Raw genomic sequence first — 208,358 nt, 5'->3', positions numbered from 1 at the left:
ATATATTTATTAATAAACGGTTTTATAATAAAAAATTTCGATATAATAAATTTTTATATTAATTATATATAATAATAAAATAACGTTTATTTTTTTATTTAATTTAAAGTAAATATATAATAAAATTTAAAAATATATAAATTATACTAAATTTATATATAAAATACGCAATTTAAATAATATTTAAAAAATTCTTTAACGTAAACGTTTATTTATACCGGGTATATAATCGTTAAAAATTTGGTTTTAATATCGTTAAAATTGGTAAAAATATAAACCCATTTCCATTGCAAAATTTATTAAAAATATTTAATATTTAACCTATTCGAATATTTAATACCTTATATTACGTAATATACTAATTAAAATTTATATATATAATATATACGTATATATTATTTTCCACGTGAGATTCTTTTTAAATTATATATTAAAATAAAAATATAATTAAAAAAAATCGAAAAATTCCAATATTTATTAAAAAACCAACCTCCATTTAAAAATTAAGGGCACCCATATCCCAATTCGACCAATATAACCATTAAAAATATAAAATAAATCGTGGTTAATTATTTCGTAAATTCCTATATCCAACGTACAAACCGTTTATTTTTGCGATTTTTATTTAATTAATTATAACGGAATATCGGTCGCCGAATTGGCGAAATTACTTCCACTTAAACCCAAAATAAACAAATTGTCCTCAGATTTAAACCAAAGTGATTTTTGGTTGGACTTACAGGTATAAACAAAGCCACGATTAAGCCACGTTTAATTGTGGAACTCGCGTTCAGGGATAAGCCCTGAAACTAGTCCCTTGCTAATTTCTTTCGCAAGCCATACCCCATTAAGTTTGCGTTCCAAATGTCCGGTAGCTCCATATTCCTAAATGGTAAAGGTTTTCCTTTTGTAACGACGGTACGTATAATATTACGATAAAATCGTTTTTAATTTGCGTTAATTTTAAAAAACTTTTCCGGTAATTTGAACGTAATTAATAAAAATTGTATTATATTAAGTGGTATTTTTATTGGTTTATTATTTGCCGGAAATATTTATCAAATATTAAATCCGGAATTAAAATTAAATAACGTAAAATATAAATAATATTAATTTTTATTTGTAAATGCGTATTTTATACGGCGGCCTTTGGTAAATAATATTTATCGGTTATTTATTATATCCAAATTCGTAATAAATAAGGGAATATTTATATTAATTTCGTTAATTAAATTATAAATTTGTTAAAATTAAAAAAATACGCCAAAATATCGGCCGACCGGATCTTATTATTTTCGCCGCGTAAATAATATAAAAACCCTTAATTGAAAATGGGGTTAAAAATATTAATTCCGTTAATTATTTTTTGTAATTAAAATTAAATAGTTTTAAAAATTTTATTTTCAACGAATCCGACGTTTTTTTTAATTTCGACCCGGTTTATAATCCGTTTTTATAACGTATTTTATAAAACGGTTCGGAAATTACCATTTAAAATTACGTTAATAAAAACTTTTATATTATTTTCGGAATATTATTAATACGGTATAAATTCCGGTATAATATCGCCCAATTCGTCGTTTAAAACACTTTTACTTTCGAAATTATTTATTTTTTCGATAATAAATAAAATATTCGGTATTATTAAACAATTAATAAATATTATACCCTTTTTAACGTTATAAATTTTATTAATAAAAAATATAATATTTTTATTTTTAACGGTAATTTAAATAAACGTTTTTAAAAACGTTTCGGTTATTTTTAAAAAAACCAATTTATTTTGGCCAAAAATTTGCGGATTTTACGTTAAATTAAAACGAATATTAATATAATTATAAATAAACCGGTATATCGGGCGATTTTAACCAATTCGAAATTTAAAATATTGGTAAAATTTGTAAATAAATACGCCGTATTTTGGATTATTTCGAATTTTAACGGCGGTTTAATTTTCCGAATAAATAATTATTAAAATAAAGCCGTTAAAATTAATATTTTATAATTTTTCAAATATATTATAATAATAATTATTAAATCAACCGGATAAAAAATTATTAAAAATTTCGTCGTTAGGAAAATTAAATAATAATATTTATTTATCGGGAGTTTATATAAAGGCGTTATATTATTATAAACCTTCCAAATAATAATTATCGAAATTAACGATAACGTGGATATTTTTATCGTAAAATCTTTTTAAAACGTTATTTAATTTCTAACCGCGGATCGCCCGTTTTCCGGAATAATAATTTATCGGAAAAAAAAATATCGTATTCGCGTCCGTCGGAAAATAAATTTCTAATTTTTAAAAAAAACGTTTTATAACCAAAAAAATAAAAATAAAAAATTCTCTTTTTTTAATAATTTTAAATAAACGATCGAAATAATTTCGGATATTAGTAAAAATAGGTAAAATATTTATTTTTTATAAAACGGAAAGATTATTTACCGAAAATAAAAATATAGAAAATATAAAAATAATTAAATTATGGAACCTAAAACCGGAAAAAAATTTTATTATAATTATTATATTATTAATTTTTATTAGTAAATTATTACCGCGTAATTTACCGCCGGTAGTATAATAATTAATTTTAATAAAAAAAAAAAATTATTTTTCCATATTAAATAAAATGGTATAAATAATAGTAAAATAAAATTTATAAAATAAAAATATAAAACGGGATTTTTTAGAAAATAAGGATATTAATAAAAATAATAAAAAGTTTATTTTAATTTTATAAATAAATAAAACCGTAAAATAGAAATTAATCCAAAATATATTATTAAAAAAGCCGAATATTTTTTATACGGCGTATTCGGGCCAATTATAATTTTAGTTTATCGATCCTTATTTTTTTTCCAATTTATTTTTAAAAAAACTTATATTTTAAATATAAAAATTAACGGTTTATAAAATCTTTTTGGGAAAATTATAAACAGGTATATTATTATATAACGGTTAAATTTTAATTTGCCAATTATATATTACCATATTTTCCATTTACGAAATTTATTAAATAACCCGTTAATTTCCTATTATCGAATAAAAGTTATATTTTATTTGGTATATCCGGCCATTTAAATATGGCTGCAAATTTGCGAAAACGTTTTATTTATTTTTATTATATATTAACGGAATAATACCAAAATAATATAAACAATTACGGTATTATAATTTTATTTATTTCAATTTTATTAGCCATTTTACGTACAAATACGCGTATTAACGTAAATTTTTAATTTGCCTATACGGTTATTATTATTTCCATACGATTAATTTTCGCGTAACCAATTCGACCAATATATTAAAAAAATAATTATTAAATCCCTAATTAATATAGCTTTTTTTAAAAAATATAACCATTAATATAATTGGGGTTTAATATTTGGTATTTATTAAATAAAAACCGGTAAAAAAATACGTTATATTCGGTATAATATTAAAAAAAGGGATTCGGTTTTATTTTTTCCGCGTTTAATTATTATAACCCATTTTTATTATTTTACGAACCAATTTACAATTTACCGAAAATATTTTATTTATTTTTATAATATATTGTTAACAGGAGCCGATTTTATAAGGCTACCCTATACCCAAAATAAATAAATAAACAAAATAAATAAATAAAACGCATATACGCACAAAACTTTAAATATTACGTCTTTTTTACAATAAAGCAAATAAGACAAATAAATAATATAGTTTAATGGTATAATTCATATAATAAATATAACAATAATATAAAGTGCATAAGTTCGATTCCCAATATTATCGCATTTTCTTATAAGTGTAATAAATGCAATAAATAATCCAAGTAAACGGTTCCAGCCAGCCCTGCGTGGCCAGAACCGGTCACGTGGTTCTACCCCGCACTTCCGGCAATCCGGATCGAAAAGATCATGCTATGGAATCGGTACACGTATCCAATTTCAATACTTTACATAATAACGAACATAACAACGATTTTACAATTAATTATATAATTAACTATATAAATAATACAAATTTTTATTATCCGCTAATAAACGGTTATCTGCCATTTTACGGTTTAATTATCCCTACAAATAATTTCCAACCTTAAAACTTTAAAACTATTTCGTAACCTTTTTTAAAGGTTATAAGCCCGGAATAGCTTATTCGATCCAATAACGAAAAACGATTTTATCCATCGATTATACCACGAATTTATCTCCGATCGATCCGATCGATAAACCTATTAATAGCCCTATTCGAAATTTATACAACGGTGTAATTATTTATACGATACCATTTCGACGCACTTGTTAAAAGCCATTTTTAGTTTTTACCACCTATATTACCTTATTTTTAACCATCGATTTTACCCCTAATTATAACGATACCAATATAAATTTTATATTATTCGATAATTCTTTTTACGATTTATTTAACGATATTATCCATTCGATCCTAAATTTAACCGTTACCGAAATATCCGAAAAGAAAATATAAAATGGCCGCCTTCGATAATCTTCCTATAATTTAGCTTACCGGTACCGAAAATTACCCTATTTGGGCTATTCGTACCAAAGCCGCTTTGGAATATAAAGGCTTTAAAGGTATAATTGGAAATAATACCGATATTAATAACGGTATTCATTTAAATAATAATACCGACGAAAATATTAATACCCGTTTCCAACCGACGGATATAAAAAATATACAAGCTTTAGCCGCTATAAAAATATTATGTAAAAATAGGCCCTTTTTACATATTAAAAATTGCGTTACGGTATACGAAACCTGGAATAAATTAAAAAAATTATATAATCCAAAAAGTTTTACTTTGGATTACTTTTTATTAAAGGAATTTTTTACGGCTACGCCTAACGTTTTTAATAATATCGAAGGGTATTTAAATAAAATAAAAAAATTATATACTAATTTAAAATTTAAAAGTTTAATAACCCAAAATAAGGTTATAATAGCCTGGGTATTAAATAACCTGGATAAAAATTGGAATTCTTTTGCCCAAAGTATAATCCAAACCCTACGTAATAATCCAAACAAATATACAATAGATAATCTATTCGCTAATATTTTGGATAAATACCGGGGGCAGGAAAATAAAACAGCGTTGGTTATACGTAATTAAAAAAAACAAAATAAATATAATAATAAACCTAATAACGATAAAAATAGGGTTAATAAAAAATCCAGTTGGAAAAATAAAAACGAGCCAAAACGGTATAAACAATGTAAATTAAACGGCCATATTATATCCAATTGTGCAGTTTTATACCCTGAAAAAGTTCCCAAAAGCTGGAAATTTATCGATAATGGAAAGGGAAATAAAAATAAAAAAAAATAAAAATAAAAACGAATTTATTAATATAGTTAAATCTCCAAATTGGAGAAAAGGCCATAACAAAGAACCGACTATAACGTTGGACGACTTTATAACCTTTAAAAACGAAAACCAGAATAACGTAAATTATATACCCAATGATAATAATAATAATAATAATAATAATAATATTATTATAAATAATAATTATAACGAATTAAATATTAACGATAAATTAATAAATTTAGGCCGGAAACGTCGAAATGGGCTTATTATAAATGCCTGTTATACGACAATTTTTATACCTAGTATAATTTATCAGAATTTTAATTTGAATGTTAAAAACGTTTTAATTGCAAATAAAAAATCCTCCACTTTTATACTCGATAATGCAACCACTATCCATATATATTGCAATTTAAATTATTTAACAAATATAAAGGCCGTTAATACAACGGTTAAATGGGGTAATAATTCACAATTAATAATAAATAAAATGGGCACTATAAAAATAATATATACCGATACGGGTATAATCGAATATATAAATAACGTATATTATATACCAAATTTTGGAATAAATATATTATCCGTTGCACAATTGTATAAATATATTATAACCTTTATAAATAATAAAATAAAAATAAAAAATAAAAAAAATAAAATAATAACGGAAGGTATTAAAATAAACGGATTATATAACCTTCCAATCCAAATTTTGGATAATAATTCGAATATAATTTTATATACGGAAAAAAATATAACCTCTAATATAATATATAAAATGCACGTTAAATACGGGTATATTGGTTTAAAGCCAATTTTACAATTAATAAAAATAAATAATATAAAAATAACCAAAAACGATATACAAAAATATAATAAATATATATGCGAAATTTGTTTAAAAACAAAAGTAAACCGGAATATAAATAAAATATTTACCAATATTACAAATTATAATATATTGGACAAAATATATTCCAATTTAGGGGGACCAATAAAACCACCTATATATAATAATTATAAATATTATATAACGTTTTTAGATAAAAAATCGCGTTTTTTACGCGTTATATTATTAAAAACAAAAGCAAATATATTAACTGCTTTTAATATATATAAAAAAAAATGGATAATAATACCGTTAATAAAAATCATAAAAGAAATATAAAAGAATTTTTTACCGATAACGGAAACGAATATATAAATAACGATTTTAATAAAACGTTATAAAATAACGGTATTATACACCATTTTACACCGGCTTATATAAAAGAACCCAATGGGTTAATAGAACGTATAAACCTAACCCTATTTAATAAAGTACGAGCAATGTTATATAATAGCAAAGTTCCGAATTATTTATGGGGTGAAGCGTTATTATTAGCCGTATATTTATACAATAATACACCGTATACGGCCTTAAATATAAAAACGCCGTTCGATATATTTAATAATATAAATAACGATAATAATAACGATAAAAATATTAATAAAAATAACGATAAAAATATCGATAAAAATAACGATAAAAATAATAATAATAATTTTAATAATACAAATAATATAAATAATTATATAAAGACCTGGGGATGTATTATTTATTATAATAATAACCAATATAAAGAAAAATTAGAACCTCGCAATAAAATAGGTATTTTAGTGGGTTTTACACCCAATACTAAAATATATAAAATATGGGACCCAAATACAAAGAAATGTCTCTTGGCCAGAGATATTACCTTTATAATAGATAAATTTTACTCGTATATAAACGAGATAAATAAAAATAATAATAATATAAATAACGAGGTTAAATTTTCTTTCCCAGAAATAAATAGCGATAATAATAATATTTTCGACGATAATAATAATAATAATAATAATAATAATAATAATAATAATAATAATAATAATAATAATAATAATAATAATAATAATAATAATAAAAATAACGTCGAAAATAATAATTCGTCTTTGGAGATAAAATTAAATAATACCCCTCCAAATAATACAGCTAATTATAAAATATTTAACGATATATTATATACGATAAAAGATATAAATAAATCGTTAAAATATGATTTTAACGAAAATAATTTTATATTAATAACAAATTCGTTAAAAGAACCAAATACGTTTAAACAGGCCATAGAAAGCCCTGAACGAAATAATTGGTTACAAGTTTGCAAAAACGAAAATAATAGTTTAATCGAATCTAACACTTTTAAAATTGTGGATTTACCGTTAAATAAAATGGCTATAAACGGGCGTTGGGTATTTAAAATAAAACCCTTAAATAATATAAATAATAACCGCTTTATTACGGATAAAAATAATTTATATCGTTATAAAGCCAGATGGGTAATACAGGGATTTAACCAAATAATGGGTGTAGATTACCTGGAAACCTTTTTTACTACATGTAAAACGGAAATCTGGTATATATTAATAATGCTAACATTATATAAAAGGTGGTACGTTATATAATATAACGTTAAAAACGCGTTTTTACACGCGAATATTAATATAAAAATATATATAAAATTACCTATAGGGTTATATAACGATAATATAAATAAAGTGGGTAAATTAAATAAAACCCTGTACGGATTAAAATAAGCGCCAAGATCATAGTATATTCTTTTTACAAAAACCCTTATAAAATTGGGATTTATAGTTTTTCCTTACGACGAAGGCGTATATATAAACCAAAATCCAAAAAATAAATTTTTTAATATAATTTTAATTTGCCACGTCGACAATATTTTAGCTTTTAACGCTAATTTAACGTTATTGGATGATTTATATAACGAATTGTCCAAATATATAAAAATCGAAAAATTAAATCCTATATCCAATTTTTTAAGTAATAAAATAAATATAAATAAGAAAAATAAAACGGCTTTAATTAACCAAAAAAATTATACCGATAAAATATTAAATAAATTTATTATTATAAATAACGAAAAACCTATATCTATTCCGGGGGTACCAGGTTTAAAATTCGATATAAATAAAAATAAAGCTATAAAAAAGAAAATAAAAAATTTCCAACAAAAAGTAGGCTCGCTACTATATTTAGCAATAAAAACCCGCCCAAATATAACATATTATACGTGCCTAACCGCCAGGTTTATGGCTAATCCTGGGGCTAAACATTTTAAAATATTAGAAAATATTTTTAAATATTTGCTAAAAAATCCCATATATGGCTTATAATATAAAGCTATAAATAATATATCCCAAAATAACGTTAATAATAATAATGGATCCAATATTAATAATAATATTAATAATAATAATATTAACGATAAAAATAATATTGAAAATATAAATAATATAAATAAAAACCTCGAGGATAAAAGCCAAGATAAACCAATATTATTTATAAAGGGATATACAGACGCAGATTGGGCTAATGATCTGTATAAAAGACGTTCCACTACTGGATATATATTTAGTTTATCCAATAATAATAATATAAATAATAATAATATTATAAGTTGGGCTTCGCAGCTACAAAAAATAGTGGCGTTATCGTTAACTGAAGCTGAATATATGGCTTTACGGGACGCCGTTAAAAAAGCTATTTATTTAAATAATATGCTCACTTATATTAATAATAATATAAAATTAGGGTTTAATATAAAAACACCTGTAATTTTAGTGGATAATACGTCGATTATAAAATTAGCCGAAAATCCGGAATTTTATAAAAGGTCCAAACATATCGATATTATATACCACTTTAACCGCGAAGCGGTAAATAATAAACAAATGGAAGTAAAATATATACCAACAAAATTAAATATAGCTGATTATTTAATAAAATTAGTACCTGGACCTTTATATAAAAAATTTATAAAGCATGCAAATATAAATAATGGTAAAAACCCATAAATAAATAATATATATAATATAATTATATATATAAATAAATAAAATAAACAAATAAATAAATAACTTATCCACGAGCTAATTTATTTTAATAAATATAAAAAACAAATTACGGGGGTATGTTAACAGAAGCCGATTTTATAAAGCTACCCTATACCCAAAATAAATAAATAAATAAAACGCATATACGCACAAAACTTTAAGTATTACGTCTTTTTTATAATAAAGCAAATAAAACAAATAAGTAATATAGCTTAATGGTATAATTTATATAATAAATATAACAATAATATAAAGTGTATAAGTTCGATTCCCAATATTATCGTATTTGTTTATAAGTGCAATAAGTGCAATAAGTAATCCAGGTAAACGGTTCCAGCCAGCCCTGCGTAGCCAAAACCGGTCACGTGGTTTTACCCCGCATTTCCGGTAATCCGGATCGAAAAGATTATATTATGGAATCGGTATACGTATCCAATTTCAATACTCTACATAATAACGAATATAATAACGATCTTACAATTAATTGTACAATCAATTATACAAACAATACAAATTTCTATTATCCGTTAACAGACGGTTATTTGCCATTTTACGGCTTAATTATCCCTACAAGTAATTTCCAACCTTAAAACCTTAAAGCTATCTTGTAACCTCCTTCAAATATATTACGGAAATACGGTTAAAATATTTTAAAAAGTAAAATTTCGTAAAAAATTTTTTGGTAGCCAATTGGATTTTTTTTCCTATTAACGTTTATATATTAAATTTAAATTTGCTTTTACGGCTAATAATCCGATTAATAAAAAAATATTAGTTAAATAGTTTTTTTATAAAATCAAATTTTTGGAACAATATTATATAATTGGTTTAATTTATAATATTGGATTATATAAAAGTTATAATTAGGTAAAAAACGAGGTATTAACTTTATAATCCGTACAATTATCGTTATAAAAAAGGTTAAAATATATAAATAATTTATTTTTATTTATTTAAATAACCTATTTTTTATTTCCATATTTCTTTTAATTATTATTGCGGATATTATAATTATTATTATACCCCAAATTATTTACGCGATATTAAATTAAAGTGAAACTTTTACGTATTTAACCGTTTTATTATTTTATAATTTTTTTCAATTTATTAAAATTATTATTTAATTAAACGTATTATAAATATTTATTAAAATATACCGGGAAAATTTCCATTAATAAATATTAAAACGTCCTTATATTATATTTAGGCTAAATTTTAGAAAATTTTAAAAATTAATTATAAAGGTTTGGTTAAATAACCAAAATAAATTAATTTTAATTTTTAATTAATTGGTTATTAATATATTATTTTTTTTTAAAATGGTACGATAACCATTTGAAAATAAAAAATCTATACGTTAATTCGTAAATTTAATTTTCGTTCGGTTTAATAAAAAAATTAATACTAATATAAAAAATTATTAGCGAATTATATACGTTTTAACGAAATATACGTATATTAAATATAATACGATATTATACCTACGAATGGAATTTTGGTATATTAATAAATAATAATTATAACGGCGATAATATTTATATATAGGTCCAATTATTATTAAAAGCCGAAAATACGGTTATCGGCGTTTTCCTTTTTATTATATATTTAAAATAAATATATATAATATAAAAAATAAAAATAATAATAAATAATAAAAACGAAGGCCCCCCGTTTAAAAATACCATTTTTCGGAATAATTTAAACCGCCCTTTTTTTTTACCATTTTCGATATAAATTCGGGTAATAAATATTTATAAAATTAATAAACGGTAAATTTTAACGAAATTATTAATATTAACCGACAAATTATCGAGGCTATTCCGCCAAATTATTTAAATTTTATTACGTTATTAAATAACCTCGGATTTTATTTAGGTAATAGGTTTTTAAAAACGGGAATAATAACCGACTTCGAAAAAGCTATTAAAATTAACCAATAAATTATCGAAACCATTCCGCCAAATTATCCAAAGTTTATTGGATAATTAAATAATTTCGGGAAATTTTTAAATAATAAATTTTGAAAAATTAAAACAATAATTAATTTCGAAAAGATTATTAAAATTAGCCGATAAATTATTAAAACCATTCCGTTAAATTATTTAAATTTTATAAAATAGTTAAATAATTTTGGAAATTATTTGGGTAAAAATTTTTTAAAAATCGGAATAATAACTAATTTTAAAAAAATTATTAAAATTAACCGATAAACTATCGAAATTATTCCGCCAAATTACTTAAACCTTATTAAACGGTTAAATAATTTCGGAAATCGTTTGGGTAATAAATTTTTAAAAATTAAAACGATAACCGATTTCGAAAATACTATTAAAATTAACCGATAAATTATCGAAATTATTCCGCCAAATTATCCAGATTTTATTAAATAATTAAATAATTTCGGAAATTATTTGGGTAAAAGATTTTTTAAAACCGGAGCAATGGCTAATTTCGAGAAAATTATTAAAATTAATTAATAAATTATTAAGGCCATTTTACCAAATTATCCAAATTTTATTATATAATTAAATAACCTTGGAAATTATTTGGGTAATAAATATTCGAAAACCGGAATAATGGTTAATTTCGAAAAGATTATTAAAATTAACCGATAAATTATTAAAACTATTTCGCCAAATTATTTAAACTTTATTAAACGGTTAAATAATTTTAAAATTTATTTGGATAATAAATATTCGAAAACCGGAACGATAATCGATTTTAAAAGAGTTATTAAGGTTAGCCGATAAATTATCAAGGTTGTTCCGCCAAATTATCCAAATTTTGCTGCGTTATTAAATAATTTCGGGGATTATTTGGGTAATAGATTTTCGAAAACCGGAGCGATGGCCGACTTTAAAAAAGCGAAAAACATTTTTATTTCTTTTTTCCAATATCCTAATTTTAATATTATATTATATATTACCGCTAAACGTTATTTTTTATTAATTCCAGGTATTTTTAGCGGTTAGGAAATATACGCCGTTACGAAAAAAACTACCGCGCTAATCCCGTTTTTATCCGTTCGGTCCTTATAAAATTTTAATAAACGTTACCTTTTTTTTTAAATTACAAAAATAATTTCCGACGTTATAACCATTATTTTTATTCCAATAAAAACCCAATTACCGCTATTAAATTATTTAAAACCGGCCGCGTTATTATTACCGGATTTCTATTTTAATAATCCGATTTTACCGCGTTAAAACGTAAATATCTAAATTTGGTCCAATTTTTCGTCGATTTACAAAATTTATTGGACGTATTAATACCGAATTATTTTTCGGATATTATTTAATAATAAATTATAATTATTAATACGGAAATTAATCGACGCCACAACGTTTAATTATAATTTTCCAAATTTTTCGACGAAATCCGTTCCAATTTTAATTTTAACCGGTTTTTTTTAGCCGCGTTAAAAACTAATATAATGGAAATTATTCGATATAAACCAATCGTCGTTTTAAACGTAAATTCGCACCGTTGCGACATTTTGGTTATTTAATATTCGAATACGGGGTTTAACGTATCCGGAATTAAATTGTTAAAACTACCCCATTTTTCCCATAATAATTTGGACGAATATACCAAAAATTTTGGAATTTTAAATACGTTTAAATGGCTATAGGATTTTATCGTCCATCCCGTTTTTAATTTTTTAGAATTTAGCGAATTCTTACCGATTAATTAATGGCCGTATATATAATAAATTTTTATTGGATTATTATTTTATTTTCCATTTTATATAGCGGGTTATTATCGGAAACGTTCCGGCGAAACGGTATTCGATAGGGTCGTATCGTCGTATATATCGTTTATAAAAGGTATTATACTAATCTCAGGGCTTATCCCTAAACGGCGCGATCCCAATTAAACTATAGCTTAATTGGTGGTTTTGCTTTATACCTGTGGGTCCAAATACAAAAATTACAGCGGTTTAGGTTTAAGGACAATTTATTTATTTTCGTCGCAAGTGGAGGTAATTTCGGCAATTCGGCGACCAACATTCCGTTATAATTAATTAAATAAAAATCGTAAAAATATACGGTTTATACGTTGAATATAACAATTAATAAAATAATTAATAACGATTTAATTTATATTTTTAATCGTTATATTGGTCGAATTGGGATATGGGTGGCTTTAATTCGCAAATAAAGGTTAGGTTTTTTAAAAAAGTTGAAACTTTTTAATTTTTTTTAATTATATTTTTATTTTTAAATATAATTTAAAATTTTTTGTACGTGGAGGATAATATATACGTATATATTATATATATAAATTTTTATTAATATATTACGTAATATAAGGTGTTAAATACTCGAATAGGTAAAATATTAAATATTTTTAATAAATTTTGCAATTAAAACGGGTTTATATTTTTACCAATTTTAACGATTATATAACCGGTAAAAACAAATGTCCACGTAAATTCTATTTTTTAATATTATTAAAATTGCGTATTTTATATATAAATTTAATAAAATTTGCATATTTTTAAATTTTATTTTATATTTATTTTAAATTAAATTAAAAAATAAACGTCATTTTATTATTATATATAATTAATAATAAGGCTTATTATATCGAAATTTTCAATTATAAAACCTTTTATTAATAAATATATTAATTATTAAATATTTATATAAAATATTAAATTTAACGTATATTCATATAAATAAAGAATTAACGAATGATTATTTCGATAAAAAATTTACACCTGGGTGCTAATATAATTATATTTACTGTTATTTTAAAATTAAAAACTTATATATATTATTATTTATATATAAATTTTTAAATAGGGCGTTAAAAATATTAATATTATTATTTATTTGTATTTTAATTTGTATGTAAAATTTATAAATATAAGGTTTTTACCATTAAAAAGCCCTAATGTCAAATATTATAACGATATTTTTACCATATTGTTACCATTTTTATTTAATTAAATATTTATAAATAAAAAATACACAGTTAAAAAACTGTATCGCCGTTACGTATATAATGCACGTACAGTATATACACAGTGCGTACACTGTGCGATAACCTCCATTTGCGGCGATAATCGACAATATATCCTTAAACTAATTTTAGGGCTTATCCCTAAACGCGAGTTTTATAATTAAACGTGGCTTAATCGTAGTTTTGTTTATACCTGTAAGTCCAACCAAAAATTACTTTGGTTTAAATTTAAAAATAATTTATTTATTTTCGTCGCAAGTGGAGGTAATTTCGGCAATTCGGCGACCGATATTCCGTTATAATTAATTAAATAAAAATTGCAAAAATATACGGTTTGTACGTTAAATATAGCAATTAGTAAAATAATTAATAACGATTTAATTTATATTTTTAATCGTTATATTGGTCGAATTGGGATATGGGTGGCCTTAATTTGCAAATGGAGGTTGGGTTTTTAAAAAAAATTGGAATTTCTTAATTTTTTTTAATTATATTTTTATTTTTAAATATAATTTAAAAAATTTTATATATAGGGGGTGGTATATATTTATATATTATATATATAAATCTTTATTATTATGTTACGTAATATAAGGTGTTAAATATTCGAATAGGTAAAATATTAAATATTTTTAATAAATTTTATAATTAAAACGGGTTTATATTATTACCAATTTTAATGGTATTAAAACCAGAATTTTAACGATTATATAACCGGTAAAAACAAGCGTCGACGTAGATTTTTTTTCAAATATTATTAAAATTGCGTATTTTATATATAAATTTAATAAATTTTATATATTTTTAAATTTTATTTTATATTTATTTTAAATTAAATAAAAAAAATAAACGTTGTTTTATTATTATATTTAACTAATATAAAGGCTTATTATATCGAAATCTTTTATTATAAAGCCGTTTATTAATAAATATATTAATTATTAAATATTTATATAAAGTATTAAATTTAACGTATATTTATATAAATAAAAAAATAACGAACGATAATTTGGAAAAAAGAACTATATATGGGGGTTAATATAATTATATTAGCTATTATATTAAAATAAAAACATTATATATACTATTATTTATATGTAAATTTTTAAATAGGACGTTAAAAATAATAATATTATTATTTATTTTTATTTTTATTTACTTATAATAATTACAAGTATAATATTACGATTAGGGTATCGGGGTAACCTGTTCTTATAGTAAAATATAATGGGTTAAAGCAATCAAACGTCTTGGCTAATAACTGGGTAATTGGGTATTTTTAATAACTGGGGTAAAATTATAATCGGTCTTAAATAAATATTAAAATTCACTAAAATTTAATTACTATTAAACAATCCTAAAATCAAATTTATTTACATGGTAATAAACGTATTTTATATAAATTATATTCCAAATATAATTATTTATATATAAATAATTATAATTATTTTAAAATAATTACCGCTGGTCGATTACCTTTTTAATAATAATCGTAATTATTCCTATTTTGGTAATCGGGTTAAAATTTCTTATTTTATTATTACGTAATTTTCGCGTTTTTTTTTCCTTATTTTCGGTCCGTTCTTTTTAGCAATTCCAATTTAAATTTCCAATACCTCCTCCGTTTTTACCCAATTATATCGGTTCTAACCTTGGTCGTAATATTAAATATTTTTTTCCAAAACCAAATTTTATAACCGTATAAATAGGTCGTTTTCCTATAATTTCCTTTTAAAGTTTTTTTCGCTTTTTTTTATTAACCGTAATATCGTTTCGAATTAAAAAACGGTCGTAATTTATTCGCCTAATTTTCGCGTCTTTCGTCCGTTACGAACGTTTGGTTAAAACCATTATTTTCGAAGGTTTCGAAATTATGCCGTATTTTTTTTATAAAACCCGTAATTATTAGTATCGTATAATTTTATTAAATTTTCGATATAATAAATATATCCGTCGTAATCAGAAATATAACGTTATTTTCGTTTTTATTATTAATTATAAATGGTTTTCTTTATCGTATATAAAATTTTAATTTAATTTATTTTCCCAATAAATCGATTAAATTAAAAAAAAAAAATTGGAATTATAAAAATTTAAAATTAAAAACGATATTTTCCGTATATAATAAAAAATTGCGCGTTTATAGCAAAAATTGTCCGAAAAATTTAATTGGTTATTACATTTACGCAAATAAAAACGTTTCCTTTAATTTCGTAACGAGGTTAAAATAATTTGTTTAAATGTTAAATTATCGGTAAAAAATACCGCGGAAAAGGATCGTTTAAAGGTCGACAAATTGTTTTTTAATAATTTTTTTAAATTTGGTTTTATTCCGGAATTACGTTTTTTAAATTATATTAATATTATTAATTGGTTTTCGGTATTGGATATTAATCCGCAAAATTAGATATTTGCAAATTTAATCCCTAAAAATGGTAAATGGTATTTTTTTAGTCGTCCTTTTTTTTTGGTTAATTTGTTCGTAATTCCAATTTTCGGTAATATTAACGGAATAATTCCTAATAATTTTAGAAATGGTTAAAAAATTCCCAAATATTTTTTTCGTATTTATAATTTTTCCATTTAACAAAATATTTTATTTTACCGCGGTTACGCCTATGGTCGAATATTTGTTTTATTTCGTAAATTTTTTATACGTCGATTTTGATTATTTTTTATATATTAATACCGTATAATATTAATTCCAATAATAATATATAAAATATTGGGTAAATTTTTATAATATTTAATAATAATAATCGGTAATTGGTATTGTTAATTTTTTTATTAATTTTAAAAAATCCAAATTTTTTAAAATTTAATTTATTATTTGGTCGTTATATTTTAATATTACGTCGAATAAAGTAAACGTTATTTCCCTCCTTAAAAAATAATCCCTTTATCCGATATTAATTGGCGTATTTTATTATTTTTTTTCGTACGAATTTTAATTTTTGCTAAAATTCTTTATATAATTATTGTAGTTCGTTTATTCGTTTATTGGCCCGTAATACCGTAATAATTATTTTGGGTTTTCCGTATATTATAGGGTTAAATCCGTAATTGGCGTAAAACGGGGTTATTTTAATATTTTCGTTTTTCAAGTTATTATAGGCGAATTATATTATAAATAATAATTGTACCCAATTATTTTATTTATAGTTTACGTAGTATTTTAACTATTATTCGAATATTTAATTAATTCGTTTTATTTATCCGTTTATTTGGGGGTAAAATATTATTAATAATTCCCAAAATTTTAATATAAAAAGTTTATTTTTATCGGTAATAATATTTTCTAGTAATCCGTAATTGTTAATAATTATTCGTAAAAATATATAGGCGATTTTTTCGGTATTATTATTTTTTTTATATAGTAAAAATAGGCATATTTGGTAAATTTATTTATTATAACTAATATATTATCGTATTTAATTCGTATAAATAGTTTTTTTAAAAATAGTAATTTAACGATAAAATCCATTATTATAATTTACCAAACTATGTTAAAAACTGGTAAAAATTATAATAACCTATAAGGCTTATATTTTACGGATTTGTTTTTAACGCAAAATTCGCAATTCTTGATAATTTTTCGTACTTTTTATCGTATTTTTTTAAAATTATAATGTTATTTTAACCGTTTTTATATTTTAAAAATTCCTTAATATCCGTAAATTTTATTTTCGTAAATTTTCCGTATTTTTTCTGGTATAATTATTATATTTATTATTATAAAATTTCGGTATATTGGTAAAAGGTTTCCGTTTTCGTTTATTATAAAAATAACGCGGGTTTTTTTTAATATTATATTTTCGTAATTTAATTTTCGGTTAAAAACGTCGGCCCTGCTATTCTTTATTTTTTTCCGGTAAATAATCCTAAAATAAAATTTTAATAGGAATTTTAACCATTTAATTTATCGTTTATTTAATATTTTATTAATAGTAAAATAGGTTAGATTTTTATAATCCGTATAAATTAACATTGTGTATTTAATTCCGGATAATTGGGGTTTCCATTTTTCGAATATTCGAATAATAGCCATTAATTTTTTATCGTATATTTAATAATTAAATTTTGGTTTATATAACTTTTGTAAGAAAAAGGTACAAAAATATAATTTTTTTTTTTCGTTTCGTTGGTTAAATTATTTTTCGATTACGTAATCGGATACGTCGGTTTCGATTTTGAAAAATTTCGTTAAATTTAATATTTTAAAAATCGGTTTTTAAATTATTATATTTCGTAGCTATTTAAAAGCCTATTACATTTATTCCGTCCATTGGAATTTTAAATCCTTTTTAATTATATTGGTTAATAGGGTGGCGATCGCGCCGTATTTTTTAGTAAATTTTCTGTAAAAATTTACAAATTCGAAAAAAGTTCGAACGTCTTTTACGTTTTATAATTAAAATTATTTTTTTATTATTTGGATTTTTAATTTTTCCATCCTAATTTTTCCAAAAACGATAATATATTTTAAAAAATTGATTTATTTATTATAAAAAATTTTTTTTTTAATTTAATTACAAATTTAATATTTTGTAATTTTTATAAAACCGTATAAACGTATTTTTTATATTTTTCCAACGTTTTGGAAAAAATAAAAATATTATCCAGGTAAATAACGACGAAAATATTTAAATATTTTTTAAAAACGTGGTTAATTATAATTTGGAAAATTATTAAAACGTTAATAAAACCGAAAAATATTATTAAATATTCGTAATATTTTCGTTTGGTACGAAACGCGGTTTTCCATTTTTCGCTTTTTTTTATACGGATTAAATTATATATTTTTTTAAAATTTAATATCGTAAATTATTATATTTAATAAAATATATTTCGGAATTTTCCTATTAGTGGGAATGGATAATAATTTTTAATGGTAATATCGTTTAATTATTCGTAATTTACGTATAATCGTAATTTTCCGTTTTTTTTTAATACGAAAAAAATTGGGTATTTTATTTATAATATTAATGGTTTAATATAACCTTTTTTAAAGTTTTTTGCGAAATATTTGTTTAATATTTTTATTTATATTGGATTTAAACCGTATATTTTATGGAATTTTGGTTAGGTTTTTTTTTTAAATGGTATTTTGTAATCAAATGGATTATATTCGGGTAATCCGGTTTCGAATTTTTCGTTAAATAATCGTATATAAATCTGGTATTTTTTTGGAATTTTGCCGTTTTTGGTTTATTTATTTATATTTAATATTATAGGATTAAATCGGTTTTAATTTATAAATAATCGTTTTTTTTTCCAATATTAATTCCGGGTTTGGTTATTTTTTCGTAAATACGCTATTTATTTTATTTGGTTCGTTTATACCTTATATTTTCTATATAAACTTTTATATATTGTAAATTGTTTAATAATTAGGTATTCTTTCCATTAAATTTGGCCGATTATCCAATTTATTCTAAAATTGTTTTTCCTAAACTAAAAAATTTCTAAAATTATATTTTTATCCTTTATTTCCGTAATATCCAAAATAATTTATTCCTTTCGTCCGTAATTTTCCATTTAAAAATATACGGTTTTTATTTCGATAATATCGTTCCCGTATAAAATTAATTTTTTTTTTATAATTTATAATTGGTATAATTCTTTTTTTATTACCAAAATATTCGTCGTTCCGTTACAACTTTTGGTAATATATAATTATTTTATATTTTATTATTAAAAAATATTCGTATAAATTTTCCATCGAATTGTATATTAAAAAATATATATTCGTATTTTATTACCGTATTTTACGTAACGTTTAAGGTTTGTTATTCCGTTTTTATCGTCGCCGTTCGGTACCCTATACCGTTTGGTTATTTTAATTTTTTAATTTATTGAATTCGCGTTTTAAATCCTTATTTTTTTTATTTCGGGGTACGAAATTGCTTTTCGTTTTAATTTCGTCGAATAAATATTTAATTGGTACAGGTATTTTACGCGCGTTTATAAACGTTTATTTATTTTTTATTTTCGGGTCTTATATAATTTTAATTATGGGTACAAATATTTAATATCGTTATTTTCGTACGTATTAATTTTATATTTTGGCTAATATATAAATTTTATATATATTACGGGTATATTCGTATTATAAAAGATTTGGTTAATTGTAATATATTATAAGGTATTCGTCGTATAGCGTAAAAATAATTATTAATTCGTTCCGTAATTTAATTTTAATTTCCCAATTGGGTAATTTTTTAATTATATAAATTTCGCTAATTTTTATAATTAATCGTCGTCGAAAAAAAAAATGACGGTAGATTTTTTTATTTAAATAAATTCCGCAATTATTTCGGAAATATTCGGCCCAAAAAATACGTAAATATTCCGGGTATTTAATATTTAATATTGGGTAATTTCCAAGCGTAAAATCCGGATTTTTTAAAAAAATTTATTTTTATTATACCGGATTATATCCTGGAAATTGGATTAATTGGTCGTTTCGGTATAAATTAATTTATTTTTTAACGTATTTGTAAAAATCGTTAATTTTTTCCGCGTTATAACGGTTTAAAACTAACTTTTTTCGTCGTTTAAACCTTTTTTTAAAACGTTATTAAAAAAGTTTTCCGTTACGGGTTAATTAATTATTTTAATACGGTGGGTTTATCCCAATAATTCCGTATCGGATTTTTTTAAAACGTTCGAATTTATAAATTCGGGTAATATGGCGTTTTATCGGTATAAATTGGTTGGTGGCTTTATTTTTGTAAATATTTGGTTTTTTATTACTAATATTCGGGTATTTTTCGGTTTTTGGGGGTATTATTTTACATCCATTTTAAAATTATTATAAATTATATAATTATTATCGTAATAAATAATTTAACTTATTAGATTATATTAATTAGGTTATATTTATTAATAATTTATAACGTTAAATCTTCGTATTTTTTCGAATTTGCCCCTAAAATTAAAAACGAAACCGGGAATATTATTTTAACTTTTAGGGCAATTTTTAACGATATATCCTATTTTATTACATTTAAAATATTTACCATTTTTGGAATTTTTGCGAAATTTTTTATATTATATCGCGTTAAGGTTTATAAATCCGTTATACGTCCCATATAAAATATTATATTAACGAAACGATTTGGAATATTGGTATTTGCGTCCGGTATTAGTTTATCGTAAGGTTAATCCTTACGTATTACGTCCTTCGCGTCGTTCCAATTTTTTTTCGTATTATCGGTTATTAATTTTAATTGTTAATTTTACGTATTTAATTAAGATATCGGGTCGTTTTTTTTTACTAAATTCGTTTTTAATTTTTTTTTAAATCCCGTATAAAAACGTATTATTAGGGCTTCGGGGCCCCATAATAATTTAACGGTAATTTATCGGAATTTATTGGTATATTTAAATGCCAATTTAATTTGGGTAAAACGTATTAATTTACGTTTAATTGTACGTTTTTCGTTTAAATTACCGAATATTTTTTTAAAATATTTTTCGAAATTATCGTAATTGTCGAAAATACGGTTAATTTTAATTTTACGGTTTTTTTCCTTTTTATAGTCCAAATAATTTCGTAACGTAAATTCGAACCAAATAAATACGTCGTTTTTTAAAAACGAAATTGCGTAAACAATTTTATTTATATTATGATCGAAATTATCCTCGTTAAAATATAAATAGGCCCAAATTTCCGTAAAAAATCCTTATAAAATACCGGTAATATCGTTAAAAAACGTAAATAAAAAATATTTAATATTATTTTTATTAAATCGGTTAATTTATTCGGTTATTCGTTCCTAAAATTATCGATTTTCGGTTTAAAATATCGCGACCATTTAACGCAAAACGTTAACGTTGGCCGGAACGTTAATAATAAAAAGGGTTTAAAAAGTGGTTTTATTAAAAAATATTATTTCGGTAATATTATTCGGTATATTTTAAAGTAAAATATTAAATAGGAATAATTAAAATATTATAATTAAAATATCGGGATAACCTATTTTTATAATAAAATATAATGGATTAAAATAATTAAACGTTTTGGCTAATAATTGGGTAATTGGATATTTTTAATAATTGGGGTAAAATTATAATCGGTTTTAAATAAATATTAAAATTAATTAAAATTTAATTATTATTAAATAATCCTAAAATCGAATTTATTTATATAATAATAAACGTATTTTATATAAATTATATTCCAAATATAATTATTTTTATATAAATAATTATAATTATTCCAGGGTAATTACCGCTGGTCGATTGCCTTTTTGGCAATAATTGTAATTATTCCTATTTTAATAATCGGGTTAAAATTCCTTATTTTATCGTTACGTAACCCTCGCGTTTTTCCTTCCTTATTTTCGGTCCGTTTTTCCTGGCAATTCCAACCTGGGTTTCCGACACCTCCTCCGTTCTTGCCCAATCGTATCGGTTCCAACCCTGGTCGTAACATATAAGGTTTTAACCGTTAAAAAACCTTAATTTATAGCTTTATACCGATATTTTAACTAATCTTAATGTTTAAATTAGACCCCCCTGCGTTGTAGGGTGGACCGGACGCTCTATGTACCTTTTAGCCATACGGCTTTTCGACCAATTAAATTGGCCGAAAAAATCGCGCCCGTTCTAATCTAAGGATATATTGTCGATTATCGCCGCAAATGGAGGTTATCGCATAGTATACGCACTGTGCACGCACTGTATGCGCATTAGCGATACAATTAAAACACTATATATTTATTTTTTAATAAATATTTAATTAAATACAAATGGTAAAAATATAATAAAAATATCGTTATAAAGTTTGGAATTAAGGCTTTTTAATGGTTAAAACCTTATATTTATATACGTTATATAAAAATTAAAATAGAATTAAATAATAATATTATTATTTATAACGCCCTATTTAAAAATTTATATATAAATAATAATATATATAAACTTTTTATTTTAATATAATAACTAATATAATTATATTAACCCCCACGTATAGTTTTTTTTTCCAAATTATCGTTCGTTATTCTTTTATTTATATAAATATACGTTAAATTTAATATTTTATATAAATATTTAATAATTAATATATTTATTAATAAAACGTTTTATAAAATAAAAATTTAATATAATAAATTTTCGTATTAATTATATATAATAATAATATAACGTTTATTTTTTTATTTAAATTAAAATAAATATAAAATAAAATTTAAAAATATGTAAATTTTATTAAATTTATATATAAAATACGCAATTTTAATAATATTTAAAAACTTTTTTCACGTGGACGTTTGTTTATACCGGCTATATAATCGTTAAAATTTTGGTTTTAATATCGTTAAAATTGGTAAAAATATAAACCCGTTTCGATTGCAAAATTTATTAAAAATATTAAATATTTTACCTATTCGAATATTTAATACCTTGTATTACGTAATATATTAACCAAAATTTATATATATAGTATATTTGTATATATTACCCCCCACGTGTAAAAATATCAAAATTTTATTAAAAAATAAAAATATAATTAAAAAAAATTAAAAAAATCAAAAATTCCAACCTCCATTTGAGAATTAAGGGCACCCATATCCCAATTCGACCAATATAACAATTAAAAATAAAAAATAAATCGTTGTTAATTATCTCGTTAATTCCTATATCCAACGTACAAACCGTTTATTTTTACGATTTTAATTTAATTAATTATAACGGAGTGTCGGTCGCCGAATTGGCGAAATTACCTCCACTTAAGCCCAAAATGAACAAGTTGTCCTCAGACCTGAACCAAAGTAATCTTTGGTTGGACCCACAGGTATAAGCAAAGCCACGAATTGAGCCACGGCCACGCGGCTCAATTGGTGGAGCTCCGATTCAGGGATGAGCCCTGAGACTATGAACAACGCCTGAACAGCCTGAACAGCGACTAAGCAACGACTGAACACACTGAACAACGCCTGAGCAGCAACTGAACACACTGAACAACGCCTGAGCAGCCTGAACAGCGACTGAGCAGCCTGAACAGCGACTGAGCAGCGACTGAACACACTGAAAAACGCCTAAGCAGCCTGAACAGCGACTGAGCAGCGACTGACCAGCCCCTGAACAAGGTGAGCCACAACTGAGTGAGGATGAACATAGCCTGAGCGCGGGTGAATTTTGCCTGAACAGCCTGAACAAAAGCGGGGCGAATCACGTGGTAGATGTCAGGGATGCAATGGTCCAGATTCGGCGCAGATAACAATTATTATGGATAGAATCGTTTTTCAACATATCGCAACAGCTCGCCGCGCTTATTTGATGGCTTTGCACAATACTCAAGTCAAACGTCTTGAAGCAGAGTAGGACAGAGGACACGCGGGGAAGCTGCGAGGTTATACCCATGATATAATTGCACCCATTACACTCCTACCGCTTGGCTTCCTTCAATTCTACCCAGAGATCGGGCTTCATCCAGGTCTGATACGTATCCATGTCAGTCTCATCCCAGCGCCGCATGCACTCGCGGCCGGCGGCGCTGTCGGTGGGCTCGAGATCAAAGTGCCAGAGCAGGTGGGCCAGCACGAGGCGCAGCTCAAAGTAGGCCAGGTTCTTGCCCATGCAGCCACGCGGCCCCGTGCTGAAGGGCTGCGAAGCGGCATGGCGATCGCCGGCGTACCGAGGGTCGGCGCCTTCCTCGAGCCAGCGCTCAGGCGCAAACTTCTCCGGGTCGGCAAAGTTGATGGGCGAAAAGACGGCCGCCCACGGAGCCACCGATACGGTCGTGCCGGCCGGCAGCGCACACCCGGCAACCACGGCGCCGCATAACGGCACCACCCGCGGCTGGTTCGATGGCGCCGGCGAGAAGAGTCGGAGGGCCTCCTCGAGCGTCGCGTTGAGATACGGAAGAGCCCGCACAGTCTCCCACTTGATGTCACGCGGCGATGCAAAGGCGGCGCGCACCTCTGCGGTGGCGCGAGCCCGGGCAGCCGGGTGCCGCAGCATAAAGTAGGTCCAGCCCGTCATGGTGTTGGCGGTGGTTTCACTGCCGGCGCTGATGAAGAGCACCATGTTCAGGATGATCTCGGTCGGGCTCAGGGCGGCGCGAGAGTCCTCGCTGTCGAGGATGTGCTTGATGAGGTCTGGATGCTGGCGGTCTGGGTCTGCGAGCCGCGCTAGCGTCTTGGCCTTTGAGTTGGAGAAGTGGATGGTGCGCCACTGTGCCGCCTCGGCTGGTATGATTATCTTGACCAGGGCCTTGTGTAGTAGGGTGCCTGTCCCGGCAACCCTTCTGATTGCTTGGTCCCAAGTAGCCGCCTTGAAGATGTTGATGATGGCCCGAGCCCAGTCGTTGGACTCTCCGCCGTCCAAACATCCAAATGGCTCTGCAAAACAAATATCACCAATGATGTCGAAAGTTGTGTATGTATCTGAATGTGCATGTCAGTGTCATGTTGTCTGTCATGATGGTTTTACTGAAGGTACCTACACCACTCGCCAAGATTGACTGATTCCTTGTTCCGCGCCTTGGTGCGCAGTGCCGTCATAAGCTTGTCGACGTGGACTTGAAGGATATCCTGCTGCTGTAGCAAAGCACGGTTGGTGAAGGGAGCCGCTAGTGCACGTCGCTGTCTCGTATGCTCTTCATTGTTGGCCAGGCTGATACCAGTTTGTCCGTTCAGTGGTGAAACGGCCCCTATAAAGACTGGACTCTTTTCAAAGTTGGGTGTCGATTTCTGGTTCTTATCAGCATTTATGACGCTTGCTCAAAAGATTCTGATTCTGGTGGGAACCTTACATGGAATCCGTAAATATCATCCCAAGCCTCTACATTGATAAAACTGAGTTCGTTGGGCGCAACTCGGACAATAGGGCCTGAAGGAGCCCAAATGACCATTTAGTCAGTATCCTTTTTTTTGGCGAGGCCCTTTCACAATGAATTCATGAACAAACCATATTTTTCGTGCAGTTCCCGGTAGGCCTTGGGCTGTCGAGCTTTAAGAAGTGCCCACGCGGCAGGAACTTGAGTGATGCTGTTGAGCCAGGGCCCAGGGTACCGCCGGAGGGGATGAAAAACTCTCATACGGAGTATATGAATTATTAAACCGAGAATAATCTGGTTATGGGCAATTACTCCGTACCAATGTTAGAGAGTTTCAATATACAAACCTTTTGTTGTTTCAATTGACAATTGAATGTTACTCACCGTGAAGGCTACAGCCATGCCTAGTTGGCCGGCTATGGGCTTGCCCATCATTCCTAGAAAGTTCGGGGTAAACATTTTGAAAGCTAAACAAAGCTCAGTTTGAGAATTGATTTGCTGAGAGCTGTGGGAGAACTACTGTCTGGCAGGAATGAAAAATTAGCAAAAGTTCAACGCGATGATATGATGCTATGCTGATGGAGGAAGGGTTTCTCAAAAACGCCGGCCAATATCCCCCTAGAGAACAAGAATACCCCGCAGAGCCCTCGAGACGTGGTGGTTTTGGTTTTCCTTGGCGCTGCTCTTTCACAGGTTCACTGGCTCGAAGGGGGGCAACTCGGAGACAAGTATGCCCCGTATTTTTAAGTTTGACATCACATATACTGGTTGTCTTATCGGGAATATTATGCATCATGCGCCTTGTCTGGTATCGTAACATTGCATTAGCTGAGATGTATTGTCCCAGTTTGATTGAAACAATATTACCTATAAAACCACACCCCGGTGTCTGTTTGCCAGAACAACCAAATATCCGAGTTTCCTAGTCATTAATAGTCAAGTATTTATGTATTATGAGCGTATTAACATGCACAAAGCTCAATACTGATATACCAATCAGATAGGCGGTGTTCAAATTGTCAACAGCTAGATGGCTTGACGAGTCAGGGCATGCATCGTGGAACCAAGAGTAGAGGATAACAGGGCCGATATCGAAGAACAGACTGATGAGCATTCATCTCTGATCTTACGGGGAGTTTGAAGTTCCCAATCTCGGACGTGCTTGAAGTTTCGCTTTTTATCTCTTCCATCATGTCTCCGTCTGTCCCTTTCGAGACCATCCAAAATTTGCACGATTATAAGTTACTTCACAGAGTCTACGCCCAAGAAGCCCTTCATCAGCTGAACCTGTTCATGGACGCTGTGGTGATCACGTGCCACAACAATAGAGTATTAACACCAGAAGTCTATTTGTACTTCAATTAATGCTACGCAGATAATAAGCCTAATTATTCATCCACTCAGGGGCTTTCGTTTGCAGGCAGCACGTAAATTAAGACGATGGAAAACACATCACCTTGATATCTAGCTAGACCATCTACCAATGTTAGCTACCATAATGGTGATGTACCTAATTTTTGTAGCGCAATCCAACCGAATTACAATCAAACCGAGTCACAATCTTTCCGAGAACTCTGCCATATAATCTAAAGGCCCCATGGATGCTCCTACCTATTTCCGATCAGCAAGGTCGTGGCGCATCGTGATCCTCACTTTAAGCGGCGTTTTCTCCCAAACCTGAAAGACTTTCTGTTCCTTGATCCAGCGGCTCGATTCTGGGGCAAGGGCGAGGTCAAAATTCCAGAGCAGACGCCCAAGGATCAGGCGCATCTCGATCCAAGCGAGGCTAAAGAAGTTTCGTGACCCGTCAACTTTGATTCCAAAAATACATGGGGCGCCTTTGACGTTTTTGAAAGACGTCAACTCAAGATTGCTTGTACACACCTCTGACCAATGCAGGACCGTGGACCCAGACCAAACGGCATGGAAGCATCGAGATTGTCGTCATTGTACGGGAACGGAGGATCCTTGAGCCAGCGCTCAGGGACAAACTGCTCCGGGTTTGTAAAGTTGAAAGGTGCCATGCTTGACCCCATGGGATGCGAAAAGACAAGAGTTCCTGGAGGCACCATCTCCCCGGAAATGAATGCCCCTGTCTCAGTGACGAGTCTTGGCTGGCCTGAGGTGCACAAAAGGCAACTGGGTCAGCAGATCTGTTCGTGCAAGTATATCTTGTAGAACGGAGCTATATGTAGAGAAGGTTGTAGTGGAAAAGGGAAATGGTTGAGCCGATGAATCCTGAAATGTCAAGCTTACCGGAAGGCAAGGCGGGGTATGTACGTCCGGCTTCCTTGAGGACCGCTGTTAGGTACTCCAGCTGAGCAAGCGAGGAAGATGTAATCTCGGCCTCGGTGGCGAAACTCGACCGGATTAGGGTTGTCAATTTCTTCATGACTTCCGGGTGCATGCAAAGGTGATAGGTTGCACCAGAGAGATATGACGCGCCTAACATTGGATTTCAGTCATGCTGTCGTCAGAGAAATAGGCAAATTGAGGACCAAGTTTTGGTGGCTTACTAGTTTCACTGCCGGCAATGATAAGAAGGGCTGAGTTGCTGATGATTTCGCCCTCAGACATACTAAAAAGATGATATTGGTTATTAGCTGTCAAGGCACAGGCGCTGGAGAGGCCTCGTCGGAGCATGACTTACCCGTTTTCGTTATTCTTCAACATATAGCTCATGAAGTCGTGTTTGCCCTCATCGACACCCCGGGCCATCCTCCGCTTGGCGCTAGCCACCGCAAACCCAAACTCTTCCTTCCGGGCTTGCGTAAGTGTGGCATTGCTGTAGTAGTTAAAGGCCAACTTGTTGAACGGGTATGGAAAGCGGTTCAGCATCCTCTGCAGATAGCCATTCTTGAGCGACCTGAAGACATTAACCACCCATGGCTGAAATCAAAACAGAGTTAGCGCAAAGCTCTCCGACTAAAGTGAATATAATGGCCGACTGCTTTGTCACATACGTGAAGCTCGCTGCTTTCAAGACAGCCAAAATCCTGATCAAACGCCAATGCACCCAGTAGATCAAAGGTAGTATAGCTTTGGATTAAGTCAGAATTATCAGCAAGACCATAGCAGTTTTGAGGATATGGCAACGACATACTTGTACCACATGACCATGTCAACTTCCTTTCCATAGATTGCCTTATCTCTAAGACGGTCGACCATCTTGTCCACATATCGCTGGACTAGTGGTTCTTCCTTTGCCAAAGCCCCCTGGGCAAACATGTGGTTCATGACCCTGCGCATGCGCTTGTGGTCTTGCTCATTGGCGTTGATCTATTAGGGAATCTTGTTGTGAGAATTTTTTTAAAGTTCTTCAGTCAAGATATCACGGGGGACATTGTCATAGCTTACTATGTCTGAAACGCCGTTCAGATTCTTGCGGATGCCGAATGACGGCTTGGGCAGATTACCACGCGGCTTCGTCTGGGCCTCGGGTCCCGTCTTGCGATGGCCGTAGATGTCTTGCCATGCCTGGCTGTCGGCAAAGCTCAGCAGGTTAGGTTCGACTCGGACGACTGGCCCATATCGCTTGTGCAGATTCTGAATGTACCGAGTCGAGTCGCCATGGCAGTGCTTGAGCATCAGCGGAAGGAAGCTCGCTCGATACAGCAACGGTCCCGGATACCGGTGAAGTGGATGCAAAAAGACGTTATAGAAGCCGCGTGCACAAATCAGCAGCACGGCGATTCCGACAAAATACAGCAGGAAATTGAGCATGGCTAATGGTTTCTGCCGCCTGAGCAAGCAACGAGGAAATGACCTTTGAGGGTATGAGAGGTGGTGTAAAGGGATTCAGCGATGGAGTTCTCGGATGGACAAAAACAATGGGATGTCATTTGCATCCAAAAGATAATGACTGGTTGGAAACTGTATTGAAAGAGTGCACACTGCTGATTGCTCCCCTTGAGAGAAAGAGGTCCTATTTTTTCCCCACAAAGCGGAGCAAACAGAAGGGTATCCGTAGTAGTCTGTGGCTGCGGGTGATCGACATGGGCGACAAAATTACCATAAAGAGTAGGTCTTGGTAGAACTGGAGGCCTAGTGGCGGCAAGGCCCGAGTCAGCACTCGATGCGAGCGGGGAGAGAAGGTTACAGAAGACCAGCAGAGGGGACTTTGAACCTACGAAAGAAATGGTACGGCTGTGCAGACCCATGCAATTCTCTGGCCTCCCAATTATATGTAGTTTATCTCTGGTCTGCAGTTGGTATATTGCTGAAAATTTATTATTTATAAGCCGTAGAGGACCAATAACAGTGAAAATAATCAGTAAAGGTTGAAATAGAGTTTGATGACGCACATTGATGCTGGACACACGCTGGTCAAGATCAAGATTTTTTTGGCCAAGCCGCCAAGAGCGGAGAAAACAAAGAATACTGCATACCGCTAACAATATCCAAAGGACTATGGGTGTGAGTGTAACTTCTGAGCTGCAGCAGTTGCCCAGACTCGAGACGACCCTGAAAGTGGAACTGGAAAGAAAGCACGCAGTTAGTTACGTTACACCCAACAGCGGCGGAAGCGGGCCGTCCCACCGGTCGGTGCGTTTAATATCTAGGAAGCAAGCCATTATCCAAAATGGTCAAGTGTAGCCGGGGCCATCTTGAAGACTATCCATACTACACAATTTACAAAAGACGGGGAATTAAATATAGAGAGGGTGACCAGGCGCCAATGTAAATAAGCAAGTTCCGGTTTTCTGGTTGCATGAGAGCTCCTGCATACCATGACTACGTGGCAAGGTCCTTTGATGTGTGAAACCGAGTTAAATGATTGGTATCTGCCGGTACTACGTAGCATGCATATCCAACAAATCCTGGCACAAAAACAGGGTATTTCTAAAGCAAGAGCATGATGCCAGAAATTCGATCTCCCGACTGCACGATCATTTCTCCGTGTATTATTAGTTAACGCCCTGTGGCTCTTGTGGAGGGATTATGGCCCCACTGCCCCCGGAGTTGTTTTATGTCGGTAGAAGGGCTGGAGGCTTCAGTCTTTTTCGTGAAATACACGATTGGATGTGGGCACGAATGGATCAAAATCTGGGTTAATATGCAAAGCAAAAGGGTCTTGGCGCCTGATGGAGCGGTCCAGCTTTGAAATCGGGCATCATTGCGGTGTCAACGTCTAAAGCTGCGCTTTATTGGCTCTGGATGTCTCATGACTCGCCTTGGGAGTAGGCAGGCGGGTCTTGAAGGGGATTTTGAATGCAAGTCAGATAGCCACTAATGCTTGTTTTCAACCCATCCAGGTTCAAGGACTGCCAACTCTGGGTCGTGAATATGCACCTAATCAGATCGAGCAAGGAAATTTGGAAAAGAATGCAGGGCGGATTGGCAAATGGGGTGGTGACAATGACAGCACGAACATGAGGAACAACATGACGTGCCAAGCACTCTATTGAATCACATAATAGGAGAATACTGGGTCAGAGAGTAATCAATGTGATGGTGAACTAGCAAAGCGTCTGTGTGAAGAACAAAAAAGTTGACAAACAAAACAAGCGGAACAAAAGAGGGAAATTATTCCAGTTCTGATGCGAAACCAGGAGGCTGTCCATGATATTCCACCGCACCGTCTTAATCTAAGCCGCCTCAGTCACCCTGACCATCATGTTCGATTCAACAAAAACCGCATAGCTAAGGACATCGCAGGGCTTCAGAGGGCTGACTAGGTGCATATCAAAGCGGCGGAAAAGCTTGGCTTGGTTAGTCTACGGTACTGATAGAGATGAACAGCAAGATGGGCGGGATCTTGAGTTGACGAAGCTGACGAATAATGGAAAAGGGGGGGGGGGGGGGGGGGCTTTTTTCTTTTACCTCAAACACGACCTTGTGAAGCTCCATAAAGGCAATGGTCTTGCCGACGCACTGCCACTGGCCGGTCCCAAAAGCGAGCTCCACGTTGCGCTGCATAGCGGCGCGCGCCTCGGGCTCCAGGTCTAAAAACCGACCAGGGCGGAAAACATCGGTATCAGGACCAAAAAGGGCTTCAGATCGTAGCAGCGACGAAGTGTTGACGCAGACGGCGGTCCCGGCGGGCACATGGTGGCCGGCCAACGTATCGCCCCCCGCGGGAACCACTTTTGGTAGCAGTCCCAGCAGCGGGGTTCGCATACGCAAACCCTCGTAGATAACGGCCTGCAGTACAGGTAGACGCACCGCCTCCTCATTTTTAATAATGGGGGAGGAGGCTGCTCCAGAGCTTACAGCAGTGGCGATTTCGGCCTTGAGCTGAGCATATACGGCTGGCGTCGACATGGTGTGCACCAGCACGGACCTGATGGCCGAGGCGGTGCTTTCAATACCCGCAACGATCATGAAAAGACCCTCAACCTCGCATTCTGTCTGGTTGAGACCGTGGTGGATAAAAGAGCTCTGCAATACACGTCAGCCTGCAATGGAGCGGAACCAGAGAAATGGGGTGGAGAACGGAGGCATATGTGTAATGGGCACGGGAAACAGGGCGGTAGAGTGAAAAGCAATATTGCTCATCTGGGCCACTTACAAGCATATCCTTCTTCGAGTCAGGACCTTCCTGGAAGCGCCTGCCGACGTGTTGTTCAGCCACCCTGCGAAATTCCTGGGTGTCAGTTACACACATACGCAGGGGCAAGAAACAAAACAGTGTGGGTGGGGAGAATATGCCAAGATTGCCACTTACGCCATCAACGCGCCAAAGCCCTCCTTATCTTTGGGCCCGGGGCCAACAAGCTTCAAAAAGAACTTGGAAAACAAGATATTGCGGATCCAGGGGACGTCGGCAGACGTGGACATACGGGGCCACAAATCCCGTACACTCCCCAAAAAGTTGTACAAGTCCGTTTCGGATTGCAGATAGCCAAATTCCTGGCCAAAGCCCAGGCGGGTGATAACGTCCATGGTGAAATAGCACGAAATTGGCCCTAAATCGACCAAAGCACCCTGCGGTCGCTTGCCCGAGGCGTTTCCTTTTGCAGGGGCAGCGTATTTGCGCCGCAACGTGTTGACGAGGGTTTGTACCTGTTCGTCGATACCGGCCTCAAAGTCGGGCAGCTCGCGGCCGCTGTAGGCGTGCATGGTACGCGATTTAAATCGCTGGTGCGCTTTTTCTTCCAGCACCGTAAACATATTATCATGGTAGGGGTTAAAGCGGCCCGTGATGTACCAAGTGTCGCGCATGTAACCGCTCCGGGCCGCGCTGATGCGACGTATAATGTCCGGGTCGTCGGTCATGAGCTCGTTGGGCCCGATACGTACGAGCGGGCTCTTGTGCTTGCGGTTCAGTTCACGGTGCACCCAGTACTGCTTGCCGCTGTAGGTCGTTTTGGCCAGCCAAAGGTATGAGAAGTTTGCCAGCCAAGAGGCAGCGGGGAACTGGCGTAGTCGAAACCACGCAGCTAGGCTGGTTCCGATGTACCAGACCATGAGGGAAACCCCCAGCAGAGTGGCGTAACGGCCCAGCAGGGGAGACAGCTTGTAGGAAGTCTTCAGCTGCAACGAAGACAGGTAGAGACCCTTCTGATGCCAATCGACGTCGCAGGCATCCTGGATCATGGGGAAGACGTTGCCCATGATTATGGTAGAGAAATAGTGCAAACTATCGTTCAGCGACTCCATGGCTAGCTCAATAACAGCAGGTGAAATGGCTTGAACTGAAACGACGGTAGCAATAAGATAAAGGTAGGCAAGTCTCAGAACGGTTGAAATTTCTTCAAAAGTAGAGTGGATGTCTTTGTGTGTGACAAACATCAGAAGTGTATGTATTTGTGTGGGAAAGAAGCGTCATGAAATACGATCTTGTGTTTTACAAAACACCAGATATAGTTCCTGATTTTAACTTTATGGCGTAAGCGGAGGCGTATGGAGATAAATAACAGTCACTGGGCGCTCTATTTGGGGCGAGTAAGTACTTGGAAAGACGGGGGACTTGGTAGCCTTCGCCGTGCATCGACGCATATGCATCCCTGATTAATCCCACCTTCGCACATCCTCCACATGAAGCAACTCTCGCGTTATCATGTGAGCAAAGCCGGAGCCCTTGTTTGTTAGAATTCCCTCAGGTTGGAGGGCAGTCCCCTCTATAGGCTGCATGTTTCTTACTAGTCTAAACCTTAGTCTTGACTTGACGCAATTATTATAAAACGGTAGAGGAGTATATTAAGCAACAAAAAACACTTGGCTTCATTCTCCGGGCTGAAGTAAATGACTCGTCCGATGCAGAATCTGGCAGCTAACCTGCCAAGTCGCTGCAGAACCTCAAGTTTGGTTGTGGAGTATGCGTTTTGCGGACTCGATGCTCCTGCAATACAAGATTTCTTGAATTCCGGCTGTCACCCGGATAGTTTGGTTGGTGAATGTTGAAACCCCCGCAGGAAGATAATGCATCAAGGCTACCTGCTCCTCTTTTCTGTTCCCCATACTGACGCATGCATGCATGTCTTCAATGTGCTTGCGAATCCGCGGGTCAAGTTAGTAAACCAGATCTTTCCTAAAGCGGTAAATATTATTCCTGAGTCATGAAAGTAATAGAATGTTTAGGTATATGTATTGTTTAGGGATGATTAATCAACGACTCCTTTTGTAACTTCCCACTTCTCGGATTTCTTTGCAGTGAGGCCGTCTTTGCATCGCCACCATCCCTTCGCCCAGGGGATATTTGGTCCCAAAAGTGGAGCTTCAGGCATTAGTTGAGAGTGGGAGGTAAAAAAGATTGGATATATCGAGGGGTCAGAATGGAGTGGTGATCCAGTGACAAGTATGCAGCCGTGTGCATCGACGTGCAGCGAGCCGAGAGAATAGCGTCACGAAGAGCTAGCAGGACGCCTGTGCACGGGTGCCCAAATTACATGATTTCGCTTGTAAGCGGAGGCAATATCCCACAAGGAAACTTGTAACGGTTGATGTAGGGCGGACGGTGACAGTTGCGTCTCCGTACTGTTTCTCATGTAGGATCAGTTTCTATAACTTCTCCGTGTATATAAACCGGCACAAACCCTCAGGCGTTGTTCAAGACACCCATCAAAAAGACAGAACTTTTTCTCTAGGCTCCCGCTTGTTCTTTTGCAGTTGACTCTTCCAAACAAACTGTTCACGTCTTCTTCCTGAATCCTGGATCTCAGGGCTGTGTTAAACGTCGATACCTATCATCAAGTTAGAAGACCTATTTGCCCCTCCTTAAAACCATTTTGTTGTTGTTCCCTCTACAGAAACGAAGAGAACTTGCTTCATATTTCTTATCAAAACACTCTTTTTCATCACATATCCCAAGACAGTCTATTTGCAATATGCCTCCCAGGTTCAACGACTCGTGGTACTACCCTGACGACATTGCCCACGACCTTGATGGAGTCGAAGGCTTGTCAGAAGCTCTGAAACAAGAGGCCTACGCCTGCGCGTGGGAGTACACACGATGTGTCATCCCGCAGTACACCAACTGGGATCGATACGTCGCTTTTATGCGCACTATCATCATCGGCATTATCGCAGAATTCCGCGGCGAACTCGTCGATGTGGCAGCCAGCGACTCCATTATGGGCTGCTATTCGCTGACCGCGGTGCTGGACGCCCTGTTCGAGGGCACGCCGGGTCACCAGCTCATGGTGCGCGAATACAAGACGTTTTTGCTCGTTACTTCGGAGAAAACGAGCAACCGTCGCGACAGCGAATTGTTCCGTCGCTACGTTAACGGGCTGGCGACTTCCCCTCGCCACTGGTTCCGCATGCGCGATTGCGACGCCCTCGCGCGTTTTTCGCTGGCGGCCGCCCTGGCTTGCAACGATATAGACAACGTTTTCCCGACAGACGAGCAGTTTGAACTGTTGACCGAGATTGGCGACACGCTTTACGATGCCGTGGCCTTTTACAAGCACCGCAGCGAGGGCGAAACCAATAATACCTTTGCCTACGTGCCCGCCGATATACGGATCCAGGCTTTTCGCGTGGCCCGTGAAATGCTTTGGGCCCTGGACGTCGCTTACGCCCACAAGCCCGAAGGAGCTATCCTTATAAATTTTATCCGCTTTTTCGGCGGCCCTATCCACATGATGATGCGTCGGTACCGTTTCGTCGAAGAGGATATGACTATTGGCAAGCCCGAGACGGCCGCCGTTGTTGCGCAGACGCGCCGCAATTTCAAGCTGTGGAACCGCGTGGATGCACAGGTCCCACAGGATAGCGCAGCCAGTCAGACCAGCAGTGGCAGCAATAGCACCAGCAGCAGCAGCAGCAGCAGCAGCGGCGGCGGCGGGGATGGTGATGCTAGCTCAATCCATAGTAGCGGCATTAGCAGCAACGCCACCAGCATCGAAGCCGAGAAAGAAGATCAAAGCAGCGATTCCATCGAGGCTCCCGGGGCCGAGAGGTTTAGAAACCTGCTGGCGCGGAGCAAGGATCTCATGTTCCCAGAGCTGCCTGCGTACCTATCTCGGGCCGGCGAGCCGCACTGCAACCGATGCCTCTACCGATCTTCTTATGGCGCGCAGCAGCTGCATCGCTTCGGCGGCGTCGAGCTCTGCCGCGGGTGCCGAGCCATGTGGCGTGGCTACGTCGAGTCCCTGCCCGAGCGCGTCCAGGAGGGTTTCCCCGAAGTTGTGCTCAAGGCTCCACCGCCGCCCTCTTCTCACCTTGCCATTCCCACCAATGGCGAGGCGGACCCGGCTTCCATCCCAAGGAACAAGCGGCTGCGCGAGGATTTTACCGCTGGGGGTGAGTACTCCGCCGTCGTGGGGACGGTGCCGGCCGAATGCGTGCCCCGCTCCGCTCAGGATATTATGGAGGATGTGCTGCAGGCTGAGGGGGCTATCGACGATATGAGGTCGGCTGTGGCGGTGTTTTGACTACTTGAATGTTTCGAGCTTTTGCTTTGTCACGTACATCGTCTTTTTCATGTTTTGTCGTAGCGGCCAGCACTCAAACGTTTTTGTATTGGCTACATTAAGATATTCCACTGTCACTACAGGATTAGTCACTTTTGTATCAATGCAATCATCAACTTGTCCGGTGTTGTCAAAACTTTTATCCTGCAAGCATGGATCCGTCGCACTCAGCACCTAGCTTTGTAATTTTCCGTGTAGTTAGTTATATTGGGCCAGCGCCAGGGTGAGCAAAGCGGCGATTTCCGAGCCTCTTATCGGTCTAGGCGCCAAATTCACATGGCTTCCTAGTATTTACTTTGTCTAGTCTTTGGGTCGGTGCTTTATTTGACAAAGCGCATTTTCAATTTCTTTATTTGCTTTTTACTCGACGTGAGTAATGTTCTCAGAACTTAAAAATAGTAACAAAAACACACAGTCACTCCAATGCATTCGTTCTATTAATATCATCTTGCAATCTTCTCGTGTACCGGAAAAGTATTGTACCTTCTTTTACGATAGTTAAAAATAATCATTTAGTGCATTCTTTACATACATATACAACTGAACAAGCTTATATCCTGCAGCTCATCTCGCTATAACTAAATCCCTTCTTTGCTCTTTTGAAATTTTTATAATCTTAGCAGTTGGCTTCTTTATTACTTGAAAGTTGTTACTTTACACCTTCCCCTTCTCTCAGTCTTAATTTCAATTGGAAAAACTAAGCCAACTATTATCAAGTCAATAGCCATGCAGCTTTCAGCATTGTTTCTCCCTACAATGCTGGCAATCCAGGCCAGCGCTCGTGAGGTTCAACTTTGCAAAGTGCAACTTTGGAAAAAGGATTCAACCGAAGCCAGCGACGCCGTGTGGGTTAGTCCGGGCAATTTGGCCAGACTCAGACTCATGTTTGGCAATCATAATTTTTACCTTTACGCCAAAACTTCGGGCGAATGTCAGACTTCTCCCGTTTCAGATGGCCCATCGAGATGGGGCGAGAATAAAATCACGGGTACTCTCCATTGGGTGACTGAAGGAACTGTTAAAGTTCAAACAGTTTCTATGGAAGAAGTAAAAAAAGGTTACCCTTTGGATCAACATTGATTTCTCTCCTTTGGGTGGGGTCATCATTCGCATTTTATAATTTATTGAGATCAGGGGTTTTACTTGTGGTATGATTTTGAAGGATAGCACTGGTGGCGTGGCCTAGACGCACGGTACGGTCTGTGTCGGACATTCCAGCTGTATATACGCTGGAAAGGCTAGTAAGCAAGAGCGGGGAATAGGGAATAGATAGAGACATGGCGACGGAAGGAGAAATGGAGTCGAGAGGGGTAATCGTCTGAAATAAGCTTCATTGCACGCGTTCTGATTTCTTCTTCATTTTCGAGAAGCAGCGGGCAGAAAACTTGTCGACAAAAAACCAGATCACCCGCTGAAAACAATTCGGCACTTGTGTCTCGCGCAGGCATACAATCGATACATCGATGGAAATGAGTTTGCATCAGATTAGGAGTGCAGAGGAAGGATGGGCAAAGTGACACTTCCCAGCCAAACTCATATCTCTAGTTCATATCAAAGATACCGAGGTTTTCCCATTCCATGTTATCAAGCCTTGATTTGAGCCAAGCCTTGGCTTGAGCCCGAAAGTCGCAGACTGTTGACAACAATCGCTCCGTAAACTTTTGCATTTGATAAAGTTTGTGAGGGTCCCTGAAAATTGATTGTATTCTGCGCGATTTTGCTTCTTCCATGTTGTTCTCTTCTTTTTGTTTTGGGCCGATATATTGGCTAATCTGTTTCTTGACCTTCCATGTGTCGAACATCTGAATTATCAAACTGGGCTCTATCAAAGTATCATAAGATCAGATCTCGGACGTTTTACAAGTCCACCAAAGGTTAAACTCTCACTACGGTTTAAGTCCGCGGGTGTACCCACTCTTGTTTATGACGTATATTCGACTAAGCATTACTATAGCACCTGTGCAAAAATATTGCAACCCGACAGGGTCAACCCCCCACCTTGGTGGTTGCAATAAAATTGCACACCTATTCACCTACTGTAACTCTTGAAATTTAATTAAGGATTAGAAACCCGAAACTTGGTCATTTTGGTGATATACCCAAGCGAGGAGAAAGTAGGAATCGATTCTCAGCCAACAGAGGCGACATGGACTTGCACAACAGAGAAATCCATCTTGTGACCGGTGGCAACGGCTACATTGGTATACAAGTGGTCGCCACACTCTTAAACAAAGGCTTCATCGTGCACACAACGGTGCGCAACTTAAACTTTCAAAAGACCGCAGCTCTTCATGCTCTGCTGGAAAAGCATCCGGCCGGACAATTGAAGATTTTCGAAGCAGATCTGCTCACGTCCGGCAGCTTTGCAAAGGCCATGAAGGGTTGCTCTGTCGTGCACCATATTGCCTGCCCGTTTGTACTTCCCCAGAAGGTCAAGGATGGCGAAAGGCAATGCATCAAGCCGGCACTCGAAGGGACCCGCAACGTCCTGGCCACCGTAAATGAGACTCACTCTGTTAGACGTGTAGTCCTCGCGTCTTCGCGTAAGAGACCTTCAATTTTTGATATCTGGTTTCTCACGTTTTCCTTTGGTGTCTTGCTAACTTTCCAAATGCCTGTCATCACCAGTCGGCGCGATCTACGGGGATATGAGAGATGTTACCGACTACATGGACGGCACGCTCACTGAGCACTATTGGAACGAAACCAGTACCAGCTTCCATTACCCTTACCATTACTCCAAAGTCCTGGCCGAAAAGGAAGCCTGGAATATCGCCAAAGAGCAGAGTCGTTGGGACATGGTGGTGATCTGTCCCGGTCTGGTGTTGGGCCCGTCGCTATCACAAGACGGCTCCAGTTCGGGCAGCCTGGTTATGATGAATCAGATCCTCAGCGGCCAGCTCTTTTTTGGTGTACCCAACCTCAACTTTCCTACCGTGGACGTGCGCGAGGTGGCAACTGCTCACGTCCAAGCCGCCGAGCTCGCTTGGGCGTCAGGGCGCTACGTCGTCGCCGCAGCCGAGACTTGCCCCTTGGTCGATATTGCCAGAATTTACCGCAGCCAAGATGGAGCTTCAAAGTTGATCCCGAAGCACAAGGTCCCAGATTTGCTGTTTCGCCTTTGCGCTCCCTTGTATGGGCTGTCGCAATATTGGCTGAGCAGGAATTTGAGCGTTTGCTTTTCCCTAGATAACAGCAGAAGCGTGAAGGATTTGGGTGTACGATATCGACCGCTGGAGGAAACGCTTGCCGATGACTTTAGGGTGTGGAAGGAGGCGAAAAAGACGAGGAGAAAGACGAGGAAATGATATCGATCCTTCCGAGAAGATGTTTTTCCTTCATCTTCATTGTGTCTCATATCGGAGGTAAAAACTGTGATATCGATCACACAGTTCGCACTGTTTTGATATTTCATGGGCTTTTTATGTTCTGCATATTTGTCTTGCTTGAGGAGGGCGGTTGTGGAGTTCTTGATGGGACACTGTGCAAACAGAGGCCCTTTAGAGCAATAAAGGTCAACAGCAATGATGTGGGTTGATCGGCTAGAGAGCCAAGGATTTGGAGTGGAGTAGGTATTGGTGCGGGGTCAAGTTCCCGTTGCAACATGCATATTTCTGATGCTGCCAGGCATTGGATACAAGCAAGACAAGATGTTTACTACTGTATTCAGGGGTGCGGGGTTGGACACTGCAGCTGGCATTACGGCGAGCAATCCATCCTACCTCGTCGGTCGTCCTGCATTGAACCTTAACGCCGAACTAAATGGGCAGATGCTTGCCGTTGATACATCAATGGTTTGGTCCGAAGCCCAATAAAACAGAAAGAAAAAAAAAAAAAGAAAAAAGGAAGAAAAAAAAACCATCGCGTTTGGCGATTATTCAACGATGGACCCGCAAGAGGTTGCGCGACTGGCCAAGAAGGTCTGGGGTGAGTAACCATGGCACTCTCCTCAAACCCGACATCCTTACCTGCCAAAGGCTTTCAAAATCTGACAAATTTACCTCCAGCCAGATACAAACTGGCCGAGCCGACCAAGCGAATCCTCATCGGCATCGCAGGCATTCCCGGTGCCGGCAAGACAACCTTGGCACGTCGCGTGACCGACGAGCTGAAGGCAATCCAGCTCGCCGAGGATGAGACGGCGAATGGTGCCTTTGTAACAGACATCCCCATGGACGGTTACCATTTGACGCGCGCGCAGCTGGCCGCGATGCAGGACCCTCAGACGGCTATCCACCGGCGAGGTGCCGCGTTCACCTTTGACGGGGAGGGCTTCCTTGCGCTAGTACAGAAGTTATCTCTCCCGGTTGATGAGGAATCCGGAGAGCGGGGCGCGGCCGCGATCTATGCGCCCAGCTTTGATCACGCTGTCAAGGATCCTGTAGCGGACAGCATTCCCATCTCGCCCCAGACGCGCATCGTCATCATTGAGGGTAACTATCTCGCCCTTGATAGGGAGCCCTGGAAGTCGGCTGCCGCGCTGCTGGATGAGATATGGTTTGCCAGCGTCGACCGGGAGGTTGCGAGGGAGAGGTTGGCCAAGAGGCACGTCGAGGCTGGTATTGTACCTGACGAACAGGCCGCCAGGGAGAGGATCAGGACTACTGACTTCCTCAACGCGGATGACATTGAACAGAATTTGCTGCCGGTGAGCGAAAGGGTCAAGTGCGGCTGATAAACGTTGTATCTGTTTGCCGGTCTAAATGTATCTGCATGATCCTACGAGACATTATTTTTACACGGTGTATTACGAATCTAAACATATACCTGGAAACAAATTCCCAAAAAGTCTTACTCAACTCTCTTCCTCCTCCTCTACCTTTGCAAGCTTCTCTTCGCCGTCATCATCATCTCCCTTCAGGCCATCTCCGTCCTCATTCTTCAATGCCTTTCTTAACTCGCACCTCCCTGCACTCTTTCCTCCAGCCTTACACTCCGCACACCTCTTCCCATGTGTGATCAGCAAGACATGCAGCCCGTACTTGTCCTCGTCTGGAATCCTAGCATCCAGATGCAAATGCGCCTCCTCCCGACTCGTCCCCGCCGGTCTCCAGCCCAGCATACCGGTCAGGCGATGAACATGCGTGTCCACAGCAAAGCTCTCCCTGCCAAGACAAAAGAGCAGCACGCAGCTGGCCGTCTTGGGCCCGACACCTTTAAACGCCAGCATCTCCCGCATGGCATCCTCGTCACTCGCCTCCCGCAGGTGGTCGAGCGAGTAGACGCCGTACCGCTCCACGCAAGTCTCGAGGATCGACATGATGACGCGGCTCTTGACGACACTGAGCCCACCGCACCGGATCGCCTCCTCGAGCTTCCCGACCCCGCCCGCCACCACCTCCGGCCAGTTGTCGTGCCGGCCACCGTACGCCCGGTCCATGGACCGCTTCGCCCGCGCCGAGTTGGAGTCGGACGTGTTCTGGCTCAGAATCGTACGCACCAGCGCGTCGAGCACCGAGGGCGCGTCGCCGCACCCCGCCCGCCCCGCCGGGCCTGCGGTCAGGGGCACGGTGGGCCGCTTGCGTGCGCCATGCAGCTTGGCGAGGATGCGGTGCACGCGCTTGCATTCGGCCGGGGTGGGGTGGGGGAAGTTGGGGAACGGGCCGAGCTTGCTGGCGTCGCCGCCGTAGTACTGCTTTAGCTTGCGCGACGCCAGGGCGGAGCTCGTGCTGGGTGAGGTTGAAGCCGGAGGAGGGATTGGGGCTGTTGGGATTTTGGAAAGCACGTCGTGGTCATCGTCGAGGTGCTCTAGTTTGGCTGCGGCAGACTCTGTCTTCACGGCTTCGGACTTGACTCTTTTTCGACTGGCGGGCGATTGGTCTGTAGATTTATTTTCGGCAGCTCGCTTCCTTCCTGTCGGTCGTACTGCCGGTTGCTCGGTCTTGATGGGAGTGTCAAAGCCGGTTTTTGCCTTGGCGGCGGTCGATCTGGTGACTCGAGCCATGAGAATTCGCCCGTGTATCATGCCACAATCTTGTCCGTGGATTTTTTCCTTGTTCAAGTGAGTACAAGCAGTTCTTAATTTCTTTGATGGCAGACTTCAATCTTCGCACGACATCACGTTGCGCTCGGAGGTAGGAGTGCGCTGTGTAAAATTTGTGACTGCGTTCAATGACGTCAAGAATTGCTTCACGACGCTACCCTTTTTTTTTTTCTTTGCTGCAGGGCTGATCTACAGTAGGTGTGCAAAAATATTGCAACCCAAACCCACAAAACGCGACACCGCGTTTAAAATCGCGTAAACCTTCCCCAGCCTCCTTTTTTTCAATCTTTTATTCCTCAACAACAACATGTCACCAGAACGTGATTTTGGTAAATTATTAACCGGAAACCGCCAAAAATATTGCAATTTTAATCCTTTGGCGCGCGCCGTTATAATACAGGCGAAAAAATTGGGCCAAAATCTAACGGAGGTTACGGAAGTTTTCGGTATTACAAAATTAACTATTTTCCGCACCGAAAAAAAAATGAAATAAAGATCGTTTGTTTAAAAATAAGCCCGACCAAAATAAAAAAAAATTATTTACAAATAAAAACCTACGCGTATTCGTTCGTTCGATACGTAAATTACCTTAAATTAACTAAAATTCGTTCCAAACCGAAATAAAAGGCCGTAATAACCGTTGGATTTATAATAAACGTTTAAAAAAGTTGGGAATATTCCGTTGGAAAACCAAATAACGTATTTTATTATCCCTTAAATCTGTTAAATTCCGCTTTTATTTTATAGGTAAATAGGAGGGTAAAAAAAATAAATTAACCGAAATAAATAGGTTTATAATAGGGGTATTTAATATGGCTAATAACGTAATATATATAGGTTATTTACAATAATAAATGCTTAATACAAAATTTACGTTTAGGAGGATTTATATAGATTTTTAGCTATCCAAACGAACGTTATAAGCTAGCCAATATTTATTATAAAGATTACGGCTACCCAACGATTACAATTATATTTTGGGCTATTATATGGAAGGGGGGTAGGATTAAATTAATCGCCATATAACGAGACAAATCCTTACGTAAACGAAGCGGTTATACGTTTTGGAATTATACCGAGGCGTTAAAAAAAGGCTTTTTTCCATTATATAACGGAATAAGGCGTTTTTAACAAAATAACGCCAAAATACACGTATTTAGGAAATTTATAGACTTTATTTTTGAAAACGCTATCGAATTTATAAATTGGCCGGTTTATAGCCCAAATTTAAACTTTATAAAATACGTTTGGAAAATATTAAAGGAAATATTATATAGGGAATACTTTTATTTATAAAATTTGGGTAAAAATACGGCTAATATCGAGAAATTTACCGTTGCAGCCCAAATTGTATGGGATGGGTTAAATTAGGCTAAAATCGACCACCTTATCAATTTAATGCCGCGTAGGGTTTAGGCTGTACGTAATACCGAAAGTTGGTATACCAAATATTAAAATGTATGTAAATAGCTTTATTTTCATGTATTTACTTTTTCTGTAGCCCTCGAATTGAGCTGGTGGACTTACACCAAAGATTGGTGGTCGAAGCCAAGGTGGGGGCGAGATCCGTTGGGTTGCAATATTTTTGCACAGGTGCTGTACTTGCCCCGCCACTATCGATCTAGCGTCTCGTTTCCACCCTCAGCCCCTGATCGGTTCGCCCCGATCGATTCGATCTCTCAGCCTGTGGAGCCTTCAGGCCAGTGACAAATGCCATCGGTAGGAATATTTGACAAAGCTCAAATCAATGATAAAAAAAATAACAAATAAAAAGGTTGTAAAAATATTTTCGCATTGTTCATCAAACAGTTTTTCCCTTCTTCTTTCACCCACCCAGAAGAACTAACTTCTACACTGGTTACCAACTGGATGTATCGGATGACGGATTTGTGCCTGATGGAAAGTTTCTCCGTAGGGAAATTACTGCACTAAGATTAAACCACTCCGTCGTTCTTGTTCTGTCGGTTTCCGCCCACCCATGTTCACGCGTATGGACGGGCGCCTCCTCTCGCGGCTAGCTCGTGCATGACCTTCTAATAATTGATAACGCTGTTTAGCTGTCAACTGTATCAACCGCGGGGTTTCATCCGCTGGGCATCTTTCCAGCTAAGATTTTTCGCCCTAGTCAAACTGCTGGTCCCTCATAACACGTGGCCCCGTGAAGTTTGAACAATCTCAAAAGATCGTCTTAATTGTCGCATCTCGTAACATGGTCACGCGAGCTGTGGACATGATCCTTCAAAAGTACCAGCTTCGAAAGGAACCCCCTTAATTTTCTGGCACAACTTTACCGCAGCGGCGTTGGGAGTCCAGTACTTTATAGTCCCTCTTGATGCAATAACTGCACCTCTGGTCGGGCGCAAGGGTGCCGGGTGAAGTTCGGATTGCCGCTTGGTGTCGCAAAGTCAAGACCTTGCCCCTCGAGCTAGGGTCATGATTTTCACAAGCCCTAGAAGGGCAGCTTAGCGGGCTTTGATTGTGCACTTTGTTTTTGGACTGTGTTGAGGTGTTGTGCTCTCTCGCTCGACGTCGACTTGAGCAAGTTCTCGTCGATGTGCCCTGGCTCATCGGCGGAGCTGGGAAATCAAGGCGGATTAGGTCCATGATGGGCGTTCAAACCCTCATACTGGATGCTGACTGTCGAACATATCCTTTGGTTTTGGTCGGCAGCTCGCCAGAGCGACAGCCTGCTGTGGAAGCCGAGTAGCTAACAAACAGGCTCAACTGGGGCATGGCAGGCGAAGATGGTGGTCCCAGTCACCCAAGAGCAGCCGTTCCACTCCTGGATGATCAAAACTGACAGTAGCGCTGCCAGCGTGAGCTCGGGCTGAATCTCAGTATATCCGGGTTCTTGATCTGCATCCCCGCCTTGTCGGTACTCCTCTTGTTCCCGTGTACGCATTCATCCTTTTCCAAGCCCACCTGATTGCAACAATGTCGGATGGGTCAATTTCGTCGTTCCACTTGAGGCTGCCGAGATCCTTTGGTCTTTTGCTAGTAGGTGAAAAGCTTAGTTCCAGATACCGATAGTCCAAGTCTTGGCTTGGTGAGTCGGACGGAATCTGGATGCCGAGATCCAGTGGGAATATAATCTCAAAGTTGTAATTTGACAACGTATCGAGCCCTTGTTGTCCGTCTTGGTAGCCGGCGCTGCCGACCTAGGCTGTTGTGTTCTGGTACTAGATGGGATGAGATAGTTGCCCAAGTCAAAAAGCAAGCCCAAAATAGCAAATGTGGGGTAGAATACGATATTCTCGGTGTCAACCGGCAAGTAAATGGGTCATCGCAGCCACAGCTGCCGGGGACAAGCGGAGATCGTCCGGGGTGACGGCAGGAGTTGTACGGTGGGCAAGTCGTTGTTGGGGTCGGTCTTCGGAAACAATTAGTGCCGTAACTGACAAAGTATGATACAAAGAGTTCAGGCCGGCCATGTACGGTATAGCGGGTGGGCTAAGGTGTGCAGGCCAATTGTATACGACGTGCGGATATATCTCCTTGCAGATCAAAAATGGCACCGATCTCATCTCGTGAACCTAGTGCGAAACAGTGAAACAAGGACCGTTCAGGCGAATATTGGTAGTAACCAGTATACCGGATCTTTTGACCAACTATGATAATAGGCTGCCTCTGGATACATCATTCATATTCTACCCAGCAAGAACAGTTCATGAAAGGTAAGGGATGCAGAGGTGGTAGAATAAGCCGGCTTGGTTTGGGTTATTAAGTTCCACGGTCCACAATGTAAGTTTTCTTTCAGCAAGATCGTCAGTCGAAAATACCCATATGGTCGTGTGGAATTATTTCTCAAATTGTATCATCTATTCCAGCACAGACAAGGTCTCGATTCCCGAAGAGACATCTACCGAAGCTAAAATCGGCATCTCCCATCTTCTTGTTCGTGTCTTCAATTTGACTTCGATAGTTCCCGAGTTGCTATCTTAGTGCCCGTAGACGTCGATATTTTGTCATGTTCTTCACGGTAAAGCATGACGTCTGACTGCGTATCCTTGTTCATGGAATATTCCTGAGGAAAGTCTAATCTCACAAGTTCCTTGTGTTTCCCACAACATCGGATGGTGGAGCACATGCTTGGTCGCCCTACCGCTGCCAAGACGACCGACATCGGGAATTTACAAAGTACGGTCGGTCTTCAACCATTCTGCATTTGCAAAGCATAAACCCCGACTTTCATCCAGATATTTGATCTGACATATCAGGAAAAGAATATCTCCGTGAACGAGTTTTTTGACCTTGGCAAGCTATGCAGTAGGTATCACATAGAGGTGTCTAACTGTGTATAGAAACAAAGAATAAAAATTAGATCAACAGCTGGCGGGCCCAAGGTTTTGATCCCTCATGGACCAGGCTGCATGCGAGCCTCCAATGACGCTCGTTAGCGTAGAGTTGACACAAACATGGTAGCGGCACATCTACCGAGGCCACCATTTCAGGTAAACATGTCGGCTCCGGGGCTGCTGAAATCTGCCACAAACTTCTTGTATACCTCAAATCCAGGGAAGCTCCAGGAAGAAGAGCTTGTCATGCTACGACGTGGAACGGTGTGAAATAATTGTTTTGCGCCATAGTAATTTAGAGAGACTAGACCGTTTTTGGCTTTTTTCTCGCTCCCATTTAAAGCTTGGTTTTGAAACCCAGACGAAGTTCGGGCAGAGATTCCACGGGGAAGGAGAGAAGGATGAACCCGGAGAAGTACACCGGCTCCATATGCATTCCCCAGAGTATTCTTTATCGTATACCAGCTGATTATTTTGCGCGTGCGCACCTTGACTTTACCGTAATTCGATATTGTTTAGCTCTTCTTTTTCTTTCTGCATTGGGGAGGTTTAGTTGCTTTTTTTAATTAAGCTTCATGTCATCATCATGCCAATTTCAGGTCAGCTACACCGAGTAATGCCGAGAAAGACTTTCCGAAGCAGCAACCCCCGCTAGAACGTACCTGAATATGGATTAGCTAAAAACTGAACTTGGGCAGGGTATTCCCAACCCAAGGGCCCAACCATCTGATAAACCGGCACAATGGCGTGTATCAGTCCCAACCTGCCCAACTTGGTTTGGTTCACGAGAGAGATACGACCCACTGCTCTGAAGCTGTATTCAGCTGCTGCTAGAAGTAAAGTACGATGGCCATATAAGGCATGCATACCTGAACCCAAAAGCCACCGGAGAGATGCATGAACGATATAGTCTAGTAATACGCCTAATAATACCCTTTTACTGCACATCTTCTCAACATTAATTAATTATATTTCCCAGAAGTCAGCTCCAGGGGAGCCAACTCAAACAAATATGCACCAACCAATCAACCTGTTTGTCGCAGCTGGTCTGCTTATATCCCTCGCCACTGCTCTACCTGCCTCATCCATCGATAGAGTGGAGGCCATTCTCGAAACTAGGCAAAATCGCAACAGACAGGTGCGGGAATACCCTAGAAGAGTCCCACACCAGCGTTACTTAGCGGGGAGCATCCCTAGTTGACTCTGACATTTTGACTAACGACAAAGCCAAATGACAACTAGAGTGCTGCTGGTCCCTGCGCCGACATGACTATCGTCTTCGCCCGCGGAACCACGGAGAGGGGCAACGTCGGGACCATCGTTGGCCCTCCCTTCCTTGAGGCCGTCCGCCAGGCGTCCAATGGTATGAATGTCAACATGCAGGGAGTGGAGTATCCTGCCGACATTCGGGGATTTATGAGAGGCGGTGACGCGGGGGGTAGTTCAAGGATGTACGTCCATTTCCAAGCTACCTTGCCCAAAATAAGAACATTGCCCACTGACAGTTAACCAAACGCAAAATATAGGGCAGGCATCATAAAAGCCCTGGCAGAAGACTGCCCTAACACGGGCATCATCATCTCTGGCTATTCCCAGGGCGCGCAGCTGATGCACAACGCGGCGGACCAGCTCGACGCCAACACATCGTCGCGCATCACGGCGGCCGTTGCGTTCGGCGACCCGCTAAAAGGGCAACCAGTGACCGGAGTAGACTCTTCCCGGGTTATTGTCATATGCCATGACGGTGATAATATTTGCGAAGGTGGCAGCCAGATCCGCCAGGCACACCTCACTTATGGACAGGATGTGGGGAAGGCGGCTAACTTCATCATGAAAGCGGCCGCCGCTGGCCGGAGTGCCAATGCGAACTAAAGTCTAAAGACATGCCGTGGTGAAAATCGCATCAGTGCATGGTGTACTGGGTGAGGTTCTGGTTTTTTAGGTACGATATGAGATTGTCAACAACAAGGATATAGCGGGCCAGATATGTATTATAGGTTTGCGCACTCCTAAAATTCCAATCACCTGCCGCGGCCATGTTGAGATTATTTTTGTTCCACAGAAATTTGTGTTGATTGCCGCTTCGAGGATTACAAGGTAAGAAAGTAAGCGACCAATGACCACTTAGTACGGCGTAATCCTTATGACCGCGATTGACATGATCTCAACATCATGATACAATTTAAGCAACACTCATTGTGTCCGTCAACTACCCCTAGCACCCGTGAATATCTCTTCGTCGAAGTATTGGAAGATATCATTTGTACTTCGTTAATCCGTAAAGCTTTGACAAACTGTCATACAAATTTAAAACCTTATCTCTTTTTGCCAGTTAAGCGGTCAGGATAAATGTGACGTTCTTTCCGAACACCTTTGAAAAAAACCCATCGACTTGAGTCACTTGACTGATATTGCGGGTTGCATTCTTTATCAAAATGAACATTGATCTTCTTGATTTCTGCATCCCAGCCTGTATATGAGTGGTCAACCCCCTCGCGGACCAGAACCTTTTCCCCATTGATGCTTTCAACTCGATAAATAGTGTAGAAACATTTTTGAGACTCGGAGGGTGGTGAGAAATAAGGATCGCTTGCGGCGTAAATGGTCGGGAAAAGGGCCGCAGAGGCGGCGATAATTGCGAATAAGCCTTGGATTTGCATCTCGTTTTTCGCCTGTTGCTTTCTTTTATTATCAGCCAAGTTTACCGATCAGAGACCTGGCTTAAGCGTCGGCCAGTAAAAAAGGCACTAGAGGAAATCATACAACAGTGTGCTGAGTAAACGTGGATAAAGAGAATTTTTTCAAGTGCTAATTAAAAGATTGGCACCAGAGTTATATACAGTGCTCGATAGCCTGTAGTACTAGCTGAATACATATTTATATATCAAATGCTTGGAGCTGCTAATAGCAAGCATTGTTCGACATCCTATTTTTATCGTCCGGCCTTGCCCGATAAACAATCATTACTATAAGTCAGTTAAATATGGACAGCCTTTGCTATATTTGTTATTGATTGTCATAGTATGCTTTTACATTAGTCAGTAACTGACGCATACATTTTAATATCATTTATGGTTCAGTATTGAAATCTTTGCATTGTCCAGTTGCAAGTGTTTAACGTCTTAAACAAAGCTGATAGTCTCTCCAATATACTTACAGCCAGAACAGGCCATAAACAAAAGTTTTTGCAGATGGGCTCGTTCCGCCTGGCTTTTTTTTTGTTCACAAGCTTTGCAAAAAGAGATTAGCATTGACGCCAGAAAGAAAGGCAAGCTAGGGCCAACCTTTATGAGTCGGGAAATGTCAAAAAAAAAAAAAAAAAAAAAAAAAAAAAAAAAAAAAAAAAAAAAAAAAAAAAAAGAACCTTGCCAGTGATACATTTATCCCAGGAAAATGGCTGGACGTGGAACAATTGTTGCGGACAGCGACTTTAACTTACAGATTAAGCCAGCCTTGGGCAGCTGGGAATTTCCTTGTCTCCTGGAGATTGCCTTTGAAAGCCTGCTAGTCACATAAAATAATAAACAACGTTCCAACTTCAAGGGTGAAGTGCCTACTACGTACCGACTCAGGGAATTCCGAAGTTAGTATTAATGTAACACGCCATGTCAACAAACCGTGGTGTAAATAATAGAGTCGTGACTACAATTAATCGATAACTCGAGTGCAGCAAGTTATGGGCCCTTACAGCGAGATGGGCATGGAAAGAAATGCTGAAAACAAACACAAAGAATGATGACTTGGCAGGCACAAAATAATAACGGCCAAGGATGCAACCAATTGTTCTTTCTTTTGTTTCAGTTAAAGTCCCTGCAGCCCGGAGTTGTGGATACGTCTGACAATATACTGAGCCAGAAAATGTTGCAATGAAGCTGGTGCAATGTGTAGATTGAGTTAAGCGGGAGGGGGAAGGAGACCATACACTCTGAGATGACACGGCCCAATGCAAGTATTAATTGAAAAAGGTACATGGGCTTCTTCAAAATCACGCTCAAAGACGTAGAAGTGGCAGCTGTTGTAAATTTCTGGGCTTCAGCGTCGTTTGAACTCGCAGCTCTCAGGCCTTCGGTTGGTGAGTAAGGTCACGTGATGAGTACAGTTGTATTTATCGGAATGATCCGTTATCAGTCCTTATTCCAAGTAGTTTATCACCAAGTTTGAAGAAAATAGAGAAATTGTAAATTTATTTTCCAGCAAGGTTGGAGGGTGACGGTTACTTGTGCAAAGGTTAGTTAGGTAGGCAACCACGCAGATGACGCGACAAAGAGTGAATTCATCGAATGGATTTTGCTTCAAACAACCTAACACTACAGTGATTTTCGTCACGTGTAATAGTGGGACTGCCGCTCGTGCTTCGAATTCTCCGACGCGTCATTGGTTGCAACGCTCTGATGATGACAGGTGGAAGGTGGACCAACTAACTGCCCGCATCATTGCTTTCCTTACCTTACGTTGAGCTGTACCTCCGTCCCATTCCAATCCAACCGAAATCTGACCAGGATCTGAGTTCAATCGACTTTTTGGAACACCACCAGAGATATCTCCAGCTGTTGGAGACTGGAGTAAACATACAATCCCATTCCCCTTCTCCCCGAAGGCGCATGTGAGTGCCGAACACTACAAGCCGGCACAATGCGCGGCCTCAAGTACCTGCTGCTGGCCAGCGGTGGTGTAGGCCTCTGCGCCGCCCGCCATGCTTTCAGCATCCATGAAGACATGCTTTCGCATCCACAGGTAGGCCATACACTACCATTTACAGTATATTGTACCATTCCATACTGACTTTCCATCTATTACCTCAGTTCGAGATTGTCTTCTCCGAAACCTTCATCCGGGAATCCGATGCCCTCGCCTTGATAGAAAGCGCGGGGAAAAGCTCACAGGCAGCTCACGCGACAACACAATCCTCGTCCTCCGCCTCTACAGACACGTCGGAAACCACCACACCACCGGCCAACCAATACGATGACGATGACGACCAGCCCGTTCTCTCGGAAGCGTACGAGGTCATCAATGTCCCGCCCACCCGGTACTTCTGCGCCATACCCGTTCTCGCCCCCCTGCCCGCCCTCAACCAGACGGCTATCGATCTTGCCAAAGCTGAGGAGCTCCGCGAGATGACGGACGCCACTTCCCACGGCTGGGAGCTGCTAAACAACCTCAACGGCCAATGCCTGTACTATACCGCCGGGTACTGGAGCTACAGCTTTTGCTACAACCGTAACGTCGTCCAATACCATGCCCTTCCGCCCGGAACCAGGAGTGGCCCTCCCGTCCGTGACGGGCGCGAACCGGAGTATGTCCTCGGACGAGCCCTCCCACAGACTCCACATGGTCAGCAAGCCGGCAAGAGCCTTGGCGAGAGGGACCACGGCAAGGAGCAGGCCGTGCTGAAACAGGACGACAAAGGAATGTCCAACAATGCCGCGCAGCCAAACTCGGAGCTGGTCATTAAAGGCGACCAGCGCTACCTGGTGCAGCGGCTCGACAGCGGCACGGTCTGCGACCTGACGGGCCGTCCGCGCACCATTGAGATTCAATATCACTGCGCCCTGGGGACCACGGTCGACCGTATCGGCTGGATTAAGGAGGTGACGACGTGCTCGTACCTGATGATGGTGCAGACGCCACGCCTGTGCGAGGACGTCGCTTTCCTTCCGCCCAAGCCAACCCGCGCCCACCCGATCAGCTGCCGGCAGATTGTCTCTTCAGAGGAGGAGGTCAAGAGCTGGCAGAGCCAGAAGACGCTCGACGCCAGGCTCCGCCTCACCGGGGCAGAATCGCAGTGGCAGCTCGGCGGTCAGCAGCAACAACAGCAGGAGCAGGACGCCGACGGGCAACATAAGAAGCACCAAAAGCAACAACAGCGTTCTTTCACGGGCGTCAACATTGGCGGCGTCGTCATCGGCAGCCGTAACGTGCTCGGCCGCCTCGAGGATGGCCAGCCGGTGCCTAACCTGACGCCGCCGCGTAAGGACGCGTCAATGTTTCAGAGCGGCGCCCGGGCGGGGGCGGCGCCTCCCATCGTCGAGCTCCTGGCGCTTGCTAAGTCCAAGGCCGAGGGCGGTCAGATCGAGGTCGTGTCCGACGAGGACCTACTGCAGCTTGAGCTGGACCCGGCTCAGGTGGAGGAGCTGCGTGAGGCCTTGATTAAGCTGGCAGGCGACAGAGGGTGGAAGCTCGAGATATTAGAGCACCTCGACGACGTGGCCGAGTTCCGGGGCGTGGTCCAGGATCCGCACAACCCGGACAACGACGTGTACTACCACGGCGGGGAGGCCAATGCGCCGCCCATCGCGGACGGGATGGGCAGGAAAGCGTACGGCAACACGGCTGAGGATGACAGGCGCGCGGTGGGGAACAGGGACAAGGAAAAGGGTGGCAAGGCCGTCGGGCCTGGAAGGAAGGCACAGAAGAAAGAGGATGACAAGGAAGATGGTCGGGATACGACTGATGCGGGAAGTGAGGAAAGGTTCTTCAAGGATGAGCTGTGATCTTGTACCAATGGTGCATCCTGCTTTTGGAATACGAATATGATGATTTTACTGATGCGGTTCACTCACTTTGATATTGCTGTCTTGGCCAAGTCATCTACATTCTGTTATCTTGGAAACGGCTGTTCACTCTCTTCGGATTTGAAGCCGTGGCGTTTGCGAATGCAAGAAGCAGCGACGAGGAGCCCTTGAGTAAATAGGCACCTCTTGTCTTGTCCAGGTGCAAAATTTTGAGAGGGTCACTTTAGTAACAATTATCCGGGATGATGGATTCGAAGTGCTGGATGTGGTGAGGCTCGTCTCCGTTGATTCGGTTGCACTGACAACAGGGAGAAAGCTAGCTCTGTGTTGGGCGCTAGAAGCAGCACTCGCCTAGCCAAAGCCCCGTCTAGCGCCAGTCATCTCCAAGTGGGGGGCGTCATCTCCAAGTGGGGGGCATCATCACTTGCGGTGGCTGAGAAGTTGAGGTGTTCCGATCTTTAGTGGCCATCCTGACAGGGACAAGCGTCCGCCCGGGAATCATGAGAAAAGGCTTGGCCGCGCGTTGAGGCTTTTTGGCATGGGTTGAGTGTCGGGCTGTTTCGAAAGGATCGCCCCCCTAATCACGAAAAAGTGCTCCGAGACATCTCTGAGGATTGGAGCTCCTACGGGGTATTCCTCTCTTTACTGGCGTTGCCCAAAGCGTGAAATTACTTGGTCATGCGCCCACCTTCGTGGTGTCGAAAGTTTTGCTTTTTCTGCGTGTCATGAACTATTTATTGTTCAATGCGTTCTGTATGATGAAATCCTAGGGATATTTCTTGTCTGGGTGCAGCTGGCGGAAAAAGAATGAGAGACCGCATATACGAACGAGGCTGGAGATGTATGCTTTGTCCTTGCGACTTGCATCACGGCTTACAACATGCTAGTCCAAATTTTGACAATGGAAGCCTTGGCTCAATTGCTTCGAAGTCAAATGTTTGATATTCCACTCATTTCAAAGGTCTTTATCGATACGATGACCATGAAATTGGTCCAATAAGCACACCAGCACCTCGATTCCATCCTTAATATGTGAATTGCGTGGTTGCCTCTTGACCGGTAAACGGCGCATAGCCAACACCGATCGGCGCTTAGAAGCTGACAAAGAAAATGGAGAGCGGTTATATCCAGCCACACCCTCAAAGATCAACAACAAAGAGGCAAGACTAGCGCGGTCACTAGGGCGTTGGAGGAACACATGGGAATTTCCGTCTAATGAAGAACATAGCGGGTAAGGGGAGCAACCGGAAAACCGGATCTCAACGGACAAGCTAATGCAGGCACTATGATAAAAATAAGCGTCTTATCACCAAATGTCTAGACAATGTACCTCGTCCGAAGGCTCAAGAGCTGCGTCTATGCGTCGCCAAGCGATCATCTAGTGGTTGCAAGCTAAAATGTTGCCTAGCCTCATGTACGAGGTTGTATGTAGAAGACAACAAACTCAGTATATCCAAAGCTGTATTTATAGAGAAGGGCAAGCCTCCAAACTCAGCACATTTCTGTTTTCCTCCTCATCGCAACAGTCTTCAGCACATTCGATCAGCTTCTTTTCGCTCTTCTTTACATTTGTTCCTTTCTTCTGCTACCAGATAGCATTCTTTATTTTCTACCTTATAACTTAAGTTTCCTCAACTTCTACCACCAACAACCCCCTCAACCCCAGCCAAAATGCGCTTCGAGACCCTCGCCATCTTCACCTTCGCCAGCTTGGCCGTTGCCAACAAGCCCAACCCCTGGGACCCTCTTGACGTCCGTCCCCTCAAGCGGTGCCAGGCTGACTGCGTCAAGAGCACCCTCCCCAAGCTCGGCGAGGGCAAGTTTGTCATTCTCCAGACCCCCAACGAGTACTTTTGCGCCTCGCCGGACCTGAAGACGTGGCTGCGCGACGACCTCTTCCCCTGTGGTGCCATCTCTTGCGGTCGCAAGACTGAGCTCTATGCTAAGCGTAAGTCCTTTTTAATTTTCTCAAACCTAACAACAGCGATCCTTGCAGGGCTTGCAGGCGATACTGACACTGCTCTTTTTCACACAGGTGGCATGACGTGGCTGCGCAACACCTGCCCCACAATCACCTTCACTGAGTCCGAGTTCGCCTCGCCGTCCGGCCAGCCTGCTGGCGAGGCTCCTACTGGCTCTTCTGGCGCAGAGCCCAGTTCAGAGCCTTCCGGATCCCCTGAAGCCACCCCTACTGGTTCCGAGGGCTCGGAGCCCACCGAGGGAGCCGAGACCGGGTCTGACGGCTCGGAGTAAAGCGTCAAATAGGCGTCAACGCATGCAGATGGCCACCTTTCAACTGGCCGCAACGGTGTCTGGCTGCTTCTTAGCGCCAGGGTAATAGTGGTAGATGATGGATTCTTTTCTCAGTGGCAAGCTTGCTGCCAGACTTGTTAATATTCTTTTCTTCTTTTTTTTACCTTTAGACTAGACACTTATTACCTCACTTAAACAATAATTTGATATTATTACTAAGCCCAATCCTTCCAGATACCCTTCCTCCTTTTTGCCTTTTGAAACCCAACATTAAGAAGCGAGCGTTGGTCTTGTATCAACTCAACGTTGGATTTTGCCTTGAACTTCCCGGTGGCCGAGCACCCTTTCTAATGTTATTTTTCACATCCCGAGTCCAAGTCCAGTTAAAGACTCTCCTGATGACCTGAGAGGCTTTGATTTCATATTTGGTAGCACTGGTGGCTTGAAGCACACAACGCGCAAAGTAATCGGAATGCCGCCTCCTCAGTAGCTTTTCAACCTTTGTGGTGCGAGAATGCTCTCACCCAATGGATAATCCAACAGACCCAGGAAGAGTGCAATGACTCCCACCGGCACCCCAGTCTGTCAACCCCAGAGAGCCGGGACTTTGGGATTAGAGAATGGAGAGATGTCCCATAAGATATAGCAGACGCTGGACTGACTTATCTCTCGATTGTACACGGACCTAGCTTGCATGCCTCCGGGGTGTTCATATATACTAAGCCTGGCTCTTGATTGTGATATGGAATGCAATTCCAGCACCGACTATCGCGTTCCTTGCCGTCGCTTCAAAGACAGCGGATCAACCACAGACATACTGCCGCAATCCAGATTCAAACAACGTCCAATGCAGATTTTCACTGGCTGCAAGGCTGTCATGAGATAAAAAGAAATCCAGTATCAAGAGTTCCTAATGCCTCTGCGACATGGAAACTCGTGACTGTCATCATCTCGCAGATTTGGAACTACAGGATGGTGAGTCTCCCGGCCGGTCGTATTTGATGGAAATGCTCTCTATGCCTTGGGAATTCAGCGGCTCCGCCTGGAATTGGTATTCCCTGAACAACTGAATGGCGGACCTGCATGCCAGTGGGTCATCAGTACTGCACGGCGCTGTGGCGTTTTGAGTCCAAAATGGTTTATCCTGGCGAGCCGTTCCCCTGGAAAAAGTCCACTGAAGCTGGCTTCTACATTGGCCATACCTCGTTGCCATCCGCCAAGCTCCCATGCCGATGCTGGTGATGATATTGGGGGCTATGATGGTGCTCCTGCTACTGTTTATGACTATTTGTGATACTGGATTTCATTACCTACTGTCGTAGCATCAGGATAGAAAACCAAATAATAAAAGCAAGCATGACGAAGCAAACTAGACAAGGCTCCCAGTCTCTTGGCTCCCTCTTTCATACCGCGGCAATCGCTGGATAACATAGTATGTAGTGCGCACCACCTTAATTTGCATTATACCAGAAACAAAAGCCATATACAGCTCGGTGTGCCTGACAGCGGTGTGCGACATGCGGCGGCACTGCTGCAATTCGGCGACATCATAAACTAGGTCATGTGCTGCCCCAAGGAATTTTCAAGATCAGATACGAGTTTTGAGGGCCATTGATCACGCCAGTGTTAACAGTTGCAAGTCTGGTCGTGCAGGCAAGTCGAGGCTTTTTCTGGGCTTAGTGGAAAGCTTAAAATCTGTCAAATGCTGACGAAAATATCATTGTATTTATCAAAGTCCAAGTCAACCTTCAAACCCAACCCATGCCCTGCTTACAATCAGTCTTTTCTGCGCTGGCCGTCGCCCTCTTTGGCAGGTGGTCGTTTTACGCAGCATAGAGGCACTCTGGATCACTCACCACAGCTCGGCCATATGTGAACAGCAGGGGCAAGGAAAGTAGAATACACAACTACCTCTGATTGAATGCAGCGGCGAGTCTTGGTCTTATTTATTTGAACCGATTGAAAGTCCGCGAGCCTGGGATAAACATAAGCAAAATACCTAATAAGGTGGTATCACTGGGGACATAGGGAGGTACGCAATGGGTTTAACAATGTACGTGTAGGTGCAGGGTAAATTCGGGTGCCTTGCCCACTGGTACATGCACTTAGGGGTAGGTTTGTATTTTCTCCTGTGGCCTTATTTCTTGTCATACACTCACAGAGACACGGCATGGTCTTTGGAATATGGGCCCTTGGCTAGGTGAAAAACCTTGTGTCTCGCTGGATACTTGAAGAAATAAATTGCAAGCTGCCTGTCGTGGTATGCGCAAGAATGTCTCAACCCTCACTCCCAAATTGACTCAGGACCCACGTCGAGTTCTAAGCCTTGGGATCGCCTATTACGGAAGCGCCAATGGAATCAGGAATAAGTAGCCCGGACTCCCTTGCTTCCATCAATCACCGGAGCTATTGTGGTAGGGGTAAAATATATCCGCCGATACAGTCATCCAGTGGTATAGGCCTTATGGGCGTTGCTGACTTTTTTGTAATAGATTTGAAAAGAAAAAGAAATTCAGGTATTCACTGCTTGCCGCGAACAGTCGAGTTGATGAAGGGCCACACCGCCATATATGTTAACAGGGGACACGGGGTTTTCTTTTTCCTGGTCCGGTAGTATTTTGTCCCGAAATATTGTAATTGTTTATGTATCCATTAAAAACATTACACCACGGGCCTTGTCATTAGTCGCGGCCTTACTAGGATAGTCAGCATGAGTACAATGCTAACAATAGCTGCATGGTTTTTATAATTAACTACTACTCGAGTAATGACTTAGATGCCGCAGCTCACTGTTTTATATTCTGTTGTTTCCTCCTCTTTACAGCGCCCTAAATCTGACGCTCCTTGCTTACGCAGCCATTTTTGCTTATCAACAGACACTCGCGTCTGGTCCTTGTTACGTTTGTAACAAATTTCATTACACTCTTTAACCCAATCAACTCACAGCAAAATGCATTATATCTTTCCTCTTTCTCTAATTCTTCTTATCTCGGGCAGTACCGCCACTGACTTTAAGCGCCGACTGGACCCCGAACCCCGTAGTAGATTTGAGAATTTGGCCCGCAAGAAGAAGAGTGCACCATACCATGAAAACCCCAATTTTGTTTATGTATTTGATTATCGTTCCCCCCAAATTATCCAAGAGTGCAACGGGTTTCTATGCACAGGCGCTAGGGGTCAAGATCCGGCTTACAAATACAACGAAAAGTTTTTAAAACTGTGGGGAGACTTTGACAAGGCATACGACAATACTGAGGTATATTGGTGCAAAAGGCCAGGGTATATTTACAAGGTTAACCGCCGTGGTCTCTTGGGAGACAACGAGCGCGATTCTATTCTTTCTGTCGGCTGGCAGGATATCAAATCCTTTACGCCGGTTGCAGACTCTGGACAATATGAGTATCGGCCGACTGAGATGAATGAAGCATATCAATCCAGCCCATCTTCCCAACCTTAATACTTGGGACCATTACCACGGTCGAGAATTGGGGGGGGNGGGGGGGGGGGGGGGGGGGGGGGGGGTGCAGATAGGTCCAGTATCAAGAAGACGTTTGACTAAATTCTGCTTCCGGTGAGCCTAAACAAAGGTGGCTTATCTAAGGAATAGAAAACTCTTTATTCTAATAAACTTGGTATACAAATTAAGGAATGACTTTTTTTAACGGCCTTGAGTGGCAAATTTTCTACACGCCCGTTTTACAAAGCTATTGGTTGCAGAGACAGAACTCAGTCACAAGCTCGAACAATTGATGTAATGAATGAGATCTAAGATATTCAGCTTAGGTGTGTCGAATGAGCCGCGAGAGAGAGTTCGGATGTTCCTACAAGCTGAAGCGTGAGTTCAAGGGATACTATTCACGACTGCGTTGCCAAGAAACATCGCTAGAGCAGACGTAGGCTATAACGTGATATTATTGTCAGGTAAGATAAACTGTTTCTAAACTTAATAGGTTCATAAAGTGGACTAAAGGAAAGTGTGAAACATGTTTCCCAAACAGTGAAAGGACGACCAAAAAGAATTTTTTTTGATGGACTAACTTGCTTCATTGCTCTTGAACGAGTTACCAACAAATATCACGGCGCGGCTCATTCAAATATTTGCTTGTTCACCTCCAACCAATCCCTCAAAGTGGTAGGCGGTCGCCCAGAAAATTTCTGAACGTTCTCGGCGCCAGTTCTGAGCCCCTCCTCAGTGTACACATCCTGCGGTGTGAGCAACGACAGCGCAATCGGCGCGGGTAAGTGATAGGTTTCCACCAAATACTTCAATGCCTCCTGGTCGTTCTCGAATCCTTCCACCGCCAACTCGGGCAGACCCGCCGTTTGTGCGGCCAGCTGGGTAGCTTCCCGCAGCGAAATGAACTGCGCACCCAGCAGCACGATGTGGCTTCTGCCCTCGTCGACCTCGCTCTTGATTGCCGCGGGGCCCTTTGCACCCAGGTTGCCGGCGACGGCGCCAATGTCGTCGGGCACGATGTAGTCCCACTTCCACTCCGGGTTGTCGAGCGTCGCCTTGCCCGACTTGATGAGCGCGGCGTAGCGTTCCAGGTTGCTGGCAAAGTAGCCTGGACGGAGGGCGATGTAGTTACGGGGTCCAAAGACCTCGTGCAGCGACACCTCGACCATGCCGTGGTACTTGGTGATGGCGTCGTCGGACTCGGCCGCGGCGTGTGGGTCGTCGCCGAAGGTGTAGAAGCTGCTGATGAAGACGACAAACTCGACGCCGCCGGCCTTGAGAGCCTCGACAGTGGAGCGCATCCCGGGCTCGCCGCCGTGTGCCAGGTAGATGAAGGCGTGCTTGGCGCCCGTCTTCTCGACTGCACCGCGGACCGATGCCGGATCGGTCAGATCGGCCTGGACGCGCTCAAGATTGCCGGCGGCGTCCAGGCCAGGGATGGGCTTTGTGGTGTCACGCATAGCCAAGAAAACCTCGGCGCCGAGTTTGTGGGCCGTTTGGGCGGCGGCGCTGCCGATCTTGCCGGTTGGGCCAAAGACGATGAACTTTGTCGCCATCTTGTCCTTACTTGGCTGATATGTGTTGTTTTGTAGAGTGGATTGGCGCACCTCTGTGGGTAAAATGCGGATAGAGCTAGGGTGTAAGTGCTGAGCTCTTGTAAATCAAGTTACTATTGTGTCGATATAGACACTGGCATGATGTGTTCCAACGGCGGCGTGCATCCCGGGTTTATATGTTATTTTTTTTGCCAGGCAACTACTGCCGACAAGAACCATCTTGTGCCCTAAGGAAAGCGGTTGTCTCACGGCGCTATGACGGCACAAAGAAGAATCCGCGATTATTCGCACTTCCACATCTTGTGTCACCGGCATCATTAGCTCTTCGGGCCTTCGGCATAACCTGGCTCGGAATTTAGGGGGTCTGCAGTAGGTCACAGTGGCTGAAAAACTAAGTCAGCAACAATCACGAATACAATCAATCATCTAGTCGCGTCTCGCTATTTTCTTTTTTCCCCCGATTAACTCCGTCCCATGTTGCACGACAGTAACCCCACATCTCAGACCAGTATATACCTATGGATACCTGCCTTAAAAAGGTTGCGTTTCTTGCCGGTCGACATGCTAGGGTGGACGGACCATACTACGCTTGCTACTAAGTCCGGCTGCAAACTCCGTCTACCCCAGGTCAGCCTATGTTACAAATGTTGGACCCGAATTCAATCTCTCCGTCGCTTAACAAATGACAAATCATAGTTTGAATAATTGTGCTGACAAACATGGGGAGCTCCAACTTGGTCGCGAAATCACGACTAACTTTTGTTTACCTTCTACAGACATGATGACATTTGTATGCAGTACACAACTTGCCCGCATTCCAAACATCCAAAATCGATTGTATCGAGATGAAACAAAAATACTAATGCGGTGGTTATAGCTATCAATCTATGCACTCTTTGAAACCGGCCATCTGTTCCTCATGGCCAAACTCGTCTCGACCAATTCTTTGTACCTGTTTTTCCACGCTGCACCCAGAGTTTGAATCGGCTCACCACCTGCCGCTTCCACCTGCGTGTTCACCCACGCTACCAGCTCGTCTGTGTACGCATCCTCTCGGCCATACAAACTATGAAACGTCTTGCCCAGCGAGACAGGGTCGACCTCTTTCTCACCATCGTCGGCAACCCAACGCTTCGCGAATTCTGCTGCCATCTCTGCCCTTGGAGGTAGCTGCGCATCCCCTGAGAAGACTCGTGATATGACTTGTGCCTGTATGTCGAAGAATGAAAACGTCGAGATGTGGTAGGGAACACCAACGAATGCCAAGGTCGGATCGGGGATGTAGAATATGTCCTTGTGCAGGTTGTGGGTGATGAGCCCGTCTGCCGTGACAATCACTTCCTGATCATTGGTCTTGCGCGCATCTTCCAGGTTAAGCCATGGTCTCTGCATGCGTGGCCCGAGGTAGGGGTACGAGGTTATGTAGCCGGTGGCCATCACGACGTGGTCTATATCTCTGATAATTGTGCCATCTGACAGATGCACAGCGCCAGGCAGGTGCCTGTGTGGGTCTGCTGGCTGTGCTGCTGAGCTTTGGTCTGGGATTTCAAACTTTACAACCCCTGCGACACGTTCAACGTTGCTGCTGTCGGGAAACATGGTCGTCGGCAGGTCAAACACGCCCCCTCGCGAGGACTGGTAAACCTTGTTCGCAACTGAAGCCGTCTCCTTGAGGATATCCAGCGAGGAGACACCAGCACCAACAATGAGTACATTCTTGCCCGCGAACCCAGATGTCTCCGGTCCGCGGTACTGTTTCGAGTGCGTGATGCTTTGTGGGAACCGTTCCTTCCACGCAGTCAACCCGGGAATGTCAGGAACACGAGGCACGTGGTAGTGGCCCGAAGCAACAACCACGGCGTCAAAAGTCCACACGTTCTCGGGGAAGCCGTCGCGATCGTTCATCCCCTTGGTCCGAACTTGCCATTTCCCACCAGGCGTCTTGCAGACATGCAGCACCGCCGTGTTGAACTCGATCAGGGGCTCGATCCCGGCCTCGTCGACTATCGAGCCGATGTAAGCCTCCACCTCGCGGTGTGTGACGAACTCGGGCGTGCCGGCGGGCCAGTCCACGATGGTGCTCCGCATGAGCGTCGTCGGGACGTTATTCTTGAGTCCGGCGTAGCACGGGCCCGGCGGGGCGTGACTGACGTCCTGCAGCGGCGTCTCGGGCCTGTCGCTGGGAAAAGCCGGGTCTTGGGGCACGCGGCTGTCGAACAGCCAGTTGCCGCCGACGTTGGACCCCCGCTCAAAGACGCGGACGTTGAAGCCGTAGCGGGAGAGGTGGGCTGCTGCCACGACGCCGCTGTATCCGGCTCCTACGACGGCTACATCCTGGATGCGTCGACGAGTCTGGGCCTTTTCCTTTTCTCCTCTGTGGGTGCTGCGGTGGTGAAAATCACTACCAGCGATGGGTGGTTGGAAATGACCATGAGCTATGGTGCGGCTGGGTGTTTCTGCCAAGTTTGTCAAGACCTCCATTGCGGCAGATGCGAGTTTTTTTTGGGATGTTTATAGTTAAAATGTATATGCATAAAAACACACCTTTGAAACGCAGGTGGTCTTGATTCACATGTAGCGAAAACACTAGTTCTATACTACAAGGGAGATCCCCTGAAACCGGATCAACCGGTTGTCCCACAACCGAACAGTCGAATGATGCAGCCTATCGTGCCAGTCTAGGCCTTGTGGGCTTCTTCCAGGGATATTGGGTGGGGGATAAGAGAAAAACATGAGTTGTTATTTGGTGACGCCGGGTCCTGGGGTGGAATTTGGTGCTGCAACTGGGCGGTGGCGTCATCGCAAGTTGGATGGTGTGACAGCACCAACTTCGGACCATGACGGATTGAGGAATGGTTTTGATTTATGGGAACTTCCATTTTTGGAATGATATTGGGACGAAGGGGGCCGGCGGAGAGATAAAAGACTGCTGGGTCTAGTTCACTTGTGGACAATTTGCAAACGCTTATCTGGAGGTTCATTTACAGGGACTATGCGAATGTACGGCACAATGGTTTGTAGCAGCTACAATGGATTAACGATTTATTTCATCGGGGCCAGATTTGACACCCTGAAATGGTCACCACCTATTTTGACCATCTTCTACTTTTCCCATCATCTACACTTTTTGAGTATCACAGTGCTTGGCAACTATCCAGTATCCACTGGGCATGGGCATTCCGTCAACATCAACTACTGCCTTGCTCTGCCTCCTTCGCCTTTCGTGCCCTCTCACGATGATGCAACAGCCGGATCGTAAAAGAAGTAGCAATCATAGCCGCCGCGATGAAAACCATGGTAATGAATCCCTTCTGATACCGCGGCGAGTCTACCTGCTGCCAGATGATGAGCGGCAGCCAGGCCTGCACCACATACGCCATCTGATTCATGGTTGCCACGACCAACGCCCTCTCCTCGTTGTCGTCGCTGCAGATCTCGTGGGCCCACGCAAAGGTCAGGCCCGAGATGCCGCCCGACACGTTGCCAAAGATGAAGCAGAACCACTTCCACCCGACGGGTATGTTCCAAACCGCCAGGCTCGTCTCGGTGACGATCTTGAAGCAGCCGGCAAAGACGATTGGTGGCCATCGCGCCCCGCGAAAGATGGTGTCGGACGTCCAGGCGTACACGAGCGTCATGATGACGGCGATGGCGGACGCGATGGTCGGGTACGAGTTGATGGCCACGACTCCGTAACCTTCCGACTTTAGCCAGAGAGAAAACACGGGCTGCTGGCCGTAGCCGGTGCCGTTGTTGAAGAGGATGTAGAGGAGCGGGAGCAGGTAGATGTGCCAGGAGGAAAATATCTTTTTGAACTTTTCCTTGGTGTAAGGTGCGCGGTTCGCCCGTCCCTCCAGCGCCATTCTCTTCCTGGCGATGTCGATCTCGGCCTCGGTCAGCCACCACGCCTTGGTGATCTCGGGCACGTCGGGGAAGAAGAAGTAGCCGGCTATGGCGATGGGGAGCGACACCACCGTGTTGATGATGAAGAGCCACTGCCACCCGCGGAACCCGCTCGTCTCGTTGAGTGTATAAGCGGCCGACATCAGATATCCTGAGAACATCGCGCCGATGTTTCCGCTGGCGTGGAAGATGCAGCTGCGCTTCGCTAGCTCGTCCTTGCGGTACCATGATCCGATCACGTATTGCATGCCAGGGTAGAAGGCCGACTCGGCCAGGCCAATGAAGAAGCGGAGGACGTAGATTTGCGTTGCTGAGGTGCACTTCGCGAGAAGGATGGTCAGGACGGACCAGATGACCTCGCAGGTCGGGATCCAGATGGAGGGCTTGATGCGGGTGAGGAGCATGTTGCTGTGTTTTGTTTGTACGCATCAGCGCTGCGACCTTTTTGGCGGAATACGAAAGTTTACTTATGACACTTACCTCGGAATCTCTCCAATGACATAGCCGACAGTCCAACAAGTGACCATGTAGTTGAGCTCATTGCCATGCAGTCCCAGATCCTCCTTCATGCCCGAGACAAAGGCGCTTGAAATGTTGATCTGATCCAGGTTCTTGATAAAGTAGCCCAAGGAAGCCATGGTCAGAATAACGGCATCAAGCTTAAATAGAAAGCGGCGTTCGTCCTTGGGCTTGTCGAGAGTGTCCCATATGTTTGAACGCCATGATTTCTTTGGCTGACCCTCAACAGCAGCCGATACCGATGGAGGGCTGGAGCTGGAGTGCTCCGAGATTGGCCCCTTGCTGTCAAACGCCCCATCAGAGGTATCATTTGGGGAGGAAACTGATTGCTTAGGATCGATGGTGGCCATGATGACGGCTGGCTTGCGGCTGGGCAGCGAAGCACTCAATGAAGGCTCTGAGAGGAGGAAAAGAGCAGATCCCAAGGATGCGTGAGGAAGCTGTCACTACCTACTTAAGATAAGCCTACAAAAGCGGTGCAAAAAATGTATCCGCCCATAATACCCTGTCTTTCCAGAGCTATCATGAACAACAAGCTGGAGCATGGATCATTGCGATAAAGCCGTAGCGAGATTCGCGGCCTCACCAAAAGCCCACCACTTTGCTCAGGGTCTCTCTTGGCGTAACGCTTGCGCAATCTTGTCTTTGTAGGATTCTATATCTATTTGTGCGGAGACGTTGGGAACTGTGAGTCTAGAATGTCTTCCCCATACCCAATAAATAGCCTTGAAAATGGCGTGCCGGGCCCGGCCACTTTTTCTTATCAATAGTAGGCATCGCAACCCCCTTAAAAAAAGAAAGAAAAAATGCCGAATAACTACCGAAGCTGGAATACTGGTTTGTTTGGGTTGCTTTTTGATAACCGCCTTGGTGGTCTGTTTAGGAATGGCAAGCGGGGAATCCCGTTTTGATTTCAGCTGGTTTTTGTCATTTCTATTGCCTGCATTTTTCTACCCCCACCACGTGTTCCACGCGTTCGTTCGGGAAATATCGAGATGCTGCAGTGTGTGGTTGCAAGGAAGGACATCGCGAAATACGTGTGGGGAAAATCGCGATATTCATCCAGTCAGGGGTCCCAGGTCCAACGCGGGGATTGACACTGACGTGATCAATGAGAAGATAGGGTCCAAGGCGTCATCCACGACCATCCTGTCATGATCTGCAAATGGCTGTCAAACCCCCTCTCTCCATCATCAGACCATTATTTTTGGATGGTTTGTAGATCGCTTCTCAGTTGAATGCATTTCTAAGCAATCGGCATGTGGAAGTTGGGTTTCCTGGCAAAAATGCTTAGTATAAAACTTGGTAAGTGAACAAGGACGGGCAAAACGAAGCTTGTCAGAGTAAAAAAAAAGAAAAGCAATTAAATCAAAGGCCAAAGCAAGCTTACTTACCCACAAACCCCTGCCTAGATTGCTTGTCAAGCCACGTCGAAAAAAATGGCCCCTGCTCCAATTGATCCCATCATCCCCATCGCCAACACCAAGGCGCCACCAAAACCCAAACAAGACCTTGACATCCCCACACCGGCGCGCCAAAGGCTAGAAAAAGCGGGCATCGACCTGTCTCAAGGCTACCCCTACTGGCCGGCGACACCCATATATTTGCAAGATGTATACAAGATCCGCAACAAGGAGCGTGAGCACGTGGAGCCTGCCCTGCGCGCCGACAAGTCCAAGAAGGCCCTGCTGGGCGCAGCCACAAAGGTCACGGACTTGACGACGTACATCGGCACCGAGATCGAGGGCCTGCAGCTCAAGGACCTGACAGACCAGCAGAGGGATGAGCTGGCGCTGCTGGTCGCGGAGCGTAGCGTCGTCTTCTTCCGTGATCAAGACCTGAGCCCGCAGCAACAGCTCGACCTGGGAAAGCACTTTGGAGAGATTGAGGTCCATCCTCAGGTTCCATACGTGCCGGGCCTGCCCGGAGTGTCCATCATCTGGCCAGACCTCCAGGCCACGCAGAACCCGGCGTCGTTCCGTAAGCCCGGTGGTGCATCGAGGTGGCATTCTGATCTCGTGCACGAGAAGAACCCGGCTGGGCTCACCCACCTCCACAACGACACCGTCCCGTCCGTCGGTGGCGACACCCTCTGGGCGAGTGGGTATGCAGCTTACGAGAAGCTGTCACCGGCGTTCCGCAAGATCATTGATGGGTTGGAGGCCGTCTACCACTCGGCGCACCAATACCTGGACCAGGAAAACCCGACCGCCGGGCCCAAGTACATTGAGCGAGTGCATCCACTTGTTAGGGTCCATCCTGCGACAGGATGGAAGGCTCTATGGGTAAACAGAGCGATGACGGACCGGATCGTAGGCCTGGATAGAGAAGAGAGTGACACGATCCTCAACTACCTTTACCATGTGTACGAGAGCAACGTTGATATCCAGGTTCGGTTCAAGTGGACACCCAGGACGAGCGCCATCTGGGATAATAGGTAAGCTTCCTCCTTGAGCTTTTGTTTGGTGTCCATGCTCATCTGAGGTACTCTGACCAACATTCTGACCAATTCTGTGATTTCTCGCTTGTAGAATCACTATTCACAATGCTAGCTGGGACTACGCTGGCAAGGAGCCACGCCACGGGACCAGAGTTACAACCCTGGCTGAGAAGCCATTCTTTGATCCTGCTGCGCCTACTCGACGTCAAGCCTTGGGTTTGCTGTCTGACGATGAATTAGATGGTCCTACAGAGACCCGAGCATAAGTCGGACACTTGTACAGTTCAACCGAGGCTCTCGACTCAGTTGAGGCGACCGTTTAGTTGCACTCGCCCAGAAGTGAGCGAGGGATAATGTGATCAGTACGTGGAAGGGGTTATTCAGCGGGCTGAAGACATCGGAAACATAATAAATCCACGCCAACATGGCACAAGAGATTGGTTAGCGGGATAAGTACAACATTCTTTGGGGTGGGCGGCACCAGTTGACGCCTGAACAAACGTGTACCTTCGCGACGAGAAGTCGCGTGGGGCATGGATGATTGTAGCACTATTCAAGTGAAAGGATCGCACATTTATAGGGGTATAAGGTGACTATTGTACCCTCTCTTGAATTTTTCCCCTTCCTTTTGTAATACAATAGTAATAACAGCCCGATGACCTCTGAGTTTTTTTAACTTTTATCCCACTAACGTCTCCCTGCATCTGTCGGGCACGTATCTAAAAAAGAACATGATTTTGTAATGTTGAACCCACTTCGAAATCTTCACAGGCACAACCTGGCAGTGTTAGCGGTCAAACGTCTGCATGGAGTGATATCTTTCTTTTCCGCTAGAGTAGTTTCCGGCAGAACATGCCTTCCACTTTTGTTTAGAGATGTACTGATAACTCTGTAACTCCGTTTTACGTCTCCCGTTGACAGCTGTTGTCTGAAATCCAACATCTCATCAATAATTATGGCCTTACTGGCCGGACTAGGACATTTCCTTTTTTGTTTTTGGAGTAACTCTACACCACATCTGAGATTCTTCCTTGGACAACGGGCGGGAGACATTCCGCCCGCCATCAGGCCCCTTGCTTCTGCATTGTCTCGCCTCAGACACTGCCTTATTCAGTCCAAGGGTGGGGCTGCTCGCGACCATGGGGCTTGCCAATTTGGCCACGACTGCCGCCAGTCTCCGTGAGCCGCTTGTTGGAAGCAATGGGGATCGGTCGTGCAGTCTTTCCAGTCTTGCCAGATGCAGCGGTTGGAGCCGGTTTGGCGAGAGCCCTGTTCTTTTAAGCACCGGAATGGGCTTCGCCAGCATGCCCTGGGCATCTGCGCATAGTTCCGGCTCTCGTCAACATGTACGAATCCCCGTTCACGGCCGGGTTAGCCCGCAAGGCGGGGAACTCGTGGCCCGTCCAGACGTTTACCCCAAGGGTCTTCTGGGGAGCTGCTGCATACCGATATCGGGCGGGGCGCCGTTACCGTTGTGACTGAGAGGAACTATGCGCAGCAGGTCGTGAGGCATGCCGTGGTAGTGGAGGTAGCCATGACAAGGCCGTCTGCCTTGCCCCGAAGCTGAAATCAGGACGGCGTTTCTGCAAGGTCTGCGTAGTATTTGGGGATAATAGCCATCGTCAAAAAGCAACGCTTCCGATCTGGTGGTGGAATTTTTTGGTCTGCCGTTGTTCGGCACCACATGAGTAGAAAACGGTTTGGCCAGTAATGACGCCGCCGCAAGTCATCAGGTCCGCAATGATGCATTCAGGAGTCGGGAAGGCAATTGAAAGGGCGCCAATGCCATGCAGGACTTGAGGCATGAGAAGCATCCACCGGCCACGACGGCTGCAATCTGGAGATCACAATGGAACGGAGAGAGGAGGATACGCCGCTGCAGGGCTAAATCTGCTTGGGTGTGAAAATTGAATACTTACAAGTTGGTAGGGCTTCAGGAATTTGCAGCCGCAACGACCTCCAAGCAGGCCCTAGTCGTGTGCTTTTTGATGCGCGATGTAACTACGATGCTGCTTAAGTACCATGATGTGGTAGTTCCGAGAGCCTACTGCGACCACGGCCCCTCTCCCAAAATTCTCAGACCCAATGGCATCTAAGGCAACCTGACAACCGATGCATTTCAACGTCCACCCGCCGAGATTGGGCCATTTCTGCACGTGATATCAGACCGCGGCGTCGACGTCAGTCGCGGTATGGTCCTGGGCGGCGGGGCCCTCCACGGGGCTATCATTGGAGGACAGCCGCGTGGAGTTCATGCGCCGGATCTTGCAGCTGCGCCCATTAATTTATGGCAGGATCGTGAGCCAAGCCATCAACATTTACAGTCCTAAATTTCTCCCCGAGCTTTTGCGGAGGTGCTCGGTAGAACTGAGCAACCAGGAGTTAGAACTTGTGGAGCTTTCAGCATTGAGGTGTGAGGACGAGGAGGTCGTCGCCATGAAAAGCCCCCATTGACAGCGGCGGTGGCAAAGCAATGAGGCGCAAGTGAAAATGGTGGTTGACGTGGTTCTTTGGAGGGAGGCGACGGGAGCTCATAGGCATTGACCTGACCCATGCGATTGACAGTATTCTATTGATTGTGTATCCGTCTATGACGCGCTATAGTTAATCGTGAAGCCTGTCTCTCCTTCTTCTGCCCATGAGGCCAACCACTTTCGCACATGTAATTATGCTGAACACGGTGCCCATGATATCAAGAGAGTCCAAAAGACAAAAAAAGGATAAACGAGCCCGTGTAACTACTCATCATCCTCGTCAATATTTCGAATCCAGTCATAGCACGCCTTGCGATCCAACTCGGAATTAATCAAGGCCCTCTTGACGTCGTGGTACGACTGCTGCTCTATATCGTGACCATAGCCTTCAATCTGTTTGGCCTTGGTCCTCGCGCACCGCCGAATGAAATCTTTACCCAACGTGCGAGCACTGAAAAGAACCTTCAAGCGAAGTTCGAAATTGACGTCGGGGCGCGTTCGGCTGCTCGATTGCATCGCGGGCGCTTCGTTACCGCCCGCCGGGCCAGCAGCCGGCGGGATCTGATGAGGCCAGCTGGCGGGCATGACTGGGGAGGTGGTGGTATCCACGGAGGATGACGAGTCGGGGCGAGTCATGGCCACGCCGCCGTCCTCTGTACCGGGCCGGGTCTCGGCATGATCCCCCAAGCCGTCGCACGTGGCCGCAACTCGCGCATTCTGCAAATCGATTTGCTCTTGTCGGATACGGTTCTTGCGCTTCTCGGCCTCCACCATGAAGTACTCTAGCCTTCCGACGAGCTGGTAGGCGGGTGCGTCTGCCAGCTCGTTCAACTTTTGGTCCTCCACCTCGATCGGGAGAGAAAGGAAGTATTCCCGCAGGATGTGATCTTGGCTGTTGTAGCCGAGCCAGTCCATGGCTTCCTGCATGACAAACTCCATGAGCTCCTCGCATTCATCTCTGTCCAATGGCTCGTTGATCGACATCTTGATTCTTGATGAGGAGGTAGCCGCTTGAGTGGATTCCGTATGAATGGGTGGATGAGAGCCTGCGAGGTTTCTTTCTGGGCAAGATATGGAACAGAATGCTGAAAAATTTGAAACTTGGATATGATGAAAAATGAGAGAGAGAAAAAGTTGACAGGCAATCGTGCAAACGGTATCATGACGGTGCGTCAAGTGTCAAACCCAATGTTGAGCAAGCAAAAGTTATTCATGGGCGATTGTTTGAGAATTGCCGAACAGGAAGCAGGCGCAGCAGTCTCACGCCGGAGATAGGCGAGTGCAACCTTGAGACTAGCAAGTACCATTTGCAGCCCATCAGCAAGAACAGTTGGCAAGGCAGCTATCAGGCAGGCAGCGCGCTATCGAAGAGGCAGGCGAACATTTTGTGTTGTGCATTTGACTTGCCATACCCTGAGTAATGATTCAAGGGGAGGTGGAAAAGAAAAGAAAAGTAGACATGGGAGGCAAGTCTATGGCGAAAAATGAAACAAGACAGCAGCAAGACGATGCTATGTACCTAGGTATGCTACCTAGGTAAGGTAGGTAAGGTAGGTAGGACCCAACTTTGGGGTGGACAATGCACCATCAATAAGAGGGAAATTAAATCCAGGAAATAAATGGATGCTGCAAAACATAATCGAAGCTGAAGCAAAAGAAAACACCAGACCTGGCTCTATGCATCGATGCCAAGTCCAGCCAAGCTTGAGAACTGGCGGGAGGCATAAATGATGGTGTGGCACATGTCCGTCTCAATTGAAGCTTTTTCGTCTGGTTGTTTTCCGTTGGGGAACTGACTGACATGAAATCTGCAGGGGTTTACAGACAAACAAAACAATCGAGGTCTGGGTCCAGCCGCCAGGGACGAGGAACCCCGCCAAGCCCCTCTTTTGACAGCCAAAAAGTTGAGTCCACACTGGTGTACACACCCATGGTCTCTATGGGTTAGGGTTAGGTTAAATTCAGGGTGCATCTGATGGATGATGATCCCGACCCCTCATTCCAGGCAATTCTCTCTCACATGTCTCGGTCGTCAGTCTTGGGGAAAATTGCGTGCGACAAACTTTACAAATACAACTCAGATAGCGTCCAACCGCCTCCTTGATCCCCAACAGTTCACTAAGCTCAAATACAAAATGAACATGTATCGGCCAATCCCCACGCTCCATTTTTTATCTGTATGTTCGGAGCAGCAAGACTCCCGGTTGACGCACCTTCTGCCATCTCAATCTATACAAGATCCTCTGGTGAAACTTTGCTCGATGGCGCAATGCACTGCACGTTGAGTTTCAAAGGTCAGAGAAAAGACACCGAGCCACACTAGCCAATTACATTCATCTAGCCTATCCAAAAAATCCTAGACAAACTTACAAGCCGAATGGAATATAACGCAGCCATGTCGCAGGTCCTTTTCCGCTTATGAGAGTTTGGGCCCAACCGTATCCCCTTTGGCCGAATATGATCTTTTGCATCCCAAAAAAAAAGGGAGATACGACTAGAAAGGATTAACGTCGCGATCCAGTGACAATACTCAACCTCGGCATCAAAGATATCGTGCGGGTTAGCTATTACTTCCGTCAGACAATATGGCACCAACAACGGCCGAGATGGCGTCCAACATCATATCGGAGCGGCAGCCCCTTCTTCGCCCAATAATACCTTCCGAGAGGTTGGGAAGTAGTACACCGATATTACACGAACCTACTATCAACAAGTCGTATCTCACGGGCGACGATATCCCCTCTCCGGACTATGAACCTTCCCGAGCGGTCGAAGACGACGTCCTGCCAGAGACATCGCCATTAGGCCGAACTCTTACTCGGCGCAGCGTCTACTTCCTAATCATATCACGCGTCATCGGGAGCGGCATATTCGCAACACCGGGTGCGATACTCCGAGCAGTGGGAAGCCCCGGCCTCGCTCTCTCATTGTGGGTTCTCGGTGCCATCGTTGCGGCTTGCGCACTGTCGATCGGACTTGAGTACGGCTGCATGCTGCCACGGTCCGGGGGCGAAAAGGTTTATCTCGAGTTCACCTATCGCCGCCCGAGGTTCCTGGCCTCGACCCTGATCGCCACCTCGGTGGTACTGTTGGGCTTCACCGCGAGCAACTGCATCGTCTTTAGCGAGTACATCTTGTTCACCCTCGGCCGGGAGGATGCTTCCGAGTTTCTGCGCAAGGGCCTCGCCGTCGGGCTACTGACTGCTGTGACGGTGATCCATGGCGTTTTCCCCAAAACTGGAGTGCGACTGCAAAACTTTCTCGGCTATGTCAAGATCGGCACCATAGTGTTCATGATCCTATGTGGGCTGTACGTGGTGGTCCTAGGACCAAAAGCCATCTCTGCCGCCCCGAACAATCAGTCCTCCACGGCGAGCAGGGTATTCGCCTGGGAGGATAGCATTTGGGCCGGTAGCGTTTGGAATTGGGGCATTATTGCCACTTCGCTCTTCAAGGTGACATACTCGTTTGCCGGGCTCGAGAACGCCAACAACGTCTTGAACGAGGTCAAGGACCCCGTCCGCACCTTGCGGTTCGCGACCCGAGCGGCGCTGGCCACCGCCTGCTTCATGTACCTCCTTGTCAACCTTGCCTACCTCGCCGTCGTGCCTCTCGACGATATCAAGGCTAGCGGCGAGCTGATTGCTGCTCTTTACTTTGAGCGGTTATTTGGTGCTCAGATCGGCAGGGTAGTCCTCCCACTCGCCGTAGCCCTCTCCGCCATGGGCAACGTCCTCGTCGTAGCATTCTCCTTGTCTCGAGTCAAGCAGGAGGTCGCCCGCCAAGGCCTTCTGCCTTTTGGAAACGTACTCTCGTCGACGCGGCCGTTTGGGTCACCGCTGGGCGGCCTGCTGATGAATTTCGTTGTGTCGTTCCTGGTGCTCGTGCTTCCGCCGTCGAAGGAGGTGTACTCGTTCATCTTGGAGGTGGAGAGCTATCCGGGTCAGTTCTTCGCACTGGCCAGCGCTTGCGGCCTGCTCTACCTACGACGCAAGAAGCCCGACCTGAAGAGGCCGTTCAAGGCTTGGATACCTGCCGTAGTGCTTCGCATCGCGGTGTGTCTAGCGCTGATTGCTGCACCCTTCTTTCCGCCTGCAACTCCCCCCGCCGATGGCATGTTTTATGCGACGTATGCGATTGTGGGGTTTAGCATGTGAGTTTTTATCCGGCAATTTCGGTATGAGAGTTTGAGAAGGTATTTGTTCCCTGCTAACGAACTTGAACCATTGCAGTATCGTGATTGGTGTGCTTTACTGGTTTGTCTGGACCATACTTATCCCCAAGCTTGGGGGTTATAGGTTGGAGGAGAAGGTGGAGGTTTTGGTCGATGGGGTAACCGTCACCAAGTATGTGCACGTACCGACTAGATAAAAGGTCAGCACAACCCGCGTTCACCTGGGGTTCAGTCTCGTCTGAGGGTGTAGCTGGGCTGCCGAAAGTTGTGTGCTCTTGTTTTAGATTTGTTGTCCACTAAATGGAGGGAAACATACATTTGATATTTGTTTTCTCTAAGATGAAATCACAAACTTTTACCTGTCCCACGTGCCACATGGTTGTGAATTTGCCCGAGCTCAACCCAAGATACGAAACGCCACGCCAGTTAGCTGGGAGTGCTGGAAAGTCAAGCCTCGCTTGCCTGGAAAGCCTGTGAGTATTCTTTTTTCCAGATGCGACACAGCTGGTTCAAAAGTTGAATACGATGTCTGGAGTCAACGACCCAAGAAATCTATGTTGGCTTAGGAGCGACCCGTGTCTCCCTCGGGCCGAAAAAAAAGAGATGAGGTCTCATGACAAGATTATTTCGGATTTAGATGCTTGCTCGAATTCCGAATTCCGATCCACACCCTCCGCTCTTCCGCCGCTGATAAAACAGGGAAGGATGTACAAGTATTCCCTGCTGGCAAATTAAAAGCAAGATATTAACAATTGCAAAACACATAGATGAGAATAGATAAGCCATTCCGAAAAGTTTTCTATTAGCATCTGTGTGACAATTCGCCCTAGTTAATACAAACGATTCCTTTGGTTTTGAGAGCAATCGAGTATGCGAAAAGCCGACGGCTTTCGGCCTCTTGGCTCTCTGAGACTACCAAGTTTTGGAGCCGGCTGCCTTTGGATAGTGGCGATTATTGTCGTGAAAAAAGATTCTGGGTGAGGGAAAAAAAAAAAAAAAAAAAAAAAAAAAGAATGATGGCTTCCGCATGTGAGATGCCTAACTAGGTAGGAAGGCATTTCATGTTACCATCGCCTCCAGTGGCATTCTATACCAATGTTAATTATAGCTGATTTGACATGTAAGCTCTCAGACTCTCACGCAAGTCTGAGTCTATGCAACGATGGCTAATAGGATTTTCTGCTTCCAAGATCCACCCATAATACGATACCCACTTGCGTATTGATTTGCAAACCCTTGTCTTGACAGTTTCCATCTATCGTACCACACGCAAAAAGGGTTCGTTCCTTCGGCTTCGGAACTGTATCCGCTTAATCCGACCATAACATATCATGCATAGCTGGCTCATGTACGGTAGCGGGCTAGATGACGCAGAGCCTAGTCATAATATAGGTTTCGGTAATTTGAGCCACACCCGCCGTCCGAACTCCGTTTGCGCAACTAATAAGGATTTTCGTCCTGCGGAAATGCCAACATGGGCAGCGGGTTCCTAAATTGCCGCCGCATTGATCGGGGTTCATGACGTGAAGTGGCGTATTGAAAGATTGGGATTTTATATGAGAATAACTTTCGCAACCGCTTGGTTGTTCCCCTGATCCACATGAGTTACCAATCAGTCTGAACTTTTCTATTGAATATTATACTAGATACAGTTTCAACATTGGACGGAGCATTTTCTTAGAGAATCCCTTATAACAATCAAGACCAAACAGTTTTCAAAGCCCCAGCCCCAACTATGGGCTCTTTTAACCTAGATGTCACCTCCCTTAACGGGATTGCGGCCAAGGGACTAGTCACGCGACTATCTGGCCTTGGGAGTGTGCTGCTTGGCGGCGTAAGTAATTGGCTTGCTCTCTTGTTCAGTCCTGTCGCGCCTGTTATCCGGCAGCACTTGACCTTGCACGGACAGAGTGAACGTTTGGAGCTGACGGTCAAATTAACCGTATGCCCAGGTCGTCGTTTACTACATTGGCCTGGCCGTGTACAGACTCTACTTTCACCCACTTGCCAAATTCCCTGGCCCACCTCTCCTGGCCATCAGTAGCGTACCCTTTCTCTTCCAAAACTACATGCAAGGAAACTTTGCGCCGAGTGTAGGGGCGCTCCATGCAAAGTACGGCAAGATCGTGCGCATTGCGCCCGACCGACTGGCCGTCGAGGGTTCCATCGGGTGGACCGACGTATACGGACACCGCCCGGGAGGTAACGAGACCGAGTTTCGGAAGGTCAAGGGGTTCTATGGTCCCCCGCAGGATAATCATATTATCGCTACCCTCACCCGCGAGGACCACCGACGCCAACGGCGCGCTCTCGGTCATGCATTTAGCGACACGGCCATGCATGAGCAGGAGCCCCTGATCACGTACTACGTCGACCTTTTAATTCGCCGCATGTCCGAAGAAGTCCGCAGCGGTGCTCCCTCTGATTTTCTCAAATGGTTCAACTATGTTAGCTTCGATATCATTGGCGACCTGTCCTTTGCCGCCTCATTCAAGTCCCTCGAAACCCGCAAGGCTCACCCCTGGATCACAAACATGTTCGAAGGCATCAAGGGAAACTCTTACAATCGCTTCATCAGGAGCACCTCCCCGCTTCTCCTACCGCTAGCCACGTTCGCTCTGAAAGGCGCCACCAAGGCCTACTGGGAGAACCGCAAGTATGCCGACGTGACGGCCAAGGCTCGCATTGAAAAGGGAGCTGACGACGACAAGACGGACATGATTGGTACCGATGGCAAGCCGGTTGTCAGGCGAGATTTCATAAGCTACATGATGCGCGAGAACAGGGACAAGCAGGCCTTGTCCGAGGCGGAGATCATCCGCAACGCCAGCATCCTCGTCACTGCCGGGAGCGAGACGACGGCGACGTGCATGTCCGTCCTTGCCTACCTGTTCAGCCTGCCCGAGAATCGCAAGTGGCTCGATGCCGCCGTCGCCGAGATTCGGGGCCACTTCAAGCGGGAGGCTGACGTCCAGCTAAGCACTGTCGGCGCAAATGTGCTACCTATCCTGCATGCCTGCATCGAGGAGGCGCTTCGCATCCACCCGCCGGTCCCTGAAACTCCACCAAGAACCTCCCCTGGCGCCGTTGTTGGCGGAGAGTATATTCCCAAGGGCGTAAGTTTTTGCCTTTCTGTTTCCAGACTTCTGTTGTGTGGTTGTAGGAGAAGCACACCAACAGATGCACGCCCAGAAGCGCGTGGACTCGGCAACGATGTCCAACCACGTCTGGCACACAAAAAGCCTTGTACTAACCCAAATCTGCACCGATAATAGACAATCATTGGAGTGTACCAGCTCGCCACGTACCACAACCCTGAGAACTTCCTCGAAGCCGACAAGTTCCGACCGCAGCGCTTCCTGTCCCCAAGCCATCCCTTGTACGAACCCCAGTTCGCCAAGGATAACACGGCCGTTTTCAAGCCCTTCAGCTACGGCCCGCGCGACTGCATCGGCAAGAACCTGGCCTATACCGAAATGCGCCTCATCCTGTCGAGGATTCTGCTTCGTTTTGATATTGTGAACCTAGAACCCGTCAGCAAGGATTGGTTTCAGAGGCAGCGTGCCTTTGTTGTCTGGGAGAAGGGGCCCATGGTGCTTAGGCTTAAGGAGAGGACTGACCTGGAACTCAAGGCCTGATCAGAGCGGAAAGGTGTCGATTGGTGGAGAGAGCAGATGGAAGGGGCGGGTGAGTCGATGCTGGTTGCAGGGGTGTTGACCTCTAGGCTCTTGGGCATAAATCATTCCATAAGACCACCCCAAGGCCTCAACAGTTCCTGGGCAGACTTGAGGCTACTTGAGGACGAAGATAGCCAGCTTACTAAGTATGTTTCCTTTGTCATTTGTCGTGCATTTCCATCAATTTTATTAGTTTACAACAAATATGCATTTTGGGAAACACTTTACCTTGGGCTTAGCATTGTTCCAGCCTCCTAGACTCTAGGTTCAAACTTTTGCTTACTGAGCGCAAATGATTCACATGACACCAGGCAAAATTGAAAGTGAACAACGTTATGTGGACACTGAACAGGTATCTCAGAGTCCTTAAGGATTATTTTATAAATTAAAAACTTTCTTGTGTAAAGCATCTATTTACAGCAAACAAGCCATCTCTATAATCGAGCACCAGGTCACCATTAGAACCCTATACGCCTGCAGCCCCATATCTTATAATAAAAAAGGATCAAGAAGAAGGATCAGCCACCCAGATCGGCTCCGGCCCCGCGACTGCCACATCCGCAACCTCCTGCAGCTTGACGTTCTGCTTGGTCGTCAGCACCGCCCACAGCGTCCCGTACATGTTTGCCGGCACGGTCGCGAAGCCGTCGCTCCTCCGCACGACGGTGAACTGCAGGCTACCCCAGGCCCCGATCCACGCGACGTACAGATCACCGTCCTGGGGCGCCCCGGCGGGGATCAGCACATTGACGGCCGTGACGCTGTCGGTCGACCCGAGCTTCTTCTTGTCGACAAAGGTCAGCTCGGGAAGCTGCTTAGCCTCGGCGAGGCTGCTCTTGATCTCCTCGGGGCACGACTGCACAAACTTGCGCCGCACAAACGACAGCGCGAGCTTGGCCGGCAGGAGCGGCTCCCGGGCGGCTGGCGAGGCCTTGTGGCGCTGGATCATGTTGATGACGGCGCTGCTGCGCGACTTGGCGCCGATCTGCGTCCCCAGCGCCGGGACGAGCCACGGGTCCGACGAGGCGAGCTGCGTGATGGCGTCGGTGAGCACGCCGATCTGCAGAGTCAGGAGGTTCTGCACGGCGGCCAGCCACTCGTCGATGTTTTCGGCTGGGAAAGACACGCGGCAGGCGGGCTTGACCTCCTGGTTGAAGTGTTGCAGCGCGTCGGTGAGGGTGGTGCGGTGGACGAGCGCCTGGGCCGCGGCTCCGCCGATCACGGAGACGATGGCAGGTGGCCAGACGCCGCCCCAGGCGTTGCCGGTCTTGAGGCGGTCGAAGCCGTCCCAGAGGCCTTCGAGGATGGCGTTGTCGATGAGCAGCAGGACCTCGAGGTATTCGAGTGCAGCGGGGCTAAGCTTCTCACCCCAGCCGTAGTTGAGCGGTTGCGAGCCGCCTGCCATGCCGGAGATGGCATCGGTAGTGTTGTCGCCGGGCTTGGGAACGTGCGATATAACGCCCTTGTCGAGGACCTGGACGTTTAGCACGTTGCCGTTGAAGGTGGCGATTTGAGTGCCGTTTGCAATCACGACACCACCGATGGGAGCCTTCGGTGGGATGGATGATGCCAGGACAGTCTTGGACTTTTCGACAAAGGCCTCGAGCGTGTTGCCTGACGCAGGAGCGTTGATGGCACCCACCATGCCCTTGGAGCAGTGACCGCCTGTCGAGGGTCCAGCGGCGCAGTAAAACCAGACTGTGATGGTTCAATGTGAGTATTCAGGTTGAAGCCGATGGCTAACATGCTGAGTAAAGACATACCTGGCTTCTCATCCTTGACCTCAATATGAAAGCTGACGCCAGAAGGGCTCTGCTGCGTCGGGATAAAGCCACTGCTGAAACCATCCTGGTTGGGTTCGCATGGCTTATCAAATGATGAAGATGTCACAGTGTGGTTGGCCGGGTTGAAGTTGAACTTGACGACAGTCCCTACAGGCTCGGTGATGTTGTTGGGCTGGAAGCGGAGCTCGCCCCCAGGAGCGACCTCGACAGAGACCTCACGAACACCCCCAATGGGGCTCTTGCTCTGGGGAGAGGATGGTGTCGCCTGGCTGGCCTTTTGTTTGTATGCGTCGTGGGTGTTGCCGGATGTTGGTGCACTGGTACATTGGCGTTAGTATGCAAAAGTCGGATCAGGTCTAGTTGTCAATGTCAATGCTCACTTGATGGAATGCACCATGCCACTCTTGCAATGCGTCCCTTGGCTGCAGTAGATCCACCTGGGCTTCGTGTCGTTCAGCTCGATGGTGAAGGTCGTGTCCGAGGCCTTGTCCGGTGACGCCGTTGGAACGAACCCACTGAAGGCACCTCCACTCAACGGTATGCACGGGTCGGCAAAGTTGGACTCGACTACTGAGTGGTTGGCGGCAAAGAAGGAATACCTAATCGTGTCACCCTTTTGAGCGCCTGTGATGATTTCCGGGTCGAACTTCAAGCCACCCTTGCCGACTGTAACATTGTATTGTTTTGCAGAAGTGATGGCCAGTAGTAGAGAAATTGGAAGAAGTGAGAGTAGCATTGTGGCGGTCTGACCGGGTGTGCAGCTGGTTGACTACCTAGATTAGTCGGGTATATATGCAAGCAGTGAGAACCAAGAATATGCGCAGAAATAAACTGTAGTTAAAGACAAGAAAGTAAAGTAGAAGGAAATAGACAGTTAGGAAATTAATGCTACTGATCTTAGAAACAATGATATGATATATATGACGTTTGGAGATATCTCGAGGGGTGATGGCATCTTTTTATCTAGACTTATAGATCTGACTACGCCAAGCACATGATGGTTGTTCAAGTCTGCAAACGAAAGCTGCAGGCAGGGGAGCTCATAGACAAGGGGGCGTAGTACCGCAGCAGGGGTCGTCGCCGAAAATAGCGACGGAAAGGGTGGGGAGGGTGATGATGTAAGGTCAACTAACTATCCTTGATCCGGTGGCCGGCGCTTAATCACATTGTGGAAAATTACCAAAAGCGGAGAGCGCTGAACCCAACAAACCTCTAGAACTAGAGAGAAAAAAACCAAGACAAGCAAAAAGAATGCTGTGCCACGGGCGCTAATTTCTCACATGTCCACCCGGGACACTACACCGCCGATGGACAAAAAACCAGGATCGCGAGGGACCTTGTGTTGGGGATGATTGTTTGGTGTTTACTTGGCAAGCCTGAATGCAGCATTTCCGTTTTGTTTTGTTCACTGTGGAGAAAGCAACAATGGAGACAGATCAACAGACGATCAATCGAGAGCCTAATGCGACTTCATTTCTCCGTGTTCAGGTCTGCCGACACGGGTCAAAGCCACTCTCTAGCAAAGCTTTTTTTTCGTACAGCACCCGAAAGGCCTCCAGCAAAAAGATTACCTTGCCCAGCCCTCCGGACCATAACATTCCCGAAAGCCGCGACAGGATCGGGAAAAGCAACGCCACACGTTTAGAAGAGAAACAAACGTGGGGCGAGCACGTTTGTGTGGCAGGATCATTAAGCCACAGCCCAGTGACTAACGGCTGTCATTCTCACTGCAAACCGAACCGGCCAACAGCATCGGAAAGAACGGGAGTCGCTGAGAGGGTCTCGTCTAAGCCCCTTCGGAAGATGCCATATCCGCAAGGGATTCCATTCACTCAGCCAGTCCCTCGGAATCCAACGTAACATTTCCGCTGACAAAGGTCCGACCTTGAACCACAATGAGCTTGAAGCGAAGAAACAAACATGCGCGCTTAACTGCCCCCAAATTTACTGACCCTTGCTTGCCGTTGGCTGCAGGCCAAGACTGACCATGTCTATTTCGGCCACACCACCAAAATGAATCCGTCAGCCTGCATGTGGAAATCCTTGCTTGAGGTTTAATTTTGGCTCAGGCAGGGGGCTTGTCGATTACAATCCTCGGTTGGTTGAACTTGGCTACGTGCGTGATGCTATTTGGATAAGCTCGGCGTATCCCCCGAACTACTGCATAAACGTAACTATTTACTCATTTTTTTTCGCTGATTTTCTTTTTTTGCACTTTAATTTCTTTCGATCACTTTCTTTCCGGCATTGTTGCAGCTTGCCAACTTGTCGCGATTTGCCTACTTGGTAGTGCCTTATCATCCCCATTAAATATCCATACCGATTGCAAGATCCAAGCGTCACCAAGCCCAGCGAAGCACAAAAGGCAACACAGCATCCACATAGCCAAGATGGCAAAACGAATAATTGATTTCGTACCAGCTTTTCTGAGTCTTGTTGCATTCATCTCCATACTACTCATCATTCTCGCGGGAGTAGGAAATCAACTCGCCGACATCTTTTTCCTCAAGGCAAGCTCCATACCACCGGCGACTTGAGTCTTTGACCCCTGAATGCCTCCCAAGTTCTTGCTAACTCTCAACCAACCAACAGATCAACACCTCCGCCCTCAAGCTCTCCTCTGTCCTCAGCAATGCCGACCTATTGAGGGATATCTCCAATCTTTCCGGTACAGACTTTATCGGTGGGGACCTCACCGCCTCCACCCTCGGCCTCGCGACCGAGTACACCATCTCGCTCCTCACATTTTGCGCACGCACCTCCTCGGGCGCCTCGTGCTCCTCGCCGCAGATCAAATTCTGGTTCGACCCGGGCCAGCACCTCCGCCTCGACAGCACCTCGCTGAGGCAGCAGTACCCAGGCGGATACACCGGCGCGCTCTCCAGCTACCGCAACATCGCGACCCGCTTCCTCCCCGGCGCCTTTGTCTTTTGCGCCCTGAGCGCGGGACTCACCGTGCTCCTGTCCGCGCTCTCGGCCTTTGGCGTCGCGAGGGCCGCGACCGGCCGCGCGGCCGCCGTCTTTTCCGTCCTGGCCACCGTCGTGCTGCTCATGGCGGCCGCGGCCGCGACGCACGTCTTTCGCATCCTCGACGCGGAGTTCAACAGCGGGTTCGGCACGCACGGCCTGTCCTCGTCGCTCGGTGCGGGTGGGCTTGTGCTCGCCTGGCTCGCGCTGCTGCTCATGCTCGGCGCGGCGGTTGCGGCGTGCACGCGGCTCGGCGCGGTGGCGGTTGAGGAGCGCAGGGGCCGTGGCCTGCGCGCGCTCAATCTCGGGGCTGGGGAGAAGAGGGCTACCGTCGTCAGTGCGGCCCCGGCTCGAAGGCGTGGGATCATGTCGCGTATTCCCGGGCTGAACAGACACAAGTACGCCCAGGTCGAAGATGAGCAGCAGCAGCGGCAGATGATGCTCGGGAGAGATGGGTATGGTGGTGCGGCACCACGTGGTGCCGACGCAGACTGGATGGCGGAGGATGAGTATTCTGCCGAGCGGTACAGCGACCGTGGGCAGGCTGAAGGCATTGCCATGAGGAGTCTGAGTTCTAGCCCACCGGCGCGCACGGTGGCAAACACGGCGTATGAACCGTATGGGAGGGCTAGTTGAGTTAAAGTAACCAGCTATGGCATTCCGAGAACAGGGAATACACCTCCATCTGGTGTCGATTGCTTCGGACTACTGTTTTCTTGTTTGTAGATGTCGCATACTTTATACTAGGCTTAGTGCTGGGTGTCCTTGAGGTACTTTGATCGCATTTGAGAAGCGGTGTTAGCGGAAAGCTTGCTTTGGCAGCATTGATAACTTAGTCGAACATTTAATTGTTTATTTCGGTATTCATCTCTCCCGCAGATCAGGATTATGGAAAACATGATATCTGATGCCTACAAGCAAGTAAAAAGTCTCGAAGCGTACCAAAGCCCATTTGCTTGGAACTATTGTCGGCTGGAAGGACACACTAACAGGCACTGAAGGCTGCTCTGCTGGGTTGGTCAATCGTGTTGCCACTCTGGAAGTAAGTAAAGGAAGAAGAATGTGGATAGCATAGCTGGTGAGATTACAAGCGGCAAGCCTTAGCAAGGAACATGATGATTAATGGACTTCAGACCTTGACCAGATGAAATTTTACCATGGTATCGAGTGGGCAAATCACACATACTAGGTGGCGACAAGCTGCCAAAGTCCCATTGACATATAATCAAGGCCATGATCCTTCAGATAGGCCTCAAACATCCGTTCTCACGAAGTACCTCGTAAAATCCCAAGGAGATTCGCTAATATACAAATCCTGAGATTCTACCAAGCCCGCCAGTGCATGCCCCGGCGCAACACCGAACTTGACATTCCCAGCGACGTTGTCGTGTTCCACACCCCAGTAGTCAGTCACCTGCGGCCAATGAACGCAGCCAGCAATCCCTCGGCAGCCCTGTGCCGGTGTCGTCGTGGCCTTCGTCGTCGAGCACGCTGGCGGCTTCCGCTTGAACTCATGTTTCCCGTCCTCGGCTTGCAGAGAGATTGGCACGCATTTTTGCTGGCCAAAATTGGGGGCATAGGTAAACGTTGTACTCTGTGTTTGTGGTGGGACAGGTGATGGCAAACGCAGCCGAATCTTTCAACTGCAGGGTGCCGAGGGCTTTGATAGAGAAGCCCTTGATAGGAGCCTTGCCCTCGTCGCAATATCCGCCACATGCAGGACGCTCATGCTCTCCGGTTCGCTGGCCGGAAGGCGCAAAAATCACAGGAACTCTCCCACCCTAGCCCAGTCTCTTACGCGTTTGGAGACCCTTTTTTCCCAAGACAGTCATCTAATCCTCGCTCTAAATTCCGTAGCATCGGACCAAACCGCAAGCCCAACTTTCCAGCACGCCCTGGATCCTGCCAGACCACCTCGGCAACCCTCGGAATTGACAACCAGATCCTTTGGGGTGACAATGGAGCCGACCGCATTCCGCAGCGCCGCGACGGACGTGCAGTCCTTAACAAAAATCTTTCTGGGGCTGCCGCGTGCAGGGCACCGACGCGACGGTGACGACGACGTCGGCAGCGTCCTGCTCCGCTATCCCGACGGGCGGCGCGCCTCGCCGCCAAGCGAACAACGACACCAACTTTGGGATGCGAAGCCGCCGTCCAACACGATATACGTCATTTGGATCAAGGAGGATAAGCGGCGCGAATCGGAGTGGTATCAGGGAGCGGTTCGGAGCAGAGGGTGTGGCAGACAGGAGATGCTGAGACTTTCACTTTGTCGTTTCCTTCTGCTTTTTCCTTCCTATAGGAATTCAGAAGGAGACCTCCCATCGATTATAGGCTCCAAGCTACCTGCGAAATTGGAGAGTATTACCCAAGTAGCCAAGCACGAATTCCAGCAGATACGAGCGCAGTCGATGCATCAACGGTGGTAATGACCTTTGGGGCATATGATATGGACACAGACGAAGCAGGCAAGGCGGCATGGAAAAGCTCATTCGGTCAGCCAATGGCTTTCACTGTGAACCATCAAGTCCTGGTTGCTCTGTTCAAATTGTGAATTTGGACTATAATGTTGCAGTTGCCGAACTTAAGTGTCTGGACGAGAATCTCAGAGCTGTCATCGTGGTTGCGGCGGGAAGACAGGACGTCGACTACCCTAAAGACACGATTGAGCACTATCCTGGCAATTTTAAAATCTACAGCGACCTGGACAACATGATTGTGGTAAGCTCCACGAGTATCAACAGCCCGCGGTAGAGCGGCAGCCCTCCCGACCCCGGCGTGGACACGCAGGCGCCGGGCGTAGACAGTTATGTAGCCCGCCATGTCTCATGCGTTTCCTGCGGGCCAGTAACTAAAAAATCGTTCGGTAAGTACACGGTGAGACTATTTGTTTGGGATAGGACTAACTCGGGGCACCGAGATACAAGCTAACGAGTGAGTGGTTGACCTGTCAAACCAGCTGCCCCAGGAGTCGGGGCCCTGGCGTCATATTTTCGCAGCATCTAGTCCCAGTGGTAGGCACAGTGAGACATGGTCGAGCCAATAAACGTCAAGGCGTTCATTAACAAGCTGCATCGTAGGTTTTGTCCAACATCCAACGAGTTTAGGGGCACTGACGCGGCTGTAAAATGGGCGTAAAAGTACTCCTGGCTCCAAAGGACAAACCGAAACGCAACCTGTAATTTGGAACGGTGCCTTTTCTGGCCGGCACCGAGGAGCGGCCCACCGACTGCTTCCGTGATCCGCAGGAAGCACCCAGTGACAATAGGAAAAGGAGAATCCACAAACAACAGGGCACAAATGACCAAACAGAAAGCTGTCCTCTGGTACCACAGGATCTCGCCAGGCTCCTAACGCGGGACGGCGAGACCTTGGGCAACGCGACTGTGTTGTGCATGCCAAGGGCGCCCACCACCACTACCACTACCACACGGCCGCCGCTGTTCAGCGATGCGCCGACGCCGACCCCGACCCCGACGCCTACTTTCACCACGGACTGCGTTCTGACGACCACCAGCGTGTGCTTTGACGGCGGCGGCATCCGGAGTGACTGAAACACGCGCAGGTCTGCAGCACGCCGACGTCCAAGCCTGTTTGGGCGTCTCGGACCCCGACGGGCGGCTTTTGGGTCGGCTGGATCCGCAGGGACGGTTGCACGCACGTGGTTGTCATGCCGGACAACCCGAGCGGCTGCGAGCTGGGCTGGGACTCGTCGGGTCGCCGCGTTAATCAATAGCCGCCGTTCTTGCTAGACAAGAGCCGCCACTATACCCTTTACAATAACTCAGAGGTCACCGAGGAGCTGTGCTAGCAGCCACCGGGGCTTTTGTTGTTCAGCACTGCTGTTGTCAATGGGAATGAGTACCGTGACTGCTGCTGTAAGCCCAAACCCCTGGGTGTGGTTCCATTGATACGACACAGTTATTAGTAGCGGGTTATCTATGTTTGTCGGGCATGTTGTGCAAAATGAACAACACCGATGCCGACGCACATTTGTTTTTTCACGCAGTTGTCGAATTCGTGGCAGCTTCCGACAACGAGACGGCCAAAAGGGGTTACTGCACCCACAATCCAAGTGATCCTTTTACAGCATTAGTGGCCCGCGGAAATCTGGCAACCTCGTGTCAGTTCATTTGGCACTGTATCATTGAAAAGGATCCGGTTTTCTGCGATCCCAGTCCTCAGGGAGAGCGACGAGATGAATGACTATAGGAACGGAATAAAATTAGGATGTAACTTACATGTAAGACGCGCAAAAATGGACCAAGTACTCGGGTAGCTACGGGGACCTATTCACAGCTTCAATATCCATTTCTGAGGAATTTCTGGTCTCGAACTAAGTGGCTAGGTAGCTGGATCGATACTATTTTCTATTAAGCCTCAGGTGTGCCCCTATATTTGCTCTCAGCTAACACCCCCATCGGGGGGCTACTTCTTCAAATGAAAGTATCCATCGCAAGCTGCGATGTTGAAAAACTACCTCTTACATGATATTTCGTAAGCGCCGCATCTGTGGAGAAGATCAACTGAGGACAAGAAATATAGATCTTATTTGGGATCTGAAGCTTATGAGTCGCAACGGCACTCGGATTTGGATTAATCTGTCTGGGCATATGAAAGGGCCGTCACGAAAAGTGATCCCAAAGAAACCGAACCTGCAATCTAGGGGTATATGTAAAGGGGTCCAAGGCCGAGCTGAACAAGAAAATAAAGCCACCCCGTGCCAAATGCATTTCCGTGCTCAAGTATACAGCCCCTGGACACTGTTTAGCACATATGTGGTTGGGCGATGTGGGTCGCTACGGGTGGTTTTTCTTATATGCATCGGAGGCCCGAACTAGAACGGTGGGTAGTACGGCAAATGGTACGGTCCCGTGTATGATTTCTCGTGTACTAATACGGCAGTATTGTCTGCTAGATATTCACCTCAAAAGGTTTGATCAGTGCCACGAACATTTAATGGCATGCGTTGTCATCCTGCCCTTGTGCATCATTGTGCATTCGAACAAATTTTCCAGGGGGATTTCAGCGGTCCCTTTTTTTAGGTGGCTTACCTATACATTTTGCGTTCCTTTCACATATTTGTTATCGATATAAAATTTTGATTTAATCTAGAATGTTCTCCTTTCCTCGCCCCCTTATGGTTTATCTGTGTTAGATAATATGGAGATATCAACATTATCTTCGTGCCGTGCATACTGTTCCTACCTGCGCTTCCAAGACGCTATGCTTCTGCCAGGCGCCAGCGAGTAGGTGGTCTCCACTTACCCACTTGAGATGCGTTGGGGCTACGGGTCTGTATGTAAGGGCGGCTGGCACTTTTCATTTGCACTGAGTGGCAAGTGAAGGGGATGTGAAGGTGTAGCGATGCGTGGGTGAGGATTCTGTCAAGAGCATTTTGAACTTTGAGTACAGCTACGTTTGTGAACTGATGGCGGTTGGTTTATTCAATGTTCGTCTCAACAGAAAAGACTTAGAAGAGCAATAGGGTAGCATCGGAATTCGAATGTATTCGAACGGCCCCTGAATAATCATCACGGTTACCGTCATGTATCTACTTCAAATCAATAACCTCAATGGCTCCGTTCGTAGAATTTATAGCGCTGGCGCTAAAACCGACATTGTTGTCTCCCTTGACAAGGTAGCAAGCCTCTCCACATATCTACGGGGCCAGTGTACTCTCTTGAGCTGTCATTCGTGAGCAGGATTGATATCAACAACAGAAAGAACCCCAATAATGGTGCCGTTTCCAAAAGACCCTGCCCTGTAGTCCGGGTCGGGAACCCACCTTGGGGCCCAAAGACCTTCAAGTATAGAGCAAAATTGCTAACCGCAACGGACATTTGCCTGACGGGACGAAAGAAGCTGGGCAAGTCAGAGAGGAGGAGCAACACTTGATGAGAAGTATCGAAAAATTCAATAACACGAGTAACAGCCGCATGTAGGCGGATAAAGCTACGGTTTATATCAAGTTTCGACCGACGGTGGATACATCGCCGGCTCTCTAGCGTTGCCGGCGAATATGGTGGTATAAGGGACATCACTGCCACATGTGTAGTAGGCAGAGGAATGATAGGGTATCTAGGGAGAGAGCCCAGATTCAAGATTATTGACAAGTGGGCTGACGAAGATGGTTGGCCAATGTTTAAGTGGACAAACCTTCCGGTAAATAAACTAGCTGAAAAATCAGTTTCATATCTCATCATTTCATGAGGGCATAATCGTACCTTGAAGGAAAAAGCGCTGCTATATTACGCGACTTGGAGATACGGCTCAGCATTATTGCTTCAACTAGTCTAATGAGATGAAGAGGAGATTAAATGATAAGTTAAAAAGGGCAAAAATTTGGTTATGATAGATTACGAGACAGGCTGCGCCATTTCTCTGCTCATTGGACTCCAGAGCTCTTGGAGACTGAGCCCACCTCAGGTACCTTAGTCAAGGAGACATCCTGTGCGTTGGCTGAGTGTCTCCAAGTACTCGCCATAGCCAGGGTTCGAATCCAGGACGTCAAGATCAAGCCCTTGCCTCCTCGAAGCATTTACGTACATTCGAAATTGGTGAAGATCGGCTCCGTCGCGACGTCACGGCACCTGTGGCGCAAGAGGAGCAAGATAATGTCAGGGTACAGTCTATGGTGATTTCTACTCTCACCATGGATATTATGACAGCACATTCAGCACCCCGGGTCATAGCTATTTGAGGCTGGGCTGCCATAGATTCTGTTTGATCTCGCTCGAAGAGCTATCTTCCAAGAGCCCTTTATAATGACCCGCACATATGGCGTTTGTTGGCATGATTTCTTTTCAACCCGCACAGAGGCCCAGGAATGGCCCTCAACCAGCCTAGGCATGAGATCTTTAGCCTGGAAAAGTTCGAACCCATTGTTTGTAGCCTCGGTGGTGGTGGTTCGTCGGGGTGTCCATGTCTGTCAGAACTAGCTTTTCTATTCCAATTATCACAGCAGAATATATTCCAGGGTCATGTTAACTGAACAGTAGGTTCCTGTACCTGTGCATTATAGTTCCCGGCCTCTTTATTTTAGTCCAAATGATATAGTGATCCCCTCTCATTATATAAAAGTATGCAACTGCCTCGTCCCTGAGCATTAGCCATCCCACATGCCATATTTATATACCTAGTCAAAGTAGTTCTGACGCAAACCAAAGTATAAGCTCAACGAGCTTGCAAGGTTACAATCCGCCCAAATATTCTCCTAGAAACTCCCGATTCGGGAGCTTCAAGTGGCCAAATAGTCTCCCACAGATCCTGTATTATATTGTCCCCCAGGTATCAAACACCTACCAAACCTCACTTACAAGACGACAAGCCAATCAAGGAGTCCTTCCCGCCAACGTGGCACCAGCAACAAGCAGGCCCTTACCAGTTTCCCTGTTCGAAACGCCGTTTTTCAGGAAGCAGTTTATCTGGTTCCTCGCAACCGAATCCGACAGGGCGGCGTGAAAAGTGACAGCGCGGCAGGTGTCGTTTTTCGCAAAGCTGTTCATGGCCGCGCAGGCCCAGATGCAGTCGTCGAGCGAGTAGGCCACGGCCCCTCCAATGTCGTTCCCCTTGTAGTCCACTGCGCACGATATTTTAAAGTCCCACTGCTGGCCTCCGATGGAAGGGTACCTCTGCGAATTGTTGATGCTAGGGCAGTCGAGTTCCACGGTGACCTGCTGTCTCGGCATCACCATACCTCCGTTCGGGCCAATTTCGATCATGGTTTTGTTGTCGCACTTTGCGGCGTCGCCGGTTGGACTTGAGGACGAGGATGGGGGCTGAGATGTAGTAGGTGATGGGGACAGTTGGTTCAGGTTGGTTTTGCATTCATCCAGTCTAAAGGTGGCTCGAGCGTGGCTGATTAGAAAGTGAAACATATGCTACTTCTCGCTCACAAGTCACACGCGGTTTGAAGGATTTGGGGGTTCGACTACATCAGACTCACTCTCTTGCAGTACTCGCCGCCATGCTCCCACCAACACCGCCACCCACTGCTGCAGCAAGCAGAAGAATCACGAGCGCGATGGCCAACACAAACGTCGCCAGGCTGATCCCACAAATCTTCCGTTCCTTTCCCGCGCTCGACTGCATCTCCTCGGACTTCCAGGGTTTTTGTATTGCCCCGGCCATGTTTGGGCTTTTGGATGGAGAAAACCCCCAGTCTGCCGATCCGTTCACTCCCGCCTGGGAAACTGGCTCCAGGTCAGCCAGATTGGAACGATTGACCTCTGCGTGATCCGGAGCGACCACTTCCTTCATCGTATTGTTTGCAGGGTGGTAGGGATCATAGAAAACAGGCGTCATGTCGCCGGTTTCTCGGGAAGCCTGGTTCATTGCTTGAATTGGGTGGATTCGTTTGGGTGGAAAAGTCTTAAGATATCGTTTTGACAGTCGCCCGTCCCAAGCAAGACCACAGCAGCACAGATATATATCGTGGGGATGGGGAGGATAGGTGAGGACTAGCGTTGCAAGCAGGGGGGAGGATCGGACATTGAAAATATTTGGAAGCAAAAAAAAAAAGAATAAGAGGGAATCGTCTCTAGCTAATATGACACAATGGAAACTGGAAGCCTGGCCACTATTCGCTCCTATCTCCGACGTAAGCGGTGGTAGCATGTACGAAAGGAGATAAGGGGTGCGGCGCGTAACTTGGCAAATACAAGGGTTACAAGGCACAATCGCATACTGCCAAGACTGCGTAATTTTGCCTTACTGCGCAGCAGTCAGCAGCACAGCAGTACCAAGATCTACGAATGCTTGACGATAATCTGGGGGCCATTCAAAGTTTTTTTGCGGGGTCGGAAGGCTTGATGTTAAAAACTCTATCGAATTTGGTATTGCAATAAGCAGGAGATTTACGGGGCACATAAAGAAGACACAAATTTGACTTGATACGTTCAGAAGAGAATCCGTCTATTGGTGTTGCCATTCGCGCACTACTAGTGTCTGCATATTAATGTTTCAAGCAGGGTCAGTTCAGCACCGGCATCATTGGGAGTAACCGGCAGGCTTCTTTTCTCCAATTGACCTCGTATGAAAGGAGTCCAATGACTGCATTGGGAACCTATTGTCACTTTCGAAGTTTCGAAACGAGCAAGAATAAAATACCTAATGTTACATCATCTAAAACCAACTATCATTCTTCAAATGATTATTCGATAACACAATACAATCTGTGGATCCTTGAACCATTTCACTTGATGCGGCCTGCCACCTCCTTGCCATCAATAACTCTCTGGTAATATTTCCGCACGCTCGAAGGCTCGAGATCCGGGTAGAGCCTGTACACATCTAGGTAGCCAAGATAGTCGGCCACCTCCGGGGTGCTGTCTCCACGCACACACATGGAAAGCTGATACTCTGCCACGGTGCGGGAGATTTCTGCCATCTGATCTGTGGGGTCGTTTTCCAGCGTCTGGCGCATCTGAGTGATAATGTCTTGATATTCCTTCGCGGTTTTCTGGTATGGGTGAGTAACGAGTAGAAAGGTGAGTTGGAGCTCGTCAGCATATCACTTTCTGAGCGCAGCAAAAGCTAAAAGTAGGGATCAGGCCCAGAGAAGTGACGGAAAAAAAGGAGACGACTACTCACGTAGACCACTTCAATCTTCTCGCCACTAACATCCTCCAGAGTCTGGATCACCTCATGATGGGTCATCACCTCGTCGTACGAATGAACATACTTGTTGATGGTTCGCGGATCGGCAAGTATCCGGGCCACCTTCTCTCCGACGGCTTGCAGGTCAGAGAATGACACGCGAACATTTCCATTTCCGGGAATGCGGTTTGCGTCATTGGGGCCATGAGGTACCACATAGTCAGCACGGCCAGAAGGGACCTTGTAGGGCAGAATCTGGCACCACCAAGCCACGTCAATGATGGTGTACGGGACCCGTTGTAACTTGATATAGTTGATGATTTTCTCTTTCTGTTCCGAGGATTAGCGAAGCTGTTGTTTAGTGTTCTGTCAACACTATACTGCAACCTACCGCTTCCCTCATCGCCATGACCCCAACTGGAGGCACTACGGGTTGGAAGTTATCGGGGACAAACCGTCCCACACCGACTTCCTTGCAAACGTCGATGAGAATGGTTTGCTGTTCCACTGCGGTGAAGTATATGGCGGCAATGACGACGTCGGCGCCCTTGATGACGTCGACCAGAGGCTCCCGCGGCCCGGTGATTTCGAGGCCCACGACCTTGACGCCGTTCTGGTTGAACAAATCATTCTGCGGCTTGGCCACTGATGAAGGTCGACACACTGCCACTATTTCCTGCGCGGTTCAGCATTAGAAATTCGATTAGCATGGTCGAAGCCACCTCAAAGAGAATCAAAGGGGCCATGTTCATGCAAGCATACGAAGTTATTGGGCGACTTAATCAAGCCATCGATGATGACGCGCCCCGTACGGCCGGTTGCTCCGAACACGACGACCTTGATTGGCGCTGACATGACAATGGCGCTTTTGAAACTCTTGAGTATCAATGAAAATTTTGCTCGGAATCCTTCTTTGGTTTCTTAAGTTAAGCGGTCGAAAGAAGAGGGTGGAAAAAAAACAGCATCGCCTAGGTTTTTTTTTCATCATTCGGGAACCAGTTGTGGGCAGCTGCAGCTTGGCAAGTTGGAGGAAACCAGTCCTTAAAACTAGCAAATTAGTGAGCGTCCGGAAGGCTGGCGTTTAGTACTGCTCGCGACCAAGCGGAGCAACAACCCTTGCCGATGGGGTTAGGAGTTAAATTTCGTACACATGGCACCGTCTTCCGTTCCGTTCCGGGTGGAGAGGTTTGTACTTTGGGGTTGATCAATGGATGATGAAAGACGGGGTTCGGATTTCATCTTGTATTGCGTGGGCACCGAAGGCACCTACCTATCACTTCTAGACAAGGTCTAGGTTCTAGAACTAGTTCTAGTCTATACTAGTTTTAGAAGCAGTACCCAACTCTCCTTGACAGCGCCCGCTCCGCAATTGAATGGACGAAACCCACCAACAATATTTGTGGCCCGGATCCGGAACCAAAGTGTTGGTGTAAATCCCGTACTTTCTACAAACACAAAATGGGGGCAAGAAAGAATTTTGACTTCCTCATACCTAATTAAATCTAATATAAGTTGGGACATTGCCGCGGCCTGTCAAACCAATCAATGAATACAACTCAAGCAACGGAAAGAGAAATACAACACATCCCCTATTTTGTTTCCGATATCTTTGGCTGCACTGATTTTCTATACCGTGACGATAATCATGGAGAGCAAGACAAACAAAACTCCCTATAACATTCCCACCGATGCGGTTTGGTTCAGTATGCCCCCCTTGTCAGCATTCGAGGTGTGAATAAGCTTCTTTGCAAGCTAACATGTTTGTTGATCCATTCAGTCACCGGCTGCTCTTCAGGTATCGGCAAGTCCCTTGCCGAACAGCTCCTGGCACACCCTACGTACCGGGTCGTCGCCACCGCCCGCAAGCCGTCGACCCTCGTCGACCTCGACGGCGCAGACGGCCGCCTTTTCGCCACGGCCCTTGACGTCACCGTAAAAGAATCCAGGGACGCTGCGGTGGCGGCTGCGCTGGCCAAGTTCGGCCGCATCGACATTTTTGTCAACAACGCCGGCCAGGCGTTCCACAGCGATTCCGAGCAGCCCTGTCCCGACGATGAGCGTCGCCAGTTCGACGTCAATTTCTGGGGCCCCATGGAGCTCACCAGGCATGCCGTCAGGGTCATGCGCGAGGAGAACCCGAAGAACGGGGGTGCCCTCGGCGGCGTAGTCATCAACGTCACCAGCGGGGTCGGCTTCCTGGCGATACCAGGCAGCCCGTTTTATTGCGCATCCAAGTTCGCCATGGAGGGCTTTACTGAGACTTTTGCTAAAGAAGTGCGGCCGGACTGGAATAGTAAGTTTTGCTGCAGCACTTGCTTTTCCCTGATGAATCGAATGGGGACGGAAGTAAAAAGAGGAGAAGATGCAAATTATGACAGCTCGCTAATGATTTTGATTTGCAAAAAAAAAAAAAAAAAAAAAACACAGTTCACTTTTGCATCGCTGAGCCCGGTGGCGTCGCTACGCAATTCATAAATAACGTATCATTTGGACCCCACCATCCGGCATATGAAGCCCCCGACACGCCGGCCCGGGCGTTCGAGGCTTGGGTCAATGGCGCATCTACCACGAGCTTCTCGTCGGCAGAAGGAACAGCGCGGGCAATTATCGAGGTTGTGCACGGCGCCAAGGAGGGTGCTGCGGGGCGCATCCCTCTGCGATTGCCCATTGGCGCGGACGCCTATCATGTCATCAAGGCCGAGGTGGACAGCATAGCTGTAGACTTGGAGGAATTCAAGCAGGTGTCTCTCATCCCCGCGAACCAGTGATATCTATGGGTTGAACTCTAAACTATTTAGAGCTTCTGGGTAGGGTATACTAAGGATGGGCTGATGAGTTCACATGGAGATGGCCCTTGGATGGCGAATCGGGGTGGTTAGACTTAGACTTTAATCTTCGATGCCCGGTGGATTACATGCACATCTTACCCCACGCGTGACGTGAGAATATTGGATAGAATTCGAATATTGTGTGTAGTAATTAGTTAACAGGTGCGCATTGCATATTGATTCCAAAAATAAGAATAATAACCAACGCAAATAATCTGCGGCAGACCATCTTGAAACGTGCCAGAGCAAGCGACTTAAAGCGGAGATGAGAGCCCTTGGCTAAAGTGGCCCCCATCGGCTATTCCATTGACTGATGGGGCCATCGAAGCACATGATAATAACTAAGAAACTGTTGGCTGGGATCATAACCATCCACCCATCCAAAGAATACGAAAATTGGCGATATGTCGTACTACAGAGCAAGATTTCGTTCTAACCAGGGGTTTCCATGACCGATGGCGGATCTTTTCGACCATGTGCTGCAAGTCGAGTTTCTTTCAATTCAAGTAGACAGAATCACATTTCAGTGGATCAGTACGGGGATAATCAACATGTCGATGTGGAGAATGACCCAACGTTTTAAAAATCTGGGGACACGCAAAAACATTAAAAGGGGCTGCAACCCAACGCTCTCTCAAAACAGGGGCGTATCCATCAAAGATGCGAAAATAGAGTTGACACAAGTCGCCAAGCTTTGCCTAAGCGATCTGAGGTTCACAGGTGCACCCTGACGTTGAGGCACCGTAGAGCCGTGGAGAAAAAGAAAAGGAGCAAGACTACAGTAGTAAATGAAGGGGGTTGAACTACGAGTCATACAAGCTTACTTTTTGATGCCGTATAGCAAACAAACGTTGTCTGGTCGCGTATAAAACCTCGAAGCCCTGCAGCGCAAAGAGAGGAGGAGAGAACCTTGCCTATCATCCACCTGCTCATCTTCGCTTCTCTGCTTCAATATCTTGATTTACCGGCCGCGCTGATACTTGGTTTCTTTTTCTCAGAAGCAGCGCTTCCAATATTCGTGCTCAAGATACCCAACCGAAAATCAATAAATCTCATAACGTTGCGTACCCCCTGTTCGGCACCCCCCCTGTTCGGCACCCTGAAAATCTAACAACGAAATGCCTACTTTTATAAGCTGATTTAAATATAAAATTATCAACGGACAAAAATACAATCGTTTTCACGCTTCTCCGGTTCATTAACCTCTTCTTCATCAGCTAAAGGTTCCAAATTTTCTATATCCTTTTCCTGCAATCCAATAATGTTCTGTTTGTTAACCAAAAGCTCGTTTGGATCCGGAACCACCCTCCTCCTTTTAACCGGCCGTATTGCCTCCAGTTGTGCTTCCAATAAGCTGATTTTTTGCTGGGCGCTAGCCAAAAGGGTATCTTTAGCTTCGAAGCTTTTTTGGACTTTTGCAAATAAAAGACGTGAAGTAGCGTTGGTTTTGTTGGATTGGGAAAGTTTTTGCAGTTGAAATCGGACATCTCGGGTCGTTTTAGGGGTTTTCCAAATAAGTAAAGACGGGTCGTTAATTTTTTGGGCTGGGCTTTCCGGTGTTTTATCCCTTTGCAAACCGTTGTTTTTATCTTTTATAACGTTGGCATTGCTATTTTCTAACAAAAAAGGGCTTAAAAGTGGTTTAACCAAGTTTACCGGCCATAACCCCGTTGTACGCCAACCAGATTGAATGGTTTTTGCTATAAATGCTTTTAATCTGGCTTTTCGATAACAAAGTAGGAAATTTCGTTTTCCAATAATTGTTGAACAGCAAAATTGGCTAACAAATCCAAGTTAACGTCGATAAGCTTCTTTTAACGGCCCAAAAACCGATAAATCCAATGGTTGGAGAACGTGTGACGAATAAGGGGGTAAATATAAGAGTTAAATATTGTTTTGCAAACAAAAAAGCATAAATTCGTCCGTTATATGTGATCCATGGCCATCCAAAACTAATAACCGCTTTTCAGGGGTTAAAGGTTGGGTATACGGAATAAACACTTTTTTTAACCATTCGATAGCCGTTTCGTTATTTGTCCACCCGTTTTCGGTTGCGTGAAATTTCCAATTATCGAAAAGGCTTAAATCCGTCGGAAACCATTGTTGTTGTACGTTTTTTCCCTTAAATATAACAAGGGGAGGGAGGGCAACGCCCGTAGCCGATATACATTCGATTATAGTCGTCCAACCCCGCGTTCCGGGCTCTTTCCGTTGCAACGGCCGGATCCCGTTAAGCCCTAATACCAGGCCGTTAGATCCTTTACCTTCCATTATACCGGTTTCGTCCATATTCCAACGGTTTTCCGGTTTAATAGCGTTAATAACCGGGTTCGTAATATAAAGCCACCAAGATTTAATTACCTCCGTAGTAGCGCCATTAACCCGGGCGTTATCTATTCGACGGGGCCTTTGGGTCTTAAGGATTGGATAACGAGCCAAAAAACGAGTTATCCAACGTTTTCCAAGGCCTTTTGTCTCTCCGGCGGCTTGAAGAATTCGTTCGGCAAAAAAGCGTAATTCTTGATGCGTTGGCGGAAGCCCTAAAGCTGTTTGGGTAAGTACCCAATCAGCCAAATGCTTTTCCTGTTCCGTAGAAAGCCTTTGAAAAGGGCTTTGTGCTTTTTTATAAGCTTGAGAACCTTTAAGTCGACTTTGAAGTGTAGACCTAGGTATTCCCCATTTTCGGGAGGTTTTTGCAATTGGATTGCCATTATTGACGTCGTTAATTGCAGATATAAGCTGTTTTTCAGTATATTGCTTCATTGGAAAATGGAGAATCAAGATTAGAAAAAAGTAAATCCAAAAGTGAAAGATTCATCGAGATATTTATAATAGAAGTTGGAGGATAAAAATAAAAGTGTTGTTATTTTTGGGTGCCGAACAGGGGGGGTGCCGAACAGGGGGTACGCAACGTTACTCTAATCTTCTTTACAACCAAATCAACCAGTCAAAATGAAGTTTCAAATCGTATGCATCCTCTCCCTCATGGCCTACTCGGCCGCCGCCCTGCCCGCCGGCTCGAAGCCAGGCACTATCGTCAAGGACACGCAGGGTGTGAAGCTCCGTGACGGCGAAGTCTGCAAGACGACCTCGACCAAGGGAGTTCTGGCATGCAACGACTCGAGCGGCGCCAGTTTCAACATTGTCAACGGCGAACGTCAAAACCTGAGGAGGAGGGACGCAGAAGATGACAACGACGATGAAGGCGATGACAACGACGAGGACGAAGAGTGAGGCCCGCTCGCCCAAGATTCTCACCGACTCCAAGGGCAAAAAATTTGATGACAGCATATTTATCGTCGATGTGGATCTGATCGCCTGTCCCCCCAACACAGAATGCTAAAGCGCATGTTTGGACATGGCTGTTGCTGTGTATAGATCTACTCGAAGAATCGAAAGGGTCTTTGTCGATTCACTCTAAAGAGTTGGAGTAGGGTCATTGGCTCCGGCAGCGGATAAGAGGGGAGGGAGGTGACAAACTCAATGCCTCATGTACTCCAATGAAATATAATTAAACGATATGGCAATGGTTCTCCAAAAGACTAGCTACATGGTATGTACTGGCACCTGCCCAAATTAATTGGTCACAAATAAAGAATGATGAAAGCCACTCAAGACCAGTGCTCAAGGCGCACTGTAAGGACTGCCCGTAACATCCAAGCATCCCAGCACACCGTCTTTGCTAAATACGTGGCCATCTGTTGAACCATCATGTTAGCACTATCTCGAGAACAAAAGCGAGATCTCGAGAAGTTCACTCACTTAACCCTATCGTGGCTTGCCTGGTCCCCATCTCTGGCCGCGCCTGATCGAAGCAGGAGCAAGCAAGCTCTCCCGAATCTGAATTGACCTTGCACGAACTTTCACAGGGAACACACGATCTAAAAAAAGCCACGAATTGTTTGATCAGTAAAGGCGATTTGAAAAAAGAGAAGAGCTGTGATGTCAAGTACGGCGAAGACTGACCCCGAAGCCTCGAGCGGGACCGACTTCTCCCTCCATTCAAACCCTAGGCTTGTTGAGTTGACGGCCAAACACCGGCTCAAAGGCAGCGTGGTGTCCTTGATCTGACCGCCGTCACCCTTCTTGCCCGTCGAAGAGCAGGCTGCGATCAGCTGACAGCCAGCGTAGACCTGGAAGCTTGTGCAGGCGGCGGTGACGTCGACTTGGTCACGTATTGCCAGCTGTGGTGCCGCCGCCACGGAGATAGCTGCTGCGATGAGAATGCTGGCAAGCATTTTTTTTTCCTTGCTGATTTGTGCTGGTTTACTGGTGTGTTTCTTCGTTGGGTGGTGAGAATAAATTTTGGTTGGTTGTCGTAAAAGTGAAAAGCTGTGTTCCTCCCCGTAGCGGCCGTGATGGGGAAACAGTCCAATATATGAAAAAAAAAACAAGAAAACAAAAAACAAATCAAAACAGAGCACGGAACTTGTTTTCAAGGTGGCACGGGGTCAAACTCGAGGTCCGTTCGTTCTCCCCTGACTGCTGTCACTTTGCAGCACTTTTTAAGACCTTGGGACGGAATCCCGGACTCCTGCCAGCATCGAACAAATAGATCGGGCTGGGAAAATGCACCTCCTAGTGCAAGAAATAAGCAATACCTTCCACCACCTGCCTCCTTATTAGCGTCAAACCCATTGGCCAGCCAAGTCTACCAATGCCAATCCCTACAATGGGTACGCATGGCCGAATTTCTTTTTTGTTCACGAAGCAATCTGCGCAGCCCTTTTGCCAGCCAACATTTGTTCGATTCGGGATTAGTTCCCGATACCTTCGGGAAACCTTTTTCTAGCGTGGCGCCCAAGGAGAAGGATCGGTGGCTTGATCACGGGAGGAAGCCCTACGTTGCAACTTGGTTAAACCCTGCTTCTTGCCTGCTGTCATCAAATATTTGATAAAAAGTATTCGGATCGCACCGGGCCTCGCTTTTGCAGCTGTCAAAGGACCGTGCTCAACACGAGGCGGAAAAAAAGAATATGAGACACATTGGTTTGCGATGCCATTTATGCCACTTTTTTTGGGGTGAAAGCAGTGCAGATGATTTGAGCACCGCGATTTTCGGTCGGGATTTTCCTGTTTATTCTTTGCGTTTTCTTTTTCTTCTTTTTTTTTTTTTCTTCCAGCTTGGATGCCGTCAAAACAAGGCGCAAGTCATCAATCATATCATCATCACCATCATCGGACTCTTGGCACGTGCGCCATGCAAATCGCATGCAAGGGTCTTGTCAGAGATTGAAAGGGCTACCCGCGGCTTTGTGAATTTGAGGGTTGAGTGCCTTTGACGTCGTGGCATGGAGTATTGCGCCTCCAACAAGACCACAAACGTGTGCCATGAACGGCCAGCAAGGCAACCAGCGCAAGCGTCTTGGCTTCCAGGCTTCCAGCGCATTCATCCCTAAACCTCTTGGCACCAAAGCCCACCCAAGCTGAGGCAAGAAAACACACAGAGCACCCAAACAAGACCCTTTGGAGAAGATGTTGTGATCTACAAAACAATGATGCGGGATGCGAGTGGGGTAAATTCCCAACCAGGAGATTTGGGAGGTGCCTTGGTTGCTCAGGTTCTCATCTACAATACCTTGTTGATCCTTTCACGCTGACTAAGAAATATGGACTTTTTGGTTCAGGCACCACGATCCGGCTGCGGTTCCTGGAAGCGGCTGGGAATGAAGCATGCGCTTTCTCCGCATGCCAAGCTCGGAGCTAGTATGCATTCACCATCGCGTAGTATTATCACCGTGGGAGGGTTACTCAGCCCCGGCAACTATTGGTGGAATTTTGACGGGAAAACTCGTATCTAAATATCCGTTGCAAACGCGATCGGGGTCGTGGATTCCTCGCGTATAGGTAGCATTTTTCAACAACCGACGAGACGTTGCCCACCGCCATCATGGAAAAATTAAGTAGCACTTGGCCCGCAATGTCAAACTCTATAAGAACATCCCCACGGGACGGGCAAGACGGGGTGAACTGAGGAGACGGCATCTAAAAGCCAGACCATCTCACGCCAAGCTTTTCGAAACGATCCTTGCCCACCATGAAGCTCTCCGCCATGACCGCCGTGGCGTCCACCGTCCTCCTTGCGACGGTTGCCTCATCGGCCGCCGTGCCGGCAGGAGGCCAGAAGGACTTCAAGCCCGTGACGACCGCCTACGCGTCGCGCATGGCCGACTCGTGGATCAAGCTCAACAACGAGCAGCAGAGGGCAGCGTGGTACGGGCGCGCAGCGCTGTACACGGGATACGAGGCCGTAATCGCCCGCACCGGAAACGACACCCTGCTGGACTGGTACCGGTCCAAGATTGACGGCGGGATTGTCAACCCGGACGGTTCCATCATCGACTGGCGGCCTACGCACTACTCGATGGACGACTACCGCATCGGGCACAACATCCTGTACTGGTACGAGCGTACGGGCGAGGAAAAGTACAGGATCGCTGCCGATACGGTCAGGGACATGCTGAAGAGCCACCCGCAGACACCGACGGGGGGTTTCTGGCACAGGGATGTTGTTTATCCGAATCAGATGTGGCTGGATGGGATTTACATGGCCGACACGTTTTATGCCCGGTACACTAAGATGTTTCAGCCCGACAACCAGACTGCGTGGGGTAAGTGTTATTTTGTTCGCCCTCCTTCATATCTGAGATACAACTCGCGGGGTGGCAATGACTGACATGAATTGTTTCCCGCCAACAGACCACATCGTCCTGCAATGGGACAAGATCGAGGAAATCGCCCGCGTGCCCTCCACCAACCTCCTCGTCCACGGCTTCGACGAATCCAAGACCGCCGTCTGGGCAGATCCCGTCACCGGTGCTGCACCCATCGTCTGGAACCGCGCCGTGGGCTGGTACATTTGGTCGCTGGTCGAGGTCCTCGACATCTTCCCCCAATCGCATCCTGGCTACGCGCGCCTGATGGGTTACTTCACCACGCTGGCCGACGGCCTGAAGCGCGCCCAGGACCCCGAGTCAAATGGCTGGTGGCTGGTCATGAGCGACCCGTACATCGGCGTGGAGGGGAACTACCTCGAGAGCTCGGCTGCCGCCATGTTCACTTACGGCTGGCTGGCTGGAATGAAGAGGGGTTGGATCTCGGAGGAAGAGTACCTGGGCCCCGCGTCCCGTGCCTACTCGCACATGATCCAAGATTTCGTCACCGAGAACGCCGATGGAACCATCACCTGGGAGAAGACGGTTGAGGTCGGGTCGTTGGGGAGCAATGCTACTTTTGAGGTATATTTTGTTCTTTTTTTCCCCTCCGGACTGGAAGTCTCTCTGCTCCTTACTAAAAATAAAACAAAATTGCCTGCAGTACTACACCGGCATCCCGGTTGTGCAACACGACACCCGTGGCGTGGGACCGTTCCTACTGGCTGCCGTGGAATGGGAGGAGCGGAACAAGATTGCATCTTAAAATGGTCAGATAAGGATGGGATTGTTGGATTAAATCAATGTGGCGACCTACTGAGAAATTCGTTACAGCCTGGTGAGGATTACATCTTGAGCTATTTTAAAGAAGGATGAGTTATATGCGGCCAAGATATGTTCCCTTAATTCTAAGCCTATCACCTTACCCACCCGCCATATCCGTCTGCAGTGTCCGATTGCTTCTGCATCAGCTTTCCCCTCGAGTCACCTTGTCACACACCACCAGCACCTTTGTACGACTTGACAATCAGGGGCAAGCCCTTGCATTTTTTTCAGCCTTACCTGGCGATACGAGAATACTCTGAGGTGATTCGTGTAGAAAAAATATCACATGTCACCTGCTAGGATAATTTGCAGGTTCCCTCGGTGTAGTGGTTAGCATGGCCGCCTGAAACAATTTGCCTACAATGCTGCGTTATGACAATGACGTAAATTCAGCCTCAGTAGAAAACAAATTTCCATGTCCGCTCGACGCCTGCTTGTCCGCACTTCACCAGCCTGGCCTTTTGGTCGGGTGTTCTGCTTCGAGCCAAACAGAAAAGCAAACATTGATATTCAACCGGAGCCGGCTCGAATAGAGTAAGCGACTGTATACACACAGCACATCACGACCGTCCTCTGTGTTCAAATCTAGGACTTGATTGTTAGCAGTAAGCTCCCCTGGTCAACTTAGCATTCTATTATGGAAAAGAAAAGATTTCTAAGCCATGACAAGTAGCAGAATAACCCTAAAAACACGAATCTTTCGGACATGTCTCGTCTCTGGACGTTTCTGGCCCTGTTGGTGTTGCTAGTCGGGACAGCAGATGTAGTGGCAGCGGAGCTACCAACTTCCCATTTTGACAAGTTCTTCCCAGACTGGGATCCGTAAGTTTCGGCTAGGTTACTAAATGTAAGTTCCTTGTAAATGGAACAAAGCAAAAGCTCACATACCAGCAGAATGCTCCAGCGAATTCTAAGAAATAATTGCTCGACCGAGTATGCGACCTACAAAACCGGCGAAAGACCCGAAGGATCGGAGGATCAGTCGGCCATCATCAGCCCACTGATCAACTGCATCTTCGAAACCCTGACCGAACACAACAAGGCCGAGATAGCAGCGGGTGCCGTCGTCCTCGGCCTTTTGCCTGCCATTTTACAAATGATGGGCAGTAAACCACCGGAAACGGGATTTCTCGCCTTGCGCCGCCCCATACTCGCCACGCTGCTCGCTCTGGGAAGTCCTTCAGCTACCGTTGTAAAGACGAATGATTTCATAAGCACCGCAAGAGAGTCAGTGGCAAATGAAGACATGGATGAGATAGTGAATTGGTTATTTTCCCAAAAGTCCATAATTTTGTCGATCTGCCTGGGACTGTTGGAATACTTGTTCGCCATCGCCGCTGCTGCCAACGTCTTGTACCTCGCATACCAACTGGGTTTCCACGCCATCACGATAATCTCCCCCGAAACAGTTTATATGCTGCTTATGTGGACATTATTCTGCCTGATTGCTCACCTTGGCAGTCTCGCGGTCTTCGAGTGGAAAACTCGTTTTATTCGTGACGATGTCATGAAACTTTGGGAGGAACCATTTCCTGTGGTGTTTCAGACGTCACGGTCACTCAAATGGCCCGAACAGAGCATCTCCTCAAATGTTTTCATTTGGGTTCTCAGCATGGTGACCTTGGCCAATCTTATTTTTGGGACTATGATTTTCTCCAGCTTGCTGTTTTTCAGTATCAAGGACGTCATGTCTATTGTTGGGCGGTACATTGCAAGCGCGGTGGTGTGCCGTGGGATTTTGAGACTGGAACTTTCAAGCTTTAAAAAGTCCACGATATTTCCTACCCGGTAATGGTTTCGATTTCGGCAAGTTAACAGACTTGTGTCGCGACAGTGGGATAGAGATGGCGGAGTTGCGCCGGCACAAGTTGAGCACCAACCGGTAACTTATACCTTGTACGTAGAACAAAGAAAATTCATTGATTGGGCTGGAGAAGAAGGCTACATCAAGCTTACATTTTCGCCGTCGGAGGGATGCACGAGTCTCAAGGACGATAGCGGCGAAACAATGACGGCCAGAGCGAGCCATAGATATTCGGATATGAAGACATACAACCAGCCCTAGTCGCCCAGGATGACTCATCCTCTCGAGGAGCTTAGCTGATTTGACAGCCGCAAAACTTCTCGGACCAAATATCCATGTGCCAGAAGTTGATATTTATGATGCAGACGGGTCAGGGGGCGCGGACCTGAGACGCTCGATGGGAATGCGACGCGTGGCGTACTAAATCGTGCCCTTCACCTCATGCCTGGAGAACGGGTGCTTTTTTTGCGTATTGTGAAGAGCGTTTGTTAAGGCAGAGTTTGTTTGGACATGGAAATCATCTGCTCCGAGGCAAGATGGCCCTAGTTACTAGGTACCTAACTATATAATCAATATATTGCAAGAAGACCATATAAGCAGCCTCTTTTCCACGTCAGTCATCAAGTCGTAAATAGCAAGAGATACACACTAGACAACAGTCAAAAGGATCAGCAAGAACTCTTTTCTAAACGGTCAGCCTCACATAATAATGAATAAGCTGGAAGATACTCTAAGCATTTCCAAGTATCAACATGCAGCCGAGCGAATTCCCGAGGTGAAGCTTGCTCTATCTGTCAAGATGGGAAAGATGAACTTCGGTCTTTCACCACCATCATTGCCGTGGCTGTGGCTACTCCCACAGACCCGGTTGCTGTCTTTAGGTGGACACAACCACACTTGCTCGGCTTCGTCCTTTTTTACAAAAGGTGATCATATGTCTGATACAATACCCAAGTAGGTTGAGAGTTTGGCGGAGAAGGTGAGAAGGTGCGCAGAAGCGGCTGGAAATATCGCAATAATGTGCAAAGCTAACAAACTGTTCGTTTTGTATTATGAATGGCCGCCCGTCTGGGATTCCCCTCATTTTCAGCTCCACAGCTCGGAAGTGCTATCTATTTCTTTTTATTGAGTGGTACCTTGGGAACCCGCAGTGCATTTCACCAGTTATGTAGGTGCGGTTGTGGGCTATTCTTTGTTTGGTGCGCAGATGGATGCGATGACGGCATGGAGAGTTACAGCCATTGGGCGTACAGCCCGTCAATTGGTCCCTCTTTAATAGGAGAAATTGGTTTCGCTTTGTTTCGATTCTTTCCAGGACGCACTTAGCCCCATTTCGCTTTCCTTTTCTGTCTCTAAGCTGAGAATCTTAACTAGGTACCTACCTACCTAGGTACCTAGGTAAGTACCATACTCTTGACTTTGAGTGGCTGGTAGACAACTGCCAATTCTTCTTCGGTGCTGTGAAAATGGAAGTTGCAGAATAAAACTGCGTCTGAAGATGGTAGCCGAGGATGAAATGGTCGGCAGATATCCTTGTGTCGACAATTAAAGCCACTTGGCACAATAAGAACCCCGTTCTTTATATTTCTAGCCTTCGTGTTGTGTTATGTCCATTACCATCTCACGGTACGGCAAGCGAAAGTTGCCATCTGCCTTGCTACCTGCCTAGGTTCCTAGGTACCTGCCTTGGGCAATAATTTTAGCCCTATGAAGGTCCTTGCCCCAGAATCTGATGGACGGATGTTCTTAGCTCATCTACGGGATGGAAGGCATGGCTTTTGCTACACGCGCCACCCGCAGGCACCTGTTGACAGTTTGCCCGAAATCCTCTCTGGATGACCAGAGGCCTGAATGGCTAATCAGCCCTCGCCCGTCAGGGAAAATATCATCCACTCACCTTCCAGCCCGAAATTGCCTCACAGTCGAAGCGTGAAACCAAGATGCTACCATCAACGCTGGTCAGCACTTATCAGCAATACAAGCTGGACACAGACTCTGTCGCGGCCTGGCTCGCGTCCACAGCGAAGTCGCTCGGCTATCCTGCCGACCAGCTCGACTCGACGAGCACTGCCGAATCGACCTCCAACTCACGAGCATCCGGTGGTCGTCTCAAAGGCAAAGCACGTATCCAAGCCAATAAGAAAAGGACGGCGGTGCGCGCAACCTCTTTAGCTCCCACAAAACCAAACGGATCCAAGCACATTATTAGCGCCCGCAGTTTCGTCCCGCTCGCCGAGTACATCGCGAAGAAGACAGTGCCCGTACCTGACGCTTTCCGGACCGTGATTGATCGCGTCATCGCCACTCGCTCGAAGTTCGGAAATATGCTCCAGGAGCATGGCGAGGCGATCGACCTAGGCACCAAAGCTAAGCACCAATACTTTGTTGATGGCAAGTTGCTTCTCTCTCTTCCACATCCCTTCCTTTCTCTCTCATTTTCAATCGGCTTCATATGCTGACTCTTTCCCTGCATAACAGTCCTGGCAAAGGTTCGCTCTGTTCTGAGTTCTTCTAGGCCCGCTAGCCAGGAAGAGGGTCACCTAGCTGAGGCTGCTGGTCTGGCAAATCGATTTGCGGGTCTCGCCGTCTACGAACCCTCCCAGGAGTTCCTGGATTTTCCTGATGTCGTGAGACCATCCCCAGTCCCGGATGATAACTCCACTTACGAGGCCCAGTCTGATTCGTCCTTCGGAGAGGCAATCTTTGCCCTCAATGTTCTCATCAACGACCTGGGTCTCATCAGGGATCATATTCGATGGATTTGGTCGAACCACAAAAACGGCGTTTTTGAAGTGGTGGCGGCAGCTGTTGCAACTGATACAGCCATCGGTCTCGCCAGAGGCTTAATAGAAGAGGTCCTCCCTTTGCTGGAACGGAACGGCGGAGTCAGGGAGCTCCTAGAAAAGTACCAATTGTTGAGATGCATGGGCCAAGGCTGGAAACTTGAAGACCTTGTGGTATCAGACAATGTCGAGGACAACTTCAACTACAAGACATATGATATCTCCGACGGCACCTACTTTTTGCCCTACCGACTTTTGGAGAGCTTTATTCCTGTCGTAGAAGCCCAGGGTCAGGTCCCAGTATACAAAGACGGAACTTTTGGGTATTGGGACCCCAAGAGCAACCGCTCCATTAAAGCCGGACGTCAGAAATTCGATGACGACAGGGCGCTCATCATGCCTTATCTCTCTGAAGTCGCGACTGCTATACGTGGAGTCAGCGACTGGCTTGTCAAGGACGAGTTTTACCAGGGAGTGGAAGAGCTTGCGAAAACAAAGAAAGTCCCATTCTATGCCGCGTTTGCCGCCCAGGTATTTCTCGACATCACCTACGAGCTCGGAGAGCATGTTGAGCGGGGTTTCCACGCATTTCATAAGCAAACCAACTTCATGAACAACGACATTGAGCAACATTTCGAGTTCCACTCTAAACTGAAGATCAAAACCTGGACCGCTGGCAACGAGCAAATCCTGCGCGGATTGCACAAAAGCATCCAATGGATCAGTACAGACCCGCTGCGGATCTTGCAGAATCGTCTTCTCACGCGCGTGGGCATTCCTGCCTCGAAAACGCGGAGCCACCTCATTTTCCGCATGTCTCCCGTCGCGAGCGGTCTCATGCTCCTCAACTTCCGTCTCCAATATCGTGATGCTGGTATGGCTGTCGCCGACGTGTGGGGTTCCATCCAGTACTCCCAGCACCTTTATAACGCCGCTCGAGTGGAGGGTTTGGTGAGCCGGGACGTTCTGTGGGAAGACATGGAGGCCCTTTACACAAGCTTGGGTAAGGGTGCCTTCTATGTGGGTGGAGAGGCGCCTAGGAATATGGCAGAATGCTTCAAGAAGTTTTCGCTGCAGATGGGCACTTCAGCGGCAGCCATGGCGGGCACTCGCCGAAGGGGCGCCCCGCTGACCTCGGGCGGGGGATCCCGCGGCATGAAGGAGGGCTGTCCAGTCTCTTCCAGATTCAAAGGTCGTTATGTTTGTGGCCAAATCGGTGCGTCTGGATTTCTCACGCCCGAGCACGTTAATCAGATCATCAATCTGAGCCTGTATGAGCCGATCCAGCCCCCCGATGACGGCAAGGGCAACGGCTTGATGTTCGGCCGGATCGAGGACCCCGCAATCCTCAAGGAGAAGGCAAGAAAGGCTATGGCGCTAGGAACAAACAAGTCGGGCCTACAAGGAGGAAACAAACAGCGCAAAGGCGAGGCAACCGGCGGGATTCTGACTCCCTCCCAACTCATCCAACCTCTAACTCTGGCGCTCCAGTCCGAAACCCTAGAGTTGGCCTTTCCGCTTCTGCATTTTCACCGTTGGTGTTGGCGACTCCTTAGGTCAGTGAAGGAGGCTTGCGATCCATTGCTGAGGCAGAGGTATGGCTCCGACTACATCGAGAAGGAGAGTCAACTCCCCTTTGTAGTGGGTTGGATCCTCATGGCGGCAGGGGGGATGGACAATGGCGTCTCAGATCGTCGGATGCTTGAGCGTGCAGCCGATGCCATCAGGGTCCTCGCCGAGAGCGAGATCGGAAGCATCGTTACCCAGAAGGTCTTGCGAGATGTATTTCGTATGCCGGTACAGTTCGGCTAAGACCATAGATAACAGAGGCTGTACACTGGGCGTCGGCAGGAAATTTTGGAGCTTTTCTCTATCGACGCTGGGTGTGGTGTATGGGGTTTTCTATTGCCAAAACCAGTCGAATGTCGACCTGCTTTACTCTTTGTCGACCCCTACATCAGGCTGCCTACGTCGGAAGTATGTTAGTATGTCAAGGTACCTGCGATCAGTGCAGTCTCAGTTCGGGTTTGCTCAGGGTTGCCTCAAGCGGAAGGAGCAAGTTCTCAGGTCCAATACCTGGTAACAAAATTGACAAATGTTAGATTTATATGTAAAATCTGAATGTCTGAGACAGGGTGTGCTCTGCGTAGAAGCCTTTTGGAATTTTTGATATATAAACGGATTGGTTAAGAACGTTGATTGTACAATCGGTTGTTCGACCCGGGCGGGTATCCGTCTTTAATCTTGCAACTAAGAATCCTTGCGCTGTTTTATTCTCCCTTGTGAATTCAGTTATGCACCGTACCATGGCGCGGCTAGCCAAAAGAAGTAACGATCGCCCTTGGTTTCTTCTGCTTTTGATAAAACGACAATCCCTCTTTAATCTTAAGTAGTCCCATCTGACCATCAAGGACTGACTGAGCGAAAAAGGCGTAGTTTTCCGTGCATTTCAAGGCTTCCTCCTTTGTTAAGCTATATCGACCATTGAGACTGTCAGTATCGTATTTCATACCTCAGCCTTTAAAAAAGGGGTGGAGATGTTGAAAGAGAATACAAATCGACACTTACCTCAATGCGCGATCGCGCTCCCCATTTCCGACGCATTCAGCCGTACCTCCGACTGTTTTTGATTTTAGAAACCCCGGTTAATATCTCACCCAAAATTGGCTCCAGGTCGTTATAACTTTTCATCGGTCACTCACAGTCTGGTAGTTGTAAAATCTCACGTAATAAAATGGTGGATTTACTGAATAGGCTCAAAGCAAAGTTATGGTCGGCCATACGCAGCCACATGGAACATACATGAATAACATTCTCGTAAGTATCCGAATAAGCCAGCGTGTTGCTGTCGGCACATCGTTGCGGAAGCACCCTGGCTGTGACCTTAACGATCATGGACGTGGAATCACATGCTTCCTTGATTTTGTCAAAAGTCTGCTTGACCTTTGCAATAGTCTGAGGGCTGCTATCCTTGAACCATTGTTTCATTCTCCAAGCATCATTTTGGGCGGCAGCTCCGGACCAGTCAGCGGTTTTGTAGCATCTAAAAGGATGTATGGTCTTTTCGTTAGAATATATTAGAAGCTACAAATGTTTTTGCGTTGTTATTCGTACTCTTCAAGAGCACTTTTTATTATCGGTTGATACTTCGTGTTTTTTTCATCGATAAAGGCGCGTTTTGCTATCATAGAACTGTCGAGGCCGGTAATCTCTGGCTGGTAGTTCTAGGATTTGATACGGTTAGTTTGCAGGGCTGATTTGCTAGTAGTCGGCCGTCTTATATCACCATATATGCAGTCCCTTTGCACTGTTTTGAAGCCGAAAGCGGTACAATGATAGAGGAGCTGGCTAATGGGCAGAGTGACTCTTTTCTTTTGGCAACTTACTGCGTTATCGCGGGCGACGACAGCCCCCGACGTGGGTGCGCCGTCATTGGTAGTCCGCTGCGTCCAGCCGGAGACCGCGAGGGCGGAGTACGCGACAACGATAATGAGCGAGTGCCGCATGGTCACCGAGTTGTCAAACGAGTCTTGAAATGGGTTTGAAAAACCAAATTTCCGGGATTAAACCCAAAATGGGTGAATAAACGAAGCAATAGGATTGGGTTGCTTCTTGATATACTGGATGATCAAAAATAAAGTGTCAAGTAGATTTGTATAAGCTGGGACGCGCCTTTATAGGACTCTCCCGCCGCATGAGTACGAACAAGTCAGTGCTCGCTTCGCCTTTTTTTTTTCAATGTTTTTTCGTTAGCTTTAAGCCATTAAATGAACTTATCCGTGCGTTAATGCCAAGTGCAACCTTAAATGCTTTCCAACTGCAAGGGACCCCAAAAGATAAGTGAAAATAAAATAAAAAAACACTGTTAACTAGGCAAGGACAGCAAAGTTAGAAAGGAAATATCGTGGTTGGAGCGGATGTGATGAAGACTGGAACCAATTTGCCATAGGTATGCCGGCAACCTCGAGCATGGCAAAGCTTGCAAGGGAGTGGCGACCAAGTAAAATAAATAAAAAGTAGATAAATAAAAAATTACTTTCACAACTGCCTTGAATGCGTTGTGTAGAGATAGCACAGCTTTGGTGGGAGAAAGTTACATATCCAAGCTGTTCTGGAGCGCTTCGAGTAGGTGCACGTAAGGGTGTCGCGTTGAAGTGAAAAGAGGATCATGCAATACGTAAAATCGTGACCGGCCATGCCGGCTAGGCGACTAAGTTTTCTCTACAATAGTCTAATAAATGTTTGCGGCGCAAAAAGGAAATTACAGGCAAGAGATTTCAATGGTCGACAGCTGGGCGAACGGCGATCTAACACAGAGCGCTGCGTTCGTCTCTTTCGAGCTGCGCGCAAATACATCAACTCTCAAACAGTCTCCTCTGAGGCTCTGTCGCACTGAGCTGTCCGCAGTTATGCAAATGATCAATCACTACACGTTAGAGCAAAGCAGCTACATTTCTTAGGAACGTAGGTGATCCATGTTATGGCCTGTAATTGAACAGGTTTTCACCGGCCTCGGCGATCTGCACATGCAGCTCAACCCTCGCACGTAGTACTTGGGGGCTGTACGTTGTGGGACCCCCTCAAAGAGGGGGTTGCAAAATCGTGATTTTCGACAAAATCATGGGCCAGATAGTGCACAATATGTGATGACGTGCTAACCCACTAACAAAAGTGGAGTATATTTTACTTGTTAAAAGAATTAAAATGCACTCCGTCCTCTTTGAGGGGGCCACAACGTACAGCCCCCAAGTAGTTAGTGTTTTTTATGCGCATATTCGATTAGGTAAACGCCGGCCGTTGCTTTATAACGCTCTACGAGCCTAAAAGGTTAGAGCTCGGCTTGTTCCGGTTGATCGTGTTTTATTTTGGTTCCTTTTCTCGTTGTGGTGACAATTCCATTTGCACTCCACACAGATCCATCAAAAGAGAAAAACTAACGGTTAAACGAAATGAGAATAACCCGAGAATAATAGCTATTCTGGCTTGCAAATTTCATCTTTGCAATGCATCCTTTCGCTTATATCGTCGCCGCTATATGATTTACATTTATAGTAGATGCCCTATTTATAACATTCTCCTCCACCCTCAACCCAATATCCTTGCCCCATAATCTGGACAACGACACGGATTTTTCACACCTGCACCAAGCTGAAAGGTCGTAACCACCACAAACCCTCCAACTCCACCTGTTGTGCGGTGACATCGTCAAAACCGCACATACCGGAATTTTACTTTCCCGGTTAAATGCCTGGAATCGTGTCATGGGGTATTTTAACAGAGTCACCCGGACAATTCTAAAAGCCCCGATGGAATACCACAGACTAATAGGCAATCCTATTATTATTATTACGATTGACCAAACAGGGTAGGGACAAAAACGTACCATTTTAAACCACGGGTTTTGCATGCAATGAATATTAGATACCATGCGTTCATATAGAGCTTCCGGCTAATTTCTAAACCGAACACAAATTTTCGACATTATTACGCGGTGTAATTACGGTGCATTTAAGATTTTCGGCAATTAAACCTTCACTGAATCGTTTCACTGCTTTGGAAATCTAAATATGCATACATGACCCGGGATTGTTTTGAAGAGGTGTTGAAGGAATGATATTTATTTAACGTTGTCGCAACTGGGTGAGTGCGACCAACACGGTCTTTCGCAAGCTTCCGCCCTTTGTCGGATCCACCGGTTAAAACTACGAAGTCTTCACCGTTACCAAGGTAAACAAACGACTATAAATAAAGGCGGACCGGGATAATTTTGTAGACTCCATAAAAATCACGACGTCATGCTAATGCCGACGCAAGGCATCTACATGACATCGCGAACCCTGACTATTGCAGAGCCCGAAAGCACCGGCACTGTGCTTCAGTCGCCACCTACACCCTATAAGAGGACCGCGAGTAGCACGCCAAGGCTGTGGCCGGGGTCCGGGCCGCTTTTGGGACCGAGGAGGTCGGTGTCGTGCAGGTGTAGTACCTGGAATACCTCTTGACCTTCTTAAACGAGACGATGCGCATATATACTACCGTGCCCTAAGGCTTGGCCAGGCAAACACTCCTGGCTATCATAGTGCGGGATGCCAATACAAGTTGTGCGGTGGGCGATAATATCTGGAGAAGTGTTCATAAGAGGGGGACCGATGACTTGTCTCTGCTTATTAAAATAAAATAAAAAATAAAAAAAAGAAACGCACTGCAAGCAAGACAAAAAAGCTCGCCCATCCATCACGGCACAGTCTGCACCAGCCAAAACTCAATCATATTTTCTCCCGCTGCACTGCATCATATGCATTGTGTGCAAAGCAATTGATTGTCCGAATAAGTGACGCCTCCTCGCCTGTCGGGGTCAATGAAGACTCGCGTGTAACCGTTCTTTGGACGTTGGTTCGTGGCCGTTGGAGAACGGCAGGAACCATTTCCCCATGTAAAAAGCTGTATTATTCGTACAAATGAGTCACTGAACTGGGCAAACCAGTAGCCTCCGGAGCGGGGGGAGAACGCGTACACCTGAGTCCCTGAATAAATACCACGTATGTTCGTCAGTCGATGCAGGCTAACCCGCTCTTGACTCATTCCAAACAGTTTGATGTTTCATATATAGTCGCCACCAGACTGCAAACTTTTGATCCGTTTCAGTATAAACAAATAGAAGTTTAACTGGTAAATTTGTTTATCAGTGTGTATATCGCACAATCTAGTGGTTTAAATTCTGTAGGAATTATTATTGATCCAGGTAAATGGAGGAATATATAATACTCGATAACTAAACGGAGTCTACAAGAGATAGAAAAGAAGCTAAAGGACCTTTGCCTCCCAAAAGTTTTCTCCCACCTACTATTAACTCCTTCCGCGTCCCGTGCCCTGCTTAAGGCGGGTGCAAGCACTCAAAACTGACGTAAAACAATACTACTAAACTCCTTCCAAGGATTAATGTTAACGCGCCAGATTTGCCACCTCCAAATTTTGGGGTTGAATCGCGGCTATGCCAGCGACGTTACCCATGGTGTAAGGGTAACATTTCCTGTCGTCCGGTGCTGTGGGCGTTGCCGACTTTGGCAATAGTTTTGGAGGAAAAGAAATTCAGGTACTTGATTCCTCCCGCAAACAGTAAAGCTGGTAAAAGGCCCACACATACACCTGCACAGTTACGGTGGCAGGGGAGTGTTTTTTGGCCTGACACCATAGTAGTACGTTTCCAAAACATATAATTGCGCTTCACCTTGGCATTTTTAGCGTGTTTTATTTGTTGTGGTTGCAACGAAAGTTTATCGAGTTTTATATTCATTCCAGAAAACCCTCGACTTTTGAAAGATAATGGAATGCACGGACCGGATCTTTGAAATATAAAATGCCGAACAATCCTACAACATAATTCGTTATCGTTAACAATCCAATTCACCCGCAAGCCCACAACCCAATTGCCCAAAAAACCAATTTATAACGTGACTTTCATTCAACAAGTTGCCAAGAACCTAAAATCAATCTGTAAGATTTTTATCCCCTTGCGAATTATTACTTTAACTAATAGCATTACGCTTTATGTAGCTTGCGAAACAACCCAAGCACTCACTATGAAGCTTTCCACTATCCTCGCTACTGCGGCCACGCTGGCACTTGGCCCTTCCTTTGTTTTTGCAACCTGCAAAGAGGCAGGTTCTGCGCAAACTTGTGGTACCAAAGCTACCACCAAAGGTGGCATAGACTTAACAGGTTTTTTTGAATTGTGTGGTGGAATGGGAACGGAACATCTTATTTGCTGCGACAACGTCTGCTGTTACAAAGACGCTGACGGTCCAAACGAATGCAACAAAGGGACTGGAGGACAATGAAAACAGAAACATACGGGGCTTATATAGCTGTGCTAAGATAATGTACCCAGGTTATTCTTAATGGTTGACATATATCCCAATCTCCGTAGAGACGATAAATATAGGGTCAAGTTATCCGGCAGCCACGATATCCTATTTGGCGCCCAAAATAATTACTCCACTTCCTTACCAACACAGCTCGCGTTTGCACTAAATACTTTTTTCAATGGAATTTCAACCCAAATCGGACACCATACACGGCATAATATAATATAATATTTAAGCAAAAAGCCATGACGGTTAAATAAAGTTACGAGCCTCAATTTAAAGAGGGAGAATTTAAATTTCCGACCAATTTTATTGGGCGTTTTGCATTAATTGCAAATCGTGGATTTACCACAGGGCCCGACAAATTGGGTTCTAATTTTGGTGGGGATAAGTTTCGAAACCTGTATTTTCGATGGTGATATTGAGTGGATATATAAATCAGGTGCCAAATAAAATATCGTGGGTGCCGGATAATCCGACCCTAAATATAAATTGGATATTCAAGCTCGACTTTGCGGGTATATTCAAATGAGCACGCCCGATTTTGTCCTTCCCTTGGTTAAAAACGGCCCAAGCTAGAATTTGCCCTGATAGTACATGCAGTTTAAACCTGCTCTTTCACAATCTTACTCCGTATTTAAATCCCTTATACTATCTTGGTCGATCAGCCCTGTAATTTATATTCATTTACAAATCATAGGCTGGGCTATACTCCCATTAGGCCCATTCTTCATTTTCAACATACAGCTTTTGTAGACACGGGGCTCATACGTTACTAGACCCGTACCGCTACGTCCCGACACTGCGAGCTTCGACAGGCGAGCGCTGCTAGCTCGGTGGAAAAGGACTCTCCGGCTGCGGCCAACGCGGCAGGCTCCTCAGTTGACAAAGTGTTGAACTAGCCGGAACGAAGCGTTCCAACTCGCCATGGAAATCACATGCACGATTGCTTGCTGCAAGAGGCCCAGTCACGGAATGCCAAAAATCTCAGAAGCGGAGGGTCACCTTGGGTAGGAGAGTGTACACGTAGGGCGAGTTCCAGACAGCTAATAATGTGCCACCTAAATTGACTCTTTAGGAATCCAGACGGTGCAGGGCCTTGACTGAATTGTTAGCGAGCAGCAGGCGCCAAACCGCGAAACAATGGTCTGTGTTAAATGAATCATTGGTGACCAGAAGGCGTGAAACTTGCTGGACAGATAATTTCCTGGTGTTATTGGCGGCCAGTTAAGTCAATGTTGTCGGTGCTAGTGATTCACAGGATGCGCAGTCACTATACTTCATCCGCCGACAAGAGGAAAGAGATTGGAGGCTCGTATAAAGCAATAAAACACGGACAGAGTGGTCCTGATAAATTAAAACAGCCGGCCCCGTCAGATCAGTTTGAGCCTGCTGTACAATCCTCCCACTTGTTTCTAGCCCACGAAACCCGCCGCATCGCTGGTGGTTTATGTGGTTTAGGTCGGGAGGCTACTAGGTGGATGGTGGTGCGCGGCACGCGGCACATTCTCCCGCTAGACCCGAAAGGATTTAACGGTCCGGTCAAAGTCATGTCCTTACTCAACCAGTCTAGCAACCTGTTGGTAAAACATTTTGACCAGCATGCGACCGTTTCGACAGTGACGCTTTTGACAAAGTGCTTCAGGAGGCTGGTTCTGCCGGCTTCCCCTGCAGTGAGAGTCTGCATACAGGGCGCCATGAAGCCGAACGACGACGCCGTTGCCAATATGCCTTTCGAAGCTGCAGGTTGTTTTAGTACTCAAGCGTGTGGGTCAATTGCGCCACGACGGTAGAAAAAGGTCTTGTGTCACTGGTGTCATTGCAGCCCCTATCTCGATTCACTAGTCCTTACTGCGCAGTCTGCTCGGTGCCAAAGTTGCTTTTGAATGCTAATGCAAGTGCCAAACCGTTGGTTTACTCCTGTCTCGTTTTTTTCTTTGAATACGGTGGTGTCATGCAAAAGCTCCTTTGAAATCCTTTCCTTTGTTTCTATGAGGTGTCTTGATACGTTGGAATAAGACGAAGTTCAAATGATCAAGGTTTGTCCGGCAGCGATCAAAGATGTGAATTCAAACCATTAGTCACTTCTGAGGCTGGCCAAAAGCCTACTCTCGTTTAGCTGCCAGGTTCGTATCGAGTTGAGCGGCATCCTTTAGTGGCGCATGTGGATGTTAAATGGATTTTTGGCTTGTGCTTACGGTTGTACCGGTACTTGGTTGCAGTGCTAAGAGGTTTGCGTGCGGTAATTTAACTTTTTTATGCGCGGAAATACCCACACACTCTAAATATACTTGGTGTCCCATATTTGATAAGCACATACCCAAAAGAAAAAGAAAAACAAAGTATTAACGCATAAAATAAATTGATCACAAGGGTCTTTAAAATACATCGACATTATTATTAGTTAATACCCATTAATAACATCACACAACTGGGCTAAGGATAAATGTTCACCATTTTGGAAAAGTATTTGAAGCCTGGTTGAACTGCTAAAAAATACAAAGTGGAATTTTGACTTCTTAGTATGGAGAGCTTTCGCAACTGACAAATTTGGACTGAATTATTTGACATCGTATCTATAATCCCAATTTCAACCACCAAAAAACAACCTGCAAACCCTCATCCCATTGGACTGCCTTTTTCTCTTATTGACAAAACTGGCCAAGATGCGTTTCCCAATTGCCAGCTTAGCCATCATTGCCACGGCTCAGCTTGGCCTAACGGCCTCGGCCAGCGGCGCCGTCGACACTACCCTTCACCACCTGGAGGCCCGAGAGACGTTTCAAGAATGCTTCCTAAGTTGCAAAGAAAGGTTTAGACAAAAGCACATAAAAAAGTCCGAGGATACCAAGTTTACTGCGAATGAGGAAAGTTCTTGCTACGAAGAATGCAAACATAAAAGTGGCGCCCCTTCGAGTTTGATGGATTTCGCCAACCACTACGACAAGAATGGTAGATACACGGAGGAGTGGAATAGGCCGTTAATATTTTAAGTCTCATACTACTGTTAGCAATAGCCAGTTACGATTCAAAGATAGATAGCCAGTTTATTCCGACCGATAAACACCGTCGTTTATATTTCATCTAGTAATGATTAGCACGAATCGATCGGAATGTATGCCTGCGTTCGTTTTCATCGCAATTTGGTATTGTAATTGGTGGTGCAGGTGGTTATGGGTCATTGCCCAGGTGGTTGGTCCCAACTTTAAAAGTCTACATAAAGTGTAGAGGCCTTTCGAGGCCTGTGGTTTTGGTCATGTACGTTAGTTATTCAACATGCAAAATGATTCATTTTTTGCCGAAAAGACAGCACCACATCCATAGTGAGTCAACATGGAGAGCCTTTCAGAGTCGAGTAAGAAGGCGGTTGCGAATCGGAATCAGCAATAAGTCGCGCCCAACATCATGTCTACCATCTCGGTCGCCCTCTTGCAGGTCGTCGTTGAGAGGCTTACAATCGATGAGACGCTAGCCTGGCATGGTGGACGCCATAGTCCTAATCGAAGCCGAGTTGGGGAAGACCACCACGTCGTCATGCAAGCACAGATCCGCCTTGCCCAGTCAGTCAGTCGGTATGCATCGAGGGACCCGGACACGGCTCGCAGACGGCCCTGGCAGTAAGATCTACCATACCTTGGATACATGACGGTCACCGTTTCTAACATACCCGCAATTTATAACAGCTGTGTTCGACGCGCAATCAGATGGGCACTAAGTGAGGTAAATATCTGGACCGTATTGTTTTACACCACCGACCATAACAACATGACAGATAGCGTTGAAAACAAAACCGACGGGGTGGCCGAGACCATGAACCCATCTTCGCTCCGCATCTGACTTGATGGCAATGAAACCTGTTACCCCTGTGGTAGATGTAGCTATGACCCTCACGTACTCCAAGACGGAAGGGGGTGCGTTACTCGCATGAGGAGGCCCCCGAGGGGGGCGACTATTTTATCTAGGACACCAGGGTGCAGACCAAGATTTAAATCAACGACATGACCATTCAGTGCCAGATTTGATAATGTCAGGGAGATAAAGGTGTCCGAATGAAGGCTTTATATCGACGAGCAGGCCCCCGACACCAAAAGTGATGTCTCCGTAAACATGCTCAAGCTCTCTGAGGTCCTCAACAATTGCGGAACGTGTACATTAGGGTAAAACATTGCTGGTCAAACCTACTCGTACTCCCGTTCAAGCTTGAGAGGCCCTACATTTCTCTTTAAATTGTAATACGTGACGACTGCGTGACTAACCACAGGGCAATAAAGCAGTCAGGGTCGAGCCCGACTACATCCATACGCATCTGTTCGATCGTTGGCAGGATGAGGGGAGCCCTCAAGAGCAACATTTCTGTGTAGATCTTCGAATCGAATATTTAACATTATCAAGGCATGACGGGCCTCGGAAGCTGCATGAAGGCCAGGATGTACGAGGCCGAGAAATAATTGGGGTCGACTGGCTATCTTTGGGCGTACCATTTAGCATTCTTTATCATACAGCAGCCAAGGCGGATTGAAACATGTTGTTGTATAAAGGACTCCCTAAGTAACTTGTCTACTTTTATAAGAACATCCCGTTGAGCATCCCTGCGAATAGAAAAGCCACATTTGTATCTGCATACGTAGTCAACTAGCTTCATTGAGCAAGCAACAGTATGGTTACCCCCCAGAATAGTAAGCAGCTCGGAATTCTCATCCTCTCTACCAGCGGGCTGGTGACGGCCAAGAGCGAGGCTGGGGTCGCGTAAAGAGCAAGGCTCATATATTGAGGAAACTCCATGATAATCGTGCCCCGCAGCGAGGCCCAGGGCTGCAAAGTCAGGTTGTAGAGAGACTTGTTGGACGTTATTCTGCCGCGGAAAGAGAATAACATGACACACAGGGAATATAACCTGGGCTTACAAGTTTGTAAGGATGCTTTCAGGACCCCGATCGCTGTCGTGATCTCTTTACCAAAAGCAGCCTTTTGTGTGCGCTGTTAGCAGCAATTTGGGCATGTGTATCCCCAACATCTACGAGTACAACGTGATCTCTTCCATTACTGTCGTTCAGGGTGCTGAGGCAGCCCCACATGGCATTGGGCCCCTGAATGCAGCCCGATGCGTTATGCAGTGGATTGTCGCATTGGAGCAAAGTGAGTCTACAACTCCACTATCATTTGCACTAGCAGAAAGAGCGAGAAAAAAAAAAAGAAAAAAAAGAATTGGCATCCAGCATGTAATCTAGCATTCTGCTTTACCATGGGCAGACAAACAAAATTTTCAGTGGCAAATATTGCGGCTCTGAAGCTGAAAAGCCCCTAACGATTTGGCCCCCTGAAGTGATTCATCCCGCGTCATGGAAACCCGGGGTATGTTTTCCCGGTAAGGCACGGCAGTTTCAGACGACAAACAATTGACAGGAGTCACCGCCGATTGGATGATTAAACAGCTGTCTACAAAAAGAACACGGTACTCTGTTTTTTATTACCATGTTTAATTGCCAGCCCAGCAAAATTCTGGATTTGCAGCAATCGGAGCAAAAGTAACCACACCGATTCGTAAACCCTTACTAGTCAGTCTCGTCACAAATCATTATCAGCCTTTCCAAAAAAAAAAAAAAAAAAAAAAAAAAAAATGGCGCATCAAGCACACGCACTACCCTGGAACTCGCTGGCATCCCAAGTCAAGTACACCGTCTCCTATCACGCCGAGCCACAACGCAAGGACATATTCTCCGTCGACAAGCCGAACCAGGCCAAGGAGGTGGACTACTTCTGTCGAGCCCTCGCCAAGCGCATCCGCGAGTTCTCCGAGACGGAGAGGGCCAAGTTCCCACCCAAGGAGGAGTACCAGAAGCGCGCCAAGGCGTGGAAGTCGGGTCCCGATGCTAAAAAGGTCTACCCGAACAAGCAGGACCTCGACTGTCAGGCGCCCGCGGACGCCGACTTTTGGTTCCACCAACGGCTGTGGGGCAACCCAAGGCTCCAGGAAATAGACAAATGGTTGAACCATCAATATGGATCCCGTATCGACCAAGGCGACACGCTCAAGCTCATGATGATCGAGGCGGTTGGTATGAAGCCAGCGTTCTCGTCGAGGATCGAAGCTGGTGCGGCCGAGAAGCTCCAAAGGGAGATGATGGACTCTTTGCTCCTCCTGGCGAACCATCCCGACGCCGACATACCGTCCCTCGTCAACATGCACCACGGCCACCACTTTGGGCTCAGCAGGGTGGCTGAGGAGGGCATCCGTGGGTACGTCTACATGAACCTGCTGATGGCCATGTGGGAGAACGGATCCGACATTTGCGACCACGTGGTGGATGAGAACGGCGTCAAGGACAAGAGTCGGAGGAAGTACATGGACACCAAGAGCTACGGGAGGATGCTCGACTCGGTGGCGGGGAGCTACGACGGCGACGCGCAAAACTTGGTCCACTGGGACTTCTTTTACGAACGTACCGAGGACGATTGGAAGCGTGACGCGTCCAAGGATGTGCTTGCCGACCTGGATGCGCTGAAGGAGTACCTGAAGGGCGTCTGGAAGGTGCTAGTTGTATATGATCTTGTGCTTAGGGAAGCGGGTGGCAATCCGGATCTGGCGAACGAGTGCCGAAGAATGCTCCACTGGAGCTTTTTGATGAGGGTGGATTTCGAGCATGACTTGGAGAAAGAGTAGTTTTTATGCTTTTATGGTACATGTTATCACAAACCAGCCTTGTGGGGTATAAAGATGATCTTGGCAAGTGAGCGTAAAAGGAGACGGCGAGGCTCGATAGAGTATGTCTCCATCCATCGTCAACTCTAAGCCATAAAAGTCCCGATTAGTAGTTCTTGCTGACAACATAAAGCAATCGAGACCGCATCCTTAATGATCTTTAGTCAGTTGATAGACTGAAGCATATCCGTTCAGCCAGCGCATTGCAATGAGGCCGTTATACCGATTGCTGCCAGGCCATCTGCCACATGCCTGATGGCCAGCACGTGTTACATTGAGAAAGTAGGCCCTGGGGTGTCCTCTCCCCAACCCACCAGCTAGCTGAGTGCACCCCTGTTTGGTTGGGGAGCATGGTCAGAGATTGAGTGGCGTTGTCGACAAGGCCAGAGACATATGGAACAGCATGGTTATTATTGCGATGGTGATTTGACTCACAATGTGGGCCGAGTGATAACTTATAAATTGTGCAGAACCATAGAGATATGCTCATAGCATGGGAGCCGATATATTGATGCTTTAGATACATAGCGCGTAAAATGTCTTGGTCGGAACGGGACCTTTACATGAGATTCGGTTTACTGCCTCTTACATATTACTTTAGTAAACATGATACATAGTCCCTGGTCGGATTCTGGAATGGCCTGGCTTTGCAATTTGAAGTTTTCTTTTGTGTATTGAAAAGATAGAATCTGCTCTTCCAGAAGTGAGTTAGACTATATTAAAGATCTTATAGGCTTATCAAACTTCCGGAATCGTGCATGTGGACAAGAAAATGTGCCCTCAAACTGTAGCTTAAGGTTCTGATGCAACACAGTGAACACTATGAAAGAGGTAGTGAACTTGCACGTTTAGGGCCAGAATTCCCCTTGAGGTGGACACAACCATCGTCAATCTCCCGGGTATAAAGCATACCGACTCGACGAGGGCCGGGATCCACATAGGGACAACATTCAACCTCGAGTACGCTTGGATCGAGATCATCATATTCGATGAAGTCACCATAGAACACGCAATAAAGTGCTAAATCGGTGCCTCAATCCCGAGCTTAAAATACCTCAGAATATTCAAATTTACATTTTCGTCGTATAGTTCGGCTCACCCTCGGGCTGCAGCTCCGAAAAAAAAGGCCCATCTGATGATACGACGCAGGCGTGACCCTGCCCCGGGAATCCCGAACTCTTTTTGTTTAGCCAGCCCCGCAAGGAAAAAGGGGACATTAGCGGCAATCTCCAGACGCAAAGAGTCAGCAAAAGCAAGCCAAATGTGATCCTTCTCCCCATTTCAATCCAAAAAAAAGACTCCCTCCCAAAAAGTCCGTCGCAACCCCCGCTACCAGTCACCGTAATGGGCCTCCGCTACAACGAATACCTGACCGGAGATAGGATTCTCGTGTGCAAGGGGTGCAAGGCACACATGGCAAACCAAAACGATTTGGTTAGCAGGGTATGAAGAATGATACAAATCTTTTGCATTTATTCTTTTTTTTTTTTTCTTTGAGACCAGATGCAAAGAAAAATAGGCAATTCTGTATCATCAAAAAGACTGACAAAGCCGGACTTTCCACCACCTCGGGATTTTCCAGAATTTCCGCGGCACCCACGGCCGAGGCCACCTCTTCCGGACGCTCGTCAACGTCCGGGCGTCCCAGCCTGAGACGCGCGACATGTCGACGGGCAAGCACATTGTGCGGGATGTGTTCTGCATGGGATGCGACGCCGGCGTCGGCTGGGTCTACGACAAGGCGTGGGAGGAGTCCCAGCGCTACAAGGAGGGCATGTACATTCTCGAGATGGAGCTTGTGACGTGCGTGCGATCTTAGAAGGAAAGAAAAAAAATCTATTAGCTGCTTCCCTTGCTTTTCTCCGCTGCTCGTTCGTACTGTCAGTGTAGTCATGACCTGAAAGCCGTCGTAAAGTTCAGTTAGCAGCAGCATACCCGCAAGTCCCGAAAGCTGCCCGAGCACGACTCACGTACGTGGTGTTGCTATGGGAGCAGAGGTAGAACTCAATGACGTCAATGTGGTATTTCAATTCGCCATTCGACCCCTAGCCTGGAACTTAACGTCGTGCGCATAAGCGTCTTGAAAGTGGTCGGTTCAGGAGGTGACAACCTTTTTGCTTAAAACGATTTAGTCTTGTAACATCAGGGAGCTAGAGATTAACAACTCTCAAATCTATGCTCTGGCTGTTCTTGCGACCATAGGTTTTGTCGACTGGCCAGTACCAATCGGCTTCAACCACACCGTCTACTGCGGTCCTACCCGCACGGAGCTCACAGCCGTACGCGCGGTCGCCATTATTCGCTTCAGTTGCCAAAAGTGCATATGACTGATGCGATGCATAAATAGCCAGAGCTCGGGACACGCCAATGGGCCCTTGACCCATACTTTTCAGTCACGATCCGGGATGTGGCCGTCAGGCAGGTTTATAAGAAGCCATGTAACGCCAAGACGCAGGTTCAAGCGATCCGAACCCCTACTCTTCTCACTGACGAATCGGGGCTGGAGGATCGGGAGCGGTGCACCTCAACAAATCCCCCATCGGGAAGGTCATCGTTGGCCCCAGCGATGAGCCTTTCTGCCAAGGGTTGAGTTTGGGGAAATGAAAGGAAAATCGACGAGGTATTGCTTGTTCGGCCGTTACATGCGAGAAAGACCAGTCGGTAAGATACTAGATAGACCAAGCGCGAATGAGGCTTCAAAAAGCAGGCTTGTTTTTGGCCCAGAAAGCTTTGCTGTGGATATCTTTTTTTGGGCTGGAAATGCCCTAGTTGCTGATCACTCGATTTGTCATGTTAGAAACATCAGCCGTGGTCTAAAAGCTGCAACAGTCCAATGATCCAAGGTTGGTCCAGTTTGGGCCTCGGTCTCGAGATTTTACTTACGGACTATGTTTGGGCCAGATATGACTTTAACAGAGAGTCCTGTCCAATCTGTATTTAAACTCGCTTAGCAATAGTACGTCCAGCGACACAGAATCGACCTCCAAGAGACTGTTTTGCCGGCAAGATGTTGGCTGTACTAAGGGTGTGTGTTGATGACCATACAATGTCCAGCGGGTTTTCTTTTCAGTCGAGAGCTGGCGCTTCCAAGCAAATGGCCTCTATGAAGTGGCCTCATACATAGTTTACTCGGCTAAGATGCTCAGAATTTGCAGCTAGTGAGTTGGGATGAAATCACCTTGATCAAGTGGTTTGCACTTGGGCATAAAATACCGCCCAACTAGCAGAACAATTCAGGATATTAGGATTTACAACAGAAAATATAGAGTACTTTGGTTGCACACCTATGAGGGATGAACATGATACTTTCTGTTCGATATGCTACGTTTACCTCGTATGATCGAACGAGTACTGATGAGTTAAAGTCTAAAACAAAGCCCCTGAGAAAGGTACATACATGATATAGTGCACAAGGGAGATTGGACGGCGACCAAACTAGGCACATATGGGACGAGATCAACACCTATGGTGGGCCTATCATTAAGCTTGAATCTTAGCTATAAACCGAAAAATTCACCGAATTGTAGCAAGAACCCATCCCGGAATATGCACATGGTAGCTGCTCTAAGCACACTGGAGCTAAGGAGTGACGGGGTATTTCGGTAGATATGGACTTCTCCAAACTCTTTGAGGGGATATTATTGGGAGTTCATTTTCTCCTCGTCGTCCTAACTCTCCTCCTAACAAACTGTCAACACAATTGGTTCATGGAAATGAACAGACGTGACAGATGGAAACCTTGTTGAATCATTTGTAACAAATACGATAATTTGCAGTTCTTCAGTGACGATGGACTGCAAATATTTGTTGTTTTAAGAAGCTTCACCTGGCAGCTTCTTTTCCTGTTTGCCTTCAATATTGGCGACTCTGCATGCGTTGCAGATTTTCAAGTCCCAAGCATGATCACTACACGTAACCCAATTACGCTTCTGCTGTTGGTCACCTTGTGGCTTCAGCTGGTCTGGGCCGGCCTCAAGGAACCGACGACGGTCAAGGGCAAGCCATTCCCGTCGCTGATTGACGCCACCATGGAAGACATCTCCAAGGGTCTCGACACTAAACTCTTTACGAGCGTCGACCTGACAAAGGCCTACATCGCCCGCATCAACGAGGCAAACGGCTACTTCCACGCCGTCACCGAGATGAACCCAGACGCCCTTAAAATCGCCGCCGAGCTGGACGAAGAGCGCGCACAAGGCAAGACCCGCGGCCCCCTTCACGGCATCCCCGTGCTTTTAAAGATGAGCATGGCCAGCGCCGACTCCATGAACACCACGGGCGGCTCGACGCTGCTCCTCGGCGCCAAGTTCGCCCGCGACGCCACCGTCGTCCGCAAGGTGCGCGAGGCCGGCGGCGTGATACTAGGCAAGGCCAACATGAGCCAGTGGGCGACGTTCCGCAGCAGCGACAACAGCTCCAGCAACGGCTGGAGCGCCCACGGCGGCCAGTGCCTCGGCGCCTACCACCCGGACATGGACCCCAGCGGTTCGTCCAGCGGGTCCGCCGTCGCCACCACCCTGGGCCTGGCCGCCGCCGCGCTGGGTACCGAGACGGACGGCTCCGTCATCCTGCCCGCGCAGACGGCCAGCCTGGTTGGGATCAAGCCGTCCGTGGGGCTGACGTCGCGCTTCCTCGTGCTGCCGGTCAGCGAGCACCAGGACACGGTGGGGACGATCGCACGGACGGTGAAAGACGCCGCGCGTCTGCTGCAGCCCATCGTGGGCCGGGATGACCGCGATAACTACACAGACGCGATCCCGTTCGAGCAGGTGGCGACGCCAGACTATGAGCGCGCGACGGGGAACAAGGACGCGCTCAGGGGCGCGCGGCTGGGCGTGCCGACCAACACGATCGCGCTGTTCAACTACACCCTGCCCGACCAGGACCCGGTGATGCAGGCGTTCCGCGCGGCAGTCGACGAGATCCAGCGGGCGGGGGCGGTCGTGGTCGAGGCAAACTTCACCATGGCGGAGCAGTGGAACAAATCCAAGTCGGAGAACATTGTGCTGTTTTCCGACATGGTCACGGCGCTGCCTAAATTCCTGGCCGAGCTGACGGTCAACCCTTCGGGGATCAGGAACCTGGCCGACGTCAGGCGGCTGACCATTGAGGCGGGCGCCAAGGAGGACTACCCGGCCCGGGACGTCGAGACGTGGGATATATGCCTCGACAAGCAGGGATTCGGCAACGATGACCCGCGCGCGCTGGCCGCGCTGGCCGAGGATAGAATGCTCGGTGGCGAGGGGGGTCTGCTGGGGGCCATTGAGCGGCACAGGCTCGACGCCATCCTCATGCCGACGCCGATATCGAGGAACTTTGCGGCGATTGTGGGCGCACCCGTCGTGACTGTTCCGATGGGCTACTATCCTGCGTCTCAGCCTGTAAAGAGATCTCCTGGCAGGATTGGTCTTGTGGACACGGGTCCCAACATACCGTGAGTTTTGTTGCATATTTCCTGTTTATTGGTGATAGACGTGTACTAATCTCTGCCAACGGCGGCGGCGCGCTTTCCCCAATAGGTTCGGGTTAAGCTTCCTGGGCGCAAGGTTTACCGAGGAGAAGCTAATAGGGCTGGCCTATGGTTATGAGCAGCGGACAAATTTCCGGGACAAGGTGCCGCCGATGAGGATACCCAAGACAGAGCTTGGTGATATTGTTGGCTTCTGAAAGAGAACTGGGCAAGGGAACAATGGGGGATCTGTTGTTTGAGATTTAGCAGTAAGTAAGGGTAGGAAGTTGTCTTAATTCCCATGACTGCATAACTCATTTCAGTGCATTATTTCTTTGTGAATTAATATCTTTTCTTTGTATGTGGTACCCGCACCAACACAAAAGTTGTGATTCTATTTCTAGCTGCGCTTGAATGGCGTGATGAGAGGGCTGTCCATCCTTTCATTATAGTTGACGGTCGCTTCCGACGAGAGTTGCCAAATGAAAATGCCAAATGCAAATGCTAAAAAACGATCTATATAGGTATAGATGAAAATGTATGCAAAATAGAGGTAAGGACTGTAACATTCGGGAAAAGACTCCCGACAAGAAAGAAAAGAATATTTCGAGCCGATGGCTCATGCATTCCATGTCCCATCATCAGGCACACTTTCCTCGTCCCCGCCTTCATTTCCATTCATCGTTCTGATAGTAAGGGTGATCAAAAGGTACAGGCTGCTTCTCGTTCAATCGTCCGACCAGGTTCTGGTACGTCTGGTACTGCTTCTCGTCGAGCGCCGACAGCCCCGTGGACCGCTCCGAGCGGCGCGAATCAAACGCGGCCTTGGGCAGGGTCGGGTGGTGCGACGGAAACCTGCTGGGCGCCTCTGATATGTTGCCAGGTTGGGCGGGGCCGGGACCCGCGGACCGGCGAGCAAAGAAGCTGCGGATCGTGCTCCTGGCTCCTCCGCTTACCGTGCTGCGTTCGGAGCCGTACAAGCGACTCTCCCAGTTGCGCCGGCGCTCGGTGACGGAGCCCGAGTCTCGCTTGCGCTGCTGGCGGCGGCAGAGGAAGAAGATGATGGCACCGAGGATAGCGACACCGACTACGTTGAAGAGAAGGTTGGCTGTTAGTGAATAGTAGGAACAGGGAGTGAAAGACAGTCGAGCCGATAAAGATGGTCGAGATAATACTTACGAAGGCTTCCAACTATAGCTCCAGCCACGACTCCTACGTTCTGAGGTTGAGGGTCAATACCGGCAGTTGCGCTTCCCGCTGGTTGCGCTACATTGTTCTGCGGGGCAGTAGGAAGCACAGTGGTCCTCGGGGGCTCTGAAGTCAGAGTCAGGAGGGTTGTGGGCGACGGGTTGGCGCCGTTGACCTTATCCGCTGCACCAGCAGAAGTCGATGTGGGTGCCGCCGGGCTCTGCACTGCATCGTTGCCCCCTTCTGGGATGGCAGGGGTAGTCTGCGGGGGAGCTGCCGAAGAAGGTGAGGGAGTAGACTGGGCCTCTCCAGGCAGAACAGCGGCCGGCGGCGTGGGCTGTGCAGAGATGGTAGTAGGCGCCTGCGTGGCCTGAGCTGGCGCCGAACTAGTCGTACCCTTGTCTTTGGAGTCCACTGACTTGGCCGACTGGGAGGAACCGGACGACACGCTCGACGCCTTGCCGTCCTTTTTTTCCTGACGCTTTTCAAGATCGGCCAGAAGCTCCGCAAGGCTGCTGGGCTGTCCACCGATGGGGATGGACTTGGCCTCGAGGGCGACCGGCCTTGCAACAGCAAGAGGCGCCGCCTTGCCGGAGGCAGCAGGCCTGCTTCCTGTGCCCGCGTCCGACGTACCCGCAGAGTTGGCAGACTGCCCGGAAGCAACGCTGGTAGCATCATCACTGCCGTTTGGGGCCCTGTTGGCCTGACGGCGATCGAGATCCGCCATCAGCTCGGCTATGCTGCTGGGCTGCTCGCCAATAGCTATGGACTTTGCAACGATGCCGGCCGGCGCTGTAGGGGCCGGGGCAGCAGGGGCTCGCTGATTGCGGTTGGATGTCGCGGCGGAATTGTTAGTCCCCTGGGAATTGGCAGACTGCTCGGACGGCGCACTGGAGGCTTGGCTACCGACTGCTGGTTTGGCCTGGCGGCGGCTGAGGTCAACCAAAAAGTCGACCAAATCGTTGGACCGCCCGCCCAGAGACTGGGCAGCTACGGGAAGAGTCGATGCGGGAGGAGCCACCGTGGTGGGAGCCGCCGCTGGAGGAGGCAGCGAAGAAGTCGGTGCCGGGGTTGTGGTAGGAGCCGGTTGCTGTCCCCTCCCCGCGTTGGAAGATCCTACAGAGCTCACGCTGGGGGCAGACTGGGAAGACTCGGCGGACTCGGCGCTCGAACCGGTGCGGCTGCCGCGAGTCTGACGACGATCGAGGCCTACCAAAAAGTCAACAAGATCCTCGGAGCGGCCACTGATAGCCTTGGGAGCTTGAGCAGCACTCCGAGTAGAGGCCGGCCTGCTCCCGGTGCCCGCATTCGAAGTCGCCCCAGAGTCGGCGCTGGCCACAGAAGGAGCGGACTGTCCCGACGCCACGCTGGAAGCATCATCGTCAACCGCAGGGCTGTTCGCTTGGCGACGTTCGAGGTCCTCTACCAGGTGGGCCAAGCTTCTAGGTTGTCTCCCTATCGGAATCGCCTCTGCGGCAGTCTGCTTCGTCGCTGCAGATCCTCCCGCGGGCGTCGTCGGAGCCGTCGTGCCGGTGTTGGCCGAGTTTGCGGATTGTGTGGAGGCTTTGCTCGAGACATCACCACCGGCCGGATTTCGGGATTGACGGCGCTCGAGATCGGCCACGAGCTCCGCCATGGTGTTGGGCTTTGCCCCCACGGGGATATACATCTTGGCTCTAGACTTGGCTCCTTGTTAAGGCTCTTGGATTTCCCCAAGGTGGAGCGGACAATGTATACGAATAAGTTAACGGCCAACAAAATGTCAACGGCCAGGCCGGGAAAGAAAATATGTATCGAATTGAATGAGTAAGATAGACGACAGGTGAAAAGTAAGCAAAAAAAAAAAAAAAAAAAAAAAAAAAAAAGAGATTCTGCGCACAGCACCGAAATAAAAACACAAAAAGATTGACAAGCAAAACTCAAGAAAATCTGCAGCCAGCTGCTTCCGAAAAAACAGAAACAGAAATGACGGTGAAAAAAAAAAGAAGGAAACAAGAACAAAAAGAACCGCGTGGGAAATGCCGAGACAAAATTGATGATAGCCCAAACATGCCGCCGGAGAACTGCAAATGCAGAGACTGGTTACCTACCACTGCAGTGGTCCTGGTCCCACGGCAAGGGGAAAGGAGAGGGCAGTATGAAGAGCGGGCCAGAAATCCGACGTCTGCCAAGTTTTCCTCCATTGCCAAGTCCATGGTGTGGAAGTTATTCGCGACAGTAAAGTTACTTTGTTCTTGGCGTTACCAAACATCAAACAATGGCTGGAGCGCCGTCTTTCCTCTTTTGCGTCTTTTTTCTCGATTCAAGTGACTGTAATGGCGTGTGGTTGGCTGCAGATGCGCCGAGTCTCCATCCACTTGTATGGGATTTTTACTCCACCAGAATATGGGGGGTTTGACGTCTTCGTCGAAAAGAGAGAAAAAAAAAAAAAAAAAAAAAAAAAAACACCCCCAGTCCTCATGGGGAATGTGGTCGCGTGCTTTGTTGCCTCTCTCGTTTCGACTTGAACTTGAAGGGTTCAACCGACTGGGGTATGGATATGGTAGGGTCCACCTAGGAAAGAAGCACAACCCACTTTTGTTTGATCGCCACACCCGGTCCCGCCAATCTCGACGTGTAAAAAGAAGCCCTCAATCGCAGCATGGCATTCTTTGGCACCGGGAATAACATTATTCATCCGCGGCCGTGACATGTTTCTTCCCATGTCCCTGTCCATTGTTATCATGAGCCATCAGATAACAGATCTTGTACTCAAAATCGTTAGCGTTAATCTTTCTTTCAAGTTGGTGAAGAAAACAAGCAAACATGCATGAAACCTCTTCTGGGCATGCTTTTAATCACTACGGGATTGTGAATTATTAAATGTACGATTAGTTATTTTATACATGCTCGCCCACCGACCTCCGTTCCATGTCTGGAGATCTTATCCTCGATCCCATAGACACGCTAGGTGACGGAGAGCGAACAATCCCTTGTATGGGTCTTGACGATTCTCGACTGGGAGGTCTTTGCAGCGCGATGTTGGTTGTTGCCGAAAGCTCCATCTCCGTCTGTCGCGTATACTTGTGAAAATTCAGGCCACTATGCGGTCCTGAAGTATCAGAAGTGGTCCCTCCTGTCCGTGTCGTCCTCTCTTGTACCAGACCGCACATGTGCCTGCAAAACGGCCGGAGTGCCGGGAGGCACGCGCAGATGATCCCTGCCCAGAGCTCCACGACGCTGTAAACGACAAATATAGGGTTAGTCCTGCCGAATTTTGCCGAATCTTGGAGTGGTCGGGTGGTATTCTTGACGGGGACCTTTCGGAGCCACTACTCACCACCACATAGCTGTGTCGGAAAACGACCAAAGGGAGACGTCTTTCGAAAGCATCGTGAAAGCTTCATATGACTTGTATGCGCGGTATACACTGACGCCAAAAACGCTGTGACGTTGAGAAGCCATTCGCTGATTAGCAACCAATTCTTTGCCTGTTTCGAAATCCAAGCTTCACCAACGTTGGGGGGAGACGCGGCAGGTAAAAACTCACAAACCACCCGCCATTAAGATGGCCAGCACCCCAATCTTTTTCGTCCTGCCGACTTGCAGGGGGCGGAGTATCCACACGGGAAGGAGTAATATGACCAAGTCCGTAAACGAGTTTATCATGGCAGTTGAGACCCAAATTTCACCCAGATTGCTGCATGTGGGCAGGCTGATGACACCCGTGCCAAAGAGATCCAAGAGACCACGGAGGCCTGCCGCGCAGGCCATGGTGCCCCCCGCTAGAATTATGCATTGGAGAATTGAGAGGACCAAGGTGGCGTAGGCGACGATTCGGATTGCGCGGGGGCTGGCGGTGGTGGTGAAGTTTAGGAGGTAGAGTATTACAGAGGCTTTGGCGAGGCCCGTGGCGATGCAATAAGACGGCATGGAGACGAGGCCGTTGAGCTGAGGAAATTTGACTTTGTTAGGGGGAATATATCCAACAGCAAAACAAGCCAAATCGAAGAAGGCAGAAACCCTTACTTTGGACAAATATATGCAATTCACAAGAGGAACCTGTCCCCCCATTACTTCAGATATACCAAAGATGACTGAGAACAACGAGTTAGTTTTTTTTTTTTCGCCCTGGTAAAGATCCTGACAAACAAACAAGCAACGCTCACAATCTGCCTCCGTGGCTGCGAATATCACTCCAAAAACCTTGATGTCGTCTGGGTTAGCTGTTGGGCAAGTCATACTATGGATGTTGAGCGCACGCTTACTGCAGCAAGGACGATGAGTGCTTCAAGCCATCGAACATTCTCTTGTCAGCTCTTGCTCATGGGAGAGCTCAAACTCGTAGATTCCATCAATAGCACTCACTGTCAGTCGTCCTCCATCGGCGAAAAATGAAGCCGACTGTCCATAGTCGAAGCAGCAAAATAGGTAACGATAACGCTGGGAGGATGCAACACAAGTAATACCACGGTCGCGCTGTATCCACATGGGTAAGTGGGAGCGTATCCCTTGTTGCGCGGCGGGGGATCAGCATGGTTGTCGGTTAACCTTGCTACTCGTTGAGGGTTGAGGTACTCCCGGGACATCGGTTGCAGGTGTAGACGGAGCTCAAATGAACGGTCGATTCCAAGAAAAGATCTTCCTTGAAGATTTGACCAGGTGGACCTTCGCAAGCGGATGGGTATATAGCAACTTGCACACAAGAACAAGTGCGCAAAGATAAGAGAACCTTGCGTGTCAGCTCCCCTCTGTCAAATCTGGCAACCCTCAGGGTGATAGCACTATTGGCTGGCTCTGCTATGAGAATAGCTGCTAGTGTACGGCGGATCAAGGGTTAGCGCACCATGAATGGCCTAGCAATCCGGGGGCGCACGGATTGAAGTGAGACGTTGATTGGGTTTGTTGATACTCCTAACCGAAACTTGTCATAGTCGCTCACTAGAGCATAAAGTCTCAGGAGGCACTGGCCAAACCTACCGGTGGTTCGTTCTGGCCCAAAAGTCACTAGACTAGGGACAAAAGGCTGACGAAAGCGCAGCAAACACGTGGTAAAGATTGCTGTGCTTCAAAATAGGCGAGGATGGTATGACATGGCTTGCTTTCCAAGACACCTAACATGAATAGATTTTCAACCGGTTTGCTGATCTGCGATTTCCCCAGAGAAGCTAAGAATATGGCTCCGTCGGGGTTCAGACATTAGGACCCCGAAATTCGCATTTGACAAAAGCTTCAAGTTGTTGACCGTGTACAAAGGCCTGAGAAGACACGGAAAATATACATGGTCCCCTGCGGAAATTTAGCGCCTGGTTTGCTCTGGGAGCTGTCATCCTAGGGAGGTTAGTAGGCGATAGGGGAAGGAAGAAGAATTTGGGACTAGCTCGTCGATAACGTGGGTAGACCAAGTTCGACTTGCGCATAGGGAGTAGGACCATTGGTTGGCAACAAAATACATGTATTACTTGATACAATCGGGTTTTTAAACGCTAGACGGGGTAAAAAAAAAAAGAGGAACAGAACAGAAAAGGTTGTTGGCATAGACGGATGGTATTAAAGCGAGACTGGGGGAAAAACGAGAAAGCAAAAAAAGGGAAAAATTAAAAGACAATAAGGCGCCAGGGGATTTGACTAGTCGTCGCCTTCAGTAACCTTCTTTAACCGCTCAGCCGAAGGCGCTGTGGACCACCAAATGTCCTCTAAATCGTCGTTCCCAGCGTCCGCCGCCACACCCTCGCCCTTGACGCCGCGGGTGATGCGCCGAAGCGGCATGGTGCCCGAGTCGACGATCCACCACAGTTCATCCGCAAGGACCTCAATGGCGACCTTGAACACATCACGAAACCATGCTGACTCGACGTGCTCGTCAGGCACGCCACGGTCGGAAGAGGCGGCGACTGCGTAGACCCAAGGTGCGGGGTTTCTGCCGCGTCGTGAAGCTGTGGTTGGGAGGTCCTCTGGTGCCATTCCGAGCACCGAATCAATGACTTGATCCGTTGCTGAGAGGAAGATTGGCTGGCTGAAGCCTGGCGAGAGCGTGGATTGAAGCTCTTGGAATTTGCTTTTGAGTTTGATCGAATTGGGGGTTAGCTCGGATTTCTCCCCACCAGCTTGTCAATTACGTCACTTTGATGACAGCTCCACTGCCTGAAGCTAAGGTTGATTCTGCCAACCAAAAGCCGCAAGACGTAGAGCCAAAATCAACAGACGCTGCCAAAAAAAGAAAAGTCAAGCCACACTCGAAAAGACGAGGAGCAACCTGAAACAATCTACAAATGGTAGAGGATAAAAAGAATAGGGAAAAAGAAAAAGAAACTCACCCCCTAAGGATCTGCACATCCGCACCGTCCAGCGCGGGGTCTTCAATCCAGCGCACCTCAAACATCTCGCGCGCCTTTGATGCCGCTTCCCCACTGCCGCCACTGGTGCTGCTTCCGCCTCCGCCGCTGCTTCTTCCATTCTCGAAGGCCCAATCGAATGGCACCTCGAGGATGCGTTGAAACTGCGCCTGGAACTCCTTCCACCGCTGTTCGGCGCCACCCCCGCCGTAGCATCCCGCCCGTACGCCGACGAAACCCCACGGTTGGTCCTGGTGTCGCTTCCTCCACTGCTTGAGCCAGCTCGGCGTCATAACGTCGGCGTTGATGCTGCTCACGCTCGCCCTGCGGTCGCGTGGATTGTTTGTGTATGTGTCGAGCATCGTCGGCCCGCCCGAGAGCCTCCTCTCGAAATTGTGCTTGGACATGGCCGCCGCGCCGTGCTCGCCCAGAATCTCCCTCAGTCCCGCCTGCATCTTGTCCAGCTCCCCCTCGGGCAGCGATAATATGTCCTCTGCCGTCGCCTCGCTGTATTTCTGGTAATTCCAGCCCTCCGGCCAGTAGCTGCTCGAGTGGTCGCCATATTGCATGTGCTCGGGTTCGGTGCGTCCGGGACCCTTGGCAAGGGGGTTTAGGATGTTGTTACCGCTGATGCTTTGCGCCATTGTGAGTATGTATATCAATTGTGATGATGAATGTACGTTCAGATAGCACAGGATGGACCAGACCTGGATTAATCTATTTTAAATGAACCAGAGACCGCGTCACTTATATAAAGATAAGACGTCTATCTGCCTTGCTCCCAAAGTTCCTCCGTACCTTAGCTTCCTGTACCTCCCTTTGGTCCTATGGCGATCCGACCTTATCATTTGATCTACCTACGGAGTACCTCACCCGAAGCTGTCAAATCGTCACACGTGATGGCTTTGTCCCCACCTGTCGCTTTTGCCTCTCCGGACTGAGGTACCTATGAGGCCTATCGAGATACCTGAGTAACTTAGGTAGTCTTTTTTTGAATGTACCTTTTTGCGGAGAGCAAGATTGAATCGGGCGGCATTTGGAAGTTTGCTTTCCCCACCCGACAAAACTGCCCTGAAATATCGCCAGCATAACCGCCGCCACCCTTGGGCATACCCTGATTTAACGACGTCACAACGCAGTTTTTGTCAACAGTAGATTCGATGATGCGAGCTTTCCCGGAGGTTTCTGAAACCTTGCCGTGGCTGGAAAACACGCAACCCATGGTGTTTCTTTTGCTTGGATGCGAATTGATCGCGTACCACCTGCCACAAAGCTCCAAATCACATACATATTTTTCCATACTAGCCCCCCGGCAACCTGCCAAGACGCGCCGCCGTGTCACAACCAGGGAGGCAATCCCAACAAGACTGATCTAAGCCAAGCTAAGCTTGATCGAGGTGAAACTTGGCTCAACCCGCCAAGCGACTTCGACTTTGGGATACATAGATGCCTGGGAGCGGCGGTTTTTTTTTTTTTTCTTTCTTTTTTTTTTCTTTCTTTTTTTTTTCTTTCTTTTTTTTTCGATTGGGGTGTTCGTATGACTGGAGGTTGACAAAATGGATGAATCGGCTAGGTATATGATGATTCCCAAGTTGTCCGAAGCCATCACCTTGGGGCGTTTGTGATCGGGAAATAGAGTTGAGGTACCAATATCGGTTTTGAGGAATAGTCCGACCCAAATTTGATCTGCAGTTTCCCTCTCGGCCCAACGCAAATCGAATGCCATTTAATTGACAATATCTTCTCAGGGGAAAAGGAAGGCAATCACCATGTGACCGTCAGGTGGCTACTTTTGTCGCACCTAGACTCTCTCCAATCTCTGCCAGGCTTCAAATTCTGGCCTACAGAGTAAGGTAGGAAGGCATACATTGCACGGCCGCTTGCACGCTATAGCCTACCAAGAGCATCTCCCCGTCTCCCCAAGGATACTCTTCGAGTGTCAACGTATCGTTGGTTAGTGCGAGTAAGGCGAGTCGTTCCAGCACATGGCTGGGCAGAGGATTGGCACGCGTTTGTGTCCCACCGACCTCTGGCCAATGTGCGCTGAAGATAGCCCTGCCGATGCCAAACCTGCCTCTCCCCCGCCCGAAAACGGACCCTGCCTGCCCGTGTCCGAGAACCTATTTTTTTTTTTTTTTTTTTTTAATTATCGGCGAAACTCGAGAAACCGCTGGTATTTCTGCCCTGCCGAACAAGGCCGAGAACTTCAGGATGCTGACCACTAAAACAAAAATGGCTGAGCATTGCTGGCGATTGAATTTGGATATGACTGAAGAGCAGAGATGGGTGAAGCACGGGGAAAGGGCGAGAACTTGTATCATCATGTCACAAATAACCTTGGGCATGACAAAGACTGTCCTCCAAACGATTGATACTAACATACTAACAATCATAGTAGAGAATTAGACAGCCAGTACTAACATCGACATAAACAATGGATTGAACTCGTCCTTTCCCGTAACCACCGCCTAAAAACTAAGCATATTGAGTGATTGGATCTGATCAATGGCCTAACTCAAAACATACACTCACTGGTGACTCGAGCCCAAACCAGGCCAGCACTAAGACAAGAGTTGAACCGCTATTCAATGCGAGAGAAACATTGTAAAAAATTATTCTCAGAGTCGGCATCGGTGACTTACACCAAGTTCAGATGCTTTCGCAGCGATCCTGCCCCGCGAAGGTAGTAGCCCTTAATCTAGGGCTGATGCGTCTAGGCTCATCCTCCTCATCGATAGCCTTGATGCTTGCAGGTGTAAAGTTGCGTAGACGCTTGTTGCATCTATCGGGAGCAGCTTCTCCCAGGGGTGTCACGGTATTGTTTGCACCAGATGCCGTCGCCGTCAACAAAGGCGCAGCACTTCCCTCCGAGGCATTAGAGAACGAAGCCAGAAGATCGCCAGATGAACAGACCCTAGAGCTAGTCGAGGATGAATAGAACGGCATGTCACTGCTCGCTTCCGGTGGGCCTCTTGGCACTGCGTGTGGTGGCAGCATCTGAAAGCTTTGCTGGGAGGGTGTGTTGATATTGGAAGCCACAGCAGCAGTGACTTCTGCAACCGTAAATGCAGATGATGAGAAGTTTCGCTTATCCAGAATATCGACGCAAGGCGAATGGATAGCTGGTGAGCACTGTGCAGCAAAATTACTGAATTTGCGCGTCTCCTTTCGTGACTTGACTTCGGAGGCTGGCAGAGGCACCATGTGCGGTTGAACGGGCAACGGGTGAGGTTGGTTAAGCAACGAATGCGTCAGGGACGCAGCGAGATCGCCGGGAATTGCCGAGTTCGGCAGGTTGAACGAAAAACCAGGAGCTTAAGGGAGTTAGTTACTTGAGTTGATGCCAAAACGAGGTCAAGGACTTACGGTAGCTGCAATCCATCGGACCAACAATCGGTGTATTTGTAGGTGCTCTCATATGAGTAGGAGCAAAATCTTCCTCGGTCATGATTGCAGTAGGGACGTTGATGGGGTCAAGCATAACCGTGTTATAACCGCTCCCAGAAGAAGAGTAATCCGGCACACTCCCAAAATCGGGCATGCTAGTATCTGTGCTCGATTTCCTTGCAGCTCTCACGTTGTAAGCACTCTTGTTAGGGCCAGCATACCACTTGATGGCTGCATCACTATACGAGACAGACATCGGGGTTCCACCGACTACAGGGGTGGTTAGCTGTGAGAACAACGGAATGGATTGGTTCAATGTTGGGTTGTTGATAAATCCAGGTGGGCCAGACGGCGTTGAGAGTTGGTGGATCGGCGTAGAGAACATTGTTCCTCCTATATTGGTCGTAGCCATCGACTGGCGGCGGGGTGAATGTCCATGGGACTCGGCACCGTCTCCAGATCGATACGTGGGGACTTGTCGGTTTTCCGCATTGGGTATTCCCTTCCACATTGAGGGATTTGGCCAAGCAATCCTATTGGCTTCCAGAATATCTAAATTGGAGGCTTCTTGTAAGTCATGACATTGCACCGCGACTTATCCGGGTAGGGCATCTTACCAAGAGGGGCATGCTGAAAAGAGAAAGCAACTACGTTTTTTACCCTCTCGATGGGGTTGGTCAAGGAATCTCGTGGAAATCCTTCGCTGATGACGATCTTGATCCGGCCAATATCGTCGCTTGGGTGCCAGTGATCATGGTATAGAAGCTCTCGACGGAAATGCGGAAATCGGAACGGCTCTAGCTCGCCTGACTTGGTGAATTCTGAAGATGGCCACAAGTCAGATATTTGTTCCGAAGAAGAAAAAAATGTCTAAGTGTGGGATCTCAGCAAAATTTACCGAAAGTATTGGTAATCAGGCAGGGCCAGTCCCCGTTGCGAGCAAAGGCTGTCGACCTATTATAGTCCGGGGTCAGCATCCCGCACAAGAAATGGCAATGGTACAGGGCGGCACAGAGCGCATGGCCTTACGAGACTAGGCGGCCGTCGATGTAGATCCGAGCCTCGAACTGTACCAGTTCTGTATGCTTGCTGAAGTTCTTGGTATATTGACTGATCTCAGGTGTGCGCCAGCTGTGGATAGAAACGTGAAAGGCTGTCCCAGTAGACAGGCTTGGAACAAAGCAAGTCATGACTGGAAGGCCAGGCGATCCATGTCCATGAGGGATCTCGAAATCAGCAACGACATGGCAGGCAACCTTGAACTCCTTCAAGGGTACTTTCACGGTCTGATTGGAGCCGGGCGTGCTGGTTCGATCCGAGGGAAAGATGAGTATGTCCCAGTCTTCGTACCGCATTTTTCGGGCAACGCCTGAGGTCGAAAAGTAGGGATTTTGCTGACCTATAATCTTCCAAAGAGAGTGGCCAGTGTAAAGGGCGGAACCACGATGTATAAACACACGGGACAAGAGTTGTGTCTAGTAAATTACAGGGTCTCCGGGCATGGTAAAAGGACACACAGCGGTCCGCTCTCTGGGTGTGGTATGCCATCTGGGTTGTAGCTGCCATCACGTTTGAGCACCTTGGCTACTAGGAAGGTACCTTCCCAGGCTGCTTGCCATCCTACCACCAAAATTTGCCTACCTCATCACAACTTCCCGAGCAGTGGGTTATCATTGGGTACCTAATCTACCTACCTAGGTACCTAGGTAAGTACTTACTTATCTACCTCCTAGGTAGGTAGGCAAATGAAAGGCAACGAAATCACGCAAACGACAGAAAAAGTTTCAGCGTACATTCACCTACCGGATCCGTTAACAAACACCTCCTACCTTCTATTTGGCCGCTTTCGTGTATTAATTGGGGTTGCAATGGATAACATTTCAACTCGATAGGAGTAGACAAGCTGAGCTTTATGCACAGATGCTGCCGTTCTTGGAAACCTTTTGACCTTACTAGACAGGTACCGATTGCTGGTCTTGCGATAACTCACCTCCTTCCTTGGGGGCAAAGAAAGAAAAAAAAAAGTCCAAAGCATGCAGCAATTGAACCAAAGCAAGCCAACTACCTTCAGACATTTTTAGTCAGGACCAGCCAAACTGGCCAGGTCCTATTGAATACCTGCTTGTTATGAGATTGTTCCGAATCCAGGCAAACTTAACGACCCCGGTGGGTACCTCCGGCGAAAGCAGTTTTGAGGGTACGGCACCGTTTAAGTTCACGATCTCGGAACGCGTTGGTTTCCGGCCGTGATCCACGTGAAAATAGTTCAGTTCAACACAAGGTGGTACTTACGGGATTGAGCCCTAAGAGAGGGAAATCAAGCTCCCCTACACCTGCGGCATGTCGTGGAACTCCTGAGGTTCAAAGACATACGAAACACCGGATTTAGTTGGCGGCGGCCGATTTCTCCCAATCCACGACTTCTTCTAGACAAAGTGTATGTACAAGAGGGCATTCCGCGCCTTTTATTCCTTGACAAATGGCTCTGGGTCTCCGGCCATTCTTGCCTGTGCGTCGGAAGCAAATGTTAGTATCAATTCTCTGGCCAAAAAAGCAATGGCAACATGAGAAAGTTGCAACTTACCCTCATCGCGCCGGGACCTCCGAGCTCGCGTTCAAGGCCACCCTCGAACTCGCGGGGATACGACTGGATATCAGGGTATGCCATCTTGACGCCAACCAATACACCCAGAAAGGCAACAACAAATGTGCCGAACATGACGGCACCCTTGCCAGGAGTCGTCCATGTGTACTCGTGCGGCGTGAACATGCCGTGGAGATCGAAATCCTCGTGGACAGGCTCGCCAAAGTTCCTCCTCTCCTGCTTGTCCCACCAATCTCCATGAGGGTCACGGAATTGACGTTTGACAGGGAGAGGGTTGACGTATCCACCGTTCTGGGATGTGACAGACACAATTAGTATGGCTTCCACTACGTCCAGGCCTCACGCCGTGTGGCCCATCGCTTCCGAGTCATCACTGACCATTCCGGGATCTTCCTCCTCTGTAAGCCTAGGGGGATCCGGGTACTTCTGGTCAAGAACATCGCGGCTGTTGATCGACGGGGGGAGGTAGGTTCGGCGTGAAATGAGTGGTAGTCGGGTAGCAGTTCTGGGCACCGCCCGTACAATCTGTCGCGACAGCATCTGGTAAAACACTGGTCAGGTATCTGTGGTGGTCAATTGAGCTAGAACAGTTGCAACAGAACAGTTACCTTGACGTGTTGGCGCAAGAAGGCGATGCTGTCGACCTGTTGGCTATTTGCAGCTTCAATTGATTGGAGCTTTGATGCGCAGCTCGTCGACAGTTGATCGATTGGAGATGCGGTTAACCAAAAATGACATAAGCAGAATTGATGCCTTGGTGCCTTAGGTGGGGTGGAGTGCGGTGCTTCGATCGCGCCTCCACTGGTACCTTAGGTTACTCTGGTCGGATCGCTTTATCGGTAGGCGCATGCCGACTCGCGTGGAATTTTTTCGACAATCACAAGTTTTGCAGGCAACGGCATTTTGTTGTACAAAATCGCGCTGCAGCCAGCCCCCCAGAGCTCTGGCAATGCCCAAACTTTGCGAGTCGGTTACTTGAGTCTTTAGCTTTCGATAGATATCAGCTTCGGCCTCTCAAATGGGAGTTGCATCGAGTTTTCGGTCCTTCTCCCCGCCGTCGACCCGAAAAAACTATGACGGAGACCGCGTCTCCCGTCCCACCTCGCCAACAGTCGGATGCAGTTGATCGTGAACCGGTGAAGAACAACCACAACAACGGCCACATCGATGAACTGCTACCATCTCCATTTCTTGCCAAACCCGTCGAAGACATTGATCCCGTATCTGTGCCGATTTTAGAAGCTGTCCCGTCATCTCCTAGTGATAGTTCGCTCTCGGATCCGTTATCAGAACCTCCCTCGGACGAAGAAGAGATAGAGCTCTCCATCTTGTCCGGACGTCCTGAGACGGCCACCGAAGCGACGAAAAATACATCACAATGCACCGACGAAGTACAAAATAATGAATGCAGTCAGGCCGGAGGTGCCTTGCCTGAAGAAGATGGCGCGTTGGAGGAGCGCCCCACCAAACGTCGGAGGGTACGGGACCATACGCCTCCGCCACCACCAAGCAAGACACGCGACGTCAAGTTAGAATCGCCGCCATGGAAAAAGTTCGAGGCCGAGGGTCCAACATCCTTCACCGATGAAGGCAAGCGGAGGTCAGGGCGAATCAACCTCGCTCCTGCACAGCTCCAGCGCGCAGACCAAAACACCCCAAAGCGCGGTGTTAACGGCACTCAAACAAGCACTCCCGCGAAAAACAAGCATGCATCAACGAACGGAAATGCCTCGAGTAAACAAAAACCGCAGGCTTCTGCAACCACGAACCGCCGCACCAGCGCCGCAGCAAAGCCAACTCCTCCCTCGAAACCGCCCGTCTCCAAAACGACCAGTCGTACCTCGGGCGCACACGAAACCAGAACCTCTCAACGCAGTCGCCGACGATCGCCATCCCCTCCACATAAACTTCCCTCTCGCGCCTCGGCTAGGAGTCGGCGGTCAATAGGAAAGGAAAGCGTTGAAAATGTCGCCGATGATACCGCGCGCGCGGCGCCCCGGATAAAGCTACGAGTAACGAAGCAGACAACGATACCGTTTGTGCATCCAGCGCAAGCAAAGACCCGCCCCAAGCTTGGTCCATCTTTCGAAGAGTATTTCGATCACGCTAGAAACATCCCCGTCGAAGAAGGTGGACAGTATGCGACCGACGACACGCCCCCGATGACCGACGAGATGGCACTTGAAGAAGCGAGACTCTTGAACAGGATAGAGCAAGAGACGGAACCCGGAGGTCTCTTGTCGGTTGGAAAGTGCTCCGTTTATGCACCGGAAGTGGCTGATGAACCTCCGCGCCAATGGGCTCATATGGACCACCTAGTCAAGGCCGTATCCAACTTCAGGAGGCTGATGCTGCAGGAGCAACAAAGACATCGGTCGACAGCTAGGAAGCTCGCCGAGGCTTGTCGCGACGAGTGGCTGAGGAGACAACCCAAAACTGCCGAAGAGCTAGAGCGAGAGCAATATGACATGTGGAGGGCAAAGTATAGTTTCGTCGTCCGAGCGATGTTTGGAACCTGGGAGAATGTCAAGGCCGAGATTAACCGGAGACGAATCGAGGAATGGCAGGCCGAAGAACAGCGTCGCGTCAAAGCTGCACTTCAAGAAGCTGTCCAAATATCGGAACAAAAACTCCAAGCTAGACAACTACACCCTGACGAAGATGGAATTACCGACGACGACAGCGGCATCGATCGGACGTCGGAAGAGGAACAGGACGACTCTGATGTCCTTGACGATGATGACATGATTTCAGGTTCCGAGATCGATCAGGAAGTGATTGAGGGTACCGAGGGCGATGCCGCCGACGAAAGCAACATGTCATCTTCGGAAGACGAAGAGGACGCAAAATCGACAGCTTCCGATGAGGGTCTTACCCAGGAGCAGTTGCGAGAAAAATACGCCCACATATCGGGATTAGGTACACCAAATAACAATGGAGATACCCCTGTCACTCCGGATGTGGAGTCCAAGGCCGACGATACCGCCAACGCGGATGAGACGAGCGACGAGTCTGTCGACATGGATGACGACATGGGCTCGTCGGACATGGATAGTGATGATGAAGATGACGCTGAGGAATCTGAGGGCGACGATGAAGAGGACGAAGATGATGCGCCTGGTGGGCTTCTTGGTCTCTTCTTTGGCAAGTCCGAGCTGAAGCAGCTTACAACAGAAGCTGAGCAGGATAATGGACTCAGTGTTGATGCAGACGTCGAGATGACCAATGAAATTCCGCCATCAGAGGCCAAGTCGCCACTCAAGGTCAACGGGTCTACACCTTCAACGACAACAGCCATTCTTGATAGTAAAACTAATGCTGCTACGGGTGACCTGGACACCTTGGAGCAAAATAACAATGACACCACCAGCTTGAAGGACCCTCCACAGCAACATTCAGCCCAGAGCGTACTACCGTCAGATGGGCCAGAGATCACAGAGACTGCACAAACTGCGGCGGATCCGACAGACAATACCAACATTGATACATTGTCTCCTGGTTCACATCCTCTCACCCACTCTGCCGTTTCCAACTTGCAGAATGGAGGAGCCAAAGACAATCTTGTGCCTCCAGACGTCTCTCCTCTCACAGCTTATCAAGACGATCCTGATGACTTCTCGCCAGAAGCATCGATTGCATATGATTCCGTTGATCCCCCCATCGCGACAGTCGCCGACCAAGATGTGTCCATGGTCGACCTGTTTGCGCCGGAACGTCTCTCATCGGCGGCTTCATCTCTCCCCAACCATCAACCCTCGGCCACAGAACAAACCACGGCAGATCCAGTCCAACAGCTACCGATACCCGAACCTGTAGCACATGAAAATTCGCATGCCACCGAGATGGACATCGACGGCGTGACCACCAAACAAAACGATGAAATGCCATTGCCCCCCACTGCTGATGGGCAACCTACAAAGGCCGAAGCAGTAGTTACCAAAGCTGTAACCCCAGAGACTGATTTACCTACGAATCTGCCCAGTCGTGAATCAAGCCGAACTCCCCACACTTCGGACACCAAGCCATCCGAGATTGACACCGCCACGTCGGTTGAGGCGTCCGGTAACCAGGAGATCAGTCGCTCTGCCTCGCCTCTGCCTGGTGCAGCCAAGACAGAAATACCATTCCTTCTGCGAGGAACGCTGCGTGAATATCAGCACTTCGGATTGGATTGGCTCGCTGGTCTCTATGCCAACAACACGAATGGCATTCTGGCCGACGAAATGGGTTTGGGCAAAACAATCCAGACCATTTCGCTACTGGCACACCTTGCTTGTCATCATGAGGTCTGGGGACCTCATCTCGTGGTCGTCCCAACCAGTGTAATGCTTAACTGGGAGATGGAGTTCAAGAAGTGGTGCCCTGGGTTCAAAATCCTGACATACTACGGTAATCAGGAAGAGCGAAAGAGGAAGAGACAAGGTTGGAGTAACGATGATGTGTGGAACGTCTGTATTACATCTTACCAAATGGTTTTGCAAGACCAGCAGGTCTTCAGGCGCCGGCGCTGGCACTACATGATTCTTGATGAGGCTCACAACATCAAAAACTTCAAGTCCCAACGCTGGCAGACACTGTTGGGCTTCAACACACAAGCACGACTCCTGATCACCGGTACTCCACTTCAAAACAACTTGACCGAGTTGTGGTCTTTGCTTTTCTTTCTCATGCCCTCCGAGAATGGCGTGGGGGGATTCGCGGATTTGAAAGAGTTCCACGACTGGTTCAGCAAGCCAGAATCTCAGATCTTGGAGAGTGGCAGAGAACAGATGGATGATGAGGCTCGAGCAATTATTTCCAAGCTGCACAAGGTGCTTCGGCCTTACCTCCTCCGTCGCCTCAAGGCCGACGTTGAGAAGCAAATGCCAGCCAAGTACGAGCACGTCGAACTTTGCCGGCTCTCCAAGCGTCAGCGTGAACTGTACGATGGCTTCCTCAGCAGGTCTGACACCAGGGAAACGCTTTCTGGTGGCAATTACCTGTCCATCATCAACTGTCTGATGCAGCTCCGAAAGGTCTGCAACCATCCTGATCTTTTCGTCGATCGACCCATCATGACCTCGTTCCGGATGCAAAGCTCAGTTCCCTCCCATTTCGCAGCGACGGAAAAGCTCATTCGAGGAAAGTTGTTCGCCCAAAGACCGTTTGACTCGGTCAGCTTAGAGTTCATGAATCTGGTACCCACGGCGCACGAGAGGTTCTCCGACACCTTTGCTTCAAGCATCGCACAGTATAGTGCCCACCGCGCGCTGAACGAGCTCAGGGAAGCCCAGAAGGTCAGAGCGCATAACGCTTTCTTGCCACTGGACCCTAGTACGGTGGAGTCCAACATAATTTATCTGGAGAGTGCATCTCGCTGGGGACGCTTCGAGGAGTTGCAGCACTGTATATATTTGAATGCATTGCGTCGTCAGCAACAACCCATCTACGGGACCCGCCTTGTGGAATTGCTCACCATCGGTGTCCAGGAACGACCTTTCAAACCGAAGCCCAAGATTCCGAAAAAGATCATTGAGTGGTTTGAGAGTGACTCTCACCTCCTACACAATGCTGTGCAAACATTGGACCGCCGAGCGGAGTCAATGGAGATGCTTATCACCAAGTTTGCATGCGTCACTCCGGCGGTGGTCACCAGAGATCTCACACCGTTTATGCTTGGCGAAAAAGGAGTCAATGCGTTTGAAGAAGCCGACCTCAAGCTGTCGGCCCCGGTCAAGAGGTTACCCTTCATCCCAAGAGAGCGTCCACATGATCCATGGCACGAGGCCCGCATGCGACTCTCCATCCAGTTCCCCGACAAGCGTCTTCTCCAGTACGATTGTGGCAAGCTCCAAGCTCTGGACCGCCTTCTCAGGAAACTTCAGGCCGGCGGGCACCGCGCGCTCATCTTTACACAGATGACTAAAGTTCTGGATATCCTTGAGCAGTTCCTCAATATCCATGGCCACAAGTACCTGCGCTTAGATGGAGCCACCAAAGTGGAACAACGCCAAATTTTGACCGATCGCTTCAATCACGACCCGAGAATATTGTGCTTCATTTTATCCACCAGATCAGGAGGCCTCGGCATCAATCTCACAGGCGCCGACACCGTCATCTTCTATGATCAAGACTGGAATCCAGCCATGGACAAGCAATGTCAGGATCGATGCCATCGTATCGGCCAGACGCGAGACGTGCACATTTATCGTCTCGTCAGCGAGCATACAATCGAGGCCAACATCTTACGAAAGGCGTCGCAGAAGCAGATGCTCGATGACGTTGTCATCCAGGAGGGCGAGTTCACCACCGATTACTTCAACAAGATCTCGGTCCGAGACGTCCTACCTGACTCGGAGAGCGGAGCTGGAGCGAACTCTTTACTTGGCGAGGGCGATGCAGCGGCTAACGCAGCCATGGACCGTGTTCTCGGAGGAGTGGAAAGCACGGACACGCGAACGGCGGGTAGGGCGTTGGAGCAGGCAGAAGACAAGGAAGATGTTACGGCCGCGCATGCCGCCGAGAAAGAGATCCAACAGGACGATGCCGACTTCAGTGAAAAGCCACAGAACACGACAACGTCGAGCACTAGGCAGGGGACTCCCGCAGACGCCCTTTTTGGAGATATGACTGCCGATCAAGCTGCGGCCGAAGGGCAAACTGAGCCCACGGAGCCAGTCGAGGTCGAACACAACGCTTGGGGCGATAAGATCAATACCGTGGACGACTACATGCTTGCTTGGATGGCCAAGCAGCTGGAGGGCACGCCTTTGGATCTTCCCAAGGACAAGAAGAAGAGCAAGAAGAAGGGCAAGGATACGAGAAAGCGTTGATTCTGTTGTTCTAACTGTATCATCATAGGATTTTTCAGGGACATAACAGGGTCTGGATACATACTTAGACGGCAGGAGAATAAGGAATACCAAAATTGGGTTTTGTTTGTCATTTATTTATTTATTTATTTTCTCCCCTGTAATTATATTCTTGTGACCCTGTTCCTCATCCCTTCGGCATTTTGTTTTTCACCGTCTTCTCTACTGTTTGGTGTTTTCTATTTCTTTGTTCTTTTTTTGTTTCCCACGGGGCTAATGGCATTTCTTTCATGGAATTAAAACTATCCGGTGTTGAGGTGTGGCATATCTGGTTGAGGTCATTTGGAAAGAAAAAATTTAGAGCGTCTGATGGGAAATAACACAGGCCCTTCGAAGGGCATTTACTCTGTACACTGAGCTATGCTCGATGCCTTCGCTTAGCATTCGTGAAAGTTGCTACCTTGTTAACATCATTGGGGTGAAAAAAGAAATCCCAAGAGTGTAGTAATCGTTGCTTCAATGAGGACTGGACGACGGAGGCAAAAAGTACAAGTCGGTTTCGAAGCTGGTGAGGATTGTCACTAGTTCCCAATAAATTATTCAAGCATATTATCGCAACTCTGTCTAGCTTGGTATCTAGTTATCCTCTCTAGGCCACCTCTTTCCGCAGTCGATTCTCGTCATGCCAGCGATTTCCACTCCCCCAGCGTTCAGGCTCTCCTGATCGTTCTTACGATGGAGGATAGGACAAATACACAGGTTTGCGAACTTCGAGCGACTCTTGGGAACCAATGCTGAGCTACAAAATAAACAACCTCAACCTTTCAACGAGGAACCAACCAGTCATCCCCAAAGTGTCGACCAATACATAACACAAATTCTTCCCCTGGTGGTTATGTCTTTCCACTTTTGTCTTGAAAGCTGTCTTTTTGATTGCTTGGTCATAAAGAGGGCATGACTGGATAGGCAGTTGACCAGCTTAGCATCCGGTTTGTTGCCTTGATGCCAGATATCAGCGCCTTGTGTGCTTGTCGAATTGCAGATGCATAGACCATCCGACAGGTTGCCAAAAAGCAGAATTGTCGCTCGCCAACCCTCCAGCCCCCTGGTGTTGACGATCTCGTTTTCTTTTTTTTTTTTCCGTATTCAGGGGAAATTGAACAGCTCTTACGCTGCAGACCTGACAGTCCTGGGGGTATCAAGGTGTCAGGAGCTGCCTAGACGTATTCCTTTTCTATTTCTTTGGGACTAGGATCGATGGGCGGCTGGTCGACGTTTTCTGGCTGCGACGGTGTGGGAGGTGCGTCCTCGTTGCTGTTGGGCTTGGAATCCGCACTCGCCGGTGGGCGCCACATCATTTCCAGGTTGTCGCTGAGGCTGCGCTCTTTGTCCCATGACAACTTGATCATGTAGTAAACCATAACGGGTGCGAGAGCGATCAGGATGCCGGCCAGTAGAGGCAGACAAGCACTAACTATGAGCATTCTGAGTTCCGACAGGATTTCGTAGAGGTTGACCTTGCGGGTTGGATCCCTTTGTAGGTGACCGAACTCTGTACAGTCGTTAGAAAAGCCAAAAGAAAAAACCAGGTGAGCCCTGCTGGTTTTGGGAATGGAAAAGGAAGCGAGATACTGGCGATTTGACGTACCCACACACGTCGCCCCGATGGCCCGGATGACGACAATGACGGCAGCAAACGCACCAGATCAAGATGGCGACGATCAGAATGAACTTGGCCGCAACGGCGCATGCGACGATCGATTTAAAAATTATATTGCCCGCCACGGCAAAGGCGTCGTTGAAGATACCACTGATTGGATCTAGAACCATGGTGTTGGGCTTGCTGTAAAAAAAGAAAAAAGAAAAAAAATCAATCTTAAGATTTGTCGTGTGACTTATGGTCAAGTGTACTACAACCAAGAACAGTTTTCATTGGGTGCTTCCACCAAGTAAGGAATGTCAATGGATTGAAAGTTGGACTTTTTCACGATGGAAAGGTATGGGTGACTGCCTCTTCTAGCAAAAAGAAAAAAAAACCCCCCTCGTGACAGTGAAGGGGCGACTGAGTTTGATATTTCCCAGAGATGAAATTTGTTGCTGGGGCGCCATGTAGTGGCGTGAAGTACATTTCAAGCTCCAAGTTCAGTTGCAAGGGAAGGGGTATTTACAGCATGCCGCACATGACCTAACCTTAACCGAGATCTGCGTTGTATCTGGTCACGTTTACGAGCACAGGGAGAAGAGTAGAGTCTGTTGCCCAATTAACTGACATTAAGATTCATATGTGCATTGCACTGGTGCAGTTATTTCTGATAGTGGGTGACTTGCACTAGATCCCCTTTCTCAGCATATGCAGGGATGAGCTTTAAATCCGTGACGATATCCATATGATATATGATCCCATCACCATGGAGATGGAACTATCGCGTCCTGCAGCTAGAATGTACAAACAGAATTGCTGTCATCAAAATAAACGAATGCTCTGCCGGGTTTTTAGAGCAGTCAGTTCTCATTTCCCAAGGGGACTTGACACTTTCTCCTTTCCGTAAACTCATCACATCATGAATATCTCCTTCTACTCTGCTGGCCAAGCTACAGATAATCCAAAGCCACGACAAAAGTTACGAAACACCATAAAAAAACCCCGACAGCTCCTCCCGACATCATCAAGCGCTGTCTACACACATTCGAGATTGTCTACAGTCGAAATGGCATACTCAATTCAGCAAATTAGCTTCACGCAATCAGTAATTGGTGCCATTGCCATTGCCTTGGTCATTGGATGCACGATCTTGCACATGATCGAAGAGTAGGTTGAAAGTCCCTGTAACAATACCATCAAAAAGAACCCACAATTAACCATTCCCGACCACTCCTCATACAGGCGAGAAGATCAAGACCTCCAAATCAGGCGCCAGCTGCTCTGCGAAGGCGCCAAAGAGCTCGCCCGCAACCACGAGCAGCGCAAGCAAGAGGTGCTCAACAACATCCGCCTCCGCCAAGAAGTAGACGAGGACAGGAGAAACCGCATCTTCCTGCGCTCACACATCCACGCCATCTTTTCCTGCGTCCGATACTGCCAACAGCCCTGCGGCTGCAGATATACCGACCGACCACGGGTTCGAGATCTCGATGTCGAGTTCCTTCACGCCTGCTACTCTGACAAGCCCTCCGGCTTCGTCTCCGATCAAGACTGCGATACAACCTCCACTAGCAGCAATTCTACTCGCAGTACTACCTCTGTCGCCAGTGGCACCGTCACTCCTGCCACACCCGTGTCTCCCATCACTTCATTGGCTGCCACACCGCCGGTGTTGCCTGAGAACCGATACGACTCGAGTCTCTCTTTTCTACATGATTACTTCGCCAATGAACTCAACTGAGCGTGTATCGCACACCAGGGAACACCTTGGAAGGTTGTGGGCATGAAGCATCACTTAATATTTTGTTTTGAGAGATCACCTCCCTTTTTGTATAAAAGTTGCGAAGGGAACCTTTGGCTCTACTTAGACATGTAACAATTTGAGTTTGGTTTTGGTTTTCTTTTTGTACCGGATTGGATGTCACCACTAATAAAGAAACTCCTTTAACTTCTACAACTCAAGACAGGTAAACATGTACCCATACAGATCTGTGATATCTGATGCAACGTGATAACAATGCTTGCAGTCGATATTCGAGGCAAGCCATGGCAAAGGCTTGACATAAAACCCTCCTCTACGTTGCTTCGCTAGTTTTCCCAAGTCTCGACAAAAGTGATCACTAACCCTGAGCTGGGCACAACCGCAAGGTAGACGATGCTGGGGGTTTATATTTATTATACGGAGGCCAAGAGACGAAACAAACAGATATCGAAGTCCACAATACCATGTCCCTCAGCGGTGACGGCTCAGAGCGCACCTCGTCCTCTTCATTCAACTATTCCATTGTAGTCATGACGCCTTCGTCCCGATCATAGCTTTCAGCTGCTTTTTGGTCGCCCTTGCGCCCCTTCTTAGTCATGCTAATCTCTGGCGATTCGTAGTGAGATTGGCTCCTTTCGGTGAAAGCCAATAGCTAGCTATTTTCTCTCGTCGCATCGCAAGTGTGAGAATATGGGAAGAAATGGACTGTAAGTTCGTACACATTTGCACCCCATACTCGAGTGGATTAAATCGCAAAATAATGGAGAGTTTGTGGAAGATGACTCCATGCCTGGGAGCAGAAATTCACATCGTGAAATCGATTATGGGGTCTTTGTAGGGAGTAGAAGGGAGAGGACTTAATCGTGTCCTCTGCATGTGAAAAGGTTGTGATTGGTGATACAGAAAAGTACACGATTTTTAGCTAAGTAGCGTCTGGTGAGTACTGACAGGTCCAAAAAGCAGAATGAGGCCCAGGATGGAAGCTCAGCCTCCGGTTGATAACAATCCGCACACGCGGACACATCTGTCATGGTGCATTGTATGAATGACAAAGCTCGGAACACTTGACAATCCTAAACTAATACAATTATTATATTCACTCCTTCTTCGACTGGGTGGCTCTCTCTCTCGTCTGCCGGACAACCCGTACCTTTCGCTGGACTATTACCATAATCCGAGCATTACAAAATGCCTCATTAGCCAGTGCGTACGAACCCCTCGGATGGATTATACGAAACAACGGCTGTGGTAGTAATAAAGTGTCGTCCGGTTCGCGATTATAGGCCTGGAGCTTATTGACAACGACCAACATAACCCCAAGGATATTCTGAGTAAGCTTTGCATGTCAAGATGGTCCCAGTTGAATGCTGTCCCGACGATACACGAAGTAGCTGCTGCAACAATCCGGTGGGAAAATTGGGTTCAATGCTTACTTATATATGAGTCGGTGCGTCAACGTTATATTAAGGTTGGATTGAGAGTCCTCTTCAGGATTTACCGCTCAGTCAATCGTACGGGTTGTTATACTGTACGCGAACTTGGCTTACACGACGAACCGATTACCGACATCGGATTGAAACCTTGTGGTGGATACCGGCGCGCGGAATGCCGTGCAGTTTGTTCGGACGTCCCGGAGGAGCATCAGAAGTGGCAACTATGGGGTAAAATAGCTATTTATTCAAACCTACCAAACATCATTTCACCTTCCAATTATCATGACATCTCTCGACAGTCCAAATAGCCAATCCTGAACCGGGTTTTCCCACCAAAACAACAAACTAAGCTGTCAGCAACCCCATCAACCAGCAAAATCAGCAATGGCACCCAAAGGCCCCTTTCGCCTCGTGACGGTCAACACAGCCCCCGAGCGCGCCAAGCAGCTCATCGGCCGCATGGTCGAGGCCCTCAAGGACCAGTACACGATCGATTATGTGGCCAATTGCGAAACTATCACCGAAGTTGAGGAAAAAGTAAAGGCGGCCAAGCCAGATGTTTTGGTGAGTTTTATATTTCCCAGCTTTGTCGATTTTTTTTTTTTTTTTTTTTTTTTTGGTGCATCCGAACCAAGATGTTGACCAAATGCCACACACCCCCGTGAATCAGTTTGCTGCATCCATGTGGTCGGCCGACGAGGCGGCACAGATTGAAAAGATCGGGAGGTCGATAATGCCCGACGTCAAGTTTCACGCCATCCCGCACGGTCTGCAGGTTGAAAGGGGACCCGACGCCATCGTCGAGCACTTGCTGGAGACGGTGCCCAAGCTCCTGGATCAGTAGGTAGCAGGCGGCCAGGATCTGGGGGCTTGCCTAAGTCTTGCAGCGAGTCAAGTGCTGGGGAGGGGGTTGGTTTTGATCGGCAGGATACAGACAGGACAGCACTGTATCAGAAGAAATATAGCTTTGATTTTTTTTTTTTTTTACCCCGCAGCTGCCCTAAAATGCGAACGTCATTAGCGTCTTGAGGCGCCGGACAACGCCCACCACTGTACCTAAGGTCCAAATCACGACAGGATTGTTCATATTGCTGAGGATTGTCAACTTGTTCAATTTGTTAGGTTTTGATTGGTTTCACTATGTCAGTACAGCATTTTGCCATGCCTATAAAATAATGCCCAATGGAGGACCGCATTGTCCCTGTCGTCCATTTCGCATGAATGACAGGCTATAGCTTAAAAAGCACATATTAGTAATGGATGAAGATGCATATATCCGCTAACTCTCCGCAACAACCTCCTAAAAAGGCCACCACAGCCCCTTAATCTCAATCCTATTGAACATGCCCAACTGAGGTAAAACTCCAACATAAAACTTATCCAACCGCCTAAAGCTCCAGATCTGAAGCTTTTCGGCGCATGAAGTTGCAGCTATTGGTGGCCAGAGGAAGGGCTGGAGAATCATGGCCATTTTTGCGAGGGGTAGCAAATATCTGCATGCCGTCAGCTGTTGACGAGCGCGAAAACCAGCCATGGCGTAGTCTCAGGGCTCATCCCTAAACGCGAGCTCCACTAATTGAGCCGTAGCTTAATTCGTGGCTTTGTTTGTACCTGTAGGTCCAACCAAAAATTACTTTGGTTTAGGTTTGAGGATAATTTGTTCATTTTCGTCGTAAATGGAGGTGATTTCGGCAATTCGGCGACCGACACTCCGTTATAATTAATTAAATAAAAATCGTAAAAATATACGGTTTATACGTTAAATATAGCGATTAATAAAATAATTAATAACGATTTAATTTATATTTTTAATCGTTATATTGGTCGAATTGGAATATGGGTGGCTTTAATTCGCAAATGGAGGTTGGGTTTTTAAAAAAAATTGGAATTCTTTAATTTTTTTTAATTATATTTTTATTTTTAAATATAATTTAAATATTTTTGTACGTGGAGGGTAATATATACGTATATATTAAATATATAAATTTTTAATTATATATTACGTAATATAAGGTGTTAAATAATCGAATAGGTAAAATATTAAATATTTTTAATAAATTTTGCAATCGAAACGGGTTTATATTTTTACCAATTTTAACAATATTAATACCAAAGTTTTAACGATTATATAACCGATATAAACAAACGTCCACGTTTAAAATTTTTTTTAATATTGTTTAAATTGCATATTTTATATATAAATTTAATAACATTTATATATTTTTAAATTTTATTTTATATTTATTTTAATTTAAATAAAAAAATATACGTTATTATATTATTATATATAATTATATTAAAACTTTATTATATCGAATTTTTTTCTTATAAAACCTTTTATTAATAAATATATTAATTATTAAATATTTATATAAAATATTAAATTTAACGTATATTTATATAAATAAAAAATTAACGAACGATAATTTGGAAAAGTAAATTATACGTGGGGGCTATTATATTTATACTAATTATTTTATATAAATAAAAAATTTATATATATTATTATTTATATATAAATTTTTAAATAGGACGTTAAAAATAATAATATTATTATTTAATTTTATTTTAATTTTTGTATAACGTATATAAATATAAGGTTTTAACTATTAAAAAGCCTTAATTCCAAATTTTATAACGATATTTTTATTTTATTTCTACCATTTTTATTTAATTAAATATTTATTAATAAATAAATATACAATATTTCAACTATATCGCCGTTACTAATACAATGCATACACAATGCGTATATTGTACGATAACCTCCATTTGCGCCGATAATCGACAAGATATCCTCAAACTAAAACGGGCGCGATTTTTTCGGCTAATTTAATTGGCCGAAAAACCATATGGCTGAAAAATATATAGAACGCCCGGTCCACCATTACGAAGCAAGGGTGGTCTAATCTAAGCATTAAGATTAGCGATAACCTCCATTTGCGTAGTTTCAGGGCTTATCCCCAAACGCGAGCTCCACCAATTAAGCCGCGTGGCTTAATTCGTGGCTTTGTTTGTACCTATGGGTCCAACCAAAAATTACTCTGGTTTAGGTTTAAGGACAATTTGTTCATTTTGGGTTTAAGTGGAGGTGATTTCGCCAATTCGGCGACCGATATTCCGTTATAATTAATTAAATAAACATCGCAAAAATAAACGGTTTGTACGTTGGATATAGGAATTAACGAAATAATTAATAATAATTTATTTTATATTTTTAATCGTTATATTGGTCGAATTGGGATATGGGTGCCCTTAATTCTCAAATGGAGGTTGGATTTTTAATAAATTTTTGATTTTTTTGATTTTTTTTAATTATATTTTTATTTTTAAATAAAATTTAAGATTTTTTGCACGTGGGGGGTGGTATATACGTATATATTATATATATAAATTTTTATTAATATATTACGTAATATAAGGTGTTAAATATTCGAATAGGTAAAATATTTAATATTTTTAATATATTTTGCAATCGAAACGGGTTTATAATTTTACCAATTTTAACGATATTAAAACCAAAATTTTAACGATTATATAACCGGTATAAATAAACGTCCACGTTAAAAAAGTTTTCAAATATTATTTAAATTGCGTATTTTATATCCAAATTTAATAAATTTATTAATTTTTAAATTTTATTTTATATTTATTTTAAATTAAATAAAAAAATAAACGTTGTTAAATTATTATATATATTAAATATAAAGGTCTATTATACCGAATTATATTTTTATAAGACCTTTTATTAATAAATATATTAATTATTAAATATTTATATAAATTATTAAATTTAACGTATTATTATTTATATATAAATTTTTAAATAGGGCGTTAAAAATAATAATAATATTATTTATTTTTATATTTATTTATCTATAGCGATAATAAATATAGGGTTTTAACCATTAAATAGCCCCAGTTTTAAATTTTATACCAATATTTTTTTTATATTTATACGATGTTTATTTAATTAAATATTCATAAATAAAAGAATACACAGTATTTTTACTGTATCGCTATTGCACGTACAGTGTATGCACAGTGCGTATACTGTGCGATAACCTCCATTTGCGGCGATAATCGACAATATATCCTCAAATTAGAACGGGCGCGATTTTTTCGGCCGATTTAATTGGCCGAAAAGCCATGTGGCTAAAAGGTACATGGAGCGCCCGGTCCACTATTGCGAAGCAAGGGTGGTCTAGTCTGAGCACTGAGACTACCATTTGCGGCGATAATCGACAACATATCCTCAAACTAAAACGGGCGCGATTTTTTTGGCCAATTTAATTGGCCGAAAAGCCGTGTGGCTAAAAGGTATATGGAGCGCCCGGTCCACCCTGCAACGCAGGGGGGTCTAGTCTGAGCACTGAGACTACCTGAGACTATCTTTAATCCGGATTGCCGGAAGTGCGGGGTAGAACCACGTGACTAATTTTAGCCACGCAGGGCTAGCTGGAACCGTTTATTTGGGTTATTTATTACCCTAATAAGGAAATGCGACAATAATGGGAGTCGAACTTATACACTTTATATAATTATTATACTTATTATTATACGAATTATATTATTAAGCCATATTATTTATTTATTTTATTTATTTTATATAAAAAAGACGTAATATTTAAAGTTTTATAAGTGTATACGTTTTATTTATTCTATTCCCGGGTAGCCTGATAAAAGCGGCTCCGGTTAACAAATATAATATAAAAATTGTCTAATAACTTATTATAGCGTTCGTCGTTAATTTGCAATCCGGGTTTTACATTTATTATATTTAATTTATACTTCTCACGTAATATTTGTAAATAACGTTATACGTGTAATAAAAAGATTTTAACTGGTTTTAACGGCTTTTTTAATATTAAACGTAAAATATTTTATTAGTTTTAAATATTTGTAAGATAACTTTATTAATGTTTCTCCTTTTATTTTACTTTATATTATTAAAAATATTATTTAGTATTAATTCATCTTTCATTATATTAATTAATTAAGAAAATAGTATTATATAATAACGTAGGTATTATTGGGTATAAATCATTTAACAGCTTAAAAAAAAGCTTTTAAACTTTTTGTCGTTTTATACCATCGATTAAATAGGAGAGTTACGTGTAGTTGGCCCGTGCGGTTATTCCCGTGATTTAATAATCAATTGATGAAGTGAACGCATAAATTTTTATTTTAACAAAGTCTTTTTTTTTCCTTTTTTTTGTTTTCCTTTTTTTTTGTAGCTTTACAGCTGTTAGGTATCTTGTATCGGAAAACCAAGCGCATTGTAAAAGTATCCACCCGGTTGTAATTTAGTCCATTTGTTATTGTTGTTGTTGTTGTTGTTGTTGTTGTTGTTGTTGTTGTTGTTGTTGTTGTTGTTGTTGTTGTTCTTTTTCTTCGTCCATTCGTTTTTTTTCTTTGTCTTCGAAATACTTCACTGCGTCTGGTCCAAAAACTTTCATATCACAAAAGACACGATCCCCCATGAACCGATCCCACCCAATATGCTTTACAAGCATGCATTTCTTGTCGCCATCTTTCTTGCAGCTATTAGGGCCTTCTTCTGGGCAATTAACAGTGCCTTCCAATGTCTGGCACGACCGATAATCTGACGCACATGTTCCCATATAATTTTTATATGTATATTGAGATCCAGGGGCGAAAAGGTCTCTCAGAAAATTGGCGCTGGCGAAAGGTTGAGCGAAAAAAGGAGCGCTCAAAAGAAGTAAAGGGTTATAATAAACATATCGCATTTTGATCGCAAGGTTAGAGATGAAGATAATCCTGAGTAAACTAATGTAGGTCCGGTGAACTAAATTTGCGTTTAACCGTATATTCCGTAAAATTCAGTGAAGTCGAGGGAGTAATAACAGATGTTAAAATGGAAAGCCTTTAGTATAAATAGGCAGTGAAGCTTAAACTATAATTAATTAATATCTTATGCGGCATATATATTTTTGGCGATTAATATAAGTTATTTTTTTAAGTAACAATCCACCATTTAAAAACGTAATTTCGGCGTTGCACATAATTCGTAATATATATTTCAATGCTTTATTTATTAAAGGAATATAGTTTTTCAAATTCTCAAAATAGCACTGGTAAGGAAATGCACGTATTAGGCGGGTTAGTATGTATAAATTTATTTTAATTAAGCCGGGTAAATGTTTATTCGTCCATTACGGCAGAGTTAACAATGTGCTAAAGCTGTAAATTATTAAACGCATTAATAATTGTAAATTTAAAACGGTCCTAAACCTATCTCCTTTTTAACTAATCTTTTAATAAAGATTTATACGTTTATTTATACGTTTGGAGATTTGGATATGTTTTAATATTATTATATTTTTTAAATAGTTTTAAAACTTATCCTTAAATCTAATTTTAATGCTTAGACTAAACCACCCTTGCTTCGCAATGGTGGACCGGGCGTTTTATATACCTTTTAGCCATACGGCTTTTCGGCCAATTAAATTGGCCAAAAAAATCGCGCCCGTTCTAGTTTGAGGACATATTGTCGATTATCGGCGCAAATGAAGGTTATCGCACAGTATACGCACTGTATATACATTGTATGCGCATTAGCGATATAGTTAAAACATTGTATATTTATTTATTAATAAATATTTAATTAAATAAAAATGGTAAAAATATAATACAAATATCGTTATAAAGCTTGGAATTAAGGTTTTTTAATGGTTATAACCTTATATTTATTTACGTTATACAAAAATTAAAATAAAATTAAATAATAATAATATTATTTTTAACGCCTTATTTAGAAATTTATATATAAATAATAATATATATAAATTTTTTATTTTTATATAATAATAAGTATAATTAAATTAATATTAACGTACAGTTTCTTTTTCTAAATTATCGTCCGTTATTTTGTTATTTATATAAATATACGTTAAATTTAATATTTTATATAAATATTTAATAATTAATATATTTATTAATAAAAGGTTATATAATAACAAATTTCGTAATAATAACCCTTTATATTAATTATATATAATAATAAAATAACGTTGATTCTTTTATTTAATTTAAAATAAATATATAAAAAAATTTAAAATATATAAATTATATTAAATTTATATATAAAATACGCAATTTTAATAATATTAAAAAAAAAGTTTACGTGGTGGTTTGTTTATACCGGTTATTTAATCGTTAAAATTTTGGTTTTAATACCGTTAAAATTGGTAAAAATATAAACCCGTTTTAATTGCAAAATTTATTAAAAATATTTAATATTTTACCTATTCGAATATTTAACACCTTATATTACGTAATATATTAACCAAAATTTATATATATAATATATACGTATATATTACCCCCCACGTACAAAAACCTTAAAATTATATTTAAAAATAAAAATATAATTAAAAAAAATTAAAAAATTCCAATTTTTTTTAAAAACCCAACCTCCATTTGCGAATTAAAGCCACCCATATTCCAATTCGACCAATATAATAATTAAAAATATAAAATAAATTATTGTTAATTATTTTGCTAATTATTATATTTAACGTATAAACCGTATATTTTTACGATTTTTATTTAATTAATTATAACGGAGTATCGGTCGCCGAAATGCCGAAATCACTTCCATTTGCGACGAAAATAAATAAGTTGTCCTCAAACCTAAACCGTTGTAATTTTTATATTTAGACCTACAGGTATAAAATAAAGCCACCAATTAAGCCACAATTTAATTGGGATCGCGCCGTTTAGGGATAAGCCCTAAGACTACCTTAAATCGGAATTCCATTAATTAAACCGCGTGGCTTAATTCGTGGTTTTGTTTATACCTGTAGGTCCAACCAAAAATTATTTTGGTTTAAGTTTGAGGAAAATTTATTTATTTTCGTCGCAAATGGAGGTAATTTCGCCAATTCCGCGACCGAAATTCCGTTATAATTAATTAAATAAAAATTGTAAAAATATACGGTTTATACGTTTAATATAATAATTAACAAAATAATTAATAACGATTTATTTTATATTTTTAATTAGTCTTAGGGCTTATCCCTAAACGCGAGTTCCATTAATTAAGCCGTGGTTTAATTCGTGGCTTTGTTTGTATCTGTGGGTCCAACCAAAAATTACTTTGGTTTAGGTTTAAAGATAATTTGTTCATTTTGGGTTTAAGTGGAGGTAATTTCGCCAATTCGGCGACCGATATTCCGTTATAATTAATTAAATAAAAATCGTAAAAATAAACGGTTTGCACGTTGGATATAAAACTTAACGAAATAATTAATAACGATTTATTTTATATTTTTAATTATTATATTGGTCGAATGGGGATATAGGTGCCTTTAATTTTTAAATGGAGGTTGGAATTTTTGATTTTTTTAATTTTTTTTAATTATATTTTTATTTTTAAATAAAATTTGAAAAAATCTGCACGTGGGGGGTGGTATATACGTATATATTATATATAAAAATTTTGGGTAATATATTACGTAATATAAAATGTTAAATATTTAAATAGGTTAAATATTAAATATTTTTAATAAATTTTACAATTGAAATGGGTTTATATTTTTACCAATTTTAACGATATTAAAACCAAAATTTTAACGATTATATAACCGGTATAAATAAACGTTCCCGTTAAATTCTTTTTTAAATATTATTAAAATAACGTATTTTATATATAAATTTATTAAAGTTTATATATTTTTAAATTTTATTTTATGTTTATTTTAAATTAAATAAAAAAATAAATTTTATTATATTTTTATATATAATTAATATAAAAGTTTATTATATCGAATTTTTTTTTTATAAAATCTTTTATTAATAAATATATTAATTATTAAATATTTATATAAATAAAAAATTAACGAACGATAATTTAAAAAAACAAATTATACGTGGATGTTATTATAATTATATTTATTAATATATAAAAGTAAAAAATTTATATATATTATTATTTATATATAAAGCTTTAAATAAAACGTTAAAAATAATAATATTATTATTTAATTTTATTTTAATTTGTTTATAACGTATATAAATATAAGGTTTTCTCTATTAAAAAGCCCTAATTTTAGGTTTTATACCAATATTCTTATTATATTTATACCATTTTTATTTAATTCAATATTCGTAAATAAAGAATATATAGTTTAAAAAACTATATCGCCGTTACGCATATAATGCATATATAATATATATATATATAATGCGTAAATTGTGTAATTTTATCGTTTGCGACGAAAATCGACAATATGTTTTCAAATTAAAACGGGCGCGATTTTTTCGGCCAATTTAATTGGTCGAAAAACCGTGTGGCTAAAAGGTATATAAAGCGCCCGGTCCACCCTGTAACGCAGGGGGGTTTAATTTAAATATTAAAACTAGATTAAAGATATTATACCATGGAATTGGTATACGTATTTAATTCCAATATTTTATATAATAATTTGTTTATTAATTATAATAATAATTAATTGTGCAATTAATTATATAAATAATAAGAATTTTTACGACCCGCTAATAAACGGTTATTTGCCATTTTACAGTTTAATTATCACTACGAGTAATTTTCGACCTTAAAACCTTAAAGCTACCTTATAACCTCCTTTAAAATTATTGGGACGTTAAAAAGATATTTTCGCCGTTATATAAAAATAACGTTTTAACGTTTTCGTATATATTTATATAAAAAATATAAAAAATATATATTAATTTCCATATATATTTTTTCATGGTGTGAATATTTAAAAAACCGCTGGGAAATATTTAAAAATTTGCCGTATTATTATTATTATTACGATTAAAGTATTAGGGTAACTTATTCTTATGGTAAAATACAGTGGATTAAAGCAATTAAACGTCTAATTGGGTAATTGGGTATTTTTAATAATTGGGGTAAAATTATAATCGGTTTTAAATAAAAATTAAAATTAACTAAAATTTAATTATTATTAAACAATTTCAAAATCGAATTTTCTTTACATAATAACGAGCGCGTTTTATAATAATTTTATTCCAAATATAATTATTTTTATATAAATAATTATAATTACCCCAGGATAATTATAATTGGGCTAATTATTTTTTTAATAATAATTGTGGTTATTTTTATTTTAATAATCGGGTTAGGGTTTTTTATTTTATTATTACGTAATTTTATATTTTCGCTTTTTTATTTTCGGTCTGTAATTTTTGGTGGTTTTGGTTTAAATTTCCGACACCTTTTCCGTTTTTACCCAATTATATAAATAATAACCCTGGTTGTAATATTAGGTTTTTTTTCCTAAAACCAAATCCCGTGGCCGTATAAATAAATCGTTTTTTTAATATTTTTTTCCAAAGTTTTTTTTATTTTTTTTTATTAACCGTAATATTATTTCGAATTAGAAAATAGTTGTAATTTGTCCGCCTAATTTCCGTATTTTCCGTTCCCTGTAAACGTTTGGTTAAAATTATTATTTTTAAAAATTTCGAAATTATACCGTGTTTTTTTTTACAAAATCCGCGGTTATTTATATTGTATAATTTTATCGAATTTTTAATATAATAAATATATTCGTTATAACCGGAAATATAATATTATTCTCGTCCTGATTTCCAATTATAAATGGTTTTTATTTTAAATATAAAATTTATTTTCTAATTTAATTTATTTTCCCAATAGATTAATTAAATAAAAAAAAAGAATCAAAATTGCAAAAATTTAAAATTAAAAACAATCTTTTTTATATATAATAAGAAATTACGCGTTTACAGCAAAAATCGTCCGAAAGATTTCATCGGTTATTATAATTACGTAAATAAAAGCACTTTTTTTAATTTTGCAGCGTGTAACGAATTCGTGTTAAATATACGTATTATATAATATATTAAAACGACGTAAACATACGTAACCCTCCCTTATATAAACAACCTTCCAGCGCAAATTAATAACGGTTTTATCTTTTTACCTTTTAATTTTAATAATAATTCCATTCGAAAATCCAACAATTATAAAATTGTTGGTTTATTTTTTACTTTTATTAAAATTTGTTTCTTTTTTTAATTATTTATAAATTTACCATTGATAATTAAAAAAACCGCCCCAATAATGGAAATCGCCCTTTAAAAAATATAACGGATAATTAAAAAATAATAAAAACAATTCCCATTTTTTTAATTAAACGTTTTAATAATATTAACCGCGGCCAAAATTTTTTAAACCGCGTTACCGTTTTAACGAAATTTCTTTTAAAACTTTTTATTATACGACGATTTACCAATATTATTTACGGTTTAACGTTATATTATAAAATATAAATTTTAATAAAAATACAAATTTTATAGGTAATTGCCGAAATTAATATAAATATTTTTGGATAAATTTAAAATTCGCCGTTTAAAAAATCGTCCGTTTTTATTTTAAAATTGGCGGTAAAAATAAAATTTATAATTATATCGATTTTTAAAATATTTAAAACGTCTTTACGATAATTTTTATAAATATACCCAAATTTTCGCCGAATTTAAATTATTAAAAATAAAATTAGGTTAATTTTTCGTTTAATTTATTATAATTTTTAAAAACATTTTAATAACGGCGGACGGGTTTTTTTGGTCGAATAAAATACGGATAAACTTTTTATATTTTAAAATTTCGGTCCAAATTAAAAAAATATACGTAAAATAAAATACCGTAAATAATTTATATTTTGACGCGGTGGTAATTTATCGCCAAATGGCCCAAAATTTAAAAATTTTCGATTTGGAAAAACGGTATAATTAACACCGTATTTAAATAACCATAATTCCAAAATTTATAAACAATAAAAATACTTTAATAACGGGCGTTAATATTTTGGAAATAGGCAAATATAATTTATTTAAAAATAAATATTGGTACGAACGTTTTCCGGTTTTAACGACGACGGAAAACGAAATAAAATAACGCGTTTTTTAAATTTTATAAAAAAAATATTAACGGCGGCGTAAATTAAAAACGTATTTCCGTTACGGAAAAATTATTTATTAAATAATAAATAACAAATTCGCAACGGTATTACGCCCAAATATAACGGTTACCGTAATATTATTTAAAAATTTTTAATAAAAAATTAAATAATTTTTAATATAAAATTTAATTAAAAATTTAAACCGGATAATATAAAAAAAATAAAAACCGTAAAAACGGTAAAAATAATAACCAACGGCGGCGAAAAAAAAATTTATTAAATTATAAATAATTTATTTTTTTATCCCCGTTTTTTTTAAATAATTTACAACTTATTAATATATAAATAAATTTAAATTATAAATATTACGCGGCGATAAACGAAAAATACGCGGTTCGATTATAAATTAATAAATTTCCATTACCCGTTTCGCGTTAATTAAATACCGTATTGGATTACGTATTCTTAATAATACGGAAAGTTGCAAAATACGAAATAAACGTAAATAAATAAATAACGCCGATATTATTTTATATTATTCCGGGTTTAATTCGGAACGTAATATTAAATTTTTTTAAACAATATATAAAATCTTTTTTTTCGAAACCGATTATAATAAATTCCGTATCGGGGTAATAAAAAAAATATTGGTCCGTAAATTATTGGCGCGATAAATTTAAAATAAACCCACCGTAATTATCGGCAATATATTTTTAACGGTTTATAAAAAAATAAAATAAAATATTCCCGAATAAATAGAATTCGCAGCGATTTCTTTACGCGAAATAGCCCAAATTTTAAAAGTAAATATTATTATTACGGGTAATTTTAAACCGACCGAATTATTTAAAAAATTGGCCGGTTTTAAAAATTTATTTGACCAAATTAAAACGTTTAATTCTTTTTTATATAAAAAATAATTTAACCATTATATTTAATTACGAAAAAACGATTAATAACGTATTTCGGTATTATTTTAAAAACGTTTATATTATATATTTAAAAATTAATTATTAAAATTACGGAAATAATTTATAAATATAATAAATAAAAATTAAATTCGAGCAAATTTTCTTTCGGCGGCGGTATTAATATTAATAATCCGTAAAACGTTGGAAAAATGGCGTTTTTACGTTAATTATCGAATATTTAATAATATTATAATATAAAACCGTTATCGATTACTTTTAATTAAAAAAATAATTTATTTTTTAGTAAAAGTTAAATGGTTTATAAAAATGGACGTACGCGCCGTTTTTTACAAAATAAAAATGGTAAAAAATAACGAATATTTAACGGCGTTCCAAATACGGTTCGGGTTTTTTAAATGGCTAATATACCTTTTTAACCTAACCGGAACGCCCGCAATTTTTTAACTTTACGTTAACGGAATATTAAAAATTATTTTGGGCGATTTTACGTTAATATATTTAAATAATATATTAATTTACTTATTAAATTTTAAAAATAATTATTAACGAAAAATCCGTTTAATTTTTTAAAAATTAAATAACGCCGGATTAAATTTGGATTTAAAAAAAAACGTATTCGCGGTAAAAAAGGTAAAATATTTGGAATTAATTATTAAAATAAAAAAAAACACAAACGGATCCGGAAAAGGGAAATATTTATCCGGTTAAAAAACCTGCGAAAATTTTTAAAATTCGCCAATTTTTACCAAAATTTAATCCAAAGTTATTCCGCCTTAATTAAATTATTATTATTGTTAATGAAAAAGGGAATATTTTTCCGTTAAATCCCAAAAATTAATAATATATTCGAAAAATTAAAAAAAACTTTTTTCCAAATTCCAATTTTCGTTTAATAAAACGACGAAATAAAAATTAAAATCGAAATAAATTATTCCGGTTCGGTTTTAAACGGTTATTTATTTTATAAAAAAGCGGACGGATTATAAAAATTAATAATCTTTTATTCGGCGAAATTATTTCCAATATAAAAAAATTATATAATCCACGATAAAAAACTTTTAACGGTAATAATATATTTAAAAATTTAAAATATAAAATTACAAGATATCCGCCAACCGTTTTTAATTTTAACGGATGATAAAATATTAAAATATTTTTCCAAATTAAAAAAAATATTTGAAAAATAAATATAATAGGTAAAAATATTCGCCAAATTTTATTATTATTTCCATTTCCGTTTTGGATAATAAACGATAATTTTTAACACGTTTACCAAAAAAAAAATACTATAAATTAAAATTAATTACCGTATTACGTTTTTTCTATCCGGTAATAATATTGGTATTAAATTAAACCAATTTTCAAATTTAAATTAATATATTATCTACCACCCCGTTTTTATAGCCGCATTTGGCAGTTTTTTGGTAAAAAATATTACAGGAAAATTATATATACCACATACGTTTAAAAACGGTTAATAACGACTCGTAATATTTTTCCCTAAAAATCGAAATAAAAACGCAAATTATAAATTACGCGGTTAACGCGTTAAATATATTTTTATACCGAAAACGTTTATAATTACCAAATTAGGAATTTTTAATTATTATTATTTTTTAAAAAACCTATAAATTCCCCATTATAAATTATATAGGCCGGAATAATATTTTCGCCGTTTCGGTAAAAAATTACGATTAAAACGGAATAATAAAATATATAAAACAATTTATCCGTAATTATAATATATATTAAAAATCGAAATTTTTCCGGTTTTTTAAATAAAATTTATTATAATTTTTACTAACGTCGGATAAATATTAAAAATAAATTTTTATAAATTTTATAACGAATTTATCCGGATATAATAAAACCGTTTTCCGGTATTTAATAATTATAATTAATAAATTATCCAAATACGTATAATTAAAAATAATATATTCGATAAAAATAAAAGATTATATTATAAAGTTTAAAACGATAAAAAAATAATTTCGGAATTTTTCCGACCAAATTATTTTAAATAAAAAATTAAATTAAATGGACGAATTTTGGACGGAATTATATGAATTAATAAAAATTAAATAACTTTTTTTTACAATATATTATTCCGAAATCGACGACGGTATAAAACGAACAAATTAAAAAATGTAATATTATTTATAAATTTACAAGGCGTTTAACCAAAAAAATTGGTTTAAATATTTGGACGTAATATAATTAATTTTTAATAATAAAATTTTTTAATTACGGGTATTAATTCGAATAAATTATTATTAAAATTTAATATTAAAATTATTTTATTTTCATAACCTTCGTTGTCCGTTTTTTCCACAAATCCAAAAAAACGCGCAACCTATTTTATCGAATATTTACGTTAAAATACGAACATTGCCCAAATTATTATAATATATATATAATAATAATAAAAAATTGGGGCGAATTCGTTTTAACGCCCAATAAAAATATTTAAAATAAACGACAAAATATATTTTAATTTCCGTAATATTTATAATAACTGTTTATATTATAAATTCTATTATATTTATAAAAGATATATAATAACCGCGGTATTTACGTTATTAATAATTACGTTCAATATACCGGGGAATATTTACCCAATTTTTTACGTAAAATTGGTCGAACGCGTAATTACCGACCCGTTTTTTTTTAATTACGCACCGATATTAAACCGGAACCGGTAATAACGGCGGACGGGAAAAAAAAGATAAAAAAAACAAATAAAAAATAAAGGAAATTTTATCCGTAAAAAACCGTAAAAAAAAATTACGGCCGTATAATATTAATTAAATAAATAAATTACGATAATTTTATATAAAAATCCCTAAAATATTTCGAAAACGTATAAATTATTAATTGATTTAAAATTTAATAAGGCGATATATATACGAATAGCGATCCGGGGGGCAAATAACCCCGATAAATTATTATAAAAGGCCAAAAAATTTAAAAATATATATATATAATATTAAAATTACGCGGATTATATATTTTATAATATAAATATTAAAAAAAACGAAATAATTTTTAAATTTTTAACGGGGCGAATATATATTATATTAATCCGAAAACCGGGAAAAATCCCTTATTAAAATTAATAGTAATATAAAAATGCACGAAACGTATTAAAAAAACAAATTCCACCTATTTACCCACCCACGGGACGGAAAAAAACCCATCCATTTATTTAATAATTAAATTATTATAAAAACCCCACCACGAATATATATTAACGACGGCCGTATTCGTTTACTTTTCGGTCCAATCTCCGATTATTTAAATAATAATCCGGGGATAAACTAAATTTAAAATTATTTAAAAAATCGTTTTAAAAAAAACCCGCCTCCGGGACGGAAATTTGTTAAAAATAGGAGAAAATTACGATAAAACGGTTACGGAAAATGTTAAATGGGTTATAAAAACCGTAATAATAAAAATTGTTAAACGTACCAATATTAAAATGGCGGAAAATATTACGGCCAAAATTATTTTTAATAAATTTGGAAATTTTAATATAACGGTAACGTTGGAAAAAATTGCGAAAACGGATTAACAAACGTAAAACAAATTATAATTACCGGATAAAAACCGGCGTTTAATTTTATTATTAAATAACGGTAAAAACGAAAATAACCGCGTTAATCTTGCGTTAAACGGCGATAATTTTACGCGTATAACGCGCGTATATTTTAAAAATTTCGAAATAATATTAATGATTGCGTTTTTGGACGTTAATACGTTAACGCGACGGAATAAAAATTAAAAAAAAACGGAATTTATTTCGAAATAATTTATATTTTGGACGAATTTACGGGTAAATTATTACGTGGTTTTATTATTATTATTATTACTATTATTATAAATAATAATTATATTATTATTATTACGGTTACCGTCCGAAACGGTTACGTTTTCGGTATTACGTAAACGATAATATTTTTTTAAATACACCGCGTAAATAACGTAAAATTTATTTATTATACGGACGCGACGGCCCGATTTTACAATATAATTCTTTTTTTTTACAAAATATAATAACGGCGATAATATATTAATTATAATATATAGTTTTTCATATTTTACGAAGTTTGCGGCGGAAAAATAAATTTTTAACGTGTAAAAATTTTTTATAATTATAAGCCGATTTTTTATTTTTACGGTATTTATTATAAACCGTACCGTTAAAATGGGGGACGTAATTAATAATACCAATAATTTTCGCCATATGAATATATAAAAAATAGGGCGGAAATTATAATTTAAACGTAATAAATAATTCGTCGTTAAAATTATTTTTAACGACGATTACGTTTATAATACGGCGGGATTTTTATATAATATATTAACGGGAAAAAATAAACAAAAAAAGTACCGGTGTAAATTTATTACGAAAATATTAAAATCGTTATAATTATCCAATAAACCAAAAAACGTTAAAAATTTTTTTTTCCAAAAATACCGGTTATTATATTATTCGATTTAATAATAAATATAACGTAATAAAAATAAACGGCGAAATAATAGTAAATATAAACAAAAAACATATAAAAAATAGGCAAAAATTAAATTAAAACCGAAAGAAAAATTAATGCCGAATTAAAAAATAAATTACGAAAAACAAAATATAACGGGGAAATTACGCGAAAATAAAAAATCCTAATCTAAAAAAAAAAATGATGGAAAAAAATTAACCGAAAAAAAAACGAAAACGCGGAAAAAATAATCAAATAAAAATTTTATACGCGGTTATAATAATAAATAAAAAATGCGAAAAAAAATAAATAACGGGCGGGCAAATAAAAAAACCTGTTTATTACCAAACCGCAAACGGGGCGATAAAAAAAATTCGCGTCCCGGGTTAATCCAAAACGCATTTAAATATAACCGCGGATTAAAAATAAAATAAAAACGAAATAAAAACGAAATAAAAACGAAATAAATACGGAGTAAAAAAAAGATAAAAAGGGTTTATAAAAAACAATACGCGAAAAAAAACGGGTGGAAAATACGGACCACGGCCCTAATTAATATTATAAAAATAATAATTTAAATAATTGGGCGAAACCGGTTAATATAATATCGAAATAAAAAAAAACAATACGGAATTACGGAACGCGACGTTTTAAATCCGGACCGACCCGCCCCGATAAAAAAGGACGTCCAAAAAGGTTATATAACGAATTCGTGTTAAATATACGTATTATATAACGTGTTAAAACGACGGGGATATACGTAACCCTCCTTTATATAAATATCCTTTTAACGCGAACAAATAACGGTTTTATACCTTTACCCTTTAATTTTAATAATAACTCCATTTGGGAATTTAATAATTATAGGGCCGTTAACCTACCCCTTTATAAACGTATATTTATATAAATAAAAAATTAACGAACGATAATTTGGAAAAATAATTTGTACGTTAATATTAATATATTTATTTTTATTATTATATAGAGATAAAAGGTTTATATATATTAATATTTATATATAAATTTTTAAATAAAACGTTAAAAATAATATTATTATTACTTATTTTTATTTTAATTTTTGTGTAACGTATATAAATATAACGTTTTTACTATTAAACAGCCCTAATTTTAAACTTTATACCGATATTTTTTTTATTTATGCTATTTTTATTTAATTAAATATTTGTAAATAAAAAATATATAATTAAAAAAATATATCGCCGTTACGTATACAATGTATATATAATGCGAATATTATGCGATAACCTTTATTTACGGCGATAATTAATAATATATTTTCAAATTAAAACGGGCGCGATTTTTTCGGCCGATTTAATTGGTCGAAAAACCATGTGGCTAAAAGGTATATGGAGCGCCCGGTCCACCCTGTAACGCAGGGGGGTTTAATTTAGATATTGAGATTATAGGGGGGTTTAGTTTAAGCATTAAGATTAATATAGCGGCGAAAAGTTAAATTAAAATTAAGTTAATAAATGAAAACAAAGGAAATTAAAATAAATAAAAAAAAACCAAATAAAAAATACCAAATATTAGACGAAATAATATTGAAAAAAATATAAAAAAATTATTATTAATTCGTAATAATTTTATAACGCAAAAAAGTTTTTTATAAACGAAGAAAATTGATAAAAGTTTGTAATTAATTTAAACGGTCTCGTTATAATCGAATAATAAATTAAATAAAAAATAAAATCGGTAAATAAGATTATTTAAATTTATTATTTTCGAAAAGGGGCGTTAAACTTTATAATTTCGACAATAAAGATTTTCGGCCGGTTTCGGAAAATAAATAAAACGGCGAATAAATACAAAAACTGTTTTTAAAAAGTTCGACAAAAATTATATAACCGTTTCCGTTATTTTCGAATTATTAATGGTTATAAAAAACGAATTTCAAATTGTTAAACGTGTGAAAAAAAGTTGCCGTTATTAAAATAGGGTTTCACGCGTTTAATTTATTAATTAAATAATAAATTACGGGTTTGGCTGTACGGGCCAATTACACGTGATTCACCTATTTAAATAAGGGTATAAAACGAAAAGGATATTTAAAAGTTTTTTAAACTGTTAAATAAAATATGCACAATATATCTACGTTATCTTATAATAACGTCTGTTAATCGATTAGCATAACGAAAGGCATATTAACAAGAATAGAAATTGACGAGGGCAATCTATGCGTGTGACAATAATCTATTGTTTGTATTAAAATAACCACATTTATATTCTAATGATTCCCGCCTTTGTAAGCTTGTATTTCTTTGATTATTCCATCTGTGAATATTATAGTGCTGACGAGTTCTCATTGCAGATTCTTTATACAGGCGGTATCGCCCCCCTCATGTTATTTACGAAGACGGCAGCTCCCTTTCGTAGCCTGTAGATGCGGCTGGTCCTCCAACTGAAGACATACAGACATGTATCAGGGGTTCCAGAGTCGTTTTGTAAGCATGACTACTGTTTTTAATATTCAGTTTACCTTCTTTACCTTGGTTCTCTCACAGTCGTGAAAAGCACCAAAAATAAAAGCAAATTGGACTTGTAACCCTTTTTTACATGTTATATCTTTACCCAACAACCCACTTTCTGGAACAATGCTTCCTAAGCATGATCCATACCTTGAAAGCCCGTATGATTATACTTTACACACGCCTCATCGTGGGTACAAAGCCGAAACTGCTGGCCCGGATGCTCGCCGTATTCGTCGCTCTGTGCTGGCTGGCCACGGAGATAACTCCTTTCGCCCACTCCCGGCCGTTTTTGAGCCTGTGGACCTTCCCACCGCCGACAACGGACTGCGCGACGCTGAAACGTAGCCAAATGGCCGAGGGTAGCCTGAATCTAGCATCCGAAGTGGCCATGCTCTGCGTGGTGAAACCTGTCGTCTTCCAGGTGAACATGCCGTGGCGCCATGAGATTACACTATTCGGTGTGCCGTCGGCGGGCATTTTCGTCATCTTTGCCGTTATTTTAACAAACTATTTTGACCTTACCCCGATTGGGACCCGACTTATATCCTTTGGTACGTCCGCGAAGCCAGCCTCGCCGTCTTGCGTCGCGAATATGTCCGTCATTTGGCCTCACCTGCTCCAGCGGTGCCCGTGCCTGCTGCGAGTGGCAAGAAAGCCGCCAAGGGGCAGCGACGAGCCCGTTGTCATTACGTTTGGTGCTGGTGGTGGCCGTGGTGCTGTTGATGACAGCGGGTTGGGGACCATCGTCGAAGACCCGAATCCGCCCGAGATGCGCCAACGCGATACAGAGGCCGAAATTGGTATAATTACAGCCCCTTTAGACGCTGCCGAGGGTTTGTCTGTGTCGTCGCAGAGTTCGAATGCAGGCCAAAGCACACCTGCAAGTCCATGGGCGCCTTAGCTGATCCAAGTCAGCTTGAGGACAAGACGTTACTCGGGCAAATCTTCCGAGAAGAAAAGTCCTTCTCCACAAAGAGGGAGGGTTTTGTCGGGCCGGCATAATGCTCTTTGCAGCCAGTTTAGCTGTGTGCATGGAATGGCTTTTGTTTCCTTGAATGTTCAATACTGACCGTGGTACCTAGGTGATGATCTACGTTTTGTTCTATATATGGCTTCATGGAAATGTACGATTTTATCGGACCTCTACCGTCCCCATCGTGCCTTGGTGTACAAGCGCAAGGAAGAGAGCGCATGGTAAGGTATGCATTGTTTGTCGACTTGGACTATCAGACATAAGTGTGGGGACGACATAAACCCTGATCCAGTTCCTGAAGAGCGGTAGAAGATTACGTGGAAAAGATTACCACAACCAACTTTATGTTGCTATGGTCGCCTAGGATAGTCCTTGAAATTAGTGAGTGAGCGGAAATGCCAAGGCAGGCAAGCTGGACTGGTATGTTAATGATACTGTTGATAGGAATAGAGTGATCGCTGCAATCGGTAAAAACAATATAACAAAATAAACGGTATTCTCATACATGCTCTTTATCGTTTTATAACTATCTACAATCCTGCAAAGATCCGTTAAAATCTTTGTTACGTATTTTAAAATCACGTATTACCACACGTAATTTACCCACACGCATATTTGCCCGCGAATAAATACAGGCTATTTTTTATATTAATTGTAAATATACGTACCCTTTAAACCCGTAAATAGTTATTAATAAGTAAATAAAGGAAAAATAACGCGTTTGGGAAATCGTAAAATTTTTTAACGTTATAAACGAATATTTTGTTCCAATCGTTCCCTAATAAATAAAGGGGATTTTATTATTTTTTAATAATAATAAAATAACCCTTTATTTACGTAAACGTTTAATTTATTGTAAATAATTAACTATAATACGAAAATTGAATAAAAATTTTATATTATAATAATTACCAATTTTGTTTTAATCCGTTTATAAATAAACCGTTTTTTTTTAATTTGTAATTTTTTCGTTTTAATTTTCCGATTTACGTTTTATTAAATTTATTGTAAATAAACCATTTATTTTTAACGATTATTTGGTAAATATATCGTCGTTAATATAAATTAAAAAATAATTAAATTATTATTTTTTGGTTTGGCGGTTCGCGCCGCCAATAATTTTGCGCCCGCCGGTAGTCTTAGTGCTTAGACTAGACCCCCCTGCGTTACAGGGTGGACCGGGCGCTCCATATACCTTTTAGCCACACGGCTTTTCGACCAATCAAATTGGCCGAAAAGATCGCGCCCGTTCTAGTCTGAGGACATGTTGTTGATTTTCGTCGCAAGCGACAGAAATGCACAGTATACGCACTGTGCATACACTGTACATGCCTTATATACGCAACGTCGATACAGTTTTTTAACTGTGTATTTTTTATTTACGAATATTTAATTAAATAAAAATGGTAAAAATAGAATAAAAATATTATTATAATATTTGAAATTAGGGCTTTTTAATGGTGAAAACCTTATATTTATAAACTTTACATATAAATTAAAATAAAAATAAATAATAATATTAGTATTTTTAACGCCCTATTTAAAAATTTATATATAAATAATAATATATATAAGCTTTTAATTTTAAAATAATAATAAATATAATTATATTAGCACCCACGTATAAGTTTTTTATCGAAATAATCGTTCGTTAATTTTTTATTTATATAAATATACGTTAAATTTAATATTTTATATAAATATTTAATAATTAATATATTTATTAATAAAAGGTTTTATAATTAAAAATTTCGATATAGTAAACCTTATTATTAATTATATATAATAATAAAATAACGTTTATTTTTTAATTTAATTTAAAATAAATATAAAATAAAATTTAAAAATATGCAAATTTTATTAAATCTATATATAAAATACGCAATTATAATAATATTAAAAAATAAAATTTACGTGGACGTTTGTTTTTACCGGTTATATAATTGTTAAAATTTTGGTTTTAATATCGTTAAAATTGGTAAAAATATAAACCCGTTTCGATTGCAAAATTTATTAAAAATATTTAATATTTTACCTATTCGAATATTAAACACCTTATATTACGTAATATATTAATAAAAGTTTATATATATAATATATACGTATATATTATCCTCCACGTACAAAAGTTTTTAAATTATATCCAAAAATAAAAATATTATTAAAAAAAATCGAAAAAGTCCAATATTTATTAAAAAACCAACCTCCATTTGAAAATTAGGGGCACCTATATCCCAATTCGACCAATATAACGATTAAAAATATAAAATAAATCGTTGTTAATTATTTCGTTAATTCCTATATCCAACGTACAAACCGTTTATTTTTGCGATTTTTATTTAATTAATTATAACGGAGTGTCGGTCGCCGAATTGCCGAAATTACCTCCATTTAAGCCCAAAATGAACAAATTATCCTCAAACCTAAACCAAAATAATTTTTGGTTGGACCTACAGGTATAAGCAAAACCTAGTTTTAAGGCTTATCCCTAAACGCGAGCTCCACTAATTAAGCCGTGGTTTAATTGATAGCTTTATTTGTACCTGTGGGTTTAACCAAAGATTACTCTGGTTTAGGTTTAAGGATAATTTATAGTCTTAGGGCTTATCCCTGAACGCGAGCTCCACAATTAAGCGTGGCTTAATCGTAGCTTTATTTTATACCTGTAGGTCCAACCAAATATCACTTTGGTTCAGGTCTGAGGACAATTTGTTCATTTTGGGCTTAAATGGAGGTAATTTCGCCAATTCGGCGACCGACACTCCGTTATAATTAATTAAATAAAAATCGTAAAAATAAACCGTTTGTACGTTGGATATAGGAATTGACGAAATAATTAACAACGATTTATTTTATATTTTTAATTATTATATTGGTCGAATTGGGATATGGGTGCCTTTAATTCTCAAATGGAGGTTGGGTTTTTAATAAATATTGGAATTTTTCGATTTTTTTTAATTATATTTTTATTTTTAAATATAATTTAAAAATTTTTGCACGTGGAGGGTGGTATATATATATATATTATATATATAAATTCTTATTAATATACTACGTAATATAAGGTGTTAAATAATCGAATAGGTAAAATATTAAATATTTTTAATAAATTTTGCAATCGAAACGGGTTTATATTTTTACCAATTTTAACGATATAAACACCAAAATCTTAACGATTATATAAATGGTATAAATAAACGTTTACGTTAAAATTTTTTCTAAATATTATTAAAATTGCGTATTTTATATATAAATTTAATAAAAATTATACAATTTTTAATTTTATTTTATAATTATTTTAAATTAAACAAAAAAATAAACGTTATTTTACTATTATATATAATTAATATAAAGGTATATTATATCGAAATTTTTTATTATAAAACCTTTTATTAATAAATATATTAATTATTAAATATTTATATAAATTATTAAATTTAACGTATATTTAAATAAATAAAAAATTAACGCACGATAATTTGGTAAAAAAAATTATACGTAGGTATTAATATAAATATATTTATTATTTTATAAAAATAAAAGGTTTATATATATTATTATTTATATATAAATTTTTAAATAGGGCGTTAAAAATAATAATATTATTATTTATTTTTATATTTATTTATTTATAGCGACTACAGATATAAGATTTTAACCGTTAAAAAGCCCTAACTTTAAGCTTTATACCAATATTTTGTTAATATTTATACGATTTTTATTTAATTAAATATTCGTAATTTAAAAATACACAGTTAAAAAACTGTATCGCCGTTGCGCATACAGTGCATGCACAGTGCGTATACTGTGCGATAACCTCCACTTGCGGCGATAATCGACAACATGTCCTCAGACTAGAACGGGCGCGATTTTTTTGGCCAATTTGATTGGCCGAAAAGCCGTGTGGCTGAAAGGTACATGGAGCGCCCGGTCCACCCTGCAACGCAGGGGGGTCTAGTCCGAGCACTGAGACTAAGCAAAGCCACGAATTGAGCCACGAATTGGTGGAGCTCCGATTCAGGGATGAGCCCTGAGACTACTCCACTTGAGCCCAAAATGAATAAGTTGTCCTCAGACCTGAACCAAAGTAATCTTTGGTTGGACCCACAGGTACAAGCAAAGCCACGAATTGAGCCACGGCCACGCGGCTCAATTGGTGGAGCTTCGATTCAGGGATAAGCCCTGAGACTATACAATCTTTCTATTTTTTCCTCTTTGCATGTGCATCAGCATCATTGGTTGAAAGCTTACACCTTGCCAAGATCAATTATCTTCAGCGGGTCGCGGGTTATCCGGCCGACTCCGAGATCGCTCTTCCAACTGCCGGGGTCAACCCCGCATCGTAAGTTGGAGGCATGCGGAGGTTGATGGGATGGAATTTGATGCACCTTCACTCGAATATATGCCTCGGCAGCGGGGTCCGAGGAGCCCATATACAAAACATTCCATGTCAGTATGCACAAAGGACAAATTTCAGAAAGGAAAAGAAAAAAAAAGTCGAAGTGCATCAATCCAGAAATTAGGGAGTAAAAAATGGCTACAAGCGGGACAAAGGACGGCGATTATCGCCGGTTCCTCCCGGACCTGAGCCACCCTCGCTTCACGACAATGCAGAAGCAGGATGCGCACGAATACGCCAAAGAATTCATCCAAGGGGGTAACCCACCATGGCTCCACGGGCTGTACCTGCACTGGCGCGCCCTCTTCCAAGAGCCCTTCCGCGGCGTCACCTCCGACGGCACGGTCCGCAAGGGCTTGTTCAAGCCGCAAGACGAAGGCGTTCCGATACAAGACATCACCGCCGCGGCCGAAGCAGTCCTGGCCCAGCTCACGCCAGAGCAGGCCGCCATCACCAGCTACCACATCGACTCGCCCGAGTGGCGGTCCTGGTCCAACCCGGAGTTCCTACTCAGCGATAAGGGCCTCCGGCTGGACGAGCTCACACCCGAGCTGCGTGACAGCATCCTCCTCGTGCTGGAAAGAACGCTCAGCCCGGAGGGATACCAAAAGGCACTCGGCGCCATGCGCATCAACGGCTTCCTGGGGGAGCTGGTGCGCGCCCCGAGGATCTGCAACGAGCACTCGTACAACTTCGTCCTGTTCGGGAAGCCCTCCACCACCTCGCCCTGGGGCTTTTCCTTCTACGGCCACCACCTCTGCCTCAACGTGCTCCTGCACCGGACCCAAATCGTAATCTCGCCCTGGTTCACAGGCGCCGAGCCCAACGTCATCGACGACGGACCGCACGCCGGAACCCGCATCCTCCAGGCCGAGGAGAAGCTCGGGCTCGAGCTGATGCAGTCGCTGCCGCCGCAGACGCAGCAGGCCGCGCAGGTCTACAAGCTCCTCCGCGACCCGGCCATGCCGCGCGGGCGCTGGAACCACGACGACCAGCGCCACCTGTGCGGCGCGTACCGCGACAACCGCGTCGTGCCGTACGAGGGCGTCGTCGTGGCCGACATGACGGCGGCGCAGCAGGATCTCGTCGCTGCGGTCGTGAAGCAGTTTCTGCTGTACCTGCCCGCGAGGGCGAGGGAGTTGCGCATGGCGCAGGTGAGGGCGTGGTTTGGCGAGACGTACTTTTGCTGGATTGGTGGGTTTGGCGATGAGGATCCGTTTTATTATAGGCTGCAGAGCCCGGTGATTATTGTCGAGTTTGATCACCACTCGTGTGTGTTCCTTACAAATAGGGAGCCGGCCAAGTTTCACATCCATACGTTGCTGAGGACGCCGAACGGAGGGGATTATGGTATGGCCCTGAGACCGTTGTTGGAAGGGAGGGAGCAGGGGTACGTGTGGGACGGGGAGATTCCACATTCATAGGGGCTGCGGAACTGTATTTGGTCATTAGTCCTGTTGCTGATTAATCGGTGAATCCGCCAAACTGATCCAAGCTTGCAAGATACAGACGATGCCAGGGGCTGGCTATGCTGAAATGGTCTAGCCGTATACTCCAGAGCAATGAGAGCAACGCAAAGAAAAGAAAAACGAAGTGGCCCACTAGCTCCGCAGGTATTCACAAACGCTCTTTCCCCATCTCACGGCCCCCTTGTAAGTCCACATGCCTGGCGCGTTACCCTTCTTGAGACCTTCGATGGCGTCTGCAAGTCCCGGGCCCAGGCCTTCTGCCTTGATATCTGTAACCGGGTAGAGATATGACTTGAAGGAGAAGACAACCGCCCTTGTCTTGGGGAGCCTAGACAATGATTGCAACTCGACGCGGAGTCGGGTCTGTTATGAGGGTCAGGGGGTGTTAGTTTCTCATGCTACGGTCGAGGGCTTTTTCTTGAGAAACACGCTCATATCATCCTGTACCAACCTTTTCAATGTCGACATCCTCGTCCTTTTGGACCTCATCGCCCTCATGGACATGATATGCGCTGGGGGTGTAAAGTTGCGACTCGGTGGTGATCGCCCACTAGTAGCAGCAGTTGTGTCAATCAACCAGGCCCTTTATCAACATACAAGCTAGCCCCTCGCCAATTTAAGCAACTCACATTTAAGCGCTTGACCACCTCCCCCACCTCCAACTTGGCAAAGAACCGTTCCATACTCGGCCCGATCTTCTCATACGACGGGACCGGTCCATGGATATCGGCAAGCACCATTCCTAACTTAGCCGCCGGATTAAATCCCGCCGGATGGCAGCACACAAACGCAACCATCCTGTGCTCCCCGCCGGGTGTCCGCACCAGGATGAATATGTCATCCTCGACGGTCTCTCCCAACGTGCGCAAGAGCAACTCGACGTCGGACGGCGGAACCGTCGAGCAGGTCCGACCAGTGACGTGGTTGCGCAGCGTTTTGCCGTCGTCCTCGAGCTTAAACACGCTCGGGTACCGCGTCGGCAGGTACTCGGCCAGCAGATACGCGTAGAGCTCCTGTGAAGGCGCGAGGCCGTCGGGTTGCACGGCGCCGACGACGGTTTCTGGGTGCGACGCGATCGTCTTTCGTCTAAACTCTATCTTTTCGGCGTAGTCGTGATCCATGGTGATCAATTCAGACGGGTTGCTTGCTTGCAGCCCTATTTACGGGATTTGTTGGTTTTTTATTTCGCCGGGCGAGGGTAAGACATATGCTCAAGCCGAAAAAATAAAAAGCTGATAGGGTGAGGGGTGGAGGGTGTGGCGTGCGAATGGTGACTTACCCATGGTGATGTGGTAAATTGGTTTGAAGGGGCGGAAATCCTTTGGTTTCGTCTGTTCCAAGTCGAAGCCGGCCAGTGGTTCTATCCGGGAGTCAAAGGTTTTGGCATCTGCTCGTCTCTTGGAGCCGTTTCTGCCATGTTTCTCGCTCGCCAACTATCCGGCAACGTCAGTCCTAGACGGAGTCTCTTGAGAACGGAGGAAAATCTTATTAATGGCGCGTACTGCATGGGTGTGTGCCTCTTTGGACTCTCGTCGCCTAGTCCATATAAGCACCACAACCGCGACAAACGCGACTAGCAACCAGGATATCATATTTGTCGCGCGCAAAAGAAAAAAAAACAAGTATGGTTTGCTCTATGCCTTGCCTTAGTTTGGTTGATAAACAAAAGCAATTGAGTTGATGTTCATTTTTTGTGAGGTTTGGGATGCCGTGGTGCCTCGTGCTTATCAGACGAAACACCTATCTAGCTCCGAGTGCGGAGATGATAGGACAATATGAGTTGATGATGCATGCCGAGTTCCACCATGCCGCTTTTCTGGACTTGCCACCCCAATTTTTGTCTGTCAAACATCTTGGAGCTCGCTGGAGCTGCGCCTTGGCTGTGCGGTCTCCTCTCAAAACCCAAAACTGCACTAGATCATCCCCGCATTGCCCAGCATCTACAACTAGACATAGAACTATCTAGGTCGGGGGGTCGAGCTCGTCGGAGGCCAATTTACAATACCCTCAGTCTGCCTTTCGTGCATTATCTTCATCCCGGTGAATTATCGGGTAGAGAGGAACAAATATGCCTCTTTGAGCCTTTTTTTTCAGCTGCAAATCTTCTGAGCTTCTCTTTGATGGTTGGGTCATCCAATTGTGGCTGTCAATACAAACAAACATCAGCTATGTGTACCGCCAAGAATACGGAACTTGCCGGTATTCCAGTATGCTTCCCAAGATTTTCCTAGTGCACCTGGACAAAAATAACATGCTTTTTTCTTGGGCAAAACAACCTTGAATCAAGTAAACAATCCGACAATTTGTATCATTTCCAGAAATCTGGTCATGGAGGCCAAGTAGAGATCAAAATCGCAACGGCAACACCAAAATGGAGGATATCATTGCAATAAGATAGGTGCGAGCCACATGCACCTGCAGTACTCTAGGCTGTATGGAGTCATCCCAAATGATCCAACGCTCCCCTCTCCAAATATCACCTGTTTGCGGCAAGTGCGAAAACGACCATCCGTTGTCTACACGACGGACTGCGGCATAATGTGTGAATGAAGAGGGGTCAAAAAAAAAAAAAAAAAAAAAAAAAAAAAGAAAGAAAGACCTTTGCCTAATCTTGCTTTACCTGTCCCAGCTCAAAAATCCGAAGTTTTGTGGTTCTTCTTCCCAATCCGTCCAGGTTGATTTCTGCGGATAACGGTAAAGAGTTTCGGCTCTAGTCACATTTAGCGAGCATTCGTTGCTTTTCTGGTTTTGGGAAGGGGATTATCCGGAGCGTTTACGCTACTCGTTAGGGGGAGAACAAAAGAAGACACTGAAAATAAAAGCACCACAAGAAAAAGAACACGAGTTTCGTATTCGGGTTATTACATTCCTGTCCATATATCCCCATGAATCAGTGTGCGAGCCGATTGATCGTGTTGTCGCCACTCATAGTTACCTCGTCACCCAGCACCCAGATGTTCGAATGTTTTTTGTAATCTAGTTACCTCACTTTACATTGATCAATCAACTTTCAGGTTCAGGTATCTGATGCAGACGTATCGGGGTAAGGCTATCCCTACCGTGAATGCATTTTATTCTAGCTCAACAGTGGAACATTGCGCGTATGGGGGTCTTTTTGAACAAAAGAACAAAAAAAAAAAAAAAAAAAACGTGCACCGCCCCCCTCAAAGTAGTTCGTCTGATCTCATCGGATTTCAGCTTCGCTTATCATCAGTCATCGTCATGAAAGAAAACCACTTGAATGTTAAAAGCCCATATCTCCTATCCACGTAACCTGCAAGCCAACGGCGGCCGCGGCGATTGCCACCAGAAAGCCAATCCCAGAAATAGATATGACTCGATCTTGGTCCGTACGAGCTCTTGGGATGAAAACAAAATGGCTCTCCTCAAACGGCCTCGCATGACCAAACATAAGACAGACGCAGGGCCCGGGCTATGCATCGAGGACGAGAAAAAAGGGAGCGCAAAGAAGCTTGAGTGATAAGGAACTTAAGCTTGTTTCCCCATGCCACGTTGAGAGCTGGTTGCGAGCCAAGACGTTCTTTGCCATGACCGCTTAGATATTACATTCGCTTCCAAGGACAAAAAATAACAATCCGTCCCTATTTTTTCCCTCACTGCGTCTCATTCAAATATCGCACGGACAGAGCCCTCTTACAGTCTACAAAAGAACATTCATTACATGCTCAAGGTCAACGGGGGTCTATAATGACGTACCAGGCAGTGCCCTCAACACCCTATGCAGCATCAGGCAGCGCGCACACCATCGTGGCGAGCAGTTCAAGCACCAACTCGTACACTGCAGCAAAGCGGGAGACTGACCAGCAATACTGCGGCCCGGACTGCCGGTGCAAAGAGTCAGGGGTGGAGTGCAAGATGGTGCCTCAAGAAATGCCGAGTCCGGCTTTGTCGGCCGCGGACTCGGGATATCACGATTCGTTTTTCGACGCCAGGGAGCGAAACTCGGAAGATGGTCCAACGTCGGCGGCGGGAGCAGTAGAGGCTGGCAATAATAAGGGGAGGAGAGACGACGACATGGTTAGTGCAACATCGACAGCACACGAGAATTACTCGATGCGCGAAGACGGAGTGCCTTACATCACCGGACTCAAGCTTGCACTTGTGATGACGGCCCTTTGTATGAGTGTGTTCCTTGTAGCGCTCGGTAAGTAACCCCTTTACTTTTGAGTTGCGTGGTAACCGGCGACTCGAGCCGTATGTTCTAAACCTGTTGATAAGTGAATATAAAACTGACAACTATTCCCTTTTTACTTTCACAGACAGTGCAATCATCGCCGTGGCCATACCGAAAATCACCGACGAGTTCAACAGCTTGGGCGATGTTGGCTGGTACGGGAGCGCATACCTCCTGACCGTCTCTGCTCTGCAGCTGTTCTTTGGGAAGCTCTACACGTTTTACAGCATAAAATGGATCTACTTCACGGCCATCGGCCTCTTTGAGCTGGGATCCCTACTCTGCGGAGCCGCGAGGTCATCCCTCCTCCTCATCATCGGCCGCGCCATTGCCGGCACGGGCTCGGCGGGGCTCTTCTCCGGCTCTCTCATCATCCTCGCCCACTCTGTCCCCATGTCCCGCCGACCCCTTTACACCGGTATATTGGGATCAATGTACGGCATTGCCGTGGTGGCGGGCCCGCTGCTCGGTGGACTCTTCACCGACAAAGCCACCTGGCGCTGGTGCTTCTACATCAATCTGCCCTTTGGCGTGCTCAGCGTCTTCGCAATCGCGTTTTGGTTCCGCGAGCCCGACCGCAGCGGCGAGCCGGCCCGGCAGCAGCAGCTGCAGCAGAAAAAGGGTGAATGCTGCCCGTGGCGGACCCGCATCAAGCAGTTCGACCCCTTCGGTACCCTCGTCTTCATGCCCGCCGTCATCTCCCTGCTGCTGGCTCTGCAGTGGGCCGGAACAGAATACAAGTGGAGCGACCCGCGCATCATCGCCCTCCTCGCCATCTTCGGCGTCCTCATGACCATCTGGCTGGTGCTGCAGTGGTGGCAAGACGAACATGCCACCGTGCCGCCGCGCATCATCAAGAAGCGCACCGTCTGGGCCGCGTCGATTTATGCCTTTATGGGAGGCGCAGCCTTCCTCAGCTCGAGCTACTACATCCCCATCTGGTTCCAGGCCGTGCAGGGCGTGTCGGCCGTCGAGTCGGGCATCAGAATCCTGCCGTTCCTCCTGGCGCTCGTGGTTGCGTCCCTCATCGCGGGGGTGGTCGTCACCATCTGGGGTTACTATGCTCCTTTCCTTTGGATCTCGAGTGTGGTCATGTCGGTCGGGTTTGGCTTGCTATCGACGTGGAACCCGCGCACCAAACAACCCATCTGGATTGGATACCAAGTTATTGCGGGCGCGGGCGTGGGGTTCGGTATGCAGCAGCCTGTTATCGCGGTGCAAACGGTGCTCGATATCGACGACGTGCCGATGGGGACGTCGGTCATTGTGTTTGTGCAGAGCTTGGGAGGCGCTATCTTCGTCTCGATTGCCGAGAGCATCTTTGTCAACAAGCTGGTGGCCTACCTTCAGGCCGTTTTTCCAGGCATGGACCCCAAGACCATTTTCACCGCGGGCGCCACGCAACTCCGCAGCGCGATACCCAAGGAACTCTTGGCTCGGGTCATCAGGGGTTACAGCGACGCGCTGACCAGGACGCTCCTGATGAGCGCGGCCCTGGCGGCGGCAAGCGTGTTTGGAAGCCTCGCCATCGAGTGGAGGAGCGTCAAGGTGAAGGAAATTAAGCGGGACGTGGCTTGACATGGTTTCATACTTGATTCGAGGGTTTGCTTTTTTTATTCGGGGAACCTTATATGGTTATTCTTAATGAATTACTTGAATCAGGCTAATTTGTATATTCCTGACAAGTGTTTTGTTCGCTACTTTCCAGCTCATAATCTTAGACTATTTATCAAAGGGACAGACGCCGATCAGGTGAGCCTCGCCAACCAAGCTAGCATTGGTTTCGCCCCCTCGGTGTAAGCAACACCATGGGCTGCGGAAAAACATACCCTTTGACGCAAAAGTCTCGTCGCATAGCTCTAGCTAATCTCTTAGCGCTCATTGACTGGCGAGTTGAGCTGTATATAGATATTGATATCCGTAACTATTGCGGACACTGGATCATGGCAGATGAATAAGGTACTGTCTCTCACAGACGAGTCTTGTTTTGGTTTATTCAAAAGGCTAATTCCTTCCCGATCATCGAGCAAATTCTGACAAGAACATCCCACGAGCAGATGGGGAAATGATATTATGAAAACTCTTTAAATTTGCTCCAACGATATTGTGGGGGAAAAGAACAAATCGAAAGACTATTCAACCCTCTTCAATACCTTTTTTTCAACGAGCCCCAAAGTATTGCATATGTTCACGCAGCCGGCATGAAGCTTGTCGTGGTAAACACCCGCCAGTCCCATTTGAGAATGACACATCCCATGACATTCAAAGGCGCTACCGGGTAGTACCACTCCGGCGATAGCACCATAGGCGAGAAAGACCGGAAGAGCGGTTTGGAGGCGCATCTTGTCGAACTCAAGTAAATGTGTTATCTGTGGACAAGAAGATAAGCTTTGTCGCGGAAACGAAGGTAGAAGGAATAATAAAAGAGGGAACAATGATTAGAAAACCTGATTAGGAATGTAAAAAAAAATAGGGCGCTTGGCCCAATTGGGGGACTGGTCACTGGAGAACACGATCTATCTTCCAAGTTGAAATCGAGGTCTACATGCCTACTTATATACATCCATTTCATTGAGAAAGGCTCATGAACAAGAATTGATCTATTATGCTTTCCCTTGCGTTGCGAACAATCTATTAATAGAGCAACATTGTTGAGTACTTTGAAAATATCCTGCACATCCCCGCCAGATAATAGAAATGACTTTACATTGCCTAGTGTTTTATTGGTTCAACTCTATTAACTGATGTCTCTTGACCAGCATCTGAGTCAGACATAACTCTTTGCTATTTCTCTTCTGTGTGATTCCATTTCAGTTCGGCCGCCAGTTGGAAACCTTGTGATCCTTGGGTGCCTATGTAGGTACTTATCCTATTATTCTGGGGCACAATTAGCAGGCCAGACCTAGATAATAAGGTCTGCTTAGCTTCTGCGGGAGGTCTGTCATTCACTCTAGACAATTCCAATTCGAGATCAAATTGCCTTAACCTGCCCAACCCCGGGTCTACGACACACATCCGCTGGATCAAACAGGAAATACTTCTGTCATTCCTTTCAACAGACTTAAACCATAGGTGAACCATCTCTACACCATCTTCATCTTCCACCATCTGCTCTCTAACCTCTCGTGTTACCCTCTTCAGCTACCAAATCCTAGTCCTAGTTTCAAATCTGACTCGGGCTTCCTAACTGCGGTGTAGAACCTAGAGTGCTTTATGCATTGTCTATAAAAGATCTTGCATTGTGTAACAGGGGTACTCGATCGATTGGATAAGAAACAGATATGCTCTGTTGGATATTGGTTGATCCATCGGTAGCATTTGATCTTACCGGCCACCTCAATTTGTAAGCAAAGCCTTTGATTTGACCATAGCTTGAATCTCAGACGGGCAAGTTCAAGGTCAATCCACAGGCTAGAAGAGTAATGCAAGTTGGAAACGCACCACACAAGTCGTGATTCACTTCTAAAAGAATACCAGGACTACTCCCACTCTTGCGCAATGAGTGCAGTCCCAGCTACGCACCACATAGTCCGGGGCTCGCAGGCAGTCTTGCTCTCATTTTCTATCCTGTTTCAACAAGGATACCTACTCACGCTTTCCTGGTGCTTTTACTGCCTTTAATCTGAGGGTGATAATACTGAAGAGTCAAAAGAATCGAGAGACACTGTTTCGGCTTTTCAAAAGGATAAATAAGTCACCACATTGCCTATAACTGTATCCTCATACGAACAAACTTTGGAATCCCCCCGAAGTGAAATCAGTCCGATGGTCCCTTACAGGTTTATGCATACTGTGACTGCTGTCTAAGTTATAATTAGCCATTTATACGGAAAAGGATTTACCCCCATTGACCGTACATCAGGCATACAAATAGAACAGAATACAACGATAGCTAGTACTCAACAATTTTGAGCTATCTCCCATAAGCCTAATTCAGTGCCATGAATGTTATCTCTTCCACAAAAAGTGGCCAGATTCTTTGGTCACTTGTATCTTACACCCCTCTTCACTTTCAATGCCTGCCTAAAGCCTCATTCGATGCGCATCTGAGATAACACCCATCAAAATAGGTCAAAGGAATTGCGGTAGAGTATGGAAAAGAACACACTGAAGAGAGTGACTTCATATCCGGCGATGAGGACGTTGATGACAGTCCTGCCACACAACTGGCAGTGGGGTACACCGACAGAGTTTACCACGCACAGGTAGAGTTCTGCCGGGGGCAAGGTACGTGTCGAAAGTACCAATGTCAACACCCGAATGCCATTCATAGCAATTTGAGAATTCACTTTTCCAACAATCCTGGCTAAAACGATTGTTCACAAAATTCCATGACTCTTTAGTAAAAGGTTTTAGCGTCCCGGGCTAAGTTATTCCTCAGCCGTTATATTGACACCTCAATCCGCCCCTCGTCGTTTCTCTGAGTATATTTTGGGAGCGACTTAAAGTTGCACTCCAGAATGTCTCTGCACTTTTGCACCGCCTCCATCTTGGCCTCCCTCTCCATGAACATGTCACCACCATCACCACCTTACTTAAAGTTAAGAATCCTGAATTCACTCTAGGAAAACCTGCGAAGCATATGGACAGAGATGCCGCCGTTTGGGTCCGGATCCACCATTGTAAACATCTAAGCCTCATTTATAGCGTCGTGGTCATAGCCGACGCTAAGCTTTTCAAAATCCGCCGAGCTAATTTTAACGTCCCATGCCACCGAGGTTCTTTTACGGGTGAGCGCGAATCGTCTGCGCCGGGTATGGCTTGCCAGTCGCTATCAGACTTATCCGCGTCCGAATTAACTGCGTGGTCGGGGGCATGCTTTGGTGAGTCGTGATCTTGATCCATTGTGACGCGCTGGGGCTCGCTTGCTATAATTAACCGCTATAACAAACTAATATATTGGCGGGGACGGTTCTGGTGCGGGAACAACAACTGTGTTGAGTAGAAGTCTCTGCTTGATCAGGGCATCTTGATTGAAACGTACATGTGTGATAGGAAGGCTTCGAAGCGTTTTGGCAGGAGTCTGAATTGTGATGAATGTTGCAGAAAATGATAATAGATATGAGAAGCGTTGTCACCGGGTCAAGGCTGGATAAATATGGACGGATAATCTAAAGTTTGTTGCCGCATCAAATCCACCTTACGTTATCCATGATTTCACAGATAGTAGTGATTGATATACTTGGAGGGAGTGGTGTAGTGTAGTGTTACCAACCTGAAGCAAAGCTAAGCTGACGCAGTGCACGCTCACGCACAGCCCCCGTGGCCTTCCCCCAGGAGATAATGATTGGAATGCTAGAGATGGAAGATACGGGACAGCGAACGCACCCCACTCATGGCTCGTCGTGTAACATGTATCTCCATATTTTCACTGATAATTTAACTCGCCGCCCCTTGTCGAGTCAGTGAGTAAGTACATGAGACCCTTATTTGGGAGCCCAGCAAGGCTTAGCTGACAGATGAACCGACAAAGGCACCGTGATACCTTTTTGAATATTTTTTTCAATACGCAGGTTTCAAGGGTAAGACGTTGCAGGCCTAGCAGATAATCTTTTAATCCTTTAAAATAGCCGGCAGCATTGCGTCTATAGCCTTCGTGGATGAAAATACGGTCTCGAAATAGATTCAAGATAACAAAGACATGACTCGTGGACGGGTGAAATAACCGTAAAAAGGCTGAATTGTCAAGGCCAGCTTCCTAAATCCGCGAAGTGCATAAGCATCACGGCGGTTGTAAATAGTTTTAAAGTCTGTACTACTTAGCCCGGCTTCTTGACTCATCGAAGGGGCTGAGGGTCTGCGCGGTGGTTGATAGGCTATGAAGATAGGAAGGAGATAAGCAGGCCTGCCTGACTCGAGAGAAATGGAGAATCTTGAGATTGTCAAGTTGATGGGAGGCAGTAGTGGTAATGGTAGCCCCGGGGCAAAAGTTCACTGTAGACTAGGCGATCAATCTCAAGTGATGCTGCCTACCAAGCCACTTGTTGCTTGAGTATTCTGATGTAGGTTCATACAATTATTTTCATTTCACAGTTTGGTTCCCAAAAAATAGTAATCATCAATCCTTACTCCAAAGCTTGACCAGTGTTAACCGCGCACGAGCTTTGAAGTTGCCAAGAAGAAGTCTGTCACCTATATTTATGAGATTAACTCCGGGGTCCGTTCACTTCACTTCACTGACGTCAACGCTGTTTATGCCCAACATGAGAGGCATAACGTGCACCAGGAGGAGAAACAATGCTCAAGCTGGCACTTCATCCCTTGGAAAGCTTCTGTTGGATGGACCCGCTTCAGAGGAAAGAAGGAGTCGAGACAGTTGGTGCACAGGGAAAATCGGGTGGCACAAAACGCTGGCGGCGCTTGTATTGCGCGCCGAAACAACCCCCCGGGTACAACCGGTTCACGTCAGGCTCGTACTTGCTGCGGGGAAAACACGGCCGTTCCAGGAAAATCCACTGCTCCGGGCAAAATCACCGCTCCTGGAACAGCCACTGTTCCAGGACAAGCAGGGTCGTTGGGCAATACAAAGGGTTCCAAGATTAGAAGGGAATTGACTCTGATTGCTTAGCTGAAGTGAAAGTAAAATGGTTGATAGAATGATCGATTGCTTTAGAAAGATAGATTTGCATTTATGTATAACAACCAAGCTTAGTTTACTATAGCAGGAATCACCCTTACGGACCCCAAACAGAGTTTTAAATTGGGAGTTATTTTGACTATTACTCTCTCCTTATCAGTTAGCTTGACTTTGCTTATTGCACATTCGCAAGATGTTGAAATGTAGTTGCACATGTCGCTCCTATATTTTGACAAGGTAAGATGCTCTCCCAAGTTTCACACTAGGCATTGTTTCCAGGATTTAATTTCTTGACTATCATTCACTTCGTAGTCAAAAACTACCAAGACCTTACTTATCTACTATGACTATTACATGGGGCGCGAATAGACCACTTCTTTATGGCGATCTCGATCTCGGATCGCCCTATCTGCCGTCCCTTAGTTTTCACAGCATCGGTTCAGTCGACATTGACCACTCACTCAGTCTCGGATATAGCAAGTCAGAATTACAGACAAGAAAGGAATTCACAGGGCAATGCAGGTATTTGACAATAGCCTGTTCCAATACTACAGGCTATCTCAGGTCTGTCCCAAGGACTGAAAGCATTTATTCAACACACCAAAAAAAATGCGCCAGTGGTAGCCCCCTCCCCAAGCCACAAAGAGCAAATGGCATTCCTCTTTGCTTTCGCTTTGCACTTTTCGAACCAGTGGGACAAACACCAAACCCTGCAAGCTGTTCTATGCGCTGCCTTGCAGCGACTGGATCATTTCTCGGAGCTTGGCTTCACTGGCTCCACTGAACCTCTGAAGTTCTTTGTCGTGCTTGAAGAAGGCGAAAGTGGGTACCGATCTCACGGATTTCACAACCTCAACCTCGTTTAGCTGGTCAATGTCGGCATGGACGAATTCCAGCTTGGTGTACTCATTGGAGAGGCTACAGGATTCAGAGATGGTAAGACGTTTAGTCAAACTCCCAGAAGTAAGGAAAAGAAGTTGGTAGCATCCTCATACCGTTGGAAAATCGGCTCCATAAATCTGCCAGGCCCGCACCATGCAGCAGTGAAAAACACTACAACCTCACTCCCACTTCCTATGACTTGATCAAAGTCCTCTTTGCTGCTAACCTGGCGTACCCTGTCGTTCATTGTCGCTGGGGTGTGGTGGTAGAGATAGATATATATATGGCTCGAAGGATTCTGTTATCCGCTGTGTCTACAGACTTCTGATTCTAGTGATTATATTCTCTTGGAGTGTGGTGTAGATTGAGATTCAGAAGGCCTGTGGGGTAGGAGATTATATACTGGCCTGGTCATTGAGGATAATAGATGTGTCCAATAACTTTTCTCAGTACTTTTTTATTTCTTCTCAGGCAAATACCCTCTATGAGCTTGAATTCAATTGTATCTTAACCGAATCTTGGGCAACCTCCTCTGCGTACGAATTACATCATAATGTTGAGAAGGCGGTGAAGTTCAGAATGCGGTGAATCTTTGCTTTCAATGGTTCATGCAGCAATGGACCAAACAATTGTGTTTACTTTGAAAAGAAAAGTGGCGGAACCAACGGACACCAATCAAAGCGAGAAGAGTCCAACAGTAGAGGACGGGCGCGAGACTGAGTAGAAGGAATGCATGGCAGACGTCATCACTTTGCACTTATCTTGATTCTTTACGCATTTCCGAGATGAAAATGCCCGTTCCCGTGAGAAGATTGACGACATCGCCTCAGAGTCGAGGAATAGCACCCCAGGTCACATGATCTGGTCTCTCGCCTACTGGGTTTCTCCGGTCTTCCACAAACCAAAACCAAAAAGCCGGAACCTAGAACCTATGTTTGCCCTCTTTGGGTGTGTTCTCAACAATTTCAACATTCACTTCCTGATGTTGCATCATTGCATGGGATTGACGCCACAGTCGAACATGAATGGACGTACTTCACTCGGAGCTGGATCCTGGGTTTTTTCGCCAATCATTCCAACATCAAATTGTTCGCTTCGTACGGAGTAATAGACTGTCTTGCCTTTTTGCCGATCAGCAGCACCGGTTAGAACGGGTATGTCTCCATTTCGAAGGAGAGGGTGAAGGTGACATGACACGATTTCGATCTTTGTTCATTTACATCAAATTGTATCCATAAATTATTTGCAAACTTTTACAGCTTGGCTCCATGTAAAGCCGCGTCATGAAGCCCGGTTTACATTTATCATGGCCGGCTTGAAGAAGCTAATCGAGTCTTGGCCGAAGGTAAACCGATCATGTCATGGTGATAGGCCTGCCCTGGAGCAGACTTTGATATACTCCGTAATGCATCAAGCGCCGTATTTCGGAGAATCTCCGGAAGCGCAGACATATTTGTATGTGATCCGTGGGTCAGCTGTCTTGGGGACGGATCCGGATCAAATAAGTTCACTGGGGTTGATGTTCTTGGTAACGTTAACTTCCTCCTCGGTACGACACTTAGTCATGGGAGTCTTGGCAAGAGGTTGGAGTTGGTAGTTGGTGACTTTTAGCCGACAGTTCTTCTTCTAGTTATCACTTTCCCTCATTAGTGTTGCATTGTAATGGAGACTGATGTGGTTTCCAGTAAATAGAGAAAGCACGTGGCTGAAATATCGGTGTAAGTGACCCATTAAGTCTTGGAGAGCCGCATCCGGATTTACCACTCCGGGTAATGAATGGGGTCGACATTGTATGCCAAAACTATCTCGGCCCGAAACACAGAGTGCTTATACATTTTCGCAAAGTCCGCGGGGTCACTCACAGGCATGGGTTTACGCAATCAACGCACTAATTAGTCTAGTAGCCAAATTTGATGCCATTTCGGTAATCTTTTCCATCATCAGGCGCATGGAGTAATCCTCTCCAGGATCTGCAGTCTTTATCGGTCCTGACGAATGGCGTGACCGTTTGAAGCAACGAGGGTTCAGCTAGGTTGTGAGAAATAAGTTCTAGCTAGAAGAAAAAAAAGGGGCAATCTAGAACTAACCTCTGGGGTCTAGAAGTAATCAAAAGCCGCAGGCTCCACAGTGGGAACGGCCGAGATTTGAAAAAGATTTTGTTGATTGGCCAACCAGGGATAAAACAAAAACCTAAAAAAAGACCTCAGGATAGGCGCTGCCGGGATGGAAGGCGTGTATGCATGGGCATCGCAAAGAATAGCCGCTTTCGTGCTGCTTCGGTCGATCCTCCGCATGCCGCGCATGCAACGCGAGTCACTTTGTTCATGTGTCAACTGCAACACTGCTCGGGGAGAAAAGCTTGCGCTGCCACGCAAGGGGAAGGATGGATCATACGCAAATGTGATTGAAACGCAAAGGGTCTAATGGAGCATTACATTACACTTTTTTTTCCCCCGAGCAATGTAACAAAGTCCGTCGGCAAGTTTCCACGACGTTGGATAGAAGAAGCCCTGCCATATCATATCCAATCCTGTTTTACATAACCCACCCAGCCCGGTAAACGCCAGCCAATAGTACAAGAGTAAAGAGAATTACAGAAAAAAAAAAGATTCAAAAACCGCCGGTTCTCACTCAAGAAGCTTCAGCCCCTTTTGCTCCACATTTCTTCTCGCAGTAGTAGGTGAACTCGTCGCCGCCAATGGTGCCATTCTTGGAGATGCACTTGAAGTCCTCGAATGTGCAGTCCTGGCATTTATCCCAGACTTTGGTGCCGGTGTCGCGGGCCCTGTATAAGGTGCAGGCGCAATGCGTAGCGTTTGGGCTGATTGAAAATGTCTTCTGGCCAAAGTGGTTGATGCGCTTGTCGATGCAGACGGCTGTCGTGTGCAAGCGGGCTTGTGAAAGGTCGGTTGCGGTTGCCAGAATTATGGTGGCTATTTGGAGGACTGAAAATTGCATATTGGCGGTGTGTAAAAGGATTGGTATGTAAGGCTTGTTTGGTGAAGAAAAGTTTGTTTGGGTGTCTATACTGACTGGAGACAGACCTAGAATGGAAAGATTTTGTTGAGTTCGAGACTCGAGTAAGTAGGATGGCATGGAGATAAGCTGTTGCTTTGTACTTTAGAGAAGGCGGTTTCTCTCAGTCAAAGAGTCGTGAACAAGTTTGGGTCTTGAGTGACATAAGTTCGTATCAGATAACAAGCAGATTGCATTATCAAGAGTCGCTGTCAGGATATCTTCCTTGTCCTAAGAAAAGAACAAACTCCACGTGCCTCTTCAATGCCAACTTGGCTCCAGAAAGGAGTGTTCGCATTAATTCGACGATACCACATCAAGGCACCTCAAATAAATTGTCATCGACATCCCATCTTACACATTCGGGGGGAGCCCCGCTTCGACTGCCGATCTGACAAGGACGCATAAGGATGACCGTAGTATAATAATAGTGTTTGAGTCAATATGACTTACTCGAAACCAGGAACCCGCCCCTCGTGGGCTTTGACCTTTCCCCACGCATTATATCTGTGATGCCAAGCATTGAAAAATCCGGACTATTCAAGGAAAATGATCGTCGTTCATTCGGTGAAGCTCATTTCCTGCTCCCACGGTATGGCCAGCAACGGTTTATGCTGCAATAACGGAGTCGCCGCTGATCGTAGCCCCTCTTCGCAGAGAGATAAGCGGTCGGATGACCAGGCGTTTGACGGAGAGCTCCGGGCCTGGCCTTGGAGCCCCCGTAGCCGTTAACATGCAGCGAAACCGGAGCATTGTATTGGTCAATGGACTGCTTTGCTTTGGCTTCATTACTCGTTATTTGGGATGGCAGGAGCCATCTAAAAGAGCTTACGTCGGCGTGCCCCCATCTGTGATAGGCAGGCTCACGCGCTAAGCAGCCAATCACATATCCGCTCTTACCCACTCGGTGATGTTTTTGGTCTGATTTTTAGAGGTTGGTGCGTGCCGCTTGAGCCGCGATCAACTATTCTAGCCAACTTGGAAGTAGTACACCGGTGGAGAACTCCATCCCAGAAAATACGTCAAAAACCTTGCAGACTGACGATGTTACCCCCCCTCTTAAAACATCATTCATGGACATTACCGCTGGTTGTGGCAAACCCCGCAAAATGCAACCGGCTCATTAGAAGGGTCGTGGGGTAAAGCACACGCGGCGTTTGTTACTATCCTCATGACTAGGGTGGGACCTTTTCCCGGCAAGAAGCGCGTTATCTAAGGTCACGACATTTTGACTACATATTTACTGCGCAGCATCTCATCCAAATTAGATTATGCTTCTTTTTTCTTCTCCTCATCCTCTTGACCAGTCAGACAAGCTCGGGTTACCCTGCCTGCACTACTCAAGCCGATCCTCGTCTCCTTCACTTCTTAGCTTTATTGCTTTGACAGCCTCTAAAAGATTAGTCTGGTTCTCTTCTTCCCTGCCTTTTCTGTGGCCAATACCTCGCTTTAATCTGTGAATCCTTACTTCACCCGCACCTTATTTTGTCTTGGCCCTTTGCCCAGGAGACCACCCCCACGAGCCGCCCATAACACACCCAATACACAAACCACAATAACATCATACAAGATGACAATCACGAGACTCGCAACCCTCATCCTCGCCAGCTTGATGGTGTCACACATCACAGCCAGCCCCGTCGACACCAGCGCCTCCAGCAGCAGTAGCAGCGATGCCCTCCGAGCCGACAGTGTAGCCGTCCACACCGCCGATGGCGTTCGCGTTATGACCCGTGCCGCATACATGAGCAAGCTGAAGGAAGACGGCGTCCAGATCGGCGCACCAGCAACCCACGAAGGTCTCGTCACGTACAACGCCCAGCAGCTGGCCGAGTTCGAGGCAGCTCAAGCCGTCAACAAGAGCAGCGATGCTCCTCCTGTTACCGGGGCACTGCTGTCGAGACGGGACAAGTGCCAGAACAAAAAGTGGGTTCTCGTCGACAACACAACCACCTTTGTCGACGCGGACGTGCAGATGTCCCCCGTGGTTTGCGCGCAGGGCAGCATCATGGTCGCCGTGGCCAACGGCTACATGGTCAGTAACACGATCGGTATCAGCTCGGGATTAAGCCCAACCATCGTCAAGGACGCGCTCTCCAGCTCCCTTGGCATCGAGTTCTCGAGGTCCTGGACGACCTCGAGCGTCATCACCACTACGGGCACTGTCACGGACAAGAACTGCGGCGTCATGATCACACAGCCCATGATCACGAGGCGTACGGGTCGTGTGATGCAGGGCTGCATCGACAACACGGAGCAGATTGGGACCTTCCACGCCGACAGCCACAAAGAAATCACCATATCCAGCATGAAGTGGGTCGAAGGCGCAATCTCAATGTGCATGAAGGCCGGCGTCAAACCACCCCTGAGCCGCTGCAATGGAGATGGCAATTTTGTCTAGAAATTTCCCTCTACATATGTTTTGGCTTTTTTTTTTATCATTTTTATTTTCTAACTCTCTTCTTACACACTTGTAATATTATTTTATTTTAGCGTTTTGGTGTTTTCATGAGCAGGCTTGGCCACATTGCCCACTGCGTTTATTTTATTTGGCTTTTTTTTTTGTTTTTGTTTTTGTTTTCTTTTTTGCATTGTAATTTGCGTTGTTTTTTTCTCCATTCCGTTGTCGTTGTCATGGTTCCCCTCCCCCTTTCCACCTCTTCGGAGGTCTTCATTTCTCATATCCCTTATCTATCAGGGCATACCCTGCGGCATTATTTCCTTGCGGAAGTTTCACACTCATTCGCCTCGGAGCGTCCACTTCTCTATCGTCGTTGGGCATTATCATCTAATGTCCCCACGTCTTTTGACAATTTTTTTTGTCCTACCCTCGCTACGCTGAGCCTTTGTACAACCTTAACTTCATCATACGGTCGAACGAGCTCCACATCATAACCACTACATCTATTTTGCGCATATTTCCCAATTTTTTCATGACTTTCGTTAAATACCCCCAAAATTTCTCTGCATGGTTCTTACGTCTTTCCCGTCTTTTCATGTCAATATCTTGTACATATTAGCTGCATTCAGGTACAAAAAGCTAGAAATGAAAAGTCTCAGCCATGCTGAGCTTTATTGTCGAGAAAATATCGTACTTTACAGAACATGAACAGGCACAACAGGTTAAACAAGGCGACTCGTGATTTAATTTATTTTGGAAAAAAAAAAAAAAATCAAGGCTCCTCGTTATATAGCCTCGTACCCCTTTTGCAAATCCGGGATGTTCCCATAGTACCATATGCTCGCCATGCCCATCACTGCCGCCAAGCCGCTGCACACCAGAGCCACGTAACCCTTGGTCGTGAATCCGGTCGGCAGCGGCGGCGGCGGCCTGTTCTCGCCCGTCAGGTCCAGCACGTCATCCACATTCCCGGCCGCGTTTCCGGCGTCCGCCATACCGGACAGCTTGCACGACTCGAGGTGCGACCGGGGCAATTGCGGGTGCTTGGCGCCGGCGGCGGTGAGGAGCTGGTCCGGGGCGGACACCAGCGTCGCGACCAGCCCCTGCTCCATGTGCCACTCGATGTGGCAGTGGAAGAGCCAGGCGCCCGGGTTGTCGGCGACGAAGCGGAGCACGGCGTGGCCGTTGCCGCGGATCAGGACCGTGTCGCGGCGGAGCGGCACGTCTCTCTGAAGCCGTGGCCGGTTGGACGGGACGTAGGGGCCCGCGTCGGCGTCGGAGCGGGTGATGACTTGGAAGTTATGCCCGTGCAGGTGGAAAGGGTGGTCGCCGTCGTCAAAGTTGTTTACGACCAGTTCGATAACGTCGTTGTGGCGCAGCACGTGGGTGTTGGTGTAGCTGCCGTAAACGATGGGGTTCGTAGCGTGGGTCGCGCCACCGACCGTGAGTGCCGTGTAGAGTGTTGGGACCTTGGGGCCGACATAGGTGATGTTGTTGAAGAATGCGCTTTTTGTGACGGAGTCAGCAGCTGAATATTTGCTGTCATCGGGGGTTAGGTCTGACAGCAGTAGAAATCACTTACTAGTTTACTCCGTTCCCGAGAATTTTCATGTGCACGTTGAACTCAATCGATTGGCTCACAGTATCCAACAACCTGAACTTGTCCGCAGGCACAAGGTTCATATCGTCCAGCACAATCCCGCTGTCAGGCGCCAATTTGTCCGGCTCCGGTAGGGGCTTCTCCTCATCATACACCAGCCATCCTGTTACGGACGGGTTCAGATCCTCGGGAGCATCGTCAAAGAGTTCCTCGTCCATCGTGGAGACAATTGCAAAATTCTCAGTCGCGTCCGATTTCGCCTTGAGCAGAACGCTGTATCTCTGCGCGGCAGCGAGGTATAACACATCCACCGGTGCCGACTCTTCCATCCACACGCCGTCAGCCTCTACGATACGCACCTGGTGGCCCTCGAATCTGACAAAGTGCGAGGCGAACGCGCCGACGTTGACCATCCTGACCAGGTACGTCTTGCCCGGCTCGACCTTGACGCGCAGGTCTTGCGTGTCGTTCATCAGCGCCGCCTGTGGCACCGGCTCCGCGCCCGATGGGTTCTTGTAGTTTAGGAAGTCGGCGATCAGTTCCTTCATCGGACGGTGGTACCAGTCAGAAAAGGTCAAGACAATCTCGTCGTCGTACTTGCCCTCGTGCGGCCCGGTCGGGTCGTGCACGACGACGGGACCCCTCAGACCGTCAGGGTACTGCCCGTTGTTATGGGCGTGGTACCAGTACGTGCCCGGCTGGTCAACCTTGAAGCGGTAGGTGAAGGTGTGGCCCGGCGGTACGGGGCACTGGGTGACGCCGACGGCGCCGTCCATGTGGCTAGTGCCATTCTGGAAGAGGCCGTGGAAGTGCAGGCTAGTTGTGGTGTTTCCAAGGCCGTTGTGGAGGTTCACGACGACTTCATCACCGACGGTGGCAGTGATAAGTGGAGGTGGCCATTGGTTGTTGATGCCGATTGTGGTTTTCGCAAATGCGTTGTCTGGGTTGGTCTTGATCCAACTCAAGTGGAAGTCATGAGTGATGGTCTTGCTCCAGGTGCAAATGGGTTGACCGAGTGCGACCAACGCGACGAGGCCGCCTCTTAATGAGCTGGTGAAGCGCATCGTGATAACGTGATTGTTTTGTCAACCACCAACCAAGCCACACCCAAATGGATCGACCGGAAAGCGGCGGGTTTGTAATGGTATTTTCCAGCCTTGCTAGATCGGTTGCGATTCATAAAATGTATAATGAATCATTGATGTCTCCTTCGCCATTTCATCTTGAGATCCTTAATTCAGCTTGCATGCTCAGAGATCGAACCAGGACCAGGTGTGTTGTCACGCCGTCAATCGGCGGGATTTTTTTTTTTTTATTGAGATGGCTGAGATTCTTATGTTCAGGTGGGTTGATCGCGTGAAAAGTCAAACTGCTACCCCCCACTAGCCACCACAGTAAGTGAGTGAGTGGGTGGACTTTCCACTATTGTTTGTGGTGGGGTGATTGTCAATTTCGTCCAAACACAAGCCAAGACGTGCGGGTCTCTCCAGGGTCTTTCCTTACCAGGCGTCGCAAAGGCCAGCGGCTAGGCGCCAGTTGTCAAGCGTGCATTGGACAGAAGTCTGTACCTAATATCTACATCTTGTACATTGCTTGGATTATCGTCCGCCTTGATTTGATGTTCGTCGTCCTCTACTACATAGGTCCTTGGAAGAAAAAAAAAATAACAACTCATCGACAGCCTTGAAAATCGTACTCAGCTTCCAGGATTCCCCTGCGCTATTACCTGTAACCCCCCTCACGCTGCATCCAGTCCGGTTGCTCCTCGTAATCCTTGCCTTCAAGCCCAAATTTTGCAGCAGCCCTCAGCTTCTCGATCTTGTCCTCCTGTCTTCGACGAATCGCTTCGATAAAAGCCCTCACGAAGAGCGCAAAGTGGAGGATCAATGCCAAGGAAGCCATCACGGCAATCACTTTCCCGACTGCCACTTGGGTAGGTTTGTTGCGCCACAGTTCGGTGACGAGCCTCTCTTGCTCCTCGCAAGTTGGATAGGCGTGTTCGTCTTTGCACCGACGTACTTCTGCAAGGGTCGTGCCATTCTCAAGGACCCACGAGCCCAGAGAGTCATCGTACTCTGCGGTGAGGAACCTCGGGCCCGTATACGGCCAGGTGAACCACGAACCCGTGGTGTGGTTGTAACCCTGGCGTGCCTGGTCGACAAAGACCCCTTTGACAACATATGACCACGTGTCGGTGTTGGCATCTCGATTATACTGGCCCCAGGAATGGACACCCTCGTGAGATACGTGGATGGTCTCGTCATAGAGGACCTCGCTGCCATCGATCTTGTCATGGCCAAATCCTTGCATGCGAATTACTCCGACGACCGCATAAACAATCGCAACGATCATGGTAAGCCAGAGAAGCAGATCGGCGACGGCGACGACGGCTGGGTGGGTCGGCCGTCCTTGCTTGCGCCAGAACCGGAATCCAAGGTCGAAAAGACCCCATACGAGCGACAAGACAAACTGGTTTTCCCAATCGATTGTTAGAAGGCATTTGTTACTCTCTACGCATGATGGCAATACCTTGGCTGGGTGGGTCTCAACGTACAATAGGTACCGCGACGGTGCCAATCCTGAAGTCGTCAAAATGGGGGAGTTGACTGTAAATCCAACTGCTGGTGTATTTACTGCCTGTGTTTTCAAGGATCCACGCTGCACAACAGAAACCGATGAGAGCGACGAGACACTGTAGTGCTCGGATCGCGGACTTGTGCGCCCAGAAGCGGTCAGCAGCCCTGACTTTGGTCCATATTGTCGAGGGATCGCTGTCCGTTTCCAGATTATCGCCGCCCTTGTCCGATATGGAGTTGGTCTTGCCCGGGATGTATTCGTTCTTGTCCGGGATGTCATCGTTTTTCTCCGAGATATAGTCTGTCTTCTCCGAGATGTACACGCCCTTTTCCGAGAAGCTGTCCCCCTTCTCCGGGTTAGCGGGCGAAGCTGTGGCCGTCATTGTGACTGTCCTGCTCTATGACTTGTTGTGGTGCGATTGAGAAAGCAGCACATCAGAAAAGAAAAAAAAAAGAAAAAAAAAAAAAAAAAACTCAAAGTAAACCTCATGAGAAAAGCAGGTGTGAGGATATTAATGAGAATAACAGGCACCAGCAAGCAATACTCGCTTCATCAAGCGATCGAATCACAGCCGAGCTGATCCTGCATTGTAACACACGCTATGTTCGTTTCCAAGGCCAGCACGGGTTTTGATGCCCGCCCATACGAGCCTTTGAGCATTTTGTGTCGTTGGGCTGAACTGTCAACCAACCAAATCACAACAACCCTTGACTTGCCAAGATGCGCAATCAGTGAGATTTGGCCAAATTGCGCAGTTCTTTGTAAGTCAGCCTTGCCGTCGTCATGGATGGTACAGTATGGCGATATGCATGAGCGAATTTTTAGAGCCGTGCATCTCCCGCAATACGTAGCTATACTCGGCAAGGATTTTCCATGCAGTCAATTTGACAGGACAGGCCAGGATTCACAAGTGCCAAGATGATAACGTTTTCGGCCTTGTGTGTTGTCTCACACGAAATCAAGGTTGAAAGTCCTGTGCCATAGTACAATGCTTTATGGCTGCCTACCTTAGAGAGGGGGGTAAGGCAAGAGGACAGCTTGGGCAGGAGATTGAAAAAGGACCTTGCATCCTCATCCCTGTCTGTAAGTTGCCCCAAGATCCACAAAATTGTCTTTGTACTTTTGCTTGCCTTTGCTTGGCCTTTTTGGTCTACCCCAAAAAGTGGCTAGGGTCACCTGATCCCGATCTCGGTCGGTCGTCTGACACCCCGCCTTCGATTAGCTCTCGGCTGATGACAAGACACATGTGTTTTGATGTCTTATGTAATCCAGGGCAGGGGAGCTAGACGCAAATTCTGGCTTGTGAATGCCCGTGAAACGAGCCTTTTTTCTTTGCAAGGAAATATGGTATGGATGGCCAGATTGAAATCTAGTCGGAAATCTCACAATTATACAAACCATCTTGGTTTGCTTGCACCCAAAGAAATTGGAGTATTTTCATCCAGTGCAAAAGTCTCATATCAACAATGGAAATATTCGCGTTACCAAGTAAGCCCCGAAATCTCACCCATCGCGTTCCTCAGCTCCCACCATGCATACAAACCCGCGCGCGCCATCACCTGACCCCCTCACTTGGCATGCTTACACCAAAAAAAAAGCCGTCCCGAAAACTGACCCGAAAACATAGTATTCTTCATCACCTTCCGCGAGTCCCTCGAGACCGCAATCATCGTCTCTGTTCTCCTCGCCCTGGTCAAGCGAACCCTCGGCGACGGCAACAGCAGCAGCAACCAAGATGAAGACGCCGAGCTCCAGCGCCGCATGATCAGCCAGGTCTGGCTGGGCACATTTGCCGGCCTGGCCGTCTGCATCCTGATGGGCGTGCTCGTCATCGCCGGCGCCAACGGCCTGGGCGTGGACGAGTGGGCCGTGGCCGAGGACGTCTGGGAGGGCGCCTTTGCGCTTCTGGCATCGGTTGTCATCACCACCATGGGCGTCGTGCTGCTGCGCGTGTCGCGCCTGCAGGACAAGTGGAGGGACAAGCTTCTCAAGGCCTTCCGCGCCTCGTCTTCGGGCCGTGATGATGAGTCTTCTGGCAGCGATGGCGCCGAGTCGCCGGGGACGGTCAAGAGGAATCGCTTCTTTGATCGTCTTGCCCTTTTGGGCGAGGAGTATTCGCTGTTTCTCTTGCCGTTCATCACTGTCCTGCGCGAGGGGTTTGAGGGTGTCATCTTCATCGCTGGAGTCGGGCTTGGATATCCCGTCTCGGCTCTCATCTTTACGGCAACCATAGGGCTGCTTGCCGGAGCAGTCTTTGGTTATGCCATTTACAAGTGAGTCCACATGTCTTAGGACTACAAAATTGAAAGCTCTTCTCAAGGCTGACAGACACGCGCACCAGGGGCTCCAACTTTGCATCAATGCAAAAGTTCCTCGCCGCGTCTACATGCTTCCTGTACCTGGTCGCCGCCGGTCTTTTCTCCAAGGGAGTATGGCATCTCGAGGCCAATGAGGTGCGTATTTTTTCTTTTCGAAGTTTCTATGTGATGATATCAAAGGCATAGATTCTAACAAGGACAACTTGGTGCCTCACAGTGGAACAAGATAGTTGGTGGCGATGCTGCCGAACTCGGCTCTGGGCCTGGCTCATACGACATAACCAAGAGCGTGTGGCATGTGAACGTAGGACAACACATTTCTAGTTCTTTGTCGTATCGTATCCGAGCATCGTTACTAATTAAAGTTTTATCAATCTAGTGCTGTAACCCGGACTTTGAAGGGGGCGGACTCTGGGGAGTCTTCAACTCCATCCTGGGCTGGACCAATTCGGCAACCGTCGGCTCCGTTGTCTCGTACAACCTCTATTGGGTCGTCGTATCCATTGGCTTCCTTTCCATGGCGCACAAGGAAAAGACAGGTCATTATCCTTTCCTGAAGAGGGCTAGCAAGATCACGAGAAGTGTCTTGGACGGCGACCGCCAACCCCTTCTCTCGAATTCTCAGACGGCCTAGATTCCAACCCATTCCAATCATACTCAACCAATAACACTTTCCAAGCTTTGGTGTCTACGACTATATATAAACTTTCCAGTCTGATCCTTAACTTGACTGGGATGAGGTAATCATCTACGGCCCCATCAGCATTAGCCTACTTGGGTTGCTCATCAGTGTATCCCAAACCGGCATACCGCTCCTCGCACCTGACCCAAGCATTGATCCTTTCACCGGTCGACCCCAACTTTCTTTCCAACATCGCTCTCACTCATTTTTGTGGAGAATCATTCATCCCAAAGCATATACACGCCTGTTTGATGCTCAAAACATCAATCCAGGTTTTGTTGCGCCGTATCCACCTACCGCCAACCTTTCTCCTACTCCTGCACCGACCAGGCCTCTTCCGTCAGCAACCCTTCCGGCGCCACAAATCGCAACGATGAGGTATGCTAGACGTTAGACTCTCCACCGCGCACGGTCATGGCGGTAACCCCTCTGCTCCCAAGGACAAGGGGATCACTCGACTACACCGGCCGACAAAGTGTCACACCTTGCGCGTCTCGTCGGCCAGCGACCAGCTTGATATAATGTTGGAGCGCCACCCCGCTGTCGAGGTCTCGCGGATATCATCATACGTGGCCTTTCTTTGCCATGGGGGCTGACGGTTCGGTGGCTGTGGACAGGCCTTGAGGTACACCGAGACTCCACCGTCACGGCCAGAGGCACATTTGAAGTCGGGCGATCCCGGGAGCGGCTCCAGGAATTGATATTATACCGGTCGAAATGTTTTTTGTCAATTCCATGCCCCAAACCTGGCATGCATGGCAGCCGGTCGACAAAGAAATGAGGATCCTGCGTTTCACCATCCGCTCTTCGGTATTTCCACGTCAGGTTGAAGAAGAGCTCCTTACTCCGCGTGTCGGAACCGCACACACGACAATGCGATCCACCGTCCAGTTCGATCTGGAGCCCCGACGACTCGTATGGGTATTCTCGCGGCGGAGGGTAGTTCACCATATCGGACACCTCCAACCCCGTATGGTGGCTGCATACCGACGACGTTAACATATAGCGTGGAGTAATCTGGTCCGTGGTTCTGGCAGGATGGCGCCAAGGCCGATCACAAGGGCAAGGGCGGTCTTATGGTTCGTCAATGTAACCGTTTTTTTTTCTTTCACTCTTCTGCAGTTTCTTCTGGACCTTCGCGCCAGTCGATTTTGGAATGCCTATTGAGAAACGCGTTGGGACGTTGGGCGAATGGGTTTCAGGTTCTATGCGTCAACTGCCCTGTCGAGGCATTGACCATATCTCCTCCGCTACCACCTTGTCTGCATTTCCCCCCGTTACCTTGGACAATGTTCTTAGCTTAATGTTCCAGGTCGGTAGAAAACTATCGAGTTCTCCAGGTGAATGTGATTTTCTTGGGTGTGTCGGTTTTTCCCGGCATCACGACTGCTACAGGACCCACTCCCATTGGTATCAACTATTCTCTCCAGGTTTTTCTTTCTCACGTCAACTTATATACCTTGGCTTTGGCTTCCATATGTGCGGTTTAGCAGGTAGTTTCTCAGCGCTAAGTGCGCCATGTCAAGTCGAAACTTCACAAAGCTGGCGCCTACCTCTCGGAATACAGCTGTGTCCGAGATACCGGGTAATCTCGGACCTTCGCTGTTTGAAGTTGACGAGCCAATGTGGCTTCTAGCCAGTGACAATCCCCTAACCTCGCGCCTCCGCGACTTTGGTGGAGCTACCATCTCGCTAAATACTGTACATGTACAGTATTTTGACTTGGTGCGACCGTTGATCATTTGTCAGCTTACCAAGCAAGAATGCGGCCTCACAACGCAAAAGAAAAAGCAAAAGCATAGAACCATGATAAGATCCACCAAAAATTCCGGTCGATGAGCACTGCCCAAGCCAAGAAGTTGGTTCGAAACGTGAAGGTATATCATGCTTTTTTCTCGCCCTCAGTGAATAATAGGACAAAGCCCCACAGCAACGCAAAAAGTCAAGACCCAATGCCAGCAGCAAAAGAGAAGCCCCTTGTCGTGGCCATGGCGCTGTCCGGCGCCGGCCACGCCATCCCCGTGATGCGCGCGGCCGCCCACCTCGCCTCTCGCGGCTTCGAGGTCTGGTTCGTCACGGCTGCCGATATGGAATCCTCAGCGCTTTCATCGGGCATCGCCCGCTTCTTCCCCGCCCCGAGCCCCTTTGCGTTACACCCGGACCTCATGGCCGGCTACACGGACCTGCCCGAGGGTCCCGCCCGGCTGGATTTTGTCTTCCGCAACGTCTTTCTCCGCGACACGAAGCACTACGCCGACGCGCTGCGGACTGCCCTGGAGACGGCCAGGAGGGAAATTCCCGGCAGGAGGGTCGTCGTGCTGCAGGACATGTTTGCGGGCGGGGCGCTGCCGTTCATACACGGCGCGCCGGTTCCAACCGGGTATGAGGACGATGCGTTCCCGCCCGTGGTTTCGCTCAACGTGTCGATACTTTTCTGCACCAGCGCTGATGCGCCGCCGATCGGGTTCCCTGTCGATCCGGTCGGGCACGAAGGGGAGGAGATGCTGAAGCTGCATAGGGAGTTCAACGCCGTTACGGCAGAGACGCGGGCAATGCTCAATAGGATTCTGGGCGAGATGGGCTGCACGAGGCGGGTCGAGGCGCTGGCGGATGCATGGCTGGAGGGTCCCGATGTGACGCTGCAGCTGTGCAGTCCGAGTTTGGAGTACAGGCGGCGTGATCTTAGTCCCAGGATCAGATTCGTTGGGGGCCTGCCGCTTCCTGAGGGCAAAAGCGGCGTGATGCCGGATTGGCTTCGGGATCATGTGGAGGCACAGGGCGACTCGCAGGCGGACGGTCGGGGAAAGAGGAGGAGGCTTGTGTTCGTGACGCAGGGAACCGTAGATATCGACCATAGCGAGCTGTTCATCCCTGCTCTCCAGGGATTGGGGGCAAGGGAGGACCTTTTTGTTGTTGGTGTTCTTGGGAAAAAAGGTGCCAAACTCCCAGATAGTGTGGAAAGCAGCTTGCCGTCTGCCAACGTCAAGGTGCTGGACTACTTTTCTTATAATGACATTCTGCCGCACGCAGATGTTTTTATTACAAACGTGAGTTGCCTTTTTTTTTACTACGCCAGCCACGGTCTCCCTTCCCGACACTCCAGAATACCTCAGCCCCCCATCTACCATTCACGGGACTGACAGCTAAACCATCCAGGGCGGCTACGGCGGCTTTATGCACGGGGTAATGAACGGATCCCCCATGATCATTGCCGGGACAAGTAACGACAAAGCAGACGTGGCCAACCGCATGGAGAACGCAGGCCTGGGAATAAACCTCAGAACGGCGACACCAACCACGGAGCAAATTTCCGCTGCTGTCGATCAGATTCTGTCGGATGCTTCTTACAAGCAGAGGGCTCTGGAAATCAAGAAGGAGAATGAAGAAATGGATTCCTTTGGGAGGATCGAAAAGGCCGTGTTAGAAGTTGCACGCTGAGCAGCAAGCCCTGCACCCGCACAGTAATTGTGCTGTATACTATGTTCCACTCATGTATTCTACGACTAACGAACCCCTTGACTCAATAATGATACATCATCTCCTATCACCAACACTAGATACCTACTCCGTGTGTTGGATACCTAGATAGCTCAAATTAAGTGCCGATGATCTACGACACATGGTCCTAGAACTGAATGTATATACAAGAAAGAAAGAAAGCAACCAAAAGGTCGCTCGCTACACTGTCCGTTGGCCCGCGGTACAAGAAGACAAAAGGAAAAAACAGGTAGGCACCCAGGTTTTTTATAAGATATTTATACTAAGCACCCTGAAACTTCAAATTTGGAAATCCCATCTCGCTGAACCTCATCTGTTCCAGAGGCGCCGGCTTTTCCAGCATCTCCACCCTTTCACTCGAAACCATCACGTCGTACGTGACGGTGATGCCCACCAGTTCGTCGATGCTAGACACGTCGGAGGGCGCCCCGTCCCAGCTGCCGCGCCTGCTCTTGGCCAGCCTCGCCCTGCTTTGACTCCGACTGCGCGACAGGGTAGGCGAGACGGTCAGCGACTTCATCCTCCTGAGGCTGCTGCAGCCGTTGTTGTTGCCGCCGCCGGAGATGCCTGGGTTTGTGTGCGCCGCCGGCGGCCGCCGGTGGGCCTTGATCTCGGTCATGGTGCGCATGTTGCCCGTCTCGCAGCTGCTGCCGCAGGGCTCGCTGCGCTGTTGCTGCGCCGAGCGGCACCGGCTTTCGTCCAGCCACTGCAGTGTTTTGCTGTCGCCGGCGCTATGCAGCGTTTGCATCTGCGTGCTGTTCCCGTTGTGTCTGCCGCCGTCGGCATCGGCGCCCGTGGCCTTGTGGCTCTCGCGGGCCACGCGCTCGGCGGCCTTGGTGGTGCCGGCGGTGAATATATCTAGGATTGGCTTGAGGGTTGGGAGGGAGCCTGTGGTTCGGGGATCAGAATGTATTGACATTTGGAGAGCGGGAGCGGCTTAAGAGCAGGTCATTTATGGAAGATGGCTTACAGCAGAAAATTGCAATATTGCATTCAACGTTGGACCATATGATCGAGTCGCTTATGCTCCAAGTCACATCCGGGTCCGTCAGATTGTCTTTGATAATCATAACAAGACGTATTGCCGACACCACGGTGACACTGTAAGGTAACGATGCAGATACATGTTAGTCATGTGCCACGGAGAGCATAGACCGGACCATAAACTTCTGCAAAGCTCCAAGGGATGCTGAACTCACATGAAACCGAACAAGAAAACAGCCAAGACGGCAACCTTTTGCGGGGTCGGCATCCGTAGCCGCCAAACGTACGGCACGGGCATGACCAATAACAACAAGTTGGTGACCACGGTTGGGATCGCGTTACCGATGAAAAATTGCTTGGTGTCGACGCCACACTTGAACTGGCTAGGTGACATGGGATTCTCCAGGTTGAAGCGCTCCCAGTACGCATTCACGGGGTAGCACTGA

General features: G+C 44.4%; 62 protein-coding genes across 62 annotated transcripts in view; 32 read left to right on the top strand and 30 right to left on the bottom strand.

Moving 5' to 3' along the window:
- Window positions 1-24,617: 24,617 nt before the first annotated feature.
- On the bottom strand, window positions 24,618-26,638 carry PgNI_05383 (uncharacterized protein; the record flags this gene model as incomplete). Its single annotated transcript, XM_031125416.1, has 5 exons — window positions 26,395-26,638; window positions 26,142-26,304; window positions 25,987-26,063; window positions 25,678-25,924; window positions 24,618-25,618 (listed from the first exon to the last, which is right to left on the bottom strand). The coding sequence occupies exons 1-5, from the start codon at window positions 26,467-26,469 to the stop codon at window positions 24,618-24,620; spliced, it is 1,563 nt and encodes a 520-aa protein (XP_030982071.1). The 5' UTR covers window positions 26,470-26,638.
- An 890-nt stretch (window positions 26,639-27,528) lies between these two features.
- PgNI_05382 (uncharacterized protein) lies at window positions 27,529-29,733 on the bottom strand (the record flags this gene model as incomplete). The annotated part of the gene is made up of 8 exons (XM_031125415.1): window positions 27,529-27,796; window positions 27,895-28,129; window positions 28,267-28,455; window positions 28,527-28,588; window positions 28,661-28,899; window positions 28,974-29,049; window positions 29,114-29,289; window positions 29,368-29,733. The coding sequence occupies 8 exons, from the start codon at window positions 29,731-29,733 to the stop codon at window positions 27,622-27,624; spliced, it is 1,518 nt and encodes a 505-aa protein (XP_030982072.1). The 3' UTR covers window positions 27,529-27,621.
- A 1,865-nt stretch (window positions 29,734-31,598) lies between these two features.
- Window positions 31,599-33,744, bottom strand: PgNI_05381 (uncharacterized protein; the record flags this gene model as incomplete). Its single annotated transcript, XM_031125414.1, has 4 exons — window positions 31,599-31,727; window positions 31,834-32,391; window positions 32,522-32,585; window positions 32,678-33,744. 4 exons carry the CDS (start codon window positions 33,742-33,744, stop codon window positions 31,599-31,601), a joined length of 1,818 nt encoding a protein of 605 aa, XP_030982073.1.
- A 1,535-nt stretch (window positions 33,745-35,279) lies between these two features.
- On the top strand, window positions 35,280-36,830 carry PgNI_05380 (uncharacterized protein; the record flags this gene model as incomplete). Its single annotated transcript, XM_031125413.1, has 1 exon — window positions 35,280-36,830. One exon carries the CDS (start codon window positions 35,280-35,282, stop codon window positions 36,828-36,830), a length of 1,551 nt encoding a protein of 516 aa, XP_030982074.1.
- A 795-nt stretch (window positions 36,831-37,625) lies between these two features.
- On the top strand, window positions 37,626-37,949 carry PgNI_05379 (uncharacterized protein; the record flags this gene model as incomplete). Its single annotated transcript, XM_031125412.1, has 1 exon — window positions 37,626-37,949. The coding sequence occupies one exon, from the start codon at window positions 37,626-37,628 to the stop codon at window positions 37,947-37,949; it is 324 nt and encodes a 107-aa protein (XP_030982399.1).
- Window positions 37,950-39,015: 1,066 nt separating this feature from the next.
- PgNI_05378 (uncharacterized protein) lies at window positions 39,016-40,177 on the top strand (the record flags this gene model as incomplete). The annotated part of the gene is made up of 2 exons (XM_031125411.1): window positions 39,016-39,412; window positions 39,498-40,177. The coding sequence occupies 2 exons, from the start codon at window positions 39,016-39,018 to the stop codon at window positions 40,175-40,177; spliced, it is 1,077 nt and encodes a 358-aa protein (XP_030982398.1).
- Window positions 40,178-40,679: 502 nt separating this feature from the next.
- Window positions 40,680-41,654, top strand: PgNI_05377 (uncharacterized protein). Its single transcript, XM_031125410.1, has 2 exons — window positions 40,680-40,796; window positions 40,877-41,654. The coding sequence occupies exons 1-2, from the start codon at window positions 40,754-40,756 to the stop codon at window positions 41,542-41,544; spliced, it is 711 nt and encodes a 236-aa protein (XP_030982405.1). The 5' UTR covers window positions 40,680-40,753; the 3' UTR covers window positions 41,545-41,654.
- A 10-nt stretch (window positions 41,655-41,664) lies between these two features.
- On the bottom strand, window positions 41,665-42,834 carry PgNI_05376 (uncharacterized protein; the record flags this gene model as incomplete). Its single annotated transcript, XM_031125409.1, has 1 exon — window positions 41,665-42,834. The coding sequence occupies one exon, from the start codon at window positions 42,832-42,834 to the stop codon at window positions 41,665-41,667; it is 1,170 nt and encodes a 389-aa protein (XP_030982404.1).
- Window positions 42,835-48,159: 5,325 nt separating this feature from the next.
- PgNI_05375 (uncharacterized protein) lies at window positions 48,160-49,019 on the top strand (the record flags this gene model as incomplete). Its single annotated transcript, XM_031125408.1, has 3 exons — window positions 48,160-48,285; window positions 48,390-48,598; window positions 48,674-49,019. The coding sequence occupies 3 exons, from the start codon at window positions 48,160-48,162 to the stop codon at window positions 49,017-49,019; spliced, it is 681 nt and encodes a 226-aa protein (XP_030982407.1).
- Window positions 49,020-49,462: 443 nt separating this feature from the next.
- On the bottom strand, window positions 49,463-49,807 carry PgNI_05374 (uncharacterized protein; the record flags this gene model as incomplete). Its single annotated transcript, XM_031125407.1, has 1 exon — window positions 49,463-49,807. One exon carries the CDS (start codon window positions 49,805-49,807, stop codon window positions 49,463-49,465), a length of 345 nt encoding a protein of 114 aa, XP_030982406.1.
- A 1,824-nt stretch (window positions 49,808-51,631) lies between these two features.
- On the top strand, window positions 51,632-53,701 carry PgNI_05373 (uncharacterized protein). Its single transcript, XM_031125406.1, has 2 exons — window positions 51,632-51,881; window positions 51,950-53,701. The coding sequence occupies exons 1-2, from the start codon at window positions 51,780-51,782 to the stop codon at window positions 53,639-53,641; spliced, it is 1,794 nt and encodes a 597-aa protein (XP_030982401.1). The 5' UTR covers window positions 51,632-51,779; the 3' UTR covers window positions 53,642-53,701.
- A 1,632-nt stretch (window positions 53,702-55,333) lies between these two features.
- PgNI_05372 (uncharacterized protein) lies at window positions 55,334-55,915 on the top strand (the record flags this gene model as incomplete). The annotated part of the gene is made up of 2 exons (XM_031125405.1): window positions 55,334-55,610; window positions 55,698-55,915. The coding sequence occupies 2 exons, from the start codon at window positions 55,334-55,336 to the stop codon at window positions 55,913-55,915; spliced, it is 495 nt and encodes a 164-aa protein (XP_030982400.1).
- A 4,086-nt stretch (window positions 55,916-60,001) lies between these two features.
- Window positions 60,002-60,928, bottom strand: PgNI_05371 (uncharacterized protein; the record flags this gene model as incomplete). The annotated part of the gene is made up of 1 exon (XM_031125404.1): window positions 60,002-60,928. One exon carries the CDS (start codon window positions 60,926-60,928, stop codon window positions 60,002-60,004), a length of 927 nt encoding a protein of 308 aa, XP_030982403.1.
- An 885-nt stretch (window positions 60,929-61,813) lies between these two features.
- PgNI_05370 (uncharacterized protein) lies at window positions 61,814-63,409 on the bottom strand (the record flags this gene model as incomplete). The annotated part of the gene is made up of 1 exon (XM_031125403.1): window positions 61,814-63,409. The coding sequence occupies one exon, from the start codon at window positions 63,407-63,409 to the stop codon at window positions 61,814-61,816; it is 1,596 nt and encodes a 531-aa protein (XP_030982402.1).
- Window positions 63,410-64,116: 707 nt separating this feature from the next.
- On the bottom strand, window positions 64,117-65,700 carry PgNI_05369 (uncharacterized protein; the record flags this gene model as incomplete). The annotated part of the gene is made up of 2 exons (XM_031125402.1): window positions 64,117-65,239; window positions 65,312-65,700. 2 exons carry the CDS (start codon window positions 65,698-65,700, stop codon window positions 64,117-64,119), a joined length of 1,512 nt encoding a protein of 503 aa, XP_030983157.1.
- A 1,089-nt stretch (window positions 65,701-66,789) lies between these two features.
- PgNI_05368 (uncharacterized protein) lies at window positions 66,790-68,056 on the top strand (the record flags this gene model as incomplete). The annotated part of the gene is made up of 2 exons (XM_031125401.1): window positions 66,790-67,787; window positions 67,882-68,056. The coding sequence occupies 2 exons, from the start codon at window positions 66,790-66,792 to the stop codon at window positions 68,054-68,056; spliced, it is 1,173 nt and encodes a 390-aa protein (XP_030983158.1).
- A 1,011-nt stretch (window positions 68,057-69,067) lies between these two features.
- Window positions 69,068-69,303, bottom strand: PgNI_05367 (uncharacterized protein; the record flags this gene model as incomplete). Its single annotated transcript, XM_031125400.1, is given in 2 exon segments — window positions 69,068-69,225; window positions 69,237-69,303. The coding sequence occupies 2 exon segments, from the start codon at window positions 69,301-69,303 to the stop codon at window positions 69,068-69,070; spliced, it is 225 nt and encodes a 74-aa protein (XP_030983165.1).
- Window positions 69,304-69,760: 457 nt separating this feature from the next.
- PgNI_05366 (uncharacterized protein) lies at window positions 69,761-70,228 on the bottom strand (the record flags this gene model as incomplete). The annotated part of the gene is given in 3 exon segments (XM_031125399.1): window positions 69,761-69,940; window positions 69,959-70,061; window positions 70,113-70,228. 3 exon segments carry the CDS (start codon window positions 70,226-70,228, stop codon window positions 69,761-69,763), a joined length of 399 nt encoding a protein of 132 aa, XP_030983166.1.
- Window positions 70,229-70,528: 300 nt separating this feature from the next.
- On the bottom strand, window positions 70,529-71,248 carry PgNI_05365 (uncharacterized protein; the record flags this gene model as incomplete). The annotated part of the gene is made up of 1 exon (XM_031125398.1): window positions 70,529-71,248. The coding sequence occupies one exon, from the start codon at window positions 71,246-71,248 to the stop codon at window positions 70,529-70,531; it is 720 nt and encodes a 239-aa protein (XP_030983163.1).
- A 1,076-nt stretch (window positions 71,249-72,324) lies between these two features.
- On the top strand, window positions 72,325-74,959 carry PgNI_05364 (uncharacterized protein). Its single transcript, XM_031125397.1, has 2 exons — window positions 72,325-74,417; window positions 74,497-74,959. The coding sequence occupies exons 1-2, from the start codon at window positions 72,850-72,852 to the stop codon at window positions 74,633-74,635; spliced, it is 1,707 nt and encodes a 568-aa protein (XP_030983164.1). The 5' UTR covers window positions 72,325-72,849; the 3' UTR covers window positions 74,636-74,959.
- A 1,214-nt stretch (window positions 74,960-76,173) lies between these two features.
- Window positions 76,174-78,076, top strand: PgNI_05363 (uncharacterized protein; the record flags this gene model as incomplete). The annotated part of the gene is made up of 3 exons (XM_031125396.1): window positions 76,174-76,272; window positions 76,391-77,554; window positions 77,714-78,076. The coding sequence occupies 3 exons, from the start codon at window positions 76,174-76,176 to the stop codon at window positions 78,074-78,076; spliced, it is 1,626 nt and encodes a 541-aa protein (XP_030983161.1).
- Window positions 78,077-78,471: 395 nt separating this feature from the next.
- On the bottom strand, window positions 78,472-80,817 carry PgNI_05362 (uncharacterized protein). Its single transcript, XM_031125395.1, has 3 exons — window positions 80,280-80,817; window positions 79,879-80,216; window positions 78,472-79,813 (listed from the first exon to the last, which is right to left on the bottom strand). The coding sequence occupies exons 1-3, from the start codon at window positions 80,633-80,635 to the stop codon at window positions 78,621-78,623; spliced, it is 1,887 nt and encodes a 628-aa protein (XP_030983162.1). The 5' UTR covers window positions 80,636-80,817; the 3' UTR covers window positions 78,472-78,620.
- Window positions 80,818-82,289: 1,472 nt separating this feature from the next.
- PgNI_05361 (uncharacterized protein) lies at window positions 82,290-83,502 on the top strand (the record flags this gene model as incomplete). Its single annotated transcript, XM_031125394.1, has 2 exons — window positions 82,290-82,373; window positions 82,492-83,502. 2 exons carry the CDS (start codon window positions 82,290-82,292, stop codon window positions 83,500-83,502), a joined length of 1,095 nt encoding a protein of 364 aa, XP_030983159.1.
- Window positions 83,503-84,824: 1,322 nt separating this feature from the next.
- PgNI_05360 (uncharacterized protein) lies at window positions 84,825-86,420 on the top strand (the record flags this gene model as incomplete). The annotated part of the gene is made up of 3 exons (XM_031125393.1): window positions 84,825-85,102; window positions 85,326-85,587; window positions 86,202-86,420. 3 exons carry the CDS (start codon window positions 84,825-84,827, stop codon window positions 86,418-86,420), a joined length of 759 nt encoding a protein of 252 aa, XP_030983160.1.
- Window positions 86,421-89,796: 3,376 nt separating this feature from the next.
- On the bottom strand, window positions 89,797-91,455 carry PgNI_05359 (uncharacterized protein). Its single transcript, XM_031125392.1, has 2 exons — window positions 90,815-91,455; window positions 89,797-90,705 (listed from the first exon to the last, which is right to left on the bottom strand). The coding sequence occupies exons 1-2, from the start codon at window positions 91,201-91,203 to the stop codon at window positions 90,201-90,203; spliced, it is 894 nt and encodes a 297-aa protein (XP_030982442.1). The 5' UTR covers window positions 91,204-91,455; the 3' UTR covers window positions 89,797-90,200.
- Window positions 91,456-91,897: 442 nt separating this feature from the next.
- On the bottom strand, window positions 91,898-93,448 carry PgNI_05358 (uncharacterized protein). Its single transcript, XM_031125391.1, has 4 exons — window positions 93,229-93,448; window positions 92,858-93,142; window positions 92,461-92,796; window positions 91,898-92,329 (listed from the first exon to the last, which is right to left on the bottom strand). Exons 1-4 carry the CDS (start codon window positions 93,319-93,321, stop codon window positions 92,063-92,065), a joined length of 981 nt encoding a protein of 326 aa, XP_030982441.1. The 5' UTR covers window positions 93,322-93,448; the 3' UTR covers window positions 91,898-92,062.
- Window positions 93,449-94,111: 663 nt separating this feature from the next.
- On the top strand, window positions 94,112-95,234 carry PgNI_05357 (uncharacterized protein; the record flags this gene model as incomplete). The annotated part of the gene is made up of 3 exons (XM_031125390.1): window positions 94,112-94,169; window positions 94,244-94,759; window positions 94,894-95,234. 3 exons carry the CDS (start codon window positions 94,112-94,114, stop codon window positions 95,232-95,234), a joined length of 915 nt encoding a protein of 304 aa, XP_030982781.1.
- A 3,045-nt stretch (window positions 95,235-98,279) lies between these two features.
- Window positions 98,280-98,637, top strand: PgNI_05356 (uncharacterized protein; the record flags this gene model as incomplete). Its single annotated transcript, XM_031125389.1, has 2 exons — window positions 98,280-98,524; window positions 98,583-98,637. The coding sequence occupies 2 exons, from the start codon at window positions 98,280-98,282 to the stop codon at window positions 98,635-98,637; spliced, it is 300 nt and encodes a 99-aa protein (XP_030982764.1).
- Window positions 98,638-98,822: 185 nt separating this feature from the next.
- Window positions 98,823-99,532, bottom strand: PgNI_05355 (uncharacterized protein; the record flags this gene model as incomplete). The annotated part of the gene is made up of 3 exons (XM_031125388.1): window positions 98,823-98,992; window positions 99,057-99,175; window positions 99,261-99,532. 3 exons carry the CDS (start codon window positions 99,530-99,532, stop codon window positions 98,919-98,921), a joined length of 465 nt encoding a protein of 154 aa, XP_030982446.1. The 3' UTR covers window positions 98,823-98,918.
- A 1,648-nt stretch (window positions 99,533-101,180) lies between these two features.
- PgNI_05354 (uncharacterized protein) lies at window positions 101,181-103,037 on the top strand. Its single transcript, XM_031125387.1, has 3 exons — window positions 101,181-101,905; window positions 101,994-102,532; window positions 102,612-103,037. Exons 1-3 carry the CDS (start codon window positions 101,332-101,334, stop codon window positions 102,711-102,713), a joined length of 1,215 nt encoding a protein of 404 aa, XP_030982445.1. The 5' UTR covers window positions 101,181-101,331; the 3' UTR covers window positions 102,714-103,037.
- A 441-nt stretch (window positions 103,038-103,478) lies between these two features.
- Window positions 103,479-104,564, top strand: PgNI_05353 (uncharacterized protein; the record flags this gene model as incomplete). The annotated part of the gene is made up of 2 exons (XM_031125386.1): window positions 103,479-103,594; window positions 103,667-104,564. The coding sequence occupies 2 exons, from the start codon at window positions 103,479-103,481 to the stop codon at window positions 104,562-104,564; spliced, it is 1,014 nt and encodes a 337-aa protein (XP_030982452.1).
- Window positions 104,565-106,516: 1,952 nt separating this feature from the next.
- Window positions 106,517-109,171, top strand: PgNI_05352 (uncharacterized protein; the record flags this gene model as incomplete). The annotated part of the gene is made up of 2 exons (XM_031125385.1): window positions 106,517-106,960; window positions 107,066-109,171. The coding sequence occupies 2 exons, from the start codon at window positions 106,517-106,519 to the stop codon at window positions 109,169-109,171; spliced, it is 2,550 nt and encodes an 849-aa protein (XP_030982451.1).
- A 503-nt stretch (window positions 109,172-109,674) lies between these two features.
- On the bottom strand, window positions 109,675-110,865 carry PgNI_05351 (uncharacterized protein; the record flags this gene model as incomplete). The annotated part of the gene is made up of 5 exons (XM_031125384.1): window positions 109,675-109,831; window positions 109,928-109,979; window positions 110,062-110,402; window positions 110,474-110,583; window positions 110,746-110,865. 5 exons carry the CDS (start codon window positions 110,863-110,865, stop codon window positions 109,675-109,677), a joined length of 780 nt encoding a protein of 259 aa, XP_030982450.1.
- Window positions 110,866-114,780: 3,915 nt separating this feature from the next.
- On the top strand, window positions 114,781-115,068 carry PgNI_05350 (uncharacterized protein; the record flags this gene model as incomplete). Its single annotated transcript, XM_031125383.1, has 2 exons — window positions 114,781-114,853; window positions 114,914-115,068. Coding segments are annotated over 2 exons (228 nt in total), but the record flags the coding sequence as incomplete, so codon positions are not given.
- A 2,822-nt stretch (window positions 115,069-117,890) lies between these two features.
- PgNI_05349 (uncharacterized protein) lies at window positions 117,891-118,217 on the top strand (the record flags this gene model as incomplete). The annotated part of the gene is made up of 1 exon (XM_031125382.1): window positions 117,891-118,217. One exon carries the CDS (start codon window positions 117,891-117,893, stop codon window positions 118,215-118,217), a length of 327 nt encoding a protein of 108 aa, XP_030983222.1.
- A 412-nt stretch (window positions 118,218-118,629) lies between these two features.
- On the top strand, window positions 118,630-119,061 carry PgNI_05348 (uncharacterized protein; the record flags this gene model as incomplete). The annotated part of the gene is made up of 2 exons (XM_031125381.1): window positions 118,630-118,841; window positions 118,908-119,061. The coding sequence occupies 2 exons, from the start codon at window positions 118,630-118,632 to the stop codon at window positions 119,059-119,061; spliced, it is 366 nt and encodes a 121-aa protein (XP_030983223.1).
- Window positions 119,062-120,841: 1,780 nt separating this feature from the next.
- Window positions 120,842-121,885, top strand: PgNI_05347 (uncharacterized protein; the record flags this gene model as incomplete). Its single annotated transcript, XM_031125380.1, has 1 exon — window positions 120,842-121,885. The coding sequence occupies one exon, from the start codon at window positions 120,842-120,844 to the stop codon at window positions 121,883-121,885; it is 1,044 nt and encodes a 347-aa protein (XP_030983216.1).
- A 1,383-nt stretch (window positions 121,886-123,268) lies between these two features.
- Window positions 123,269-123,743, top strand: PgNI_05346 (uncharacterized protein; the record flags this gene model as incomplete). The annotated part of the gene is made up of 2 exons (XM_031125379.1): window positions 123,269-123,367; window positions 123,507-123,743. The coding sequence occupies 2 exons, from the start codon at window positions 123,269-123,271 to the stop codon at window positions 123,741-123,743; spliced, it is 336 nt and encodes a 111-aa protein (XP_030983217.1).
- Window positions 123,744-125,823: 2,080 nt separating this feature from the next.
- Window positions 125,824-127,591, top strand: PgNI_05345 (uncharacterized protein; the record flags this gene model as incomplete). The annotated part of the gene is made up of 2 exons (XM_031125378.1): window positions 125,824-127,358; window positions 127,444-127,591. The coding sequence occupies 2 exons, from the start codon at window positions 125,824-125,826 to the stop codon at window positions 127,589-127,591; spliced, it is 1,683 nt and encodes a 560-aa protein (XP_030983218.1).
- A 102-nt stretch (window positions 127,592-127,693) lies between these two features.
- PgNI_05344 (uncharacterized protein) lies at window positions 127,694-130,322 on the bottom strand. The gene is made up of 2 exons (XM_031125377.1): window positions 128,553-130,322; window positions 127,694-128,460 (listed from the first exon to the last, which is right to left on the bottom strand). The coding sequence occupies exons 1-2, from the start codon at window positions 130,228-130,230 to the stop codon at window positions 128,042-128,044; spliced, it is 2,097 nt and encodes a 698-aa protein (XP_030983219.1). The 5' UTR covers window positions 130,231-130,322; the 3' UTR covers window positions 127,694-128,041.
- Window positions 130,323-131,440: 1,118 nt separating this feature from the next.
- On the bottom strand, window positions 131,441-133,077 carry PgNI_05343 (uncharacterized protein; the record flags this gene model as incomplete). The annotated part of the gene is made up of 4 exons (XM_031125376.1): window positions 131,441-131,780; window positions 131,881-131,985; window positions 132,091-132,766; window positions 132,909-133,077. The coding sequence occupies 4 exons, from the start codon at window positions 133,075-133,077 to the stop codon at window positions 131,441-131,443; spliced, it is 1,290 nt and encodes a 429-aa protein (XP_030981905.1).
- Window positions 133,078-133,095: 18 nt separating this feature from the next.
- PgNI_05342 (uncharacterized protein) lies at window positions 133,096-133,975 on the bottom strand (the record flags this gene model as incomplete). The annotated part of the gene is made up of 3 exons (XM_031125375.1): window positions 133,096-133,335; window positions 133,387-133,601; window positions 133,933-133,975. The coding sequence occupies 3 exons, from the start codon at window positions 133,973-133,975 to the stop codon at window positions 133,096-133,098; spliced, it is 498 nt and encodes a 165-aa protein (XP_030983213.1).
- Window positions 133,976-134,011: 36 nt separating this feature from the next.
- On the bottom strand, window positions 134,012-135,519 carry PgNI_05341 (uncharacterized protein; the record flags this gene model as incomplete). The annotated part of the gene is made up of 2 exons (XM_031125374.1): window positions 134,012-134,598; window positions 134,858-135,519. 2 exons carry the CDS (start codon window positions 135,517-135,519, stop codon window positions 134,169-134,171), a joined length of 1,092 nt encoding a protein of 363 aa, XP_030982993.1. The 3' UTR covers window positions 134,012-134,168.
- A 2,005-nt stretch (window positions 135,520-137,524) lies between these two features.
- On the bottom strand, window positions 137,525-139,617 carry PgNI_05340 (uncharacterized protein; the record flags this gene model as incomplete). The annotated part of the gene is made up of 5 exons (XM_031125373.1): window positions 137,525-138,189; window positions 138,242-138,532; window positions 138,880-139,083; window positions 139,161-139,216; window positions 139,292-139,617. The coding sequence occupies 5 exons, from the start codon at window positions 139,615-139,617 to the stop codon at window positions 137,525-137,527; spliced, it is 1,542 nt and encodes a 513-aa protein (XP_030981911.1).
- A 614-nt stretch (window positions 139,618-140,231) lies between these two features.
- On the bottom strand, window positions 140,232-141,540 carry PgNI_05339 (uncharacterized protein). Its single transcript, XM_031125372.1, has 4 exons — window positions 141,476-141,540; window positions 141,246-141,407; window positions 140,847-141,158; window positions 140,232-140,769 (listed from the first exon to the last, which is right to left on the bottom strand). Exons 2-4 carry the CDS (start codon window positions 141,405-141,407, stop codon window positions 140,728-140,730), a joined length of 516 nt encoding a protein of 171 aa, XP_030982505.1. The 5' UTR covers window positions 141,476-141,540; the 3' UTR covers window positions 140,232-140,727.
- Window positions 141,541-141,940: 400 nt separating this feature from the next.
- On the top strand, window positions 141,941-147,679 carry PgNI_05338 (uncharacterized protein; the record flags this gene model as incomplete). The annotated part of the gene is made up of 1 exon (XM_031125371.1): window positions 141,941-147,679. One exon carries the CDS (start codon window positions 141,941-141,943, stop codon window positions 147,677-147,679), a length of 5,739 nt encoding a protein of 1,912 aa, XP_030982504.1.
- Window positions 147,680-148,875: 1,196 nt separating this feature from the next.
- PgNI_05337 (uncharacterized protein) lies at window positions 148,876-149,488 on the bottom strand (the record flags this gene model as incomplete). The annotated part of the gene is made up of 2 exons (XM_031125370.1): window positions 148,876-149,191; window positions 149,361-149,488. The coding sequence occupies 2 exons, from the start codon at window positions 149,486-149,488 to the stop codon at window positions 148,876-148,878; spliced, it is 444 nt and encodes a 147-aa protein (XP_030982495.1).
- Window positions 149,489-150,366: 878 nt separating this feature from the next.
- On the top strand, window positions 150,367-151,041 carry PgNI_05336 (uncharacterized protein; the record flags this gene model as incomplete). Its single annotated transcript, XM_031125369.1, has 2 exons — window positions 150,367-150,467; window positions 150,543-151,041. 2 exons carry the CDS (start codon window positions 150,367-150,369, stop codon window positions 151,039-151,041), a joined length of 600 nt encoding a protein of 199 aa, XP_030983110.1.
- An 878-nt stretch (window positions 151,042-151,919) lies between these two features.
- Window positions 151,920-152,519, bottom strand: PgNI_05335 (uncharacterized protein; the record flags this gene model as incomplete). The annotated part of the gene is made up of 3 exons (XM_031125368.1): window positions 152,496-152,519; window positions 152,213-152,353; window positions 151,920-152,135 (listed from the first exon to the last, which is right to left on the bottom strand). The coding sequence occupies exons 2-3, from the start codon at window positions 152,231-152,233 to the stop codon at window positions 151,920-151,922; spliced, it is 237 nt and encodes a 78-aa protein (XP_030983112.1). The 5' UTR covers window positions 152,234-152,353; window positions 152,496-152,519.
- A 240-nt stretch (window positions 152,520-152,759) lies between these two features.
- PgNI_05334 (uncharacterized protein) lies at window positions 152,760-153,518 on the top strand. Its single transcript, XM_031125367.1, has 2 exons — window positions 152,760-153,059; window positions 153,166-153,518. The coding sequence occupies exons 1-2, from the start codon at window positions 152,880-152,882 to the stop codon at window positions 153,337-153,339; spliced, it is 354 nt and encodes a 117-aa protein (XP_030982670.1). The 5' UTR covers window positions 152,760-152,879; the 3' UTR covers window positions 153,340-153,518.
- Window positions 153,519-172,559: 19,041 nt separating this feature from the next.
- On the top strand, window positions 172,560-173,243 carry PgNI_05333 (uncharacterized protein; the record flags this gene model as incomplete). The annotated part of the gene is made up of 1 exon (XM_031125366.1): window positions 172,560-173,243. One exon carries the CDS (start codon window positions 172,560-172,562, stop codon window positions 173,241-173,243), a length of 684 nt encoding a protein of 227 aa, XP_030983114.1.
- A 4,345-nt stretch (window positions 173,244-177,588) lies between these two features.
- PgNI_05331 (uncharacterized protein) lies at window positions 177,589-180,914 on the bottom strand. The gene is made up of 5 exons (XM_031125364.1): window positions 180,686-180,914; window positions 180,463-180,616; window positions 179,813-180,339; window positions 179,635-179,733; window positions 177,589-179,546 (listed from the first exon to the last, which is right to left on the bottom strand). Exons 1-5 carry the CDS (start codon window positions 180,773-180,775, stop codon window positions 179,316-179,318), a joined length of 1,101 nt encoding a protein of 366 aa, XP_030982501.1. The 5' UTR covers window positions 180,776-180,914; the 3' UTR covers window positions 177,589-179,315.
- On the top strand, window positions 177,849-179,138 carry PgNI_05332 (uncharacterized protein; the record flags this gene model as incomplete). Its single annotated transcript, XM_031125365.1, has 1 exon — window positions 177,849-179,138. The coding sequence occupies one exon, from the start codon at window positions 177,849-177,851 to the stop codon at window positions 179,136-179,138; it is 1,290 nt and encodes a 429-aa protein (XP_030983113.1).
- Window positions 180,915-182,891: 1,977 nt separating the features above from the next.
- PgNI_05330 (uncharacterized protein) lies at window positions 182,892-184,956 on the top strand (the record flags this gene model as incomplete). The annotated part of the gene is made up of 2 exons (XM_031125363.1): window positions 182,892-183,348; window positions 183,464-184,956. The coding sequence occupies 2 exons, from the start codon at window positions 182,892-182,894 to the stop codon at window positions 184,954-184,956; spliced, it is 1,950 nt and encodes a 649-aa protein (XP_030983117.1).
- Window positions 184,957-190,677: 5,721 nt separating this feature from the next.
- On the bottom strand, window positions 190,678-191,084 carry PgNI_05329 (uncharacterized protein; the record flags this gene model as incomplete). Its single annotated transcript, XM_031125362.1, has 2 exons — window positions 190,678-190,873; window positions 190,951-191,084. 2 exons carry the CDS (start codon window positions 191,082-191,084, stop codon window positions 190,678-190,680), a joined length of 330 nt encoding a protein of 109 aa, XP_030983303.1.
- Window positions 191,085-193,468: 2,384 nt separating this feature from the next.
- On the bottom strand, window positions 193,469-193,795 carry PgNI_05328 (uncharacterized protein; the record flags this gene model as incomplete). The annotated part of the gene is made up of 1 exon (XM_031125361.1): window positions 193,469-193,795. One exon carries the CDS (start codon window positions 193,793-193,795, stop codon window positions 193,469-193,471), a length of 327 nt encoding a protein of 108 aa, XP_030983304.1.
- A 1,627-nt stretch (window positions 193,796-195,422) lies between these two features.
- PgNI_05327 (uncharacterized protein) lies at window positions 195,423-196,253 on the top strand (the record flags this gene model as incomplete). The annotated part of the gene is made up of 1 exon (XM_031125360.1): window positions 195,423-196,253. One exon carries the CDS (start codon window positions 195,423-195,425, stop codon window positions 196,251-196,253), a length of 831 nt encoding a protein of 276 aa, XP_030983297.1.
- Window positions 196,254-196,489: 236 nt separating this feature from the next.
- On the bottom strand, window positions 196,490-199,147 carry PgNI_05326 (uncharacterized protein). The gene is made up of 2 exons (XM_031125359.1): window positions 197,836-199,147; window positions 196,490-197,759 (listed from the first exon to the last, which is right to left on the bottom strand). The coding sequence occupies exons 1-2, from the start codon at window positions 198,915-198,917 to the stop codon at window positions 197,039-197,041; spliced, it is 1,803 nt and encodes a 600-aa protein (XP_030983298.1). The 5' UTR covers window positions 198,918-199,147; the 3' UTR covers window positions 196,490-197,038.
- Window positions 199,148-199,343: 196 nt separating this feature from the next.
- PgNI_05325 (uncharacterized protein) lies at window positions 199,344-200,851 on the bottom strand. Its single transcript, XM_031125358.1, has 2 exons — window positions 200,408-200,851; window positions 199,344-200,322 (listed from the first exon to the last, which is right to left on the bottom strand). Exons 1-2 carry the CDS (start codon window positions 200,810-200,812, stop codon window positions 199,576-199,578), a joined length of 1,152 nt encoding a protein of 383 aa, XP_030983295.1. The 5' UTR covers window positions 200,813-200,851; the 3' UTR covers window positions 199,344-199,575.
- Window positions 200,852-201,697: 846 nt separating this feature from the next.
- PgNI_05324 (uncharacterized protein) lies at window positions 201,698-204,823 on the top strand. The gene is made up of 5 exons (XM_031125357.1): window positions 201,698-201,918; window positions 202,058-202,703; window positions 202,751-202,883; window positions 202,966-203,052; window positions 203,128-204,823. Exons 1-5 carry the CDS (start codon window positions 201,897-201,899, stop codon window positions 203,380-203,382), a joined length of 1,143 nt encoding a protein of 380 aa, XP_030983296.1. The 5' UTR covers window positions 201,698-201,896; the 3' UTR covers window positions 203,383-204,823.
- A 559-nt stretch (window positions 204,824-205,382) lies between these two features.
- Window positions 205,383-206,973, top strand: PgNI_05323 (uncharacterized protein; the record flags this gene model as incomplete). Its single annotated transcript, XM_031125356.1, has 2 exons — window positions 205,383-206,477; window positions 206,587-206,973. The coding sequence occupies 2 exons, from the start codon at window positions 205,383-205,385 to the stop codon at window positions 206,866-206,868; spliced, it is 1,377 nt and encodes a 458-aa protein (XP_030983301.1). The 3' UTR covers window positions 206,869-206,973.
- Window positions 206,974-207,005: 32 nt separating this feature from the next.
- Window positions 207,006-208,358, bottom strand: part of PgNI_05322 (uncharacterized protein) — a gene marked incomplete at its 5' end in the record, with an annotated part of 2,013 nt that continues 660 nt past the window's right edge. Inside the window, 3 exons of the mRNA XM_031125355.1 lie at window positions 207,006-207,816; window positions 207,899-208,029; window positions 208,128-208,358. The exon at window positions 208,128-208,358 is cut by the window's right edge and continues 241 nt beyond it. Of these exons, the coding sequence (XP_030983302.1) occupies window positions 207,191-207,816; window positions 207,899-208,029; window positions 208,128-208,358 (988 nt within the window). The 3' untranslated portion in view covers window positions 207,006-207,190. The remainder of the gene's footprint in view (window positions 207,817-207,898; window positions 208,030-208,127) is intronic.

This window comes from Pyricularia grisea, chromosome I (genome assembly GCF_004355905.1).
Source record: "Pyricularia grisea strain NI907 chromosome I, whole genome shotgun sequence".
In the NCBI taxonomy this organism is placed as follows: Eukaryota; Fungi; Ascomycota; class Sordariomycetes; order Magnaporthales; family Pyriculariaceae; genus Pyricularia; species Pyricularia grisea.
The sequence above is the reverse complement of the archived record's forward strand: the minus strand, read 5'-3'. Positions and strand labels throughout refer to the sequence as shown.

What these genes read in the sequence shown, in the direction of transcription:
- PgNI_05326 (XM_031125359.1), bottom strand. Translation starts at nt 198,917, where the DNA reads ATGCGCTTCACCAGCTCATTAAGAGGCGGCCTCGTCGCGTTGGTCGCA. An exon ending in CTCGGGAACGGAGTAAACTA is followed by an intron (nt 197,760 to 197,835) that starts GTAAGTGATTTC and finishes CGTCACAAAAAG; the next exon opens with CGCATTCTTCAACAACATCA.
- PgNI_05324 (XM_031125357.1), top strand. Translation starts at nt 201,897, where the DNA reads ATGGAAATATTCGCGTTACCAA. An exon ending in TTTGGTTATGCCATTTACAA is followed by an intron (nt 202,704 to 202,750) that starts GTGAGTCCACAT and finishes GCTCTTCTCAAG; the next exon opens with GCTGACAGACACGCGCACCA. An exon ending in GGCATCTCGAGGCCAATGAG is followed by an intron (nt 202,884 to 202,965) that starts GTGCGTATTTTT and finishes GGTGCCTCACAG; the next exon opens with TGGAACAAGATAGTTGGTGG.
- PgNI_05358 (XM_031125391.1), bottom strand. Translation starts at nt 93,321, where the DNA reads ATGTCAGCGCCAATCAAGGTCGTCGTGTTCGGAGCAACCGGCCGTACG. An exon ending in TTAAGTCGCCCAATAACTTC is followed by an intron (nt 93,143 to 93,228) that starts GTATGCTTGCAT and finishes TGAACCGCGCAG; the next exon opens with GAAATAGTGGCAGTGTGTCG. An exon ending in AGAAGATTGAAGTGGTCTAC is followed by an intron (nt 92,330 to 92,460) that starts GTGAGTAGTCGT and finishes CACCCATACCAG; the next exon opens with AAAACCGCGAAGGAATATCA.
- PgNI_05377 (XM_031125410.1), top strand. Translation starts at nt 40,754, where the DNA reads ATGGACCCGCAAGAGGTTGCGCGACTGGCCAAGAAGGTCTGGG. An exon ending in ACTGGCCAAGAAGGTCTGGG is followed by an intron (nt 40,797 to 40,876) that starts GTGAGTAACCAT and finishes ATTTACCTCCAG; the next exon opens with CCAGATACAAACTGGCCGAG.
- PgNI_05359 (XM_031125392.1), bottom strand. Translation starts at nt 91,203, where the DNA reads ATGAACCAGGCTTCCCGAGAAACCGGCGACATGACGCCTGTTTTCTAT. An exon ending in GCGGCGAGTACTGCAAGAGA is followed by an intron (nt 90,706 to 90,814) that starts GTGAGTCTGATG and finishes AGCCACCTTTAG; the next exon opens with ACTGGATGAATGCAAAACCA.
- PgNI_05362 (XM_031125395.1), bottom strand. Translation starts at nt 80,635, where the DNA reads ATGCTACTCTCACTTCTTCCAATTTCTCTACTACTGGCCATCACTTCT. An exon ending in GGCATGGTGCATTCCATCAA is followed by an intron (nt 80,217 to 80,279) that starts GTGAGCATTGAC and finishes CCAATGTACCAG; the next exon opens with TGCACCAACATCCGGCAACA. An exon ending in GGTCAAGGATGAGAAGCCAG is followed by an intron (nt 79,814 to 79,878) that starts GTATGTCTTTAC and finishes GAACCATCACAG; the next exon opens with TCTGGTTTTACTGCGCCGCT.
- PgNI_05373 (XM_031125406.1), top strand. Translation starts at nt 51,780, where the DNA reads ATGCGCGGCCTCAAGTACCTGCTGCTGGCCAGCGGTGGTGTAGGCCTC. An exon ending in ACATGCTTTCGCATCCACAG is followed by an intron (nt 51,882 to 51,949) that starts GTAGGCCATACA and finishes CTATTACCTCAG; the next exon opens with TTCGAGATTGTCTTCTCCGA.
- PgNI_05339 (XM_031125372.1), bottom strand. Translation starts at nt 141,407, where the DNA reads ATGCTGTCGCGACAGATTGTACGGGCGGTGCCCAGAACTGCTACCCGA. An exon ending in AGGAGGAAGATCCCGGAATG is followed by an intron (nt 141,159 to 141,245) that starts GTCAGTGATGAC and finishes GTCACATCCCAG; the next exon opens with AACGGTGGATACGTCAACCC. An exon ending in GAGGTCCCGGCGCGATGAGG is followed by an intron (nt 140,770 to 140,846) that starts GTAAGTTGCAAC and finishes TCCGACGCACAG; the next exon opens with GCAAGAATGGCCGGAGACCC.
- PgNI_05364 (XM_031125397.1), top strand. Translation starts at nt 72,850, where the DNA reads ATGGCACCAACAACGGCCGAGATGGCGTCCAACATCATATCGGAGCGG. An exon ending in GCGATTGTGGGGTTTAGCAT is followed by an intron (nt 74,418 to 74,496) that starts GTGAGTTTTTAT and finishes GAACCATTGCAG; the next exon opens with TATCGTGATTGGTGTGCTTT.
- PgNI_05325 (XM_031125358.1), bottom strand. Translation starts at nt 200,812, where the DNA reads ATGACGGCCACAGCTTCGCCCGCTAACCCGGAGAAGGGGGACAGCTTC. An exon ending in GCACCGTCGCGGTACCTATT is followed by an intron (nt 200,323 to 200,407) that starts GTACGTTGAGAC and finishes TGGGAAAACCAG; the next exon opens with TTTGTCTTGTCGCTCGTATG.
- PgNI_05354 (XM_031125387.1), top strand. Translation starts at nt 101,332, where the DNA reads ATGAAGCTCTCCGCCATGACCGCCGTGGCGTCCACCGTCCTCCTTGCG. An exon ending in CGACAACCAGACTGCGTGGG is followed by an intron (nt 101,906 to 101,993) that starts GTAAGTGTTATT and finishes TCCCGCCAACAG; the next exon opens with ACCACATCGTCCTGCAATGG. An exon ending in GGAGCAATGCTACTTTTGAG is followed by an intron (nt 102,533 to 102,611) that starts GTATATTTTGTT and finishes AATTGCCTGCAG; the next exon opens with TACTACACCGGCATCCCGGT.
- PgNI_05334 (XM_031125367.1), top strand. Translation starts at nt 152,880, where the DNA reads ATGGCACCCAAAGGCCCCTTTCGCCTCGTGACGGTCAACACAGCCCCC. An exon ending in CGGCCAAGCCAGATGTTTTG is followed by an intron (nt 153,060 to 153,165) that starts GTGAGTTTTATA and finishes CCCGTGAATCAG; the next exon opens with TTTGCTGCATCCATGTGGTC.
- PgNI_05331 (XM_031125364.1), bottom strand. Translation starts at nt 180,775, where the DNA reads ATGATATCCTGGTTGCTAGTCGCGTTTGTCGCGGTTGTGGTGCTTATA. An exon ending in AAGAGGCACACACCCATGCA is followed by an intron (nt 180,617 to 180,685) that starts GTACGCGCCATT and finishes GTTGCCGGATAG; the next exon opens with TTGGCGAGCGAGAAACATGG. An exon ending in AGGATGTCGACATTGAAAAG is followed by an intron (nt 179,547 to 179,634) that starts GTTGGTACAGGA and finishes CCCTCATAACAG; the next exon opens with ACCCGACTCCGCGTCGAGTT.
- PgNI_05344 (XM_031125377.1), bottom strand. Translation starts at nt 130,230, where the DNA reads ATGTATATCCCCGTGGGGGCAAAGCCCAACACCATGGCGGAGCTCGTG. An exon ending in AGCTATAGTTGGAAGCCTTC is followed by an intron (nt 128,461 to 128,552) that starts GTAAGTATTATC and finishes TCTTCAACGTAG; the next exon opens with TCGGTGTCGCTATCCTCGGT.